Genomic DNA, 288,358 nt, shown 5'->3' with positions numbered 1-288,358 from the left:
TTCGCTTGTAGGAAGAACAACTTTCCCGTTTGTTGCAATGAGGTTTCGAAACAGGAACAGCAAACACTTCTGGCCGCTTTTTGTTGAGCTTTGGTTTAATTTTGTGCTAATTGATGTTATTTTGATTATTTTTCACAGGAAAGGTCACGATTTTTTAGCGATGTGTTCGGTGCGCGTGTTTTCGATCGTTGCTCTTAGGTTAATTGACAAGAAGGGAGATTGTATACAAAAGAAGTGGGTGAGATGATATCACAGGACTAATCAGATAACATGTTTGGAAAAGGTCATGATGTTGTTGCGACAATTTTCAAAGGTAATGTAAAAAAACAAAACTAATCAAAATCTATATTTTAGTAATTAAAGCTTTACAAAATAAAATCAAATTTGACTGTTTGGTTTGTTGTGTTTTAGACAGTCGTAAGGTCGTAAGCCAGTCGTAGCACAATGCTGTTTTACGAAGTTTTTTATGTGTGTATGTTTTTTTAATTGTTATATCAATGGTCGAAAAGACTGACCTAGTTAACCAAAAAGTTTTGAACCTGATTAATTGACGGGTTGCAAATACTTCTATGGGATTATTTCTGTTTTTTTTTTAAATAAAACAAGCTTTTAAATATTGTTTTCAATATCAAAAGCACATACCCGCCCTTTATTGAAGTTCGTGAAGCAACAACAATGATGTGCGCCCTTTGATTCTATTTCTTTCTATTTTTCTCCTCGCAACTCGGGACAGAATTGCATCAATAGTTCGCTAAATCGAAATCGGAAATGTGTCGGACTTTCTTACCAGGCACACGCCACATCATCCGGTAGCGCCGGAAGCTCATCGAACCGTGCCGCACGAATGCAATCACATAAATTTCTGTCCGATGATCCATCCCATCGTGGAGGGGAAAGAATGAAACTTCAATCAAACTGTAATGAATGATTGTCACGTGAATTTTAATCGTTCCCATTTCACAATTCCATTTCTTTGCTTGTCCGGTGGTGGCGGGACGGTAGCAGGGGCCGTGCTTTTTATTGTGTTGTTCATTGCTGTGAAGCCACGCGTCACAAATCCCGTCACGTACTGTGGCTGATCAATGAGCGGAAGTGGTTTCGGAAGGGCTAAGGGTTGGTTCGCTTTTTTTTTCTTTCCATTTGTGGCCCTTCACCCTGTCCATCCCGGTGTCTATGATATATTTACTCTCGCGCTTAGGCATGAGGACGATGTCAGAATTTTCAATTTTTGAATGGTCCTAACCGCCACCAATACGGCGATGCAGAAGACTGGGGAAAATAGAGCCATGGTACAGCCAGTCTGCTCCACACCAGCAGTTCGTGATCGCACTCGGTGGTGTATCCGGTTTCGAAGGACCAAATGATGGATGAATTGGACGGTGCGAGCGTGTCAGAATGATGCAAAACTATGTTTTTTTTTCGCCTCCCGGTATGGTAAAGCTTTCGAGGGCCGATTTTGATTTATGTCAATTACAGATTTAGTGCCCGTGTCCAGCATGGAAATCCGATGCGGGGATTGAGTGTATGGGTTTTGGTCGTGGTCGTTGTTGTTGTTGTTTAGATTTTGCATAATTCGTCAATGCCTAAAGGCTGTGTTTTTGTGAGCCTTTCATGACGCGTCCAGAGTTTATCCGGTCCGCTTTGTTCGTCGAGCTATTATTCTGCCACGCTGGTTGCATTGCATCGCATTGTGTTGTAGTGCATCAACAACAAAAGCAACGCACCGAGCAGTGGATTGAATTTTTAGCCATTGCAAAACAAAAAATAACCCCTGTAAACTGTTGAATAGGCAATCTTCCCTTAAGCTGACGGCTGAAATCCATTTTTCGGGAGCTTTTTTTGTTGCTGTGATTATTTCCGCAGCTACCATAGGATGCGGTTAGAGGAAAAAGAAAAAAAATGTCAAAACCAACTAGGACAGGACACAGGCTGGAACGCGAACGTCGGAACTCGCTGATTTAGCTTAAGGTGAAATGGAAGCTGACGTGGAATGGATCTATCTTTTTTTTGTTTTTGCTTCATCCCTTACTTGGTGTCCAGCGCATGTACGAAGCATATTATGAGGTTGTCTGCATGACAACGCGGTACAATTTGAGTCGAGCTTCTTCCACATGAGATGGCATGATTGGTAGCTTGGCTTGTTTTATTCCTCCACATACTAAAGCAGCTTAATTTGCTTTGGCTTGAATTTTTTCTCTCTTTCCCTCCTGAGTCTCATACCGGGTTCGTTCATCATTTTTCCTGTGTTGCTAAGCCTGTGTGTTTGTGTACACTGGAGGTTTACGGCTTCACCACCAAAAGGGTATGGAAAAAGTTGTACTTTACCGCAGTGTCGCGTAGAGCTGCAGCGAATCATAGACGCAGCCCCGTAGGCGATTGGCCAACCTCGTCATTCGCCATTCGTTTACCTCTTCTTACCGTCGCGATCAAAAATAAAATAAAAAAAACAGGGTGATCCCCTTTCCACAAACAAGTCCAATAGGCAATCATAAGGCAGTCACCTCAGTTGTGTTTTTGGAGGGTAGCTGAGCATGTATTCAAAGCAGATTCTTTCCGCTGTGTTCCGAAAGCCCACTGGGTGCTCTAAAATAACTGTACACATATATTGTATTATCGTTGCCTAGGCGCTTCGGTTCGAGCATTTCGGGGACCTTGGGAGTAAAATACTGGGGGTCATAGTTTTTTTTTCTCTCCTGCCTCTGGTTCTGATCCACCGTACACATCGTGTGACGCTTGCCTGAGGGACACATAAAGTGAGACACTGCGGTGCCACAAATTGCGCATTATGACAGGGGCAACCGCAAGCTGCGTCTCTCCGCTTACGCTCAAGTTTCGTTGATCCCAGGGCGCCCTTGCTACACCACAGGAATACAACGGCCGGAATCTCTTTGGCCTTTGCCGATCGGGCTGCAGGAGTTTGGTAATTTTTCACTCCCCAGTCCCTCGTTCCCCATGTTGCCACAGCATCAAGTTGGGCGACCACGAAAAAAGGCTTTTCCTGTACTTTTGCAAGCAACATGTTTAATTAAGCACCATGGGAGCAGTTTTGTGCCCTGAATGGAAGAAAAAAAAGGCACTTCTGGAACATATCACCAACGAGCATGTATTCATTCTCGCTGCTGTGCTGTGTATCACTGCGGATGCTTCGTGACTTTCAATCTGTTTGACGGTGGAGTATCGCCGCTACAGCCAACAGCTCGTATGCATGACACCGTACCGTTGCTGGTTGCCCAGGAGAATAATAATGCGCTGATGATGATGATGATGACTACGGTGGAATCCGATAGCCCGTCCATCGTACATGGTACGATTGGAATAAATATGCAACGATTCCGAATAACCGGTAATGCAAATAAACCATACCTTCCCAGAGATAGGAGGCTGTTTATCGATACGGTAGCTATGTTTACACAGAAGGCACATTCATTACCCTTACCCGTACGGATCGATATCGATCAGCGGGGTGGGCGAGAGACGGACTCGCAATGTGATTCGACGTATTTTGCTCATATTTGATTAAAAGGCAAAACATTTGCGCTAGGATTTCTTCTTTGCACGCGATTTTGCATTTAATTTGTACATTTTTGTGAGCCGCTGTGTAAGTGGCCCGCTTGTACGGTACAGCCGGGGGAGCGAGGAGAGCGTACACGAGGCAGAGAGTTCGTTCCTTTCATCTGTGGCGATGAATGCCATTCGGCTCCAGTTGCATCGCTCCCGTACGGCATGCATGAGAGTCTTGATAAAATGTGAATTGCGTGGTAATTAGCAACGTGGTACCGTGGCTGCTTGCAACGTCTCGTCCGGCCGGCAGAAAGCGGGCCAAGCCACTGGAAAGGCTATGATTATTTTTCTCCGTCTCACGTTCATTTCCATCCACAGTTGTCGGTGCAATAGTGTGGCCATGGGCAAATATGAAATTGTTGAAATTGTATTTTGCAACATTTAATATTTATATTTATCAATAATGCGTGCAATTCATACATAATCATAAAGTAAGGCATGATTAATACCAGAGGAGCGATGTCATGCAACTGATTATGAACGTTTTACTTTTTCCAGGAATGAGCTAAATGGGACCATTGTTATGTGTTCAAACTCCTGAATATGATCATAAAATGGCCAACAACTTCGCCAACAACAACTGAATGCATACCATTTTTATCAATACATACCATAACAAGCATTTTATCAATTTTCCTAGACCTCAATATTACAACAAGCACTGTGCGCAATCCCAGCACTGTCCTCACTTTCATTCTCGGTGAAAGGGGATACACACACTTCGCCTTGGAGCGAATGTAACTCGAACATATTCACACAGAGGTGCTTAATCACAGGTCCAGGCACTGGCTGGCTGCCTGATTTTCGTTCGTCCTCATCGCACAAGCTCAACTCCAGGCTTGTAATTATGCTACCTTTTGTTGCAGCAACCCGTCGGCGGTGGAGTAGGTGCTGCGCCCGGTGACAACCGGGATGCCCTCATGTTCACCCGTGCCCGCACCACTGTTGAACGTTGGCTGACCTTTCTTAATCAAAATCATCGTTTTGGTTTTCACCTCTTAACGCTCGCTTTTCACTCAATCTTTAATAATGTGTTTCGTGTCGAGTGATGGTGCTGGAGGGGATGTGGTGTAGAAGGTGGGGAGTTTAATTTGCATTCGGACACGAGGTTTTCCTCCTTCCTCTCAGTACTGATCACAGCACTTGATCCTGCCATACCATTGGCCCATTGACAGACCCGTAATCAAGGTGTGTGAGCTATTTCCATTCTGGAAACACTCACCTTGAGCTGCACCGAATAGAATTTTCGTTTACTGGGCAGACTGTACGATTGCTAGCCCGTTCTTAACTGGTCGAAAAGTGAAGTAAATTCAAATGAAAAGCTCTTAAAAAATATTGTGTAGATTACTTCATTTTTCGTAAGCACCTATGGTTGAGCAGAACAACGGACAGCTGAGGACCGTCGAGTTTGGTTGATTTATGAAGCACGATAAGGACAAGAGTGACTTGTTTCTTTTGCATGAAGGATGGCAGCCCACTACGGGAAGGCGGGCAAGCATCAGGACCTTCTTTCAACCAGCAGGCTGCTTCGAAGTCAACCTCCGCAATCATAATAATTAAGCGAGCCACACTTTCTTACATCGCGCTGAGTTGCATTTCTTCAGCACCCAAACAGAACCTTCTACAAAGGCCCACACAAGAACACCTTCTTCGACTTTTGCTTCAATTTTGCCCACCCGGTTTTTGTGCTCAACGTTGACGTGCCGTTTGGCGACAAGAATTCGTAGCGTCTGATTTAGAGTCTCGCACACCGAAAGAAACGCTTTATCATCGGTCAATCTAATGGATTCGTGTACGACAACAAATGATGATTGCTTTTTAATAGTCGTTCATTAAACGGACGGGAATAGTAATGAAAGGCGCAGCCGGGTCGAAGCGTTGCTGCACGGGTTGGCTGGCGTCATCGTCTTCCGGGGGGCATCGTCCTTGACTGCTTGCATCGTACTCTCTCTCTCTCTCTCTCTCTCTCTCTGTCTCTCTCTCTCTCTGTCTCTCTCTCTCTGTCTCTCTCTCTCTCTCTTTCTCAAACATATAGTCCCACATCCCATCGGTGTCTTACCATCGGGTGCGGCAAAAACCCCCATCGCTTGAAAGGATATTCATTAGCGATCGTGGAACGTGCCGCACAACGCAGCGAACTGGACGGGGAAATTTGTCTTTGCCGTGTGACGTGCCGTGGTGGGTCTAGAGGGCTGACAGTGTACGTGGTAGGTGGATCGAAAATTATGCGATCCTATCGCGTCGCGTTCAATTATTGGTTCGTAAAAACGGAGGTCCCGTCGGAGCACCGGCAAGAAAAATCTAATTTTACTTCGTAATCTCTTAATGTGTTTTCCATGTTCGGTCGCGAAGCGCGAACAAACATGCACCCATACACCAGAAACAGCACTTTGATGCAAGTAGCGTGCTCCGGCACAAACTACATGCACATGGGATAGGGATGCGTGAACAATCTTTATGCTCCAGCCGGTGCAAAGATAGCAGCACAGCAGAATGACATCAGGCTTCCGGATGCACTCGTGGCCCTGCACTCATTTCGGCTGCCATTCCGGGCGTAATATTTACTCCAGGCGTCTTGTCACCGGCAGACGCCAACTTCAAACTCACGCTTGTAATGGAGCAGTGCGGAACGGAACCTAGCACACATGGCGCCGACAGTGCGCCGGTATTAGCGAGTGCTACTTAATAAAGTTAGCGCTTCTTGGCTATAATTAAATATCGCGCACAAGGAGGTGGAACTACTCGGGTGGAAAATTTGCAGCTGAACTGTAAGCGTGAAATGAAAGTTTCCCTCACGAAAGTTTTTGTCTGCACGGTTTCGTGATGTGGTGGTGAAATCTCGCCGAAGAAGGACGTGATTTCTATACACATGCGTTGGAAATATAGGTCTATAAACTTTAAGATTACAAAAAGGAATATTTTTATCAAAAAGATTAAGTTTATACGGATACAAATGGATATTATAACAACAATAACTACCATTTGTTTGTTAAGATGCGATTGAATCGCGTTTCGCATTGTGGGAGACGGTGCATCTGGCAAATAAAATGGTTTATGTTTAGTTTAGATTATAATAAAATAATAATTATAATAATAATAATAATAATAATAATAATAATAATAATAATAATAATAATAATAATAATAATAATAATAATAATAATAATAATAATAATAATAATAATAATAATAATAATAATAATAATAATAATAATAAACATAAAATAATAATAATAATAATAATAATAATAATAATAATAATAATAATAATAATAATAATAATAATAATAATAATAATAATAATAATAATAATAATAATAATAATAATAAATAATGATGATAATCCTTTGCAAGATAAGATCATTTGTTATCATCTAGAAATTACGACGAATAGTATGAAGTTCATAAAATCCTTCAAAATAAATCCTTCAATACGATTGTCTGGGTAGTACCTAGAGTTTATCACTTATTATTACATTCACAGAAATGATCCTGCACCACACACAAAATCCTTGTTGTACCAACCTGTTGTTACTTACAAACTCCCTGCAACGACAACTCTTCCCACTTACACAGAAACTATTGCGGCGGGTTATAGCAATCGCTGGCATTAGTGGCTTTTGTTTTTATTTTGTGATAGCCTTGTTACATTATTAAACCACCTTACGGTATGCATTTAGCCACTTTCCCAGTTGCACCCTTGCCTGCGGACCTCCCGAGAGAGAAGGAGAAAGAGTCTAAGGAGTGAAAATAGAACATGCTGGTTGTACAATTCGCAGAAGTAATAACACGGCAATTTCATTTTCCAAGAACGAAATACTATCCACCGACGTGCCGCTGGTACTCCACACCAGACCGGGTAACGGACCAGTTCCTACGCTATATGGTGGAGTTCATGAGTATGTGTGTGTATTTTTTTCACCGTACTCGCTATTTTGTACTTGCTTCGATAACGAGTCAAAGTCGTATTCTTTCCGAACGATGCAACAAGACGTTAGCAAAACTGGTTCGGCGCATCGGACGATTGCGGAACGTGTGTATGTCTAGACAATCAGGTGCCAGGCAAAATATGGGACAGAGCACAGAGCGATTGTGGCGTTTGCACCTTGATTACAATGTTATAAAAGTGTGGTTAGCAGCGCCTGGTAGTTGAGTCTGAAAGAGTAGGAGAGAAGGTCGTAAGGTAATAGAAAGAACACATGCTACATAGACACGATAAATTTACATATGGAATGGTAAGAGACTGTTTTAGTGCTCCAGCAAGCGTGAGAATAGCAGTAATTCTTTTGGCTGTAAAACAACGTAACATAGTCCTGTTTTTTACGCTAAAGTAGAACAAATTTCAGTTAGCTTATCAGAAACTGAGGCCGTTGAAAATTTTTCATGCTATTCAATACCTACAACAGCAAGCTTCTGCTTGACTTAAATACCAATGAAGCAACTCCACTGTATACAATAAACCTTTTAACCATACTTTGAAATAGAAATAGAAACGAAAGCATTCACAAAAGCCGCAAAAGCAGCAAAAAATCCATCATTACACTACTCAGCTGTCCGGGACATATCATTCTGTATGAAATGAACATTAGCTGATACATTAGTGCTATTATGTAGCATTCGTCAGATATGTCTTATACGCCTCAAACCATTCCTGCACACTTTTCTAGATCAATCTTAAAAAGTGTTTCCTAGTGCAGATGGCGAGAACAATGCTTTTAAAACGGAAGCAGACGTACCTTTCATCTCACTGATCGAGACTACAAGCTGTCCCTAAGTGTACTACATGTTAGAAGCACCAAATGGAATGCCACAAGAATACAGGATGTAGCAAAGACACTTTGAAAATTGACTCTTTTCTGTCGTCCTCGAATCGGATGTATTGCTCGTAGGAACAGTTCCTTTTAAAAAAAGCTTCGTATGATTGCTTCTCTACTTTATTGGTTTCCGGTCGTTACTGAGGTTGTGGTAAGCAGGGAGTACATAGGTTTTCTATAACACTAATATTTACAGGAAAGCAGAGCCCAAATAGTCAATCGGTGTAAGCAAACCTTAAATCCTTGCAATTGTGCTTCTTAAACAACTTGAATTAATTTAGAATAAGCAGAGATAGTACTTCACTAAACGTGATTAGCTTCTTTGGAGCTGTCCGGCACGTACGCTCACATGTCACTATTAATCTTGTAGCAATATACAGCTTTACACAAATGGCCATAAGGTCGCCATTCCAAGTCCATCAATTCGATGATGGATTGAACTGTCCCTCTCGCACTGTTTCCCACTCCTTTGCCTTTGCTCGCTTCATCTTTTGCCCGTTCCCTTTCTCCCACAAACAGCATTCTCGAGTGCTCATTTCTTATCATCTTAAGAGGATTCCATTAAGATCTTGCTGTCCATAGTCACTCACGGAGTAGTGCGCTACCCACTACAGACGGCCGGGTCGAAGCTGTTAGCAACGCCGAAGCCAAATCGTTCGTTAGCTCGTACGTTGTACAAATAACTTCAAATCAATCTATAATGGCCTGTGCATTGACCATTATCCTCATCATCATCGTTGTCGCCGAGGCCAGTCATGTGTTTCCGGTCAGCAGACAGGATGCTTCTGACAAGATGACACGTACTTGCATCCGCTGTGTTGCCGCTTTGCTCTCGGAGTATCCTTCACTCGTTTGTTCGCAGCTCGTCCGTTCGTTTTCTTTCGTTTTGTTGTTAAAATAGGACACAGTAGTTTTTTTTCAATCTCCCTTTTTATCAAAAAGGTAAGTAAAATGGATGGAAGGGAGGCGAACAGTAAAGGACCTTCCTTTACTGATTGCTTTCGTCTATTTCCGGACCGTACATTGTGGTCTTTGTGCCGTTAGGAAGCGTGTTTCTTCTGGTTGGGTTCGGTGACTGCCTGGTGGAACGGATCCAACTACTGGCGTGTATCGATGTGTTAAACACGTGACAATAGTTCTCGGGTGGAACTTTTTTTCCTTCTTCTTCTCCACTTCTCGCCCATCCCATCCGTTTCCAACTGCCAAGCGAGGGAAGGTGTAAGGCAACGGAAACAGGGCAACTAACTTTTCCAGCCTCCCGACAGTGCCTGCTGTGGAGCAGCGGGACAGGAGCCCGCTGCAAGATTGAATTACACCGTCCACGATCGGTGGATTTTTATCAAAATTGAAATTTTATTATTTTGCTTTCCCTAACCGCAACCTCGATCCGCCAGACCCACCGGGTGCCCGTTGACTTTTGCCTCGCCTTTTGCTTCACAGCGCCTCCGGGGTGACCAAACCGGAACCAACCTTAAGCTCGTTCGGGTGTTGTTATTGTTTGGTTCGGTATTGGCACCGTGATTTATTGCGACATATTGTGAAATATTAAATTTCTTCCACCATGATTGAGATGCGGTGGAAAACGGTGCAATGGAAGGGGGAAAACTTTTTTTTTCTCTCGCCGTCGCAAAAAGTGATTCACTCGACTGGCTGTGTCGTTGCGCTAGCTGCCATCTCGGGGTGGTGGAAGGAGCGTTTGGAGCTTGGCTGGGGCACCGCAAGACATTGGATGCAATTGGATAGCAGTCAGGCAGAAAATAGGGAATCGTTTAAATCACGATGATAAAGTGGATCGGGCAGAGCGCTGCAGGTTCGGCGAATGGGAACAGATTTCAATTAAATGGTTGATACAAAGCACCAGTATCGGATGGTGTTCAGTTTCGATTGGGTGTTTTTGTGACAAAAGGTAATAAAATGTACGAATAAAATTGCATAAAAATGCTTGTCTATGGACAAAAAAATATATAAAAAACAAAGTTCAAAATAATACTGAATTTTAATAACTGTAGGACCATTTAACCTTTTTTAAATTAAATTTTTTATGCGATTTTTTTGAATTTATTTCAGATGAAGACTATTTAATAATATTTTACCATACAGTTTATGCAATTAATTAACTTGAATGTATTTAGAACATTTTAAAGTAGCTTTTCTGTTAAATGTATTATTTTGTTTCTTATTCAATAAAATGCTTCAAAGGCTGATATTAGTTTTTAATTTTATCTCTACGAAATAGTATTTAATACGTTATTAGGCCCTAATTGATCTATTGAAGCACTCACATCATAGACAAATTGCTATTTGGAGTAAAGAACTGGCTTCAAAGCAGCTATTTGACCAAAGCAAAGGAAAGGTTAACCAAAGCTCTTGTACATAAACTACACATTATTAATTCCATATTTTGTACTGAAAAGCAAAATCTCAATCTTCTTCCGAGCATGGCTAACGGCATTAATGTGACGCAACATTTGCTCCTTCATCGTGGGTAAGCAGGCCAACGGTTACGCTCACAGTTGATTGAACTCAATCAAAACATAAGCGACAATATAGTGCTTGCACAGTGAAAGCAAACGGTGCAACATTTACCCTTTTATTATATCTCTCTCCCACCCGAAAAGGTCAACCCATCCCACCCGCTCGACGTGGTTTCAGGGGGTATGATGGTGGATTTTATCACACCGCAACACAGCATCACCTCCGAAATGGCAATTGCTGTAACAGAAAAGTGCTTCTGAGAACAGAAAAGGGCAAGACAAAAAGAAAAAAAAAACTAAAACACACACTCACGCGTGAGAAAAGAAAAGGCAAAGAAATAACCATCTCAATATTGCAAACCATCACCGAGAATGGTTCTGCTTTGCCGTGTGCTTAAAACAGCACACACAAACGCCGCCCCGGCAAAGGGCAGGTTCGAGCATATGGCTTTACGATAATACACGCACCGAGCACCACCGAGCTGTTCGCCTGTGTGGTGGTTTTATTTCATCGCAAAGGGTCAAACGACCGAAAAAGCCACAATATACCACCACCACCAGCACACCAGTACGCCGAATCAAATATTTATTTTTATCGTGTACATAAACATTTGCCTCCATTTCGGGGTTTTTTTCCCTCTCGTTGTTTTTCCGGCTGCCATGCCGGTACAAATGGTGAAATAGATACGGTTGAATGTTTATTTAATTTTTATCACCAGCAGAAAGAAATTCTACAGCAAAAAGGCAAAAATAGGGTACCTATTTCGAGCCTGAACGAAGAAACTGCAGTGCAAACGCTACAAGATAGCGAGCGGTCTGATGCAATGCTAGAGCAGCGAGCCATCGTGGATGGGAAAAACGATTTGGCAACAAAGTGGTTCGGAAGCGGTTTGGGGCAGCGTGATGCAGCCGAAAAGTGATTGTGAGGTGTTAACGCGCTCGGTGGGCAGCAAACGCTATTCCCTGCCTTGGGATAGCAGCCGAAGCATCAGCAGCTTAAGTACCATCAAAAAGGGGTTTGGAGCGTTTTCCCGAATGCTCGTACCGCGCAGGACATTAAAATCTTTTCCCTATCGCGTTCGGTACAGGCGTGTAGAAAATTAACAAACTATCTCTTTTTGGGAGGCGATTGTTTGCACCAATAACCTATTTAAAGAATAGCAAAAATTGGGAAAGAATGTAAAAAAGGCAGGCATGGCATCTTTGTGCTGCACTCCCGCTGCTTGTTGACTTTTTTTTTCTCTCTCTCGTTAATGTTTACAACCGTTAAACAAAAGTACAACAGTAAAGTCGTGCAACCAGCAACACTGCTGACCATGATGAGCTTGTGCCATTGGGCTGTGTGCCTTGGGGGCTTGTTCGAAGAAGTGTTTTTTATGCTTTTTTTACTTATTTTCCCTTCAACGTTTAGCGTCAGATCTTCTTCCAGTTGCTGGTGCGCTGGAAAAAAGCGCACTTCGCCGGAATAGCCTTAAGACCTCGCCTCCAACTGCCAGCAAAGTCAAGCGTGATGAAATCTTTCCGTAATGCTCATAAAAGAGCGCGGACCAAGGCCTGAAAGTTACTTTGTGAAAGTAATCCGTGGCCCGCCCGTGGTGAACTTTCCACGCGCTGCCATGCCATTCCATGGCAAGCGAAGGATGAAATCAATTTTTTGCCTATTGGCGTTGAAAATTTTCTCAATTTATTCCATCGAACTCACGGGAGCCGTTGGGCAGAGTGTGCCAATAAGGAAGTTTTTATTTGTGCTTAAGTGAAAGTCGCGCTTGATCACTAAAGTTGACCGGCGGGAGATGTTTGAACAAGTGATGGGAGAGTGTACGGAATCGGTGGAATGTTTGAGGCGAGTCAATGGTAACAAAGATGACGAAGGATAGGACGAAAGATTGAAAAGTATTCGCACGCCTAGTCAGATGTTTCTGTTTTTTCTCTATCTCTCTCATTCGTTTGGTGTAATATTGAGCTGGGCCGGGCCGATTGAAATGTACTGGTATGGAAGCGAAATGAAGTGGTTTGATTACTTGCTCATCCTTGATGGTCTTTTGAATGTGTTAAATTAAATTAAGTTTCTCAATTTTCAATGTGCCTAGTTCGTTCGTAGAAAAATGTTTAATAAGTAGGAGCAGAGATATTCAACAAGGAACACGGTTTTTGTCAGGGGTTGGCAAATATAACCGAATAAATCAATATATTATATAATATTAACAATATATTATTTTCAAAATGTCATAGTTCTTCGTATGAAATCTCTTAGAAACCATTTTAATTTTAATAATAACTAATAACTTATTTCTCTTCATATTGGAGCAAACAAGCGTAACCGGCAAATAGATTGCCCTCCCCTGTGTCTCCCACTCACATAAGCAACGTGTTTGATTTAATGCTTTAAACCGTTCAATGAGGCACAACCTTTGGAGAATGCGATCCTCTTCGAAGAATCTTAACCAGCCAGCACCAGGTCGCATAAATAGGGCTTAACGATGTGCATCGATGTCTTGCCGTGCGGCACAAATAAAGCATCGCCAAACTATCGCACCAGTCGCATGTCTGGCTGGCGTAAGATAAGAAGGGGTTTGCAGCCCAACCCCGAACGATGGTAGCTCTCCCCGCACAACAGACAAATAGACCATTACTCATACTATTATGGCAATTTTTCTTGTTTCTTCCCGTTTGGTTTTAATGATTCCGGCGATCCGATCCGGCAGCAAATCGATGGCACGAGACGCAAGCTTGGACGACCGCAACCGAACAGTGCGTGTAAAAAAGGGTCAATAATTTTATTTTTATTTGGCTGGCTGACTGGTTGCCGGTCGATGGCGGGGATGGGAAGGGCGAGAAGTTGGATAATACATTTTTATCGGTTTTTAATGGGTAATTTACGGGGCTCGATTTATGACCACCGATGATCAGGCGAATGATGCGAAATGATGAAGGGAGATGCAATGGTGTCGGTGTGATAAACGGTTTGCTTAAGGTGCCGAGGGCAACATGGGAACGGAATTAGGTTCTTTTGCTGTTGGTAAAAGGACTTTCTTTTTTATAAGAGTAGGAAACATACTTCTTCTTCCACCGCATATGAAGCTTTTGGACAGAATTTCAAGTGAGCAAACACATGTAAGTTCAAATGTGACAGATAGCTATCAAACTGCTTCATCCTTGCAATTTTCCTTTCCCAGGTTGAAAACACATCAAATGGCCTCGCTGAACCCAAGCAATTGAAATCAATACCCTTTCCCTCGCTCTATCAGTTTCGATTTCCTACCTTTCACCTACCGACAGCCGGTGATCGTACGACAGTGACGGTCGTGCAATCGAAGAAGCAAGAGATGATTGATTTTCAATAAAGCACTCGTCGAAGCACTTTACGTCATGGCGGTGCATTTTCTGCAAATGTGAAATATGATTTTTCTATCCCACCGTTCCCGTCACTGCCGCTCGGTCCTGAGGTGCCTAGCGAGGTGGCAGAGCCGTGGCAGGCGGACACATCATCGCGGGATCGCAGCACGATGAGTGTGCATTCTTCCACGTCCAACTTGGAGCACATTTCAATAACAGTCAGAACATAGAATGGCAGGCTGAGCACGATGATGATGATGGTGGTGGTGATACCCGCGATCATAAAACAGTGCCACACAGTGCATGTCACCGCATGGGACGCAGGGCAAGGGGGTGAAGAAAAAAAAGGGCAACGACGATAGTGTCATCAGTCGTTGATGCCTGATGGTGACATTCGAGAGAGTTCCGATGTCATGTCAGCCGTGCTGTGTGTTTGATGCCTTCCGACATGACCCCGCCCGGTGGCAAAAGATTTATGCCCGGTAGGGTGGGGCAGCATGCGGGAAGTACAACCGGAAGTACACACTTTTAAAACGAGTACAAGTGCTGCACTCGAAAGGCAGTTCGGCGTTCTTGAGGTGGATGATGTCCCTATTTTAGCAGGCGCACTATCTTTGCGATTCAAATAGAAAAAAAAGAAAGAACAAAGTACATGACCATTTGTTTCACGGTGCAGTGTGTGTGTGTGTGTGTGTGTGTGTGTGTGTGTGTGTGTGTGTGTGTGTGTGTGTGTGTGTGTGTGTGTGTGTGTGTGTGTGTGTGTGTGTGTGTGTGTGTGTGTGTGTGTGTGTGTGTGTGTGTGTAGATTGAAATTGCAGCCTTGTGTTTGAGTTGTCTCTCCCCTCATCTCGATAGGGAAAGCTTTTTTTTTTTTCGTTGAGTTGCTTAACAATAAAGTAGCTTTTTTCGTCGAAAAAATAAATTGTCAATCTGTTCACTGGAACACATTTCACTTCCTGGGATAATTCTGCCTCCATAGAAGAGAATGGGACTTTGCGGTGTGCTAGAAACAGAAGGAGGAAAACTTCGTTTGGTCGCAGTGAAAAGAAACTGTTAGCATGGGATGGATTGAGAAAGTTTTTCAGAAATTGTGTATAGAAGCTAGCAATTTGCTAAGTCTTTCATCGGTGAAATACAACTCACCACAAGTATTTTGAGTAGAGACAACTTTACCACAACATATTTCACTATTTATCGCTCCCACTTATATGTTTTTGCCCTGCCTCGGTTTAAACGAAAATAAACAAGATCCACAAAACCGAATTGGCGGTTATTAGATAAAATTGTCTTAAATCACTTTTTTTAATACAATTTTCTATGATAAGTGCGCATAGTTTTGATACTAACCAATCATAATTAACTCAGACCGACAACATTGATTTGTTCTGAGTAGAAACATTTTTTTGAAACTAAGAACACATAAGACGCTTCCACTTTTGCATGGCTTAAGATAACTCAAATCGTGTTCACAAATATCACAAAACCATCACAAGGTCTAATGGAAAATAAGAACGATCAAGTGAATTTTATTCCAAATATCGTATTATCCTAGATAACTTTGCTCCTGGATAAGGAATATTTGCTATCTTTAGACTTATTTTAGTAAGAATTTAACAAAACTTTGTTCCGCTTGCACGATGTCAACAACGCGACGGATGACAATCGATATCTCGATCATTTTTAGGTAAATTGCATTGTTAAAGTACTTTTGACACCATTTTGCCGAAATTGAATGAAAAAGTACAATCAACGGAGGATTCTATTCGCAAAGCTCACTATCGGCAATTTCCAATGTTTTATTGAGAGTTCAGCAAGAGCCTGTTATGCTCTGGATTGTTATAAATGAATTTAGAACAAATTTCATCAATGTGCCAACAATCAAAACGATTCAGTCAAAGCTACCTTGTGGAATGTATGTTTTGTATTCATAGGCTATTTGAGTTGCAGCATTCGGCAGAAAACAATTTCACAATTTTTAAAAGATTAAAACAGTTTTAAGCTGATAAGTGCTACAAGTGCTATAAGTCTGAAAAGTTTATCGCTGCAAAAACGCTGCAAAAACGATGACCCGCATTCTTCCTCCATCCCATTAAGCCTCTTTCCACACCAAACCGAAATAGAAAGAGAAAAACTCAAAACCACAAGCAAACAGTTTACCAGTTGTTATTTATTTCCCAGCTCATCGATTCAACTCATCGCGCCCTCGCGTTGGCACTGATGTCGATCGTGATCAAGATCGCCCCACCGTTTTGCTGTGTGAAGCAACAAAGTGCTAAAAGCTTCCCCCTGTTCGCCCCATCTGCTATCGCAATCGAAAGTGGGAAACACCTCCCCGTGTTTGGCCGATGGATTGCATAAACCATTCGCTCTTTCGAGCGCCCCCGCGTACGACCGAGCTGGCCAGTTGGTCACCCAGAAAACTACACAGCACACCGACCAAACCGAACTGAATAGGTTGGATCCAATTGTCCAACCACCTCCACCGCCTGCTCCTCCAACCCTTCCCCATTGGAAAGGAAATGAAGGCGAATGAAAATTAATTGAAAATGAAAACAACTTCACGCTCGAGGCAACAGGATATCGTGCTGTGTGCGGTTTTCTCTCCACGGACAACGGTCGCGGGCAAAGTATGGTCGTAGCCATGCTGCCCCATAGGAATTGTTGGTTGCCTTTCTGGAAACACACAAACACATGCACACACACACACACCCATACACACAGACATGCCTCCTGTCGACACAAACGCTTGTGATAGCGTTTACGAAGGGGTTCATTTTAACGATGGATGGAATATTCAAGGAACCGGAAGAAGCTCAACCTTCTCCATCCACACACATATACACCCACCGCGACCCAGTACACGGTGAACTTCCACATCCGTGCAGTCATGTATCTAATTTCAATTTGAACTTCTGGTGTTTACGGTTTTATTGCCCGGTGATTAGATAAGATAAAAAGCGCGAAACCCTCCATCGCTTGCAGCGGTTACCGTCGATGCTTCGTAACGCTGGCGTCAACGACTCATCGCTCCACTGGTCGATGCACGAACACGATGCCAGCGTAAGGTGCTGAAGCGTCTCGGCTGAACACAAACCACTTCGTTGCGAGTTAATGGTAATGATTGTGAAGCATGAAGCCGACGGTGAAGCACCATTTCACAACAGGGCAGCAAGCGAACGTGTGTTCAGGTGTTTTTTTGTTTTTAATTCCTTCTTGTTTTTACTATTTTTTCCTCTCTCACTATTGAGATACCATTGATGCCGAGAGGGACGTGCTCGAGCGGGATATTTGTTTGTTTGAGTGTGCGGTAATATTAAATTTACTGCCAGCGTGGAACATAAAATTGTTAATTATAAACCTTAATTAGATTTCACCACGAAGCCAACCGGAGCAGGTCTTTGGTGATATGGCGTGGGTTGAAAGGAGTGGGGAGAAGCAAAGGCAAACGCCGCTAGGGAATAGTGACTTCATTTTAAACAGTGATTTTCTTGCTCTTTCCCTTCCCAGAGCATGCCCTTTGGGAGGTACACGGAAATGAGGAGCCCAACTCTTCGGGAAACACTGTTGCTCCCAACCCTGGACTGGGCTTTGCTGGTCAGTTTACCTGAAAGCATTGCTGAAGAGCTTCGCTAACAAAAGTGTTCCCTTAAACCTTTCCCGGTTTTTCGGTGGTCACTGAATGAGATCCTATGGGAACACGGATCTTACTCTCGATGTACGGCCCGCGTGCTCTCTGATCGTGCTCGAAGGACTAACGTTCGAGTGCCAGTAATTGAAACTGAATAATTAACCACGAAATTATTGCTTTCGGTCGGGCTTTGCTTCGGCCGCTCGATATTGCTGTAGCTTTCTCAGTGCCTCCCGCTTTGGACGTTCCTCGTTCCTCATCAACATTATCCGCTTGGGGGCAGGGATTGTGTGTAGCCACACGGCAGCGACCGTAGGGAAGGGTGAAGAACGAAAACCAACCAAAGAATGGCAGTCGTTTCGGGGTGCTCGAGTATGAATAAAAGAAACACACGCTCGTTTGCGTTACTTCTCAAAGGCTGCACCACTACCCCTAATGGCTCCATAATGCGAAATCCCCAAAATAGCGCCAAGATATCGCTCGCCCGTCCGCTTCCCATGCCCCTTCTTTTGCCTGGAGGATATTGATGAATAAGTGATAAACCGGAAACGATACAAAAATGAGAATCGGCATGGATGGGTACAGCGGGAATGAGCGCAGAGGGTGAACCAATTTTCATCACCACACAGCGGTACATCATGAAAGGGAGGGGCGAAAGCGTACCGAGGCTAATCAGCGTTAGCGCAGCGTTGGTGGTTTTGGAATTTGCAATCGAAAACATAACGCAGCGTGGTTGTGGTTGACTGACTGACCCCGTTGTCGGGGTGTTGTCGGGGGGCAAAAAACGATGCTGAATAAAACAACAACAACAAGATCCAAAAAACATCTACCCTGCCCCACCGGCTGGGTGGTGTGTAGTGTATGGTCTGCCAAGCGGAAACTGACGATTGGGCCGTTGGGCGTCTCGCGTGCACGCTGGTACCGCAAAATGGCGCTACCTCCCCAATGGTTTTTGTGTGCGGTTTGCTGAAATAATCATAATTGACGAATTAGCCGTTGATTGCATCCTAATTTCGTGGTGGCAACATTAATCAAATATTAACGTTTCATAAATCAAACTAAACGAGCGCAAAACTATTGAAACTATTTGGCGCACTTTGCTGTTACTGGAGTCGAGGGGAAGAATGGAGCCGTAGAAGGGTGGTCGATAGTTGTGGTGTGTGGATTTGAATGTTGCTGATGCTGGCTAATCAACAGTGGTCCCAGAAAGAGATGGGTGTAGTCAGGAGCATGCAGGCACGTAATGATTTGCAACAGCAGGAAGAACAAATAACGGATGCGGAAAACGTGCTGATCGTTGACTTTACGAATGATGACACCGTTTGCGCTGTTTACTGCAGTGCGCGTTAACTTGATTTAGTGATACGCTTTGTTTGTTGTATTGTGTTCGATTATTTTTAATATTATGACGACAAGATTTTATACTTTTGAACTTTTCTTTGTTACTCGTGTTGGCAATGAGAAGAAAGCAAACAATTGGCCCTTTACTCTTGTAAGACCGTGGGTTGAAATTTTAGCCTGTCAGCTGATGTGCATTTTATAGCAGTTTTCGAGCAGCTATCAACATGGCTAGAATATACAGTTAGGCTTATCCAAAGGTGTAGGAATTAAGAAGGTTGATTTTTATTACTTCTGGGTGACATTGTGGGAGATATCTGTCAACCCTGCAAACAAATTTCCAAAGTGTATGTAGACTAGGTGGTCTTGTAGCCAGTATTTGATATCCAAATTTGAACGTCATTATTTGACAGGTCAAGTGAAAACATTTGCTCAAACAGGTGCTACTATGAAAAATGATCCGTTTCTATGGGAATTAATTTCACCCGTTCTGTCACATGGAGCTTTTTTTATTCAGAAATAAGTTGTCTTCACATGGCATAAGACTACCTGGTCTACATATAATTTGATTCTAGATTCCTCCACCAGATCTCTTTAATGCACCTTGGGATGAATGAAAAGCACGACATTTTTGTTTGGACATTTTTTCGAGCAGTTACTCGAATTTAATTATAGCTTTGAGCGTAAAATAATCAAGACTGAAAATCGTAGGATAGTGTTGTGGGTGGTTTTGTATGGAGTGTTGACAATGATTTAAGCCACTAATTGTCAAACTCCTCATAAAATAGCTGGCTAGTATCGTGAAAGGCCCCAATTCCAGAATAATCAACTGTAATAGTCTTACAAATGACTAAATGATTAAATCATGTTTATTAAATCATACAAAGATATGCTATCAATCATGAGCATCAAATCAATCATCAGACACAACCGTAATGCGCTTCGTTACTGATCTTTAAAAGTAATTCTTTGTTTCTAGTAGGGATGTAAGTTTCTAGCTATATTTTATTTAAGAAATCTATATATTATAAACAAATTTATAACATTACCTAGAATTTTACAAAAAGGTGCCAAAAGGACAGATTATGTACGATAAATCAACCATATAATCATACCATCGTAATTCTGTTACTAACAAATCTTCTCCAAACTCTCATATTGCTGCCCTAAGCAGCACTCAAGCCAATTACCAACCTGATCAAGTATCTGAGCAATATTTAATTATGTTTTTCTCCACTAAGCAACGCAACCCGGACGAACATTCTCGGCTGTAATTAACGAGGTCGCCCCGACGTACGACAAACCGGCAGCATTGTCGCGCTGCAAAATTGAAGCAAAAATCCGTTACGGAGCAATTAAGAAGTGCAACCCGTCTCGGGAAAGTCCTCCCTTTGAAACATGGGTAGCGCATTGCCACTTTTCCGATGGGAAATTCCCTTACAAGAAAAGCTGATCAGGGCTGTAGCTAAATGAGCACCAATCAGGCTGTCGCACCCGAACCCGGTGGCCGGTTTTAAGGGATGTGTGCGGGGGGCAAAATGCGATGAGCAAAATACAAATTGATTGGTTTGCGTCGGTGTACGTTGCTGCCGCTGCTCACTACTTGCTGCTGCATGAAGCTTGGTGCAATGTAATTAAGATCGTTATTTCTTAGATTAATTGGATGAATTTCCCGTGCGCTCGTAAGCAATTTCTATTGCACGACCATCGCACGGCAGCGCAAAAAAGGGAAGCTGTACGTGACTCCCGCGCGCCCCGTGATTGGTCCGTGAGCTTGTGTGCAAGAAAAAGGCGCAATTTAAGGACGACAACGACGACCCCATATTCTGCAGCCCGCATGCGAGTTGGCTAAGGCTGGGTCATAACTCACGAACCTGCGCTTCATGTTTGCGGCACATAAGCGGCACCCCCGATTCCGTGAGATGGTGGAATCTCACCTTATCCCACCTGGTTGGGAGGGGGTTCAGTGATTGCAGGACACTGTGGGCCTGCTGCGGCAATGACTTCGTTCTTGCCAATGCTTGTAGAAAGCACAGGGAAGCAATAGGAACGGCGTTGCTGCTGGTGGTGCCACATAAAACACACGGTCACCACCGCTGAAAGAAAGTCGGTTGACCGGGATGGGAGCAAAAAAGCACCACCTTCATCCCCCAAAGGACAACCTGCGCCTAGTGCTGTTGTGCGCTGTGCAGGCAACTTAATTTACGACTTACGAGTTTTATTTGTTTTCCTCACCTTACCCGGTGCGGTGGTTCGTGTGGGAAGCGACTTGTTCCGGTGTTTTTCTCGGCTGGGGTTTTCGTCCCATGGAATGCGTTTTATATCGCGCGGCTGCACCATGTTTGCTAGAAACCGCGCAATAACCCTGATACATCACCCGCCTTCCCTGTACGTGTGTGTGTGTGTGTGTGTGTGTGTGTGGGTTGTATTTCTTAAGGACACGGTGTTTTCTCCAAGAAAGTGTCACCTTGCACCGGTGCACCCAAGCAGTCGCCCGGTAGAAAGAAAGCGAAAAAGTGAAGCCAACGATGTGAGTTGATGGGAAGCGCGGGGAAGGACAAGCTCTCAGTTCTCAGGGAAAAGTTTTTCCCCGTACGATACCGTAAGCAGAGCAAAATGAAGTTTACTCCTTATCGCACCGGAAGAGGGCGGGGGGAGGTAAGAAAGCGCAGGCAGACGGAAGAACTTTCCCTCCCCACTCGATGTGTTCGTCCTACCGTCCCGGTTCGGTGTCACGGTGAGGTGAAAACTCCCGTAAGCTATATTGTTTACCACCCTGCATTGTGCCGCAGACGATGCAGGGCCGCCGAGACTGTTGCACATGAAGCGGAAAGTCGAAACTTAATTATCGCTTGTCACACGTGTGTTCACCGTCAACATGAGCCAAATGATGGTAGGATGTGGTTGCGCCTTCAACCTAGATGCACACACATACACATAGACACGTACATCGCACGCTCTCCTTGCGGTGGCAAAACAGCCGAGAAAGTTAGACACCGGGCGCCTCCACCAGGAAATCCATGGCGGTGGGTCTCACGCGAACACAGTCTCTTACGTGCTAAATTTATTTTTGCAAAATTGAACTGCAAGATAAATGACGCTAGAATGGTGGAGGAAAAGACATACACATGCACACTCACGGCAATGCTCGCTTGTGCGGTACACCGCTAGCGAGATGCGGTACATGTGTATCTGTGGTTTTGTGCGGAAGGAAAGTGTTTTCCTTTTCAATAACAACAACTACAACAGCAGCAGCAGCAACGCTGACTTGTGAAAGGAAAAACACGGCGGGGGTTTGCGTTTCGTTCGGGTATCGATAATTGTTGTTTGCTTGCCGTGGTTTTTTGGGGACAAGCTCATGTGTGTGTATGTGTTTTTCGGGCACGACATGATAACAACGATACGTGCTTAATGATTGTTAGATTGCTGTTTTGAGCTTGTTTATGAGAAAAGTTGGGCCTTACATTCACCCTTTTCCGATTTGCCTGTCGTTTCGTTCAAAACGGTAATGAGAAAAAGGAACCTTTCTCGGTCCGAAGGGTATTTATGGTGGGGCGACTGGCTGATCAAGCGGAATTTAGAGGAAAAATTCGTTTGCACTATGAGAAACTCCCACAATAATTTGTTTTTAAACACATCGATGAAGGGAACAGATTGATGTAGGCTGATTGGGCCATTTTTGTAACTTTTAACGTAGATAATTTGTGTGTGTTGGTAACAGTAATATTTTTAATCTAAATTTTATTACGTGAGAAATATAGACGTTGCTAAAATGGCTTGAAAATTCAAATTAAAGTTTGTTATTTATTTACGGAATAAAATATACAAGTTATTTGAAGCAGCTTCACATAATTTTAAATATTCTCTTCAATTCCATTATCAAATTATCAAAATAAATTAAAATAAAGTTAACAAAGCATATTTCAACCTTTTGCTAGTTTTACTCAATAATCTAATAAGAAACACATAATAAAATTAAGAATGTAAGACATGTGAAATCGACATCGACATGTTTACTATTCCATTCCACCCAAACTGACACAACTTGTCGAACCGTACGCATATTCCCGTACAGCGACCGCTTCACTGCACCAAACCATCAACAAAACGCTAATCTGATTAAACTTTGCAATCCGATTTGTTTTCACAATTCCATCCCACGAATCCCGACGCCAATTTGTAGCGTTATCGCGATGACCGACGCGACCGACTTCCAGCTTCAGGAAGCAAGTGCAATTTTATAAAACATTTCCATCCCATGGATAGAATGTACGAACGAAATTTGGGCTTTTCGTTTTATTTACAGTTTACCCCACGGTTTGGAGTGTGGAAATGCATTTCGAAACGCATTCGCTCACACACACACACACACACACACACACACACACACACACACACACACACACACACACACACACACACACACGCCATGCCAGTGTAAAGTCACCCGTCCCGGTTGGTAAGTCGGAAAGTAATCAAATTTGTGCATTTAACTGATTATCAAACTGCCCAGCAATAAATTCAAATTTCCAATTCCACGCTCTGTGCGAGAAGCGAGCCCACACGGGACAGGAAGCGTAAAACGTTTGCCAGAATGTGTGATTGGTTCACTGGAAGGAAGGATGCTCGCTCTGAAAATCGGTTCGAATTGTTTGCATTTTGTTGTGCGTCAACAAAGCAAACCCAATAAGCGAACCCCGGGGCACCGATGAATGGCACTGTTTGCGCAAATGGATCCCCACTGCTTGGTTTGGGGCGCGTGAGCTAGCTCCGATTGGCAGAAGGCTTTTAGTGTAATTTTTGCTAGCTTTTTGCTGTGTAGGGTGGAGAGAAAGAGAGCAGCAAAAAAAGACATTTCTACCAATGAAGCTGATGATGCCGATTGGGGGAGGAAACAGCCCCTTTCTGAGCGGGAACCATGCACAAACAACGATCCGAATATGATATATGGTTGCAATCGCTTTAGGACTACGGGCCACGAGCCTCCAATGGTTGCCCTCTAATGAAGCCCAGTTTGTACTTGCAGTGTGCCAGATGAGGAAACGGAATTGATCCTTGTCGCTGTGGCCCATTGTAGGCCCAGATGGTCTCGGAGGACCATTTTTCGGCACTGAAGAGGCAAGACGATGGGTGAGAGATTAATGTTTGGTACAAAATAAATGTTGCATTTGTCCTGTCGTGCTGTTTTATTCCGTTCCGTTCGTAAGCGAAATTTGTCAAAGGGATAGAGAGGGCTTTGGGAAGGGTAGGAGTGACCTGAGGCATCAACGGATTAAACTACGTTTAACCAAACAGCAACAGGGAACGGAACACAGGCGAATTCCGTTTGCTTTCACATTTCATTTGAAGGCAATTTTTCTTTTCCACTCCCGGGCAGTGGCGTTCTCATCGATTGTGGCGCCAAAAATGACCAATCCCACTGTGGGATTGGGAGGCACGATGGCACGTTTCTTGTTTCGTTTCTTCGCAAAAGCGAACAAATGAGCAAATAATAGCCAAAAATAGCACTAAAAATGAGACACGATTTTCGAGCATGATTAAGCCTGGCCAAGCGTGGCTGGAATCAAACGGACAAAACGCGCGCACACAAACACACAAACACACAAACACACACACAGTCACCACCAGCGCGCAGACACGAAAAATGTGCGCCACACAATCCAAGCCGGGACACTGCAGCGGACCATAGTTTCTAGATTTAATTATAGATAAATGAAATATATTTGTCGATTGTTGGCATCCAGACGGGCACGGTCACCGCATGCGTTTTGTTCGGAATGAGGTTAAACTGGTGGGGAGAGCGAGGGCGATGGTTGATTCTATGTTGGATTATGTTGCAGGCTTTCTGCAGCCTGCCCTCTTCTCGCTCGCCCGCTCACCAAACGGTCTTGCTCAACGGTTCGCGTTCGAGTTGACAGTCGCAATGGGGAGCAAATTGTTTTTATCGATATCCAGGCGCTTATCGCGCTTCGGGAGTTTTGTGTTGAATGGTTTGTGTTGTTTATGCTGCTGTTGTTGACTGTTTTTTTTATTTGTAACAATTTTTCTTCCCCGTTCACAGCGATGTTTGCTTTTCGGTCGTGTGCGTTTTTAACGGGATGTGTGTGTTTGTGTGTGTGGCCAGTCCTTCCTGATCGCTATCCTGCTTTCACCGTTGTGCAATAGTGCCCTCGGGAAATTCGTTTTTTTTTGCTGATTGCTCTGTTATCCATTGTGTGTCTGGGACACGTGTGTGTGTGTGTGTGTGTGTGTGTGTGTGTGTATGGGAGGAGCGGGGAGAGCAGAATGAAAAATGAAGATTTCACCATTGATATCGCTACCAACACAAAATCGAAATGTAACGAAATTGGACTGTTTTATCCAACTGTCACAAGAACAAATCAAATATTTTTAAAAATAAAATGTTTCCACCACTTACAGCGCCGTTGCAGCACTGCAGCCCCGTGTTGAAGCTTTCTGTTCTCCCCCCAGAAACGACTTAACTAAATTGTCATCTGATGACAGATAGTGCAGCAATTCCATGTTAACAGTTTGGCCGCGGGACGGGACTAAGGGACGGTAACAAAAAAGTCACTTTTGGTTCTCATTTATTTGCATACTTGCGATGGCAGCGTGACGGTGCCGATGGTGTGTGTGTGTGTGTGTGTGTGTATGTGTGTGTGTTTGTGGAAATAGTTCCCGGGGATGGGTCTGTGTGTTCGCTTTGTGCTCGAAATAGAGTTTGAAGAACGACGTAAATTTATCTACGGTTTACCTTGCAATCGATCTCGGTTAGTGTTTGTGATGGTATTTTTTTTATCGATCAGCATATTCAATGATTAGTTTTGATGTTGCAATTCATCGCTGTATGTAGCTGCTCGATTTTCAATCAAACTTTTTGATTTGTTGAATGTGGAATAATGTGTGTTTTATTATTTTTCTAAGCAAACAAATTCAGAAAATAAGTCTGTATTTTGTAGTATTTGATAAGCAAACGACTACGTACCGATTGAACTCGTTTGATCAAAAATTTGAAGCTCACATGATATACGAAAAATCCATTATTTTGTGAAATGTGTCAACATTTTTCCAAAATGCTTAGAATTTCATAACGAAACTCATATTTCTATTAACGTTTTATACCGTAGTGCCATTATAGGTACACAAAACAGACATGTTTCTAGAGTGGTTATAGTTATAAAATCAATAAAAACAGGTCATTTTAGATTTTTTTGATGATATTTTGAACATGTCGTACTGTGTTCACTTAAAAAAAGCAACAGAAATAAAAAATCATTAGGTAATCTACCAAAAAAGTAATTTACAAGTAGGTAATTTACCAAATAAAAAGAGCAAACATTTTCTTTTTTGGCTGAATGCAAAATTGTTTTTAAATCATCCAAACATTTCCGGGCGTGGGATGACGACAGGTATTATGCAGTGGTTTAGTCAATAGTTTCATCATTCAAAGTTATACATTTTTTACGATCGATTTATGCAAGAAATCAATATTATGGCCGTAATCCTTGCTATTCATACGGCTGCTCTAAATTTCCCAAATCTAAATCTAGCTCTAAATCACAAACTAAATTTAAATGAGATTGTACATTGTTTTGGAGGTATCTATGTTTACCACTACTATAGGAACACAATACGACGACTATAGGAACCATACCACCATTATAGGTACAATGAAGCAGTCACAAAAACATGTTTTTTTTCTTAAATTTGATGTGTTTCATGGTAAAAATGGTTGTGCTTGCAAAGATAAAACATATTCCAATTGCTATGTGTTAAAATATTAAGAAATTGTCCTTCCTGACACTTTAAATCCATTGAAACACATTTGTACCTCTAAAAATTTCACCACTATTGGTACATTTACGCTATACGTTATCAATTTGATGAGCTTTACCATCTAGACATCCACCAAACTGGTTTATTCAGTAACAGATCCTGTTCCTTTAAAGCTGGACTGAAAATATTACCAGAGCAAGGATTCTTAATCCAGATAATTAGTCCTATTAAGTCTAGGAAGCCTTTATCAGCTACCATACCGACCAACCTGCCCGTCATGTCCAAGAAGAATTTAAAAAAGTATAAAAAACGTTTATTTTAAACCTATAATAATAAAGCCGAATTATAAATGATAACTTATCAGATTCATGGTAACTATGGTTTGGTAACACACATCGCATCTTTGAAGACAGTATAGTCTAAAAAATCTTATTCGACTTTAACAAAATGGGTTTGAGTGAAGATTCGAATGTTATTGCAACTGTCTCGTAAGTTTTAATCGACACAACAAAATCCTTTTCCTCAAGAAAATAGCTTGTTTGGTGAAGTAATATTCCCGCACTAGAAATGCCACAATCGACCCTCAAACCCCTCTCTTCGTTAGAGGCAAACAGTTGCGAGGGATGATCTGCATCCAACTTTAATAAAACACTATTCAGACACATCGATGCTTCTCTTTCTGGGCCACAGTTAAATAGCCTTATTGTTCATCAAATCTCAGCCTTGCACAGGTTGAAGATTGATCTTGTCCTACACCTCCTTCCCACCCATCTCCAACACACGTTAGGTGCGTCATTTTGTGAAATCTGAAGCCATTAGCAGCTGGCCAGCCGACCGGCCGGAACTCAATATACGAACAGGCGTTCATTGCCCTCCGCTTTGCCTCATCCTGTTCTGCCCGGTTCTGTTCTTTGATCCTTTGTTCCTGCAATGCGCTTAGGGCAAAGTTTTCCAACCCACTACCTCGTTGGCCATGGGCCCTGCTTTGCTTCTGCCGCTGTTATCCTTCTGCATCGCTAACCAAACCCCCTTTTTGTAGCCCCGAAGGCAGTTAGTTTCCGCCGGTGCATCAGGCTTTGCAGCAACCCTTTTAACCGATTGCAATAACCTTCTCCCATACCCGGGTTGGTCGGTTTTGAAGCGGAAAATGAGCCACGGGAAGTGAGAGGGAAACAATCACAGGAGTTTAATTAAAATTGCTTCTCTTTGACACTGTACGCACGCATGCAGCTGCATGTGTGTGGGTGTGAGAGTGTTAGCAAGAGAGTGAGAGAGAGCCTCATGCGTGTAGAAGGTGCGTGTAGTGCCCTGGTCAGCGAGATGACGGCCAGGACTCAAAAGTTCAGGTCAATTAGTGTCCGTACTTGGGTGGAGGTTCCGGCCCGGAGTCACATTTCCCTCGCTCCAGGTAAGACCTTAGATCCGGCTCATCTTGGAGCGTAGCGAAAAGATACTTTTTCATGCACATTCAACATTGGCGCTAGACAGACGAATGGGGTTGGGACAAGAACATTCGTACGTACGGTTAGTCTCCACTCGACAACCGGCTCGAACGACGTACGATTTACGCCGCACAGATGAAGCAAGTGCTAATTTAAATTTGATTGAAGAGTGATGGCAATCATATTTCAAGCACAATTAGAATCCATATTATCTGTGCTGTGGCACCGTCCGGGATCACGCACTCATCGTCGCTGGACGGACGGTTACTGACACATTCTGGTGCACGAGTAATTATTAGAGATCGTCGCATCAGACGCACCTCCGGTGTGTCGATGATAGATGAGCTACGAATTGCTGCGAAAGAAGTCGACGCAAATTTGCTAACGAAGAGTGAGATGTCTCCCATGATGGCTGTGCAAGGCTGAGTGTTTATTGGAAACACATGTAGATGGACCGTAAAATGCTGAGCCTGCTTTTTAGCGCTTGAAAAAGGTTATTTTATTTGCATGTCATCTCAAAACTAGAATTATGCTTCCTGACAAAGCGCATTGAAGCATGCGCTCTCCCGTGCACAGCTTAACAGGATTAATTTCCCTTCCATCCGCTATAAAACCACAGAATTTAATCAACTAGAAATGCGTTTCCCATGACGCATTACATGGCAAATCTTGCATCGCCATGCATGCGTCATCTAAGCGTCAGCCAGCTAGCCAACCATAATCTCATTACAACCCAGTCGCAATCGGTAACAGATGACAGATTGATTTTTAATCTAATGACAATGCGGTTGTTGGGAAGGCACATGCGGCAAGGTCGCATTTCTTTCCACAAAAGGCAAAACGCACCACAGATCAGCAAGGGAAATGTGGTGCTGGAAAAGCTTTTATTCTTCCACACACGGCACACTGGTATTAAGGAGCGTTGATCGATAAAGGGTCAGACGATGGTAGATGGGGTTGCTAGGGAAAGGGTGTGGGGAAACAAACATGATTACGTTTGTCGCTAGACGTACAAATGTGCAGTTGTGGTACCATTCCGGAAGAGGGCATTGAAAGAAGGAAAGTATCGTGTGCAGCAGTGCAGTGAACGCTTGTACAGCCAACGCGTAGCTCACGTTCACGTGTTCTTTCTCTCAACCTTGATGGAAAATGGTAAAGCTTCCAAGAAGGTACCGGCAAGGGTGTTTTGTGTTGTGGAAATAAAATCAACATTGGGCCAAACCAAACACACTACAACACAACACAATATCCACATGCCCTCTGTCGACAAATCCATACTTCTAGGGGGAGGGCTGCGGGATTCAAAACGCTGCCGCTGAGAAGATGTTTCCTCTTATCGCTTGAAACTACGGAGAATTGCATTGCCTTTACCTTTTCATGCACGTGTACGTGTGTGTTTGAGTGTGTACGTCTCTGTAGATCCATACACAGCCTCCGCTTCTTTGCTTTGCCAAGAGGTTGGTAATCTTTCCATCGGTACTACACTATTTGAATAGAAAACCGCACATACACACACACAGGCAATGCAAACCCCATCTAGCCAAGGGAAATGGGAACACGAAAAGAAATCCTTTTGCAAAATGGATTTCATGCTCAATTTCTTGGTCCTTTCTTTGGCGCCGTCCATCGCGGTCTTGTACCACCGGTCGGGAGGAACGCCCTTTTGCGGGAAGAGCTGGGAACTTTTCTTATCTTGATGCAGGTTAAGGTTCATGTAGGGCAGAGTGAGTGTATGTGTGTGTGTGTGTGTGTGTGCAAGGAGCTAGAAGATGAGAAAACTATTTGCGTTCGAGTGTTTTTGCCTCCTTTTTTGTTAGTCAATTTTATTTCCAGAGAGTTTTACCATGCATGTGACGTGAAACAGGTGTAATTTAGTAAAACAAAAGCACCGTGCAAGCGTGCAGCAGTGAGGAAACAAATACGATTTTTATCAAGATGTACGAGAAGTGCAAGACAGAACAGATTCTGTGGTTTTTGCTACTTTCTTCGAAAAAAAAAAAATAGAGGCAGCTTCTCGGATAAAACAGAAACAGAGATGCAATCCAATATGCAAAAGCATCCTCCAACAAAACCACCACAAAACCACCTTCAGAGGAGGCTTTTCTGTAGTAAAAATAAGCCATTTCAATGGAACCATGGGGCAGAGTCATCGGTGGGTTTTCGGATTGGATTTGCAGAGAATGGGAATAAAGGTTTCTGCAGCTGCCGATACAACATTGCTTTTGCATTGCATTGTTTGCTTTTTCTTTGGAGTCTTCCTCCTGGGGCTTTGTTCCGCTAAAGGCCGTACGTTCGCTATGAGAATGCAATTTTGCGAGTTTAGGTCAACGTTTGGTGTCGTTGGGAAAACGAATTGAAGATGAAGATTGCCCACAAGTGTGTATAAATTTTCTTTCCAAATATTTCCCTCAGGAAATTTCTCGTTTATCGTAAAACGGGATGAAAATTTGAAATAAAACAACACATACACACAATGCTTGGCTCACTGTGGCGGTCGAATCGCACAAACCTGCATCAGATGGTTCTCCATTTCCCCGTATAAACACAAATTCGATTTAATAGATTTTCGACTGTCGGCCCTGTGGTTTGGCCCTTTCTGTCCCGCCCTGTTCTGTAGGTCCTGTAGTGGTGATCTTGTCCCAAGATAAATAAGTGTGTCTCAGAAGACAATCGATTCGTTTCGGTCTCTGGCCTCGTAAAGCAAACGTTCGCACACATCGTCAGAAGGTCAGAATATGCCCGTTCTGATAGTATCAAATGCCACAAAAAAATACAGTAAGCATGTGCAAAACCCCCCATTTGGTTTGGTAGAGAATTGAAAAATAAATAGATGCATAAGAAGCTGGGGCTGGGACAACGGTTCAAGGTTTTCGTGGCTTCCGGTAGCCGGTGTCCTATCCCATCTCACTATCAACCATACAAAGCAGCGTGTGAACGTGTGTTTGCCGATGAGGACTTTATTGGACGAAATGTATTCCTCCTGCAACCCTGGCCACGCCGGTTTGCGGTTCTCAAGGGGCAATATATTCATGGTAAAATAAACATAACTTTACCATTTCGATCGAATCATCGGGATGCTTTGTCGTATCTTTTCGGCAACATTCACGGCACAATGGAAACGGGGACAAACATTTGTCTAACGCCAGGGCGTTTTTTTTTCGCCTCCTCGGCGGATTGAGACTGCTTTCACTGGGTGGTAGTGACTGTAAAATGATCGGAATATTTCACCGCGCATGAATGGGTCACCCGTGCAGCGGTGTTACGTCTATAAATCGCTCACAGTTCACGTAATGTGTTCGTTTTAGCTAAAATATGGCAGTTTCTTTCTCAGTACTTCCACCTCCCAGAAGACGGAACGCTGTTCGATAAAGGATATTTATGGATGTGTTCAGTTTATTCAGAGAAGTTCGATATCACGTGGGATTCATTTTATCTTTTGAAAGAAATTGAAATAGAGTGAGATGTTGTTGAGTGAGCAAATCATGTAGAAATTCAAGCCATTTTCAACAGCTTTATACTTGAGGCTAATTTCTGTTGGAAAGCGAAACTAACGGAGCTTACAAAGTAACAAAATTAATACAAAGATGATTAGATACTAGCTGGTTCTACCCAAACTGCCCTCAAAATTTTATGTCTAAGATTCATTTGTTATTGTAAAAAAAAAACAAAAAAAAACGTAAATTCTTTTGTTTGCATTTTTTAATCATTGGATAGTTGTTCTCTTTTGACTACATTGAATGAATTTGCTTCCTAGTGATTTTTAAGGTATTTTGGCTGGTAGATGATGCAGTACAATAGTCCTTTTTTGTTTTATAGTTTATAGTATATGTTTTATATATTCCTGTTGAGAGAAGAATTCTTGTTTTACAGGCAATTTCTCGTCAATTTCCATTAAAACATTCAAATATTTCTATGCGAGTATGCGATGCAAAATAATATATGCGAGTAATTGGAGCATGAGCGTGCAAAAGGCCTAGTATTGGAAAATCATCAAGCAACATAGAACATAATTCGTTATTATATTTTATTTTATTATTCTGCTGGGTTACTGTCTCGATTATAAATTAATTATAATTCGTTGCAATGTAAACATAATTCCTTTGTTCAATTCTACAATCTTGATTTTTACACATCATCAGAAACAACTATTCTTACGTACAGTCTTTGAGTTTTCGATATACACGATTAAATCTCTAGTGGATTTAGAAAGCGAAATTTGAAATTCAATTCGATTAGAATTTTGTGAAAGTGTTAAACTAACAGCAGATAAAACGTCATTGAATAAAATAAAACAACCTAAAACAACCATTTAAAACATCCATTTGCAAACACCTTCTCAAACACGCATGTGTCAAAAGCAATATTTTCTGTGCGTTTGTGCACTTCACCACTTCACCGTTTTCCATTAAAATAATCACCATCGAACAATGCTCTGCATGCTGCAGCAAAGCCGGCAAACACGGTCCTACCGCCGGTTGGGACCGATCCATTACGAATCGGTCGAGCTTAACGGCTTAAAGGAGAGGAAAGATAAACACCACCATTGCTAATCCTGCTGACCCGCTACTGTTGCTCCTTCGACCAGAGCCCGAGCAGCAGGAGCAGCAGCCGTGAGCGAGGCTGCGATCACGGTGCCGGATCTTTGCGAGTGTCGATAGCCAAGAAACTTCATTCCATTCCATTTGTTTATTGAGCAATCATAGAGCTAACCAGCTTGAGGCACCCCGGTCCCGGTCCCATTATAGAGCCTGTGAAAATGGTCAGCTGGTCTGGCCATGAATGAGCTGGTTTGGCGGAAAGCTTTAGCCCAAAGTGGTTGGATGGCCCGACCCGGGCATTCGGTACGCACGATACGATACCTTCCGATGCACAAGTTGGGAGATGGATTTATGGCGTGGCGAATGGTAACGGTTTTTGCGCCAAAGGATTTATGGTTTTATCGGGGTGACACAAAAAGGGGGAGGGAACAGGGACTGGGAACTATCCACTGTGACCAGTGTGTGTGTTTTTCTTTCGGTATGCTTTCACACCTCTCGGCACAAGTGTGGTTAGCAGGTTCGCTTTTTTTCGGTGATGGATTTACGATTTAATGCCGTTTCGGTGCGATAACCGGTTCGATTTGCCTACAGCAGAGTGACAGAAGCGTGTGTGGATGTGTGTCTTTTTCTGTGAAACGTGCAATATAGCAACTGCAATTGTTTTTTCCCCCTTATCTCGTTTTGCACATGGATTAGATACGGTTGCACGATTGAAGAATTATGGTGCTTTGTTTTGTGTGCCGAAACGCCCAAACACACATTCACTGTCCTTGGTCCTGGATGTCATCAAAGCCGAAGTGACAAGATCGATGGACACTGGTCACATAAATATGGTTTAGAAACGACCGTAAAAGGGGTCATTTATGACATTTATCTAGAAAGAATTTGAATATTCATGAAATTCTAGTTGGATCACTAGCCCGAGAAAGAAATGAAGAGGACTTCACGAATGCCGTACCGCAAGTTTATCTTTCACCAATAACACACATGAACACGCACACATCGTATGCTTCTCACATGTCTGATTTGGTCGATAAGAATGCAGAAAAGCGCCTGCTGTGCCGCATAATGAGAGGGAGAAAGCTAGTCGCCATGGTGGCGTCGTGGAAATAGCAACGGAAAAAAAACAGTAAACGACGAACCCTCCAACGACTAGCGGAAGCATCTTTGGCGCCGCATCCAAAACGCAGTTTGACCTCTTGGAAATAATTCTTTTTTTTTCTGCGCCGAGGAACCGCCCACTTTGGCAGCGGGCCACGAGAATTAGGCTGTTGTGGCCCATTGGCCACAAAAGGCCGTTCTCGCCATTGTAATCCACGCAGCAGCAGCAGCTTTTGGCACTGGAGAACGGCGGTCTGATGAGGGCTGGGAAGGAATGGGGACGGTTTCCGCTGCGGTAGTTCCGTTCTGGGCCCATCCCTTGTATGTGTGCGCGCGTGTGTTTGTGTGGATGCTGTGGTTAACCGCGTGCGCGATGTTGCGCATCGCATCGTTTCCCGATTCCTTTGAGTGCAATTGCGAGTGGTTCCTGCTGGCACATGAAACATTTCACCGGCAGTTTGTCGTCGCGGACGAGCACGAGGATGGGCGAGGTGAAAACTTTCTCCTACCTCGTACGTTCACACCCAGCAGTTATCAAAGAGATAACAGAGAGGCGAGCGGGTAGGAGGAGTACCAAAAGAAACTGCACCATTGGCCGGGTTTGCGAAACGGGGTGCGCCGAGGCCGTAGATTACAGGGCCGTGGCTCGATAAATAATAGAGCCAGCCAGTCGGTAGGACATATTTTATTGTCTTTTGAGCAATTTTTGAGGTTAGCCCTCTTGAGAGTTTCGCAACACTTCACACGGGTAAACCATTGTTCCGTACGGTGTATGAGGTTTCGGTGGCGTGTGCATGTACAGTGCGGTACAGATAAGTGGCCAACGGTAATGGAATGCGAAAATATTAGTCTCGATTGTTTTGTTTTTGAGTTGTTGTGTTGTTTGGGAAGTTTTTTAAGAAAATAATTGTCTTATAATGAGTTCAATTTCTAGAATATTATTATATCATTACATGCACATTATTTCAACTTTAGTTTTAGTTTTAAGATCAACAAGCAATAATTACCGTGGCCGCAGTGAATTGCGATGCAAATCTTGTTTTTGTTGTGTATTTTTTTAAATGAACTGTTACATCTTAATTAGGCCATACGGCCCGTTGAAGATTAAATAAATAATAATAATTACAATTGCTTTGTGTAAATAAAAGTCAAAAGAACAAACGGCTATACAAACAAACGGCAACGCAAGAATAATAAAGGCAGATATTTATGGTACCATCTTGCTGGTGCTAAAATTATTGTACACTGCCATAAGATTGAGAATAGATGTATTCCCATTTCGACGATATCCTGAACAGAGTTATGAGTTAAAACCAGCAAAGAATTCAGCAGAAAATTGCTACAATAGAAAATTGTTCTTGATTAAATCTTCATTTGCGATGCGTAAGAATCGCTAAACCCTTTGCTACAGACAATCTTTCGCACTCAACTGTTGCTAATCACTCTATCAGAAGTCTGCTTCCTTTCCGTCACGGGTGAAGGCCTACACACAACCACGTTACTGAAGGCTACGAAAACATTTGACCTAACGCTAGGCCGATAGATCTAGTGGTGGTGCTGCTGCTGCTGCGAAGAAACCGTAGTTCCTGCTGCTGCAACAATTCATTCCGATGCAACCCACAACTCCATTGCATCTGGGCAAATACAAACGACGACGGTTTGCGGTCAGCGCGCCGGTTCGGTGGTTTTGCAAATCCAGTTGAAAGTTTCTTCTTAATGTGTGCGGTTTTGGCGAGCAGCAAGATGGGATCGCACAGCACACGGCCCTGGCGTAAGGTAGATTGTGGTGCTTGGATTTCCAGGATTACCCCGCTATGTATTTCCATTGCCCTTTTCCTTTGCTTTGTGAAGAAGCAGGCAAAAGTCAGGGATTTAGGGTTTTGCCTCTCTGTTGCCTCATGCTATGGTTGATGGCCACGAGGTATGGGGAGCTTTGCGAGGTACGCGGTTTGCGAATGATAGAAGACGCTTGAGAGGTCGTAGAAGATGTTAGGGCAAAAGTTTCCCTCACGGGCTGCAGCCGAGCTTACGTTGGCGTGCGAGCATCCAGTGGAAGGTTGAGCAATTTAATTTGAATCTTTTGGATTACACAAACCAATAAACGAAGCTACGGGTTGATGCTGCTGCTGCTGCTGGTGGTGGTGGTGACCGACTTCTTCTTGAGCTTGTCCAGCGGTGCCAGAAGTTCGTTACTCCATCCCATTCGGTTGATCCTTTCGCACCAGGCCGGCTCAACACTTCCAGCGTCCCAGCGCCGCACGGACGTTGGAACCGGTTCCAAGAAGGGAAACAAGTTGCTGCTGCGGTTTCAGCATTATTACGGTTTTCGATTCAAATCAACCTTTTGCCACCACCCGTACCGTGCCGTCCGGCAGCGCGGTAGGGCTTCGTTTGCGGTTTACTTTGTGCTACCATCCCAGCATTTGGCTGGACAAATTTTCCTCTCGCTGGCAGCAAATTACATCACAAATAAGACCCACCCGGGAGTATGTGAAGGTGAGGTTTTTCCTTACAATCCAATCCGCCCGTCCGTCGTATGTGTGGCTGTTTCGTCGGTTGGGACTGTAAGCAATCAGGGGCAAATAAATATCATTGTTATTTATGCTTTTTAATCAACATACACATGGCCGGCCGTCGTCGCCCAAATCCAAACACAAATGCAGAAGTTAGTCGCCGCTGGTTGAATGTCGACGATGAAAGGAGTTGGTGGTGGTGGTGGTGAATAAGTTGCTGTAATTGGTTGGAAAAGCATGGTTTCGAATGTGGGTCACACGATGTGGATGAAGCAGACAAATTGGTTTTATCGACATGCAATTTGGGCGAGGTGGAGCAAATGCTGCAGACAAGGGGGCGTTGGAAGGAAACTGTCGAACAACAATTCGGTACGGTGGAGGTTTTCCTTTCTTTCCCAAGAATGTGATTGTGGAAGGGAAGGGCTTTGTGATGAAAGGAAACAATTCGTTGAGATACGCAAATAAGCAATCTACAGTTGGAGGCATTATAATAGAAGCAGGTAAGGAAAGTCCTTAAAGTAATGTTATCAACTTAGAAAACAAAGAAATGAATTTCTTAGATAGGACCATCAATTCATTTTTTATAATTTTTTTTTGTAACGTATTCGCCGTTCGAATCGATGAAGGCTTCGTCGACTTGTTTGTTCTTATTCCAGCGTGCTTGATAGTTGGTCGAAACAACTGGCGGAAGATGGGTAAATAAATTAAATGATAAAAGTATTGGTAGACTTATTTTGAGTATTTTTGCTAATGATGACAGTGATTACAATCAATGTAATGGTTGAAACTGCGTTTTTCCGACAGCTTGAACTGTCGGTAGACAATAACTCGAAACTGCCTATTTGTTCGACATATTTGATTATAATTTAAGCTTCACCAACTCGAAACGGCTTACTTGTCAAATAATAGTAAAATGAACAAAATGGACGGTCTTGTCAATTTTCTTGAATTACGAACGCATTGTGACAGTATATCAGGTTCATTACTAGATAAACACGATATGGAATTTTTCTCATGCATCTCTACGTACTGAAAAATCTTAAATTGACTCAAAAATACGAACAGAGATAGCGAAAATGTACAGTTGAAATATTTGTTACTATTATTAATGAGAACCGTGCTGTAAAACACTTATATGCATATCTCACAAAGCGAAAGGTTATGCACGTCTCTAATAAATACATTTCCTTTATTATCAAAATATGCATTCCAATAAAAAAGCCATATACGCAAATAGACTGACAATCAATAATCGACCGATTGTGTTAGGTAAGCTTGCAGTGTAGTAAATATAATAATCTAAATTTTCCTCTACCGGTTGAAGCTATCTCAAATCACAGCTTAAGATCGTTTTATTCCGATTGGAACATACTTTTATGCCAACCACCATTGCCCTTATTTCACAAAAACAAACAAACCCATAACCTAACAACAAACACAACTATTTTACCAAACTGTCCAGCGAAATGATCTGCTCGATCGCTTCTAGGAATCGTTTGCTAGTTTTGATAGCCAACGTATGTATGCTGCCACTTGCGATGCTCGGTACGATTATCACGTACTATTTCGGGGCGATACATTTTTATTGATTTTGTTCGTCAAACTAATCAAAGTCGGCGGGACATCGCAAAAAGAAAGCTCACCCCCTTGCAGCGTGCTGTGCATACGACAGCAATAGGAGGAACCCTTTTTTGCTTTTAGGGGGGGAGGGTGAAGGCGCTGATGAGGCGGCACAGTGCTCGTCTGTATCATTTCTATTCCTTTGGGTAATTTTCCGAACCCAGCACAATGGAAACGGATGTCGCACGGGTTTGGACTTTCCGTTCCGTTTGGGGCAACCTTGTCGACAACCTTTTTTTATTCCTCCCGGTCCGAGCCGTGGAGAGATGAAGCGATGAAATCATCCGCTCGGCGCCATACAACCGAACCGATGGTAAATGATATGGTACCAAACCCTTTCCAGGCGTCTGTCGATGGTTGGGTGAGGTTTTGCAAGCGGCAAACGCTCCCACATTTTAGTCTCCCGCCCAGAGAAAAAAAGTTCATTACATTTTATTGCTTCTTATATCGAACTTTGTCTTTGGCGATGGTTGTCTTTACGATTGCCAAACTGGTCCAAAATGGCCAAGAACAATGAGCTGCTTTCGGGGCCAGTCAGTCTTTCCATCTAGAGCCGTTGTAATCGAGAGCTGGTGCGCGATGAATGTTAAATAAAGCAGAAAGATGTCCTTTTTCTGTGGATGAGTTTATGTGTGTGTGTGTGTGTGTGTGTGTGTGTGTGTGTTCTTTTGCAGAAGCCTCAGCGATGGTTTCAATAAGGATCCCTATCCTTTGGTCCAGTTGGTGTTTCGGTGATCCGTTGCGAGAGCTGATGATTTGGCTCGATTTACATTTAAATTAGTTTCTCCCTCCAAGAGCCATGGAGAAGATCTTTTGGTTTATTTGTAATATAAAATCGGGCGAATTGGGCACAAAAAGAAAAAAGCCACTTGGAGTCCAAGGACATTACACGAGCCTTGTGAAGTGCTGTAATGAAATTGTCATCGCTGGAGGGTACTGAGAGCAGTTAGGGAGGAAATTGTTTAACACTGAAAGGACCTTCGCTTTGAGTTGCTTCAAATGCCAATTCATCTATCACTACAAAACCGCATGTGAAATGCAACCCATCGATGTGCACCAACGGTAATGGTATGGTAGAAAATGGTTGCCCGTAATGATTGCCTGCTTGAATGCCATTCCCGGTTTTATTGTTTTCATCCATTCCCCCCATGTTGAAGAAAAGGGCATTTGATTACGAATATTCATTTTTCGCCCTCGGTTGTACATGCAAACTGAAAATAGAAGGCTACCAAAGACCTAATGCTACGCAACCATTGTGCCACGTTGGAGTGCAATCGTCAAACACACTTGCGCTGCACTGCTGGCAATTAGTCGAAGAAAATGGAAAATAAACCATAATTAATGAGCTCTGGCAAAGGCGTCGCTGCAATGCGGGGTGCAATCGTATGCTGCTGCTGATGATGATGATGATGATGGCAATGTGTGGAAATGGAGCTTTTGATTGGATTTCCATTCCAAAGGCCAAGACCTGGACCAATTTGAAACCACACGGTGCACCCGAGACCAATCTCATGGGCCGTTGAAATGTGCTGCTCAAGCAACAAATTCGACAAGCGCAAGAAATCGGAACGGAATAATTGGTGTTCTTGTGCTAGCCGGGGAAGGCTCTATCCGATCGAAACAATACAACATCCGCCGGAGGTCTTGCGTGGGGCAGTTTCGAAGGGGGAAGCGAAAAAGTGCTGACATCGATTGAACGATGAGGTGGAACATTGTTTTGGTGTATTTTTCTTCGCCGCTTAACAATTGTTTGGATTCGCGAGAAGAGACGCAGTCGATTGCTTTGGGCTGACTTTGCATTCCACTGAAATGGATCTTGATCTATTGTTCGGAGGAAACACAAAAACCCATGCGAACAGAGTCAGACATCTTGAACGGAGGGAAAGTTATTTGATTGTTAATTGGCATAGCGATCTTGCTGGAGGGTGTTGTTTCCTCTTGGTAGGGCATTTTATCTGATCAAAGCTTTCCTTCTGTTTGCCGAAACCTTTTATTTATTTGGCTCTGACATAATGTTAAATTAACTTTCCAATAGATGATTTCATTACATTAAGTGGCAGTCCTGAGGCATTGTTCAATGGAATAAGTAAGAGAGCTTTTTCATTTGTGTTGGTTTAAATATTTTTGGGGTTTTTGGTAGATTTTTCTGCCAATTTTTTCTGCCATTTCAACATAATGACCTTTGCTGCCACCAATTTCAATACTTGTCGATAAAATTAATAATTGCAAGAGTTTTTTAAAACAAATATGCAAATAGAAATAAAATTCGTCCCGAAGCTTTAAAAATAAGAATAATAGTAGATAAAATGACCAATTTAATATTTCAGATAATTTGTATAAAGTTATTTTATTTAAATATACAAAATCATATAGAAAATTGTATAGCACAATTTATTAAACATTTTATTTTGGAAAAAACGTCAAGAATTATGACCCAAGTATTGCAGGGTCGAACACAACATTCTGTTTTTCCTTACTTATTCAAATCCACTCTTCAAAAGCATCGTTGCGTCTGCCATAAAATTATGCAGATACAATAAGCGTCCTTTGATAGTGGGCCTCAATGGTAATGTAATAAATCCTTGCATTTTATTACACTTCTTCCCATTCCATCGACAATTCGTTCGTGTGGAGCAGGAAATTTGTTGCATCAAATAAAAAAAAATCCCCACTGCTCACAGTGATAACAATTTTTCTGTTCACTTTGGTTTGGTAGCAAGAAGATGATAAAAAAGCTAACAGAGAATCAAACGAAACGACAACACAGAAAACCGACTCGCCAAGAACGAGCGTGAGAAAGTGCGGCAGAAAGAATGAGAGCAACAGTGGTGTGAGTGGTAACCGTCCTTTTTCCTTCAGCGCAGGGAAAAAGAACACTCACTGCAGCATCCCTCATCGCGGGGTGGAACGTTTCTTTCGTTGGAGCTCAGTGCCTCGGTGCCAACAAGTAGCAGCTCCCTGGATCTCGCACGTTAAGAGAGCGATAGATTGCTTGCTCATCTCAGCAACCGACGGTACGGTTTTCGAGCAAGAGAGAGCGAGATAGTAGTATTAAAAAAAACCACAGACTGTGGCGACTTTTCGCACCAGAACAGGAAAAACAGCATACCGCATCCGACCGGAGGAACGAGCGAGAAGATGGTTCTTCCACTTCGGGGTTTTCCCAAAAAACCCGAGGTATATTTTAAGCAGGGATGAACATCTTCCCAACCCCGTTGTGGAGGATATTTTCTAGGGGTTTGATTCTTGGCTAACTTGGTACGCGGCAAACGGGGCAAACATTATGCACGCCTGCCGCTGTTTTGCCACTTTCCAAAGACTCTCTGTTAGCAAAAGAGAATCTTCATTGCAAATTTGTGTTCTTTTCACTTCCAAAGGAAAACACATGAACCCACAACCACAGGGGACAGGGTTTGGGTTTGTTGATTATTTTCTCTGTGTTGGTCCGGCCCTTTTGCTTGCTCGAGAACGGCTCGACACAAAATCATCAATTATCTTAATCGCTTCCAACAAAAGCAAACACACTCAGACGCAATTGTTCCGCTTAGCATGCAGCACCATTCAAGAGATCAAGCAAGTGTAACGTGCTTGAAATTATTTCCACTCCACACCCAGTTTCGCCAACGGCAGCAGTCGTGCTTGATACGAACACACCCCACAGCCATTCGGAATGTTGATACGAAGCAAGCAAAAGAACGAAACAAGACAGTGGTTGATGAATGCCGTTCATCCCTTTAATTTTGGGACCAAGGCGTTTGAAGCATTGGCGTAATCAAGTATGCACTCGAGTCAATGTGATGGAAAACACCCCGAAGGGCCTGCTTGTAGGAGAGGTGGTAGACCGTGTGCGTCATGGTGGCAGATTGGAGAGGAGCGGAAGTAATTGCTGTGATCAACAGGGTGCACCATAATGAAGAGGTAAGTTAGATAGGGAAAGCAGTGGAATTAAGAGACCATTTTGTACTGGAATGGCGCTGGTGGTTGTGGTTTAATATTTAATTGAGCTGCATGGAATGTGAACGAAATTTCAGGACAATAAGAGAATGAACAAAAGATAATGTATTTAAGTATGTACATCGAACTGTTGCTTCGGATTGAAAGTAGTCCGATCTCGTGCTGCAACCGACCAACTTACCAACATGTCTTTTTTTTTTATTCAAGCCCTGTATGGATCGATTAGGTGGCAGCATTGTCTATCCTGTTTACGAGTACACCAACAAGTCACAGAAAGCTCAGCTTATTAGTGGCTTAAGCAGGCATAGAATGACGATGGATGTTACGCCAAAAAGAAGAACTAGGACTATTGGATTATCGATTAAACTTTTTTTACAAATTTGATCAACTATTATGGCCATATAACGGAAGCAAAATAAATTATTATATTTTGTAATGCTCTCCTAGTCCAAAAGGTTAAATAAGACTTTTTGCAAGGATGTCAACTAACGAATACATTTCTACTTTGTATTTATTTTAAAATTCATTGAAATGAATTTTTTCTGCAGAAGAAAAAGAAGAAAAAGAAATAATAGCAGTAAAGTCTGGCCATTCTATCACAACAGCATGTGCGAAATTGCTTAGCAAAAACTTATTTCGTAGATTTATTAGTTTACAAAGTTGACTGAAACATTTGTTAACAATTTTAAACGTTTTGTTTGTTTTTTCCACAAACAAACATCGCTCTCTTTAATGCATTAAGACATATGATTGACTGAAATATGTTTGTCAAACAGTCAAACTGTCAAGCTGTGGAAAATACTCACGAAAAAGGTCGTGTCTCTTAAATGAAATAGCAGATTAAAAATTGATATAATATGGTTCTAGTTCTTAATAAGTCGATCAAAATGATGAATATGCGAACGCTTTAAATAAAACGAGCATCTTAAAAAACGATTATGGTTAAAATAAAATTGAATTTTAGACATTTGAAGTATGCAGTAAAACAGTTATATTTAGTAATGATATCATATCGTACTGGTAATAATTGAATCATTTAAAAATGGATGTTAGATAATGGAATATAAAGCATGACAAGGGAACAACATGATAATCTCAGATTATATATTGTATAAAATTACGTAGATAGATTTAATAGTATATTCTATACAAAAAAGCGGCAAAAATAATGTCAGAGAAAAAGGTTCTACTTATCCAAAATGATACCAGTCAATCACAATTTACAGCAGCTACTACAGCAGGTACTACTAGACACGGCTTTCGACAACCGAATTGTAAGGAATCGAGATCGAAAATAGCTCTCTAGCTCATGTCATCTTGACAGTTTCCTGTAAAAGTCACACTCACGCTCGTTGCGGAACACATAACCGCATGTTGAACCACTTGCCTTTTCCTGAGCCCCCAAAACAGTGGCGTAGCGTTTGGAGATGCTAAAAATAATGCCTCCCATTTCCAGCATTGATTCGATTCCATCCAACGTCGGTCAGTGTTTGATCCTATCAGACTTTTTCCCGACACAGGAGCGCTTTTCGTCTTCATCCCTTCGTTTAACACTCTCCTGCGCGGTGGTGTTCCCATCAGCAACTTTGCTTCCATCCACTTCACGATTCAAAACCGATTTTCTCATTCGCTTGAACCGGGAGAAGACGACAGGATGGGATGTTTTGAGCAGGTTTTTTACCCTCCTTTCGATGACGCTGGAAAGCAAATCATTCAAATCGGATCAACACTTTTCGGTGCGCGTGTGTGCATCACAAGAGCGCACACGGTGTGCGGGTCTCTGTGGCGGGATGTATGTCACTGGCTATGATTGTCCGGCTGCATTCGAGGACAGACGACAATGATGATGGCGAGTTTTGTGAGTCAGAAGATAGAGTTGGCCATTCATTCAGTAGTCGCCTGCATTCCTTCGATCTGCAAGTCCGCTAAGTTCGATGCCCTACCGGCTGCATGGAGTTCGGGTGGAGTAGAACCGAGATAAAACACGATGCGCACAGGACAGGACGCTTTCGACGGTAGTGAGGCGTGCGAAGGGGAAATCATTTCCCCAAAACAACCGAACAACGACCACGGTGCATCGAACCCGTGTCACAGTTGATTCGTTTTCCATTAGGGCCCCCAAAGCAACTGATCCTTTACCGGGGTTGAGTCAGAAGAAGCGGCCGGTACTCCGCTGCGCTCCTATTGCACGGACCTATTTTGTCCGACCGTCCGTCGAGAGCACTTTCGACGTTCGTTATTCAATCCATCCGCTTCGCAAATGCAACCGGACTGGTTTTCGGGCCCGGTTGAAACGTGACTTTACAGAACTACAATCAATCCCGCACCCGGCGCTGGGATTGTGTGATAGGGAGCAACCGAAATGCAGAGTAAAACGACTCCCGGCGGACGATTCGTGAGCAGGAAAAACGGAGCAGCAAATGAAAAACCAGGCCCCGGGACTCGGGCTGCAAGTCTGTTTATTGGGACAATTTCCTTCCATGCCCTTCTGGCTCGCCAGCTTGTTGGTCACGGTCGGAGAACAATGCCCTGGTTGGTTTGCGTCGTGAGGAATATTGATATCTCTCTGGGGGGGTACGGGTCTCGAACTCAACCTACCAATGAATACTGAGGACACGGGGGACGTTAGGTCCGAAACAGATTAATTCCCGACGAGCACCGGCTCGGGACGTGCGGATTGTGGATTGAGCTCGCACATTAGGAATCATTGGTATGAATATTTCAATCGGTTTCGTGTGCGGCAGTGGGCGAGGACGCACCCGGTTTATGATACACACGCACACCGGTGCTGCCAAAAGGGCGAGTTAAGGATAATCATTTATGAATGCAGCGGTGTCACTGCCGGTGGCCGTGGACTTTGGGGAGCAGCAGCAGCAGCATAGGGCAAATCATAATTCAAACGATCCCCAAGTGGGACCCCAAACCGGGAGCTGTTGGACAGCGCCGGCATGCTGGGCCCACAAATGATTGATGAAAGTGTCATGCGAGATGATAAGCGCAGGGCGGGATCGGTCGGGTTAGCGCGCTAGCAAAGTCTGCTGGGATGGAAGGCAATTTCATGCACAGGTAGATGATGTGCGGTTAGAGCCTAGTGGGTCCCAGTGGAGCGCACAGCGAGATTGTGGTCGTAATATTGCATGAACCGGTTGGAATTAACCCGGTGAGTGTAGCGAATTATTTCATTGCTGTAAATGAATTTGTGGGGAAAGGTATGCAAATGATCAATTGTCACGGTGTACTAGAAGTAAAATGCGTTATCAAATCTAGCTGATTCAACTAACATTGTACGTACATCTGTTTGTGTTATTAGCTTATTTATTGTGTTTTTAATGCTATGTTAAATTACATTTTCCGGTGCTAATGAGGGTGAAAGATATAGGAAAGGTTCTGAGTAGCTCAGTGGAAATATTCAGATGTTTTAGTGGAAGTGAAGGTGTACCTTGTGTTTTAAAAATGACTTGAAGTTATCGTACTAGCGAAAATAAATGATTGAGTTTTGAAAGGCTATGGATGTTTACTTTTGCCCTGGGCTCCAATCACATTGTCGTGTATGTATGTGTATATTTGGGTACAGCAATTATCTGCAGTACGTGAGTCCTCTAAATTTGACAGCTCCATGTGTTTTTTGCAAATATTTCAATTATTTGAAATATTTCATGCTCTTTTTGAATTTCCTTAATGTTCTTAAAACATTTTGCATTAAATGTGTGCAAAAGTTACCTGTTTTACAGCAAAAAACTTTAATGCAAAATTTTGTGGCGATATTTTTCAACCCTTGAACCAGTAGTGTAAAATATTTTTCCAAAGGAATCCGCTATACGCGAAAACTCGAGGTATGCTATTGTGCTCGGTACAATAGCGTACATCGGATAATTACTGTATATGTTTTATCTCTATTCAATAATGGGATTTAAAAAGATGTATGAACGCTGTTAAAGACCTTATGACAAGGTTTATTAGCTGGTTATGTTAACAATTTTTTGAGTAGCTATTTCCCTAGTATTATTGTGTTTATCTCATGGTAGATTCTTATATCTGTATCAATCCACGATTATCAAACACATTCAACGATATTTGTGAAACTATAATCTTCTACCAAAAAATAATCATGAGGCAAATGTATTTCACATATAATGACCTGTATTTCGTTTTAATTGAAATCCTTGCAAATCTCTGTTTTCAATACATATTTTGAAAACGGTTTTGGAAATATAAATTAACTAAGTGAATAACAGAAAAAAATTAATAAACTGAGACTTTCGATTGTAGCTTTCTCAAGGAGACAAATCTATTTATTGAAGTTGATTTCACCACCACATTAACAGTGAATAATGTACAACTATAAAATGTATCACAACTGATATCAGCAGAGAAAACTTTGATTTGATTTGATTAGTATAGCAACCCACCAAAATTCAAACATAATCCTTTTGAGGTTGCAAATATCTTATATAAACAAAGGGCTTAAACAGCCAACAGTATAAACGGTTCTGCCAAAAACCACCAAATACTTCACCGCACCATTTCATTCCAAGAATAACGTTGACCTTTCAGTTTCCCTAAATCATTTGCAGTCAATTTTCCAACCCTCATGTTAAACAGGAATTTAGTTTCAGCTTGTTTATAAGCTCGTCACGATTACATGCCCCTCTCGAGAGGGATCAACAAGATGTCCAATTTCGTGCAAATGCACTATTTACCAATACTTTCGATCGATCTTGAACCATCCTCTTAAGCTCATTCACTGCAAGCATGCTCAGCTTTATCTTTGATCTATTATTCCATCGCCTTTGTATCGTATTTCTCCCCTCTAATTCTACCCACAAACGCACACCCCTTCGCTCGTTGATGAAAAACACCATATGCGATGCATCGATAATCCTGCGACTTTCGATTATTTATTCTACCCACAGATGGTAAAAACGTAAAATCAATAAACTGCTCGACCACCACCACCATCGTTCGCAAGTGCTGCCTCCAGTGATTGACCGCCGTCCACTTCATTACGTTACCCAACCCGGCAATCGATCTGCGCCAGCCCGTAGCCCGATATCCGGAACCGTACCCAACAGATTGTCCCTAATTTTTCGTGCAACCCCTACACACCGGCGTTTGTCTTGTGTTTGCATCCGTTCTCGGTTTAATTTTCTCCCATTTCCGGAGGTTTTCGTTCGGCGTGTGCTGTCCCTTTTGTGCAGATAGCGCCCCAAAAAGAGATATTTGCAGCCGAGATATTTTGCTTTGTTCTTCCAATTCCCTGCGAGGGAGTTGGTGGTAAGTTATTCACCCTCTTGCCGGTGTTCTTTCCTTTCCGTTTTGCTGTTCTTGCGGTCCGTGCCGGGACTCGTTCCCTACGGAGTGAGTTCCCTTCGCCGGATGCAGTGCGTCACCGTGCGTTGCGCCTGGCTTCTTTATCCTGCTTCTTCCGTTGATAGGACTTTAATCAAATATAGACGGCAGCGGCCGGATCGCTTCCGCGCCACTGCCTGGTAACGGCTGCAAATGAAAGGGGGAACAATCCCCGATGCCTCACGGTCACGCCACAGTCCCGGGAGACTCTGACAGGTTGTGATTTGTTTGAATTTGATATTCTGCTCTTCGCTTCCCCTGCTCGTTTTTTTTTTGTTGCATACGGCTTCGTCAGGGCATGTCCGGAAAGATAACATTTTGCGTAATGTGAGCACGCGACAATTTCCCCCGAGAAAATGACTCCCATTGCGGTGTTCGTGCATGGGAGGGTGTGTGTCATTTTTAGAATGCCTAGGGGTTGATGGATGCAAAGAAAAGGTTGGTTTATTTCTATCTCATTTGTTCGCTTTGTTTTTGCCTTACAACAGTGCTCTGCTGCTAACCATGGCGTACACCTTTACGTCAATGACTTTGGTAATTGGAAACTTCAATTGTTACGTCTGCTAAAAATGATGACAGAGATACTTTTTTTGAAGATTCCCTAAAGCGAGAATAATTATGCATCCTCTGGGAACACGAGAAGAAAATGGAGGTTTGCCACGGTCGATAATTTGGGCGCGAAATATTGGCGTGATGAGTTTCGGGAGTTACACTACCCGAGACGATGGAGAGAGAAAATACACCTCACCAGCCCAACAAAATGGAATAATAATTGACATTAAAATAAGGCTGCCGAATAAAATTACATAAAAAATAACAAAACCAGCTCAGGCCTCAAATTGAAACTGACAGGCTGTCATTAAATTACGTTAACAAAATACAAATTTGGGTTCGCATTTTCCAAATGGGCTCGGGTCGGAATTCCACGGACACACTTCCCCGAAAACTGTCAGATCGTTGGTAAAAAACCACGACGATAGTAAACCGACCACGGCCAGCCAAAATACGCAACGCGAAACCACACACCGTTGTCGTCTGTCAAATGTTGTGCTACGTGCACCGAAGAAGTGGTGGATTTTTTCGGCGGTTTTTCGATGCTTTCAAAATAAATAAAACAAATGGAAAAGCAAGATACGGTGCAGGCAAAACAGAAACCGGGGCCATCTGTTGTTACCGTGCGGGTGCGTTTTCTTCGCTCCTAATGTTTGTGCAGCATAAATTATTCATCACTAATGGAGCGAAATAGCGGTGGAGAAATAAAAACAACAGAGTGTGCGAGTCCGGCATCCTTTTTTTCGGGTGGGTTGTCGTCCGGAGTGAGATCGTTGCGTAGGCAAGCAGAAGAAGCCCGTGTCATCACAAGACGGGCACAAGGGCGGTAAAGAGCGGTAATCGTAAAGCAACATAAAATGTTTAGCGGAACTCCCGGTGCTTGTTTCGTTGGCTCTTTGCCGGTGAGAAAGAGGGAAAAGCACAAGGAAGAAGCAATGGCGGAGAAAACAACACACAACTCGCTCTGCAGTGCAAAGCCGCAGGATCATAACAGGCGCAAGCAATGGTTATGATCGCGTATTTCTTCGGCCGGATAACGCCAGATCGTTTCCGCCAGTCATCGAGACGCCTGCAGGCGTTGGTGTAATGCGTTTTTATGATTGTTCGAATGGAGGTGGACTGGGTGTTGGGTTGATGATGCGGAGGAGTGAGTTTTTAGTGCGACATGTTGCCGGTTTGATGGTGCGAAGTAATGGTGCATTACGCATGGCGCACCAGCACGCGGGAAGCCATTAAAATCAGTTAGCTGAAACGAGACGGCGGTCGTTGTGCTGAGTGAAAATTAAAAACTGACACCTAAACCATGTCGAACAATGGCAAAAGGAAGGTTTTCATGTTTTATTGAACAAGCTTTACAAGGCACGTTTTACTTGCATGTGTTGTGTGAGTAGGAAATAAAAGGTATCATTATTTTTTTAATTCTTGTACGACGAGATACATGAACAGAGTGAAGGCTCAAGTTTGGTATAATTTTATCCTTTTGTATTCCAAACAGGTCTGATACAAATCTTGCGAAATTCACTAAACTGTTTTTCTCATTTGATCAACAAAAATGGACTTAATCGAGAGAAATCTTGCATCTTGTACACAACTTCAACCTTTTGTTCCAATTTTTGAGCTCTTACTCATTAAATTTCACAAATCAACGTGTGTTCGAGCAGCTACGCGAATCGTGCAGATTTGAACTGCGGATCGGATCACATCCGCGCCCGTTGATGTACACATCTCTATCGATGTTAAATTAATAAATAGAGGGCGAAAAGGCTTTTTCTCTCTCTTCATCACCAGCAATTTCTTACAACGGCTTCGGTAATTATTAGCAGCAAAAACCAAAGAAAGAAAAGGAAACTTTATCCGAAAACTATTCGCGACGAAACAACGTGTTTGTGAAAACGCTTTCATCTTTAACAATTTCCAAACATTCTTGGAAATGAAGCAATCTTTCTTTCGTGATTCAAACTGCTTGAAACGTGTCCCTTATTTTCTCTGCAAGCTACACCCCCAGCTGTCCTCCATCGCGCATCGAGCGGGCAACAATTAATCAAAAATCTTATATTTTATGCAACGACACGAAGCGCTTGCATTTATAGTTCAAAGTAACCGTTTCCGTTTCGCCTCCCGCCTCACCCGGTAGAACGATAATCACAGTTTTGATAAAGTTCAAAAGAAAACTATCCTTCGCTGGCGAGTCCGCCCAGGTCCGGTTGCAACTTTGAAATAGTCAGTTAGTTTTTTTGTTCGCTCTTCATCAAAATACTCATTGAATATTCATTGCTGGACTGACTGGAGCGGCACTGGTTCCAGTCGTCCTACGTTTGCACGAATCTGCCGCTAAGCAGTTTAATATTTGCTTGACTCTTCTCGCCACCGGAAATCATAATTCTCAATTACGGCTTCAGAAGTTCAAGCCGTTCGGGTTTGATCCTCCTTTTGCAGCAACCCCACCCCGGACGAGCAAGCGAACGGTGTGCATGGTGTCGGAATTCGTCCGTCAACTGAAGCAAAAGTAAAATACACCAGCAACAGCAACAACAGCAACAACAACAGCCCTGCAACGTTGAGAAAACGGACAAGGGTTGCACAAAGACACGGGAGCCTTCTTTTGAAGTTTTCTGAAATGATCTATTAAGCGCTGAATTATTCATGGATAAAATCACTCAACTTATTTAAATTTGACTCAATTAAAAATGGCTCCCGGTTCCGGGAACGTGCTGGAAGTTACGTTTGGCATGAAGGCATTGTGCGCTTCGCTCCTTCGCCGCTCATCAGAGCGACAGTTTGGACGGAATCTTTACCCGATCGGGAAAAGAATCGCCCAGCGAAACCCTTTCCTTTTATTGAAATGAATTCCGTTGAAATAAAATATCTTTTCTATACTGAGCAAATAGTTCTAGACCGTTAAGTATTTCGCAAGAACAGTCTTGGAAAACGTCCTTCAAAACATCCTTCTCCAAGAAGCAAACCCGGCGTCGTCATCTTATGTTGCCGTTATAATAAATATTCTACAAATGGGAAAAAGAACCCCGGTCTAATTGCATCATTTCTGCCTCTTCGCTTACAGCATAAATTATGCGAATACCGGCGCAAGACATGCTGTAGGTGACAGTGGGTAAAACGGCAGGCAAAAGCAGCCGAGAGCTCATCATAATTTCCCCGACCACAAGGGTGGGCTAAACACAATATACTCCCTTAAGGGGAGAGGATGGTGCTTTCCGTAAATGGCTTAATTTGATTCTCATTTCCACAGCCTCACAAACACACACACTCACACTGTTATGTACGCATCATAATCATTCCCGCGAGAGGGGGATTGCTCGTAATCGAATTAATGCGCCTAGCTGGTTGTCACCGCAGCGACAAACAACGACGATGGCAATGCGCTGGAACTTCATCTTGAACTTGTAACCTCATCCCAAACCGACCGGGAAGCGTGTCTCCATTTCCTAAACGACGTTAAAAACGATGGTTTTCAGCATTCAAATACATACACACACATACAGAGAGAGGGCTAATTTGATTCCTGCTCAAGATGTTTGCAGATGAGTTTGGATCGTTTACAAATGACTTTCAGTCGCAACATTGTCACAAGGCAGTTTGAACCCTTTCTCGTTTTGTGTGCTTTTCTTTTCGAGAAAACGAATGAAAAAAGAAGGAAATCATATCGATTTTCATAATCTAAAATTGAAACGGACGCATTTTGGGTATGCAAATCAGCTTCAGGTCTCAGCTTCTGTCCGCATACGGCATACATTTCTTATGCTCGTTTGATCCACGTTTGACTGCACGCCGTTCCCTGCACCGTACAAAGGGGTTATCTCATTTCCATGTTGGCCTTTTTGGCAAGTGAAGCCACACCGAAGAAGACCAGCCGCTTCTGTTTCCATTATTCAGCAAACCAACTTGAGTTTTGTTGTCACGGAAAACATGGGACGTGCCTTTCGTTTTTTTTTTACTCATTTATTTTCTGCAGTCACTCGTCTCGCTGCCACTACTTTGGTCCCATTTATATTCGTTCGTTATCGACGTGTCGTTTATTTTCCACGCCAAATGGAAAGTGCGTGTGTGTGTGTGAGTGTCTGTGCGCGCGCTGGCGATTTTCGTTGCCCCAGTGGCACGGGGCGAGTTTTGTGGCCATACCCAATGCTCTGGCTGCATTTGCCTCCGACGATATTGGCCAGTCAATATTCACTATAAATTATGACAATTTTATTACGTCCATTATGAATTATTGGCTGCGCTTTGTTCTTGGGTCTTTTTTTTTGTTGTTTTGTGTGTTTCGTTGTTGCTGCAGTATACTTCTGTTCTTTGAAAAGGTTACTCTGAGTGGTTAAAAATGAACATGGCTAGTATGAGATGGGAGGCAAAAAACATGGAACAAGAGTAAGGACAAACTATCATTCAGAGGAGCAGAAAGTGCCAGGAGAGCAGCTGTGCAGATAAATATCGATGACACAATGGCTGTGCGTATGAACATTGTTCATATTTGCGGTGGAGATTAAAAGAACAATGGTTGGAAAGCGTGCCATGAAAAAGCTTCTGATGTCACAGAAACGTGTCAACGAAGGGATGTTGTATCTGGTACATACGATATAAACTCCTTTTTCCATTTTGCATATCGATCTCCTTTCTATGTTGCCTTTATTGTGACAGTGTATTTGAAAACTCTAATTAATCAATGGATTTCATCTTGCTATTGGTATGCATTTTATATGTTATTTTTGTATATAGGGTAAATGTACCATTATTGGGCAGGTTAGTGCAGTAGTTTTACAAAAACTGCTCGTACACTTACAATTTTAATTATTTTTCATGAAAGTGTCATTAGTTTGAACGATAAACTATCATATTATGTTGTGCTATTTTTTATTTGCCGATCTAAATGTATTTTTTAGAAATATTCGTGAAAATTCAAACACTGTTTTTGTTCCCATTTTTGGCAGTTTGGTCCTATGTTCGGCAGGCTGTGCTCCTATTTTCGGCAACGCCAATACTGGTCGGTAAATGTTGTAATCAATGCCAATAGGTATACAACAATGTTTTAAACAGTTTTACACTCTCACTTTCCTAAGATTGGTGTTGCAAAGTACTTAAATTATTGTTGCACATTTTGAGCATTTTGCTGGCCATTTTTACAGTCATTTTGATTTGATTTACAAACAAAGTAGGCATTGGAGAGAAATGAGACAGTCGGACGGCTATAGAGTACTGCCTCACAAATTATTATTTTCCTCTCAATGTATTGGATTATTTACAGTGAAATTGGTGAAATTTGATACAAGAAATGTGGTTGTATGTGTCGACATACGCATTGTAGTGTTGTGATCCAGTTATAAATGAATATTCATCAAACTCAAATGTGCGTTATTGTTTCAAGTTTTGACAGGAGCCCACAGCATTAATCTGTCAAAAATCAACATTCACTGTGTACCTATTTTCAGCAGTATTTAAAGTGAATAATTACTAGTTTTTCGTGATTTTAAAATTTCAAGCGGACTAGAATAACAGCTGCAGCCATAGAATCTTTTATAAAAACCACACTTTCATCGTTTTAGTGCTCTGGTTCTCTTAATGATGAAACCTGCCGAACTATTGGCTGACAGCAAATTTGCCGAAACTTGTTTAACTCGGCACATTTTGTTTGAAAAATATGCAAATAATTGATTTGCAACTTCGTATATGACCACATCTATATTTAAAAATTATATGTTGAGACAATCTTTAACGCGGTTTTGCGTAATTACACGTTTTTAGTTACCCTGCCGAAAACAGGTACACTACCGACACATTTACATATACATTTCCCATCAGGTTTTCCAAAATAGACTATTCAGACGGAGTTTAATCAATTCCAGTTGCGAATTTATTTTGATCAAGCTTTGATTTGAACAGTTGTGATTGAAGTCCAACACGAAAAACTATAGTCAAAATAGTCTATTTAGATGAATTATGGTTCATTATGGTTTTCTATGTGTTCAAAATCCATGTCTGATTGATCAATACGGGTATTAAACCCAAGAAGAGCACGCTGCTATGTCGTGAGACTTGACGACTGTACCACGGCGATCAGCGTTTAAAATCCGTTTGCAATGCCATCGTATGATCTGACAAACTCCTGAGAAACAAACGTTTCTTAAAGGACACTCGAATGAGACATCATGAACGTGTTGGCATCTTTAGCAGATGAGTAAAGCATGTTGTTACGTGATTTTTACGTAGTTGTTGTACTAGTAGTAGTCTGTTATATTATTATTCTGCAACACCAAGTTATTTAAAGTTTTTTTTTATTTCTACTATACTCTCAACGTATCCAAATAAACCCCAAGCTCAAGTAATATTATCAAAGCGACAAAAATCTCTAATCCAGCGGCTCCATTGCCGCAGGGAACCATTTTAATCGCTTACTTTCAATATGCTTACAGGCTTTGCTGCATTTTTTTTACATCAAACCACCACCACACCACAAGGCACCAAAAATAAGCTTAAATGAGCTTACCTTTCCCGGTGCGGATGGAACCACTAAGTCCTTCGTTGCGCAATGACCGGAAAAAGAATAATCCAAAGTCCGCTTTAGTTGGCCGTTTTCTCACCACCGTGCCACCACCACCGTAATTCAGTGCAAGAATCTTTGGCATCTGTCGGACAGCCATTGTGTCCGAGTGCAGGACGTCCGGCAACGTCCGGTTTCATCGGCAGTATCATGGCGGACCGCGCCACATTATGACGATACGGTGGTACGGTACACTCATTAAAACTTTTACAACACCGCCTTCATCGTGCTCGAGACTCTCCCTGAATTGCTGGTGGTGGCAACTATTTAGGAGTTGGTGGAGGGAAAAAGTTTCGCGTCCATTTTTTTGTTGCTCCAACCCAAATCTCTCAATGAGACAAACATTTTCGGCGGATGCTAAAAACAGCACTGACCACGGACTCAAGGACACTGGCAGGCAACAGCAACCGTGCACTCAACAATGATGCACCCACACACATACATTATTACATGGACACAACCAAAAAAACCGGCCGCATGTTCTTGCTTGTTTTGACCCTTGCCGGCCACTCGGAGCGGACAATGCTCTTAGCGCGGTGCCCATTAGCATGATTCCGGGGTTTCCTGTGTCCCCGCGCTGTGTAAACAGTGGCTGCCGTTAACACTCACCAGTACCTGTTCGTCGCCGCGCTGGCAATGTCCTCGCCGGCACTGGAGGACAAAGTCACTTCGTTAACTACACCCCTTTTCCTTTCTGCAGACCCAGCGCTGCGGGACGTTTTTAAATGGATTGAGTTTGAGTCCCATTTCCGGCAGTTCCGCTATGGGCGGATGGACCCTCTCCCGGGCAAGGAATGCGGTACCGATGTCCATTCTCCACGCCCGGTTGGATCTTGTTTTTAACTTCCATCCTCCGCTCGCACCGTTAAGGATCTACCCGATGCTTCAACGGGTGATCCAGTGCCAGTGTGCCTACGCCTTTTTTTATTCTCATTCTCTCTCGTTTTTTCTGTCTACCCGCTTCTCATGCGCTTTATGACAATGGCCTTTATTCTTCATTTGCATATTAATACAATTTTCATGTCACCAACATAAAAAGCTCTCGAACGCACGTACACACGAACGCGACGACGACCATGACCAACCGGTGTGTAGGAGCAGCAACAGCAGCAGCAGCAGCATTGTAAGAGAAACGAGGCAGCTGGAGTATTCATAAATTTTTAAATAAAACATGTTTTGCTCCCCCGTGGGAAGTGCTGTCGTGGAAGGTGAGGTGGGCCGGTGTGTTCGAAGGTCTCGGTGCACGGTGCCGTTTGGGAGGGAAAAATTATGAACTTACCCAACGCGCACTGTCGAGTCAATCTTTCGTGCGAAAACCACGGCAAACGCGGTGGCGTGGAGGTAATGGTGACTATCACTCATAAGCCTTTCGGATACTACGGTGTGGTATTTGTTGCGTATTTGCTTTCGTTTTGCATGCGTTGAGAGCAAATTATTTGGTTGACTGGTAAGTTTTGACGCTTTTTCCGTAAATTGTTGGTGTAAACCTAATTTTTTGTAGGAATGATTTATAATGATGCAAGGTCCTTGACTCCGTTGACTCACTTATCTCCATGAAAAGGCTTCTGAAAGTCACTCAGGAAATAAAAATACATTTTAACTAATCGGTGGCTGGGTTAATTGACAATTATGGAAGATGAATTACTTGTTGGCCGGTATTGTGTTGAATCCATGATCGGGATAGGTTCATGACCCGTTCCATGCATGAATAGATATATGTCCAGTATTTGGACCACAATAAAAAGAGGATCAGTTTCAGCAGTGATTTGTCCTGCTGAGCTGTTCTAGGTTCGGTGCGAGTTCTGTATTAGTTCCAGGACTATTACTGGTGCGGTATTAGTCCCAGGGACGATATGGATTTTGGACCGGTTTCTGCAACGGTATGGGATTTGGACCAATTCCTCGATGGGTATGGAATCAGCATTGGTCCCAGGGACGATATTGCTACAAATTTAAGTTAACGGTCGTTATGGGCTAAGGATCAGAACCTGTACCGGTATTGGTTCGGGATTAGCTTCAAGTAAGACATGCGTTCAGCATTACTGCCACGATCAGTATGGGTTGAACACCAGTTCCAGAACCAATGAAAGTAGATTATATGATCCGGGACTTGCATGCATTTTGGAACACTTTAAGGTCAATTAAGGGCTTGGGGATTCATTCCAGAACTGAAATAGGTCTGACCAAGGATATGCAATAATTTATTTCTTCTCAACTCGACATCCTCGAAACAAGTATTTTTAACACACGCAAACTTTCTTACACACCCAATATTTCATACCACGCAAAGTAAAGGCGAAAGCAGGCAAAGTACGGCCCGAGCTATCATCCTATTCATTGTATGATCTTTTGAGAAATCTTTCGTGATTTTTTAATCCACAGTCTACCTTACATAACGTGTAATGCTTTGGGAGGCGAAGCATTATTCTACTGTCATTGTTAACTGCGGTTTCGTGTTAGCTGTTCCTCATCGTGACCATTTGTTCGTGGAAAAGTCAGCAGTCCATTTAACCTTCCACTGAAATACCACTTTCCATTCAAAAGCACACACATATACAAATGTATTCTAATTGAAAGGATTTAAATGACAGGAATAGCTTTCAGGGGAAAAAAGTTAGTTTATGTCCCGTCAATTCTACAGATTTGCTTTAGAGCTTCATGGAAAAAGTAATTCAATTAAATGTTTTCTCTGAATTCTTTCAATTTAATTATTGCACGTAAAAGTTTGATTGAAAATGTTTGCACAATTTTCAGAATAACATAAAACAATAGTTCGTGTTTCATTAAATATGCAAATAATTTCACGCAAACCATAACACTACGCGGAAGTGACGATAATTTATCATTAAAAGTAAAAAAAAACTGTCCAGCAAAAATAAAATCCAAACCACCACCCAGTAGCTGCAGATGATAATTATCGTCACAAATTTACATCTACAAGATTCTTCGTCCTTTTCGCCTGCTCGCTTTCTACACGACCCACCGGGCGCTCCGCGGGTACGCCACGGGACACACGTTCGGGAGATATGTTTTCGTTAATTTTACCGCTATCTTAAACCATTTAGGGATGCTGGGGCCAGTACGAAAGCACCGCAAGCGGCAAAGGTACCGGGCGTAGAATACCGCTGCAAAAAAAAACTCGCATAAATTATACAGCTAGCGCGAAAGGACAACTAAACACACTCATCTAGAAGGAAGAAAAGCGAATGAAAAACAACAAAAAAACCAACACAACTAATACTGCTAGCGAAAGCGTCTATCCTTCCCAGCGCTAAGAAATAGGGCAGAGAATGGGCTAATTATACGGACATGCTGTGCGCCGGACCGTGGCGGACGGGTGCGTTAGGCATAAATTACACTTTTCTCGAGTACCACGCGGTGGGGGTGTGCTGCCAGGATCTTTTTTGTTTCTGTATGTGTCTGTTTTCGTTTTTTTTTACTATTATTTGCTGCATCTTCCGGGCAACCTGATGTCACGGTCCAATTGTGGGAGACGCGACATCTTTCCTCCTCCCGGGGTGTGCTTGATAATGGGGTTTTCCTCACCATGCCAAATGATGGGTGCGGGAAGGCGTTAAAAACAAAACTCCCTGCGACAAGAGAACGTAGCAGTGGCAAACGGAAGAAAGAAAGTAGAAATCCCCTTTTGCCGTGCGTGCGGAATGGGAAAGGAAGTCCGACGAAGCCTAGAAAGTAGGCAAAATAGGAAAAAAGGAAAGATTTCTCCCTCCTTTTCGCCCCGCGTTTCCGGTAGGCACGCACACGCGTTCTGCGTAGTGTCAGGTCGGAAAAAGGACAAGACGGCCATATTTACCACGTCATTCCACGCCCGGGGGAGGGAAAGCGGTCGCCTGTTTGCGTGAAGGAAACCGGAAGGAACCCTTCAGAGCGGAAAACGCTCCGGGTGGGAGATGACATTTTTCATTCCCCAACCCCTTTGGCATACCAGCGCTTGCACCGTTTGCTGCCGACCTGCTGAATGATGTCATTTCTCACCGCAGAGAGCTCGCGGAACGCCGTCCCACAGTGCGGCAGGGGTGTTGTAAGCGCGGCAGTGTGGTATGTTGCACTCAACCTGCCCGAGCCCGAAACCCGTGGCTGGCTCCACAGGGTGGCAAGCGGCCGGAACGGAAGAACCGGTGCCGTCGAGGGGGGGAGGGGGTTTCTTCACCGTTTCCGTTGTCATCGGCGCCTTCGTAGCAGGGGCGACCGGTACGATATCGTCGCCACGGCTCATTTGTTCTAATTACTTATGCACCCAGAAGGTTGTTTAATTAAACGACTAAATTATTTATCGCCCACGGAACCGATTCCCCGGGACACGGGTACTTTGGGAAATGTTTACCACCACCACCACCACCACTATCACTCACACACACACTGGTTCACACACACCTTCCATTTAGTACCTTTCCTCGGGTGACATAAGATTTTTGCCGCCGCAGCAATTCATCGAGTTTGTTTTGCTTTTCCAAAAGCAAATAAACAGTTGTAGCTCTTTAAATTAAGGGGGCGCAACAGTATAAGGATGGTGAAGTAGGGCGTAGGGTGGGATGCAAATTGAGTTTCCCGCTCCAAGGATCCGTCCAGGGCTGATGATGATGACGCGGCAAGCAAACAAAATGCCACCGTAAACAAACACATTTAGTCGAGGAGGTCCCAGTGGCGAACGGTGGATGGTTGAACAAAAACTGTTTGTGAATCGTGCGCAAAATCAACGTTGCGTTGAACACTGTTGCTTGATTTATGATTGCGACCGTGTACAGATTGTCCTGAGGACGGGGCTATCAATACCATGAGCCAATGAGTAGGTGTGTAAATCATGCTTCATTACCCTTTTTAGACTGTGACCACTGATGTAAAGCTCGTTGCTGTAGTAGTTATAATGTGATGTGAATTATTTAACTACAGAAGTACCCAAAAGACACATTTTTATACTAAAGCTACATTCTTCAGTTCCGATGCTTTGCTCGGACAAATGTTACATTAATATTAATCTGCTCTTTGCCCGAATCGAATTGCTCGCTGCAGACACCAGAGGAAGCCAAAAGTCAAACGAATTATTAATCTCGGAAAGGAAAACGAACGACCGGTCCGTCGTAAGGGGGCCCAGCAGGAAAGAACTCCACGATCATCTCCAGTAAACCACGAACAACTTCATCATCTCCGTTGTCGCACAGCACCAGCAGACAGGTCTCGTTGACATAATGCGGTTTCTACGGGTACCGCTTGCTACCCGGAACGGTAGGTTGCCTGTGGCTTATCAATTAACTATTCATCGAGTGTACGCACGGAGCACGCCGTAACGATTTGGCCCTTCATGATCTCCACCAAATCGGACCGGGGCACTGGAACTAGTGGTGAAACTCTCGCCCCCAAGGAATAGGAGCAGGTGTTTCGAAAGCGGGAAAGAGGGGTTTGGATCTCGTCTCATCTTTATCGCATCAGGATCTTGCAGCCACGCTAGCCACGCCATCATCACTCTCACAGATAATCTACGCCAGACGTTTGCAGTGGAAAGAAAATGGTTGAAATATTTATAACGATAGCAAGTGTTAATTAAACAACTTTGGAAGGAGTACACCAAAAGCTGCTGTTAAATTGCGAAAGCCGAAAGCAGCCCGAAGATCAAGGGAAGCACGAGTGTTTCCATATTAATTTGTTTTGGCTTAATCTGCCGTCCCTGTGCCGAAGAAGCAGCAGCAGCAACTAACCATCGCCTAGCTCGTTGTTGAGACACTGCGTTGGGTTATTTTGCGTCGAGCTAACCCTTTTCTAACCTGCTTCTTTCCCCCACGCAAGCCATCCCAATTTTCCGCTGGATTACAAAGTTTCGCCGGGAGTGCTCCACACGGGTCGCATGCGCTCGGCTAGGATGGTTGTTGGATGGGCTTAAAAAAGTCCGTACCCAAGTGCCAAGGTTCGGTAGCCGGAAGCTCGCTCGTAAGCTCGCTCGTACGCCGGCAGGATGTGAGATGTTATACATTTTAATGGTGCATCACTTCCCTTAGCGTGTCTTGCATGTCCTCAATCATCTTGCGTGGCTGGATGCTGCACTTGCACCCATCAAGGAAGGCTCTTCTGCCAAGCGTCCCAAGCGAACGAGCGGTGTGCAAGGGCTTTGAATCGTTAACGAGGCGCTTGTGGAACGATGAACAACACACACACACATACAAACGCATGTACAAAAGCACACATAGACGATGGAAAAGGGAGCAAGCAGGCTCATCGACACTACCAGCACCGCCCGGTTGGCCCGGAGAGAAACCGTAGGACCCGTTCGCCGAAAAACCGATTCCCGGGCACAGGGAAAGTTTTGCGTGTTTCGTTTAAGTTTGTGTCAAAGATACTTCCGGCTGGGTTGATCTGGTGTGTAAAACTAGTTAAAATTTCATAAATCTTCAAAAAGATTGTGGTAATGAGTTTTGAAACCGATGCCGAACGTGTAAAATTGTTGCTTGCTTTATGGCTCGCAGGGAGGAAATCAAGGTAGGTGACCTCAAAGCACTTAAATATTCACCAACCGACCATCCGAACCCCAGCCACATGGGTAGTGTGTGTGTGTGTTTTGTGGGAAAGTTATACTGAAGCGGAACAACTAGTTAGCCGATTGTTCATGCGAAACATTTGCGGCAAAGGTCGGGATGGGGCCAACTGCTGTGGGCCCGATGTGAGAAGGTGTGTTGAGTGAAGGGTCTAGCCAGGTCCCTGGCACCGAGCTGTAACATGATTTGGCAATAAAGCAGCACGGTTTGTGGCTTCAATGCTGCATGTAACGATGGTAAATGTATTATTTTTCCTTTTGATCGAAAGATCTCAACCAAGAGCTACGCAAAGTTAGCCATTTTCCTCTCACACGAATTGATTGACAGTGGAAAGACAAGCTCCAAATGTTTGTTAAGCAGGGCATCGACAGGCAGGAAACGTTCAAAATTAAGCATTCTATGTTTATCTCTTCTACATATCTGCAAACGCAGAAATAAAATACGCAAAAATGGAGGACTTTCAGACATGATTAATATATTTTTTATGTAAAAAATTCATTAACAAAACAATTAAAAAGAGTTTGAATATAATGATAAAAAAAGATAATCTGCAGATTTGAAGAAAATTTGAATAAAAAAACAGGTTGTAATGTGTATTGGACAGGACAAACGTTGATTAACACTGCGATCATGTTTTCAGGTTTTTGTTCCAGTGTTCTTATTCCTATTTTGCGGCTTTATTATTTCTCCCTGAACATAAAAATCATAAAGAGTTGTCTGCCCTATTTTTATAATATTCTAACAAGAACAACGGTTCCTACGGGCAGCATACATCCTTTCCCATTATCCATAAGGAGTGTTATACAGCAGGCATAACGCGAGATTCTATAACCCATTTTCCTGTTAATTATCCAGCGCCGCTAAAAAGGGCTCGCGTTACAAACGGTAAGCACACCTGTACGCCCCCGGCTCTAATTTGCCCGTACATGTGTAATAAAAATGCACACCCGTACTGAAATTATGATCGTGTAACATACACACAAAAAAAATCCTAAGCCATATATTCTGTGGATCAGAACCCGCTAACACTGCCAAAAGGAATGTTCACTACTGATGCGGCGGTAAGCAAACACCAACCATGGAAAGAGACAGAGAGAGAGAGAGAGAGAGAGAGAGAGAGAGAGAGAGAGAGAGGGAGAGAGGCAGAGACTGAAAAGACTTTCGCAAACGCGCAGGAATGTATGTACATAATAAAAATAATGAATGTCGGAAGAAAAACACACCGACCAGATCCGAACACGATCCCATGCAGGTGGGCAAGAGAATGATAGCAGGAGAGAGTACGTTACTGGGGGTTAAAAAAATCAAAATTTTAATTTGCTACGGGTTTGAAATTACACACCCTCGGATCTCTACCACGAGAATAAAGCCTTTCGATTCTAGGTTGTTACCCCTGCTTTCCCGGGCGGGAAAGGGCTGAAAGTGGGTAAAAGGGTAAGGTATTCCATTCCTTCATTTGCTGCCTCCCATTTCAACCCAAAGCGGTGCCGAAAACGCAGTGCTAATGATGCCAGTGAAAATGAGCTCCGTTTGTAGTATTTTGCTGACCCAACACACTGTCGGGTGTGCAGGTAGTCGCCGTTTTTCCTCACTCACTCAAACATATACTCACACACACTCGCGCAGAACAGAAATGGATCATGTAACCCGTTAATCTTGCCCCGACTCGTAGTGATACGGTTGAAGCGATGCTGGCATTTGTATTATTTCACTCCATTCTGGTTTTATAACACATTTAACGAGGAAAAATATTTTTTAAATCCATTAAAGTCAACATCAAGAAACGTAAACCAAACCCCTACCGTAGACGGGTAAAATAATCGAACGTTATATTATTTAAAAAAAATACACCGGAAAACACTGCTTCAATGCACTACCGAATATTCCCGTAAACGAAAAAGGCACGGTAAGTTTTCGCGCATTGCTCACTCCACCGTTTTACCATTTCTTTTGCCGAAACGCCTCGTATGAAATCTCATTTCCTGTTTGGCCACCGTCCACTTTATCCCGTTCAGCAAGCAATGGTTTTGTGAGTTATACATACATACATTTTTTTTTTGGTGCGAGGCAGCATGCACTTTTCAACCATTTGAATCTCGCAAGGTGCAGCAACCGGCCGCTCGACCGACGTGCATCGAAATTTCATGCTGAATTTATAAAGCAATTAAATGGAATGTGTGGTGATTAAAGGAATCGCTCTTTCATCAGCCAGCTGGTTGTTCTTGCCTTCCTTTCAAATGCAAGCGGGGAGTTTCTTCACTCAAACTATCGAGCAAGTGCTGCTGCTGCTGCTGCTGTTCGTTGTGTTCATTTTTCTTCTTGCAAACCCTTTTCCCTTTTTTTTTTTGCTTAATTCCTTTTCCACCGCTAATGCTGAGCCGCAGCTCGCTGATGTCGACGAACTACGACGGTAAACGGATTTGAGAGTAGTGTGTTTTTTTCCTTCTTTCTTTTTGTACTCCCACCATGCCTTTTTCGCGTCACACTGCACTCGAGTTTTATTCGTGCACTCCTGGTTGGTTGGCAGGGGTGGAGAAGTCGTTTTAATTAAATTAAACCGATGGGCAAACGATAGGTGCAATTTCAGGCCTTGTTAGCTGTCTAGCAGCGCTTGGCAGCGAAGCATGGAAGTGGGTGTGAAATTTACAAAACGTTTCGCAATGCTGCCTGGTGAAACGATTGTTTCTGCCTGGTTGGGGGAATTACAATTTTACAAATGTTCTATACATTGCAATTTGCAAACAACATGCAAAACATGGTATTGTTTACAGTAGATGTTTATGATTGAAAAATATCTGTCTGTTTGGTTGATCAATCATTTTATTCAATTGAATTCAATGGATTCAATCTTGTGGAAAGTGTTGCCGATATAGAAATGTGTTTTAAAACCGATCTTAAAGTCTACACAGGAGCTTAAATTCAAGTAATTTAATAACTCTTTGAAACATGCTGAATATTATTGGACAAGTATTAGTAAGTTTATTTAACAAAATTGGGTATATGACTTCTAATCAAACGTTTATTTAAAATACATTTGATTTGTGCCTTAGTTGTTTCACATGTTAAAAACAATCAATGTGGATTTTAAATAATTCAATATCAAACAAAGCCGAACGTTTGAAAGATTCCGTTAATACAATTTGATTCAAATGCTCCACTTGTCGACGAACGGAATGGGGAGCCGAATCCATGCCAGCATCCTCGAAGCATCCTCTAGCGGGAAACGATCGTACTAACGCCAGCAACACGAGCCACCACAATTTCTCAGTTAATTTTCTCTTCGCCCCCAAAACGGCACCCATACAAAGCCGGTGCCGGTCGGGTGTGGTGTGATGGAGCAACTCGTGGAAAATCTTGTCACCAGCGTGAGAACAATCTCCCACCTTCGGTCTCAACGGGAGCAACACACCACCAATGGCACCCTTTCTGGCTGTATGGTTAGTTTTGTTCGTTGGATTGTGGCTAGAGGAGATAGCTGAATGAGAGGAACTGCTCCGAATTGTAACCGTACAAGAGCGATGTTTCGATGTTGTCGAATGAAATTTTGTGGCTTTACTATTAAAGCCGCACGAGATGCAATGAGAGTGTGTCTCGTTCGAAAGGACAATAAGAGAGCGAGTAAACGAGAGAGAGAGAGCAGGCTACAGGGAAGCCAGCGGGAGAGAACGGTGATTCGGGATGACAAAACAATGACCATGATAAGAGGTCTGTTGCAATAATCAACATTTGCCTCCTCCACACTCTGCAGCTCTGCAGTCACCCACCCCACTCCCACTGCAGCAGCGTGAGAAACCCGACAGAAATTCACCACACGGTACGATATCCACCACCGAGAGAGCAAAATACACCGTTCAAACTGAGAGAATGTAGTTCGGCCGCGGGGTGAAAGCGACCAGCATGAAAATCCGTCCAAGGAAAACCGCTTCGTTCGCGTTGGTTCGCGTTCACGTGTCACACACAAAATAGACGCGCCTGCGCCCCGAAAAACTCGTGAGTGGTTTTTCGAACTTCGAAACGTCACTCACTCTCGCGCCCTTCTCTCGTTCGCTCTTTCGATTCGATTGTTTCGCGATTCTTTCACATTCCCAATAACATCAACCCAGTCTCAGCTGGCATTACTGAATGGGGGTATTAGGGTGAAAATCCGCGTCGACACACGGTCGTGAGAACGAGAGCGTGCAGGAAAATGAGCACCCACCACGTCCGTGAGTGCTGCCACTCGCGGCTCCGTTGTTGAAGGTAGCATTTAAAGCAAACGTTCGGCCGCCCGTTCGGATTTAGTTTCGACCGAATCCTTACGCCGAAAGGAGGAGGGTTTTTATATGCGCGTCGCGCGTTAAAAAATAGTGCGTAGGGCTGTTTTCCAACCAGCCAAAAAGGAAACCAAAGCTGCTTCCTATTTATCCTGCTTCCGTGTATTCCGAAAAAAAAACAGAGAAACTGTGAAGGTGCGTTATTTGAGGGAACAAAATGTTTGTCACGCGTGTGTTTCCAACTCACGGGTCGTGTTTGGAGGTGTAATGAAAGAAACTGGACGAGCGATGCATAAACATTCCAATGGTCTTTGTTTATGCTGAAACGACCACTTCCGCACAGTCAATGTGCGTCATCGTACTAAAAAAGGTGAAAATTTAACCATTAGCCATGGTGACACGGGAACGAAAGCGTGCGCTTAGGGAGTTTACATTAAAGTCAGTGAAAGATGGAAACGAACGGTCGGTTTGCTTTTGCTTGCATCTGGTTGAGCAAATCGTGTGTTCCGTGCACTTCGATTTCGATGAAATACACGATCCATTTGCAATGCACTTTATCCACCCATTTCCCTGTTAGAGTCCATCCTGTCCATCATGTTGCCAGCGAACCGTCCCTCACCCAAACCGGAAGGAAGTTGCATATCGAATAGCAAAAGAAAAGGAAGAAAAAAAACACTTTACCACGGCCAAACACCGACCTCGCAGCAGCTGTTGTGAAAACACATTTTCTTCGCATTTTCTTGCAAATTTCCGCTCTCTCCAATCGCGAACCCCGAACCATTAAACTTTCTTGCCACGCTCCGCTCCAGTCAGCTGTGTGGCAGCTGTGTGAGGCGAAAGTGGAGGGAAATTCCCTTATGATACTTCTACGCTCCCTTCAAACGAGTGCAAGGGAAGGAACAAAAAGCAAAAAAAGAAAGGGAGAGCGTACCAAGTTGTCGCAAACTGCCTACGGAAAAAAGGCGTGCTGGTCACATGGCTTCAAAAGAGGGCCACACAAAAAAAAAATCCCCCCAAAGACCGTCACCAAAGAGCGCCACCAAAAAGGAAGCGCGTACTTTGCGCGAGCACAAGCACTATATTGGCTAAGAAGCAACATGCGAAATGAATCCTGCCCACTTTTCGTCCCCCCGCTCCGCCACACCGCGAGTGGCACGGGGCAGCGGCTGCGAAGGAAAGCGGGAAGGAGCGAACATCTTGCTTTTCCATTAAAGTGATTGCAGTTTTTCCGGAATGGATGGTCCGTACTGCGGCACCATCAGGATGGTGGTGTAAGTTCGTGCCCACACCATTCTACGACCTGCCGACCGCCCGTCCATTCCAGGCCCTAGCAAGGGCGAGGGCGAGATGACACTTTTCCAACACCCGCACCGCCCCCACAACCCCTCACTCTTAGTTACTTCCACCGATTTATTTTCTTGAAATTGTAAGATTTATGTGCTGCTTCAACAATTTTGCCCCAGCACGGCGGCGTTCTGTCATGCCCAGGCTCTCCCTCCGCCCTCCTTCGTTCCCCCCGGGGAGGGAGTTTCCGGGGCCCCCGAAATTATCGGTGCCCCGATGTGAACCATTGGAGGGTCGGGGGAGGAAGTGAGAAGTCAGCGGAGATGGGAAACGCTCTAGGCAGCTGTTTTATCGAAATTGAAAATTAATTAATTTCCCAAGTTGCATCGTTACTCTGGGGCCGGCTTGTCGGTGGCGGGTCGGTCGGTGTTGAGCGCCTTGGCCGGGTTGGGCGCACGATTTGAAAGCGTTGGGCAAGGTTAGGGAGAGCATGACCCAATCTGAACCGAGCACATACAGCACACAGCACCGTACGGGCGGGTATTCGCCGGCATGTTGGGCGAATTGCTTAAGAAATGCGATGGGGAAAGAATATTCTTCCGCTCTTTATTTCCTTTCCTGGCTAAGTAATGGAATGGATGTTTTAAGTTCGTTTGGTGTGTCCTTTTGAAGAAGCAAACCGGGGAAAGCCTGGCAGCTCGAATTGCACAAATTCGTATCCGTTTTTTTGCTATAGTCCTGTGACACACCAAAGCAAAACGAGCGAAGGTTTCGCAAGCGATTCTTTCATTTCCTCTTTTTAAATTCCTACTCACCCTCAAGGTCTTTGGCGGACCCGGTCCAAGCACGGTGTAAGAGAACGTCGATAGAAATCGTTTTAAGGTTCCTCCTTGTTCTATACAAGCAGTGAGAGCTACAAGAAAAAAAACGCTATAAAGAGTAATAGGAGCAGTGTTTAATTGGCGCTGAAACGATTGGTTTCAGCTGATCCACGTCTTGAGAAGATTTCATCCCAACTTGTTTCGCTCTGCTCGCTAATAACACACACGCTTTTGCCGCATGTTCTGTATCGTAACATTTACTTCAAACGACCACGCTGTAGTGCCCTCTCCTACCCTGGTGCTGCCCCTTTACGTTGTTTCCCTTTAGAAAGAAGGCATTCCTTTGCAGCGAGCGCACGTTCTCGTACAGGGAATCTCGTTCCTTAAGGGCTCTTGTTTCACGAAATGAACGTGTTTGTGTGTGTGTGTGTGTGTGTGTGTGTGTGTGTGTGTGTGTGTAGATCGCAGTGTTGCTGGTGCAAAGTGAAGGCTTGCGAAAGTGGATAAATGTCTGCAAACAGTGCACCCCCGAAGAAGGGTATCTCCGTGAATTTGTGAATGCGTGTGTGTGCGCTAAGAGAGAGAGAGAGAGAGAGAGAGAGAGAGAGAGAGAGAAAACCAGAGCGCAGAGGAAAGTGTTGTGCAAAGTGTTGTTTATCAGCCGGGATGAAATGAACGTTTTTGCGTTCCAGTGCCGGTATACATTTTCCTCCTAATTGGTTATGCTCGTCCGCCCGTTCGTCCGTCGTTGGCTGCGGAAAACTACCGCAGCGGTGGTGGAGTAGTGTGGATGAAATGCTTTCCAGTGAAGTCTGTAGTGAAGCAGCATCTTGAAGACGATGGGAAGAACCTCTTATAAACTGGCTGGATTTGTTTATAATGTTTTGCTTGCGTTTGCTGCCACACCTTCCCCTTCCTATGCAATAGTCAGATTGAATTAAATTCTGTGATGAGATGAGATGAGTTGCTGGCAGTGAATTTATAATGCAAACTAATGTGCGCGGACACTGATGAATTATGAAGTTTTATGAAGAGCTAAGAGCTGGTTAATAATGGATGGCTTTTAGCATCGCTGCACTCGTGCGCTCTTTGATGTGAAAACCAAGCATAAAAAATAGCTTTAAATCGATGTTTTGTTGTACAGATCCAGCAGATATTGCTTGATTTTCTTGAAAAAACAAAATAGCAACAAACTTTTCACATTTAAAAAAACTACCCCCATGCATTGCTTTAAACGATAACGAGCAAACCCGCCAGAAAGTATAACAAGATATCACTTTAAAACTTGCCCCAATCCCGCCCATCGCAACAGGATCGGTTAGAATAAAAACAAACTTGAAACTGCTTCGCACACAGGCCTACGCCACGCCACGCCGGTCTTTGTTTCGCAATAAAGCAGCCATACCCCTGCCGAAAGGTGTGCATCACCACGACATCCTGCCAAAGTTGTTGCAGAAACCAGGTTGCTTTGAACAAAAGTTTCACTCCCACACACACACACACACACACACACACACACACACACACGCACGCACACGCAAACTCACAAATGGAAACACATGCCAACACCGGCATCACAAAAGCGGCACCACATTTTATATTGGTTTCGAGCAAATAATGGCAAAGGCTCGGGGTTTTTTGTGTGGGCTGTTGTTGCTTCACCAGCCCCTCCCACAGGCGACGGTGGCGCTGTTCGTCGAAACGAAAGCTCGCCGGAAACAAAGGGACACCCCGAAAACCCGCACGAGCAAATAATATGGAAATGGGCTGTGGATGGGTAAGATGTATCCATGTGCTTGTTCTTCTCCTCATTGTCATCGTCGTCGTTGGCGTCGTTTCTCTTACCCGCATAAACCGGAATCGGTGTTTATATGTGTGTTTTATGGTTTGTTTCGGAAGGGCGACAGAAAAAAATATAACGCTTCCCAAGACAGACACTCCGGCCCCTGTGCGCCGTCTTGCTTGCGATCTGCCAATTTGAGTAAGTTGCTGCTTCTCCTGCCGTGCCGTGCCGCTCCTCGTTCAGCAAAAGGCAAATCAGTTGCAATTTTCAAACTTTCCCAATTGAGAGATAAATTTATAAGGCACCACACAAACACACAAAAACGCAAAAGCCCAAAGCACATAAAACGTAAACTTTTTCGCCTACTTTATTCTATTTCACTTTTTGGGCGCTGCTTTTCGAAACGACGAACTGAAATGGCAGTTGAATTGCTGTTGTTTTTTGCGTTTTTCTTTCTCCCTTTGATTGGTGTGCGTGTGACTGGTTTTAGGAAAATTGTTGCAAACGAAAAACAATGGCAATTTGAGAAGCAGCGGCTCAGAAAGGCGCACACGCGCCCAAGTGCTGGTGATTGGATGGAGGAAAATTATGCCGCACTGTGCAACACTGTGTGCCTCAGCGACAAGCACTACTGCTTTTGTGCCGAATGTGCAGAGATTTTCGCGGTTTGATGAGCTGTCTCGGTTTTCTTTGCGCGCGTCTGTTTGTGCCTCATTTTCCGTACACTTTTGCCTGCGAGTGCGTGATGATTTTTGCTTGCAAATCTTTTCCATCGCCAGTGAAATTTGCCGGAGATTGCGCCCGTGTAGTGCCTTTTGCTGACATGAATTTTGTGCGGAAAACACTCTATCTCGGGAAGAGAGATTTTTTTGTTGTTCGCTTACTTATTGGGCTATTTGAATCTTGAAATCATGTCTTCCTTCACGTTTATTCCACGAGCACGAGCATACTCACAAAAAATCACTCCACGGTGAAAGATGGCGACAGAGAAGCGAAAGCCGCATTTTCTCTGCATCGAGGCACACGGCGGCAAGTTCGCCCGGCTGCCTTGTTTTAGTGCGCACCAAGGATTTAAGGCCGTGAATGATACCTATTTCTTTGCGCGTATTATGCGTCGGGTAGGCACAAGACGTTGTCTTCGCACGCTGTATTACTATTTACACTGAGCTTAGAGCAAGCTGAGGGTAAGTTAAAGGCAACGTGCGCGTTTGGGGGCTCTAACTAGACTTTCGCCTCTGAACAGCAGTGCTTGTGTGTGTGTGTAGGTTTAGTGTTGGAATCGCACGAAGGATGCTAAGATTTTATGACGATATAAATTTCCCCCAAATCGGCCCAGTCTAGCGTTTCTGTGCATTTCTCTATGGTGGTGCTGTACATCGTACGAAATTGGTTGGATTAGCTTCGCGACAGTGTCCCATTAGGGGACATCCTGGTTTTGATTTCGTTCGCTACCGTTTCGATGTGATGTGAGGCCCCTGATGTGGTTGGTTTTGTTGAGGAGACTGTCTCAAGGTCTATCTTTGGAAGGTTCCAGCCAGCAGTGCAAGTACAAAAACCGTTCTCTGTTAGCTCGATTAGGATATTTTTTATTTAAAGTATGTTTCAAAAATGCTTTTGGAAGTTGCGTTAAATGATAAACAAATTGTTACGAAAATTATTACGAACAGTGTCATAAATTGATCCCTTTTTTCTCTTACGAAGAGAGCTTTTACCACAAAACCTTACACCAATCTAATTTACTCATAAATCGCATCATTTTCTCAAGATAATCCCAAATTATTCTATAAAAGAAAGACACAACACCGTTGCAAATATTCACATTTTCTCTAAATTGCTTCATCAACCTTCACGCTTCAGTGCGGAATATTGATAAACTCGAGCAAACCGACAGCCCACGACAGACACAAAACTATCGGCACACTATACATTCGTGCTCCCTTGCCCAAATCGAGCTCGAGCCCAACAGTTGGTGTACGATTGAGCGAATCCAATCTATTTGGAAGCATCCGGTTTTGACACAAAAGCACAGCAAAAATAATAGGAAAGGAAAAACACAACCTTCACCAAATAAAACTGATGGTGGATTGTCCTTCCCAGCTGCTGGAGTTTGCTCACCCAGAGGAAAGGACTATCGTCTTTGGTGAAAAAAGAAATTTGCTACACTCCTACCCATTCTCCTGCTGCTGGAAGTCATCCACATCCGAGACGATCGCTTTTCTTTTCGGGGAAAAATACACACACACACACTCACATACTCATAAACATGGAACAGACGGAAACGGAAAAGCGCAATATCCTTCATTTATTGTGCTACACTTCTCTCTCGCTTGCAACTTTTGTTTTAGATATGCTTTTTTCCTTCTTTCCCTGCTTTGTTGGTGTCATTCTGTTGTGTTCTGCACAGTGTTCCTCTTGCACAAAACCCCGCTCCAGATGAGGGGCAAACCTCATTGAAGATGGACACGTTTCACACATTTGACGTGAAGCACGTGGCATAGCCATTCTGGTGCGCTGCAAAATGGCAGTCGAAAAGTTTTTCCGCTTGCCCGTGTTTTGCCTGCCTGTTTCCATGTCATGCCTAGGAAGGTTTGTTCACGCTACCTTAGCAGTGGGTGCAAAACTGGCGGCGAGCTACAAATGACCATAAGGGACACACAACGGAGCAGCGGAAAAAAGTAGCAAATCACACAGAGCCTTTTGAGGAGAATGTTAGAAAAGAAAGATGAAAATAACAATACAGCTGGCGTGCTTGGTGCTATTTCTGGTCCAGCGCGACGATCTTTGTCTCGTGGGATGTTTGAGAGGAAGAATTTGTCCCTCCAACGGGTCTCGCATTACGTGATATTATATCGTTTTCGCTACAAGCAGCAACAACAGTTGCCGCGTCGAGGATGCGTTGCCTTTGTGTTCTATTTTTAGTACTTCAATTTCAATCTTCTCTAACCAGCATTTTTCTCTTATTCTTCCCTTTCCAGATCACATCCACTAGTGAGCTTTTAGTCTCGGCTGTTCTTTCATGCACCTTCAAACGCAACGCATTCGTTGAAAAGTCTCATCAAAGACTTTTCCAACGCTCGAACGCCGTCCGGAGGAAAAAAAGGAAGGCCAAGGGACACCAAACAAAGCTTTAAAGATCACTCCGGAAGAAAGTGGGAAGACACAAACAAACAGACAAAAAAAAACATAAACCTCAACCCGGAGCAGGAAAAAGTTCCCGCATTCCAAGAAAACTATACTGAACTTAAGCTCCACAGTTCACTGTTTCCAGATCCCGGAAGGCCGGCAGAAAGGGTCGTCGTCAATCGTCGGGTGGTTTAGCAAAGAAAAACAGCAATCTGCGAAGCGAAATCCACACCAGAGACTGTGTTTTTTTGTGGTTGTTGTTGTTGTTGTTGTTGCTGCGTAGAGTTTCTTCGGAGATTCCACCATTGCGTTATTTGTTCGCCAAAAGAAGTCACTTCTTCTTTGACGGCGTTCCGGTCCGTTTGGGGTATCGAACAGTTCCGAAGTTCGTTAAGGGGGAAAAAAACCAGTCTCGCTTTGCGTGCCGAAGAAGGAAACACACAAAACCCATTTCAATGATCTGACTTCCCAAGAAGTGGCAAATGCGCGAAACGTTCGACCTGTTTTTGGTGGCATCATCTTCGGAGGATGCATGAAAAAGGGGAGAAAAAGAAGGCCACAGCAAGGAAGATCTAGAAATGCTTAGTTCCGAGTGTCAGAATTTTGGAGAAACAAAAAAAAAAAACCCCGACGGGACGGAACTCGACACCCCCGACAAGGGCAGCAGTTTAGTTTAGTCGCGAGGGCAACTAATCCACCAGCTTTGTCTCCAGCTGTGGGGTAAGAGACAGAAAAGGCAACACAAGACTAACACCAACTTTATTGTGCTGCTGCGGTGGTTTCGCGGTTTTGCCGCGAAGGAGCAGAAGCGGCAGGACTGGCCCGCACCCAGCACGCACATAGTGTAATGCGCTCTTGGAAAATACTTCACCAGCGGGAAGCCAAAAACTTAAGTCTGGTGGAGACATGCCGGTGAGAGAGAAGTCCCGGTGGCGTGTACGTACGCCACCTGCCAGAGACGTTCCCCCCGTAGTGAGCTGGAGGAATAAAACTGACAACTCAGACCAGCACAGGTTGCGCGTAAAGGTTGAGCTGAGCGGATCTTTCCCAGACGTGCGGTTGCCTGAGCCACTCCAAGTCAGCTTCCGACGAACGACGACCGACGAAAGCCAAGCTACCAAGTTGAATTTACATAAATAGTTCTAGTTGCGTGTTTCGGCCAGGTAGCGTTTGCTTCCGCTGTGCCGTTTTCGAAAATGAATAATTTTATGAAAAAAGAGGTTAAAGACGAAACATTTTCCGGTGGCGAAAGTTTTCGATTTAGTGATTGTGTACAGCTGCTAAGTTTTGGTCTCCCAAAGTATGGAAACGGATTTTTCGAGCGCAGTGGACAGTGACAGATGTGCAAGATTGAGCGGCACTCTTTTACGGCAAAACGCGCAAGTGTTTTCACATTTCAAAACGAAAAGAAAAAGGAACTAGAAAGAACAATTCTTTACTCACAGCGGTTCGCTAAAGAAAGTGAGCAAGGCCACGAATGAAATTGAATGAAACCAACTTCTTGCCTTATCCAGTTTGTTGCTGTTTGCGGCTCTACACCAAACTGCATAAAATATGGCATTTTTATTCTACCTTTTCCCTTTTTTCTCCCATCTTCTTCAATTTGATTAGGTTGATTCGTGGAAGTTAAAGAAATTGTGAAGCAAGCAAGAAAAAAAGCGCAGCAAACGAGTCGTGTTCGAATAATCCGGCTGCCCGAGCGCCCACACACATACACGCCCGCGGTGCGAAAAGTGCTACTTTAGTGTGAAAATAAAGAATACGAATCAAGTCAAAGTGTGGAATAAATACGCCCAGCTTCAAGAAAGGAAAAGAAAGTTACAAAAGCGCCCACACAACCAAAAAAAGTTAAAAGAAAGTCAAAAGTCAAGTGGAGTTGTTAAAAGTTAAAATATATTCTTGCTGCTTGCTGCTGCGCGAATTCTGCGAAGTAACCAAGGGTGCGTGGAGCGTACCGGTTCGTAGGCCAGTGTTATCTGTTCGAGTACGAGAGTGTGTGTGTGGGTGCGTTCGTGTGTGTGCGAGAGAGAAAGTGTATGCCTGTGTCAGTGTGTACGCGGCCATAAGCGGCCATGTGAACCGACCGTGAACCGTAATATGATTTTTCCAGCAACCGTCAACCAGATCGGCGCAACGGCAAGTTTAGCAACGGTTTAGCGGGAACGATGGTACAGCGCAACAAGTCAAGGTAGGTTACACTGGCAATGGTATGTGAAAACATTGCCCACAAATCGAAACTTTTTGGCCAACCTTAGGGGGGGGGGGGGAGTGTGTAGCATGGAAACATGGGCCACAGCAGCTCGTGAAATCAATTTTCTACGCACATTTCATACCATTTCATGTGCATTCGGGTACGCCTGAGCTGCTGCTGCCCTCAATTGAGGGTTGGAAATAATTTGCTAATGCTACCACAGCACGGGGACGGGGGAGTTTTGGAACGGAAATGGAAAGGGAAAAATGTAACTACATGAAAGCGCATTTGGGAAATGGACAGCTTGTACCGAACCGAACAACAATCTGGCCAGCGTTGTAATGCGCCATCTTAAATGTCTCCCCTAGGGTTCAATAATTTACAACACAAATTGCAGCGTGTCAGTGCACAAGTCGAGTTGTAATGCCATGAAATCGATTGTGAACAATACGCTCGCTCAAACAGTCATCAAGTCACTTCATTCAAGTTCATTATCAGCGAACGTTGTGTATGTGTGATCTCACGCATGCTCATCGATTTCAATTATAATTGCATTATTACACCGCAAGTGCATCGCAATCGGCGGTTGAGCTGTGTTTAAGTATTGATGGCATTATAAGAAGATCGCTTTAAAGCAAATTAGCTTTTGCAGTTCATGGGTTGGAAGTGGAATGTTTAGCAACTAGTTGAAACTATTGAATACGCAGTTGGTATATTTCAATGAACTTCTGATACTTATTGCAGAATAATTGAAATATTTTGAAACTGTAACTAAAAATTGAAAAAAAAAAATCATAAAATGTTTCTATGTTGCTTTTAGGACCAAATTTATTATGGCCCAAAATAAGTAGAGACATTCATTTTCACAAGCCAAATCATGGAGCAAATCAGTTTAATTGATATTTAGACGCCAAGCAGTTGGAAGTTATCAAACAGTAGAATAATAGAAATAAGAGCAGATTTATAACAATTCCTTATAAATAATTTTGACCTCGCATTAGTGAGAGAATGTGATGTAGAAGGAACAGTGAACCTCCATTAAATCTCATCCAAACTAAGCTTGCTCTAATCCTCTCCCTTCATAATTGCTAAACTGCTGTCCATTGGCTTCCGTGCATTGCCTTACCTGGTCCGTTGCGGATAATGACCTTACCTTACCCCTTTTACCCGTGGTGCTGGGTTTCGCTTTTATTAAAAAGCATTAGCGTTAATCTTTAATTAAAACTTTTGTCTACACTTTTCTACCGGCAAGCAAACGCTCCTCTATCCTTCTTTATCGTGCAAGTTGGCACCTTGTTCTCGTTGCAATCTTTACCTGCAGCCCTAGTTGCGGCTTGTTCGGGTAAAACATGGAGCGAAGAAAAAGCTCCATCTCCTTTGCTGCCGGTGTAGTTAGACAGGCAAAGCCGAGCTTATTCAAAGGTACGAGTTTACCAGTGCACCGGCTTGTGGCTCGGATCGATGCCGTGAAATAATTATAAAACTAATTTCCTTCCCGTCGTCTACCAAACCCCGGCATGGAGCTTTCTTTCTCGAGCCAATATGTACGGTGGTGGAGATACGTTTTGGAAATTTCCCGAGTTTCGATACTGCCTTAAAAGGGAGAGTATAAGCGACCTTTCTTTTACCTTTCCGCGCTCATCCAAACTGCATCGAGCTTTGGTAAAAGACAAGCGTTTACCCGTAACTAAAAGATGCAATGAACTCAGCTGTGGTATAATTTCCGCAACCAAGGCTGCTGCTGAACAAACGAAGAAAGGAGTTTGGGTTTCTCCTGCATATTTATACTCGGTCAGGGCCAGTCGGCTCCAACGGCAGAGAGTTTAGAAGTTCCCCGCAGAGCGCCTAACACAACACCGGAGCAGCGTGGAATTGCCAGTGTTGACCAAAATGTTGGCAAAAGAGCGAGAGACGCTGATAATTTATATTCATAGGCAAGCATTAAAACACCATTAAGATAATAAATTACATTTGATTAAATCTGCATAACGCTGGCATGTAAAAATTGTTGTAAAACTTACGGTCACCGGAGTGGTCGGACACACCCGGTAGAATGCAAGGAGAGAGTAGCACGAAGCGCGGTAAGTGTGTTTGTCAGTCTGGGATGGAATTATGTTCCTTTTTTTTATAAATGAATTAAAGCAAGGATTGCTAGTGAATGAACAAGTAAACGAAAGGCATCATAGGCACTGGTTTAGAGGTTTTAGTATGCTTTGACCCGTTCTGTACCCATTAAACTGCTGGCCGTTGTTAACGTAGCCTCTGCTGGGAAGCTTTCGCAGCTCGTTCATCCTTTGCTTCCTCTTCCCCTTTTCTTTCGGGTTTGTTGTAGAAGAACCCCAGCACAGGGGTGAAAGTGATTATGAGCAGCACGTAAAACCCATCCGACGACGCTTCCACTAACCGGACATGGGTCCGAGCGAGAAGCGAGGCAAAATTATTAAAATAGTAAAGACGACGATGATGATGATGGAGATGGTACACGTTCGCACGACGATGGTCCTGGTAGCGTACAAGGCTTCCTTACCGCCGGAGATCCATTAGCTACCGAACAATGAAGAAACCTAACGGGAGCAGCAGCATCATGAGCAACATCGTCATGCCGTGCCATCGCTAAACTCCGTGGTATGAGTATGAGCAGTGGTGTTCCACAGCCTCCGAAAAGGCTCATCTCGTCGTAAAAACGTATCTCACTAGCCACGTAAGTGATGATGATGAAACGGTGCTCCCTGTCGTACGAGGTACGGAATTTTAAAGCCAAAAACCCCGGGAAATCCCTCAACGGGGCAGCGGAGGCTTTGGAATTGAGTGTGTGTGTGTATGGGCGTGCCCTTTGGGGAGCTCTCGTCAATGTCATTGCCTTTTCCTGTGCGAACGTTGCTGTGCTGTGATGCAAAGGTTGACGACAATGAAAAACTATGCTTATATGCATCCAGCGTCAGGAAAGCGCTTTTCCCCGTCTACCAGCGTGGCACACCAAACTCGTTATGTAGCTAGCAAAAGGTTACTGGTTGGATGGTAGTTGATTGTCCGAGTTTTGTGTAGCGCCTTTTTTTTTCATCTGTTTTGCTGCTTAAACGTAAGGCTGCTGCAAGGGTTGAAGGATGGAGTGATTTACAGCGAGCGAAATTAATTAAAGCTTGGGTGAAAATTTTATTAAAGTGGCTCGCATTAACTGCTTTGAATGAAATTAACATGCCACTGGACAGGGAATGGGTGAGAAAAGTGGTGTTGAAATAAGGATGTATAAGGTTAGCAAACACCTGTACCGCTGGTCATTACGTGACGGTTGCAACGAGCCATTGATCTCGAGGCACGTGAAGGTACAAAGTGCCTTTCAAAGGGGGTAGTCCGTAATGAATTTTGACATTGCGTTTAATGATGGCTAATTAGCCGACCAGGAGGTTTCAAACAACAAAAACTATCTTTTTTAATACTAACACCGGGGAGAGATGTTTTTTAAGCTGTTGGTAAATGATAATTTGAGGTTCTAAATATAGCAAAAATTTAATATGTTCACTCTCCGTTATCATCATTTGCTTTATTTCAAACATACCAATGTACGCATTCCAACCTAAAATTACAACATAAAACTGGAACCACACAAGCATGCATACAATTTTGTCCCCCTCACCCCCCCCCCCACCCCCTCTACATCCGGTGAAAATCACACACTATCCCACGTCGAAGTCCCACTGGAAAACGAATCCAATTCACCGTTTTGCTAGTAAAAACTAGAAGTTAAATGGTCATTATTTCCACCGGCAGTTTTGCGGTTGACAACGTGACCTCTAGCCCTTGGAACGTACTCCAGGGTGAAGCGAAACCACTCTCCACCGGCCTACTCCAGCACACGCGAAATACACCGCCCGTAGGCATTCGATTTTCGACCATAAAAACAGGACTGCTGCTGTCTGCGCTGCTCGATAGCGGAAATAACTAAAAAACCACCGTGCGATTGTACGCTCGCTGGGGGTGTATGCTGCAGGAAATTTGAGGTTATTTTATGCCACCGAAAGCAACCCGTACGCGACCGTCAAAGCCCCATCCCGGTCGGTTCCGAGTGCGGCGAGACACACCATTCTAAAGCGCTACCCCCATCGCACGGTGGCTACGCATTGGAGCTTAGGCCTTGCAATCGCGGAGGTTGTACCAATTGCAGATGCATTTGAATGGATTTTTGGGCCAGAAGTTTGTTAGTAGATAGACACACACGCACACACACGTGCATGCGTGGGAGTACCTGGGAAACATTCTATCACCCAAAACCAATTGGAATGGAAACTCACCAAATAGCATATGGTCGCGTGTTTTCGGTTTAGACCGGAGCGGTTGCAATTGATGCCGACCCCGTTGGGAAGGTTGGGCTCGATAATGAATGTTTTAATTTTCACCGAATAATGGTGCTGGTGGAATTTCATTTACAAGGTAAGGGATTTCGGGCTGCAGCAGTTTGCAGAAGTTTGAGGAATTGATTATTTCATTTCAAATGTGCTTGAGTTAGAGAAATTTAGTATTAATATAAAAAGTTTAAGTTTCAGGTTGATTCTGAATAGTTTCAGGCTTTAAAAAGACGTAAGATTGAATGGAAAAAATACTCATAATATATTGCCATGAATGTCATTCTGTACTGAGTCATTTAGAAACACAATCGATTGCTGCTTGTTCTTTCACGTTGAAATCAAATATCAGGTCCTTAGCGATTGCCTCCTTTTGAGTAACATTTATGATCTTTGTTGTTTGTTGCCTTTGGACGTTTTCAGAACGTTGTAGTTAAAGCAAAAGTCATCGTAAAGACATCAAAATTTTATTTACACATGACAAAATAAATCTTGCATCCCTCCAAATTGTACCAAAAGATTATAGAAAACACAATTTCCCAGACAATAGGAGAAAATCTCACAAAAAACAGCTCCAGCCATTCGATATTTTTAAACTGCTTTTTTCGGAGAGTTCAAACATGTTTGGCCAAGATATGATTTGCAAGAATTCGTTCAAATTACATACTCCAAGAAAAAAAATGGAAACGATCAAAGTACTTGCCCATATGGCAAGTATGGACAAAAGTCACTTTAATCGTTCCATTTCGCAACAAAATTCAACCAATACACGTGTTTGCAGAACCGGTATAATGCTCTTAAAACAACAGCAAGCCAACTGGGAGCAACGAGCAAAACCGATCTGCCACGGAAGCGATAGCACGTAAACATTCCATCCTGGAAAGACTGGGCCCGCCTTCCAGTCTTAAATAAGACACTAAAAACAACAGACAAACCAAGTGCCAAGCCTTCCTACCATGCCAACGTGTGGTTTCACAACAACGCCTCGGCAAGAAGCAAGCTGCCACAAAAGATGTCACATAAAAATCATTCCTTGGCATTGATGGCAATGCCAACGATGCCCGGGGAGAGGGGCAAACAATGGGCAGGAGAGCGAGACAAGGCCCCGTGAAAACTTCTTCCTTCAAAAAACCGGCTGCGCCTTTCAATTGCGCCGGGGTCAAAAGAATTCGATGGCCCGAGAAAGAGACACAGCGACAGCCACACCGAGCTGAATGCCAAAGTCGGCCCAGATGGGAGCAAAACTTTATCCCCACCCCACACGCCACTGCTGTTCGTCTTCCTTTGCTTTGGGTGAGAGGGGGAAGAAAAAAAAAGATGACAATCAAACATTTGCATATGTTGCGGATCAGCAGTCGAATTGCTACTGACCGGGCGCAAAGTGGCCTCGCGGCCATGGGAAGAGAAGGATGGTGGCAGTAGATGGAAGAGGAGAAAGTCACACACTCACCTACACATGCAAGGAGTCTTTTTGTCGACAATGGCACGCGAGTCGGCCATTTTGAAGCCACCGACGTCGCCGCCGGGTCATATTGAACCGGCATGCGGGCACTCGATTTTCTCTCCTTTAGTCCTCCCATTCCCCATTGCCTCCTGCCTAAAGAGCTTTTGAGCTGACCGAACCGAGCGGCGGGTAGGACCAAACTTTCAAAACCCTCCGTCAATTCCCTCACACGCTTTTCCTCGGTCAGGGCAGTAGCAACCGGGTGGAAAATCTGGTCCATCTTCTTCCTGCCGGTAAAGTTCGGTCCGGTCGAGAGCTACTCGATTTCAGTCGGACCGGAGTTCCCGGTGCAGCCTGCTGCTACCGAATGCAAAGTTCTGCTCCGTGACATCCTGCAGATGCTGCCCTGGTTTGGTGTGCGGGTGTGCAGAATGCTTTTTGCCTACCATTCTCGTTCGGTGTAGAAGCAATGCCAGTGCACGAACGAAGCCAGGCTTCAACTAGCACAACAACACACACACAGACACACACACCCGAGAAGGAAATGAGAAAGTTGCGGAAAGTTTTCCGTTTTATTTATTTTCCAATGTTGATCTGACTGCTTGCACATCCTTCTGCGCCGTTTTCTTAATGTGCAGGCGGGCAAACCCCGAAATACCGCCCCAGCAAGCCTGCAACGAAGCGGGAAATGGTTGGTCCCGGCCATTGCACTAGTGACGCACGCGGTGTGTACACACGCACACCATGGGGAAGAAAACTGTCTTGCTCGAAAATTTCATTATCTGAATCGGCCCGAAGCAGTGTTTGTGCGGTTGCATCTTTAGCAGCGTCCCTGGCAAGACGACCGAGCACACCGAGATGGGGAGCGGCAAGACATTCCTAGCGATACTCGAGCACTCGAGTGCAAACGGTCACCACTTTTGCCACTTTCGCCCCCCCCAACACGCAACCCACGTCTCTTCCGGGAGGTTTAAAAAGCCCACCGTACCGAAGCCATCTTAATTTTAATGAGCATTTGGTTCAAGTTTCGAGCGGCCATTAATGCAACCCGGCCATGCCTTGGATGCGGGAAGAATGTGCTCGGGCCGCCGAGAAAAAGCGGCACCATGAGCTCGTTTCGGCAGAGGGAGGATAGGAAAATTGTGAAAAATAACGGCCTGACAGAAGCGTGGCAAACGCGGCGAAAGAAAACCCAGAACGACACAAAACCGACCGAAAGCAATTCAGGAGCAAATGGGAGTGAAAATTAAAGTTCGCCTCGCTTCAGCTGTCCTCTTCTATGAGGGTGTGTGGGGGTGATTTTTTCCGAGCAGAAGAGTGCTACCGCCTCCACCACTTTGATTAAAGTTGGTGAAAAAGTTTAAATTGTTTCCATTATTTGTCAGAATGCGCGGTCAACCCAACGCTTGGGACGCCGGAACGCTCCGGAACCCTTTTCTGTCCGGCTGGCTTGATGTGGGATTTCCTAGCAGTCGTTTCACAACAACGGCTACACAACGTACCTAAATGATCTGGAAGATTTGTATAGAAAATGGTTAGGCAAGGCAAGAAAAAAAAAACACACACACTACAGTAGAAACCTGCTTCAATGAAACACAATTTAAACCGCATGTATGAACCGGCATTCGGTGGTGTCAGTCAATAAACGAAACGGGTTTCTTTTGATTAAGCTTTGAAAATTGGATTTTCCATTACACTTGCGCAGTTACTTTGCCTGTAGTAAGCGTGTGAATATTTAAATTGCTGGATGTGAATCCAGTGCCAAAATGTTCTTGGAAAACATTTCAGTTCAAACAGCAAAAGGGTCTTTTTCTGTGTTGCTCCAGTTTAAATTACAATAAAGTAAATTGTATTCGCGAAATCGAAACAATATGATGGTGATGTGCGAAATTGTATTGTAATGTATCAATTGACCATGTACAAGCTGTAACTTTTAGTGAATTTTGTGTTGCAAAATGCTTATCTTCATGGTATGCATTTCCGATCATTCAATTAATTCAACCATTTTACAATAAAATGCACAACGATGACCGAAATAAATCATGTTGGTTTGCATTGTGCGTCGCGGAAACCCAAATTGATAGGAAAATTAAGCATAAATTATGCAGTTCTCCTTTATAAACCTTTGATTAAAAAAATGATATGTCCTACTTGTCAGCTTTACTTTGCAATTCAAAGAATCAAACCCACAGACAGCATTAATCTCCCGGAAGAATGTAAAATCCAGCTGGGGATCGCAATGCCTGTCACGCTTCTGTCACGAGCCATTGTGAGTGTGGGAAATGTCTTATCAAATCTCGACTGCTGCAAATGCAGCTCTAAAATTCTTCCCCAAAAGGATAGCATTTGTACCCTCCAAAAGCGACCTCAACTGCACCACCATCTGGCGCCTTGCGCAGCAGCCCAGCCGTCGCCACATACGCCTCCACACTGTCCCGCTTCGGCATCAGCTTTTAAGGTTTATTAAATCCCGCTCTGCTTAGAAAACGCATACCTTCTGGGACCGAGACGGAAGCGAAAGAGGTGATAGGTGCACCATATTCGCGGAACACCGGCGGAATGGCACACGGTAGATGAAGTCGTTGAAAATCACCCCTCAACACCGTACTGCCAAGTGTAGAGCGCCACCCGGCCGCTTCCGAACGGTGGCTTGAATTTGAATTTTTGATTATAATTTGTACGTAGAAATGTTTAATTTTGGCATAAATCACGTTACCGCTAACTTTGACTTCGACTTTTGCCACGGGCCACGGGCAAAAAGGGGGACATTCCTCCATCGCTTGTCTGTCCTGTCACACTGCCGGGCGGCCGCCCCGCCGGGTACTAAAACGCACAATTTGCAATCTTGCGCACACGTACCGGCCTGGCTTGGGGAGGGGCTGGTATAAACGCGGCCACACGTACACTCCGAGCGGGATGCATTTCGGTGCATGAGCGAAAAGCGAAAAAGGACTCGGGCAGTAGTAGAGGTGCGCAACTCAGGTGAGATGACACAGGTGCAATGGAAAGGCAGGCCCAATATCTAGCGCTACCACACGGCCGTAGCCTAATGTGTGTGGGTATGTGTCTGTGTGTGTGTGTGTAATTTCCATGCACGACCCGGGTGCACACAAAAAGCTCGCATTTCGATGATGGCGCTTGCCGGTTGCGAATGCTTTCGGGAAAAGTCAAAATTCGAAAGGATTTTCCTGACGGCAGTAAGGGATTTTTTGTGTGTGTGGCGTGTTCCCATGTCTCTGTCCCGTAAGTCCCCTCCTCCCAAGCTTCATTCATCTATTGTTTGACGCGCGCGTTTGCTGAAATGAAACGCTCACTCTCTCTCTCTCCCCCTCGGTCCCTGTGAGTGTGTGCGAGCAAAAGATGAAATCGTACGTCAAGGCTCATGAATATGTTGCAAACCTTCGAGCCTCTTCCCCCGTCCGGGAGTCCGGGCACCATGGTACCATGTTTGAAGGTGTGAATTTTCATCATGGCAACTCCAACTACTAAGGTACACACACATACACGTTTCCCCACCCAACCGCACTGGGATTATGCAATTTTTATCCCAATTTTAAAGCTTTCACCAGCAAGCTTCAATGTGCAAGCGCTCTCCGATTGGGACGTTACCGGGGAATACAAAAAAAAACCCGCACACATACTCACGCAGAGCGAACTCATGAGCCCTGTCGACAGGGGCTCTACGTTCGCCGAATTCTCGCTGCACGCTGATGAAAGGCAAATACCTCCCGGTTAAATCGAGGCCAGTTATTGGCCCACTGTACATGAGGAGAAGGGATTGGAAGGTTTGGCGAACGGCTAGAGCAGATGTGCATATTTTATGCACGCCAATCTAAAGTTTCCGCTAACGCTGGTACAGATTCGGCGGAGTTAATTGTACTCGTGCAGAGGATAGTGATAGGATATTACAATTTGTACGCTACCTCTAGCTTGGTGGAAAAGCGTTACCAGTTAGCAGACAACTGATTCATTCTATGGTGCTGAATCGCATGATGTTTTCCTCCACGACCTGTTCTTCCGCTGTTTAATGTTTTATGCAAACAAACTTTAACTTCTAGTCCTTTTTCAAATGTTTGGTATTAAAACTGAAGAGAAAATAAAATAAATAGGAAGTTCACATTCAAGGTACGCTGAAATCGTTCTGCTTTACTCACTCCGCATTCCATCTCGCGGTGTGCGATGCCTTTCACGCATCCTCTCGAGAAGTGACGTAAATTGGTCCTTCGAGCCGGATTAAATTGAACCGGTTTTTTGTTCCTTGCGCGTATGTGCCATTCGAAGCTCTTCAGCTGCCGCTCGTGTGATTGGAAATGCGAGGATGAATGGGTATTTTTTTAATCTGTTCCTCTTCCTTCCGATATTCCTGCTCCACCTATACCCCTGTGTGTTTCAAAGGGCTACACAAATGCACACATAAAGACGCCATCAATTTATTCAGATTTAATGACCAAAGCCCGGGACAGTATTGAGAATTATCGGTTTTTACTGTTTTGTGCCCTACCCCGGGTGCGGTGCTACAGAGTAAGCGACGACGATGTATGTATGCTCTCCTGCTAGCTATAACGATTCACTCTTCCACTTCCTGCCTTTCGCGAGCAACCACCTTTCATCCCGAGCTTGGATTTGGAGCATTTCGCGTTCCGAGCGCTGGCAGGCTCGGCAGAGCCGTGGGCAGCAAAATTGTGCATAAATTGAATTTTGATACGAATTTAATTACGATAATCTGTGCTAGTGGGCTGGAAGAAGTAGTGCGAGTCCACACACACACATACACAGGGAAAGAGTTGGGCAGGAAAGCAAATAGAAAAATAAAACCTATCGACAGTCGGTTATTCGACGTTAACTCATCCCCCCTTGCTTTGCTGCTCCGGAGAGAGGCATTTTTCAATCGGCTCAATAGGGCTTGCGACGGGGTATTGGTGCCACCAAGCCCGCTCACTGATCGATATCGAATTCGGACGCTATTTCGCTTTGGTCCGGTACCGGCCGGGTGAATGAATGGTTTGTGCCGCCACCAGCATACATTCATAGCTTGATCGGCGGGAGGGCGGCTAGGATGAACATTGTGAAAGGTCAGCCCGGTACCAAATCCTGATGGGTTCGTATTCTGTGTGTTCGTCTGTTTGTATGTGTTTGTATGTGTGCGTGACCTGTTGCGAAATAATTCGGATACTTTCGAGAGCCTTTTCGATCGGGCACTTTTCCTCCCGCACGCATCTACACGCATTTGCGGGCAGATGGGACCGCGGCAGGGATATAATCTAAAATCGATATTTGCATTCAATGGTACACAGGCAATGGGAAACGCTTTTAGCATCGCAACTAGCTGAAGCATAGTGGAGCAATGGGGCATGGGTAGAAAAGAAAAGCAAAACATCATTTTGAAGGGAAATCCGGAGCCGCTATGGGAGAGGATTAGCTTAGATGCATTTACGCCGCGGTTGGCTATCGGGTTGGAACTAACACGTAAAACCCCGTAATCGAAACTGATCTTCCCTTTCTCTCTCTTTCTCATTGCAGCATGGATTACGTTAGTTTGGGCTGTTGCACGTTGGCCTTCGTACTGTACATTAACACACTGAGTGCGGGATTTGTCTACGATGACAGGTAAGTAACGTTTGTGACAAGTATGCTACGTATGCGAACGTAGTGGGTGACATCGACATTCATCGTCCTGAGTCGGTTGCGTTAAACGATGGCTGATCAATTTCGGGATAAATGTTAACACACACACACACGTACACACATATTCACAAACACGCACATTCCTTGGCTGTGGGGAATGGAATAAATTGCTTCTGCTATTTCCGACAACTCGACTCAAATATTTTAGGAACCGACATTCATTACGAAGCACTGCGTCTTTCACTAATATCAAAGAGTTGCTTTGATTTTACCGAGCGATACCCTTACCCTTCCTGTCCAGTGCAAGTCCTCAAGCAGTAAAATTGTCAGCAAATTTCCCCCACCAAAGCCCTACCAAATGCTTCTCCGTTGCCACTCTCATCAAAGCGACAGTGGACGACATTTTCATTAGTATAATCCACAATCTACTCGGCACACCAATCATGGTATGAAAAATAGATAGCTTTCGAAAGGCGTATTGACAGGCCAGGCCGGGCCGAGGCTCTCCTGGGGGAGCTTATCGGGCCCGGCACAGCAACCGGTGATAGATTGAATTTTAATTCGTCTAGTTAATTTCACTCCATCACTTCTATTTGCACTGCGAGCGTGCGAGGTTGCTGACGGTGAGAGGCTGTGAGACTCTCGGAGGGAAGGGTGGCACGGAATGGTCGAGGGCTATTGATTTGGCTCACCCGTCGGGAGTTGGAGAGTGAAAATAAGCCTAATTTTGTGACTGATAAGGAATGGTTGGGTAAAGACCGGCAAACCGGTCTAATAACTCCGGCATCTGCTAGATTAATGAACGAGCATAGACAATTTATCATCAACGGGGTGAGTAGTTGATGTGCTAAAACAATCTTTTTTGACACGAAAGCAAAATCAAAAGCTGAGCACTGGCATTTGAAAGAAAAGCAAAGCGTTCAGCTGCAGATGCGTTCATTCCCTTTAAGCTCGGAAATGGAATTCTTCTCAAAATGGTCCCGACCACACACACACATACAAACCACCATTTCGAATGGAAGAACACGCTGCTCTCGAGCGGTTTGGCGGCTAGACCCCTCGAGCAGCGTGTCTGTAAGTAGATAAGTACATTAAGAAGATTTATATTCAAATAAACCATGTTCACTCACACGCTCTCGTACACACACCGACACACCCATAGACACAATAGATTATTCAGTGTATTATCACACAAACACGCACCCCGATGGAAAACCCCATCTCACATCCCACACACGCACACACACACCCATACAGTAAAGAGCACACCGAACCTTTGGAAAAGCGAGGCAGGAAAAGCGGGCCCATGCCCATGAAAACAAGCAACCCGACAGTACGGACATTCCGGTCGGGTCGTCTGTTACATGGTTGGGCTTGAAAATGGTTATTATTTCATCGCTTCTGGATTATTTCTTGCGGTCTATCGTGTGTCTGTATGTGTGTGTGTCAGTGAGGTTGAGGGTTGCCTTTTTTCTCGCCACACGAGGTGGCTTGAGCTATCTTCCTCTTGTGCTGTCTCGTGTGTCTGAATTCAATTTATCTTGCGGTGGGACCCCAGAGAAAAGGTAACGACGCACTGGGTTAACCTTTACCTCACTACGCCAACACTTAACCCGGTGTGTATGTGTGTGTGTGTGTGTGTGCCGGCAGACACAGACACACGATCGTGTCTCATCGATTTCCGGTTGGTTTCGGGGTTTTCAAGAAGGACGAGGAGCGTGACTCTCTACCCCCAGCTGAAGGTTATAAACCCCCCCAACGAAAAGTCAAAACAATCGTCTTATCCCAAGCAACACAAGCTGACAGCCAAGTGTTGCTTGCGTGTTTGGGGGCAGGTTTCACTTACGCTTTCCATGTCGCAGCGTAGCCATCGGGGGTAAATTTCTTGTTTCCGGCTTGGTTGGTGAAATAAAAGTGACGAAAGGTGTGGAAAATGTTTGCCACACTCGCTAACGTTCGCTCGCTCGCTAACAACTTCCGGCTACGATTTGTTCCATTTCGAGACGCATTTTGTACACATACACAACTCCCTTCTTTACACATACCGACACACGTACGTTTGCCTTCTGGTGAGAGTGTGTTGAGTTACGGTTATTGTTTTGTTTTAAATCATTCCACCGGAACGAGACTTTTCCTTACGTCTCGCGACGCGACGCGAGCAGCACGCGCACGTCCATGTTTCCAAAGGAGCGTTTGTGTTTCCGGAACCAAACCAACACATCCGGGAAGACAGGTTCGTGGTAGGTTCGTTGGTACGGTGCATTAACACACGGGACAAATCGATGTTCCGAGCTCGGGAACAGCTTTACAGCCCGAGGCCACTCGAGGTGGCTCAAGCTGGAAGATTTTGGACATTGCTATGGCTTTGGTATTGAGCATGTGAATTTGTAATTGTTGTGTTGTGGATATGTTTGTGTTGAAGCAAATGGACAGGAGCGTAAGACCCAGCAGAACAGCGCTCGGACAGGTTCGACCCCCAGGGGAGTAATTATGTACACGCAATCTTTCGTCACTTTCACACCGTGGGTCGTATCACATCACAGGTATGGTGTAGGTGCGCAAGTTATGAAGGTTTTATACCTACTGAACGACGCACAAACACAGCCACTACATTAAAGATACTTTGGAGTTCGATTTTGATACGCGAAAATTGAAGCTTCTCTTGAAAACACTTTTCATCTTGCAAGCTTTCATAGATCAATTCACCTTCAGCTAACCTTATCGAGTCATATCTTGTGCTCAATAACTGTCCAATAATGCAGGCACACGCATACTTGAAACTGCATCACACACACACACTCGACACGATACCGTGTAATGGACACCATCGCTTGGCATCTCCCGTTTACAAAGGCGCACTGGCATTGTACACTGCCATTGTCAGTGGAGTGTGTGGAGCGCTTTTGCTGCAGAGGACATTACCGCAGAGGCTATCCGAGATAAGGGCAGTACAGCACAACCATCCTCACCTGCAATGCAGGGTTTTTTGTTTCTCGTCTCTGTATACGCGTGTATACGCTCATACGTGATCCTTTTGGACAAAATGGGAAGGAATTCTCATTTACGTCCGTACCGATAAGTGGACAACTTTTTCCCAGCTCCGAGCTCGCTCGCACACCGTTAGAAAAATGCCAACGGAAGGCGGCAGTGGGCCGACGCCCGTGTAACGGGAGTTGTTTTCGACGGCTAATTAATGATGCCAGTGAACCATATGAAACCATCCCAGCAGGAGCGCTCCGGCAACCGATGGCGATGGCGATGGTGATGATGATGATGAGAAGCGTTGGAATGTGTTTCGGGTAAGGTTGGGCAGAAGGATTGGGAGTGTAACACCGCAACCGACATTCGATACATGATACGCATATAATGGAAGCACGGGCGTGCAGAAGGGGAGAGCAACCCGGCAGGCGAGCAACATCTGATTAATCGTTATGGGCCAGCCATTTCATCGGAGCGCTTGCAATGTGATAGCAGAGAGAAGAGTTTGATATTGCTAGACTCGGTTTTTTTGATGCTTTGTGAAGGGTTCGAGTTTTGGGTAGTTGAAATTGTTACGGGTTATGAGCTGGTTGAGCAAATTTTCAATCGCCGCTGCTGCTGAGCTCATTATGAATGTGAGCAACAAAGTGATGATGGCTTTTGTTTCAAAAAGGGAATTTGTTTAAACGAGAGGTGAAGGTAATTAATACCAACAAGTTTTTGAAAGACACGCTGCACAACATATTGGGGCATTAATTTTTGTTTGACAATTCTATGATGTTATAAAATAAGTAAAGGCAAATTGAAATATTTATTTTTTGAAACGCATTGTTCTTTTTTTCTATTTTACAGCTACTGAAAAATAAGTAACACATAACACTACCCAAGGAACATTTTAAATATTATCATAATTTTAACGATGTTGCTATGGCTATTCCATTAAGTCTTCTATTTTCATTTGAATGCCTAAAATGACCTACTAAGACTATAATAAAAAACACTCAAGACTAAAAGGGCTCATCTACAGCACTCTGTCAAGACTACTAATTAAACCCATTTTTAGACCTTTTAGATTACTTACTTACCTATCCGGCACTACAACCGCTTTGCGGTCTTGGCCTGCCTCAGGAGTGTCCGAAACCGCTCACGGTCTCGCGCCTTCGTCTGCCAGTCCGTTATCCCGGCCTTAATGGTGGACGCCTCCACGCCATCTTGCCACCTCAATTTGGGCCTACCACGCCTCCTCTGTCCTTGTGGACGGCCTAAAAAGACTTTACGGGCTGGGTCGTCCGTTTCCATGCGTATAACATGGCCAGCCCACCGGAGCCTGGCGAGCTTTATACGCTGTACGACAGTGAGGTCGCCGTACATCTCGTATAGCTCGTCATTATAGCGGCTCCTCCATTGTCCTTCCACACATACGGGGCCAAGTATCCTTCTGAGCATCTTCCTCTCGAACGCGGCTAAGAGGGTTTCGTCAGATTTGGACAGTGTCCATGTCTCAGAGGCGTATGTGAGTACTGGTACTATATAGGTACTATATAGTCCCAGCTTCGTCCGTCGCGACAGGTTCTTTGAGGTAAACTGCTTTTTCAGGCTGTAGAATGACCGGTTGGCAGCCAGCATCCTTGCGCGCAACTCAGCTTCCATGCTGTTGTCGTTGCTGACCTTTGACCCAAGATAGGTGAATTGTGGGACGACTTCAAAAGTGCGTTCACCTATCTGTACGTCACGCCTACGTCACGTCGTAGACCTTTTAGATATGAGGCGCAATAAACTATCAAAATTACAGCGTATAGCTATGGGTATGTTCTTGAGACGGCAATGAAGCATTAAATATGAAGTCATAATAATGGTTGAGAATTATTTGTGAATTATTATGCTGTCTTCATATTTTTTTCTGATGAAATCGCTCACGTATGAGCATCAATCCCTGCCAAAAAAATCACTGTTGAAATACATTACAATAATTAGAAAAAATCAAAGTTTCTCAATAATAAGCATCTATTTATTTGAATAATATAGTATTTTAAAGATACAGATTTGTTTTCAACGCCCCCAAATTGCACCAGAAGTAGTGTCATAATAAACGTGACATGAAAAGCGTTTTGAAAATTGCTATTTTTTTAACTGACTCATATTGAACACAAAAATCAACAATCATATCAATAAAAATGGATTCCATCGGCTCAAGATCAGAAGAACTTTCCTGAACACAAATTTGGTTGATTTGTAGTGCAATATGTGTGACTAAGATCGTTTTAAACAGCACATAGCTTTAGAAAGTGCTTGTGCAGACTAACAAGTGTTAAGACTCTCCACGTACAAGAAGTGTCAGAGATACGCGGAACCTGGTATACGCATAATTACATAACCGCAATTTTCACTATTTTATCCCGTGCAGAAATTATTACAATTCTACAGATATCTAATGATCTTTGCAGGGAATAAAACCACCAACTGGAAACTAAAGGAAATGAAAATTCAATATATTATGGCCGAAAACTGAAAAAATTCAACTTACGCAGAAGTTAGAAAGACTCGCCTTATCCACGTTTTGCGTTAGTAGCATATTTCCGGTACAACCTGTTTAATCTGTTCCAAGCTCCCTTTATTCAAGACTTAATAAACATTTAATAAGATTAATTGATGTTGATGCCTTAACATCAACTTAATGTCTCAAGTAACAAGTCTTAAAACGTGCTTAAGAATACATTTACAGATTGATTAAAGCCAGCCATCAAAACTCCAATTATAGTTTTAACAGACACTCTTATATGCGTGTTCAGAACGTTTTAAAAGCTTAACAACTTTAAAGATTGTTAAGCATCTTCAAAAGACACGTTAAATGTCAACATGTTCATGTTAAAACTAAGTGGCTTATTACACTCATAATAAATAATGCTTTAAGAAATGTTTAAGTGTAAAAGACATGAGAATTGTTTCTTGGATAACGTAAAGCTCATTTGCGTGACAGTTTACTGCTTCATTCCATCACCAAAAAATGATGCATATCAGACGCTTTCCGCAGTCTCGTTTCATCGCCCAAGGCAATAAACTAAACTGGTCGGTCCAAATTCCGCTCGTACCATGTCACATTTCGTTACCGTACAATGGGAACGGTACCGAAATACACCTGTTGGCACGATAACGACCTCGTGCATTTTGACAGGCGAATGTTTACAAAACATCAAGCTGTATAGGATAGCTCGAATAGTTAGAACTAAAAACACCAGATGGCGGCACCTGTTAGATAAGGACAAAAAGATATTCCCAAATACGAGACAAATATATGATCAAATGAAGAACCAATTCGGGAGCAGGTCAAATAGGGTCAAGTAGCACAGCTGATCGACGAACAGGGCGCCATCGCGAAACGCAGTTAGTAGCAAAATATAAAGCAGAAAGAACAGACTAATTTTTAAACTGTGCAATAAATCCTACAAAAGCCAGTTCTAAGAAAGTCTACCCAGCTACTCATTTACTGTTACACGCGTAACAACATTTAAAAATTAGTGCGAAACTTTCTATCCAGAGTTATTTTCCTTAAAAAGTGTTCGCGATGACCAAGCGCGGGTTTGATTGTGGTGGCTGCGAGCGGCATAACACCGTGGACAATATGATGCTTTGCGAGAAGTGCAAAAAGTGGTATCACTACGGGTGTGTCGGCGTCACTATGATGGCAAAATATTGGTGCAATTTGTGTGTGATGAAGGTGGCAAAGTGCGAAGCTCAGGAGATGATGGGTCATCTACAGTCCTCTAAGGAAGCCATCGCGAAGACGGGGATGCCTGCTGAAAGCTGCGAAGGCGATAGAAGAGCCAAAAGGGCAGCATATAGCGAGGGCGAAGCCTCGGCGAATAAGCTGTCTGCAGAGGAAAAAGCACCCACAACATTCCATGCTGCAAGAAGGCCTCCTACCACAAATGCATCGATACCAGCGTTACGTAAAAGGTCCAAACAAGCGGCACTGGAAAAGCTAATAGAAGTTCAAAAGCTAGAACGAGAAATAGTCATGAAGGAGTTCGAGATCAAAATGGCTAACCTCAAGTTTGAATATGAAAAGATTCGGCTACAACTCGAGGACAAAAGAAGATCAAAGCGATCTGTTGTGAATAAAACCTCGAATACAAAACATAGTGAACACGATCAGAAGCATCAGCGTAGCGAAACAACAAGTGCTGTTCGAGTTAGTGAATCCGCGTACATCGAGAAGGTACTTGCAAATCCTACGGCAGTGGCAGTCGAGGGTGCAGCAATTGGCATCAAAAACTCTGTGATAACGCGGCGATCCTCCGAACCGCATCACGATCCGCACGTCAACATACACTCGCGACCGGAAAAATGCGTGAGTGATAAAGAGTGTCAAATGCAGAACAAAAGAGAACATACAGTAGTTTGTAAAACATTACGACACATTAATTTGCAAAAACAGCTGCAAATTGTGACAAAAAAGGTTTCATGCGAGCCTTGTTTGAATGCACACGATTCCAAGTCATGCTTGTTGAGATCCCGTTGCGTTGTCACAAATAGCGAAGAGCAGCACAAAATGCTCCTTTATGAACCAGTCCAAATTAAAGGGGAGGAATTTCTAACATACAACTATGCGTCGAGAAAATCGAGAACACCGTTCCGCATAGTGTCTGCCACAACAGCATATGGACAAAAGAACACACCAGCTAACATCGAAGAAAGCTTAGCGACAGTATTGGTGCTACTAACACTTACACAAAGCGCCGGTGCAATAGTCCTGCCGGAATCATCGGGAATGAGGTGCACGGCCGGTGTAAAAAGAGAAGTATCCAGCATCAGGCAGATAAATTTGGTGATATCGCGGAGAGGCGGCAGCAGACAAAACGAGTTTGTTCACACTCGTTACAAAAAACAGCTAAGTTTGCTACTTCACGAACAATATTTCACCAAATTAATCCATAACTTTGCTCACTTTCAGGGACTGTCGATTCTACCGTTCCTGAAAGGGGAGTCAAGGTTAACGATCGGTACACAACAAACCGATCCGATGAGCAACTACGGCGACCCTACGGCGGAGAGAAGTCGATTAAGATCGGCGTTCTACGGGTTCGGCAGCTTTCGGCTTTCTACGATCGGGACCCATCTCCGTTGGAGACGAACGCAGAACATTGTCATGAGGGCACACATACGTGCTAAAGTGCGTCTGAAAAACGAAATGTGCAGATTAGGGTTTGATATACACATACACTCACCGATGCCAAAATAAGTGAGGTTATGTTTACACCTTCCGTGATGCTACTTAGGCTAGGTGCTACACATTTACGCGCAGGCAAAATTCATTTTAGCATCTCACAAGCAAGTAGCAGAGAGTACGAACTTAAAAACATAGATCAGCTGAGGTTGAGCGATGAGTTGATTGCAGCGAAGCGCAGGGATAACTGCGACAAAGTCCTTTGCAAAGCACATCAGGCGAGTCCAGAGATAGCCGGCAATCCCTTTCCATTCTGGCATGATATGAAGGTACTCAGCGAAATATGAACACTGTTCAGCTATATAAAGCCACACTGAAAGTCTGCTATAAGTTTATCGTGCAGAACTTAAGTAAATCCTGCTCTAGTAAGGATTTACGGGGTGGGGTGTTGGCACGATAACGACCTCGTGCATTTTGACAGGCGAATGTTTACAAAACATCAAGCTGTATAGGATAGCTCGAATAGTTAGAACTAAAAACACCAGATGGCGGCACCTGTTAGATAAGGACAAAAAGATATTCCCAAATACGAGACAAATATATGATCAAATGAAGAACCAATTCGGGAGCAGGTCAAATAGGGTCAAGTAGCACAGCTGATCGACGAACAGGGCGCCATCGCGAAACGCAGTTAGTAGCAAAATATAAAGCAGAAAGAACAGACTAATTTTTAAACTGTGCAATAAATCCTACAAAAGCCAGTTCTAAGAAAGTCTACCCAGCTACTCATTTACTGTTACACGCGTAACAACAACACCTGTCAAGCTATTTTGATCAAAATACCGTACAGCGAACAAATTCCACCAGCGACCAGGCGGCTCCATTGTCGGGCGCGGACCACGCCAACCGAATTCCTAATCGACCTACCGAAAGGCGCGACGTTTGCTGAACATTTAGTACATTCCAGCGCTGATCACAATCCGCCCTTTCCGCCCTTGTCAAACGAACCGCTTTTGTGCAGTATTCACGTATCGCTTCAACAAGGTATGGTTTAGAACGGGAAAACATAAAGCAATGTCCCCTATAACCGCACACACACACACACACACGGGCCTGTGTGGACGGCAGGGAACCTCGTCTGCTCTGTCTGCGCTTTCCACATTGATAAACTATTCAATTGAACATGGAAGAAATGTATCAGCGAGCACAAATCACACAAACCCCGTCGAAGGGTCAGAAGGATTTCAGACGAAAGGGGTGGAAGAGAAACGGTCAATTGAATCAAAGCTGGCATGAATGAGGAGGGGAGGCGGCCTCCAACGACTCAACAGTGGGTAAAAAAGGGTTCTAGCCCCTTGCTTCCCGTCCCTGCTGTCTGTCACCGGTGTGCTATACGATCGCTTATCGGGTGCGTGTTTTTTTGGTTTGCTCCATCCTTTGTGTCGGACCCAACGGACGATGAACATGACAAGTCGCGTACACAAATGCCCTCTCGTTGTCGACGATAGTGTACGACCTGGTGGAAATAAAGCTAAAACGAGCAGGAAACTACAATTGAGTGGTGAATGGCTGCGGATGGTTTGCTGTGGCTGAAGCGGACAGGCACCGAACCAGCAAACATGATTCGGATAATGATGATAAAACATTTCAGCATGCGATGCATGATTTGTGGAGAGTGGAAGAAAAAAAAAGAATGAAGCAAAGACAGAAAAAGCCGCCCCCCCCCCCCCCCCCCCCAGTCTAAATGGTCCGAACGGGTCGAATCTGACTGCCGGGTATCGGGAATCGGCAATAACGGGCCACTCATAAATCATCTACCATGCTCGATTATTAAGCAACTGACGATAAACACATTTACCTGTGATTGACGGTGAACTCGCACAGTGGAGGTTCACAAACAGACCGCGGCAAACCGGTGGTAGCACAAGTGGAACTGCTCACGCTCTTCCACCACCAAAATGTGAGCCCCGAAGGGTTCTGTACCACCGTCAATCCCCGGACAGCACCGAAGAAGGAAATAAGAAAGTAAATGGGTTCGATTGGAAATGGTTGTTTTCGGGGCAAAACGGGAAATAATACATAATGGGAAAACAATTTGTCGAGTAAATATTGTATGCCAGCTGAGGTTTATCCTTCGCTCTTTTTCTTCTTCCTTCCATGCTCCGATCCACCCGCCTGGTGTGCGGTTAGAGCGCTTATCAACTTTGTACGAATGAGGGAGGGCAAAGGGTTTTGAGCAGTGATTTATTTTCGTGTATGATAATTTAATCATGTTGCTGTCATGTCGACCCCGTTACCATAGTCTAATGATAGGGGGTTGTTTGCGTGATGCGTGGGGCGTGTGTGTGTGTTTTTTTTTTGTCGTTCACCAATGTGAAGTGTTTTAAAACGCTTCGAAACGAAAACAGTGATTAACTTCTTGCTGGCAGCTACATATGAAGAGGATGAGGTCTCGAGGAACTTGTTTACTACTACGAGGTGATAATTAAACATCAGCTGACAGATTTGGGAAAAAATATGAAGAGATTTTTACCAATCGAAGGAATTGAACTCAATTTAAAAATATACCAAAGATGTAAGTTGTAACGTTTATTTAGCCTGTCATTATATAAAAAAAAATACCATAAACTAATCATTATCTTATGCATATTTTTATAGATTAATGGCTGTTATTTAGAAAATACTAAGCTTCTATTTATGACACACTACACATGGGAAATCCACATCTTAAAGCTAAAATTATCTTGTTTTTTACACAACAACCATTGTCGGTCAAGGCCTGCCTGTACCACTAGCAGGCCTGGCACAGTGACTTATTGATTACCTATAGTAGGATAGTCCGTCCTACGTATGTGGCCACGATCCTTTCGGTAGCTTGAACCCATGACGGGCATGTTGTCCAATACTAATACTAATACTAAACACTGTTCAACTTTCTTCAGAAATGTTGACCGTTTCAAAAAAATAATAATATTAAAATTGTTCTAAAATTAATTATCGGATGATTTTAACGAATGAAAACGATTGCAGTAACGCTATAGGACAAATGTATTATATTTAATTTTAACTTAAGTATGATATCAAACCATTTATGAATATCCGATCAACGTTTGGTTTTGTTAATAATTACTATTTATGTTCAGCTATATGTGGGTTATTATAAAAAAAAATTGATTCTAAAAGAATAGAACAAAGCTGTCTCACGCTTACTAAAAAAAGAACAGTTTATTTGAAATGTTTCAACATCCTTTTTGGTAGCTACAACATTAAACCAATTTTATAATACAAAATTAAAGGACAATCCAGTGCCTGCTCCATTACAGCGCTTAATTTTCCCCAAAATAAGCCCAAGAGTAATGGCATTATGATCAAATTTTACTCCAATTTCAAACGCTCCCAAAAACCGAAACGTGTTGCTCTTCTTCTTGGGCGATGATATTCACTTTCTCGCATCAATTGTCTGAGCGGACCGAAAAAAGGTACTACTCATTGCTGCACCATCGCTTGCCACACGAGAGCTGAAACCCGAAACGCTTCCTCCTTGTGTTACTTCCTTCCGTCCCTGGTGTCTTGATTACACATTATCCCGCGGTTCACTTCCTGCTCCACCAGCAGTCGGTATGCGCGCGGTATCGATTTTTGCTACGCCGCGTTCCTTTGCCAGACACAGCCCCCCGGGCCATCTTACTGCGCTGTGCAAATCCTTTCTTGTTCACCGCAGAGCAAACACATTCGCGCACACGTTCAACCGCAGCGAAACAACCCGTATTCGGTAGAATTTCGGGGAAAAGATTTTGTTCCATTCCCTACTCCCAGAGCGCGCAAGAAAATGGCAAAACGTCTGGCTCCACCATCGGCCCCCGTTAGATTACCTTCCGCCAACCGGGAAAGCGAAGCGAATCCAACTGACTTCCCGTTGCCGCCGCTCTGCGCGCATTTCTCTGCCCGTATTATTTTCCTATAAAAGCAATCTAATGACAATGATTGATGAAAATTATGATCTAATGCTACCGGCAATGGCTTACCGGCGCGGTACCGACGGACGGAAAGCACCAACACCTGGGGGAAAAGCAATGGCGAGGTTTCAGGAAAGCTTCCGAAACCGAATGAAATATGTTTTGTGGTATTTTTGGTGTGGTATTTCCATGGTTTTCTCGTTTCCTTCCCGACTCGTTGCGTCGGTGGAATCGCTTGGAACTCGGGTGGGGGACCGCTTGCCACACAGCAGCAACCGAAACTGCTTGTCCAAATTAATAACGAACCCGATACGGAAACCGGAGTATCTCGATATCAACGGGCGATTTATTTCCCCCCGAAGATCGTTGCGCCGGGGAAAACAACGACACGCGTGCTAGCGGTAAAACGGGAGGCCGGGGTGGGCGTATCGCTGACGTGCCTTTCGTTGCCATATTTTGGCAATTTTACCGCCCTCCTCGCAACACACTGCTCAGCGCGCACCATTTGTGTGAAGATATCCAGTTGTAACGACTGCCAGCGATCGTATCGTCTCTTTGTGCGATACACAACCTCCATCGGATAGCCAAGCCAGGGAGGGCGGGCCTGGTAGGTCATTTGTCAGGAAACGGTCGTCTCCGGTCGGTCCAAAAATCGGTCGCATTCTTGACGCGTCGGGAACGGCAACAAGCGTACCCGCACAACAAAGGAATCGAACGATAGTGCCAGCAATGGAAAGTGATCGTAAAAGTGATTTTATTGACCGATACGCCGAGCTGGCTATTAATTCCCGTTTGCCAAACCGGCCAATCCGGCCCGGGGCCTGTGGAGAGGGGCAGCCAAACCCGCTTGAGATAAGTTTTCCGCGCCCGCTCACATTGGCGCGAGGGCTTTTGGGAACGGAAATAGCCTGCACAGCGCACCGGTGGTGGGAGAACCTCAACTCTCTGTGCTGAGACCCTCCGATAACCCACTTACTCTCACACCCGTTTTCGTGACCTCTCTGGTGGCACATTTTGTCGAAGGACTTTCAGCGCTCATCAAACGTTCAACAGGAGTGCTCCGCTTGTTTTTTCTTGCCGCTTCGTTGCGTGCTTTGTTTCGCCTTCGAGTCGAGTAGCAACAGTTGCTATTTCCGGATGCCGGCGTCAGCCAAGTTGACGACCTGCCGACCAGCCGGCCGATGACGGGTTGCGTGCGGTTGCGTTATGGAACGCGTCGTTGGAATTGGAATTTCCATTTTCAGAACTAACGTGGGCCGGAATGGAATGGAGTTAAAACGCACCCAGTTTGATTGATGATGATAATGTGTACGAAACTGGTGGATGAAACAAAGTCATCGATAGCTGACACTGCAAGTTTTGATAAGCAAATTCTATATCAACTTCTGTCAATGCTTCAGGTCTTATTACTTTTAATCAAGAAATTAGCCTCTCTAATGCATGTTGGTAATTATTTCAATGTTCTAGGGGTGTTATACTTCAAGATCTGAACATATTTGACCTATTTTATACATCTTTTAATCTACAACTTGAGACATCATTTCAAATTGCTTTGGTATCGTAAACGTATTTGCATTCCCATTAACATGATAAGATTATTTCAGTTTTGTGAATTCCTCTTTTATTGATTTAAAAAGAACTTTCACCAGCAACAAAATGATGTTCAACAATTTGGCAATGCTGTTTTACCAAAGATTACTGACAGTAAAAAAAGCTTTTATAAAACAGCAATCGCTCAAAAAGCGCTTTCCACTCGCTGCCAATTGTTTTCTCTTTCTGGGTAATACCCAAATAAAATCAAGTGAAACTCGACTTCAACACCAATAAATTAAACCTAATCACGGGGTATATCTGCAAGCTATCGCAAACTTTCTTAAAGAATTTACCAGCCCCAGCCAAAATACCCCCAGTGGATGATAAGCTGCTTCGCTGGAGCTTAAATATTGATCTAAAAATTTAATCCTAATTATGCCATTTTGCAGAAACTCTTCATCCGCTTCACCACCAGATGATTCCAAGGGCATCACGTGGCGCTTTAATCCGCTTGCCGAATTTATTCGCTTCCAAGAAACCCCACTCACTTCCCACAGCCAGAGCTGCAGGGCAAGATCATTATTCGAAGAAAATATTTACCTCACGGCAGCAGCCGCAGCAGCAGCAGCCACAGCTACAGCCATTTTGAAAAGCGTTCACACCGGCTAACAAATTCGTCTGATCTCTTTGTCGTCTGCCACCTACACGGAAAAGCCGGCATTAGACTATTTTTACGACGCGGCGGTGTAGAACGGTGTTTGAGGCTGTGTAGATATACGCACCGTAATGTAGTGCCCATTAGCAGCTGCGTGCGTCGCAACGCAGGGCCACAGTTCAGGGGCCGTTTTTTTGTGCTGCTACTTTCACTCACTTTTGCGTTGGCCCACGGACATATATTGAAGCGATTGAAGCGGACCAAACCCGGGGTAAAATTACAACTCCCCGCCGGAGTTGCGCCACTTATCTTAATCGATTTAATGTGGTCAATTTATTTGGTGCCGGTTGCTCCATCCCGCCCCAGTTGGTTGGCTCGCTGCTCGCTACTCATTTGTCCGAATGGCGCCTCGGCCGGCAATTGGCAAAGCAGGCGAGCTAAGGAGCGTTAATTCCTGTGTAATCTTGTCGAGATTAAGCACAAACACTTAATGCCGATAGGAACGGTCCGCTCTGTGTTGCTTCGTTTTGTTTGTTGTTGGTTTCAGGACCACGATTTACACTTAAGCGTGGTGGTTTGGGAACCCCACTCTGCGCACTGCAAGGGTGCTGCGCCCAGTTTTGGGGAGCCGATTCGTTTCGTTTCATTTCACGTTTCCACTCGAATTCCGATACCGCGAGGTGGTAAGCCTCGGCCCCGTTTGTTCGGGTGGTTGTGGTTGTCATCCACGGGGAAGGGAGTATTTCCTTTCGGCAAGACAAATATTTGTTCACAAACCGCTAATCAAAACGAACACCACCAAAACGCGCCGTGTTTGTCGTGGAAGGAGGTAGCAAAAATCCGCGCAAAAACAAGTGGCAAGCGGGGACGGGAATGAAAGAATCAAACGTTACCGGGTACGGAACGGGTACGGCGAGGTTTTGGAAATTTGCCATCGTTTGGGAGAGTACAAGAGAGACAGAAAACGGGCAAGGAGAAAGGAAACACGTGAAGGAAATTTAATCCTAATTAAATCAAATCGATGAAAATGATCTGCAGAAAACAAAAGAAGCGAAACGGATCGTAAACAGATTGTGAAGTATGTTGCGAGGCTTCCTCCCTGCTTTGATTTTAGCGAGGAAAAGCATTTCGTTTTTTTATTATTTCTCTTTCATTCTCGCTTCCACCACTTCATACAAGATATAGCGCGCCCACTCTTAATACAGTTTGTGATTGGTTTTTGTTCTTTTTTTTCAAATGTTGTTTGCCTTTTATGTTTCTTTTTGCTTTTGCTGTAATAACTGAACGAGCGTTTCGAGTGACGGCCAAATGGAGTGCGTCTTGAGTTGTTGTTTTTTTATTCTTTTTTTTCTCCAATATTTTGGTTTCAATTTTGGCATCAAAGGAAATTCGATTTGGATAATTCAATCTCCTGCCCACTGTTTGGCTGAAGGGAGCTTTGTTTTTGATAATCTCTTTTGTTCCATTTTAATTTGTTACTCTCTGGTAGATAATGGCTAAACAATGCTTATGCCATCTCTTTGATGAAGTGTTGTTTCAATGATTCAATTAGATTTTTTGGAACTTGAAGCAACATTACATTAGGCTATCGTGAGCCGGGTCTTTAGCTTGCCCTTGAGTTGCGCATTATTTACAGCATTGATAAGCAATAAGCAATGGTCCATTGGCTTTCTGTGTGAGTGTGGTGTGTGCGCTGCCTTTTCATGCGAAGCTGCCGCTCCCAAAGAATGGAACCAATTTGAGCCGAATCCCTGCACAGTGCGTTTAATCGAGCGGACTAATCTACCGAACGATAAACCCATCATCAAATCAACATGACAAAGAGCAATTTTGATGTCATTCCGATGTCTGCTTGGGTGTGTGTGCGTTCCGGTCAGCGATGCGAATGTGGCCTCGTCAATGGCGCTGTCTTATCCGCACGCGTCATCTCGCGTGGCACCCTACGGCATGGCAATCTTCGACCATGGATAACGGTCAAAACGAGGCCCGCGAGAAGTCGATTCCAGCTGGAGCTGAAAGGACAACAAAACCGCCATAACGCAACTCATCCACTGCTGGAACGGATCTTTTTGATTTTTGGGATCATGCCGCTACCATGCCAACACGAAGCGTAGCTCACGTTTCCTGTTTAGCGCCATGTCACGTTACTGTTTTCATACACAATCAAAACGACCACACACACAAAAACCCACGACGAAACCGACCTTCCTGGTAGCGTGTAAATGAGTGTTGATACGAAGGGCTGTGGTACTTTTCTCTGACCACCAACTACTTCCATTCTCCACCACCAACCGGGGGAAAACAAAACCTCCAAAGTGCAGCACAATAACACGAACAACACCGACTGCCTGTTTGTGATGGAGGGAAAGTGATAGCAATCAGCGAACGAAAAAGGTGAACAAAACCACCAGCGAACGACTCAGAAGGACTACCACTTGTGTGTGTGTGGTCTTTTTTTTGTGTCTTTTCCTTTCGCTTTCCAGCCAAGTCAAGCGTAACCTTCCTCTTTTGGCGCTGTCTTGCGTCCAGCCGGAAAAAAACCGCAAACGCCAACACCACAGCCACTAGCGCGGCACTGTGCAGCATTGCGTGTCGCTTCACCATGCTCTTCCCTACCATACCATACTCCCCGCTCGCTGTCAACAGTTTTTGGCGCGAAAGCCGAAGACCATCGTGACGAAGCCATTTTGCCTTTTATGCTGGGTTTTAGGAATTGTTAAACGAGCGGGAAAAAATTGCCCCACTGAAATGAAAAGGCAACAACGGGAGGGGGAAAGCAGCACAGAAAGAAAACAAAGCACGGTGGGCAAAACAAAGGTTGATTGTGGTGTGAAACTGGGTGGGAAATGGGGGGAGGAAAATTTTCTCATAACTTCCGGTTGGGTTTTGATGCGTTCTGGTCCTGGGTTGGTTCTTGGGAAGCGGCGTCATCGTGATGTCTTTGATCGACAGGAGCTGAAGGATCGATTTAGAGATTGTTCAAAAGAATGATGCGAAAAATGTGTACGCATTTTTACTCGTATTATCTCAAATTAATGTTTACAGTAACATGAAATACAAAACATAGTGAAGATATGTCTTTAAAAGTTGTTTTTAACTGATTTACTGCGTTATTTGTGCTGTAACACATTGTAACTCATTTTGGTCCTTCGAACGCGATCTACGTGAGTAATGAGTATTTTTCTCAAATGCTCCCATTCACCAGTCTCATCTCATCACCTGGTGCTTCTGCGAGTACCGTCTTATGACAGCAGCATTTGCATATTTCCATCGTAAGTCATGTCGTCAGCTGATTACAATCGCAGAACTCCCCCGTCCACTTAAAACCATTCTATTCACACAGCAACAAAAGAAAAAAAACCTGAATACTTGTTTAATAAATCATCCGATGACAGTTAGCAGCCGGCAAAATGAAGAAAGCTTTCCATTGTAACGCGCTGCACAATTGAAACGTAATCAACGGACTTTACTTCATATTTTAATGAAACTTTGTAACGGATTGGTGAGGGCGAAAGAATCAATATCAAGCAGGCAAGAAATTCACCCCTGTTCGCAATACACTCTTTCCCTACCGATCTGACAAAGAATCAAACGCAAATTAATCAAAAGGATCACTGACAAAAGCGAGCACACGCAAAAAAAAAAATCACTGTAAAAAGAGTGCTCAGCAGTGAAGAAAAACATAATGAAGAAAAGGCAAAATCTCGCCCGCATTTAATTTCGAACCAATATCAGTCACACCGAACTCTGTGTGTGTGTGTGTGTGTGTGTGTGTGTCTGTGCTTGTGCAGGGCCCACACCATAAATTGTCATCGGTTTCCATCCATCGGGATAGCGGCTCGCTAATGAAAATGAGTTTTCACTTTTCCATAGCTCCCCCACTCCCCACTGGTGGTGTTTCTTTCACAGTTTTATCACCATCCGCACATAAGCCGCCCGTGTCCTGGAGCGGCATGGCAACACCCATTCACCCATTGTTTCCGAAATAGGACGATGGGTTCGATCGTGCTTTTTCCTGTTTTTTTTTTGTCTCCTTTTCTGCCATATCATGACAAGCTGCACTCACAAAAAGGTCAGCTGGAAGCACGTTTTTCAGTTGCGTTTCCTTTTTGCGCCTCATTTTATGGAGAGTAGCTGTGTGTAACAGTTGCGCATTGACAAAGATACAGGAGCAAGGGGGGAAAAGGCCGGCAAGGAACGCCATTGACATTCACCGGGAGCTGGCGTGGCTTTTCGCGTGTCCGTTGGGGCGCATAAAGCGTTGCAATGTTCCACCGGGCTACAAAGGTGCCAGCCGAATTTATTGGCAAGGAACGACGGCACGACGGGCAAAAGGGCATAAAATCATTAAGGCACCATAACTCCTTTGTCAATGAGATGGCCAGCAGCAAAAAATACAGAAGAACCGACGGTGAGCTGTAAAGAAAGGCCGTGAGCCGTGAACGTTTCCCCCTCTCCGGTCGACCGTCGGATAGTAAACGTCAGCGATGGCGTAAAGAAACGGTGCAAAGTTTGAGTTGAGTCGTTCTGGAAACTTTACTCGCTAACGAGTGGCCAAAGAGGAGGCGGGAGTTTTTTTTTACCGGTGGCTGTGGTTTTTTTCCCCTTCTGTTTAGCGTTTTTCTTCTCATTTGTTTTACTTTAATTTGCAGAAGCTCGTTTTTACGCAGCTTGTTGCTTGAGGTAGTTGCCGTTGTGCACAAAGCATGGTCGAATGACAGCTAGTGGTTTGCTCTTAACATTTTTTTATGTTCACAACATCTTCCCTTATGATTGAACATGTCACAGACACTTCATTAGTGTTGTTATCATGTCAGGTTTCAGCACATATTGTTTTTATCAAATGACCTTCCATGTCAGAACCAAATAGAACATAAACACGGTTTCGTACCACCTCCCTTCTGCCGTTTGATTATGATTGTTTCATGTACCAAAAATTACAAACTCGTGTCGCCCACATGTTCGCATCATTGTTCACTGATGGTGGAAAAGCAAAATTGAACAAGGACTCCCCATTTTTACCATGTACCTTGTCTCCTGATCAGCTCACATTATAGGGCAAGCTCTAAATAATACAAAATAAACAGCAAAAAATAAACACCACCACACACTCTTGTGTTACACCTGTGCGTGTCTAATACAGGAACGAGTCTCGAAGGACCTTTTTGCGAGAGCGCTCCAGCTGCGAGTGCCGCGTCGACGCGCAGTTAATGGCGTTGGCAATTTCGGTTGAAATAACAGAATTTAATTATTTTCTTTTTGTCTCTGCCTTGGCACAACCCAGCACGAGCCCCCCTCCCTGGCCTTCCTTTTTACACGCAGCATGGATCCTTTGCGTAGTGTTTTCAATTTAAATTTGAACCTTCGATATCGATCGTACCGTGTGCGCCCGAGCCGAAGCGATGTGGCTCTGTCTCGGTGGCGGCTGGTTTGTGCCATTACCAGTGCCAAAGCCTACCCGGCTGCCCTCCCAGCAGACTAACGAATTGTTTTGCATTCCTCCGGTATCGTCGCTTTGCCGCAAAACTATTTACCTCCGCCTCCACGGAAGTGTGCAGGAATTTGTGTTTCCCGGGGCTTGTTGTCGCTGGTTGGTTATGACACCTCGGGAAAATTCGGCCCCTTTTCTGGCACGAGGTAGGGTTGGAGGGAGTGTAGGGTGAAAGGTTGGCCAAAATACACCCAAAAACCCCAAATTCGGCAGGCGTCAATGATGATCCCCCCCTCCTCCATTCCTTCGCCGCCAGCTTACACAAACACCACCAAGTGCCGGGAAGGAAAATCAGATAATTTCCTAGAAGTAATCACCCCAAAACACTCCACGGGAAAGAAAGGGAGTGGAACACTCGTGCAAAAACAACGGTCTGGGCATTGAGTTCGGTCGATTCTGGCGGAGGTACATAACCTCATTTCTTGTGGCGGCAACCCGTTCCGAACACGCTGCCGAACACCAAGAACAGCTCCTCAAACAAACAAATTCCCTCCAACAGCTACCGGGAAAGGGCATATGGCTTTCCTGAAAGTACCAGAGAGGGATGAAGAGGGGGAAGTGGTACATGCCGTGTGGATGAGAAGATTCGACCCGGGAAGAGCGAATGCCGAAGCTGAAGGTGTAGCGACGGTGCACACAGACACCGACCGACAGGCAATCTTCCAAAAACACGTTCCTTTCAGTGAGCCTTCGCTGTACAAGCGGGTACTACGGCAGCTTGCTTACGTTCCTGCTGTGTGCAGTGTTGCTGCTCGCTGTGCTTCGCTATTTCCCGCGGCACCCGGCATCGTGCAGTGTAAGCCGAAAATGCTTCATAAAGTTGAGAGATAACAATCATTTGATTATGATTACGTTTCATGTCCCGCAGCAACGGCGCGAGCAGGGCACCGAGTTTCGTTGCATTTCGAAATAAAAGGGGTCACCCTGTGCCGCACCAAGCGAGGAAGCGTCGTTCACCTTCACCGGTATGACGATGCACTCTTTGATAAGACCGTTTCCCCCAACGGTCCAGGGCGCAACGGCAAACCGGGGTTGAACATAATGCCGTTTGTGGTGAGGGTGCGAAACCAACGAAAAACGATCCTTGTCTTTCTTCGTTTGTGCAGGAAGCAGGAAAAGAGGGGACAAGAAGGATGTTTGGCAGTGTGGAAACATTTTCGCTTCGTAAACACCGCCCGGCTCAGGTTACGATTATTGCCGATGCAAGCGAAACCACTGTCGCACGCGTTTTGCTTTCTTGCCCTTTTTCCTGCTGGGTTATGTTTTGTTGGTTCTTTCCCGCTTCCCTGGGTCCCTGGGCTCACCTTCAAGCATCCGCTTTTGACCAAACTTTTGCCTTATTTTTCCCGGTCCCTTTTCCTGCCAAAAACCGTGGCCGAGCGATTGTTGTCCTTTGGAATGGTTTGAAAAATATCGATACCCGCAAGAAAGCCGCACGATGGTGCACCTTCTTCCTACGGCTTTCCTTTCCTCTCTCTCTCTTTCTCTCTCTCTCTCTCTCTCTCTCTCTCTTTCTCTCTCTCTCTCTTTCTTTCTTTCTGTCTCCCCATCGGTGGCATTTGCGGGTGCGACATAGTTTTCTTTCCCCTCGGCTCTTTCACCCTTGGTTGGTGGTGCAAACCCTTTTTTCTTGTCGCTTCTTTTCGCTATGCCCAGCGTCTTTTGCTCACGGTGTGAAAATGGAAAGCCAAATTCAAAGGTTTTGTAATCAATACCGCGCCCACCTCTCCGCGGTGGAGGCTTTGGGGTTTTTCTGGTTTTGCAAACAGCAAACACCATCATTTGTTTGCCAGGTGGTCTGTGGCGCCCGTGTGTTTGATCAACACACAATGAGTGGGGGCAGGGCGGCAGGAAATGAGCTCATCTTTCATGTCGTGGAAATAACTACCACCCCAGGTCGTCGTGGGCGGGTGGTGGCAGTGTGGTTTTGAAGGTGATGTGTAATGGGAGCTGTTTTTTTGTGTGTGTAAACAGCGGGTTTATCGAAAGGTATATAGAGTTAGTAAGCGATCGTTAAATGTGAACGGAAAATGGCAATGAATGAAAATGACAATGCTTGGTATAGTAAGAAATCAGTGTATCATGCATTGATTTAAATGATTTTATATTGCAAACTAATAATAGTAATCAGAGATTGTATACCAAGAGTTTACGTGAGCGCTCGCTAAAATATGACACTAAGGATTCAATCTTAAAAAAAAATTAGTCAAAGTATATTTTTGAAATTTTTCAACCCAAATCATCTAATGTATCCATCGAATTTCACTTCAAATAATCATTTCGGTACTTTATAAAAGGACCAATTCAGTGACCCATGTGTTAGAGAAAAAAAGTGTCCACAATTGCTGATTTTCTTTTCTGATCAGTGCCAGACAACTCGTTCAACATGATTAAAGACAAAAAAGATATTGACATTACCTGACTCAAACGAAGACAATTTTTTTGTTTTCAAACAGCATTACGTCAGATTATAGCTACGCAAAACGTTGTGTGTTACGATTTTATTATTAATTAAGTATGTTTAAACTAATTGAATTGCATATAAAATCGTGGTAGAAACTAAATACTCAAAAAATAAGACAAAACTAGATCAAATTTGCGCTGCCATCCAAGATATTATCAAAAACACTAAAGAACAATAATACACCCTAAGTAGACCTATTTCTTCAATTTTATTTTATTTATTTCGATTTCTCCATTACAATTTCTTTTGGAAAATAAATTCATTTCATATCAATTTTAGAGCAATGTATTGAGTTTACGAAACAATGTTTGAACGAAATTAGAGCAATCGATTACAAGCTTGTATCAATCCAAATTCGTTTCCTTTCGTGTAGAGTTTTTTTTACACTTTTCCGTTGGACTGAGATATTTGAGACAATAGTCGAGTATACTTACAAGCTTGAAATCTTTTGATTTATGATTGGAAGAATTAAAAACGATGTAAAAAACAATCGAACCTTCTTGGGAAACCTTATCTTTAGCGCACTTAATAATTCTAACTATTTATAAAAGTCGTTCAACACTATAGCACACAATAGCTTCTCATAGAAAAAGAACGAACAATGTTTAATAATGATATCTTCTCTCTGTCTCTCCCTCTCTTCACAGGTAAGACGCATCGCTATGATAGCTAAGTGAGTACATCATGTCACCAATGTCGAACCGGTTACCTCCCAGGCACTATGATGAAAGTGTAAATACATTAAGCAACAAAAAAAAGAATATTTCAAATCGATACATAATTTTCCCGGATTATCCTTAAGCTCATACCGGCCAGAGTATTGTTGGCGCACGACGACAGGGTAAAAATAGATAAAATGAAAAACAAAAAACAAGGAGAGAGAGAGAAATGGAACAAAACAGACACAAAAAATGCACACAGATAGTGCAGAATAATCCGGTCACCTGTTTATTGCTAACGCGAAGGATTATTTCAGTCCTTTTCGTGAGGCTTGGGGTTTGGGGTCCACAATTTGCTATAAAACGCGAAGGAAGCGAAGCGATATTTTCAAAACGCAGCAAAAAAAACCTATTCGAGGCTAGCCATTCGAGGTCACCTTCCCGAGCACAATCGGCACACGGGATAAATCGACCCACAAAGCAGACAACGAACGCCCGGCAAGCGCCGATGTGCGTGTGTACCAAGCAAAAAAAAACGCCAATGATCATTTTTATGACATCGAGCGGTAATGGCATCGCGAAAAATCACGCCAGTCGTAATTTGCTGGACCGGCCGGGCTCCAGAAACGGGTGGGGCGAAGCGGGTGAAAATAAAATAAAAGCGTGTCTCCATTCCTTGTTCGTCAAAGTGGCGGTTGTGGTGGCACGGGTACACTTGCTGCGTTTTTTTGTTGTTGTGAGTTGTTGTGTTGCTTCGCGCTCTCACGACCACCACAACGGTGACAATTCGATTTCCGGCCCAGAAAGAGAGGGAGAGAGACAAACAACGGCTCGACCCCCGACGTTTTGTGACCGCGTGTCGTACATGGTGGAATGAATATCGGCCACCGGGAGCAAACGGGCGGGCGGACGGGCGGCCGACATTCACATGCATATATGAATAGTCGGTGCGTCACCAGCCGGGCGCGCTTATCATTATTATGCCAACGTGCATTCGCGTAGATTGACAGCTTAAATAAACGATCCACGTACGATGGTCGCCCTTCCACCGGGACGGCTGCTGCCGAGTTCGATGCCGCCGTTCGATGGCTGTATTTTGTGTGTGTGCGCCTGTTTGGGTATGGCTTGAATTTATGCTGCGAGCTGGTATGCTGGCACCGTGTGTCTCCGCATGTATGCGCACCGATATATAGAGGTTGATGGGCGTAAAAATGACAAAAACTGTCACAATCTCGCATCGCGACGCTCGTGCGGCGATGCGACACGATGCGACACGGACGCGAACCCTCGCAAAACTTTTTCCAAGGGATGAAGATGAGCAAACCCAAAATGTGCCAGGGTGTGTGTGTGTGGCTGTGTGATATTGCGTGTTGTTTTTATGGCCATTTTCCCGACCGTTTTGTGGCCCGTGGGCTCATTCCGATTGAGTGAGCATGGCCGGGCGGAGGCACAGTGTGTTAGTAGGCAGAGAGTGATAAAAATTTCGGCCTGAGCTATCCTGAGCCAGCGGAAGGAGCGGAAAAGATATCATCCCTTCCCTTTTCACTCTCTCGCTCACTCGGTCGCTTTTGCGCTGGCAGTGAAAATCTATGCGCATTCGTTTCGACACACGGCCACACGGAAAGTGGCGCTTTTTGGTGACACGGATGCAACCTTCACGTTCACTGCGCCATACCTCTGTCACTCAAACGCACCGGGACGCGTCAGTCATTTGAAGCCGGGGATTCGGCTGAGCGAACGGCTGCACTGTGCCTGGGAAATCGAACAGGAGACGACAGCGGTACCGATCATTGCCGCCGGGTGCTCGAGATGCATAAAATTTCAATCACTTTTTTGTAAAATGCTTTTTGTTAGAGAACATTCAGGAACACTGACGGGGAAGGAGGAATGATGAAGAACGTTGAAAAGTGCGGGATGGGGGTGACATTTTTGTACGTAATCAAAGCGTTCGTTATCGTGATATTGAATTATTTTATGACCGCTTGCAGCACACCGTCCTGAACCGTGGCAATCGATGAGGAGGAAGCGTAGATAAATTCATTTGATGTGGCTGTTGAAACGCCAGATAAAAATGGTGCATGAAGCTTACACGATAAGGCATTAAAGATTAGATGGGCATGCTGCGCTTAGCGTTGTTAAAATTAGGGTCCTTCCGTTGATGTTAGAGCTCAATCAAATAGCATCTCCTTGCATATTTAAGGATCTTTATCTGTTTTCAAAAATGACGGCAAATAAATTCATTTATGACTTTTGCGTAACAGTTTTACATCAGATAGAATAACACGCAATTGTAATCTCCATAAAATGTGAGCTCAAGTACGGAGTTGGCTTAATTCTATCTATTGCGTTTGTGGTGCATTAAAACTGGGATTCATTTACTCATATCTTATACAACTTTCAGTTTAATAGACAGGTTTTCATTGATTAATAACATTGATGTCGCTTGCCGAGCTTTCCTGTAATAATCCTTTACTAAGCCACACGAAGCTAAGTGCCATATTATTTTGAAAATTTTTTCTCTGGAAATGCCTTAATAAGAAAGAATGTAATGCAATTTTCAGAAAATGCAATGAAACAGTAATCTAGTTATTGAAGCATATCAAGGTAAAGATAATTAACTGAAACTACTTCATACTTTGAAGAACCAAACACCAAGAACTACACAGTCAAGGTATTTAAGAAAACATAATTAATTCAGAACAAAACTCCGCTCCTGACAAGATGACAAATGATTACCATGTTTATTATTTCACATCATTTGACTTTGATTAGGTATTAGAAAATACCTAGAATTTAAGATAACTTTTTGGAGCATTCAAGCTTACCACCACTAAAGTATAGCAAAAGGGAATTAAATTAAAAAAAGTGCAACAAAATGTCATGATAAGTGGTCGATGTGGTGACAATATGGTTATCCGTATGAAACTAAATAAAACATGGATTTGAGAAGTATTTTAGAGTTGATTGTATCTAAGTTTATCTAAGAAAATCGATTATAACTATCAAAAGGATTCTCTATCGATTACATAAGAAAGCGAGCTAATGTACAGGTTGTGATAAAAAGACTGGCGTTTTAAAATATTATATTCAACCACTAAAATAGAATTGTTTAAGATGCATTATAACATAATTTGTTCTCGTTGTACGTTCAAAGGCACTAAAATGACCTTTATTCCAATGACAGCCTACAAAATACATCAGCAGATAACTGTCTTCTTTGCCAGCCGAAAATGTCACTCGACCAAAAGGTGACTGACTACAATTATCCTACACCACTATCATTATCATCACCGCCATCACCGTGTTCCCACTATCCTTAGTGGACGGACGGCTGTTTGCACTGCGATCACAATTAGCTACCCGGAGCGCTTGTACAACATTAAGAGCAATGTTTTCTCTTCTCCCCCGCCAGCCCCACGCGTGACGTTTGGTTTCGTTCATTAGGCCAAACATTTTTCCCTCCTTTTTTTTGCCCTACACCTCCCTGGAGCCACAGCAAAAGCTACTAAAGGCTAGTTCATTACCAAACGATTAGCCGTGAATAGGAAAGCGACATTTAACTCCCGGCAACGCACGCACAGGTAGCAGTGGGGAAGGTGGGAGGGGCCAAATGGAACGAAATGAAATAAAATGAAATACAACACCATAAGCTGATTGTTATGGGTGGCCACCGCCACCATCGCCATCAGTACCGACGCCCCGAGGTCCTGTCATTGTCGTCGTTCGGGGCAATAAAGCATTTTTGTAATTAACCGGTACGGATGGGTGTGGATGGGCCGCCAAACCAGACTGCCGCAGGGAAAGGAGAAGGGGCGTCCCGGAGTGACAGCGTCCCAACGGGATATTCGAGACCGCGTGTAGGCTGTTAGAATGATGAGCTTCGTGCCGGGCGATGGGGATAGTTTCTGATAAGGTAAATATTTGCCAACCACCTGAGCTAGGCGCACACAGCGTCTCGAGCGGCTACATCGGTCACATCCGTGCGCTGGTGCAAAAGGATGCCCTGGGTAGGTGTCGCACACACCGTCGCAGGAAGGGAATGAATAATTTCTTCATTAGTTAATGCTCTCCGTGTCTGGCTGTCTGATCGCGGACGGGGAACTCCCTCGAGGAGCGGGAAACTCGTACTCGGCAAACACTTGCCAAATGGACGGACAGGTTTAGCTGCCTGGCTAGTAGAGAGCAGTGCCCTTTTCCGTTGAAAATAAACGATTGGCATTCCTTCCCGGGCCCGTGTCCAGCTGACATTTGGTGTTCTATTTTGGCAAGGGAATAGCAGTTTTTTTTGTCTTCTGTGCTCTGCTTTTCTCCTATCATTTTTTTGTTTCGGCGAAAACAGAAAGACACGCCATGGCTTCGCAGCGCAGAATTTTGTTGGACAGGTGGCATCAGCAGCACGGTACTCTCTCCTTCCCGGGGGAGTCGTTATTGTGATTGTAATGTAAAATTATTATTCATTACTTTTGGTCACGAACCGGACGCTTTGGATTCGATTTGAAGGGAGGTTTGTATCGTGGCGTGCCCTTCGTGGCTCCATTTTTACGACGCCCAAAACAAAAACCATCCGAGCAACAAAGAAAATTAGGCAAAAACATTTCCTCAAATGCTTAATTAGTACTAACACTTTTCGAGAGGTCACGAAGCGTGTAGTAAAGTATAAACGTTATTTGATTACAGAACGGCTGAGGAAGCACATTGAACCACTGGGCATCGAGCTATGTACATGCGGGTACAGTTTACGAGGTGTAAACAGTGTTTGCAATTCTGAAGACTTCCTTTGTGATGACATAAGCGCACGATAAAAACAACTCCGCCATCTCCCTACGTAACGATACATTATTCAACGCACCGGGACCGGATACTTTGAGCTGCTGTTTTCTTTTTTTTTCGTTTTCTCCAGGCTGGTGACATAATCAGCTCAGTCTGTTTCGATTCCATCGCTCGTCCATCGGCATGTGAGGCCACGTATTGGAAGCTCCTAAAACATAGCGCGCACACAAGCCGAGAATGTGTCCACCCGATCGATGGTTGATGACTTCTGGCTCGTTAATCTGACAGTGGATTACATTTCGGGGACGTTGATTTCCCACGAGACTTTGCTTTTGGAATGCAGCAGCTAAAATCGTCATGCTCCAGGCGCATACTCCAACCGTACTAACCGGTGACCGACCCATTGAACATGGTTCTGTTGTTTTGCACACGACGTGCCCAGGGGGAGAAACATTGTCCAGTCAACTGTACTGTTCTGATACTTTTTAGTGCTTATTTTAAGCAAACATCGCGGCCGCCCAAGTTTAGCGTGATGTGAGTGAAACAAACCATGAAATTGTTCCCGCGCGAGTTACAGTTGACTAAACTGTAGCATATGTGTGTGTGTATTTGTGTATAGCGCCGGGTGTTGTCGAGCTGTACGCGAGCTAGAACTAGAAACAGTCGTAAAACATTGAACGACAGTCACCTCTCATGGTAGATCGTTATCGCAACTGCACGATCGGACATTTTTACAGCACAAAAGGTGCTTCATGTAATGGCTCTTTGCTGTGCTGTACAAAAACGTAGTCCGATGAAGGCAAGGCGATAGTAACAGGGGGATATTCACATAACATTTGGAATGAGGAGCATTTCATGTAACACGGCTATGGTTATGAACAAGTTTAGTAATAAAGAATAATACTCCAGTAATTTAAATATATTTTAAGGCTAAAATATGTAAACAAAATTATTGGTGAAGAGACTCTATCATCTAAGTACTAAATTATTAATAATTTATAATGATTCTTTCATAAGTCAAAAGTATGCCGATTGTGTGAAAAACATTGTTTTTAATGTCAATATTATTTGAACCATTTGATTGAGGGTTAGGGACAAATGTGATTGAAGTGAGTTAAAAAAAGACAATTTTCAATATCCATTAATTACTATAATTTAGTGTGGACCCATTTTCCTCCATTACAGCTACAGCCAATTAGATAAATAGTATCAAATCCCCGCTTCCCCTCAACCCATGCACAGCACAATGCAACAAAGTTAACACCCCTGCAGCATCGTCCATCAAAACATTTCAACCCTCTTCCTCGTCCCCGCGCTAATAATCAAACCACAATTTTCACATTTTTCGAAAAACACGTCTCCACCATTAAAACAAATTAAATATTTTGTTGCGTGCCCGTGGAAAAAGTCACCACCACCGCGCACCCTCTTGCGTACAACGCACGCTAAACCCGTTACACGAAGCGCGCGCGCGCGCTCTATAATTGATTGATAATATCGCGCGATTTGCGTGTTTAATTAATAACGACGGGCCGGGGCAGCGGTGGGAGCGTGTTGGACATCCCCCCCCCCCCCCCCCCCGTTCCAATGTAGTCACGTATTCCAGCCCTCACTTTTTAATATGATGTTTTATTTCGCTTTGTTTCGGGTTTTTCCTACTGCTGCTGCTGTTGTCCCACTGTACCACAGTTCGCCCGGGTGGACGATTCAATTAAAAGGAAACTAAATGGAATTTTATGATCACTAATTTCAGCCCCGGCCTCGGTTCGTTCGATCGTTCTGGAGGGAATGGGGGAGCAAAACACGGTTTCAAACAGGGAAGCGAGTGTGAGTGAAGCGACATCACATTTGTATAATTCCATCAAACGTAATGGACCTGGAGTAAAGCCTAGAGAGAGCCTGGGATTCCTGGGAGGCAATTACACCTTCCGGGAGCTCGGGGGCAACTGAATTGCACGGAACTCACTTTTATGTATGTTCCTTTCCTCCTATAAGAACTGGGCCGCATGAAAGGGAAAAGGCGTTTAGCGTTAGAAATGAGTCAAAGTAATTTGATTAAATTTATGTCCGGCCATGTTTTTGCCCGATTGTGGTGGCGGCGGTGCTCTCGCGGGAGATTGGAAATGCTGCTGAAAAACTCACAACCCTTGACAGTGGACGAACAGGGTTGACAAATAAACATTTGTGCACGTGGGGCCCGGTAACACTTTTTTTAAACACTTACATTGAGCCCGAGTTCTATCCTTGCTTGAAGTGATAATTAAAACTGCACAAAGAGGTTTCCATAAAATCGAAAGGATTTCTTGCACACACAACAAAAAAACCCATTACTCCATACTTCTTCCTATTTTACGATGGCTTAGGTGTTATAGTGTTGGTAGTAAATTTTACACTCAGCTCTATCGAAACAAACTTTATGCACGCAATGAGACAGAAAAAAGAGGAAAAATCCCATTGCTGCGAAATGCAATGAAAAGAAACGGAAAAGAAGCCGGCTTACGATTAAAGTTTCGCAACCCATTCCAGTAAGCACCTCAGCACTAAACCAGCGCTTCTGAGAAAACAAGAAGCTGCAAAATTAACGTAAATGTATTCCGACGGATTTAATCCACTCTTGCGCTTTTCTGTGCTTTTTGCCGGAAGTGGGCGGAAACGGGGTTTGCGTAAGCTTTAAGAGCCACTTAAAGCAAGAGCAAGCGTATGGAATGGAAATAATCGAAATCGCTAAACTTTTGCCTCAATCCAATCGGGTGCTGCTGTTCGCCATGAATATTTTACCGCCCATCTCGCTTGCTCACACACCTGGTCGGGTTGGCAGGGTTGCTTCAACTTCTTATTTGCATCCTTTACCAATGAGCTGGTTGTAAGAAACCTGTCGATTACAGATGCAACCCCACAACATTGCGCATCAATTTAAATATATTAAATGTGGCGTGTGATGCGCCTCCGTACGGTTACGTGGCGAAGCTTTTAAACAAGTGGTGGTGACCTAATTTTTCTCTACCTATGTCTGGCCAACCAAAAACCTTCACACCCGTTCTCCCGTAATGGGCACAGTTTTAATCCTTTACTGGGACGCTACTGCTGCAACCGGAACGCTTCCCAGCTGATGAGTCCGGTAAGCGGATATTCAAATTTGCGGCAACTTTTTCGCTCGCTTTTAATGGATGAATTGAAATTTGTTGTTTGTTAATCCGAAAGCGGGTAGCAGCTTGGTAAGAGAATTGCCAGGGTTTTGTGTGTTGAAAACTAGCAAAGTGAACGTTGAAAAGTATACATATTCGTTGTTTGTTTTGTTTGTTTTCTAGAGTGGATTTTGAATTTTATCACAACAAATTATTACTGCAGTTTTTCAATACCGAGCTCCTGGATGAATGCCTTCACTACGTTGAAGGTATGGAACTATAAATTCCTAATTTATAAATTAACCGTTTTACGACACACGTGTGATAAATCTACTCTTCACCATTGTGTTCATTCAACACACCTCATTTTCCATACACAAAGCATCCCCCATTTGTTATTGATTGTTGGAGATGAACAAAAAATCAATCAATCAATATTTAGATAAGCGAAAAATGGTACAAACGCATCACAATACCTTCACGCACCCCGCGAGCGGTAACTAAAACATGACAACAATATGTTTGAGCTTTGACTATTGCACCTGTCCCCTGTGTGGCCCACTTTTCCTCTACCCCTATCAAGTTATTCAATAATATCTAAGCCCAACCCCATCCATCCTCGCTGCATAATCCATTAACCCCAGCACGGCCTCACGCGTGCATGATGGAGTGATTAATCTCTGCCGCTCGCTGCGCTAGTTTCGTTTGAATATTCGACCACAAAAGGACACCACAAAAAGGTACATCGACATCATCATCATCATCATCATCATCGCGTGTCCGGTTCGCAGGAAGGATAAGTGAATGAATGGAAAACATTAAAACATAAATATTGCCCACTATGGTTTTCTTCCCGCGCCCCTTACATCGCTTGCACAGCGGAACATCAACAGGACGTTACCAAAATATCAATATCTCCCAGCCTATTGAACGAGAATTCGTTTTGGTCGCTCGAGTTGGTTCAGAGCGGCATACAATTTGTCTGCCCGCAGATGATGGACATTATTGACACCTGATATGTTTGTTATGTTCAACTGCTAGCACCGTCCTCGGGGCTTGTTTTTCTTGTTTTCCACAATCCACGGTCCGATATCCATGCCAGAGCGCGTATCGGTCAATGTTTGTACATTTGTGTCCGGCGCACGGCATGACACGGGAAACCACTTTGAAACTCAAGTGGCAGGTCAGGCTGAGAACTGTAAAACAGAGCTTGAGCGTGGTTTGACCCGCGGCACACTGAATTAAACAATGGCTCTAAAATAACAACCAGCGCGCGGGACGACCGACACGGATGACCTCATTTTGGGACGTAAAAGTGTGATGGCGTTTGCAAAACGCACAGAGTATCATCGAGTAAGGTCATCGTGTTGGATCAACAAAACCCAAACCCACTCACTGCACAGCTGCTTGCACAAAAAAGCGCACAATATGCTCACCAACACCGTTGCACCAGCTGCATCCGTTGCGATGAATTCATGCGGCAGAGACAGCCACCACACCTTCCCACGAAAGCCTCCCGGAGGGTTAATGATGGTGATGGTGCCATTGATACATGCGTAACTACCCCACGCAACCATGGGAACGTTGCTTGGCAGCTCAATTTTTCATTTGGAAATTAATTACAAAATCAATACTTTTATCATTAATCAAAATGGTTTGCCGTTGCCGTACCATTGGGTTGGTGCGCAAAATGGATATTTACAACGAAAAAGATAAATAACAATAATAATAATACTGTCCCCATGCGCAAGTCGGCCAAGGGGACGTGCAGCATGTGCTTGTAGTTGTCACTTTGTCAGCGAAGGATTGTAATCGATGTGAGTGCTTCACTTTCCCCCCGAGGGGCTGGAATACACGTGCGATTGCAGATGGTATAAATCATCGAATGGAAAATAACGATCGATCAAGCAAGCCGGAAAAACCACTGCCACCACCAACCACCCCTGATCGAATGGTACATTGCCCCACCCAAAACCGAAAGCGTCCTAGGACAGGGAAAATTGCCATATTTCCATCAACCACGCCAGTTGTACATCGTTCGGGAGGTCGTTTTTTTCTTTCTACAGTACAAAACGCGCGTTGTTAAATTTTATTTGACTCATTGAGCAATGTTTGGTAGCTTGCGCAGTACGAAGTAAACACCATGAATGGTCAACAGCAACCACAATGTGATATGTGCAGTGTGTGAGTGTGGCATAATTGAGAGCAGTTCAATGTTAAAGCTTAATGATAATATTAATTTTTCTATAAGTGATTCTACCACCAACCTCACACCTGAGCAGAATCGAACGAATGATGTTGTTTGCATTTGCACCGCAGTTGTGACGCTTTCCACGAACGATTCGTTGTTTGAGCTGGAAGGGTTATGTTGGAAATCTATGTTCATTTGAAGATGTAAACGTGTTTTTATCAGTTCACTTTATTTATTGCTAAATGTTTCTCGAAAGCTTGAAAAACGATTTGAACATGAAATTTGTGGGAATTGACGCTTTACAATTTTAAAGTGTTAAAATAGAATGGAATTATTTTTTTATTATTTTGCTTACAGTACATTTTATTTAACCGTAGCCGCTGTATTTAATTTTAAAATATTCATTTTGACTCCTTTTCGTACAAGCAAATAGCCAAGCGACGCTTCTTTTCGCTTTTACGCCACGAATAAGGTACATCACTTACTGCAAAACCCTTTTCATCCGAACTTCATTAGATTCATTTAAGCTTCTTTGTGTTTATTTATGCGTCACGGCGTGGTTGCTCGTTTTTGGCTCGCTTTGCTTCGTCGGCAAGAAGATTCGCAGCAGAAAACCTGCCTTTACGCTAATGGTATCCTTCGCTCGCCTGCCTTCCCCAGTTTGGCATCCAATAACGTTCACGCTTCTGTTCTTTACATTATGCAAAATCTTCACCTCAACGGTTTAGCGTCCTACTCGCTTGCCACATCCCGCTGCGGAACCGTTTCCCTCGGCTCGTGCCACCCATCACAGTGTGTGTGTATGTGTGTTTGAATAGAAGCTGCCTTTTTTTCGCGTTAACATAATGCTCGGTACGGGTGTACGGTGCCGTTTGCTTCCATTCTATTAGCGGCAACGACCATAGAATGGATGTAGTTGCTGCTGCTACTGCTGCTGTTGTACTATATAGCGGAGATCACCACACACAAAAAAACTCCCCCGTACCCCCGAATGCAGTAATGAAAGCGAAAGAGAATCCTTTCACACCGGCACCGGGCAAACCATGCACGATCGCGCGAGTTGCGCAAAAAAAAAGAACTCACAGACGCGCGAAATTGGAGAAGCTTGAATGGAGTGGTGGAATAAACAAAAAAAAAAACCGCTTGGAAGTATTGAATGCCGAGCAAGCTCGAGTCTCTTGCCCAGGATCGGTCAGCGCGTCACCGCATCGGAACGTGCAGCGTGGTTGCTTGTTGCTGTGCAGCTGCGTGCTGGCTCTGGGCGTGGATTAAATAACAGTAGAATAATAATTTATTACGTGCTAAAATTTTCTAAACCATACCAACCATCCTTTTGCTCGCAACGACGAATCCGATGACGGATCCATGGAAGCCGCTGGATCTCCCAGGGGAGCTGGTTTCTGATTATTTAGCTCACTCGCTAGAGACTAACCCGACATCCCATGTTTTTTGCCGTCCGTAATGGTCGTCTCGCTTCACGGCGATGCATCTTTGTGTGCATGAGCTTGAAGGGCTTTTTCTGTAGATGGATGCTGTGTGCCAACGGGTGATGCTGCTTCACCCGGGGCTCCTCTAGCGCTGTGACAGCCGGTGATTGTAAGTCGAAGATGGACGCCTGAAAGCGAGTGCGATGACGATTTGTTCGAACGCTATTCCATCCGTAATCCTCTTCCAATACCCCGCATATACCGTGTGCCACAAGCACGAACTGTCACAACTTGTCACCGAGAGCTTTCGGGATGCTTGACTTGGTGGCAACGGTGGATGTGGTTTCGCACACGAGGCACGAGCGCTGGTGGTGCCGACCATTGGGCGGGGAACAGCTGACAACAGTGCGACAAACCATGCCGTGTGGCACTGGAGCTCGATGATGCTATCGCTTCTTGTTGCCTGGGTGATGATAACCTCTCGGGGCCATGGCGGGAAAGGGAAGAGTTGAGTGATATTAAATTCTTGACAGCTTTCTAGGAAATGGTACACTTTTTGCTCACTATCATTATCGTTATAGTTAGTCTGCTTGTTGCCATCAACAAACAGTGGACCGCTGGACGTTTTGATGAAGTTAAAGAAAAAAAGGAATAATCGTGCAATGAATGGGAAAGCTATTGATTTAGACGTCATTTGTGTTGTTTAATTGCTGGAAAATTTCTTCGGACAACTATAACAAGCTAATTCCATTGCTATGAAAGGCCTTGGTGACAAGTTTAATGCCTTTCTAATGATTCGAACTCCTCAAAATTATCTTTGATAAAAATCATTTCATTTTCATTTCATTTTTTATGACTTTCCACCATCACCAATCTCATCAACTGTTGAATATATTCGCAAAGTTCATTCACAACCTGCAAGTCCTTGGAAATCGGCTTTGGCTTCACTTTTACGACCATTTTGCCGACTTCTGATATGACATTTTTGTCACATGTCTCGAACAGTTGACATGAATGGCAATATTGGATACTGTTCCGAGAAGTCTGGCTGTGAGGTTCATATCATATTTTGTAGGGTATAAGATTGCATCAAAAAGAAGCAACATTGTAGGACAGGCATGCTACATCAATTCCATTTTCCTAGAATCTTAGTGGGAGAAATGAGAAATAATATTGAAGCAACTATTCCTAATCCATTGCTACTTCTTTCTGGAAAAAGGTTATCCAAGGCATTTATTTTCAAAAAGCATTGGTAGATCACAGTATTTAAAAGAAAAACAAAACTATTCTCTCACATTTTTTGGCCCCTTTTCCCGGATTTCCCGGACCTCATTACTATTTCTTGTGGAGGTATTGTTGATAAAAATAAAAATATGTTCATAGAATGTCAAATGTTTTCATAACTTGGACCTTATAAGAAAATGTAGTGTGAGTTCCCATGAGTTAATAATAATCCTCAAATCATTCAAACCTCATAGGACATGGCAAAGTAGAAACAAAGTCAATAGGATCCACACATAAGATCCTCCCCTAGCACACATGTGTCCTGTTCTATGGCGTAACTGACACAACCGCACATAATAATAGTAATCACACTGATGGGCAAGAAATGTGAAACATCCCGAACACAGACCAAAAACAGACAAAAAATGCAGCACCCCATGCCCATGAAATGAAATTGACCAACAACAGACCACATAGACAAGAGGGCCCGCTGTACAAACTGGACCGGACCAGACTGCGCGGATACGTGGCACTGCGGTTGAAAGCTCGACGGTATCTCCCCGCACGCTGACACGTCCAGATAGCATTTCACGCCGTCCCATTAAGCAGCAGCGCATTTTTGCCTAATGTTTGTAACACGACACGGGTTCGCCGCCACATTGCAAAAGTAAAACACTCACCGTCTTCCCGATGGCCGGAAGCGGGCCGGAATCTGCTAAACAGCGCACACATAACGGTGTTTCCAAGGGAGGTTATTTCGTTGTTTGTGCTGAACTGGCAACCAACCTAATAGCAGCAGCAGTGTAGAAACACACACACAAAAAACTCCGTAACGATGACCGGGCGACAACAGAGTGTAACACAACCATCAGAAATAATCTCATTACGCTCATCAATTTTCGCCCACAAATTTGGCTTCTCTGTTGCTTGGCAGTTAGACGAGACCGCACTCGATCCACCATCACGAACGAGCCGAGTTCAGTGGTGAGGCAACCGTGTTGATGTTTCAATTGAAATGAAGCGAAAATTTTCTACAATTTACCAACCGAGAGATGCCGTTTTGTTGTGCCCTCCTCTGTGCTTTTTGCCCAAGAGCGCAAATTTTTGCCCGGCAACGGGCAATGATGCGTAGATTGGTGCTTCTCGGGGAACCCGGGAGCCACGCCAACATTACCGAAATCATCATCTTCATTATCATCTTTACTCATCAACGCTAGCGAATAGAGGGAATACAAAAAAAAAACAAGCACAGGACGCAATAGACAAACGCACAGCCTCATTCCGTTCATGCTGTCGCAATGGTGGACCGATCCGAAAGCGAACAAGGTCGAAGGCGAAATTGACGCTTAATATAGCGTACATCGGCTGTGAGCTGGGTTGTGATGGGAGACCGTTTCGGGATGAGGCGGTTTTTATACTCAAAAGAGAGGTGAACGAGCACGTTCCTACCTTCCTCCTGCTCGACCGTGAGTCGTCACCAATAGTATCCTCCATAATGAACCACACAAAAACAGCTAGCCCCTACAACAACACGGTCGCTTGTGCTCGCACCAGCTTCGGCCAACTCGTCATAGGTTTGCATCATTATGGGCGTTGCAGGAGGCACCGCAACTGGACGCCGTGTGGTACGCCACCATCCATTTTCAGAAAGCTGATGAAAATTGCCTCCATTTTATGGATTCTTCTCCCGCTGTGAAAGTGGCTAACACTACGAGATGGGGCCCACTCGTTGTTAATTTTGTGTTGTTCTTTTACGTAAAAACAACGAAAAAACAACCCTCCATTTGATAGCGCCTTATTACACGACCATCCCCTACTATACGGGTTACGGGTGTAAGTGGGTACGGGGTTTTGATGGTAAATTTTTCGGTTAAGATGTTTCATCAAGCAGTTGCTCCTAATTATTTAGCACGAGTTATGCCATGGCAATAAAACTGCCCCGAATGGGTGTTATCTTGTGGCTCCTTTTCACCATTTGCTGTTAAGCCGTCCACTTTTTTGCTCCCCCGAACATTCTTTAGATCGTATCCGAGACGATAAAGAAAGCCCTCGGACGCTGCACTATAAACGTGGATTAACGCAAAGCGCCTTCACTCTTCCTTCTGTTTTGTTGCGTGTGTGTGTGTGTGTGTGTGTGTGTGTGTGTGTGTGTGTGTGTGTGTGTGTGTGTGTGTGTGTGTGTGTGTGTGTGTGTGTGTGTGTGTGTGTGTGTGTGTGTGTGTGTGTGTGTGTGTGTGTGTGTGTGTGTGTGTGTGTGTGTGTGTGTGTGTGTGTGTGTGTGTGTGTGTGTGTGTGTGTGTGTGTGTGTGTGTGTGTGTGTGTGTGTGTGTGTGTGTGGTGTGTGTGTGTGTGTGTGTGTGTGTGTGTGGTGTGTGTGTGGTGTGTGTGTGTGTGTGTGTGTGTGTGTGTGTGTGTGTGTGTGTGTGTGTGTGTGTGTGTGTGTGTGTGTGTGTGTGTGTGTGTGTGTGTGTGTGTGTGTGTGTGTGTGTGTGTGTGTGTGTGTGTGTGTGTGTGTGTGTGTGTGTGTGTGGTGTGTGTGTGTGTGTGTGTGTGTGTGTGTGTGTGTGTGTGTGTGTGTGTGTGTGTGTGTGTGTGTGTGTGTGTGTGTGTGTGTGTGTGTGTGTGTGTGTGTGTGTGTGTGTGTGTGTAAGTCCTTGTGGCCGCTGAGCTGGCCGTAAATTGACCCTGTCCGAGCCATCACCAAAGGAATCGTGTTTCATCTCATCCCAGGTCATTAAACCTTACGACGTCTTGACCAGCACGCGCTGCGCGTACGATAAGATTGGTACGGGAAGGGATACGGGTGCAAATTGGACACAATTTTGGAACCGATTTACACCCCAACCTTTCCACTCCCACCCAACCGAAAGCAGACACCGTGGGCAGGGCTAAAAGGAAAGGATTTTCGTAGTGGAATTAGTTGAGATTAGAGGTGGTGGTGGTGGTCTTCTACCCGCTTTCTTGATGAGTAAAATTTATGAACCACGGGAAAAGCCGCCATTTAAGGCAGTGTATGAAATGTGTGCAGTCTGACATGTTTCCCCCCTTTCTTTTTTTACGGGGCACACACAGCTAAGCCGCATGGGAAGCCATTTCGCTGCCATAATTGACGGACGACAACGGCTCAGGATGGATTGCTGCTGCTGCTGCTGCTGCTGCTGCTAGCTGATGCTCATGTTTTTCCGTTCCTCAACACAAATCCTGTTACAAGGCTTCCGGCCTGACGCAACCGGAGACGCAACCGGTACGGGTGCCGGTGTCGAAAAGGGCAAGAAAACCAGAACACTCGATACTCCATCGACGCCATATAATACCGATAGCGGTGGACGACGGTGGTTGGACGTGGTTAAGAAATCGTAAAAAAGGATTTATCGTCCAAGTCGGATGGTGCGACTGCGACAGCGAGCGGTGGCTAATTATTGACAAATGGCGTAAAATATAACAAATTCCTACTCGGGCAACACACACTAAGCTGGTGGAGATGGAGAACTAATGGGAAAAATGTTTTACGATCAGAAGGTTCTGCGAGGCTGTGTGGCTATGAGGACTTTCTTTAATGAGGATCACCTTTTTTTGCGTCGTTTTATTACGACAACAAATTGGGGTTTATGTTGCCCTGGGATTTGGATCGTGGATGAACGTCTATCAGGTGGAGCGAAATCAAGCAAACGAAGAACTCGTAAAGCGAAATTAAACCCTAAGAAATGATATCTAATGTGAAGGACCTAGATTACAGTGTGAAACAAATAATAAACGGTAAGATTTGGTAAGGCAGGTAGACTAAATGAGAAATATAACGATATATGAAGCGACATAATGCATTTGTCATGGACCATGACCCTTTTTTCCCCCAAGCTACTTCTAATTTAAACTCAATTTTGCGAATGATGCATTGCATTGCTGTTACTAAAATGTACATCAGAATGAGGATTCAGTGTGAAGAAAAATTACAGCACTGTCGGATATTGAGAAAGGGTCATGCCAGAATGGAAGACAAAAACAAGTACCCTTTGCTCGAGTCATTCGTTTTCGATCGCTGACTGGTGGAAAATAACACAAACGAAGCAAAACAAAACCCCCCCCGGAGACTCCTTCCGGAGAAAGCTCAACAGATGATTTGTTTCATTCGCGTTAGCATCATGCAAGCAGTTCAGTGAAAAGGCAAACCCTCTCCTGAATGAGCTCGGCTCTTGCCAAGGCTACATTTGCAATCCGAAACCATTCGAGCCAACCAGTCAGCTAGCGAGCCGTTTCGAGAGCATCTTGTTATCTTGTTGTTGTTTGTCTGGTTTCTGGTTCTTTTCATAGAGAAAGACAGAAGAAAAAACAACTCCCAACTTGCTGGCCGAATGAAAGCAACGTGGTCATTCGATTCAAACAGCAACGAGCTGGGAACAAAAACATCTTGCCATTTCTTGGCAAAACCAAAACAACAAAAAGCGAAGAAAATACAGCGTATAGTATGTGCAGCGGGCCAGTGTGGTCACAGGGTAAACAGTGTTGCTAAGAGTTGGAGCCATGTGCCGCTGCAGGTATTCTATTTTTTTAGCGTTCCTTGCCGATCGCCAACCAGAACACTTTTCTTTGAATTCAACTCCTGTGGGTGGCTTTCAATCTTCAACGAGCTTGACTATCTGTTTATACGTGATGCTCTGCCCACTAAATAACAAGCAACCGGCGAATCGAAAGCAAGAGCAAAATCCACAACCCTCTTTTTGTTTGGATGGATTCGACCTGTATGTTGTTCCGTGCTTGGCCGCTTCACTTTAGGCGATTGCAGTCAGGAAAATGGCAAACAGCGCTTTACACCGAGCTATCGGCAGCGAGAAGCTGAGTTCGGTGTTTTGTTGTTGTTTCCTTGCATTTCGCATCAATTTGCTCTTTATCAGGTGTACCAGTGCCAGTGTAGAATTGCGCTGAAATTCTAACGAACCACGAACCAGGCGGGCTTTTTGCAGTGTTTAGTAGAATTGGATTCCTCAATTTTGTAGAAAAGGCTGCACAAAGTGGAAAACGTTAACGATTTCTTTGGAAAAAAAACGCGACGTAGAAGATTGAAACGTATTGTAATCGCATTTGGAAACGTTCGGAAACAAAGAAGCGTTTTCTATTTGAGCAAACGGAATGTCATAATAACATCTCCTTTTTGTGATCTAACGTTCAATGTATTCAAAGTATGAAGCCTAAATTCTACAAACTAAACATTTAACGACCTTTATTGTTTTCTTGTTCTTTGTTACAGGTAACTAAAATGAAGTCTTGGAAAAACTCAAGCTGATAAAAGGTATTTCAATGGCTCATCGACAGGCTCCCCAAGAAGTTGCAAGACATTTTAACCATCTTGCCGGTCTGTCATACACTCCAACAAAGTAAAGCAACATATTTAAGCAGTTGAGCTAAACCGTCAACGATAACAAAAAAACGCGACGGTCTACGTGACCCTTTAAGCGGTTCAACCAACTATGTTGCTGCGCACGTTTCAGTGTTAATCCTTTGACATTCGACCATTACGTACATTAGGCTTAGTGAAAATAAAACCCCTTAGTGGAAATGCAAGAAAAAAAAACCCTACTTTCACAAACACACACACACACATACGATTGTCTGGGCTTACAACTTTTCCCGCTTGACTTTCGTCTAAAAAAACTAAACGTCGGCTTGACAAAATGTTGCATTTCAAACAACTTGGCATTTTGTGCGGACGTAAGCTTTTTTCCTGTGTCTCATTTTACACTGCTGAAGCTACGTAAAGAGGTAGGGGAAGCCATACGCTATATAAGGATCATATACGCTCACAAAAACAGAGGCGACCCAAAAAGCGAGGCCGTCCGTGGGACAATGCCTTGAAAACCAAATCGGCCAGTAAATGGGTGTACATGAGAAGCAACAATTTGATATTCGTCGTCCATACCCAATCCTCCACCAGGGTTCAACCCCTTTGTGAAGCAACTTTGTGCCAGTTGGTTGCTTTACCGGGAGTTGGTTCCGCAAACAAGCCCCAGCGCACACCAGTCAAGCGCCTGTGAACATGCTCGAGAGTTCTCCCTGACGTCGTGTACTGCCGTGTACTGGGCACGACGCCTGGTGTCTCATCGGAATTCCGGACATTGTCACTAATATCCTGGCACATACCGTATACCGAGCAAACCCAAGCACACACACACACACACACACATACAGAGCAAACGTCACCACGCTCTCAGCCCTCGGTCGGCATTCTAAAATCGTACAATGTTTGAAGAGCAACCGGTACCTGATTTTCAACAGTGTATCCTTTCGTCCTGAACCATTTTTTGTGCCTCCATGAGGTGCCTTCCCAACCACACACCCACTCGTGAGCGAGCACACGGGCGCAAAATTCTTACCGGAAGAGCGAGAAAAAACTGCTGAAAAACTGTGGGTAGATGAAGTAAGAGGAAATACAAAGCATACACCACGTATGCTTTGTACCTTAACATAAACCATCGCACTGCTCGGAGTTCCAAGCACACACACACACACCGAGCAGAACCATTCACCCCGCAGCTGCCAACCCCGTTGAGCAAACAGAACCAAACACAACAAGTCATTCGAAACGGATGAGCGAACAAAAAAAGAAAAATCCAACGCTATCTCCCCTCCTCTAACCAAAGTACGGCTTCCGTTTACGCCGCTTGGTCCATTCGAAAGCTTCACCGATGTGCGTGGACCAGTGTCTGTGTGAGGTTTTTGTTTTAACGCCCACTGCCATCACTCCGTTGCCACCAAAACGGCAAGCATCTTTTTATCAACCCATTGCCGGCAAGCCGTATGTGGCTCGCTCGGTAACTTCGTAATATTTTTATTCAAAACACACCACCACACACTGTTTGTGCACACACACACACACACAATATGCATACCATTTTCTCCTAGTTTTTGTGCCTTATACCGTGCCGTCGCTCCGGAAGTTACCAGCCTGACTGGTCCGTTTTTCCAACCCGTTTACATTCGGGTTTGAAGAGATACTGCGAGCGTGAAGGTTTTCGATGAGGAAGAAAAACGGGCTGTGTAAAGGGTTAACATTTTTGCCACTTCATCGAATCTGGTTTCCTTGGCTGTTGTTTGTTATGTTTCCTGCTGAGTGGATGCTGCTGTTCTGTTGCATATGCAATGGACGCAAGCAAAATACAAAAAAAAAAAAACAAGCCAACACAACTCCACTCGGGGGAGTGCCGTTGAAGTTGTTGTGAAATTGAATGCGAAATTCATCCAAAATTTGATCGAGTTTAATAAAAAATCATGCAACCATGATGCCGAGGGGAAGACTTTGGCACAATCAATGAATCATGCACATGTCATTCGAAGGAAACTAACAATTATCTAGGTGGTAGAGGGTGCATTAACTTCAAGGAATGGTTCATAACAATTCCCTGCGTAAAATGTATTTTATATTTCTTGTCTAAAGTTGAGATTCTTTTCACAATTTCCCCTTTGCTCAAAATCCAATAAAAATAGAACAACCTTTCAGAAATCCTATCTTTACACTCGCTCACCACACAGACACAATGAACAGTGCGGTTTATATCGTGCTGAAGTGAACGCGAAGCAGTGCAAACCACATGAACTTTCCCTTGGTATATTAAAGTTTTTTTTTTATAATGTTCACTGTTATACCTTTTTTCAACACAATCGCATGCATTTATACTCTTTGCATCATCACAAAGCTGAAGGGCTCGTAATTTTACGAGTGAAACAAATATGCAACCATGCACTAGAAAGTCAACATGCAACACACACAAAAAATATATGCAAGCAACACTCGTTGCCCGTGGCTAGCCAAGCTTCACTACTCGCGATTCACAGCCGACACATAAATGAGAAGTGAAAGGTTAGCGGTGTGGTCGCTGTATTCCTATGCTTTACAATCGTAGCACGAAACCAGAGCGATTTACTTTTTTTTTGCAATTCCACACACGACGACCAGTTAGTATCTGCTAGTAGAAAGGGAACGACAAGAATAATAAAAATTAATTAAAAATGTTTTTATAACGAGCAAGTTCCTAATCACACGGTATGAATCTTGCGGTTGCAGTTGAGAGACTGACGAGAGTGTCCGAGAACTGAAGGTGCAAATGATGCCACCAAGGATGTGTGTCCCATATGCTGTCTCCTATTCGTAGCAAAATCACTGAAGTTCATTGTATCACTGGTTTTGTGATGATGTTGTATCTGAGGATGGTTAATCCTGACATATGAGAATTTATTGATTGTTACCACAACGTCCCCTATTAAAAGAAACTATAGCTAAAGCGTTAAATGAATTCAATTAATGAGAATGAAATAAAATTCACAAACATTCCGCACCGACCCGAAGCACCGGCTTTGACATCCGTACTAACCATCATTTTATTTCCGATTCCTTCACACTACTTCCAGCTCGATCAGTTGTGTCAGTGGGCCATCTGGTCGAGAAACGTCGGGAATCGGGGACCGAGTCTGTTATTCTTCAGAATTTTAATGGTGTCGACTCGTTCCACCGCTGGCAATGTGTTTCCTCCGGTAGCAAGGAACGCGGAAATTAATTTGCGAATAATTAGAAATTCAATTACTTTGCCCGAGTAAGAGCGGACACAAATCGTGGGGGCCCGACTGCCGTAAAAAGTTCTCCATTCGACGGAAAAAGTGGTGTGCAATCGAGCACAAAAAACACGTGATCGGAAATCGGGATCGAAGCGGAAAGATGGACTTGATTTGTTCCCTATTTTCCTCTTTCCGCATTGGATGGATGCTTTTAATTTTTCTGTCACCAATTTGGTGGAGTGGTCCTCCTCATTTCAAGGGACGGCATTTACACACAGTGGTAGGGCGAGTTTCGTGATTGCGTCGTAAATTTATCCTCTGTGAAGGGAATGCTTATTGATTTGATTTGATTAGAAGTGGATAAAGAAGATAAACACAACATAAACAACATACAAACATACAGATGCAAATAAAAGTTGTGTTAAAAGACTAGTTATATGCATATGCAAATAACACAAGTGTATACATATTTTCACTTTCATCACGATTACAGCAACAATTGACTGTCATATTGAATCCTGTCTCCTACATCTAATCCTAACTAACCGAATCCTACACTAACTACACTAAAATTCCTATCGAGTCCTCACCATGCTAGACATTGAGTCTTGGTATCGTCTTTCTTGTATCCTCTCCATCTTTGGACGAAAACTATTCATCTCCATTAGGCAAGTCTTAAAACAGCAAAAAGCTTAAATTTGATGTTGTAATTCTTGCTGATTTCTGGCTGAAACATGATGCTACAATACATACTACTTTGCAACCACAACTACCTTTCGCTGCACAAGATATGAGCCGTCCTCTCGTTTTAATTCCTTCCATACATCTTACCGGTAAGATTAGATGCATTTGGTTTTGGCATCGTAGCCAAGAGCATGCTTTTCCTTCCTCAGTTATCTTCCTTTCTACTGTATCCTTACATCAATCTTTAGTGCAGTGACGATACGCTGCATCTTAAGTCCAGTTGCAAGACGGCTTTATCTCACCTAACGCTTTAGCTTCAACAGAGATTATGGAAAGAACTTTGAAGATATGTATGTGTGTGTTACTCACTTGCAATAGCTATATAAAGCTTCCCAATGTGTAACCACAACTCACAGCTTAGGGTGCAACAACTTGGCTCGGGTTCTTGCCCGACGTCTTCCGGAAGGGTTTCTGAAATGATAATGGTCTGAGTTTCAGCAGGAAAAAGGAATGGTTTGCATCCGTGCAAGATATCGTCATCATCATCATCATCATCATCATTGCAAACCCTAAAGCTTCTAAAGAACTCGTTAGTCAGTTGCTGGCACCGAGCTCGATGCAGGAACCGACCAGTTTTCTCAGCCGTAAAGCACACGTACAGGTGTAAAAACTAACCACACAAAACAGTACGAAGCGCCGGCGCAGGAAGCAACAGGAAGCTCACTGCTATAAAGCATCACCAATGAATGGTTACCCAGACTCCATCACAATGTCCCGCACGGGCTTGAGACGGGTTGTCTCTAGGGAGACGGAAGGGAGACAGATTTATGAGCATCATTATCAAGCGACAGCTTCAACTCTGGTTCATCTATACCGTACATCAAACCGGTGCGCGCAGTAGCTCCATTCCCAAGGCTCCATTACCTCATTTTGGTCAATAAACCGTCCATCTTACGCGTCCGAGACGAACCCTTCCATCTTTCGAGCAGTGCCCAAGACTGTTCCTGGGTTTCGTGGGCCGCCCACCCCCCTTTGGACGTTTGCTTGTTCCATAAATCTTGTTTGCTTTCCTCTTTAGCCTAGCGTCTCATTTTCACTGCATTTGACAGCCGCCTTTTCTTCTCGTTGCGAGGGAACAACCAAGACGGGCAACAAATGGGAACGGGGACGTCTTTTTTGCCATCCAACCGTCCCTTTCATTTCTTTCCCGTAACGACAACAGCGTCCAGATTTCTAGGATAGGGCTATTAGCTTCATGAAATGGACCGTCGGCCCAACCAACACCACCTCACGCGCCCGAAAGCCATCGCCGGGGGATTGGTTTTTGCTTTTTGCTGCTCCCCGCTCAGCCTGTACACCCAATGGCTTACTTTTTGGTCCGGCCAGCATTAGACGGCAAAAATGACCATCCCTGGAAGGAGGGCGAAGGACGGGCAAAGCATTTAACTAAGGAGTGGCCGAGGAGGGGAAGAAAGCAAACCTTAAACGTCGAAACAGACTACACCGTAATGCATCATTGACAGTTTCGAGTGGAATCTAATCACGGCCAGCAACGTTTTAGATTACGCCACTAAGTGGTGAAGTGGACTCGTGCAGGACCGCTGACGGTTCGCTATTTCATGCCCACACTTTGCACAACAATGGCCAAATGGGGCGCTCGATTTACAGACATTGCCTGGGCAGCGCAAACAATACACAAAGCATATGGTTCAAGTTTAATGGCTAAGTGTATACTGTGTACTTAAGGTTTCGGAGATGCTTGAAATTCGACCAGAGCATCATCCTCTTCAGCGATCGTTCCAGTTTGGATTTGAAAAATCTTAAACTAATGTTAAATTTCGTAGCTCTTCAACCAGTACTCTTCAAATATGTGGCTTTAAGGCTTCAAATTCTTCCCAACCATACCAAGTCCAGCAGCAACAGTTTAAAGTCCGAACCGGCAACCATCTGCCCGAAAGTATTATCACATTCGCCTCCCACCAAAAGCATCTGCCCGGTTCTCCACGCGGCAATACGGTGCTAATTTTCCATCCATTTGGGAACCATTTCCTTTTTGTACTCCCCAACCACGGGAAACCCGTCAGCCCGAGCGTCCGGTTTCGGTATCCTCCGGTGCATCCGGATCTGCTTGTCTCCTGCCCAGATTGTTTGCCCAGTAACTGACAAACAAAAGAAGAAGAAGAAAAAACAGCTCCAAAAGCGAAAACCTGCCGAAATCCTTCAAATAATCCCCTACAGCCTCTGCCCAGAGAAAACAAAGCTGGAAAACGACAAACATTTGCCCCGTTTGGTCCGTGTTCGACATCCGTTGTGCTGTTCGTTGTTGCTTCAGTGTTTGTCAATTTAAAGGTGAATTTCACCGCCACCCGACCTTCCCGACACGTCTGCGACACCGGAAATGGGGGGGAAGGTTACAAAAATACATCCCATGCGCGTGCTTTCGAAGCATACCAGACGGGCGCACCGACGATGGCAATGGACCACCGAATCTAAGGGTTTCTACTCAAAGGATTTTTGTTTTGTCGCCCTGTTTCGTTTTATTTCCTGTACCCAACACCGACGATATCCTGAATCAGTGGGAAAAGGTTAAAAACAGAACCATGTGGGTGTATAAAAAAATGTAAAACCAAATAAAACCCAGTTTTGCTCTTGTGCAAGCTCTTCAAGAACGGATTGCATTCGGTGCTCGAATCCGCTGCCAAAAACAAATAAAAAAAAGGTAATCTCCTTCGAGTGTACTTCCCTTCCCAAAGCTCAAGGACCGACCATGTGATTGTGTTTATTTATTTGCAATCTTGAATGCCATCATATATCTTGCGAGCTGAAGCTGCTCTTCTGTTGGGTATCGTAGCTTCACCACCGTACGTACCGTCTGGTACCAGGCTGGCTTTGTACAAAGTCTTTTGCAATTGTGCTGCAAACTTTTTGCATAAGGTCAGCGCACCGCAATACGCGAGCTGGTTTGCAGTGATGCAGCACTCACAGGCACCCTCATTTCTCATCCGGCGTTTGGAGCACCGTTTGGGGGGGAAGGAACAATGTTTCTTTGTTTCATGTCTATTGAATTTTTAGTTTTCCTTCTGACTACCCCGAAGTAGACGAACGACCGGCGCCGAAGACCGGGCAAGATTTATGTTGATAATGTAATGGCACCGTGCACTTGTAGCGGCGAGTCGAGACGACCCCGACAACATCAAACACTTGTGCAGCTACCGATGCGGTACCAACAAGCAACAGAAAGCGGGAGGTAATTCAATGTTCTTCCGTACAAACAACAGCCCCATTCTTGTTCCATTCTCTTCATTCCGGCACACTGGAGGCCCACACTGACTGGCGTGGATGAAAGGGATTTGCTGTCGGGTTTGGTGGCCGCAACCTCAACCCCGGACTATAGTTGGTCAGCGGCAGCTAGCCAAGCGCGACTTCACTTCGCGCTTTGAAATGGTGGTGCAGTCCCGGTGTGCGGTTTTCACTGACGACGTCCAAATCAGGATGATCCCGCATCCCGGTCAGAACTGTCCGTCGCTGTACAGGCGTGGTGCAGCAGGTTGAATGGCGAGATTGAAAACCGCAAGTACGGACGCCCTGTCACTACCGTATCATCAGCATCATCCCAAGCCAGTCTTGGAAACTAATTAGCGATGGGTTGGTCTCACACCGAACGGAATGAACTCGCGCGTGCATGGTTTTGTGTGCGTTAAGCCTATCTTTCCATCTTGCCGTCGGCAAACAACGGCACACGGAAAACCGATTGTATGCGTGTGCATTAACAACAATAGGGCGCGGGAGGATTTAGGCTTTCCGGGATGTGGAACCGCTCCAAGAAAATCCACAACCAAACCTTCAACCGTCGCCAAACTGTGCCTCCGATGGTATCACGTCATGACGCACAGCATCAACCGCCGGTTGATGGGAGAAATTCCGTAAGGGCACCGGAAAGCTTCCTAAATCGCGACGTCGTCATGCTTGGTTCCATGAACCGAGAGGCCGATATGAGGGTGGTGTAGCTTAGCCCGCACGGCAATGGCGTTGAGAGTAAACATATCTTTCGGGGCGGCGAAGGCGGCACTGTTTGATAGAACCCGACCACCAGTAAAGGATCTCCATCCGTCTGACCAGCAGAATGTGTGCAGCCCGCACAATTGCTCGACTTTCTCCATTTCGTACGCACATATTCAAAAAAAATCTGGAGTATGGGTGCTTTAGCTTACAGTGTGGGGATAGGTAAGCTATTTCAATCACGCATTCCTGGGACAGGAATTTTGACTGAGCGGAACCCTCGCCCGGAGGAAACGCTTTTCCCGAAACAATGTCCCACGGGCTCCGAAAACGGAAGCTTGAATGTCATTTTGAGCTACATTTTTGGGGACCAACATTCCGTTTTACGATGCGTAACTTCGCGCAAAAGCGGATGATGGTGGCCTATTATCATCCTACAATGTTGCAACGAAACGGAGTGGAAACTGCTTTTTTGTTGTAGTCGTCGCTTGTCTCAGTTTTCTTCCTATAAAGCGAAGCAATAAAATCTTTATCACATCACAACGCAACGAGTGTTATTGGAACCGTGTTCCGGTTTTGTGAGGCACTGTACAGCCCCTCCGGAAGCCCCTGGTTTCCGTCACATACACTGTTAAAAGCAGAACGACGCCAGACAGCGATGTAAGGATGCAACTCGGGAAGCTCATGAAATGCACAAAATAATAACTCGCCCATTTTGCATCACAGCAACGGTCGGAAAGTAATATGCCAGTTGCACTAGTGACGCACGACACGCACACAACAGGCAGAGCTGTAGCGCTGTTGGCGTACCATTATTATTGCCCTGGCCCTGGCTAGTAGGCGTCAGTGTACGGTGGAGCTGTTGGATAAAATATGTTTATCAACTTCCAGGGCTCTCCCAAAGGGTGCAGCGAAGGCCGGAGATCACGGTGCCAGCGGTGATGAATTGATCGTGTGCAGTGCAGCGCGTGTGTGTGTGTGCGGGGTGCGGTTTTGGAAGCCGAGCTCTGGAGTACGGTTGAAGTACATCGTAATGCGAAAGTTGATGGCATTGTGGTTTATCGCTCGCAGCAACAGCAGCAACAGCAGCAGCAAGATGGTTTGGTGGTTGGTGAATTGCATATCCTTTTGCTTTTGCCGAAGGGGAAGGAACAATATAGGAGCATACGTGGGCTGGAAAGCCTCCATTTGGAGGGGGCAGGGTGCAATGAAACGGAAGCGAACGTTAATAGTCTGCATGATCGATTAGTTTTAGCATACCACTGACAGTGGTACGAAGAAAGGATCGGTTCGGCTGGGGAGGGGTTCGGGTTGCAGCATAATGTCTCAACTTTCACTCACCAGCACCGCTAAACAGGCCGTGGTGCGTATATTGCGCACCGATAACGTCGATTTCATCGCGTCATGAATATTTCGCGACAAGCTGCCGCTGCTGCTGCTGCTGCGTTGAAGAATGGTTGTCCACGTGTTGAGAATTTGGGTCATCGTTGCAGCGGCGGGATGAACTGCAAAGTGGGATGAACGAGGTGATTGGCGTTCGGATAAGTGGCTTCGTTGTCAGCGATATTAACTAACGGCGAGTGCAACAATGCGACCGCATACGCACTACGATACGCACTACCAGTGATGCGGGAGTGATTGCGCTAGTGCATGCTAGTGGGTGGGAAAGAAATTAATAATGAACAGAACATTGAGCGTACGGAAGCAGTTATAAACATGCATCTTATCGTGCAGAAGAATGGAGCAACTAAAAATGCTACTCACTAGTCGGTAGTCGGCAAACATTTGCCGTCCACCATCGCTCGTTCTACAGTGGGTACAAAGTTTGCTATCTGTCTCTAAAATTTGCTATCTCTCTGTGTGTGTATGTGTGTATGTATAGACATTGTGGTATAATCTACAAACGAAGCATAATCAGAAGGATTCCCGCTTTCCCAATCCTAATCTCTCTCTCCACTAGGAGAATGGTTAAAAGTGTTCAAGCGTATTTATCCAAAGCACGTCCTCCTGCCCAGTTATACTCTACTCGCATTGCCTCTACTCCATTCCACCCAAATACACACGCAAACACACTCAGCAGTCGGAAGTGGATTTAAGCTTCTAATGAGAAAATAATTGTATCAAATATGCGCATGGATTATACTTTATGGTTTTAATTTATAAATGTTGTCGTTTCGCCGTACCAGACGCGCATACGCGCGTTTCCGTGCGACCACCGTCGAGCGCCTTGGCTGGCGTCTTCCTAGTCGCTCGGAGCTTGCGAGTTGGCAATAAAGTGGAGAGCCTCACTGCTAGAAACCATCGGCTCGGGCGGTGGGCGGACATTAATATGCATGAGCGCAAAAGCCGCTTCCTTCAGGGCAGTTCCTGTCCTTCTCACTCCTTTGTGGCAAGTGTTTCTTCTCTTCCGCGAACGGTTCTCTGTATCGAACGAACGGCGCGTGAATGTGAATAATGCAATTGCAGCGCCGTCGTCGTCGTCGTCGTCGTCTGGCGCGTCGTCTTCTGCTAATTCGATTCCGTCATTAGTGCACTATTAGTTAGTATCTAGCCTGCGTGTGTAAGTGTATGTGTGTGGATGTATTTGTGTACAATAACGCCCGGAGCAGCGGCATCGCGCACCTACCTTTACTCCCAACCCACTGACGTGTTTCTTCTTCACTTCTCTTCTCCTTTTTTGTTGCAGACGAGCGATCCTTGGCAATCCGGACGTGCTCGGTACGGGCAGCTGGTCGCAGATGCTGCACAACGACTTCTGGGGCACACCGCTCGTGGACTCGGGCTCGCACGGCTCCTACCGGCCGCTGTGCGTCGCCAGCTTCAAGCTCAACTACCTGCTGGACGGGTTCAAACCGTTCGGCTACCACCTGGTCAACGTGCTGCTGCACTCGCTCGCAACCGGGCTGGTGGTGAAGCTGGCCCGCCACCTCCTGCCGGCCGGCCGGTCGGGCGTGGCCATCGCCGGGCTGCTGTTTGCGGCCCACCCGATCCACACCGAGGCGGTGGCGGGCGTCGTCGGGCGGGCCGACCTGACCGGCTGCATCTTCTACCTGCTCGCCCTGCTCGCCTACATCCGGCACGTCCGGTGGCGGCAGTGGGGCGACCGGCGGCAGTGGCTGGCGCTGGCCGCCACCGTCCTGCTCGCGGCCGCTGCCCTCCTCTGCAAGGAAACGGCCGTGACAGCTTTAGTGGTTTGCGCGATTTATGACATCATAAAGGGATACGCCGGATCCAGAGATAAGGTACGGTTCTGCCCACACTTTCCCACTTCCTGCTTTTCAGCTCGCGACCCTCCTCTCCTCTGCCTGCATGCTGGGGCTGAATGCGCACTGTCCCGGGAATATACATTTAATTTTAAATATGCTTTATTTATACCCCGGGCCGCGCAGCCCGGTTCACTGTGCCACCGTCCAGCTTCCACTAGAATGCCACCAAGGCCTATAAAATAACGACTCATACCGTACCGGTGGGCTAAGGACCGGGGCAAAGGAGCAAGGGACTCCCTGCTTCCACTCAGCGAGCACGAGTGGCATTTGCAATCTGCACCGAGAAGAGCAGCAGCAGCACCATCAAGCCCGCTGCATCCCAGTGTCGGTTCGGTGGATTGTTTTCCACTGTGTTGTCGTTACTTCCACCGGTTACCAGGCGTTAGCTGACAATGGAATGTCGGCTCCGAGGGTTTGTCGGGCACTGTTTCTGCCGCTTTCCACTCCCCGTGGCTGGCGTGTGTTTATGACATTTTTGCAGTGAAAAGAGAAAAATAGCACAGCATAGTAAAAATAACTGGCCAAGCTGTATTGAAAGCTGTGGGAATGCGCAAAAAAATGAGATGAGCATTGTTGGAGAATGCTTGCAAGCTTTTTATTTCACTGTGGCACGCCCTCGAACACAAACACTCACCGGCACATGGTTAGGACAAAGAGAGACGGTGTGATATCTAGAAACTACATAAAGCGCAAGCATTCAGTCCACCATTTCCCTATCTTCAATGTATTTAACGGACGCTTTGGCAGCGGCTTACACATGTACATAACATCTCAGACAGCTCGTCTAACCCCTGGGTGTTGAATAAATAATCGATGTAGAATAAGCAATGTCCCCCTCCTTCAGTGTACCCCACCCAATGCATCTCCCTCAGCAGTTGGTGCGCAGTGTGCAGTACTGCGTATCGGCACAGTACAGCAGATCGGCCGGGCAAGCCATCTTAAGCTTGATGAACTTGTTCGGGCTCTTCCGGTGGCAGACGTAGTAGTTGCTCTTGTCCATCGGGTCCGGCATACGACCCTCCAGCCGGCAGCGTGGTACCTTGCGCGCCGGCTGCTTTGCCGTGGACGCTTTCTTTTTAACGGCCGTCTCCTTTCGCAGCTGCCCCTTCGAGGGCGCCGCCGGACCACGGTGGTCAGCCAACGAGGGCAGAAAATTAACTTTCTCCCCGGAAGATGACGACGGTGACGATGCACCATTCCGACGGCGCAACCTGTTCGCCTCGAGCCGTATCATTTCCACGTACTTCTGTGCCTTCCGCAGCTCGTGTTTGATCTGGTCGACCTGCTGCCGGCTGCCGGCCGCCGACACCGGCTTGTGCGTACGCAGCAGTGGCCGGTGCAGGGCCGGCGGTGCCATCGCCTTCTGGCACGGTTTGTACGAGCTTAAATCACACATGCGAGAGTTCTTGTTAAATGCCGTCAACGGTGGACAGGTGTACGATTGGAACGCACCGTTGTGCGGGTTGCAGATGTAATAGCGGAAGCAGTCGGTATTGTTCGGCTGCCGGCTGCCGACCATGCACAGCACGACCGAGATACGCTTATCGTTCGGGTTGGCATCGACCAGCGGCAGCATGCTGTCCTTGTACTGCTCGTAATCGAACGTCGCGTCGCCGAGCGTGAACAGCTTGCGCTTGTACGTCGTATCGGCACCGGTCGGGCGGTCGCCATCTTCCTGCGAGCTGTCATCCTGCTCCCCGTCCGTCCGCCGGCTGACGGGAAGAGGGAGATCCTTTTCCAAATCATCGTTTCCGTCAGCTTCAATCGATTCAATTGACTCGGGTGTCTTGAGCCGATCGTACCCGTCATCGACGCTATCATCATAATCGCTAACTGGTGAATTGATGCGCTGGAACGATGGCCTTAAATGGTGCAGGTATGACAGCGGTTCACTGTACCAAGAAGGAGGAATCCTTAAGGAGGGTCGGGAATTGGTGGAATAATATGAGCCCGCGGGAAAGTCATTTATCAGCATCGATGATTGCTGGGGCGTTGGATTAAGGTACGAGTTGTAGGTGGGAGATGGATAGCTTGCCCGCACCGGCTGGTAAGCATCCTTTGGCACGAAACTATTCCCGTAGGCATCGTAAAGTACTTGCTGCGGTGGGAAGCTGTGAAACATTTGTGGCTCATTAGTGTCGTTTGTTCTTAAGGCATTGTGTGGCATTGCACCATGATCCCAATTAGATGAACTCAACCCGAGCGTGGTTGGATTATAGTTCGACGGAAAGCTGCCTTTAAGCGGTTGCTCTGTAGTTGTTGGCGCTTGCGGCACATTCGGTACAGGAACGGGGTTAACCGAGATCGGTATCAGTATCGGCTTCACGATTGGTTCTTTTGCTTGTGGTGCTGCTACTGGAGCAACTGGGGCTTGCTTTTGATTCGCAATCGCTTTTTGCGAGATGTCCAGAATGCTCTTGATGATCTCCTGCATTCCCGGGGACAAATTTAGTTTCGATAAAGTGTCATCTTGTTGGGGGTCTTTCGTTCTAATAAGCTCTTGCACTGGAAAAGCCGGTTGGTTTGAAAAGTAGAGCTCGTTGCTTGGAATTCGCGCCATTTCGTTGAGCTGCTTTTGCTGGCTCACTATCTGCTTCAGTTGGTCCAGATAGTTCTGCTCATTCATCTTCGGTGGGGACGGTTTGGTATTAAGCTTTAGCGCGTTCTGCGTGTCGTAGTACGCTAGAAATGAATCGAGCTCTAATGCGTTTAGGCTTCCAGATGTTCTCTCTGTTGATGTTGTTACACGACCTGGAGCTTTAGTGCTGGCAGTGGTGGTTGTGATGAGTGGAGTGATCGTTTGAATTTCATCACGTTCTCCACTTCCATCGCCGCTTGATTCAAGATCATTCTGATCCATCTGGAATGATCCATTCGATTTGGTGCGATCTTCTTTGGATGTTCTGGATGTCTGAGTTTCCTCCGATTGTTCCTCACTGCCAGAGTTGGCAGAGTTTGACGCTAGTCTAGGGACGTTAAGATTATCTATTCCGTACACATTCTCATCACTGTGATTTCGTTCACTCTCCGCCGATAGATCACACTCCCAATCGTTATCTGTGAAGGGGAAATAAAATGCAAAACCAAGTAAGCATAACGTTGACGACCACTTTCATTCGAGAAGCTCTAGGGAGGCGCACACATTCACTAGTGCTCGCATTGGCTGCTTCGAGCTCATTCATGTTTAACGTCTCATTAGCACGAAACCATTCAACGCGCTATCACGTCGTGTGACCTGCATTGGACTACGCGCAGAGAGCTGCCAAGTTTCACTTATCGCACATTTAGAACTAGATCAGTCGATAGGTGCACAACTGATCGACGGCTGATTTAAGACTTGGCCTAGTTTCGTGTGCAAGCAACAGTACTCACCCGGTACGACACAGGTGCCAAGCTTGTGCAGATAGACGAGACCCTTCTGGCACTGGGTCGCTACCCATACGTGCGCATCCTTTGACAGCACGGTGCAGCGATAGTACTGATCGCACCGTGTCATATGTGGACGGGTTGCTTTCGGGCATCCTTCCTCCTGGACGGTAAACTGTTGCGCTTCAGCTAGCAATGCATGGAGTACAAGCACTAGCACATAAAAGGTGTGCAATTGAGCCATTATTGCACCACTAATCATACCCAACAACCAATCTTTTGCAAAGATAGATGGATCGATTACTGTTCAAACACTTTTGGGTTCGTTGGTGGCGTATTTCACTTCCTTTTACCACACGATCATTCTCTTTAATTTATCCGCAAAAAAAAAAAATCCTTTCTCTTGTGGTCTTTTGTGACCTTACTTGACGCGTTCTGCGGTCGCACTGATATTGATCACCGCCGGAACAGTCGCAATGACTTCTGCGCGTATTCCCTCGCACGCTGGTGCCAAGTGAAGAAAGCAATTATACGCCCGATCGAGTGTGCGAGACAAACAAACGATACGATTGGCGTGCCAGCAAAAGACACCGGTGAGAACGGCATCGAACTGCGACCAAAGACACGAGTCACCGGGAGGTTGAGAATTGTTGAGCCATCTTGTTTGCCTATCACATTATCGTATCTTCGAACGGTGTGTGCGTATGTGTGAGCGGGTGTGTGTGGAGGCAACATTTCGTCTTGGCGGCTTTCACGTCAGTCACACTTTCACTGTTTTGCCGTTGTCTAGACCATTTATCGTGACCTGCTATGCACTTTCCAAGATGTAGGCCGACCGTAAACGTCTTCTTTAGCGACTGTTCGAAGAGCGTTGGATAGTTAGAGCGTGTACAAAACCTACGCAGCAAGAAGCAAAAATGGCATCGCAAAAACTCAGCAAAGCGAATGAAAACAATAACGGGAAGAGGGATAACGACACACCAATGCTCGCCAGAAGAATGCACCATAAGCACAGCAGTATCCTCCGCCTGGTGCCCATAAATCTTTGCCCTGCAGTTCCGCGCAGTTTGTGTGTGTGTGTTGTACCAGCAGCACAACAATAAGCGATGCAGCTTCAGCTCAGAAAGAGCAAAATCCACTCGCGAAACATTGTCCATTCCATTGCATTCCATTCTACAACAACAAAATACAGATAAAATGTCACCATGCAAAAACACCGCATACCACAGACTCTCGCACACGCCACAACACGGACTGAGGCTGCAGGCAAATGGTGCAGCATGCATTCAAAAGACAGCACCGACGGTGCACAAAAGCACAAATGTGGCAAGGTGGCTTCGGTGGTATCTTTCCCATTTGCACCCGATTGGCAGCATGAAGTGGCCGCACACAGACAACCGGCGTTCGACGGATGCTGGCAGGTACAGTCTACTCTACAATCCCAATGGTTGCCATACATAACGGACAGGGGAAGAATTCTGAAAGAAAAATTGTACCACACAAGCTTTTATCAATGGAAAATAATGTTGAAAAAACCCTTCATTTTCATAGTTGCTGTTGTTGTTGTTTCTTCCCTGTGAAACGTGAATCAAAAGCACATCTCATTACACGTGGATAACATTATTTGCAGCATCCTGCTGCTTTGCAGCAAAACACCTCACGCAGGAGGAAGTACATAAATCACGTATTGAAGGTTCCTCAACAGCCTGGAGCAACCCCTCCCCCAGGACGGGGCAAACAGCCGTCCATTGCCACTCCCCAAGCCGAGCACGGCGAGCCGTTAATCAAAATCATTCAAAAGTAGTAACTCTATATTCTTCTCAAACAAACAAACACCGCCACCCTCGCAGGCGCAACCCTCGAACCTCGATGGCACGCGGGTAAAAAAGGTAATGCAACAGGATATATAAACGTGAGTTTCTCCGACCCCTCTCACACACTGTGCACTCCTAAAGTCGGTGGTTTGCCGGATTTTTTTTTACCACGCCGTTTCGTTTCGTTCGTCCCTGTCCTGCCTGTCTGTGTACGTGCGGATGTTATATTTGCTCATCCGCTCGGAATGGAGCGGATACGGAATGAAGATGATAGCGACAGCTGAATGAAACTATTCAAAACCTTTTGGAGCCATTTTCAGGACACTGGCACGAACAAAATGGAGGAGAAAAGGAAAAAGACGGCACAACCACTACTGCTGCTGCTGCTGCTGCTGCTGCGGGAATAGCCAGATAGCGAACTCCAATCACCGGATGGAATGGTAGGAATGAAGTTGGAAGTACGAAAAAAATACACACACACAAAAAACAGGCACCACGAGCACTCGAGCACCGGGCGGTGGAGAGCATACAGAGAAGAAAGGACACGAAGAGCACATTCCGGAGGAATAATCAACGGCACCATTGATCAAGTGCGCTGCAACCGATGCTTTTGTGTTTGTGTCCAGAATCTAGAAGCTGAAAGCTGGCGAAGGACCACGTCGGGAGGAGGTGGCGCGGGTTGATCCGGATAGTGCCTGATGCCAACCGAGAAGCAGCCCAATGATGCCGCACGCTCTCTCACTCTGGTTCACTGTGTGTCTGAGGCTGATGGCAAGCAATGTACTACCAACAGCACGAACTCACCGTGTATAAACTGAACAGCGCCAAAGGTGAGATGTCGAAATCGATCGCAGGAAACGAAGGAGGTCCAAAGGGAAAGGAACACATACACATACACACACACACACACACACACACAAACACACACCGGAACCGGGCATACTTTACAATCATCTTTCTCGGTGAACAACCGTGAATTTAACTCCATTCAAATATTTGCTTTCACTTCGCTTTCCCAGGTTCGGTTCGAGTGCTGCATTTTTTTTTGTTCCCTCGCCTTTTTTTTTTATTTGTTTTATTTTTTCGGAAGTGACTAAGACTCGTCCGGTAGTTTGAACCTGAGCTAGTCTACAGTTTGGTTGATGTTTTTCTTTCGAATGCTCGTGTGTGTGTGTGTTGTGTTCTCTTTGTGTTTTCCATGCCAATCGGAGTCGTGTGTTTGGTTCGGTATGCAATTTAAACGTGCGTTTTTTCTTCTTCTTCTCCTATCGGCATTTCTTCCATTCACTTCCACCGGATGCAGATTGGCACCCGGTGGGAATTGTGATAAATTTGGAGCGTCGTGTGCTCGTGTAAGGACGCGTTGGTCTTTTTTTGCCACGCCAGAAGGTAGTATATGACGCACCTTACCCCGGGGGGTACACGCCTTCTCACAATAACTTCCGACCGTGTGCAACGAAGTCGAGCGACAGCCTGCACCGATCGGAATTCCTTTCTGTCTGGTGTGTTGTCGTGCTGCTGCTGCTGCTGCTACTGCTGTTACTGGTGCAGCTGAAAAGAAGCTATTCTCGGCAGACGGGGTTCGCTTGCCGTTACGGAGACGTGAGCTTGCTTGCATACATACTACTACAAACACACACCAGCACACGCACGGAATTGAATGTTCCTGGTAAACAGATTTATTTCCATCCGTTTCGGATCAATCGGTCCGTCGGTCGGTCGTTGCGAACCATTTGACGATCACGGGTTTCGCACGAGGCAGTGCATTCCATTGTGTGTTCCCGTTTGACCGGCCGGCCGGCTGTGTCTTGAAATGAAGCGATTTATGGTGGACTAGATGATGCCGGCACTATTGACTGGATTTGGCTTACACGGATCGGATCGTGTCCCTTCTGCGAGGTGTCCTGGATTGAGTGGGATTTTGAGGACGGAACATAATGGACGGATTTGTACAGCTTTGTCAGTGGAAAGACTCATTTGGGTGTTTTTCTTTAGGAGTTCGGGCGAGCTTAAACGTTGCTTTTAATTACGCTTTCAACTTAAAGTTTTGCAGAATTTAAAATCATTAATGCAACCTAAAGTGCAACAACGGTCCTGGTTGGTTCGTTGCATAGAGTTTCCCACTTTCCGTCGTGTTTGATGTCCTGTGCTGTTCACGAACTTCTCGCACGAAGCTACAATTTAAAATGCACACCATGCAAATCTCGCGCAGTGCGTCCCTTTCTCTCCACACCCCATCTTGCAGGCTTGTGTCAATGTGTCAATTCCATTGCCCTGCTACCCGAATCCAATCAAGAATCTGGCAAACATGGAACGTGCATTTACAAGCGGAACGCAAATAGACTAGTGACAACTTTTCGATTCCCAGTCTGTGCTCTCTGGGACCCGGAGGACACAGCTTTTCTTCAGGGAACGATGCACATACCAAAGCTGGGGACTCACCAGTGCTGGAGGCATCTAATATCCTGAGCTCATTTCCAACTACAGCCATCGAACCGGGCGTGAGTTCGGGCGTATTGAATGCGACATTTGACAAGAGATGATGTTGTGTCTGTGTGTTTTTTAAAGTGACTTTTCGCTCTCCTTTTCCATTTTGTAAGATGTGAAAGCAGTTTTGGGCAAAGCACCGTTGATGGTGCCTGCGAAGGTTGAAACACGCGATTGCATACTTAATGTGGTTCAACGTTCAAAGCAAGCAAAGAGAACGCGAGAAAGACGGTGCACGAGTACGTCAATTTAAGTTCACCCATTTGGAGCTCATGAATTCCACTTTACCGGGATTTCATCGTTGATTATGGGAAAAGTTGGTCCACCTGTTTGGCGTTTTTGTGTTGCCCGCACCAGATGAAGGGTGAAAAACATCTCCCTATTATCAACACTCCTCGCCAGAGCCTCGCCATACCGGGACACCAGTTGCGTTGCACTGCACCAATCGATTTGTGGCCCTTCAGCGGAGCAACTATTTTATGTTGGGTACGGGGCGAAATTAATATTCCAAGCGCCACGCTCTGCAAACGCAACACGCTTCCTCCTACTACAACCCTGGAGAGCTGGAGAGATGCCCATTCCAAGGATGCCTGGCTTTCGAACGCCACAGCCACAGTCTCCACCCTGCTGTTGTTGGGCGCTTGATTGGGTGCACAGCAACAGGGAACGAGCACAACACCTGCGCGCTTCTCCGTTCACCGTAATCGACACGATTGTCGAAGACGATGATCACAATAATAGCGATGATGAAGGTGCTGCTGCCCATCGTTAGCCCGTCGCTGGCTGGTAGGGTGAAACTTTTTCCACCATCACAGGTTTATGCGGGCTGCAAAGGGGGAACACTTTCATCCTCTCGCCAGCCTCGAGTGGATCCTCTCGAGCTAGGGCTTTCCGTTTTATCCAGCGCGAAAGCTCTTAGCGTTCTTTTCTTGGGGTTTTTTGTGTGTTATGTGTGGCGCGAATGTACCGCCACAGTACACCCACCATAAGGGCCGTTTCTTTCCCCATTCAACATTATCTGCGCGCCGGCTATAGTATCTCCGCTCCGTGTTGGCCGGAGAAACCGTTGACTAATGACTACCAGCTGGACTTAATACTTTCCCCCAGGCGTGGAGCGAGCGACAAGACGGGCAAAGCGGACTAAAAGGAATAAAATCGATCGCATAAGCACTCGAACGCTTGGGAAGGGAGTGTTGGATGGGTTTGAAGAGTGATGATGGAGAGCTTGCTTGCTTGGTTGAGATGATAACAAAGTCTTTCGAGATTGGAGTGGCATGTTAAGCATGTACGTACAAACAGAGCATGATGCGAAGAGTTGTTTACCGCTTTTCACCTTCATTTACGAATCTTTTCTGTCTAGGAAAAGCGAATGTGTATATTATTAGTTTCCGGAGACAAAAGATAAAAAAACTCCAGGCGTGTGAAATCTCAAATGCAAATTGTGTAGCGAAAATAATAATTTAGATTTGAAGCACAAAACCGCCCAAAAGTATGCAATTTGCACAGCAAGCAGTAATTTTTAACGTCTAAACAGCAAGTAAAATAAATCTTTTTTCACCGTTTAAAGTAATCTGTAAGTGTCATCTTCAACAAAAGAACGATGAAAATCGTATACAGTAAATCCGACGCTAAACTTTCCCGATCAGCCAGATTAACGCATAAAGTGCTTTGACTCCCTGCTCTTACCAATATGTGATTGCTGAAATGCCAAAGCTCGTTCGTCGAACGTGCCATTTATATTTTGCTCCAAAATCTTTCAATAAAAAGAAATCAGTGTAAACCCCCACACAGTCCATTCCGCAACCCCGTTAATGCGTAATCTTTTTACACCGGATAAACGGTTTAAATGCCTGCTACGCGTCTACCTTCGCACGCCGTCGGTTCGGTTTGTGGTTCGAATTTTGTGTGAACCCTTTTTGGCTGCAGCCCTGCGGGGGGCTGCAGAGTTTGGCAGACCAAACCTCCCACATTGACGAAAAAGGCCTGGTGCCAAAAGTAGCCAAAAGCAGGAAACCGTACATTTTATCATTTTTTGGAAGCGCTGTCAGAAGTGCTGATGCCGGCTGGTGCAACCTGTCTCCGCCCCCACCTGCGGCTGCGGATCGGATGAATCGCAAAAGGTTCAAACTTTCGGGGCTTTCTTCACGGTGTGTGCCGGCGCTACGGAGAATGAACGGAAACCTCAAACTGTCAAACAATTTCACCAAAACAAGGTTTCCCTTAGAGGCGAGCTATTTGTAGACAGTGTGAAAGGTCTCTCGGTGGGTTGGTGTATGCGGGTATGGTGTGCTGTGAAGATAGATTTTCTGTGGAACGCGTAGCGTAGGATGTTGTGGAATCCGGAACGTTACAGGATCTACAGCACGGGTCTCGGTACGGCTGTAGCAGCAATCAAGGAGCTATTTTTACCCAAACGGCTTCAACTTATTCCTTTGAAAACGCTTTCCACGAAACGGAAAGCTCGCAAATATGGGGGCTGGAGTCGTTTCGAGAGCAAATGCTGCGTTCGGAATCCTCCAAGCCAGCAGATATATGGTGCATTCTAGTCATTTTGTGTGCTTCAAACAGTGGCGTTTCGAAATGTGTTGATTTCAATCGCTTCGTAATCAATAACAGGTAACAGCAACTTCCTGATTTTGTTTATCTACTAAGCTCTTTAGTTCAGTTGAAAAACATAACAAACTCAGTTAAATTTCTAATTGTATTCTTCAAACAACCCATCTTGAACACTGCTTACCACCAAACGCTTATAGATGATTGTTAGACGATCCTTGATTATAAAGATTCTATTCTTGTACACTTCAAAACCTCTATAACTCCACCCATAACCGATCTGTTCACTTGAGCTCGTCTCTTCTCCGAACCTGGCTACATTTATATGAGCGGAAAAATGCTTCAACCACAAAAGCAACACCCTCATCGCGTTACACCTCTGCTCGCCACTAGTGAAATCAATTCAATCCACAGCAGAAATAATCTTCCTGAATCAACCATTTCGATCGGCGATTAGTGGCAGTGGTGAGCACAAGGGATGAGCCTCAGAGGGCTCAGAGGCAATTGAAAAAGGGACCAGAGAAACGAACCTACGAATGCGCCGGGACGGAATGTTGAAAGGGCGTTTGATCGAAATCAACCGCAAAGCCGCACTGCTTTCCGAAGAAATTCACTTCCCCCCCGGGTTTGCTCTCGTTAGCGATCGATGCTACACCATCGTCATCGCTCAGTGGCCGTTGTTTTTTTCCACCTACTGTACGGTACGGTTGCGGTCGACTTTACCATTTACTTTCATTCGTTCTATCTCGCCGCACTGCATTCGAATAAAAAAGGCGAAGCGGGCATCGGAACCGGAAGCTAGGAAATGCGAAATTTCCCAAGCAAAGGCCATGTGATGCCGATGCCATTCCCAGACGTTTAGAATGAGTTTGCCGGCGTGTAGGAGATGGATGAAAAATGGTTACAAATGGAAATGCTGTTTGCACAATCATCTCCGTCAACATCATCATCATCATCATCATCAACAGCATCAGCGCTATCGGTGATCTGACGATCTTTGTTGTTGGCGCTTTTTGATTGAGCTCTTTCAGCCGCTCAGTAGATGGTGCTAATCATGATAATAGCTTAAACGGCATGGTACACAATTGCATTTTCCGGTTTGCATAATAGATGATGCATTGAGTGAGGAACTAAACGGTTAACGACCGATAAATAGGGACGCAGGACTTGGAACAAGCATGGTTTGACGCTTGTTACAGAACTAATAATACAACTTTAAGGTATAATTTTCCAGCCAAGTAAAAATAATCCCTTAATTAGAGAAGTTTTTTTCCCCTTTCATTAATACTACACTTCTGTATAAACTGCATGTGAAATTGAAATAGTTTCATTGCAGCCTCTGCTGCTTCTCCGTCAACGGCTCAATTTCGTTCCAAGTAATTGTTCGCCTCAACGTTTCCCTTCTGTCCTTTTGCTGCATCAACAACTCCTGAGCCACCGAACGAATGAGTCCTCCCGGCCCGTTAGTTCACAATCACAGGCCCTGGTGCCGATAGCCTTCAGCGCTCAAAGCGCTAGGCCCGAGCCCAGAATTCAATTTGCCGGCTGAAGGATAAACTTTTAGCTACTGATAAAGGCGGATAGTTTACAAGTTTTACAATTATTTTTTAACCATCCCATGCTCCGACGGTCGAAGCTTATTCAGCCATCCAGGAGCACACTGAGTGAGTGAGTGAGTGAGTGAGTGCTTTCCCACTATCGAACACGAAACTTTTCCTCTACAATAAAGCTACCGCTCGACTAATCAGCCATCTCGAGACAGGAAGGCAGCTCCGTCGCCAACCAATGCCGTTGAGCCTTTACAACTAATTGGCAATTTGATGCAGACCGATGGGAAACCGAAATGAATTGAAACTTCATCCCAATGAGGGTGGAACGACGGGCAACGATGGTCGGTTGACTGTGTGCCCTAAACCATCAATCGATCGGTAGAGATACTGTTTCTCAGTCCCTATTCTTGTTCGTTTCGGTGAATGGAACTGTGACACTATTCACCGAGTGATACAAAATGCAAACAAAAAACGTTGCAAAAGCAGCTACAGATCAGATCTCCGTTTCTGGGTCGAAAGAGTTTCGCCACCTTTGTTTAACGAGGCTGCTTTTGGCGAAAAGGTTCCCAGATTTTACAGGCTAGATAGCGTACAGATGGATTTTGGCAGCCTTGTGAACCATTTAGTTGATCAACTTTAAACAATGCGAACAACAGAAACTAGGGATCTTGTATGTTGATTGATTTTTATCTAAGTTACACATAAAACGCTTATACGATTTGACTAAACATCTAACGTACTCAAACTTCAAACAACCAGTTTTCCAATAACCATTCTATTCGCTTCATTTCATTCTCTTCAACTGGCGGAGCGTGTAGCTGTAAACAATTCCAATAAAACAAAACCCTGCCCTCGAGGAAACTCTGCATTCTCTGCTCTCTGCCACGGGCAATGAGAGCAGAGTATAACAATCCAAATGCAAAACAAGATCCCGGGACTTTAGCACACAAACTGTAAGCTAGCCTTGTCGCCCGGCATTGCCGACAGTGTACTTCTACTGGAATGATCCCAAGCTCAAACTTCATGCTCGGCAAGCATCTTTAAATGATTGCGGGGCAGCAAAACAACGGCATCACAAACAAGAAATGGAAACCGAACCGTTCTGAAGATTGCTCGGGAAGAAAATAAGCGTAAATACTGCTTCACTCCATCTCGAAACTCGAAATTGTGAAGCCTTTCTCCCACCGCCCTTCCGCACACCGAGAAAACCGAGATAGTTAGGCAACTTTTCTCATCTCATCAACGCTGATTCGAGCGTGGGGCGGATTCGTTTGCCGAGTGCCGGGGAGAAGGTTTGCAGAAAGTTAGAATAGAATAGTTATTATTTAGTTTTTATTGTTCCATTCTCAACAGTGGCACGCGTGGGTAGCCGGAACCTGGCAGGGGAAGAACTCGTGGTGGGATTCGATTTCATTTTCGATCGAATCGGGTTGCCCGTGGCAGGGGGATAACACAATGGGATGAAATCAAATTATTCAAAGATTGTCTGTCTTGCTGCTCCAGAAAACGGATCAACAGCTCCTGGCCCGTTGGGCGTCATTGGAGTAGAGCGGAATTTCAGTGTGTCTAGATACCTTACACAACGTCAAAACTTCCCAGTCGTTCGAAGATGGATGTAAAGGTTCCGACTTAATGAATCCAGGCAAGCAGAGGGAAAGCGACGCTGCGAAAGAAGAAGTTTGGAATTTTACAGTTTCGGTAAAATTGGTCCGAGAAGAACTTTTGTTCGATCGGGAATAATTGGTGAAATGGTTCTGGGCGGGTACGATCTTTGGCGAAACTTTTATTCAGAATCTTTTGTGCGTTTAACATGAGCTTCCTTTGTTTTTTTGTTTTTTGTTGTTGTTGTTGTTGTCCGGTATCATGATAACCAAAGATCCCCGGGACTGAGTTTCCCCCCGAAGCCACCGAACCTTAGCCAAGAGCTTTTGAGTGGTTTCTTGGGTGAAACTATTCTAAAATTCTACCCGTACTCCTTGCTCCACGGCTGCTGGACACAAACTTCCAGCAGTTGAGCAAATAAATTAGCCACCATAAACTATCGCCGTCCATCTAGCCAAGTTTGCCACCCAACTTTTTACACAAACTCCCGTTTTCCAAGAAGAACAAGGGAAGGGGGGCGTAGCACTAATAATGGGATGCGTTCAACTTTTGATGCGCTGCTTGGAACAGAAAGAATTTTGCTCATCTTCTTGTGTTGCTTGCGAAATTGGTTACTGCAAAACACGCGAGATTGGATCGTCGTGGGTGAGATGGCAAATTAAAAGCTCTCCCTTCCCTCTCCCACTATTGGAAGAACGTCAATTTGGACCCATCAAAACGATCGAAGTTGAAAATGCTGTTTTTGATGCTTTTGATTGGGTATTTGGTGCCAGAAATTTTACCGAAAAAAAGCTTTCTAAGAAATGTTCAGACACGAGGTCAAAAAGTTCAGCCATAAAGCTACGCTAACTCCAACCTGCCAGACACATGCATTCATCATTCGTTCTCTGGTTGTTCCGATGTGTTGTGTGAGTGCGTGTGTGTGTGTGTGTGTGTGTCTGTGGAGCTTTCTTGAAGAAATACTGCCCACTCTTCACTTCGCTATGCCGAATCAAGTCGTCATAAATTCAACTCACGTCCCAACAGGCACCTGTTCGGTGACAATATTTGAACCGTAACCTTTCCATTTTTCTTGAGCTCTGGTTCGCTCACTCCATCAAACAGTCCTTTCCCATCATATTCCATTAGCGTGATCGCCATTCCTGTCGACTGCATCGAGTGGCGTCGCCGTCGGAAATCGAAAAGCACCGAATGCGAAGAATTCTAGCCACCGCTCCACCATCAATCGATTACCTGTTTCGCTCCTTTCCTCGACATGGCAGCTAGCTGCCAGAGGGCAAACACAGCGAAAGCGAAGATGGGGCTCGATGGTTCTCAAGATGGCACTAAGAAAACTGCTACTGCTGCTGCTGCTGCTGGCCACTTTGACACTCCAATCGAGTTGGGGGTTGTGAGCGGAGATGATGGAGAAATATGTCGCAAATAAAAATCTACTTGAGCACAAACATTGACTCCGTAATAGAATAATCCAAACGGTGCCGTCCACACGGAGATGCTGCGCGGCCATCGCGCACGTCTACCTTGCGACGAGGGCACATTATTGGCTGTATAAATGCGTTGCCAGACTGCTGCTCCGCTTCACCTCCAGCTGTCGGGTAGCATCTCCATCATCCTTCGGCACGAGGATGAAGAATCTTTTTATTCCTCCATTATGAACCCATCAAAAGTCAATGATCCTCGGCGACGTTTGTCGTCGTCGTCGCCGGCATCGTGTCTCTGTTCGGTTGCCAGCAACTAATTCTTTTGCTCCTCCAACACTTGCTCGCTCGCTCGCTACACCCAAGATGAGCATCCAATATACATGCCAAAGTTGCCACGTGGCTGTGGTCGGATGATTTATTTACGCTTTAATTAAGGCTGCATAAATAATACACGATAGAGTGGGTTCTGTTGTCGATTTCTTTCTCTCCCCTCCGGTGCTACTTAGTTTGCCGCAACCGAGCTTTTGTAATATGTATGCGCGGTCACGGAAAGCTTAATTAGAGCGGGCTCTTGCGCTTCTCGGCGAGTGTCGGCTGTGTGGCCCTAGCTCATCTCAAGCCAATCTCAGAAAAGGGCAAAGTTGAGAAAGGTACAGCTCTCCCAGTTCCATTACAGTTTCCCGCCGGTTGAATTCCCGTGCATTCTTGCAAGATGTGACCGGGTGCTGCTTTCCAGACGCCAGCGTGTTTATTGTTTCGCTTACAAAGTTGATCCAAAATTGCACCATTCAGTTTATTTGCTCAAATGAAAACCGTTCCTCCATCTTCCGGACACACTAATCCAATGTTCTCTATCTTCTCCACATCTCCACAGCACCGGGCCCGGAGTCTCGGCATCATTGCGCTGTCGCTCGCCTTCATCGTCCACTGCCGGCTAACGCTGCCCCGGCCGGCAACGCTCTTCTCCACCGCCGACAATCCGACAGCCCGTAGCGGTTCGCTGTGGACGCGCTTTCTCACCTTCACCTACCTGCCGGTGGTCAACTTCAAGCTGCTGCTGCTACCGGACGTGCTCAGCTTCGACTGGGGCATGGATGCGATACCGCGCCTCGGTACCGTGTGCGACCGTAAGGTGGCACTGGCTGCCTTGTTCTATCTGGCGCTCGGGTGGGCATTGTGGTCCAGCTGCCGGGCGCTCGTCAACCGGCAGCAGACGCCCGCACGTCCATCGGGATCGAAGATAACCCCCAACGCCAGCAGCTTCAACCGCAAGCTTGCGAACAAACTGAACCTGGCCCGGTTGCGTGCCGGTCAGGAAGGTTCCAGTGTGCCCTCCCTGCCCGCGGTGCAGCTAGACGACCGGGAGAATAGTGATGGTGGTGGTGGCTGTGCACTCTGCAAGCAGGATGCCGGGCTGCATCACACAAGCTCCTGTCGGACGCTGCACAACAACAACGGCCTGTCGTCCATCATGTGCGGGTGTGGCTACGCGCCGGAATACAAATATTTATCACTGGCCGCGCCCTCCCAGCTGGCCAGCTACTTCTGCCGGACGGCCGGCTCTAGCAGCAGCAGCAGCATTAAAGGCACTGTGCGCACCACCACCAACAACAACGACAGTGTCAGCATCAACTACAACCAGAGCTTCCAGGGCCCGGTGGTCGGCAAGAAGTTCGCCTGCCACTGGCCGCTCGGGACGGTCAGTGACGGGGCGACGTCCCTGGCGTCCAAGGAGAAGCCGTTCCCGTTCACCACACTGCTTACGGCACCGGCGGACATGTGTTCTCCCTCCCTGTCCTCGTCCTCCTATACCTCATCTTCCTCGTCGTCATCGTCCTCCTCCTCCACCAGCTCGTCCTGTGCGTCCTCAGTGCGCGGTGACAGTGCGGACGGGTCGACGGACGAGCCGTGCCTGCCGGATGAGGGCAGCTCGCTGCACAACTCGCCCGCCGCCGCACTGCTCATGTCCGTGGCGCTGCTCGCGCTGCCCTTCCTGCCCGCCAGCAATCTGCTCTTCTACGTGGGCTTTGTCGTCGCCGAGCGAATCCTGTACCTGCCCAGCGTTGGCTACTGTCTGCTGGTTGGGCTCGGCGCTGGAGCTCTGATTGATGGTGGCAGCGGCGGCGGTGGCCGTTCGTCCCCAGCTTCCTCGGTCAGCGGGAAACTTTCTAGCTACGGTCGTGGTGGTCGGCGAAACGGGCCGCCAGCCCGTTGGCTCGGTACGTTCATGCGCAAGTGTTTGAGTGTCCTGGTGCCTCCCGGTGACCGCTCCGTCGGGGGTGCAGTGTGTAGTGATGGTGCTGCGGTGCGTGATGATGCTAGCGGCAGCATCCACCGTACGGCCAGTGATAATGGTAGCGGTGTTAGTGGCCGTTACGGCAAGTTCCAACGCACCAACGGAATGGTTGCGCCCAGTGTCAGTGTGCAAGCTGTTAGTGGTGGTGGTGGTGGTAGCGTTTCAGGCAAAGCTTCCCGGCCGGCCACAGCCAGTAGGGGTGGCCGTGCGGGCCGGAGCACGAAACCGTTCGGCCCGCGGCGCCGACAGCTCGTGCTCGTGTGCGTCGGAGTGCTGCTGATCGCGTACAGCGCCAAAACGGTGCGCCGCAATCGGGACTGGGCGGACGAGGAAAGCCTGTTCCGGAGCGCTGTCGCGGTCAATCCCCCGAAAGGTAGGTAGAAAAGGCCCCTAAAAACCGCCATTTGGTAAACCCTTTGTTTTTTTAAACTTCAAGGTTCTTTTTGCGGAAATTTCCGACCGTTTGCGTTCAAGTGTCACACATAAAGACGAACGCGCGGCACGATAAAAGATAAATTTTAACGTTTTTCTTCCTCTGTTTTTGTTGTTGCCCTTCCAACATTCTCGAAACACAGGCCAGGAGGCGTTTGCTTCCATCGTGAAGTGTCCTGTCTCCGCTTATGTGCGCTTTAAGCAGTGCCGCTCGCGCCCATTGACATAAGCATTTTATGAGAGTTTAAAGTGATTCAAGCGTGTACACCGAGCGTATTTATGGTGCCCGCGGAAGCGGGAGTAGTCTGCTGGGTGGGTTTAAAAAATTTACAATCTTTCAACGGCAGCCCCGGGTTGGGAAGATGGCGAGCTTTGGTGTACGTCGCTGGCCATCATGGTTTTTTTTCTTTTTTTTTTTTGTTAGCGTACTGCGACAAAGAAAAAGGCTCGATTAAATGGCGGGTGTGTGTTTAAAAAGCCGAGAAAGAGCGAGAGGGAACTAAAAGAAGCTCCATTAAACAGTGAAGGCTGGACGGGTAGGAAGAGCAATGTTATATGGCACAGATAACATTATGTGATGTTCAAAAAAGGGGGAGCAGAGAAAAAAAAAACAAGTCACCCCAGCCCGACGACAAACGATCATTTGCGCGGAGATAAATAAGCCTAAGCACACCCGGGCCCACGCGGCGCAAATACACACAAGCGCACCAGAGGCGCGCTGGCATAATGGGATGTAAACTTTAGTGGAATTTGTGACCCTCCGTCCCTGCACCTACAGCCCCACCCCCCTCCTCCGCTCGCTTTGGGCAAACATAGGGCCTGTGCGATTACGCGGATGGGATCTAAATTCAATATCCACCGTTTGTCCATTCGTCGCAACGCGGTGGGATGGGAAAATTAAATTGAATTGTCTCAGACCATGTGACAGCTGGAACATATCGGTCGTTGGAAAGAGCGTAAAAGAAATAGTGAGGCAGGAACACTGCTTTTAAAGGGAAACATTTTAAGGGTCAAATTAAATTGTGCTAGCGTCAAAAATACAAACAAGTACACGGCAAGCGATGTGCACAAAAGGGGCGAATTGTGTTTCTGCTTCAATAAATGTTAACCAAACCGTCAACCGATTGTGATGCGACCGAAAGCACACAAACACACACACTCACGGAAGCCTTCCATTTCAATCAGAGTGGGCGATTTATTCTTCGGCTTTTCTGACAAAAAGCTTCTGCGCCATTTGCGTGCTTCTAACACGCACGGGAATCGTCGTTCTGTGAATCACACCAATGTGTTACCAACGTCCCACACACACACACCAGCAGCTTGCTCTGTTAGCGAAAATGATTTCGCTGGTGTACGAAATCTGCCTCCAAACAAAGCTCCTGGCAGCAAAAAGATGCACAAAGCCGCAGAAATCATTCGCTCGGAAGGCATGGGAATCATTCCCTGCTGCCCTCTCCCGTTTCCGTCTCGAGTGCAGTAAGCTTCCTGGGGAAGGAGCTTGGTGCTATTTTTCGCCCGGCCGAGCTTACCGAAAGAACGCTCAAGTGTCTTTGCAAGGTGAGGTGAAAATTGATTGACTTTTTGGCGACGAGGAAAGGGAAGATGGAGAGAAGTATTTGAGTAAAGCAAAGCGTCGGTAGTGGCTTAACCGGGTAATGGGCCGGCATAAATCAGGATGGTTAGCGATGGGCCACATCAGCATCAGTCGGTGGTGGTGTTGGTGTGAAAGAAAAATGAAGCCGCTTTCGTGGTTTCATGGGCACATTTTTTACGGAGTTTGCAGGCGTTTTGAAAGAGTGCAGACGTATGTAGTAGATTGGTGTGTTCGAGAGGGTGTGGTTAAGAGATTGGAAAGTCTAAGACAAGGTCTTTTTTTGGATTTATATATTTATAGTTTAAATATTATTCACTTTTAGGTACTCTTTTAATTATTTTTTGACAATTGAAGCCTTTGTTGCTTAACATTGCTTCAACGTTATCAAATTTTGAGAATGTTTTCCCTTGTAATCGGAATTTCTCTAAAACATTTGACGTAATTTCCAGTGAGAAATCGGTAGAATAGAAATATAAACTTAACACATGTACAAACATCGATGTCAAAGAGCAAAAACCTTGAGGTATGTGGTACAAATGGGGTGCTTTTATTTAAAAATCCGTTGAAATTTTGACAGAATTTGGATTATTTCCTAGGCTACTGCTTGGATAGTTATCAATAAAATTAAAGAATTATTTCGAAGAACAATTCTTTAAAAAAAGCCAAATTAAATTCTACACTTCTCGCTCTGTCCAGTTCCGTTTTGTTAATGTAATTTAAATTAACTTCCCACCCACCATCACCACCATCACAGTTAATCAGTGAAAAACACATAATCTACAGGAGCCACCAGTAGCCAACAGTGTGACGCCCGGCAAACGAGGTGCCCGGTTATTGTGGTGGTGCATACTTTATGAACTAATAAATCTGAATCCGGCATCCTAATTGATTAATCACACTCCCAAGCTAGCCAGCAAGCCCGGTGGAAAGCTCGGGAAAAAAGGGATAATCAGCATGAAAACGAAAACGGTCGTTACACATTACTGCTGTCCATTGCCGGACCATTTGCGTGAGTGTAACAAGTAGCGATTTGGGCAATGCGGCAGTGAGAAGGAAGAACGAATGGTATCAAAACACACCAAAAGGGCAAAAAATATGATAAATTACCAACTGACCACCAACAGACTGGTATTTATGGGCAGAGTGTGTGCGTGTGTGTGATTGTATTTTTTCCCCCGTCGCTCCATTGCCGGGAAAACTGATAAATGACAGCTCGAAGTTTAATGTTTTTCGCTTTTTTTCGCTGCTGGCTGTTCGCTGTTTACAGTTTGCCCGAGGAATGACATCGGAATGATTCCCAGCTTTGCGCCCGGTCAACCAAAGCCAGTGAATGGATGGTTGAAGCGCTCTCTGCGCTGTCTCGGCGCTTACAAGTGCTTGGATTATAGTGTGTACATGATTTGTCATTTTAGTGACCAGCGATCTTGAGCAGCAGCGCCCCAGCGCGTCGTTCCTTCGGGCTGGCACGCCTAGGCTACGCTTAATGTTGGCACCATTATGCTGGCCGGTGTCAAATACATGAGACCACACAAAACACTTCGACACGCGGCTATAAAACGGCGCTGGTCAGGTCGGGGTGTCGTTTGGCGTGACGTGGCAATCGCTTGGAACACGAACGGGCACTGTTAAGCTGATGCCTGTGGCGCGAGGATTAACGATTTCGGAATCCGATGAGGAGGAAAAAAAGTCAGTGACAAGACAAGGTCATCTTTTACACTCACTTCATGGGCTCGTCAAGAGGATAATATTATCCATGAGTCACGTGGGTAATAATTGTTAGCGGAGGTTGTAACGCAAGCTTTGAATTAGAAGCTTGTACAGCCTTCATCGCCAGCGTCCTATTGGGATGTCAAAGCGACTGTTTTGTAGAAGAAAACCTCGTTTAGTAAGTCGTCGTATATTCAATTTCAAAATTTGGGTTTAATATCCTTTATTCTATTTACTAGTAATATCAATTATTGAAGCGATTTTTCAATTAAGTTTCTGACGTCCAATATCGAAAATACTCACTACCAGCCACCCTGTGAAGCATCCTGATTAAACTCTCCAGTTCTCTTTGTACTGATGCCAATCCTGGAACCTGGCAACGATGTGACGGCAAACCATTTTTCCGTGTCGTTTGTCAACCAGCCGTAGCCGTACCAGCGGCGTTGTTCAGCTGGTGGGCTGTGATGAAGAGAAAACAAACGCATCGAAGATCGGTTCCAGATCGAAATCGTGCAGAGAAGAAGCAACTCAACTCCGGTAAGCTGGAAAACAACCGCAGCCACCGCAGCAAACCTGCAGTGCAACTACTCCACACTGCTCACAGTGCTTCAATCATTATTATTTCACAATCGTGCACCATCGCGCTGTGATTTAATGCACTGCACATCCGACTCCAGGTTCCGGTGTCGCAGTACGCGAACCGATCGATCACTCTTGGGCTCGCTCGGTCGCTCGAAAAAGGTGACAGCCTCTGTGCGTCCTGTGTGCTTGACCTCATGGATGCCAGACATCAGACACGGCGTCAATATGCTTGACCACCAGATGAGTTCGTTTCGTGCTAGTGCCTAGCCGGTGTGCAGATCTCGCTCTCCAGTACAATCCCTCCCAAAGCCCTCCCCCCCCCCCCCCTCAAAAAACCCTCCCAGTGAAGATTACTTCGGCCGTTACTTTTGAAGCGCCAGCTGATGGACTTTCTGACGTCCTTTCTGATACGCTCCCCATGATTGGATGAGTTTCATGTCGTTAGCTACGGGTTAGCTTCACTGCGGTATGAGACAATCCGTCCCAACTCTCGCACAAACACACACGCACACAACCATATGCTTGAAAACCACTCAAACCAATCCAGCAGCTGAAGCAACAGACGGAACCTTTCCATGCCCGTGCCTGCGGGAGAGAGAAAATCAATTAACAGCAAGGGCGCAAATGCACCCCACCTCGGGTAGATCTGTCACCCGCGTCACCCAAAAGCCAAGGGACATTCGTGGTTCACGGGCGACCAGCCGGGTCACGACCGTCAACATCGTCATCGTTGTCAACGGTGTCCGGGGGAGTGAGTGTGTGTGATTTCTACGCACACAGGGCAGGCAACAAAAAGGGTACCGCCAGCCCTGGCAGAAAATGCAATGTCCTGAGGCTCTGCGCAGCGCCAGCAACGTCATGGTTGGTTCGGTGGCGTTTGGAACACACACACACACACACTGGCACAGAATACTAGCTCGAGCTGAGCTGATGTATTTGACAGTTTATGTCTTCGTCAGCGAGCGCCTGTCAGACAGGGCCCGACAAGGATGGTGTACGCCATCTGCTCGGGCTATGGCCACCATCACCGAGGGTAACGGTTAATGATGGCTCATACGAGCAATGGGAAGATCTCTCCAGTTGAAGGGCTTACTGGGGCTCACATTTATGACTACAGATTGATATGGCGGCACGGTGAAAAACTCCTCGCAGTCGAGCAAGACAAGCAAAAATACGTATAGGTCTGAGACTAACTCCATACTCATAACTCACCATCGACTTACAAAATACAATTTAAAGAGAGCAAATTCTTTAAAACCCGGAAAGATCTTCATCATTCTGCTGGCACTGACGTCAATGGGTACAACAAGCCACGATTACCTTAATCCTACAGGTAAGAATCGCTCTTCCAGGGGAAGAGAAGCTCTGAAGCACCTAATATCAACCAATCTTTATCCCGAGAGCACTACTTGGTGACGCATTGCTTGCCATACTTCACCGGAACAGCTCTATGAAGCCACTCGAGTCGGCAGTGAATTTGATTTTTTTATCAACTCCACTCGTTCACACACACCATATCACTGTGAGGTTATTTATTATATCTTTTACTAGATTTTATTTCCCAACTTCTAGTTTGGAGCTACGCTGCTCACCTATATACTGGAATGTACCCAGCCCTCATACACTCTGGTGTTGAACAAAGTCACTGAAGTATATTTTTGTAGGTCAAATGGATGCAGGAAGAAAAAAGAAAAAGAAACACGCTTCACTACCGAGAACTCCGAGGCGTCACTTTGCTGCCATTTGGTTTCTCACGGCACTTGTTGTCCTGCGACCTCGACAGCAAGCAGAGTGTATGTGTGTGTGTGTCTTCGTACCGAGTTTGCAATCATATTTTTCCAGTCAATGTACTTTCAATATTATAATCCACTCGAAGCTCGAAAATGTGATGATGCTACAACGACCGGGGGTTGAAATTCAATTCGATGTCACAGAGTGCGATTGCGTGAGCAATGTCTCAAGTGCCCGTTATGGGTTCGTAATGCTTTTCAGAACTTTCCCTGCTAGCGGGAAGCAATAAGCAACGGCAGCAACGGCTGCGAGTGGAGTTTCCGGAGAGAGGGAGAGAGAGAGAGAGAGTGTGCAGTAGGATTAAATCCTACGAGCGAATCATTCGACGCTTGCCTTCGCTTGTGGTCCTGGGTGTTGGTGCTTGCAAGCGAGAAATCCTGCAGGATGCATCTTCAATGGGGATGGAAAATGTTGCATTTTCTGCAATTCCCACGCGGCTGCTGGCCTTCTACCGGAGGTCCTGATCCATTGCTGGTCTCGGTGACATGTAACTTCCGTGTCAAGCACCTGTCAAGTGAATGTGCACAGTGATTGCTCGGTGGAATAGCTTTTTTTATAGATGGAATATGGAGGGGTAGTGCTAAAGCTTACTTCTGTGGAATGAAGCTAGAAAGCACCGTTGTGTATGTAAGATTTAAAGTCTCAAGATTGGAAAAACTTTCAAAGGGTGCTTGAGAAGTATTTATAAATCAGAAAAAGAGGTAAAAACACAGCAAGAAATGAACTCCTTTCCTCAAGCCAACTTAAAGCACGTGTTTTCGACAAACTCCGATCAATGACCTACCTCTAGCCGATTCCGATTTCACCCGGAACTCCGGACAAACTAAACGAAAAACTGCGGGAACAACACACTCCCCAGAGGGCACGATTGGTCTTGACTTTCTTGCCGCCTTCCGCCCATTTGTGCAATCGATTCTGCCCCCGTTCGAAACCTCCATTTGCGTCACGTCCTCACCGGGCAGAGTAATTTCCCATTAAAGCACCAACAAAATAAAACGAAAACAGAGCGACGCTGCTTCCTGCACCATCCACTGTTACCGCCTCCCAGGCAGGAGGAAGAGAGAGAAAAAACCCGTCCATGTGTAACTAACGGCGAACTGCCGCAGTGCCGTCGCATAGCCCCAATGGTTCTATGGCTCCGAGGCACCACCCTGCCAGAACCCATCGATGCGACAACGATCGAACGGTCGTACCCGCCACCTTCCATGCCGAAGGGCTGAACTTTTGCGCTGAGTTGCACTTTGGCCCGGCAAAAAGGGACGGATGATGGCGGGTTTTTTTCCCGGTGTGTGTGTGTGTGTGTGTGTGTGTGGATCGTTTCCTTCTAACCGGCACCTCAAACCGCCCGGATGTCGTCCCGGTGAAGGTTGTGTGCGGTAGTTTCCATGGTTTTGATCGTGGTAGAACCACACTTGGACACAAACACGCACATACACACACACATGGTACACCTCTTACGTAATTGTGGTTTTGGCACGGCCTTGGTCAGACGCCTTTTTATTAGTTTATCGATGGTGCGATGAGCTCATTTGAATTTTATCGAAATCGTTTTGGCTGGTTGTGGTTATTATGGGATGTGAGTGTGTGCGTGTGTTTGTATGTATGTTTTATCTTTATCTTTTTTTAGCCCAGGACGCAATCAAAACGCCACACCATAGAAGACGTGTGTAGCTGTGCTGAGAAATAACAGAAATTCAGGGAATTATGCTTAGCGTACCGGAGCGTACCGGGAAATTGAAATAGCATTCGAATGCGGGAGGTATGGAAACCGAAAATTCCCCCCCTCAGGCAAGGTATGAATTGGCGTGGAAAACAAGTTGCAGAGGGAAAGTTTTGGGCCGTACGATTAGTGGCCGAAGAAGCGCGCCGGAACTGGGTTCGTTTACGGGAACTAGAATCGGTAGAAGTTAGTTTTCGTGAGGGATTATCAGTGTAAGTGGACAGATTATCATTCTATTAGTGGGGTTAGGTGCTAGTGTCTGTGGCAGTGGTGCTTATTATGATAAAAGTGTTGGAGTGTAGTTTGTACGGGTGTTGTCCACCTGTACCTCTTACCTGTAGGACACCAAAAACATGGATGAGTGAAGGTAAATTCTTCTTCAGAAGTTACCATTGTGCTTTTTAAGGCTCTGAGGGGGTAATGGAAGGATAGAACAATGTTTGACTGTGTACTTTGAATGCATATCAATGTTTTATTATTACAATATTTTGAGCACAATATCAATTTGAAAGGCAACTCAAAGTATAACAACGAGTTATCTCTTTTCAGTGAAAAATTCACCAGTACAAGGATTAGTGCAACTCTTGCCAAATCCTGCGAGCCATTATCAAAATCCGCCAGATTACAGCAGAATTCAATTAAGCATCATAAATTCGCAACGATTACACTACAGGTTGATTTCCGTGCACCAAACGCTTGCCCTCTAATCGAGCTGCAAACAAGCTTACTGCCGAGCTGGACCAACCGGTCACTGGTGAAAGGGCGTGAAAAATACATATGTTATCCCGGCTCGTGGAATTCATAATCTCACACTAATGATCCTAATCCGTAAAGGTACTGGCAGCTGCAGGAATTCTGGTGAATCCGCACCGAGGCGCGCCGAACCGTTCTCGCGGGCGTATATCATGTAACCTATTAACCAGGCCCGTGCGATAGTAATAGACACCATCACAAAGACCGTGGTAATGGCAGCTCAGGCTAGATAGACCATACCAGACACAGGCTCACACGTACATCCCCACCCCTTCCCCGCTTCCGTAGCGTTTCCATGCCATTAGAACGTAATCACCTACTTTTCTCCAGCATAATCCTTCGCACATTCTGTGTACGTGCACGGCATCAATGTGCGATCGATTATTAATACACACAGATTCAACCCTGACCGTTGAATGTGTTCGATCGATCCAGACCCCTTCTGTTAGGTGGGGGTTTTGGAAACGAGCCCAAACCACTCATTAGTGGCTGGGAGAGCAAATTGATTAAAGGTACAAATTATCTAAATCAAAACCATTTACCACGTGCTCGCGCAGAGAGCTGCAATGGGTATGGTGTGAAGTGGAGCCGTTCCGATCCGGGCACATAATCTAGTCAGGAACGTGTCTCGACATGGTTTATCGGTTTGTAGAGTTGAATTGGAAGGAGCAAAAAACACACATAAAAACAACTCGATCTTTGCTGCTCGAAAAGCACACCAGCTTAATCGACTCGTTTATTAGCTCTGTAACGGTGCGCTTTCCACAAAGCTGGCCGGACTTTCCTACTCGGCAAACGAACTAGCTTGCCCATAAAAAATGGGCAGAAATCACATCTTTCCTTTCCTTTGGTGTCTCAGTATCTACCAATTTGTGCCCAGGATGATAGGAAGAAAGTTCTTCCTCACACACTCGCACATATAAAACGGCTAAACCCTTTTGAAGGTAGTGCCAGGATTTAGTACCATAGGTCTCATCTCCGTAGCATATAAGCACGCATTCATGGTACTATCTATCTACACTCTCCTTCCTGGTGAAACGAGGACACGAGGATCTAGCTTTTTTATATTTTTTGCTCCCTCAACCTGGACGGAAATTGTGAAGTCGCTTTACCAAACCAAAATCCTTCCGGTGCAGCTACTGGTCTCTGCAGCCACCACTACTAGCTACTACTAACTTCTGCTGCTTGATATTGCATGGAAAAAAGCATCATCATAACGGTTGGCTGTGCCGTTTTTTCCTCGTCTCTGTGTATGGGTGTGTGCCGTGCACCAAAACTGAAACCGAACCGGTACCGGCCTGCGACACGCGGCACTCCGGAAATGAAGATATTTATCCATCCCGTCTGCCAGAATTGCTTTTTTTGCTGAGGTGGGGAGGGTTTTGGGTAGGATGTATCCGTCTTTTTTTTCTTGTTTGATGGTATTTTTTATTAACTTCTCTTTCCTATCCTGTGTATTATTGGGTTTGGTTGGGTTGCATTTGTGTGTATGTGTTTGCTGGGTTTGAAGAGGATGTAGCATTTAGGCACCTTATGGTGCCTGAGAACTCCAAAAGCGATAGTGGATGAGTGTTTTTGTCATCTTATTTTTTATTTTTTGTTGTATAAAAGTGCAAACGTTCAACTGAAATACTAAAATGCTGAAACAAGTTGGCAAAAGACCGCATTGAATTGAAAAATAACAAATCAAAGCAGCAAACCTTTAATCCGTTTTACCCTGCAATAAGCGAATAATACCATTACCTCATCAAATATCGTGCGCAACACCGGGAAACCGATTTCCCAAATTGTACCACGAAGGCAAACGTAGTGCACCCTGTATAACAACAGTGCACAGCACACCAGCACAGACACACAAACGGCAGCCTTTATTACGGCCGGTATAGGAAACTAGGGGCGGAAAACATTTTCGCTCCAATTTTCGACTGTTCCAATTGCCCACAAATTTTACCATCCCTCCTTTACCCTTTATTCCCTTTAACTCTTTCTTCCGCGTTTGTAACACAGGTGTAACAGTATGAGAATGTACCTTTCCCCATCCTGCCCCCACCTGGTTACGTTAGTTAGTGGGATAACGGAGCTCGGTTCGCATGCAGCCGGCGGTTTCATTCAGTTGAACGTTTCCGTTCTACTTGCGCTCATGCTCGCTGTTCCCCCCCCCCCATAAGCGTGGTTCACCTTGGGAACGAGGCGAGGTGTGAAAATAATGTCTGATCAAAGTTGGTTTCATTTCCCCCCTGGGGGCAGGTGTGGAAGCGTATAAAGGTTTCCCCGATTAAGCCGTGCCGTGGAAAGAAACGGATCCTGTCGTGCGAGCAAGAGAGAATGGGAGGTAATGTGAAGGTAATCAGAAAACGGAAAATCTCTTTCCATCCATTTTTTTGTGTGTGCTCCACCCTGTAATAGTACTGACCGCATCCAACCACTTTTGCTCGATTGGGCCCAAGGCAAAGAGAGAACGAAGAGGAAAGAGTTTGCAGGTTTTTCGTTCGGGCCGCACTTGGAAGGTTATATTCTACCTCGAGCGATGGTAAAAGTTGTTCCATCGGCCTTTTTCGCCCATCGACACTGGTTCGGGCCCTGGTAAACATATCACAGAATTTATATCGTTCGTTTTTTTTTTTGCCTCTTCTCCCTACTACTACTACTCCTCTCGCTCGGGTTGGTTGGCTGTGGTGTATTTGAGTGTAATTTTTCATCGATGTGGTTTGCACCGCAATTCTCCGGATGCGCCTCGATATCTTGCTATACCTCGGCTGACCGTTCACTTTTGAGGTTGGGGAAAAAACTAGGGCAGACATGGAATCGGGTGTGAAACCCCAACATCATTGACATTCTCGGAAGGATGGTACGGTTATGAGTAATAGCGTTTGGTTGTGTGTCGTCTTGTTTGATGTGTCATTTTTCAAGCAAAAACGTGCATCAAAATTGTGAAGAGTTCCAAGTAGGTATCGTTTTGAGGTATTAATATGATGAACAAGGAAAACTCGATTAACATTTAATTTTTGATAAAAACGAACATACCTTGGAGTTTGTACTGGTCATGATGATTTGTACGATCTATATCATCCACACAAGAACGAGTTGCTACATTCATATCTGGTTTCCATAAAAAAAAGGTTTCCTTTTGCTAGTCAACATCTAAAAGCACATATGATACAGGTCTTTCAATGGATCCTGTGGTCGAGAATGCTACTCCAATACCATTCGCTACACGACACCCTACTTCACACTCACCGCCAGTTACAGTTTCGTAGAATTCATACACTCTTTTTTGTGTGAGAAAATAGTTATTTCATCACTTTATAGGGACGACGTTTTCCCTTTTTTTTCTCTTCGTCATTGGCGAAACTTCCATTCTCACACTAGCCGGTATTCTGTGTCATCGCAGCTAGATGGGCAAACTTTTCCCTCACTGTCCATTCCCGGGGGCGCTCAATGTCCCGCTTTTGCCGATGCCGTGACCAACGCTCTTTAAAAACTCTTCCAAAATTCTAGTTTCACTATCACGGGGACGAGCCAGCGTGTGGGGAGCGGTGAAAATTATCTCATTCGCTTTGGGGTTGAAAAACGCTTCATTTTTTCCCACCGTATCCCCCTTTTCTGTATGGCATTTTGTTTCGATGTTCGGGGAAGGGTTATAAGCGAACCACTCGGAAACGTTGGTTAGCTGTCAATGGCGTTGTTCGGACAACGAGCGTACAAAGAGATCGGGGGGAAACACTCAATAGGCAAAAAGTTAGGAAAGATGAAAATCGACTCCCAGGGCCGGATCGGTGTGTATTATCAATGATGTAGTGAGTTTTTCCACCGAAACTGGCCGTAAAAACCACTGACCCGTTTGGTTCAGGCTCTCCCTTTTTCTCCTTGACACCCCTTCAAAAGCAAGCTTTTTACCGAAAGTATTCCATCGGTGTGCAGTTGGAAAACAGAGAGCAATACACCGGAATAGACAAAGAAAGATGAAATGGAAAGCGGAAAACAGTGGACACAAAACGGAGCGAGAAAGAGAGAAAGTTGGAAAAGAACCGCAGTCGAAAAAAAATACAACCTCTTGATCACACCGACGACACGATAGAAGCCGAGACGAGCAATTTCTAGCCCCGTACTGCCGGTAGAAGGTAGTTAATAATTTATGGTTATAAACTTGTCGGAATTATTATGAGCGAATGTCGTGGAATGATTTATGAGGGTAGTTATCGGGGAAGCCGTGTTTTCGTACTTCGTCTCTTCCGGTTCATTCCTGCTTTTTTCCTGTTTTCTTCTTCCCACCACTACACTGTTTGGTGGTGTCTGTGTCCATTCGAGTACGTTTCGAATGCCCAACCCTGTTTGGCTGGGTAGTCTGTTTTTACGGCTCTGGTGTGTGTGTGGGAAGGTGAGAGATTGAGTTTGGCTTCACTTATTGAAGGGAAGACGGGGAGAAAACGATTTGCTATCTTCTCCTATTGGTAAGCTTTTTGATAATTTCCTACAGTTCTTTTAAAACGAAAATAGCGCTGGCCTGAGCGTGTGAGACGATAGTGGTTAAACTTTTATGGAGCTAATTTGGGGGCTATATTCGTTTTTTTTCTTTGCTCCCCAGCTTTCTACGTTCTAACCTGTTCAATCGATGTTGAGTTTGGAGATTTCCTGGAACGAAGAGAACATTGCACCGCAATGGAGTAAACTTTTCTCGTTTCCTACATTCTAATGGGAAAGATTACGCTCTGATAGAAAGGGAATAATTGATGCTTAAGGGAGGATTATGCAGCTCATAAGAAGGTGATGATGATCGTACTAACACACTCTTCAACATACTCAGATATCCAAAAACTTTAAAACATAAAGTTGAGGTACTGCAGGTCCTTTTCAGATGGTTTGAAAATAGTTTTGACATGTTTTCGATTAATCATGAAACACCTGTTTGAATAGTAATACTTGAAACTTTTCACATTATTTATCAAATTGGAACATGATTACCAGAAATCAAGTTTTGGTGCAATACTATTCTTCAATTTTCTTCTTTTCTTCAATCTTCTATTCTTCAAGATCCAAAGTGTCCTTTATTCAACTACCCAATAAAAATACGCGAATTTAATCTCTTGAACTAAATATTCAACATAAACTCACGTTCACCACTTGCTGCAAACATCGGCCGTAAAATTTACTTACGAAATTATTCAATTTCTACGATACAAATCTTCGGCGACAGCAGCTGCACTGACAACCGGCTGCCGTCAGCTAAACCACTCGGCCGGTACCGGTGCGCTACCAACAACAACGAGCCTCATTAGCATTGATAAAATTTCCCAAACCCGTCAGCTTGGTGAATGTCTACCGCTACCAACTTCCGCTCTGGTGTCCCTTCCACACCATCAAACTCCTTCGGGGACGAAATTATCGTTAAATTGAGCGAAAATTCGTCCCCAAATGCTGCAAGGTAGGCTGGAGCGCTGAATGGAAGGAAGAAATCAAAATTCCGCACCGGGTAATGCTTCTTTTCCCCCTCTATCGAACCATCATTTTACTTCGGTAAATACCGGGGCGATGGAAAAGAGGCCACAGCCCTGTGGGACAACAAGTCGTTCCGTTCCCACTGCTCCGCCGGAGGCTGGGAGCAGAAATTGAATCATCGGGAAATGCTAAATCGCAAAATTTTACGCCCGCTTCAGCTGCAAATTTCCGCCAAAAATGTCACCGAAGAAGCTTCGTGACGGTAAGCGGTCCACTTTTATCAAAATTCCTACCGAACGCTACGAGCACTTTCCCGGGAGTCGACCAATTAGAGTCGATAAATTTTGATTAAAGTCAATTTCACCAATAATGGTACCGTCGGATGGTACCGCTGTTGGGCGATGTCGGATCGGTACCACGGAAAATGCCGATCATCAGCAAGTCTAATGAACTTGCTTTGAGAGTTTTCAATCAAGCAATCAGCGGGATCGAACCGACTGAAACTGGTAGGACAAGACGCTAGTCACCCGGACGTCCAACAGATGGGCTTCCAGCTCCAAGAAACGCGCAATGGTGACAGAGAGAGAGAGGAAAAAAATTGATTCGATATTAAAAATAATGTACATACAAGATTATCTGATCCACGAATTCTTGGACCTGGACTGACTCGGCACACGATGTAACCGGTGGTGACGGTTTCTTGTTAGTGCCAAAAATGTTTTCTTACAGCAGCTGCTCGGATGTGAACGGAATTCGTAATGATTGGACAAATTTCACATTCATTTTGAAATAAAAAGAAACGTCTAAGAAACGACCGCACAATCTTCTGCGACTTGTTGGAGCTTTTTACATTGCTAGGAAATTACATGCTTCACATTCAGTCTGTGACAGCAGTGAAAGGAAAACATATTGATGGATTCCATGTTGGAAAACGCTTCGTGTAGCTTCCCTGCGTGGGTGGGAAGAGCACAAAAAACGCTCCAAATTCAACGCTCGCTGTGAAGAGGAAATGTAAATGGACGATCCTGCCCATCCTCCCAAGTAAAGATCGTGCACTCGAACGTAACGCTTCCCATGTTTGTGCTTGGGTTCAGTTGATGTTGTTGTTTTCTCTGCATAATAAGCTTGAATTTGTAACGCGAAAGAGAAGGTTCGTTCAAAAAGTAATAGAAAAATGGTAGCCGCTGTTGCTGCTTGGCACGCATTTCATGTACCCATGATGGACGTGCTTGTGGCGCCCTCTAGACGAAGAAATTCCCGTATCGCAAAATGCAATTCCCCCATCCGTCCGCTCAAAGTGTGGTTATGTTTGCTAAGATTTCTCGGCTTTCACTCTCTACAGCGGGGTGCATAAATTTACGCAACCTCTCACCTACGACTGGCACACAAATGGGAAGGGCCCGGAGGAAGCGATCACCCTCGCCCTCCCCCGTGCAGTTCATAAATAAACCGCTCGCCCAATCACTGACCACGCATACATAACCGCGCCCGTCGATGGGTCGTCGAAGAACGCACCGCAAACATATTTTGCACCAAACGGAAGCTCAAAACTTCCCTTGAAGCGTGATGGAAAAGTGTGGGAAGCACTTTTCATTTTTCGCAGCACCAAAATTCGTGATTCGCATAAAATTTACTGTCGACAAGTTTTTGCCACGCCGGCGAACTCTGCGAACTTGCCTAGGCTTCGTGCGTTTTTCCTATCACGCAGTGGGGTCCCGGTTTTTTGGAGGGTGTCCCATCAACGAAGACGAAGTGCTTGCGAAATAATGTGCGCTGACCTATTTACGGACAATTAAGAATCAATTTGCGACGGAAATTACTGCCAAGCGATGGTGGAAGCTATCGGGAAGGATGGTGCGCTTTGCCCAAGACAAATGGAAATAAATTATGCTTCCGAATGCCGTCAAACGAATACTAAACCACCAGGGTGAGGTTGTTGGTACGTGCACGAATTTCGATACGGTTTTAGAATGAGCAAGGTATTTTGCCGAATTCTGTCGTGGAATATGAATTGTGGTGGCGTGATGGAAGACAATTTTCCCTGCCACGACGGTTTGCCTAAAAAACATAAAAACAAATCTTCCTTTTAAGTATTTGAAAATTTACCGAAAACACACAGTCGAAACGTTTCAACCCGTCAGTATTCGTTCCCCACTCCCCGACGTGTCACTATCGACATCGGCGTAATAAACTGTTACACCATTCGCTGTATTCAAATTAGCTTGAAGCTGTCATTTTCCATCGCAAACGTCATGTTTCTTGCGACACGATGGGGCGTTCGGGCAGTTCAGAACTTTCCGATCCGATCCTTCCACCATTTCTTTTCCATAGCGAACACCAGCGTTCCTTTCAATGTTCCTTGTCTGTAAGGCATACCTTAACCATCTTGTTTGAAAGACTTTCTAGTGGCAGTTGGATAACATCTACCACCCGATGTTCAAGTGGGTGACATGCCCCAACAAACAATGGAGCAAACGGTGGCAAAAAGCATAAGGGCCGATGCTTCTGATGGCAGAGCAGCAGGGTAGCAAGGTAGCAACCACAACCATCACTAGCACCAGCGCTCCGGTTCGATCGGTCGTCATTCGTTATCGTTATGCGCAATAGTGCCTTCTCCCGCCAGTCGCAGGTTAATATAAATTTAATTCAATTCCCCCGTAAACGTCATTATAGATTCAATTTCAAGCTTCAGCATGATGATAGTTTGCCGATGATAGGCGTTATGACCGTGGCGTCAGCGATAGTGTGTGTTTGTGAGAGAGTGAGTAACGGGGTAATGGAAAGCAATATCAAGATATCGATAGGCATTTAGATACATACTTTACGTTGCTCTCGCTTTGCCCTTTGCAGACGAGAGCGAGCAGCAGGTAATTTCCTTCTGTTGCTTTTACTGTCGAGTTTTTCAATCCCGTTCCAAAGTAAACCAAGTCTTGCGTTGCGCAGCAAAGCGAATTTTCGTCATGCGTATTATGTTGTGTTATTCATCCTGCCCTCGGGTATTCGTCGATTCGAGCTTGTTTTCTTTGTAAACCACTCGAGCAGCACCATAAAACGATACGCTAGTGCTAGAGTAGCGGGTAGAACCTGAAACGTTCAATTGTAGACGTTCAAACACACGACAAGCACCTTGAGAAAACTTGAAACCAACTGGCAGGTTTCCCTCGGCCGAGCCGGCAAAGCCTACGGGGCCTGGTCAATATTTATTTTCCAACTTTCCAGTTTGCGTTTGGTTTTTTTATTCTTCTACCGATTGCTTACGGCACACCACGGGCAGCGCTTCTAGATTGCCGAAAGTGAGGTTTTGATAAACTTTTCGCAAGATTCTGCTTCCATCTCTGCCCAATGAGCGTTCACTGGACTGGAAAAAGAGACACAATGCCGCAGTCGCTTTTGAATTGGGAGGGACAAAATGTGAACCCAACCCTCGCAATGCTGTCACCTCATCGCGCGGAGGCAAGCAAAGGTCCACTTTCTCGGTTTGGTTATGCTTGCCGGCAGTGTGCAGTAAGTGCGCGCCACCAACCATGGAAGCTTTTATTTTTACAGCATTGTTGATTTTTTGTGTTCCGCCCCAAATTGTTCGCTCTCCAACTGAAGAAATTAATTTCCAAGGCTCGGGTGCACATCTTGGCCGAGTATTTTGATATTTATTTTTGTCTCCTGCTCCTGCTGATGCGGTAGCTCACATCGTAGCCGTAGTGGACCTTTCCCCTTCCAACGCTTCGAGCTTCGTGGGGCGGTTGCTGTCGAGGTTTGCCGTTTTTCCGCATCGATGGCAATTTTGGGGTTTTTGTTTTCGCTCGGTTGTGCAAAACATCTCTGCTGCAGCTTGAAAAAAGCGACCTTTCCCTCGCAGCTACCCTCTCGTTGCACGCCGTCCACTTACTTCCACCAAATTAATGATCTGGTCCGGTAATGCGGTGAAAACTGTGTGCCCCAGGCAAAGCAGGAGCTGCTGGGCTGGCTGTAAGAAAGTTGGCAAGGTCAGTCCGTTTGCCAGTTCCAGGAGTGGCAGAAAAGAAACCACAGAAAGAAATTAAAACTCTCTCGAAAAGCCATTAGAAACACTGGCGCAACTTGCCGATAGTCGGGCCATCTCAACCACCAAACTTTCCACTTGCCAAAGCCACTTTAATATGCGCACGCTTGTTGCGAAAGATGAAGTCAAGTGTTAGTACACTTTTTGGGGGACATGTTTTCGTCTTTTGCGACAGTTAAAATGTGGGTGCAAAAATCGCGTACGATGTCAAACCATCAAACGTTCTTGATTTAAGGTGTGCAAAATAGCTTTACAGCGCTCTGGGATTAATGAAAAGTTCCAACAAGTTGTTGCTACGATAGATATGGAACACTCAAATGAGAAAATAATGCCTTATTTATTAAATTTAAATGATTAAAAGAGTTAATAAAAATTAAATTATGCATCAGCGCCCCTTTAACTTAGTGTAAGGCCCCATGTTAAAACTTTCTTTTTTCTTTTAACCATATATCGTACTGAAATCGTCTAGTTTATGCTCTCAACTCTGAAAGACTAAATAATTAATAACTTATTATACAACGGGTTTTCCCAAGCGACAAACACTCGCAAACAAACCAGCACAAACAAGCGGACCATTAATGGGGTTTAATTAACTTTCAAACGATTTCCACCCCTCAGTGCCGATCGAAAGAAAAGGCAATGTAGAAAATCACACTCTCAAACACTCCTCAGGTTAGAAAGCTCGATGAAGTCGTAGTAAATTTGTTGATTTAATGAAGTGCGCGCTGCTGCCACCGGGCACAAAAGCAAACGGTATCCCGGCCACAGTCCCCACAGCACTACTCTGCCCGAAGCGAACATTACCGAGGCAAAAAGGTTTACCTTTTTTCCCATTTCCATTTTCCCACGAGAATGCCCCGACAACGAGCGACAGAGTGCAGAGTGGGAGAGTGAGTTTGCTTTCGGATTTTCCGATGGGAAAAAGGGTTTTTAGTGAAAGTAAAGTTTTCCACATTATCAAATGCGAACTGAGTTGTTTGAGCGTGTGTGTGTGTGTTTGTGTGTGATTTTGTGTTGAAAAATCAGCAAAAACGAGCACCTACAATGTCGTTCACTCTCAGGAAGGTGTACCGCTGGAACAAATTTCACCCCCTACCCATTCACCCAAAGCAAGGTACCACGGAACAGAAAAGGAGTTTGTGCGAAAAAGGCTCGATTAATATTTCAACATTTGTTTCGTACGTTTTAATTGATTTTGATCGTATCGCACGATCGGGATCCGCTGCCACTCGACGAAGGGTGGTACTACCAACAACGAACCCTTATCAAAATCCAACTGCCTTCGGATTTGGGAAAGGTGTAGTAAGCCTTATTTATAGACCGCTCAAACGAGACAAAACCCACCCCAACCTAGCACACGAGTGAAACAGCCCCCGGGAGAAGTTCATCTCTTTTCAATCAGCATAAATTTTCGCGCCAATCTTGCCCCTCCCCGCAGCGCTGGAACCTTATGCAGCGGGGAACGATGTCCCACACCGAAATCAAGCAATCTTTAAACGAATCGTGGTGAAACGGGACCAAAAAAAATCCAAATCGAGGCTACAAAACGCCAAAGCTATGTAGGTACGCAATGGGTTTTCTTCGTGAGGAAGCAATTCCTTTCCATCACACGTTGAATTCTGATGACAGGTGCAGGTTGTGTGTGCCTCTTTTTTTTTTTTGGTTTCACTTCGATGGTTCTGTTTTAACAGCACCAGAGCAAAAGAAATTGCTTGTGGAGGCGCTTGCTTTTTTCCTGTATTTTGTGTGTGTGGGCACAGGGCAAAATTGCGCTCCGTCACTTTTCACCATTTCTTTCGTTAAATCGGTACCCTCATCGCAACACACGCCACGGTGGCGAAGGATGGGCGTTTTGCTTACAGGACGCGATTTTTCTTCATCGCGTGTATCTGCAATGGTGAGCGTTTTTTTTTAAATCGCGTCACAAGACAAGGCAAGGTGGACGAGATAAAAAGGGTGTGCGGATACGAGCCAACCAAATCACCATGTGTGTGTGTGTGCGTTTATTTACTGTGCAGCAGCAGCAGCAGCACCAGCAAGCTAGGAGGTAATTTATGGCATCGGTCGTGCTTCCTCACACGGCTAGCTGTTACACCACGGTGCGATGACGAGCTTATCCTGAATTTTGCTGACTCTAAAAATACCTACCCAACCGATCGAGCTTCACAGCTGGAGGGGCTGTAGCGAGGGAAAACAAGCAAAAGAAAAGGTTAATGCTAAATTCAACAGTACCTTGAACGCAGCTTCACCTTTCTCTGTCAAAGAGCTGCAAAAGTGGAGATTCCTTTCAGACGAGGCAGAGGCAAAAAATGTACTTTAGTTCACCGGATCTGTGTGTACTTTCTTGTGTGATTTTTTTGTTTTGTTTTATTAACACAGATTCTTACACATATGCACATCCAAGCTTTCCTCCAAAAGAGTAGAGCAGCACGGTGCGTGAATTAATTAAATCTTGCCCCTTCTGTGCCTTCAGCAGCTTCGTGCTAGCTTGTTTTGGTAATTTGGTTGGGGCGCTAACTTTTCTTCAACCAATATTTACCCGTCGAGCTGGGTCGAATTCAAGCTTTTATATGAGTAGCTTGGGCGCTTTACGAAAGGTGTGAATAGACGCTCACCGCAGTACCTAAAGCTGAAATATACTTGCTCTTCTCACATTCCACACACTTTTTCGTGCTAAAAATGCTAAATCTTTACATTGTTCAAAGCAATTTTCAGTGGCAATGTATGACCTTTTGTCGGAGTTGGAAAATTCACCGTCGAGCACAAGTTGTGCGTTATTTAACGCAAATAATTAGTAGACATGGAGAAAAAAGCATTCATGCTAAACGTTAAGATAAATTACTTTCAGAGAATGCACAGAAATAAACCCCAACTGCAAAATGCGTTCTAGGTGCGCTGGTGGAACGTCTTCCATTCTCAGCTTACAGTGAATCTGGTTACACACACCCCGGAGAACCTGATGAAAAATTGCATTACAGAAATGTGGATATTAGGTGCTTAATTCCATCCTTACATCGTTACCCCATCCCTCACGGAAGGATGTGCTCCCGTTTGCCTTCTCGGCAGACCATGTGCCAGAGAAATGTCTAATGGAACTAATTACTTGCTCATTCCGAAACGTTTCCCATTCCCTAAGATGGTGGTGAATACGGTGAAGCTAATGATGGGTGCAAGATAAAGACAAGAGGAGGGCCACAGTTGGAGATGGGTAAAGGAATGCATATTTTATGCAAGCTTTGGAGCTTTCTTCCACGCCATGTTGCGGTGGTTAAGCTGTGAATAGAACTGTTGAATCTGTGTCAAAAGGATTGGAATTTCCTATTACAATTAGCTGATAAATCTGACTGATTTTTTGTGCGCGAGTCATGCTCAAAGTGCTGTATGTTTTGAGTAGGTTCAATGAAAGAATATTGGTTTAATTTATTAACGTAAATTGTAACTACAACCTCCAAACAAGAAAAAATGTTAGCAATATATTTGGTTCGTTAATTCGATTCTTCATATTGTAATTAGAGCGAAATTTGAAAAGCAAGTTATTTTTCTTCCTGCACGCATTTTGATTTGCTCAGCAATTGTCTTTCAAGGAAGCGATCCCACCTTCCAGACGCTACATTACGCATAGATGGATATGAGAACACTTCAACCCTCATCACTGGCTGACATGTTGTTAACCTTTACCCAATTTCTAGTTTTGTCCGAAAAGTACAATACAAAGCAGGTTGTACCGTTTTCTTACGAAATCTTGTTCAGACCTTAAAAAGTCCTTGAACCGGTTGGGGTTAGACGCAGCAAATGGGATTGCGAGACAGCGCCGACAGCACACTGCCAATGGCATCAAGTGTACCGAAGGCCAAGGTTGCCCCACCGTTTAGAAGTTTGACAGACAGCCCAGTCGGGTGGGAACTTCGGTTCGCTTGATGAGGTGGAAAATTCAATTTTCACGACAAATAATAACCTTCTCTTTGCGGTTAACCCTCCTGCTTGTGTGCACATTGGTGATTTATCCGAAAACGAAGAAACGAGTGTCTGTGTCAACATTTGCGGAACAAGTTGTCGCAATATGGAACCGCTTTTGGAAACAGAGTGATATGACTGATGGGACTGAGTTTATGTTCTTAGAAATGATTTTCCTTCTTCGCCTAATGTCTCAAAATTACGAAGAAAAGATCGTAAAAGAGTCTTCAAACCTAACAAAATATTGACCTTTTTTGCTACCTCAACGAAATTCAAAAAGGTTTTCTCGGTTGATAACCAAAAAAACACACACCGCACCAGGTGATGGACAAAATGGGACAAAAAAGTAATTTTCCACCATCGCCATTACCTGAACGCTGGAAGTAATGGTAATTTCTGTTAATGTCACCGCCGAAAAGGGCATCCCTGGGCGGGTGTTCCATTTTTTTTGAGTGATAATTTCCCTAATTGCATTGTTATCAACACCATTCCCGGTACCTTCGTTATGCTGCACTTGCTTGCGCGTCCTTCGAGGCAGTAGAAGCGCGAGCAAATCACCATTCTAAAAAGTCCACCACGTAAATGGGTTTAAATTTTCGGTTCCTTTTGTGCAAGGACCTTTTTTGTGTTTATTACGTTTGAAAATGTAGTAATTCTGCCCCTTCTTTATACGACCTTCTGCGTCGTCGTTAATGAGTGAAGTTAGTTTTTGTTCTCGCACTGTGTACGGTATACTAATTCCGCTTTCTTTCTCTCTTTCTATCCGCTTTCACAGCTCTCGGAAATTTAGGAAGTGTCCTTAGTGCGCAGGGCCGCTATCAGGAAGCCAAGGAGGCCCTGAAAGCAGCACTCAACCATCGCCCCAACATGGCGGATGTACATTATAATCTGTAAGTATGCAACCGAAACAGATCAAAACCCATTTAAGTAAAAAAAGAAAATCGATAGGAGAAAATCATTTAACTGTTTTGCTTTCATGTGCAAATCTTTTTCGCGCAGAAAGCAAAACATTCACACCGAATGAAACCTAAACCTGACCGCATTTAACGCTGTGAATGGCAACACTTTTGCCTTATCTTGCAGTTCTGTCTGAAAGAAAAAAATGCTGAAACGTTTCATCTTGGCAATACATTTTCATTTAAATGTGCCATCAGGTTCACCACTTCAAATGAAGGAAAAAAAACCTTTTCTATGTTGTGTTTTGAATACTTTTCTATCAACAAAAAAAAACCTTGAGATCTCCCCTAGTATAGCTTTTCGCTTGGATATCTACCAAAGCTGGCGCAAAAACAGCACAAACCCCCGAGACATCCCGCCCCGCACAGCAAGCGTAATCTATCAATTGAAATGCTAAACTCAATAAGATAACCTCTCCATAATGTCACTTTATTTCCGTGCGTCCAAAAGCATTCCGTGGTATCGAAACCCGAAAGGAGCACTGGGTAAAATCATGACTAGCCTTCCATTCGGCCCCATTTGGTGGGAAGGCGGGAGGGCGGACAGACCGGAAACCCACAGCGCACAGGCCGGGCTTTTGCGCAAACCCCCGGACAGCAGGCAATATGGGGGCGTCACAGAGGAAGGCGATCAATATAAATAAAGAAAATCGAAAGGAAACGAATGCTATCTGACATTGGCCCCGACCTGTGACGGGCCGGCTGCTCTTCCGCATCCTTCGTCGCTAGTATCGCCGGTTGTCCAGGTTGTCATGTTTTGGTGGTTTGAGGTGGGGCGGAATCCATGCCACATCCTGCCGGTGTGAAGATAAAAGACCCGATCAATATTCCGTACGATCAACATCCTGGGGACCGAGTGACGCTGTCTAGAGCCTATAAATTTTCCTTTATTTATTAGTTTAGCATAGGAAGGAAGCATCCCATCTACTCCAGCACGGCCTTAGCTCAGAGAAGAAAAAACACACACACAGACACCCAGCAAAAACCCTGGGATCAGGAGAAGGATACACGCTTGAAGATTGCATCTACGAAACCTTTCGTATCCTACCCGTCCCTTTCTATATCTTGCCTCACACATTCAGTGTATGTGTATGTGTGTGTGTGTGTTGGTGTGTGTTTCACTGTGACTTGTGATTTGTGCAGAAGTTTTCGCTTGTTTATTAAGGCTTGAACCGAACCGAAGCGAACGTCTGAATCATTCAACCGTTTCCAATCGACAACTCTCGATTTTGCTACGAGAGTAGGAAGACGACCCGAAGAAGAAAAAAAAACTTCGGATGTATACCATCTCAAGCTTTGACTCAAAAGCAGTGGGATAGCAGGCAGTGAGCAAGATTCTTTGGAAAAGAAACACTTCTCCTATCGAACGATAATCTCAAACACTCGAACGAGACAGCCAGCGGAACACAGCAACCTGGAGCGAGGGACAGCAGAAAGGTTCAATTGATTGAAAATCCTACATCAAAGCCTTTCATAAGGTTCAGATTAGCGGCTAAAACTCATTCTATCCGTCTCCTTCGCCGGGTGGAATCCGCCGTCTCTAAAGCCGACTAAAACGAATCCATCCACAAGCAACCGCAAAACACTGACACAGCGACCAAACTAAGGGGTGGGCGTTTTCTTTCTCTCCACGGTGGAAAAACTGTGTGTTGGTGTGTTCGCTTCGACAGCTTCCCAAAGCAAAAACCAGTTGAACTTGAATTATTAAATCCCGACCCGCATCAAAGTGTGTGCGGGCACAACGGGAAGTTATTCTTTGTGCCCCGGTCTAATCCGTAATCTTTAAGTTCTGCTCCCCAATCGCCCTTTGAAGACAGTTTAGGGAGGCATAGAAAAGAAGCTTCCCAGTGGTAGTATATCTTTCCCCATTCGCCACGAAAGCAATGGCTGGGAGGGAAGCCACATTAACGTGTCGGCACCTTACGCCATAAGATGCCCGCGGGGCAAGAAGAAGAAAGAAACAAAAATGCTCACACATCTTCCCAGAACCGCTGTCACGTCGAGCAGGACAAAACGCGCGCTGACAGCTTTATCGTGTCCAACACGTACACGCCATTGCCATTGGGAATGCGGACCGGAGCGACGCATTAGATGGAAATGGAGCGGAAGGGATGCAAGAAACAATAGATAAATAACCGCAGCAAAAATATATATTTGTTTGCCCGAAAGGCACAAAAGATAAATAGGCCGTGTGACGTTCGCTGGAACCGTGCTGTGGAAGACGGCTGTCTTTCTTGGGCGGCACAGTCGTGGCACAGGTTCGGTCGGTGTTGGGATGCTTTATTCGTCTTAATAGAGTGTTTACTTGAGAGGGGAAAGGGAAGAAAGGGACTGCCGAAGAAAGCACTGATGGAGAAAACATTGACATTGAAGAAATGGGAAGTACGAAAGCCAAAATGTTGACATTCCGAAAGCCGATGGAATGACGCAAACAAATATGAAAGCATTGGAGTTGATTGTTTGAAGGCTGTGATTACATTCTGTGGGTTGTACTTCAATTCCGGCAAAGGACCTGAAGCTTAGCTACTGATATTTTCAGCAGCTTCTCTGTGGTTGGTTCTTTTATAATAAGTTTAATAACTAAACATGAGGAGTGTTCGACGCTCTAGGTGATTTTAAGACTATTTAGTCTTTAACTAAGATAGAATTGAAATCTAATGCACGGTGATCTATCGTGAATTTCTCACACATCTTAAACATACACCAAGTGGGAGATTACATTAAACGTCCCAAGATCCAAGAGCTTGAACCTGTAACGTTCGGTCCAAACCCTATTCAACTGGACAGCCGTGTTGGACTGGCTTAATTGATTTTCTTTCCACTTATCTTCCGGAGCACTTCTCGCCGGAGTCGTCCTTTCATTCCTGGTGCCCCGAAATAAAGCGAGCCAAATATAATAAGCAATCAAGTGGCAACCATGACAATGCGGCATCTCAAGCAGTACACATTTCACCCGTCATTGCCAGAGTACCGAGGGCCGAAGTGGCTTCGGAAGGATGTGCCTCGCTTTAACACGCTCTCTCCAACTCTTCATCCGTCCGAACGTTGGTCAATACGGGCGCAATTCTTCGTAAACCGGTCCAGCATTCGAGCTGGACAGTTTTGACAGAATGCCAACGGGATACTGACGTAGCTCGTACGGCTTGGAAACAGCACGCTGGACGAAGAGTCGAGAGCTGATGAAGAGTGTCACATAAATGTGTGGGTTAATTAACTGTGAATAGAGTTGGTAGGGTGGCTAAGACGAAAAAAAGAAGCTAAGTCGTACCTCGAGTCGGGCTTTTCCTCACAACATCCGTTTCCGTTGATCAATGGACGTTCAAGGAACTTGGAGTGATTAAATGTGTCACTGGAACATATCGCACACAATCAGCTTGATAGCGAAAAGGTGGAACCCTGCACATAAACCACATCCACGGTACCTGAGTTCGTCCGGCTGGGTGAAACGGAGAAACCATTTCAAAGATTAAAGTCTTCGCCAGCATTTCCGCACACAAGTTGTCATAAAGCGATAGACTGCTGCGGGTCCACGGTAGCGTGCATAATAATCCAAAGCGACTCGAAAAACCCGCTCGTTTCTAGTCGACTGCACGCCTAGCGTAAGCCAAAAGGCAAAAGACCTTTGGCAAACTACTTTGCGCTGTGCTGCAAACGTTGCAAAACTGTCGCAATGGGTTCGTTTTTCGTAACAGTCGTTTTCTGAATGCTTCTTTTGCATGTACTTTCTATATTGAAGTGCAAATCTTCTTGCAAAGGTAAAAGCAATGCTCGGTTTTGCTCCTTTCAGGAGCTTCGCTGTCGTCCGACGTAAGACGTAAATGTATGCACATTTTCGTTCCCTTTTCTACAGCTTCGTATCATTCGGAAGCTTTTGCACTTACTCCCTGTTACGCGGTAGAGTCCTGGCTGCTGCCGGAATGGATATAACTTACCCGTGTGAAAAAGGCAATGATGTTTACTTCCTTCGCGTGACAATGGTGCTCCAATGTACCGGCGGGACAAAGCAGTGAAGCAAAATGATGGGACGAGCAGCAGCAACAGCCAGCCAGCCAGCCAACCTCTGCTGATGTCTATTGTGTGCGCATCGTGTATCAACCGGTTGTGACGGCAAACGGTGCTCATTATGAGAATTATCTTTCCCACTGCATACGGCTGTACGGCCTAACAGCGGCGGCGCGGTGCTGATGCTGCTTCTGCAGTATGGGGGAAGCCAAAGGGTAGACTAATAATGAAAAGAGAAGTTCGCAGAAATGGAGGTAGAAAAAGGTCGCTGACAAATCTGTGAAAAATACAACAATAGAACGTACGTTCCGACCGTGGTGGCGAGGCGACAGGGACACGTGGCATCGAGGGCACTGTGAATCTTTTGTGCTAACAGCAGCAGGCGTGGAGATTCCGGGGCAGGCGATAATAAAACTTCGTCTGAGTGCTTTTTCTTCACTACGGTGATGCTCAAACATGACAAACATGTTCATGAACGTCAGAGCAGAGAATGGGATGCGTTGGTTGGTAGAGGTTTATTTTGCACTCAAAGAAGAGGAAAAAACCTGGGATTTTCTTTAGTATACGGCCTAACAAAGCTAAGTTTTAATGATTTAAGGGCTTAGAGCTTTTGATGTGAAAAGTGGTCTAGTGAACTATTTGCCTTTGCTTTTCTTTCCGGTTGCTAGCATCGAATAAATGTAAAAAAAGAGGTTTACAAATACGGAACAAATACTTCAACTGTAAAAAGTTTAAATTTCATAGTATTTCTAGCAATGGTTATATTGCGAAAGCAAAGCAAAGTACTCTGCTGAAAGAAAAAAAAACATATTTATTTCACTGCTTTTCTGTAACATAATCCCGGTTGCACAGGAAACAAACAACCAAACTGACTGGTGGCGCAGCAAGGGCTTTGAAAAGAATACACAAAAATAACAACCTCCCAAAAAGCTTATAAAAATAAAAATCCACTTCCCAACTGGCAAACCTGTACCGATGCGCGTCCAATGAGTGGCAGCAGAATAAATGAATGTAAAAAAAAAACACACACACTCACAAAACATACACATCCGAAAGGGAAAAGTGCAATTCCGGGTGCAGCTGAAACCCCGATGCAGCAAACGGCCTCGCCATGAAAAGCATTCGCTTTAGTGTGTTTCTGTGTTTTTCCCCTTTCCGTTCTTGTTGTTGTATGCTGTTTATTCAGCCATCGTCTCGTGGTTTGGCTCTTGCTGGCGCTTTGGTGCTTGCACACTGGCCGTTAACAACCACTGCACTGAAACACACACACACACACACAGACTCATCAACAGGCTTCCAAGCCGTATGCTGGAGTCGAAAAATACTTGCGGAAACGATTTCGCAAAATGAAAATTAAAAATTAATGCGAACAAATTAAATAAACACATTCTAAAACTATAAATTAATTTCCCCCGGTTGGCACGGTGTTCGGCGCTGGCGCTGGGAAGAATCGGCTGTGCTTATGGTATTTTTTTTTGTCGGCTGGGTTGTGAGCCTCTGTATCTTTGACGGTGGACGCGAGTGTGCCGTGCATGGGTTTTGTGGCCTGTTGTACGTTTTCGGTCCGCTCTTTTGCTACCGAGATGGCGCTCCAGTTTGGGTGGGGTGACTGTAGAATGGAATGGTGGTATAAGTTCACGGAATCCCTCCCATGTGTGTCCCGTATTTTTTTAACGTTTCATTTAAATGTTTGGTGTGAAATGTTTCAAGAATGTATATAAAAATCAATTGAAAATTAATCGTAGTCTTTGCTAATTTGTATGTTAATTGTAATTATTAATACTAATATCAAACCATATTAATTAAATAGTAAACAAACAAAAAACTTCGGAAAAAAAATTTCCGCTGCTTTACTTTTTGTTTCATAGTACAGTTTTTTTCATACTATGTAACTCACGCATACATAAAAACATACGATCATTTCCACACAGCCAAACAGGGATCCCAGGGATGGAGTGAAAAAAATGTGCCCTCAAATAAAACACCCCGGACACACGGACATGGCTGGCCCACTGTCCTAGTTTTGAGGATTATTTTTATTTGCTTTCTGTGGGTGTGGTGCGCGCTTCATAAAATATCTCATGCAGTGGTGGACATTTTCGGTACGGTGCCACGATATGTCTATGTGCGGTGAAACAAATGATACAAACGCACTCGACCGACAACCATATCCCACACTGAGCGAACATTCCGTGCAAAACGTAGCACCACAGCTACATACACACACACACATACAGCGAGTAGAGATTACACTGATAGTAATGGCACTTTTAAATGGGCTCAACGTGTGGGTGCAACATACTGTTTTCATGTTCCATCCCGGTGGTTGTTTTCATTTTTCACGGTCGGAAATGGTTGGTGTGGTTATTTGCCTTCCATCTCGCCCTACACGCTGGCAAGCTTTTGCACGTACACAGCGCCAAGTATTTCGTGAGCACGTGTGTTTCTTTAGAAATGTTGTGTTGCGTAAGAGAAAAAAAAATCCAACAGCTTCTTTTGCTGCTATTGCTATTGCTCCCAATGATAGCTCTTGTAGCTACAGCGATCGGTGGTGAAAACGTGCTCTTCCTTCGTTTATTCAAATTGCAACCGTCTGTTCGGTTCGCAAGAAGCCGGCATGTGCTCGAGCAATAGAGCCAAAGCGCCACGATGGGGCAATATTCGCCATGAAGTAACAAGGCGATTTTGGCTCGAAATCGACGTAACATTTCATATCTTCGAATCGAACACCTGCAGTACCACTGATCACTGATTTCGGTGTCTTACACCTCCACTAACGTCCATCATGCAAAAGTATCAACAGTTAATTGTGTTTGCACCGATTGCATCGTCTCCCGAAGGGGGTTGGACTGTTTGAAGCTTGCCGGAAAATTAACCCAGCAAACAAGACTTCCGGGCAGGGCGGTTGCTTACCTTTCAGACCATGGTCAATTGCGTTGCCGCAAACCCGCACCCACCACCAGTACGAACCCGTTGCGAAAAAGATGCTATCGTTCGTTCGGTCAAACTTTCATTACTACTCCCTTGCTGCTGCTCGCCCCGTGTGACGCTCGCCACACAATTGCACGTCATTTTATTTGGACAGGCAAATGAAGCCGAACGCACCGCAAAGGAAGCCCAGACGTTGGGGCGCTTCGTTCAATAAATTACATCCGACCACTAGGCCAAATGCAGTCTCGGAACCGAATGCTGCAGCAGCAGTTCGCTCAAGTTCATGCTGTAATCACACGTACGTACTAACCCCAGTATCGCCGGCACGGGATCCCAGCAAAACGTCTGTCCGGAAATTGCCAGGCTCGATCGATGAAACGGCTCGATCGATATTGTGTGCAGCACACATCAAGCAATCTGGAGCCATTGCAAGATTTGCAGCTTGTTTGTCTGACGGTATTAGTCGTGGTTATTCGGTTACTCTTAAAATCGTTTCGCCGAGCCGTGTGCCGTACAGCTTCAATTACGCTTCCGGCAAACTTTCTCCACCGGTTCCAAGTGTTGTTAGTGTTTCAGCGTACAAATGTGTGCTTCGAATGTGCTGGTTGGAGGGTATTTCGTAACCCGGGATATGCCTAGGCACCACCGTGCAAATTTGCATTCGCCTACGGTGATTCGGCGTATTATCGTAGACTGGTTTTGATCGGCCAACATCGAAGTACCGAGATTAAACGATTAATTTTTCCTGGAAATATATAGCGCACAGTTGGGCCGTTAGGAATAAGCAGTTTCGAGGGAATATTAGCAACACAGAATAATTGCTCTAGCATCGATACAATCTTTCCAGAAATAGATTAATACTGACAGCAAACGAAAAAGCGCAGAATGAGTGTGCTGGACATGAACTGGTGCATTAGAATATTTCATAGCATTGCACATGTAGCAAAAAGATCAACTAATTGAGCAAGAGAAGCTTGTTGATTCAGAGAGCTATTAGAAACTGAACTGTTGATCGAAAGTATGAAACGCTTCGTTTATTAACTATCATGCGAATTCTAACAAGTTAGTAATAACTAACTAAGCCATGCTATCCCTTGAGATCATAGCATAACGATGACATCATATCAACTAAAACACTTTTAAACTGTACAATTATCAAAGCAATAACTAGACAATCAAATGGAAAGAGAGGAAAAAAGGCAGATCACTACTGGAATAATCTAGCTATCAGCTAATAGCATTGACTTTTCACAGTTGCATCTCGCCCTTCCAACTGCATTAGATTATCCAGAATGCAATATTAAAAATGCTTCACAAATTTCACGAATGACGTTTGAGAAATGAACCTTACTTTTTGTTAGCTGTCTATCTGCGCAGTACGAAAGCTGACAAACCAAAATGTTTCCCAACTGTCAGGCCATTCAACGTAACACACGTGTCAAGCTGCTCGGAAGACTCTGCAAACAGCAACAGCTTCTCGGAATAGAGAGAGAGAGAGAGAGAGAGAGAGAGAAAGAGAGAGAGAGAGAGAGAGAGAGAGAGCGAGAAAAAGTGTCAGCATTTCAGCTTCCCGGTACTTGGTCCATTCATTTTCATTATTAAAACTCATTAAAGTTGCGTTGTTGCCTTCGCCATATAAAAAGAGAGTGAGAGAGAGAGGGAAGCTGCTTTTCCCATATCACTCAACAAGAAGAGAAGAAAAAAAAGCGTAAATGAAGAGGCATCAACCGCACACGTTTAATTCTCGATACACACCCACATACACACACACACACACACACACAGACTGCTGCCAAAGTCAGAATTGAGATCTCAAACGAATGAGACAGCTCGTGCGGAGTGGAGCCGGGAATAGGCAAACTGTCAGTGCCGGGTCGCTCGTGCCCTCGTCCCTCCTAGTTGGGGCTCGAGGCACGAGGAAAATAAAATCCCCACCAACAACGTGGCCGAACGGGCGCCAGAGGAGTCAGAGGAGAGCGTTGCTGCTTGGCTGCTATGAATATGTCCATCAAACGTCATTTGTTCGACTGGGCGGGTCGGGAGGGGCGTTTGGTCGTTGTTTTTCGGGTAGCGGTCGGTGCACCAATTTCCAGCAGCCGGGCTAATCGAGCTGGACTGACGAGAAAATGATAGCAGATTTATCCACAGCAACATCAGGCCACATGCCCTTTACCATTCCAAAGCCATACGGGACGGTCCGTAGGGTGGAAAAGTCAGAGTGGAAGCGAGGAGGGTGGCGCAGCATCCCTCTTTTAACCAGCGTGTTCAGCACACTGTTGCCAACGGTACGAAACACAGCCAGCTAGACGGTAAAACATCGTGACGGATTCGTTTCGTACTGAGTAAATATTCATGTGTGGCATAATAAATTACTCATCCTTCCCTCTCCCCTGTGTTGCTGTTCGCATGCCTACCTCACCCAAAAAACGGCTCTCCCATTTTGCCAGCCCTCCCTACCATCACCAACATAATGCCGGTAGATGGTAGCCGGGAAATGTGTCGTCATATTGGGCGGGGTGTCATGTGAGTTGGTTGGCTCATGTCGTGTCCCGTGTCGACCAAAGCACAAAATCTCAGCATTGATGCATCATTTCTCGTGTATGTGTGTGTGTATTTTTTTACTGTTGTATGTGTGGAGAAAACGATAAAATTATGAATTTATAAGAATGTTTCTGTGCTGCTTCCCACTTGGCCCGTGCTTTCCCCCTGTTGCAGCTCCACATATTTTTTTTTGGGATGTTCCGGCATTCCGTAACAGGGCCGGCCGAAATCTTTGGGCATGAAATTGAACAACCGTAAAAATACACCACCATCACCACCACCGTAACGTTCCGGCTGAGCGTGTGTTTAAAGGGACACGTTCTGCAACATGTATGGTAACATGCTAGTTTGACAGATAAATCTGCTTAGCTGGGAAATAAATCTGAATTTCGTGAGAAAATATCACTCCCAAATGGTTTCCAGTACGGGGCTGCCACAGATGGACGTCGAAAGCGAACGAACATTAGGATGTTTTGACTTTTGTTTTGCCTGCTCGCTTCACTGGCAGCAGTTGACCAGCGGGGGAGAGGGCTTTAAAGTTGTTAAAGTTGCGAGTGTCTGCCGGGAAGGAATAAATAAAGGAGGGTTTTTTGAAGCATTCAATAAAACAGTTTAAACTGTTACCTCGTGTGCTTGTTTTGAAACTCTTGATGTTGATGCACAAACTTTTACATCCTAATAAATGTATATCATCTTCTAAAGCACCAAAAATGTTTCAAAAATCTTAAGTCTTATTGCCTTACACCGTTAAAGGCTGGCGTTTAAGACAATGTTGGTTGTGATTGTTTTTGTATTTGGATGAAATTATTCTTAAGCATCTATTCAAAAAGCATTTTTGAATAAATCGAACTAACTAAAAGTTTCTTAACTTATTTTAATGTTTCAAAGCGTATTTCATCAAAAACTAGTCATATTAGAATCTCTTATTGATTTTCAGGAAAAATAACGCAAATTTTGCATGGTTCTTTTCTTCAAACAACTGTGACTAACCAAATTTGCTTACGATAATGAGCTTCTCTAGCAGATCTCTCTGTTTCTCTTTTAATTCGATCTCACAACCACTTTCCACTCTGTCTTTACCAAAACGGCATCCACTTACCCACTGTCGGACCACATCATCCTTCAAGTGCATCCCGGCACTCGGCACCGACAAGATGCCAGTGACAGTCGTTAGTAGTCGTTCGATCCGCCCCACGTTCGATGCGCCGCATTCGCGCACACATTCGCGAACGCGGGCTCTGTTTGATTAATAATGCATATTCATCGAATTTCAATCCCCCGAGTGTTTGCATGTGTGTGTGTGTGTGTGTGTGTGTGTGTGTGTGTGTGTGTGTGTGTGTGTGTATACGCGAATGTGTTAGATGATGGTGTCTGATGGCACCTGCCAACCGATGAGTGCCAATGGGCGTGAAAATGAACGATGTGCCCATCCGGGGATGGGCCCCGAACTCTCGACAACAGCACAACTGCCATCGCGATCCAGGGCATTCATTGACACCTTCTTGAGATCAAGCATTTAAGTCACACATGCAAATGACACGACAGCGAGCAACGCGTCAGTGTGTGTTGAGATTCTGGTGCTTGGGGCTGGAGTGGTAGCGCTACCCTTTATTTGGTACCACCAGGAACAGGAACTATTGATCGATGTGTGCCCGGGAGAACATAAAGGCACTCGTCGTGGGGCGGAACTTAAGCCATTCGATCGGAATTCGAACCACTTGCTGGTGAATGAGCACAGGGCAACGATGGATGGGCACTCACTCAGTGGCAGGTCGTATCCGCTCCGGGGGTGATACGTGTCGGATGGTACTTGGACACACGGGGAACGAGCGAGACGATGACAAAAAGCTGCTTTCGAGCTGAAGCGATTCAAATGGAGGGCACTTGAATGCAATAGGGGAAAAAATCATAGCATCCACGAGCCTGTATGCTTGGTGGGTTGTGTGTTTTGGTGTAATTTTGAAATTAATTATGCAAAGCTCTTCACGCTCCAAACAGAGCACTAAGCACTTCTCGCACGGAGATACTTCAGAATTATTGAGGTGTCTAAGGGCAAATATGCTTCGATGGAGGATTTTGCTGAAATAAGAGTTAAAGGGTTTATCACAGGAACGGGTGCAGTGATACAGTTTCGAGTGGATCACGCTGTTGCTGACGGTTATGACATGACCCAAACAATGTTTTTTTCATCTGACTGATTATGCATTGCGAAAATGGACGCTGAGCTTTTTTTAATATAAAGCGCGCTCTTGGCATTCAATCCCTTGCCATTCTAAGTAATATTTTCAAAAATTTAAATTACGTTATTACTTATGTATGAGTACATTTAACGTCTTAGCAACAGCTGATTTAAAGGAAAGTACTGTAAATATGTAGCAGTTTTTTATGCGTTATAAACTCTTCAAGCCTCTTCAAAGCAACCTATTGCACGTAATATACAATCAGCAAGTATTACTCTCGAAGCCAATTTTCCTTGCAAACCACTACTCACCACCTCTCGTTAGACGGCCGTTATCGGAGACCCCATCAAAGCGTTTGCCTGCACAAATGCTCCAGCACGACTAGGCAATGGGCGTGAGCATGTGTGTGTGGCTAGCCACTAAATTATCGCTAGACCGCTTACGCCCTCGGTGTGGAAATATTATCGCAGATTACATCTACTCCCACTCGACCACCCGAACCATCACGATCGGCCTCGATCTGGTGCGGTGCGATGGGCCAACAATACCCGCAAGCCGCATTCAGCACGCTTCGCCGCTTCGCGCAAACGCCTGCAGAAGTTACCAACAGGCATTATTGCTACAACTTCCTGCCAGTGGGCTGCAATGCTGCACATGCATGAGTGCATTTAAACTTTTAATTGCATCTATCTCACAATACACCCAACTGTCTGTGTGTGTGTGTGTGTATGTGTTCGAGAGCGATACTTTAAGCTTCTGCAGCGAAGTAAAGGAGTGCCTTTTAGTTCTGCTCTCCGGAAGTGTTTTGCATTGCTGCGTTTAAGGATGAGGTCATAAGAGTGTTGCGAGCGACAACAAAAAACACAAACAACGCGGAGAAAACAACACGAGCAAAACACGAATCAGCACTTGCGCTCCTCAACCTGTTAATTCTTATCGCACATTCCTGTGCCCGGAGGCCGTTCGGTTTGCAGTTTGCCCTGGTTTTTTTTGTTTCGCTGATGTTCACCTTTTTATTGTAGTTTTTTTCATTTTTTTTAAACCATAAGCAGTGGTGTAGCCGTGGAAACTAGAAACCCGCAGGGTAAAGTTATTTATATTTTTCAAACCCATTCCTACCACTGCCAACCCCCATTGCCTCTTGCATTCCCTCTATCGCTGAGCTTTGTGGTGTAGTCTTGATTAAAATAAACTTTTTTTTTTTTGCTCGCATTCTTTTGTATTCGCAATACTTCTGCTCGGGAAATGCATTGGCGAGTTCCATTGCAGCGGGCTTGGACGGGGAAAGGCCGCGTAGAATGTTTGCATCTGTGCATTTGTTTTGTTCTCGGTAGTTTTTTTTATCTCTCCTATTTTGTTTTGTTTTTGCTGATAACTTTTTCTTGCGCGTCTTGAATAACCTTCGAAGGTTGAGCGTTGTTTGATTCAGTTTTTCAAGGAATGGTAATAATCTTTTCGCTGGAAACGTTTTTCAAAACAAAACATTTACCAACTTTATTGGCATTATGTGGTGTGTATAGTTCCAATATTTCTTAAGAGATATCATTTTTCAATTGAAAAACATGAATGGAAAATGCCCTAAAACATGGAAATGCAATACAAAGCCACTTATTGAAAGGAGAATACCCTGTAAACTAGAACAAATCTTTTCACTTAAATTTTATCAAAAGAACGGTCCTACAGCCTATCTAAGCATTCTGCCCATTGCCAAACGATCGTCTGCAGTGAATGGATAAGACTAGGCTGCATCCTTCACGAGAAAGAACAAAAAAAAAACCTTCACCACTTCCATTCCATTACGGCACGGGCAAAACATTAACTATTCAACAGCTTCGTGGTTGAAAAATAGAACAGTTTACGAGAAAATTAGACGCTATCAACACGCTTACGTCTGCTGCATTTGCACGCTGGAGCTGTTGGACAGGCAAGCAACCCCGCACCGGCTGTAACTGGATCCGCAAGAACAATAAGAAAAAGTGAACGGTTAAACAAACGCAGCATCTCGCCGTTGCAAATGCCGGCACGGTAGCATTACACGACGGTTTCAGATTCTTGCTGCAGCTGAATCGCTCCGTGCGCGCAGAGACCGTCCGCTGCTTCTTACCTTTCCGTGTTCCGTTTGTTGTCTGCTAAAATCTGCGCCTGCGGACAAAAAGTCGAGATAATTCCCTCCCCAAAGGTGGTTTGATGCTCGTTGTCGTCGTTTTAGATGGTAATTCAAGCCGACACCCCGTGGTACCGGCGACAATGCCCAAACTAGTGCCGGCACTGTGGTGCTGGACGTTGCTTTCCGGGCAGCACTCAGACGCACCACAGAGGGGGATGAAATGGGGACAACAGAAACACACAGGCAGACGCACAAAGAACGCTGGCGAACAGACGCACTAGCAATGACATTCTCGAATTAGGGAATAAAATGTTTTAACAAATAGCTAATTTCCATTCCCGGCTCCCGCGGAGGGTTGAGCCCGTGGCACGCGCTTATTTTCGCGATAAAATTGAAAAAAGGAAGAGAAATCTTGGGCTTGTAGAAGACAAGTAACGCACAAAAACAGTACCACTTTTCCGTGTCTAAAGCGTAGCCGTGGTTTTTATCGGGCCTTTTTTGGCTCACGAAGGTGCGTGTGGAGTAAAACGCGCACAAGGGGGAATAATAAAATATGCTTATTTATGTTCCGTCTACAATTTAACTCAGTTTAACGGTGTTTAGGGGTAGGACGAAATTAAAGGGATGTTTTTCATGTTTACTAAACAAAACATTACACCGTACAAAAATTTAATCTAGACGATTAGATCAGTGAGAAGAAAGAATTTCAACATTATTTCGTAGCTTTCGAAACAAATACTCAGGATTTTGCTGACTTTAGGATTATTATTTTGGATGAAGTTTGATGTGACAAAAAAATTGGATTATTTCTTGATGCTTCCTAAGGCTCTAGAATTTGTATTAATTATGTTTCAATGTACGTTGCATCTATAAGTTTTCAAAAGATAAGTCCTACAAACTGTGCAGTAGATTACGCACCTCAATGTTTGTACTAAATTTAAAACTAATGAGTGTAAAATTATTCCAAGCTACTACATATTTTAACAATATTTCTCCTTTTTTAGCTGAATGTTTCTATGTTCAATCATCGATTTTCAGTGTACTCTTGCCATACAAAAGCCACTTCAAAACTAATTCTATTTCCCTTTTTTTCTCCCATTTTCCTTCACCCACAGAGGGATCTTGCTACAAAACCAGCAAGATTACAACGAGGCTGTGGAGAGCTTTCGAAAAGCGATACGCTTTCGACCATCGCTGGCACGTAAGTATTTCCCAGATAATATGTGTGCACATAATTTTCCCTCCCGTCACTTCACACCCCACGCTCGCATATAACCTTACGGATTCGGAGGCATTCCCAAGAGCCTCGAGTGATCTTCACCTTATCTTCCATCCAGAAGCACCGTAAAGGTGTGTGTGTGTGTGCTCTGATTTACTTTCCCTCGAAGTCTCCGAGTGTCGGGCCCAAACATTCAAGCTCTTACCTGGAGCAACGGGACAAAATATCGGCATGTTCCGTACACAGACACACACGCACGCAAACACACAAACGGTACTCGAGCGGAGAAGGGCAACCGGTTCGCACCGGCTGGAACCGTAGTCGCTGAGTCTCCCGCAGCGCGCCACCGAGCGAACGAGTAAAAGGGCGTATATTCTGACACTTGCGTCATCTGTCAGTTAGTGGAAGTCTTAAAGAATTCTGTCCTTTACCCTTATTTTATCCCCCTTGCTTCCTTCCTTGGACTCCCCATGGGCCGGGCTCTTGCTTCCGGCTTCATCCGGCGCAAAGATCCTTAAATCCTATTGGCATTCCATTCGTGGAGACGGGGCGGATGGACCATCCCGTGCACGCTGCCGTGACGCTGGCCGGCTTCGCTGAGTGGTTTCTTATTTTGGGGATGGTAGCGAAAATCCAATTTCGTCCAAACGCACACACACACACACCGACACGCTCCAAGAGAGAGATAGAGAGAGAGACAGAGAGGGGAAGGAAGGGTTTGTTGATAAGACTTCCTCAAACCTTTCGCTAGCGCCGACGTCGTTTAGTCGTCCTCCCGCCGGGTGAAAAAGCATGGAAGCAATCCATGGCACCATCTGCTGTGCTTGGGCGCTCCGTTTTATTTGCCTTCCTTTTTCCTCTTGATGCGTCTTGACTTCTCTCCTCCATACCGGCGTTGGCTCCATCATCATGGCACCGGAAGGAGCCAAAAACGAGAAAGCGCCAAAATCGGGCGTACACGTATGTGTGTGTGTGTGTGTGTGTGTGTGTGTGTGTGTGTGTGTGTGTGTGTGTGTGTGTGTGTGTGTGTGTGTGTGTGTGTGTGTGTGTGTGTGTGTGTGTGTGTGTGTGTGTGTGTGTGTGTGTGTGTGTGTGTGTGTGTGTGTGTGTGTGTGTGTGTGTGTGTGTGTGTGTGTGTGTGTGTGTGTGTGTGTGTGTGTGTGTGTGTGTGTGTGTGTGTGTGTGTGTGTGTGTGTGTGTGTGTGTGTGTGTGTGTGTGTGTGTGTGTGTGTGTGTGTGTGTGTGTGTGTGTGTGTGTGTGTGTGTGTGTGTGTGTGTGTGTGTGTGTGTAGAAACCGGTCGGTCGGAAAGTGTCTTCATTCGGTGCGCCCCGTCCGGGAGGAAAGCGGGTGAGCGAGCAACCCACGTCAATTAGTGTGACTTATAGGATAAGTGTGTGTGCCTTTCCGGGGGTCGAAACACATCTTCTTCCCCCCGGAGTGAGCACTCGGGTGGGTGGGGGTGGCAGGATCATTGGAACTTTCATAAAGTAAGGGAAATTTGTGACCTGTCCCGATTCCAGCTTGCTTTTTTTTCCTATCCTTCCTTTCTGCCCCGAAACACGGGAAGAATGGCGGCTGGGTCAACGATGAAAGTAAATGGAGATGTTGGTCAGTAAATCGATGCGTATCGGTGTCGGGGCCGCACAGTTGGGCGTGCGGGTAAAAGGGCTTCGATGATGAGGTACGAAAAGCACTCCCCAAACCGAGCAAGATGTGACACTAAGCCGACGTTTCGCCTTGTAAAAGCTCCAGCCGACGCGTGATGTAGCGAAAGGGACAGACAAAAAACGAAAGTAAACCCCATCGCAACCGGCAGCAGCTGGACTATACATTTTGTTCCCTTTTTCAAAAAGCGCACGTCGTTTGTACTATGTGTATGTGTGTGTATGTTGTCCTTAGGGGAAGATATTTTGATTCCGATGGGTGGCCGTCGATGTGAGCTAAAATCGATCGCAAAGCTAATGACGCTCCAAGGTGCGATGGAATAAAGCGAGGTGTCCGTCCGAACGTGTGCAATCTGTCTCCCGGTTGAAAATTTTCGGTTGTAACCCGTCCCTACCCAAACCGAGTGCGGTTCACTGATTGTGCCGCTGGCACTTTTCGTTCGAATGTCGTAACACTTGAGTGTTTTTTTTCTCTGCTACTCTAGGAAATAGTCCAGTAGCCTTGCAGCTTTTTTTGTGGCAGTACAAACATGCTTTACACTTGTCAAGCGGCACGTCAAAGTCCGCACACACATGTTTCACGTTTGCATGGGGGTTTCGCAAAACAACCTGTCGAACAATTCCATACCGAAACGAGGCAAAACACACGCACACAGACACACAGAGTCAACGGTGAACACATCTGGAAATGTGTACGTAGGAGTGAGGATTTTTTTTTCGACGTTCGCTATTCCCCCTTATTCGGGTGATGCAATGGCATAAGGGATGGAACATTAGTAACAAATGTTTCTACATACTCCCTGCACACGCTCTGCGTGTGTCCGTAGGGACTTCTGATGGGATTTCGATGTCGAACGAGTGAAGTGTTACGATTACTTACAGCGGCAGTGGCTCGAGGCACAGCAAAGGAACTTCGGGCGGTCGCTCGGTTGTCTCGTTGGTGTGGTACGGTCGCTCTGTTTACCAAGTCGGTGTACGCTGTATTGGGGTCATTTTTTTTTCTTAATAGCCCGAATGTACTGTACCCTACGATGAAGTATTTGTTGTGTTTCAGTGAAAATTGTTTCCTTCGGCGAAGCAAGTACTGTATTATTAAAGCTTGCTTTTGCTCCAGGACGGTTTTCTCAAAACACGTAAGTTTCTTGGGATATTTGCAATGCTCACATTTCATTTTCAATTGAGCAGAGCATTGTTTATAAAAATGGAAATTTTTTGCTGTTTAACTAGAACCTAGGATTTTTATGTATCTTCTCAACGGTTTTCAGTAGGTAATAAAGATTTATATTATTTAAGGCTTAAATGTAAGCAAGATTACATGATCAACAATTACACCTTTAAAAAGATTTTATTTTTTCATGGAACTTATCAAAAGTCATTCTTTTGAAAACAAATGATTATCTTCTTGTAAATCTTTAATCTTTTGTTACAGGAATGGTTTAACGAACCTGTGAACTATAAAAAAATCGTAAAGTTAGTTTTCATGGATAAAAGAAACAGGTTTGTAGGTTGTCTACAATACGATAATTCGTAAAAAAAATCCTTTGTGCTGAACCTTTACGTTTTATAAGAATAACACAAACTTAGGCTTCTCATAGTCGCTTACTGCTCTCAATCTTTACTATGATTGATTCTTTTAGATCTTTAAGATCTTTCAATCCATAGGTTAAGCTAACCGTATCGTAGCCAATTGCATGACCCAACCCAAACAACATTTTGAAACTCTACCTCTTTTTAACATGTTGTGCTGGCAATATTTATTTCTATTTAAACATGATACTGAGCATTAGGTTCTTAAATAGATAACTACTGTTAGTTAGGTTTGCACTTGTACTGGTTTTATCATTTGTTTTATCTAACTCTTATCAACATTAATTCAATCTTTACTAACGCTAATGATTGCTCATGTGATATTTTCAATCCATAACAAAAAAAAACGATAATTTTTTTTCCAAAGCATAGGATTTAGGTTACATCTTCGAAAATATAATGAATTTTATACTGTGTTAAAACAGTAAATTAATTTTCATCTTTAATTGCACATGTAGTGAATTTCTACATTTTCTACATTTCACTACGTTAAAATAATTGCAATGCCCTGGTACATTCACTTCGGTACCGCTCAGTACCCATCTTTCCTCTCTCAAATATTTAAACACTGCCGAAAACTATCACAAATCACCACCATTAACGCGTGCGCGCGCCCGTATTCATTTCCCGTGCGATTGGTTGGCGACAGGAAACAGAAAACCACCGACCATGTTTCCGGCACGGTTGTTGAATCTTCCATTCGCCCGGATGCTGGCGCATAAAATTGGCACACTCGCCGCCGGGTGATAATCAAACACACACACACACACACACACACACACACACACACACACACACACACACACACACACACACACACACACACACACAAATAACTCTCTTTCATAGTCACCAGAGCTGTTGCCAAAAAAGGAAGGGTTTTCGCTGTCGATTCAACACCTCGGCTCGGTGAGAAGATGATTGGCTTGCAATATGGTGCTTTCGGATGGAGGGGACGCAGGAGCTCATACCCTTGCGTCACGAGGCAGCGTCGGACGCTAGCACACATTCACACATGCATAATTAATTTAATTAGACCGAAAATTATTTCACCCGCAGCGTTGTTGCTCATCCGTGACGCGGGGTAAAGCGGGACGCAGTGATCCCGGGTGATCCGGATTTAGCTGACCGGAAATATCAGCTCTAGGCGTTCGCTCGATGATGGCTCATTTCATGCGAGCTGGAGTAATTTTTTTTTAGAATCAAAACTACTTGCGGGAAGGTGAACGTTATCTTAGTGCAGCATAAAATCCTCAGCCATAGCGAATGTTGAAAAGGTGCTGTGAGCTTTCATAATAAAACCATCGCTATCATAAGGTCAAAGTGAGTACCTAGCCCCCCCCCCCCCCCCCCCCCAAGCTGCACATCACAGGTGAAACCGTTCTGCCGTAAAAATACACTTTGCTGTTACAGTTTTGCATAAGCGGTTATAAGAGGGGAATGGCGGCAAAACCGAGCATTAGAACGATATAGCTCGAGCGAGGCGAGCGAAACAGGCATGGCTTGGAAGCGTTTGTTGAGGTTTTTCCTTTGACCATGATTACCCTACTTGTTTTAAGGATTTTTGCCCCAACCCCGCACAAGAGCACTCATGGCCGCTAGCGGGAATGCACACGGGCTCACACAAAACGGAGCCACGTGAGGGTGAGCTTGTTTTAATGAGCTTCTAGCCTCGGGATGGAAGCGTTCCTGCTGGTCTGCCCTAACCCGTCGACCCCACCCCACACGAACCGCACAGGTTTTCGTGGTTAGCTGGGGCTAAATGTTTGCATAATCTATTCCCAGCGTGCACGGGCGTGCAGCTCTGCCCAGGCAGCACAGGCAAACTATAGTGAACGCATGCACTTAAAAACAACACACTCAGACACACACACACACACGATACGAAAAAGGGGGGACACTTTCAACCCCATCGGCCAGCGATCGGATTGAATTTATCGCCCGCGGCAAGCAATCGGTAGACGCACATTAAAATCGTACCAATAAACGGTCCCCGGCATTGGCCACGATGGGGAGGATGGCGAGAGTGTTTGAGACTGGGAAATCCCATCGAACGCTGGACGGAACGTGCAAAAACATGCTTTTCAATTTTCCAACCCGATGGCTTTAATTATCCCGCACGATGGTAGCCGGTGGTCCACCACCACCGTCACCCGACCACGGTGCATATCGGTCCCTTTACGCCGTAATTTGCAAATTTTACCTTCCATTAATCACAATTTATTTTGCGCGCTTGCTCTGCAAGGGATGGAAAACTGCAAAGCGGGTGGTATCGTTAATTTTAAACACCCCGTTTGATTGGGACAACTTGGCCAGCGGGAAGAGGATAGGGACGGGAAGCGATCGGATAATCGAGGAGCTTGGGTCGAATCAATCTGGGACCGTGCGTAAGGTTGATCGGACCGATTAGAATTGAATTGTTTGGGCGTATGTGTAGGTATTTTTTATGAAGAAGTGTTTTTTGCAAACTATTTCAGGACAATTGTTCGCATTCAATACCTTCATTTTACAAATTTGAAATTTAATAACCTTTTTTTCAATTGTATTGTGAAATATTTTACAGGTTTTTTCAAATCACTTTCGAATGAGCTCATCATTGTTCACCACGTTCAAGACAGTGTTTCAACCGCTGTCAAATGGTGGATTTGCATAATTATACAATTTCCTTTCTTACACATGTTTTTCAACCCGTCTCAAGCTGGATTGAGTTTAGTAGTTCTTTGTGGTGCGTGGAAAATCATATGAGAAGGCCTGGAGTCATCAAACATAATCGTTAGTGTGAATTTGATTTTTAAAAATATGTTGTTTTTCCATGTTTGATACTTGAAGTTTTGCAATCGATACATATATTTTGCACCCATTTCAGTCATTTTTGCGTCAAAAATCGATGAAACAACCACTTTATTTTGAGATCCATCACAACCATTACCTCGATGACCAAAAAAAGCTTCCATCAGCCGCCGCCAGATGCGCTTGTGAAAATTTAAATTACACCAATGTCCCCATTCCTAAAGAATTGAAATAATTTGTTTTGATGCAAATGCACCATTTGGCAGCTGTTGCAAATCATGTTGCAGGTGGTGAATAATGATGTAAACACTCGAAAGTGAGTTGAAAAACCTCTGTAAATTAAAATCTCTTACATCTATTCGGTTGTTGCAATTGAAATATTCTGACAACATAAGATCGTGTGATAAAATATTGATTTACACAAAAATTACCGCTATTATTGTTATTGTTAACAGTGTTATTGTTTTTTTTTTCACAATTTAGTCCAAATATTGTACAATTTATCTTCAGGACACCGGTCTCTATCGTATCAACTTTATAAAATATTAAAAACTTCTGTTCCAGTTTGGCTTTCTGTTATAACTTATTCTTGGTAGAAACCATCGAACTCTGCCCCTAAAGTCTCAATGCAAATCATCATGTTTCCCAAAACTACTACAAATCACAGAAAAAGCCATTCCTTTGTATAGCCAACATGTTCGACTGCAGCATGCATATTCTATACATCCACGACAGCTTCAACCATCCAATGGAAGCGTCCTTCAATAGAGAATGTCTTTCTTTTCCACGCCAAGTGAAGATCTTGAAAGTACATGTCATCGTTATCCAACTCGTTGCGCTGCAGAGGCACCCTTTAGAATCTGAGGGGCTGAGCAAAAAATGCCCTGACCTCATTCGACAGATATAGTGCAGCAAATGATATTCCCCACTTGTATGTCGTTAGCAAGCGCTTAACCATTTCGAAAGTATACTCTCAAGGTAACGCACCTTAACACAGCACCAAACACTTATTCCCAGTTGAAAACGGACGATAGAAACGATGTGATTCCGTCCATCTGCCTCAATGAACTCAACATTTTCTACCTCTGTCCTGAAACGCACGCTCCCACGAGTAAAATTTGGTCACCGTTAGATGAAATGGGTTGACCAATTGAAATGTCTTTCTCCCAGCGGTGATGGATCCTCACCAGCTGGTAAGAAGGTTTGCCCCGGTTTCGGGCGAAAGAAGCAATGTGAAAGAAAGGTCGTCCCAAGAAAAGGACGCATTTTGTCGAAAACGCCAGGGCCAAAAATCGACCGCATAATAACAACAACAGCAACAACAGCAGCAGCAGAAACGAGAAAGCGAGGAGAGAAAATGTAAATCGAAGCTCCTTTCTTCAATTGGGACCGTCAGTCCTCACGTCAGTCCCGGTTTGGAATCGCTCCGGAGGAAAAAAAAGGTGTGCGTGAAATTGATGATTTCATTAATGTAAAACGGTTGACAGTTTGAGAGTGGTGCGAGTTCCGTGAGCGGATGGGATGGGGGCGAGAAAGCGGAAATTGAATTGAAATTATACCACCCGGTAAGATTCACTTCCGGGCAGTGGGAGAGAGCGTCAAGATATTTAGAAAAAGTGGTAAACTTTCTCCCAGCGCGCTGCGAGGAGAAGTTCAGTCCCGTTGGTGAAGGGAAGGCGCAGGATTACGCAAAGGGAGGGTTACTTTTGATCGTTTTTTCGTTCTTGTTTTGTGTGTGGTTGGTGAGCTTTCTTTTCCGTTTTCCATTCATTTCCATTTCGGCCATAGAATTGTGCAAAGTTGCCAAAGGGTTTTTGGGGAAACTTTGGGGACGACACAGTTGTAGGGAAAAAAGTGAAGCAAACCAGGGTTTCGTTTTTTGCTCTACCCTTTTCTGGGTTTGAAATGAGAAAGGCAACCCCAAAGTGATTAATCGTTTACGGAGTGGGAATTTGCTGGAAGTAAATTATGTAGCGAGCAGTGACTGATGTTTTGAGGTCTCGGTAGATTGAGCGAAGCAGCCTATTGACAGATGGCATTAGCAGCCTCTAGTCCTGTGCCGGTTGGCAATGGAGAGTTTACTTTAATTGAAGTATTAATTGTAGTAATTTTCGTGGAACACCCGTTTGAGCAGCTTAATATTTCATATCAAAAGCTCCACCTGCGACTACAGCACTGTACAGCTGTGTACATGTGGGATTTTCAAGATAGCTTGCACAACACTTATCAGCACATCGTCATACTGCTTACATCAATCCTTGCCCATCTGCTTACTTTCAATCCCACAAAAGTGACCCCTTCCCTACCAACCCAAAGTCCCAGTCGGTCGATAATTTATGCGAGCGAAGACAAACATCTTCCGTCGAGTTGGGGCGCGTGGACGCGCTAAACATATCAATCAAATCCGACAGATCCCGAACGCGCTTCCGGGGCATGGCGTGCAACCACTTTACCGCGCTACAGCATCATCCTTCATCTCAGCGGTCACGGTGCCCAATCCATCCATCTATTCCCATGTCCCCTGTTCCCTGTCCGCCAAAAACCAGCGGCCAACTTGCAGCGGCAATCAATTCAAATCCCGCCAAGTGATAATGTTTGCCCTCTGTCACCGGTTTACGATGGATGTCGGGCCGGTCCGTCCATCGCCAAAGCCAAATGAGCGCCCTAATCAAACAGTTTCCAGCAGGAGTGGTTGGCTCGGTTGGCATGGAGGGGATAAAATGTAAACGTGGCGGGTACACGCACACACGACGGACAGCACTTTGTTGATTCTCGGACGTTGGCACGCAACGCGGGCGCTGATTGCAATGGGTGGCGGTGGACGCTCTCTCCGGCAAACCACCAACGGTTCGTTCTATCGTACCTCACGCTCCACCGGAAAGGGAAGGGAAGCTCACGCCGAGAGGAAACGCCCTTGACGGATACGCGCCGGGTTATAAATTAGTTTATATTTTATTAAGGCCCACCTTTACACCACACCCACACGCGGCCCACTGTGTCGACCGTGTGTGTGTTTGCCGGCATGCTTTGGTTCCGATGCGCGCCTGAGTGGACATAAAATTCGTGCTGTGGTGACGGAAAAGGGGGGTGAGATAACGAAGGGAAGGGGGGTGTTTGTTTGTGCAGGCTGCCCGTTGCAGCACAGCAATCGGAGAGAGCATCGGAGAGTGCAAATTAGTTACCATTGCCATTCTAATGGCATACAATGGGATCACCAACGACCCACCACCGCCTACTGCTCCTCCCGTGTCCTTCCTAAGCGAAGGCAATAAAGACTAAAACTGGTTCTGATTTATTATCACGCACTCGTGCAAACCCGGCCGGCACTGCTGCTTTTGGCAATAATTGGATATAATTTGACAGCTTCAGCAAACGCTCCGGTGCCTGTGTGCACTGCGGTGGGCGATGGGACAGGAGAAAAGATTAAATCACCAGCACGACTACAAATTGCATACTTTTAGGTGTTTTAGGGAGAGCGAGATAGAGAGAGAGAGAGCGCTTGTTTACTTTAGCAATGCCGTGCAATGAGCCTGGCAGGAATTCTATTACACAGTCAAGCGTCAGGTTATTTAATTATTTATTTACGCCTGTATCTGTGTGCGAGCGAGAGTGCACACATTTTTGCACCGTTTTAGTTTTGCACCCAGTATGCGCACCACCACCATTTTACGACCGATTAATCGCGCAACAAAACGCGTGTGCTGGCGTTTGTTGTGACTGCTAAACAGCGCCTGATTGAAAGCGTAATTGATGGCATTTTAAACGATCGGGCTGACAAGGGGGTCGTCGTCCCTAGCCGTACAAGGTGTCACCTCAATGGATCGTATCCCGGATTCTTTCGTTGATCGCTGATACTCTTCCAAAACGACTCACGCGAGTCTTAAATCAAAGTCTATTAGCAGTTTAATTGAAACCAAGCTCAAACAACCACACCGATCCGGGTACGTCCTCCGTGCCGGGTACTGTGCGCGGTCAAACCCTACCACATAGGGCGGTCATCACCGTTCCAAGACATGTGTGTATGTGTGTTTGTCGAGCGAGGAAACTGAGTAAAATCAATTTCCATTACGGTACGGTGCGATTGAAGCAGCGCTTTGGCGGAAGCTGTCTATTCGCTCGGGAAGAAGCACACCGGTCCAAAGTCACGCCGAAAGGGCTGGCATGACAGCAGGCGTATGTAGCATTGCATCGCGAAGCATCAAACCGGGCACCAGGCACGCTGTTCGCTGTCTTGCGTGGGACCATGTGAGCTCCCTGTGTGTGTTTGCGGGTGTGCTCGCGCGTCCTGAAGCGATATATCCGTCCGTCCATTTCAGTTGCAACGTGCTAACGAGTGCTTTCACTGGGCGAGCGCACCGAAGTGCTTTTGTCGTTCCGGATTGAACGTGGCTTGACGCTTCCTGCCAGTTGGGTTGGGAAGTAGCAGAACAGGCACACAAAAAATAAGGGAAAATCACGCAATTGTCCCATTCTGCTCTCGATATCCTTAGCCTTTGCTCATCGGGGTTCGGCGTTCGGTAAGTGTTTTGCGTCCTGTTTGTTGTCGAAAAGAAAAGGTCACATAAGGGCAATAATATTGTTCACTCATAATTTATTCACTAGCACCACAATGGTATGCACTTTTACATTGAAGCGCCCCGTTTTTTCCCCGGAGGTTGTTGTTACGGAGCATAAGACAAATGGTTTACTCGAACCAAACACCAACCAATGCTCGGTAGCATGAAGAAAAAGGGAAACAACAGTTGGGCAAACTTTTTTACATGATAAGCTCCCATTAAGAGGATTCATCGACCTAGAGGACGCTCGTCCTACTGCATATGTGTGTGTGAGGATCGATTCATTGTTTCTTTCATTTTCCACCAACCCAACGTAACGCTTTCCGTTGTAAAGGGAAAAACTTGCTCCTGCCGAGCTGCGTTGTTTTCGGAAGCCCCCAAACTATGGCCGGAAAAGTTGAAAGCTGCTTAATTTACTGTAAGCGAGTGTGTGTGTGTGTGTGTAGTTGTAGTATGTGAGCATGAATTATTTTTCCCCTCCACTGTCGTTCATGTAAGAGAATGTACTAACTATTGTCCTCTTATGTGTATGTGTGTATGTGTGTAATTCTGCACAAAAGGGCTTACCACTATTCATCTAAAAGTGGGCTAAGTGGAAGGCACACTACTTCGTGTTGTTGTGTTGCAGCATAATGTACCCTACTCGTGCACAGATACAACTTTTTGAGAAGAACAGAGAGAGAGAGAGAGAGAGAGATAGAGAGAGAGAGAGAGAGAGAGAGAGAGAGAGAGAGAGAGAGGGGGGGGGTAAATTTTCCATCCAATACATTTTTCCCCCGCTTGTACTTTGTACAGAGGCAACAACTTTGACGTGTTTGCCCGAAAAATTTCCACCGGAAAATGCTGTTCATTTATGCTTAATTTTCCTCTCAGAATGTGTGTGTATTTCTGTATGTTGTACACTGTCTCCCCACGTGAAGCATCATCACCAGCGGCGTCGTTATGGTTTTTGTTTTTATGAAGCTAATTGTGCAATTTATTTTTTATCACACCCTCAGCACATGCTTCCGTGCTTGATTCCAACCGATTGAATTTGAACCGGACGTCTGGCTCCAAATTCGATGCGCCCTGGGAAATAAAAATTGCTTGCATCTTGCTGCCAGCGCTTACTCTCTCGACCTCCCGTCGGGGCGGGCAATGATTGGCAAGCAATAATTCCAATTTCAGCTGATCCACAAAATTTAATTTCTCCTTCGTTTCCTGCTGCTCTAGAATCTGTGGGAGTTGTTTGGGTGTATGTGTGTGTGTTTATGTGTGCATGCTTCCTGTACAAGAATTTTCCGCAAGTCAACAATCCGCCCGCCATATGTGATATGATTTTCGAACAATCTTCAAACGAAGGTGAAAGACAGCACTTCGTTCCAAGCTCACAAACAAAGAAAACACACATACAACCTCCACACACACACACACACACACACGAACATATTGCTTCCGAGAGGGTAAATGGATTTGCGGCAGAGAGGCAAGGCGCGGGAAAATATAAATGATTTTTCCGCACCATTACTTCCAATTTTGTGAAATAGATGATAATTCAACTTTGCTTTTCCGATGTTGCCTCGATGTGCCTCGGTGTGCCTCGGTGTTCGGTCCGCGCGCAAACGGTGGTCTTTCGGACACGGGGCACGTCCGGTTTTCTGACCCTTGCTTTGCTGGTGATCCTAAACAACGGGTGAGGGGGAGGGGGATGTTTTTCCCCTCTTTTTTCTGTAGTGATTCACTCGAAGTTTTCTCCCTGCAGTGTCACATCACGCTGCGAAAGAGCTACAGCACGAAGCAAAGCTCGAATGTGACAGGATCCGGCATTCGAATGTGAGCACCACCACCACCACCAGGCGAGGGCGGGTAGGCCCCTCGCTGAAGAGAAGAAAAAAAACGAGAGTCTGACGGAAAGACGACACGGTTTTTCCAGGGAGCCACCGCTGGGAATTTAATCATTCCGGTGCAGCGACTTCGCCCGTAAGGGCAGCCGGGCAGCCTAGCTGCCGGTCTTTAGCGGAGCACTGATGTGCTCTACGGCACGGGCTGAACTCTGCAGCCCTTTGCTCACTGCCCGGGCCGACACATTCAGACCAACAAAAGACAGCCTGGTGCATCGGCTGGACCGGGGAGTAGCACGTCGGAGTTGCATTGAATAAACGGCTAGTAAACGAGAGCTCGTACGTTCCATTTTCCCCTTTCTCGGTGGAGTTTTTAGTTTTTTTTTGTTTGCTTCTAAAAGTAGTCCAACAGGAGACAGGAGTCGACCCCGGGCTAGCGCGTGGATGGACTTTAATATTTATGATAGCACGACTGCTGATGTGTGTCTGCTGCCTTCACTGCAGCACCAGTGTTTGAATGATGGGCTGGGTGTGAGTGGGGTGTCTCGGGCTGCAGCTCTTTGACAGGACGTGCACACACGCGCGCGCGCACACACACACAGGAAGAAAGCAAATATGAACAAGTGATCAACGAGTAACATGGTTGGATGGGTGTTTCTTGCCTTCTTTTACTTCCCTTTTGCACCATTTCTCTCCTATGACAAAACTGATAACGATTGGCTGGAGAAAGCAAAAGGAAGAGGAAAAAAACGAGTCAAGCAACAGCCTCCACTAAAAAGTCATGGAGACGCCCGGTACTTTGTAAGAAAGCTGCGTCAATCCCCAGCACCGAAGCCATACATCTTCCCCCCCCCCACCCATTCTTCTAGCCTTGCTTGCTGCAACAGCAAACCAAAAAAGAATAGAAAGAAAAATAACGCTCACAAGACATCGTTAAGCAACTCCAGACTTCGGTTGTCGTCTCACGCGCCTTGACGCGCAGCCCACTTCCGGCCACACGACCCGCGTTTGGGACGTGATCAGATTTACTGATAAGCTTTGCGGACTCGCTGCGGATGTGGCTGTACAGGTGGCACACATACACACACACACACACACACACACACACACACACACACACACACACACACACACACACACACACACACACACACACACACACACACACACACACACACACACACACACACACACACACACACACACACACACACACACACACACACACACACACACACACACCACACACACACACACACACACACACACACACACACACACACACACACACACACACACACACACACACACACACACACACACACACACACACACACACACACACACACACACACACACACACACACACACACACACACACACACACACACACACACACACACACACACAAACTCGCACGCAGAACCTGAACAGCTGTGCTGAGGGAGTAGAATTTCTGCACAAGAACAGCTGTGCTGAGGGAGTAGAATTTCTGCACAAGTGAGTGAAGGAATTTGTTTGGCCAAGCGAGCTGAATTCTTCTACCCGGGTTTTCCCAGCCGGGGAAAAGAAATTGAAAGCGATGAACTTTGTCATCGTGTACCGATGGTGTGCGGCAGGGGGAAAACATAGTCGTAGTGAGCACACTCGCACACGTATAATGCTTGCGTGCAGCTTCAGTTTCAGTGCCACGGTCTTTAAGGTTAGCCATGCGATCTAACTGGCTCGTGTCGTGTGTGTATCGCAGGGCATTAGTTTTTCCCCCCCGTTCCAACGGCATGGTTCAACCTGAGACAGAGCCGGGATGCAATTGGCTGGAAAAGCGCCAGTAGAGAACGCGTATCAGTCTTTGGGCGACGGTACACCGTCCTGTAACTCGATTCCATTTTTGTGTTCATTTTGCACAGATCATTTAGCAATCATTGTGCGGATGGCTGACAGTGTAAGGGAAGCTCGGTGCTATCGGACGATGGTCGTTGGTGTGTGCTTCTTTTTCCCTCTTTCTCTCTCGGTTCGTTCTAGAGAAGGTTCAAATTCACTTGACTCACGATTCTTTATTTGTCCGGCTGCCGTTTGGAAAGGGCCACAAAATAGTACACAAATCATGATGCACGTAGTTTGTCAACTGCTTTTGTTCGTTTGGCGGCGCACAATGGACGCATGGAAGTGCTGAATGATCCACTAGCTTGCTTGTTTTTATTGAGCCATCTTCGCTCTGTTTGGTGAAGACTCGACGGAATCTAAAGACTTTTTTTGGGTACTGGAAGAGTTTTGAAAACAATCCGTTTGCGACACACCCAACTAATGATGAAAGCTTGAGTGGAATAAAAGAGGGCCTAGCATCTGTACATTCAATTTTATTTGCAACAATGGTTTGTTGAGCTTTTTAACCTTATAAGTAATAACTTTATTAGTTGCTTTATTGCATTAGTTTTAATGTAATGAAGTTGGAAAATGTGATAAATAATAAACTATAGTTGAAAATAGTAAATTTCGATAAAAATAATAAAAATACTGCTTGTGAGCTATTGTGTACAACTGCTAAGCTATTAGAGAGCTATTGCGAGCTAACAATTGCATGGACTAGGCAGAGCACTTCCTTTTTAATTTAAAAGTTTATAAATATTCAACTTTATTTTATCATTATACCGTAAAAAAAGCTTTGCCATAGGTCCGATAATAAGAATTTTTTTAAATAAAAATCAAGTAGTTCAGTTTTTACATAATTAACTTAAATCTAACTTTATCTTTTACACTAAATTTAGTATCTGCTTTAAACCTTGTTTATCTATATCCGGGTGGATTTCATTTTTAATTATTCCTACTTGGGTTGTTGTTTTTCATTTTAGCTTGATTAATTGTTTTCTCTTATACAATACATATTTAAAGTCTGGTTTTATCAATCTATCGAACGGCAATATTCTAATTTTGAGCTCTTGATCTATTTTATTCAACCGTTCCCAGTTCCTCTTTCTCTCTCGACATTCTTATAGTTTGTGTTTAATGTCTTTAACATAGCAACAATTTTCACAATTATCACTGTTTACTCAATTATATTTAAATTTTATCTCCTGAGTGTATACTCTTTCATTGGCCACCGGGTACATACAACTTTTTTGTTCCAAGTTAAGTCGTTTATCATTTATAGAGCCATACGTTATCCTATTTTATGTTAGGATATTTTTGCATTATATGTAGTGTGCTATCGGAACTGATTTGTGAATGGTGCTTGCTGTTGGTTTTTATATTATTGCAGTTGATAGAGAAGCCATTACTTAGGATTGAAAAAAAAGAATCAACCAAATCACACAACAAGCATTTTGTAGAAATATAGTTATGTAGGACATCAGCATGATATTATAAACAGTATTACACCCAAGTATTTGGCCTCCTGTCACCTCTGTAAATCTAATGACTCCCGTTGACGCCTTTAATTCAAATGCAGTTTTGTTCATTTTGCCAGGCTTTAGAGAAAATTCAACCAAAAGACGTATGACGGCTTAGAAACCGCCTGTGAAAAGCAATCACACAAAAACCTCCTCTCATGATACGGTGCACCGCACACTCGTAGCCCACACTGCCACCTCTAGCGCTACCGTTTACCGTTGATCAAAAACGTGCTCTAATATTCATAAGACACTTGACACTTTGTGTGCTCTTTTATCATGCAGCCCTATGTGTGTGTGTGTGTGTGTGTGTGTGGCTTGATTTCAACGATTTTACTTACTTTGCTCACCTCGTTTACGCTGTCAGTGCTTTTTTGCTGTCTATGTGAGTGTGTTTGTGCTCATTTGGTTGAGGAAAAAAAACGGTCGTAAAACTACTCCCACCGATGCTAACACGTGAGCATGCTTTTGACACTGTGTGCTTTTTCCTGCCCCAAACGGCAGCACATCATTTCCCTTCTGATTATCCACACCGTTTTCGCTGGTCTCCTTGTCGGCGTAGCCGTGTATCACGTTACCCACCATCACCGTAAGAAGCGTCACCAGCCTGCTCGTTTTCCTTCCATCTTTCTACCTATTCAGCCAAAAAACACCCCGTAAGATGAAAGGAAAATCTGCCTTGCCCGGCCACATTGCTCGTTTAATATTTCATAGTAATTATGATTACACCCACTAGCAACGCAGCTTCAGCCTTTCGCCTGGCCACAGGATGGTTGGGCAGGGTTGGTTTGCTAAAAACCGAGCAAGCAAGGCGGATGCAAACAACCGCGCTCGTGCACTGGTCGACCAGAAGGAGGCGAAAAGCAGGAGGCCTTTTTTCTCGTTCCACCGAACGACCGAATCATCATGCTTGCGCGTTATCTACCGGGAACATCCTTCTGCTTCCTTCACCCTAGCGCAAACCTAATGGATACGGGACATGACGGCTGTCGGTGGCCGGGATTCGAGAAATCCTTCAGCCCAGATCCCAACCACCGCAAGTGCAAGAGAGCGCCGAGCGGCTCTAGATTTCCCGCTTGCTGTGTCAATGAGGCTGAGTGCTCTGCACTGCACGGTGTGAAGCACGCGCTGCTCGTTTTTTTTTACGATTTCACTCGTCATAAAATCACGCTAAAAGGCACTGGCACTGGTGGATGGATGGATGGATGGCGAATGGTGCATCCTTCTTTATTTTTTACGGCTATACGTCAAACATCATCTACACTTTAGTGCGCGCACACACACACACACACACACGGCCAGAACAAGCAGCACCTGTGCAGGGACATTACCCAAATGCTGCATTAAACCAAAACCATCGTCAAAGATTTCCACCACCAACACCAGCAGCAGCAGCTAGTTGATAGTGTGTAGATAACGCACGCACACACACACACAATGCTTGGATGAAAATGAAACTGGATGAAAAGGCATCGAAATGGAGCAGTGATTCTTCCGCCTTCTCGCATCCTCCAGAGGGAGCGTTTTTCATTCATTGCGACAGCGGCATTGCACATTTTCCATGCCAGCGAGAGTGATGTCCAATTATGCTGCCGTATTTAAGAAATGAAGCACATGGTTGTTAAACAACAAGGAAATGTTGTTTTGTGCCCATTGGTAAGATGTGCTTGAGATAAATGAATCGTTTAGTGAGGAAAGTGTTGAGGACCGACTACGGATGTCGTTTGGCTCGATGACGACAGTTCGTATTCATTTCGTATTCATTGCGAATATTCCCACGCATAAGGAAAGCAAAATGCACAAATTCATGGACTTGCAAAGAGTACAATCGTGATGGGAAGGCAAATTTTTGGTCATAAATCCACTGTGCTCTCCCGTGTTTCATTCCTAATCACTAACATCTCAACTCATTTTGTCAACCCGAAATCCTTCCCCAGCGCAGCTTAACTTTACTAATCTGCATTTTTCCATTTCTTTTCACCTTCTTACAGTTGCCTATCTGAACCTTGGAACCTCGCTGATAGCGCTCGGCCGCTGCCAGGAAGCGGCCAGCGTCCTGCGGGAGGGCACCAAGCTGGACGGTGCCGGTTTGCGCGATCGGGCCGCCCACGAGAACGCCCGCATCAGCGCGCTGCTGCAGCTCGGCAATCTGTACGCCGATCAGGGAAAGCTGCAGCGCGCGCTGGCCATCTATCGGGAGGCGTTGCACACACTGCCGGAACGATATCCGCCACAGGTAAGCGGACACTACCTACCCTATTCCCATTTCCACAGCCCGTATCATTTACATTGAATTTTCGTGTCCTTGGACAAACTCGTGGTGTGATTTGAAAGTGGCACAGGAATCGCATTACTTACCGTTAGAGGCAAACGAGGGCAGCCAGCGCGGACCAACTTTATGGCTTCATAAAGTCACGTGCCAACCACCGTTATCATGTATCTTCATTCCCCGCTTCCCTTTCCACGCCGACCACACCGGACCGCAAGGGCTAAGCGGAAGTGTTGAAAAGCTTTTAATGATTTCCTTCCGTTCCTGGTTCCTCGTCGACTGCGGTGGTTGGGGAAGAGACACCATGGGCCATTTCTTCATTCATTCCCCCCCCCCGGCAGACTAGCTGCCAGGGCCCACTGCTCCGGAAACCGAACCAGCTCCAACTTCAAACCGTCCCGGATTCGAAAGCGCCCCCCGTTTATCAACCGGGTCTGCCACCAGCATGAGCAACCGGGCGCCACTCGGATGGAGCACCGTGCGCACGGGGAAAAATTATCACCGGAAATGGCAAATCCGGATATCAGAGATTTTTATAAACACTTTGCCGTTGCAGCCCCACGGTACCGTTCGCCGGTTCGCCGTGCGGAACAGTCTGCCCGCTCCTGCTGTGCCGGCCAGACTGACCAATCGGTACGTTCAGGGGTGGTTTTGGTTCGTTCGTTCGTGTGCCGGTGACGTTTCAATTTATAGTTATGGTTCCACAGCTGGCACCACACCTCCCTGTACCTGCCCTTGCTTTGCTGGGACGGAGAAAGCCACTGGGATTAAATACAAGCAAGGCGAGGCGTCGAAACGTGGTACCAAACCTACCTACGATGGCGCACGAACGGATGAACGTATTTCCGCTATTTCTTTGGGTGAATTTTTCCCCCTCCACCGCAGAAGGAGCGAACGTTTGGGTGAAGGGAGAAACGTGAGAGAGTTGGAAAAGTGTTTACACTTTCTTCCCCATTTTGCCCTTCCTTGCACACACACCCACCTTCAGCTTGGGGCGGGCTTTTCATCATCAACCGGGTTTGGGTCGGTTTTCTTTTTTATTCGTTACTGCTACACCTCGTTAACTCGTCGTTTGCTAAACCGGGGAGAGCACAAACACGGCACAGGGTTTCACCATCCATCTCATCCATCTCCCTGTCTATACCGGAGCGTTTGGGTTTGGGTTTTCCGGCTTTCGCCCGAAATGGATCGTACCGTTACGTTTCCTGTTTCGTGCTGTGTAAGTCACCGGGCGGTGTTTCCTCGGTTAGCCGGCGGGACGTGCTGGATCGCGCCTAGCAGTGCACCCTAGTGTACCTGCACATATTTTCAGCACACCCAGGTTGCTTGTACAAACATGCTCGCTAGCATGAGAGCTTGCCCAAAACTCCATTTTGTGAGGAGAGAGCGAGAGTTTCTCTTCTGCACCTGCAGACCTTGCGCATGATTGCAACGCCTCTAGAAAGTAAAAACAATCCCACCAACTTTGCTGCCGGAAAGAAAAAAAACTATTTGGAGCGAGAAAATAATACAAAAAAAAGAAAGACCAAACCCTCAATGTCCAACTATACTAAAGACCTTTCCCTTTCTTTGTGTATTTTGTTGCCAATCTGCCTGCCTGCATCTTGTTGCGAGAAAGCGAAAACCGAACCCCCGTTTCACATCCTTATTTTATTACCAACGGTTGTATAAATTGGAAATTTTATTAGTCTTATAACGCACACCAACCACCTCGCCCAACTCGAGCCAGTGCGGAAATACGTACCGGATGAGCTCGATGGACAGCGCAGCGGTGCTAGGCAATGTAGCAACAAGAAGTAGCCTACCAAATCGCTCACAATTCACGGTGATCCGCCTCGGTGCAGTTTAGTTTTATTAGATCGACAGTATTTTCTGACGTTTTACGAGCTGGCTTCGCTCGTTGGGTTTCTTTCGTCGTACGAGTAGATAGTGGGAGTAAGATGCAGCGGCAACGAACGGAACAAGAGTAAATAGTTTGGTCTGTGTAGTATATGTTTAGGAAAAAGCCATTGGCACATAATGTTTGATTTTTGGTAAAGCTGGGTAAGAGTAAATTATGGCAAGGTTTGAAGAACTGGATAACTGAAGGAGCCAGACACATGGCAAGCGAAATGTGAATTATATCGTATGCCACGTTGAGCTACCAAATGCAAGTTAAGGTTGGTTATTGTCTTGAAGAGAATAAAGTTTGTTTTCTTCAACGTTGCAAGCAAACACAAATTTAAGACAAACAGTAATAGAATATTAAAGAAAACCTGTGAGTTTTATCTATTATCCTTAAAGTACCTGGGTTTCTTGAGTCTATTGGATTTTATATTCAAAGTCCAAAATTTTATTCTGACTTGCTTCTTCCATTCAGCGTAACGTTGTGCGCGGAAAGGCCGGCATTTTCAATCCTTGCTACGGGAGGACGGTCCATTCTAGGCCTGAACCCATAACGGGCATGTTATTGAGTCGTTTGAGTTGACAACAGTATCGTGGGGCCGCCCCATGCTATTATCTGACTTGCTATTATCATTAGAATTATATAGTTTTTCTCAATTTTCATTCCAAAAAAACGTTTGAAGGTGATTTTTTAATCTATTAAAATAAATTGATACCAAGGGGCGATATGTTAGGGTCAAGAAATTTCAATGTGACCAACAAGAGCTAACTAATATGTTACTGAGAGTTACAACATTCAATATTCAACAGTTTGGCTTGTTGTCCCTTTAGAATACAATGGGATATTAACATAAATAATTTCTATCATTCAATCGAACTGCTTTGTAAGAAAAGAATCGTATGCAAAATTATTAAATATACCAACAGCGTCAAGTACACATTGTGCTATAAATGAGGTATAGTAGAATTTGTCAATCATTCTTTCAGTTGAAAAACGTGTAATGATTTTTTTGAGCTAAACAAATTTTAATAACGGCTTCAACAGAAACGGAACTTCAACCAATTCATACCAGAACGAATTAAGCTCAAAACAACTTCAAAACTTCTTCTCATTTCACTCCCTGCGGTATCTAATAAACTCGCCCATCCAACCGATGTGGTGAATCCACAGAGCCAACCTCCCATCTCTATACCGGAAACCGTTTTGGAAAATAAAGTCAACTGAATGAATTTAATCTTCATCGCGCCAATTTCGCCCTACAGGGGTGTTTTCCCCCGCTCGCACACCACTGCCACCTGCTCTGGGCTCGACTGAGTGGGAAAAAGTATTAAAATATTTACAAACCCGGTACCGATTTGTTTACGCAAATCCAACAAGTGAAAGTTTTCCATACTGTTTGCGCGAGTGTGTGCGTGTGAGCAATTGTGTCCCGACGCCAATGTGTCCTTCTTTCATTCCAACCCTTCTCGGAACATTCTCTCTCTCGCTCTCTCTCTCGCTCTCTCTCTCTCTCTCTCTCTCTCTCTCTCTCTCTCTCTCTCTCTCTCTCCCTTCAAACTTGTGTGTCGGTGCTGAAGGACGACTTTTCCGGTTACGCAAGCGGAACAAAATGCAAAATGTTTCCGGCCAACTTGATGCTTTTTTTCTCGCCCTAGCTCTTTCTCTCTCTCTCTCTCACACACACTTTCTAAACTTGGCTTTAACGGTTTCCCGGCCAACGCACGGCACCCTTTGCCTTGCGCTTCTTCCCATAGCCTGATGGTGCGCACGTGAGATATGAACATGTGTGTGTATAGACTGGGAGACAAAAAAAAAGGAACAAGACGCAACTTTTTGCCCAACTCTTCCACAGTGTATAGCCCCCTGTTTGCCTCGAAGGGTCCTGAAATGGGGTGTATGTGTGTATAGATGCAAAAAAGTTGTACACAATCTGTGACAACGAAGTTGCAAATGATTACACTTTGTGATAAACTGGGAAAAAGCTCCTGTTTCCTCCGTGCCTGCCCAAACGGGAGGAAAATATTTTCCCGCACGAAAAACTTCGCTCGGCAAACGGTTTTGCTTGTTATGCTGCTGGGTGAATTACACATGTGAAGTTTGAGCGGTAAAGCGGTACCGGCTGGTAGACAATTTTAGATTTGTTCGCTTCTTGTTCTTTTTTTTTGCTTTGGTTTTTACCACGTGGGCTGTTGATGAGCAAAATAGTGAAGGAAAAATGTTCAAAACACAAAGTGCTGTCACGTTGATAAGCTCTTTTTGTGTGTGTGTGTGTGTGTGTGTGTGTGTGTGTGTTTACTTTTTTTCAACGCTCCAAACAACTCACCCGCCTTCTCCAGTGTTGTGGCAATCCTCCCGTTGTTGTATCAGTGTGCCTGGCGGCAAGGGAAGCACTTTCATTAAAAGAATGTCCGCTTTCGGGTGCAGCGACGAGATCTTTGGAGACGTTCTTAATCATCCAACTTCATCTTGCTCGCCGACTTTCGAGCGGGCCGAGCGCAACTTCAAAGCAGCACATCGCTGCTAAACGCAGCTGCATCGTTGGAGAGAATAGTTCTGGCACGGGGACGTGGTTGGGTGATGTGCGGCCCTATCACAACCGCGGGGCAGGGTGTGTGATTTATGCAAACAAGTTTATTCTTAATTAGTTTCTGCAGATTGTGCACTTGCTCGCAGCAGCAAAAGTGCTGGCGTTGCATGGCCGATAGGAATACATGCATCATCTTTGGCTAGCGATAATTATATAAATTTTACTTTAAATTTAGTAGTTTCATTTTATTCATATTTTAATTAATTTTGTTATCATAAACGTCCATCCAAATATACATTCAATTCATAACAAAACCAATGAAATATAAAGAAAATTAACAATACTTCACTCAACGTGTAGCGTTTTCGATGCTTTGCTTAGATGCGCTTGTCTTTTGTGCAAGCTCACGCCCATTTCCTTCTGAGACCTACTGGATGAAGGATGAAAGGCTGCGAATAAAATGGTATACGAGGGGAAAGAGACACATTCACGTGATGCTTGTTGCTTCCAGTTTGTAAAAAAGAAACATTCCACGTGCCGGCACCGCGGGCTATTGCACTTGGAGTGGTCACAAACACGCTACAATGGTTTGTGCAAGGCGAGGACGTTGTTGTTATCGGAATTTTTTCAAACCAAATTATTCAGTGCAAATATTGCTCTCTACTTGCTTAGGATAACTAATAACACACGTTAATAAGACATACAAAATTGTATATTTTGCTATAAATGCATTAAAAACGCAATTATTTGTTATCTATTATTTATTGAAATTGAAAGTCTTCGTAAAATAACATTAAATCCACCTTTCAATGGATAGCTTTTACTCTATTAATTTTTCATTCAGGATTCGCCTTGTTTAATGTTAAACTCACACATATTGCTATCAACAAAATCGTTAATTTAACACATAATCGTTTACCGCATCATAAACCCCTTTTCACCTTCAATCACGCCTTATCATTTTATTTCCCCCGAACGGTCACCATCATCATCATCATCATCTGCCGGTGATAAGAATAACAGTCTAAACACGTTGCGGATGTTAATAGCTTATTGCTTCACCATTTCAGCGCACCATTTCGCTTCTCACATTCATTTTGCAATACTTTTTTTATGTCTTTGATACGGGTTTCCAAAAAAAAAAAAAAACACTCTCATCCTACAAGCTATCCAATATCAGCGCTCAGAGCGAAATGATTGCTCTAGCGTCCCGGCCATGGTTTAAATCTTTTGCACCAATTCAATTCACACCCCGTAATAAACGTTTATCTATTTGGCCATTCCCGTCCGAACACCCAGCTTCCCACCGTGCTGTGTCAGTGTTCCGTTCCGTTTGCTTACCTGCTACGAGAGCTTACGCGAGGTAATGGTCAACGTCTCATCGCCAAATGTCCTTTGGGAGGGGGTTTTGCCACAGAAACCTGCAGCCGAAGGACGCTCCGATAAAGATATGTTTATGGCAGGAAATTGACTCACCGGTTCGATTTTTTGCCCTCCTCGAAAGCCAGGCACAGGGCACAGGGGTTCACGGGGTAAGGTGAATTTGAAGTAATTTTCACTCCATGTGCACGAACCCGTATCGGTTCATCCCGGTAGAAGGTACGGAATTACCCTATTAAATTTTATACCATTTCAAATAAAATAAAATAATCAATTAAAGTTTTCTCACCCTGTGAGCAGGAGGGGGAGGGGGCGCCAGCGACATCAGCCCAGTTGGAAAATGAGCAAAGCAATAAAGTTTGGGTTTCCTGGCTTTCTGTTATTTTCACCAAAAGATGTGGAAAAGTTTCGCTTTGCAAAGTTTATGCTCGATCATTTTGGTAAGAAAGTGCATTAGCTGGCTTTAATGGCTGCCACTCAATGCACGAATGTGTTGGTAGCAAAAGCAGCAAAATTTAAATGGCTTTTTTACGTTCAACCCATTTTAAAAAGGAGTTTGAAAACATTTTGAAAGAAATTAAATTTAATGAATCTTTTTTTGCTCCGTTCTTGAATGCTCGAACGCTAGTCATCTTCCCCTTGCACTTCCGAATGCATTCCGTATGCAGTTCACGGAAAACAGATCTTAAACGAGCCGATGCAACTTTACAGCTTTTAAGCATAAATGGCATAAAAGAGAAAGTACAAATTTGCAGCCGATCATTTTAAAATTGTGCCGGTCGGGGGCACATCCGGTGGCACGAAAAAGATAACGGGGAAATGAAAAGGGGAAGTCCAGAAAATACCCCCAGTGTCGGAAATAATTGGATAATCATTTCTAATTAGAAGCCTCCCAGTACGGTAGGTACGCTTCTTAACTGTCAACTTATCTCATTTGCACACTGTCCGCTGCCATTGTGCCTGTCTCGCTCGCCATTGGTTTTTTTTTTTGTTGCTATTCGCACATCTTCCTACTTCCCCAAATGATAATGAGACAATGAGGTCTCTGACTTTCGTCGGCATCCGATGGGCCGATATAATAAAAAAAAATCTAATTTTTCCCCCAACAACTGGCGCACAACCAACCCATCCATACCTTCGCATGGCCAGCAATTTGGTTCACCCATTCGTTTTCGTTTCTAGGTCATCATCGGTCAATAGACCTGCGCCGAGCAAAACGAAGCAATTGTGCACTTTTACGATTATGGGTTAACATATTTTTCTGTCCCCATTTCCTCACCACTTCACCACTCAGCACTTTTGTTTCTTCTTTTTGCCGTTCTATATTACTGCTGCATCTGTTTTTTGTAGCTGTTCTGTCGACCGTCGGGTCAAAATTATTGCGCACATAAATGCGTTATTGTAGCACGGTTCAGCGGGTTTGTGTATCTAAATGTCCGGTACGTGTACGCCGTGTACGGACAAGCGAGACAAAATTGCTGCTCTGTTTGCTTGTGAGGTATGTCCGGTATGTCTCGATTGGGACAGGATGATATGATTTCGTCGAACGAATGCGCACCGGATTGGGTGGAATGCAGTGCAGGGCGATGGTTGGGATGGAATAAAATGGGTAATGTAATTTCGTTTCATGGTGTGCCATAACGAAAGCATTATTAACGCTTTATGAAGACTTTACTTTCAGCCAGTTCTAGCATTTCTATCGCAGTACCATTTGCTTGTTGTGTACATTTTATTAAACGCTATTTCATTTCGTCTGGTACTGTTATTAGCATTATTTCATGAAATATTCAGTCATTTTGCAACTCATTGGAAAGGAAATGCATGTTTTAATTACACTTGTTTAAAACTGCTAATACAAGCATTGAGTATAAAGGTTCTAAATTTGTAAGGTTCATCTGCTTCTTTCTATAGCGACTATAAGCATGTTACTATACATAGAATAAAAAAGCACATCTACGTTCGCAACAGTCTTCTAGCCTTATCAATTTTTAACTTCTTTCATGTCTCTTCATACATGGACTATAACGCTTAAATGAAAACATGCTGATACATTTAAAGATCTTCTTAGTAGTGCAGATGAACAGCCGCATCGATTACCAACATAAAATCCATCTACAGTGATGCAAAAAATCATTTCATCGTGTTGGACATGGTTTTAATTATATTGAATCTGAATTATATCAACAATGTATCATTAATTGATTCTGTAGTACAACGAATTACGGACACTTTAAAAAAAACATGCATGTAATATTTTCTAACGGACAGATTCGACTTCATATATCAAATTACGGACGTTTTAAATCCTATCCCTGGTAGCCATACACATTCGCTTATAATCTTCACATTCACATACACACTACACTGTTTTAATTGTGTACGTCATTAAAGGTCCAATCGTCCAATACAGAGTGTCGGTGTCCTCCTCGACCGACAGAATGACGGTCTTACTGACAACAGGGGGTTGAAAGTGAGCAGGTTGATGCGTTTAGATTAAATTGACAGAAGCCATTGGAAAATTTTGACAATTAAATTGAACCTTTCAGCCAGTCTGGTGGTGCAGTCGTCAACTCGTACGACTTAACAACATGCCCGTCATGGGTGCAAGCCTCGAATATACGGTGCCCCCATACGTAGGACTGACCTTCCTGCTATGGTAACAATAAGTCACTGAAAACCAAGCTCACTTAACTCAGTGGGTACAGGCAGGCCTTGAGCGGCAGCAGTTTTTGGGCCCCAAGAAGAAGAAAAATAAATTGAACATTGTTTATGTTTAGCGATGGACGTTACTGTGGAGTGAATGACAGTTTTGAGAGTATGTTCACTCATTTCCAATTACTAATTAGAGCAATAAGAATGATACACGACTGAAACAATCCAAGAACATGTATCATTCGTCGGGGGTTGGATGCTGTTTCTCTTGCACTCGTAGATGCATTGAACCGAAGTACTGCTGTGCGATTCGCTGATCTTACCCGTATGGCTGTCTAAGCATTGGGCACATCTATCTTCAAATATATCTGTTTTATTATTATCACTGGATGTTTCTTCTTGTTATTATCACTGTTTAAAAATAAATTTTCATGCCATCAATCACAATTTAACAATTAACGGCTGTCCGGGATTGAAGACAAAATAAAACAAAAACTTGCACTGTATTCTGGACAGTATTAAACACGTGCTTTATTGAATTTCGAAGTACAATGTGATAAAATGCTGTTGTTATCAGATTCATAATTACTTCTACGATGAATTTCTCAATGTACCTCAATGAACCTGAGCCATATTAATAAATCTATTAGATAACAATGGTGTCGGTTCTTAGAAAAACTGATAAGAATGTACTTGGCCGGTGATCTGACCGACAGAAAATATTTATTTACCGTGGGTTGATGCTCTTCTTGAGGTCAGACACATTTTAATTGATTGTGATACATCATGGAAAGTAGCTAAAATAAAAAAAAAGCACTATGGTCAAGTAATGGATATCCATAAATTAAATGAACATATCATGAGTTGCTGGAGTTTGAAGCTGCACGTTGAATTTGAATCAGAACGGTACCTCGAGATCAACAAAGAATTTTGATTTAAACGAATTATTTAAGGAAACAACCGTACAATGCCTACTTGACGTGTTATATTCTCATCCGTAACCTAAACTTCTCATCTCATTTGACTCATCTGAAAATACGTATTACAACCACGCTCTCACCTAACAATGTCCGCTCATTATCGCTCGCTTGTGCACTCCCGCAGGGTATCTACCATCGGCTCGGTGACATCTTCGCCCGCCTCAACCAGTGGAGCGAAGCGGAACGGTTTCAACGGGCAGCCCTCGAAGCCCAGCCGGATCACATTGCTGCCCACCTTTCCTACGGGACGATGCTGGCCCGTAACGTAAGTATCGTACGATTTTCAATCGCATCCCAATTTGCACATGACAATCCCGACACACACACACACACTCACAACTTTACTTTTCATCTCACCCCTCTCCGCACTACAGAGTAGCCGAACGTCCGAGGCGGAGCAGTGGTTCCGGAGGGCACTGCGGCTAGCACCGAACGATGCCAGCGTACACCATCATTACGGTAAGTAAGCGAGCGGTTCACAAGTGCAACCGGCAGCCATATTCCCCTCCCCAATGATAAGACATACAAATTGTACCCTGCATCGATAAGCACAGCGAGGTACCGACCAGCAAGCCAGCGCCGGAGTAAAAAGTAGTTATTGAAAAGCACAAGCATTGGCAAACGACAATCTGGTAGAAGATTCATTTTTTTTTTTTTTTGGTGTGTATACCCCAACGAAGCTTTGATCGTATCTTGACCCGCAAAACTAGAAACCATTACGAGACACGAGACATCTTGGCTCTGTTCTCCCACCTTGGTCTCTGAGGGCTACAGAGCGCTAGAAAGAGATGACAAAGATACCTTGCGAAGAGTTCCTTGAAACGGGTCCGTTGCCATGCACCTTGCCGTTCCCTTTTTCCCCCCTGCCCGAGATTCCCAAAGCGATGCACAAACGTCAACGCCATCATTAGTCACTGTCGAGAGAGTGAGAGAGCGAAACGGGGCGCTCGGTACGCTTTTCTTTATTGTTATGCAAACCCACCCTCTATCTTCTTCACCCCTGCACAACCTGCCAAACCCTGCTTCCAGCTGGGGAGGGGAGAAAAAGGAAAGCTTTGTTCACCCGACTGCAAAACTTCACTCGACTCGGCTGTTGTGAATGTGAGTTTGCATTCTTGTTATGTGTGCTTCCTTTCGCTGTCGCCCGCGTCATCCCTTTTCCACCAACGGTTGGGCGACTAACAATTCAAAAGAAAATCATAACAATCAACCACCCATCATATGTAACAAGCCGGTCGGAAGGATGCTGCTCTGCTGTCTTCTTTCACTGCCAGGCGCCAAGACGCTGCAGGCAAAGTCGTGCATAAGATGACGAGCAAATAAATTGAATAGATTGCGTTGCTCGCAAACCCCGTCTCGAGGATGCTGCAAACGGGATGGTCGGGACAGGGGGGGAAGGTCAGGTTGAAAGATTTGAATCAGAAATAAAATATCAAGTATCCAATTAAGGAGCCTGACGGATGCGACCAGATGTCAGTGCTATCTGGGTGAAAGCTATCATTATGATTTCGCTTGGAGGAAAGCTTGTGCAGTTGTGCTCCCTTGACTGTGGCTTATCTTTACTAAAAGGAAATCGTTTGCCAGATAGTTACGCACTTGGGGGGTTTCCTTCAGCTATATTTCAATGGTTTTTTAAGTTGTATACTCATTCATTACTTTCTTCTCATATTCCCACTATTCCTTTAGCTGAGTTTCTCTCCTCCCAGCGCCGGACGGAGGAAGCGTTCCAGTACCGGGTCAAAGCGGCTGAACTGGCCCCGGAAGACTACGCCCTGGTGATGGCGGCCGCATCAAGCCTACGGTTGCTGGACCGCAAGCTCGAAGCCGAACGATGGTACAGGCAGGTAAGCAGCCCACTCTGAACAGCCCCCGATCCGGCTCAATCCCGACGCAGCGCGCTGATTAATAATTACAATCATTGTTAACCGCTACTTCTTCCTCTTCTGCTTCTTTTCACGCCACTCTTGTTTTGGGAAGGCTGTGAAGCTACGACCGCAGGAGGCCCGAGCCCACACCAACCTGGGAGCAATTTTGCACCTGCTCGGGCGCACGCAGGAAGCGGCCAACAGCTACCGGGAAGCGCTGCGCCTGCAGCCGGACGATCTGACCACACTGTCGAACCTGGCCAAGCTCGGCGTGCCGGCCATCTCATGAAAGGCGAACCACCACCGCCGGGCGGGAAGTGTCCGGAAGCCCGGAAGTTGATTGCTGCCGCCCGGGACGGGACGGACCGGTACCGGGGGCGGTGCGTGTTGAAGCCAAGCACCGCGAAACGACCGGATGCACCGGGAAATATGCTCGCTGGGAATTGATCGGAAAAAAACGTTGTTGTACAGAACGAGAGGGAAAGACAGGACGTGTGTGTGTGTGCACACGGGTGCGTGTGTAGAGTAACAATAAAAAGAGAGGAATTTATGAAACCAGACAGGAAAGAGGACAAAAAGTATATAGCTAAAAATTGATTGTAAATAACAAACAAAAAGGGAAAACAAAACCATGAAACGGACTGGTGTGTTGAGAGTTTTTGGGGAAAGATTTGTTGCAAACGCAGGTGTACGCTACGTAGGGAAAACCAAAACATGCGTAGGTTAGTTAGAGAACAAAATCGATTGAATAGTTTGGTAAAGAACGGGTAAGCGTACTAGGAAAATGACAAGAGCATTAGATTCAATTGTGTTGGAACTTTGTTGAAAGTATATCTAAAAAAACAAAACCAAAACCAAACAAAGCCTAAAACTGAACGGAAAGGAAATGATTTTGTTAGTTGAGCGGAACATGCTGAGAAACCGAGAGTTTGACAACGATTTATTACTGTTTAGTTTCTCCACCAACGAAGGGATTTAGCGAAGTGATTTGCTATGAACGGCTGCTGCGGTTAGTGTTGCCCTTCAATTCCATCACACTTGGCTGGGGTCTCTGCAGCGCCCGCTTATCATACATATATTGTACATACAAAGTTTATAAACAAAACAAACAAACAGAAAGCATAGTGCTGTATATAATTGATAATCAGACAACAGGCGCAGAAAAACGAAACAGAATGTGGAACAGTTGTTGGCCGACCGACAATGTGCAAACAACGCGGACACTACGGATGCAACGCAAGGGATACAAATATTATCATAAAATCACACACTAGTAATAAAGGCAGCAACTTTCCACCTCCCTCAAACAAACCATTCCATCGAAAGCCACACTTGTTCAGAGCGGGAGAGAAGCAGAAGTGACGAGAGGGAGAGAACGATACAGTGTTGAGGAAATGCAATCCGAGTTGCATAAAGTGGAAATGGAACTGTAATTAAAGCTCGTTTTATTATTCGGCCCCCTTCACGCACTAAGTGCGGTTAACAATAGCAATTAATCGCCATTTTTCGTGCACTCTCTCTCTCTCCCCTTCATATTCTCTCCCTCTCATAGGTGTCAATCAGGCGTTATCGCTCGAACAAACATTGCCATTCTGTTGAAATTGTACAACCGAAATCACACTTCACCAGCACACGGCCGCAAACAAACGATAAAATCGTCTCATTATCATTACTGCGTTCAATCATCAGACAGTGAAAAGAATACTCATTACAATGCATTACATACCGAAACGAAACCAGTGAAAAAGAGACAGAGTATGTATGTGTGTGTGTGTGTGTGTGTGTGTGTGTGAAGAGAAGGGATGAGATGAAGCTTTTTGTTCTGTTTTTGCTGATAATGAAATCGAAATGCAAACAAACGAAACCGTGCTGGACGTACGCTCCCAAGCTCTTCATTGCATCGAATCGTTGTTAATAGGAAACACACATACCCGACGCAATACACACACACACACACACACCGAAAGTGATGAGAGTGCAATCAGTGTTGTTGCTATTGCGGAAACAATAAAATCCTCAAAAACAATAAACCAAGTGGCGCAAAGTAAAACTCGAATGCAAAAATAAACATACCCATCTTCTTCTCACTTCCGCACCAGACATCCGCACCAGACAACCTCCCCCAGAAGAGTATACAATATACATTGACTAAATGGGTTTACAAAACGGAACCTACAAAACATAGGTGCATACAGTGGCAACAGCAAAGAATAGGTTTAGTTGCAAGTTCCCCGGGGTAAACGAAAAAAAAGAAACACAAAACCAGACCAGAAATGGCAACCAGCTGTACAGTACGGGCACGTTCTGGAACTGCGGACATACATTTATGAATAAAATGCAAATTTATTAATGAAAATATATGTAGCTTTTGTCGCGTTTTGCTACGGTACCGTCAACGGGTAAGTAAAGGTTCGACCTCGACTCCGTTTTTCACACGTCTTTCATCAACGCCCCAAGATAACCTTTCTGATGGGGCGTTTTGATTTTCCAATGCTTTGGTAAAACTTTCCCGCTTAGCAAGTAGACACACTTGAACGCCCATTTGAACCCCCGAATCTCGCACAAGTGTTGGTGCGTAACGGTTGCGGAAGTACAAGCCACCTGGCGTCCCCACCAACGTTTAGCGTCACCAGGCGTCTCCACCAAAGCCAAACGCCACCAGGCGCCTCCATCCCAAACGGGTGCACACGTGTACGCTAATGACTCTTCCGAACTTACATCCACCCTGCTGTACGCAACGGTCCAATATAAAGTCTCCCTCCGCAGCGAAAAAGCGGCAACATCTGGGTACGTTCCTCAGCTGGGCAAATTAACTTACCAATCTCAGTGTTGCCGCTCGCAAACTCGATAGAATGGGGGCAAAACTGAATTATTCATACGTCATGAGGCTGCCACCTTTCTGCTGCTAATTATATTATCGAACCAAGGTGGGGAACCTTCCCTAAAGATTCGTTATTAAAGGCGCTTTTCGCTCAAACTCGCTCAACGCTTTGAATGTGCACCTTTGCCGCTTTCAGTAAGATTTAACTGCACAGCAGCTCGAAAGGGGCCCGTTCGTCATACCCGATCATAAACTGTCACTCTTAACGATGTTTCACAGCCCAGGGTTGCTTTCTCAAACCCTGCTCCATTGCAGCATCCTGTTTCCTATCGATACACACCATGAACCCACACTTTCCAATTAAGGTTTCACGGTGTACCCAGCTACAAAACCAATCACTTCAGCAGTAGCAGCAGCAGCAGCGGCAGAAACGCCGGGAGACTGTGGTGTTGGGACCGCACCATCGACCGTTGAGATTAGAATATTTTTCATGCCTTTATTGCCACCCGGGGAAATCATCCATCCAACCGAGGGCCGGAAGCATTCCTTCCGGCGCCAACATCCTCGGGACACCTCGCCGAAAAACTCACAAATGGTAGTAATCATCATAAACGCGACGGCAACCTTTTCGGATAATGGAATGGGTGCGAGAGACTGTGGGAAGAACTTACAGGGAGCCATGGCAAGAAGATCGAAAGGTCAATAAATTGCGTAGATATCGCCAAGGCACACATTTACGTGCGCAACAATCAAATTCGAGGCGAGGAATGAGAACAGTACAGTGGTTGATGAAGCAAAACACCTTCCGTATGATTTGATAATAGTGATATTATGTAAAATGTTGTGCAACGTGATTATTCCTATTCAAAATTGAATGTTTTGCTGCAAGAATTCTTTACAAATATAATTTTACGCTATGTCATTCATAAGCAATAAAGATGAAAATTAAACCAGCATATCTATTTTGTCAAGCAATTGCCATTGATCAAGGCTGCAATGGATTTGTTTATAAATGTGTACATCAAATAACTGATCTTTTAATCATACGAAGAGATATTCTACTAAAACATTATCCTAAGTGTTGTAAGCTTTTCCCACTATTCTGATAATCGTTTCGTTACATAGCTCAGACCATTGGATGTTTCTGTCTTTTTGCTAAGTGCAAAATGACTGCAAATATCACACAACTTCACATCCCTGTGTTTGTGTGCGATTCTGTAAAATAACTTTTCCGCTTCGTAGATATAAATTGTTTACTTCATTGCTTTACCCTGCACAGTCAAGCTTTCCATACCCAAGCGTGTCAATAATAATAACTCGATTCCGGAACAGTGGCGAAAACTATCCCACCAACCCAGCTCATCTCATTTCCGTTCCCTAGGCTTTGCGTTGTAATCCTGCGATGGCAATAAAATCATCATCCTATCATTCGGTTTTACGATCTATCCTTTTTTCCGCACTACATACAGAGTGGCGTTCACGTTCGGGGAGAAATAAAAACAGCTAGTGATAGAATAAATTTATTTTCTCTCTTGCTGTTACTTTTATTCTACCCGGAGCACAACTGTGCGGAGATTTCCTTAAATAGATTTAAAGCCGATTTAAGTATCTAAACAGCGCTGAATCGAATAACTCATAACTCACTTCAAGCTGACGCCAATACATCACTTTCACTGATTTTCCCATTTGCTTCGCCAAACGGCAAACCAGGTGCTGAAGAGCGATAAAGCTTTAAAGTTTGCACAAAGCACCGCACAAAATGCGTTCAATGTAAATAACAAAAAAGGTGACTAAATCATTACACGCTGGCCACACCATCCCCTTTATACACCAACACACACACACACACACACATCGAGAACAGAAGCGTGTAAAGCCACACCAACCGTTTGTCGACCGCAATAAATTTGTATTTGTTTCACTTGCCTCTGACAGGTGGAAATTATCGTCGGAAATAAATCGCGCGCCGCGGGTTCACCAGTTGCGGAATATGTTTGCGCAAGGTTTCCCCCGCTGATTTTACGCCCTCAGATTCTTCTTTCGCTGTTTGCTGTTATTTAAGCGTCATTTTGTGCTGCGATTGCGGAGGCTGGTTGATGGTTGGTGGTTTGTGGTGGTGAGGGGAAAAAATGTTACTGCACTTGAGGTTTATTTTTTCACGCTCTACATTTCACGCACTCATTTCACGCAAACAACAATTCCAGCTCCGACTGGTCTCTCGAGAATCATCTTGCGCCTCCCGCCTGTAGCAAGCTTCCCCCTTTGCGGCCGGTGTGGTGATGGAGAATAAATATAGGTTATAATTTATGGCCACTGCTGCAAACCAAAACATTTTCTCCCACAAACACACACACACACACACACACACACACACACACACACACACACACACACACACACACACACACACACACACACACACACACACACACACACACACACACAAGCGCTTTCACTCACTCAACATCCTTCGAGACTGTGTGCGCGATAAAACATTGAAGAAATTGCGGTCGTAATTGTTTGGTCTGGATCCATCGCACAGGTAGGCTGCTTCACTGCGTCCGTGTGATGTTGCAATGTTCACCTGGCCTCCGCCTTATTCAACCACACACACACACACACACACACTCTCAAAAGGCCAGGAAATAAGCTCAGTCAGCATGCGTTTGTGTGGGTTTAAAATTTATTTAAACTTCATAAATAATCGACCACAACCCAGACAAAAAACGAGCGACTGCTGATGACGACAACGACAACGCTATCCACAAACAGTGTTGGAGGTGTTCACCTCATACAAGGCACAGTCGGTGTTTGCACACCGGTACCGACTTTCCAAAAATACACCTTCACAGCACAGTAAACATTATGTAAAGGATTTATGAATTTTTCGCCGTGATGTTTGCCCCATGCTGCTTCCCGCGCTCGCGACAATCCCTGCATAACGGAGCGCTCCATTCTTCTTTCGGCCGCTTTTGTTTCATGCGAGAAAGCATGCTGCTGGAAAGCGCCTCCGCCCTATGCAATATAATTTCAAACTCGCGTGAAAGTTTCTATTTTTCTTTCGCCTCCCCTTCTGAGTTTTGCTCGCTCAATCGTGGGTGGGGTTTGGGAGGTCGTCAAGTTTTTGAAGCTTTGCTCAAGCGAAAGTACATTCTTGAAAATACAGCCTCATCTACCATCCTCCCTTCTTTTGGTGGGTGGAATGTTGGCAAGAAGTCAGCGGATGTACGCACCGGCCTGTGACCTTCGAGCAATTATACTGCGCAGAGGAATGTTGGCACAAGAATGACGATAAATACTTGCGCTTTGTTGCGGGCTTGGCAGTGGCCGGGGTAATCCGTACGCTTCATCTGATAGACACGGTTAAATGGAAGGGGCTCAGCGATGCTCATGTCGTCAGACATCGGACAACAGAGCCGCTTAGCCGGTAGCACTTAAGAAAGGTTTGGAACGTTCGTTCGGTGAAAGTAAATAAAAATGTGACATTGCTCAAACATTATCGGTTGGCTACTTTAATTTAGATTAATTATTTTATTCTTTTCTGAAATGTTACGATTAAATCACATAATTCCAACGCAATGTCATAAAATATCTAGGGTAAGTGTACCAATTGTGGCTGTAGCAACAATTATGGCTGTAATCAACAATATTTTAAATCCAAAATAGTCAAAATAGGTGTACTGAAACTACCATTTTGCTTCGCAGTTCCTCCAGTGATAGAAAACAGATATATGAAACTATCAAGTTAACTTATTAAATGATTTTCAAACAATTATTTTTTTGCTGTAAATTGATTATTACTAGATTACTTCTTCTTCTTCTTTGACACAACAACCGTTGTCGGTCAAGGCCTGCCAGTACCCACAAGTGAAGTGAGCTTGGCTACGTATGGGGACACGTTCTATTCGGGACTTAAACCCATGTCAGGCATGTTGTTACGTCGTACGAGTTGACGACTGTACCACCAGACCGGCCTCACTAAATAATACACCAACCAACCGGCCAACACAAAATAATGTTTGGTGTTAATATCCACGAGTTTTTGGTTTAAAGCCACAATTGGTAGAAATATGACAAATTGCTAGGAACACTATAGTCGCAACTGATACCTTAAGATGCAATTTCTAATGGAAGTTTACTACGATTTTTTTACTACGTATTGTAGAAAATATGTAGTATTCCATAATGTTTCTGTCTTCAAGAAAAGGTGCAGACTTTTAACATCTAACCCAATTATTATTTTTACAGGAGTAAAACCGGTAAACTTACCCCAAATAACATGAGAAGTATTCGATAAAAGAGTACCTATAATCCTTAAAAATAGTGGTTAAAATTAAGCACATTAATTGCTGTCTGAAAGCAATTTTTTTATTCAGAAAGCACGGCTTCGGCCGTATTGCTTATCTGAAACTTTACTAGCTATTAATATTGACACCAATTATGACTTTGCCATTCAAAATTACGCTTACAAAAATTATGCCCTTCGGCCAGCCTAAAGATTGAAATATGAAAACAAATCTGCATGTATACCTGCATGCAAATCGAATTATTTTAAAATTCATCCAGACAAACTTTTGTTTATTTCATTTTCTTTCATTTTTATAGCAGGTAAACTAAAGCTTCAGTATATTCTGAAAATTCCTAGAAACACAAAGGATTTTGTCTTAATTTCTTGGAATGTTATCTTGCATGCAGACCTGCACCACCCATTCCAGCAATTTCGAGCCCTTTGTAAACGAACCTTAGACCCAACACGATCTTACAGTGAAATGAAAATTAATTTCCTAAACTAAGCACACTTTTCCACCAAACGCCAAACGCCACCAAACTCAAACTCTGCCAACCCTTACCGAAAAGAAAATCCTCCACCAATCTCTTCCTTCACAGTGAAGAAATTTATTGACAATATTTTTCATAATCCTCAGCACTGGCGTACGCGAGCTTAAGCTGCTCAGCCGGAAGGAGTTTGTGTACACGTGGTCACACTCCTCCCCTAAACCGACACCCCAAAACCCGGCACCACCGAACAGCGCTGGATTGTGACAACGGATCAAGAAGGAAATCTCCCGCAGAATCGCACACGGGGCTGTAAATTGCGGTCAGGACATTAATCGTCATGAGTCGTCGTACCAAACGCGGAGAAAACAATCCCGCCCCATGCACCTTCGCCTTCCTTCACCGCGACCAAAGAAAGGTAAAAGCTGTGTACAACAACAACACACGAAGCAAAAACGAAATAAACAAAACCCCTTCAACCCGGCAACACGCTTCACCGTCGACGCGCAAAAGTTAACGCAAAACCCCGCAAAACGCTACCACGGGACGTGAGCGCGCCCGGGGGGTTCATAATGCCACCGGATGTGGTAAATGTCTTTTCATTTTACCGTGGTTGGCTCGGCTTTTATTAAAAAACATAACCTGGGTAAGATTTTACTGCGAACTACTGAGCCAAAGGAGGAAATGGGAAAAGGGTACGATGTAAAACCGCATCCATATCGATGCCTGAGATGCCTTTCTTGACCATCTGGCGAACAAGGGAACGGTTAAAGTGGATTATAGTGAGTTGAAAGATATGGCACGGCCAAGATCGGCTACCTGGTACAGGGTGCAGGTACGGCTATGAAGCCGTAAACATTACCAGCTAACGGTTTTCAATATATTTTAATTTAAAATTGCACCAACGTGTGCGGAAAGAAGCGCATTACGAGCGGGACAAAGCAGATGGGATGGAAAGCAGGGACATCGATACGGGACCGATTTGTTATACGAGTTTAATACAGCGGAAGCATAAAAATGCCATGGCTTAGGCAACAGGTGAGCCGAGCTTTGTAAGAAATGGTATTTTCTCCACTCAATAACTTAAGCCTTGCATAATGGCCATTTACATTGAATCCTTTATTGCTAGAACTTTAATTGTACAGCAAACAGCAAATGCTCATATTTAAATTTAATGTAAAACTCTCTGCGCTTGTTAAAAGTAGATGCTTGGAATTTTTTCACTCCAATTTCCATTGGACTCATCTTTTACTTGTGCTCAGATGAAAAGCATTACATTTTCTTGGTTTTCGCCGCAAAAAACAGCAAGGATTTTGCACAAACAGCATCGTCAACGGGAAATTCATCACTTAATGGATGGTAAAGCTCTGCAAAGCGTGCTCACAAACACACTTGCTTGCACACAAACGCACACACCGCTTGTGGAACATTTTCCGAATTAATCTTCAAAACAGCGACAACCTCCCGCCAAGCCGGTACGGCCGGTGCGTCACAATGCATCACAGCCCCGACCGTTGCGAGAGGGCAACGTTCTTCGCGGCTGGTAAACAAGCCAGTTTTGCGCCTCTTTGCGGACGCGGTGTTCTTCTACAGGCACCAAGACAACAAGGCGGGAAGCAACGTAAAGCTGTTTAGTTGTCAAGAAGGGGGGGGGGGGGCTTTCGCAAAACAACGTGCTGAACAATATTTTTCACTTCCACGCTGGAACGCTGCAGCGTTGTTGTGAAAGGTAAAGTGTAGGAAAGTGCCGGACCGGCAGCAAGTACGGGTGGATGAAACATAAATCGGTGGCAAATGAAATTTACTTCCCTTTTTCCTTCGCTACCCTTACACATTTCCCACCCACCCATTGAATGGCTCTGGAGAATAGATGCTAGAACCATCACGGTTGGTCTTACTTTTAGTGCTGTATCATTGGATACCTTACGGGGAGCGAAAATGGAAGGCTACTTGCCCGGCGTTGCTCAGTGCGCTCCATTTTCCAATCTGTGCGCTGTGCTTGTTTGCAGTATTTAAGCATTTACAATGAGCTGCTGCTCCTGGAAAGAGGTTGGAAAGAATGATATTTTTCGACGTACAGTGTGGGGAATGTATTTAAGTGTGCGGTTATGCTACTAGAAAAGGGCCACGTCAATTAAAGATTCGGTTTTTTTACAATCGGTATTATCCGTAATAGTCCGTTTCAAAATTCAATAAGTAACTTTGCACGGCAAAATTATTTGACGGCGAATTTTTCAGCTTTCAACGTCAAAAAAATAGTTCGCGAACGTTTTTCCGTTTCCTTTCCACGATTATTATGTGGATTCAAACAAATAGTGATTTTAAGAAAGGATACACATTTCAGGGTTTCCCACAATTTATTCGTTGGTTCTCACAGTTTTTTAACCCCGAAAATAAGTTTAAATACCAAAACACACAGTTTTCTTCGCATATGTCAAAAAATTACAAGCAAAGATTCATGAATGAATGACAAGACAAGAAAGAATGACAAAATTTTCTTAAGTTCACTACTGACATAAGACAAAACGTTGGCTTTTAACTCATTCTTATACTCCTCACTGTACCGTTTGCGTTTACATTGAAGCGCAGTGCAAGTCGAACGAGCTCGAATCCTCTTCGATACCCCTTCCAGCTCCCCAATGCAATGGCTCGTAAAATGGCTCGCTAATAAATTGAAAACTTAAGTAATATTATTATTCAACTGTCACAACAAACTACCTCCGCTCGGTCTGATTTGTCTGCCAAACACGGTCTTACTAAACCTTTCGTCTGGTCATCGTTAACTAAACCCCTGCGATTGAAAGTTAAACACCCGTTACCCCGATCATTTCCCCCTACCCAATCAGCACACCTAATGGGAAAGCCATGTTTTCTTCCCTTGGGGGATTTTCTGCTACAAGCTCATGTTGATATTAAGTCATGGAAAGGTCTTTTAGGAGGAAAAAATAGCAACATCAACTCTAAACCACCAGCAATCGTTGGTAGTGTGCTTAATGGTGCTGATTCATTTTGTACTTCAATCATAAGTGGAGAAAAGAACCAAAGTTAAAAGAATGCTGAAATCGTACTCCTTTGTCCGTTTATGATGAAGCGCTATTTGGTGCTAAGCTACAGCTCGATTGGAAAAAGAAACAATTTACAGCACAAAAAAATCAATTACAGAACAATAAAATCTCCACACAAAGCTCCGAAGCACACCGGATGAAAGTGAGGTGTATCGAACGAATATTTCCCCGCCATCATTTCGATTGCCTGACTTGCCAAATCAAACCTGAAAAGCAGCAGCAGCAAAATAGCAGAAAAAGGAAGAGATCAGTGCGACCAGCTTCCTGTCATGCCGCACGTCGTTCATCTTCTCATTGGCAGCTATTTCCGGTAGCGAAGGAACGGGCAGAAGCCACATCCACACCGTACGTCTCTTGTTTGCCTTGATTTCACTCCACAACAGCAGCAGACGTTCGTTCGTTGCCTTCGTGAGTCAATATTTTCATTCCAGCGGTGTCGTACGGCTGCAAACACACTGGATGGTGAAAGGAGAAAAACAACAGTGCACAAATGCTTTGAAATGAAATCAATGGATGAGTAATTTAATTTGTGCAAAATAACCAGATGTATTATTTTCACCGAGTATACTGTAAAAAATTTTTTTTCAATCAAATGCAATGAAATTGTTAACAGTTACTCATAGCTCATCGAACATTATTTTCTACTTTAATTCTACAAAACAAATTCCACTGTTAAATGCAAACAGTGCAAGCACTGCTCTACTCCTACCAGTCAAGAAGCTAAACCCCTTCACCTCCCCCAAAGCATGACTCCGGAAATTATTCGAACTGAATGAGCAAAGAGGGAAAAGCCCCGATCCCATCTACCACCAACCGGCGAAGACGTGCAGAGTGGCAAAAAGAAAAACATTTTTCGACAGCAATTAGAGAAATCTCTTCAATTCAAGCACACCTTCGCCGGGTGGCGGCGGTAAACAGTGGCGAAACGGGGTGCAAAAAAAAAAGAAAGAAACGAATCTGCTGCACCATTGCCCGGGTTCCGTCTGCTCGATTAGATGCTACCGGCACTGGTTGAGGGTGGGATGGAAAGCGTACGTGAGCAGAAAAACTGAACACACTCACGTGGTTCGTTCTCTTGTGCGAGTTGCACTTCCTCAGTTGCGCACCAGAGGGAGAATGTGATTACCGCCCGGTACGGTACGTGTGCAACGTGTGCACACGGATGGCACACAGCCAGCCAGCCAACCATGGGCACGAGCGGCGAAGTGCTGTTTATACAGCATGTGCGACTCGAAGGAAACTGACAGCAGCAGTCTGTCGAAATTAAGAACTAATCAGAGACCAAACCACCACGTTCGCTTGCTTTCTTTTGCGCGCCGGCAGCCACTTGGCGTTCGATTCGCTTTCGGCAAATTCTCAAGACGATTATTCTCCAGCAAAACGGGAAAAGCGCGCTCGGAGAGGAAGCAGCTGGACGATCGACAAGCGACCGTCCACAATCGGAACTGGTTTGGAAATTGCTGCCAGCGAAAAGAACTTATTGCGAAGGGATTGATTTACGACCCAGTGCAGAAAGAGGGGGTTTCTCCCAGTGCAGAGTGAGGAAGTATAATTTGTTGTTCAATGGTGTTGTTTGTGTGAGTGTTTCGTTTTTTTTTTTTTTGCTTATGCTTTACGAGTTGATGTTTGAGCTTAATTCTTTTTGCAAACTTTTGCCCCACCGCTGGCCCCGATGGAAGTTGTCGATGCTGCTTCAATCCTATTTGAGAGGGGGCCCCTAATGAGAACTCAATTGCAATTGTGCTGATGTTCGCTTTCGTTGATGGTGCTGCATGTTTTTAGCCTCTGGAGGAAGGCACAATGTGCGCACATAAAAAAGGCACAGTTGGAATAGTTGGAATGTTTGATTTCACGAGTTTTTAGCGGTTTAAATTACTTGGAGTAGATGAACACGTGGAAAGAATGAGAGAGGGAGTAGAGGTTGCAAACAGTAATGCAGCTGTCGGCGCTAATTGTACTGCTCAAGTGCAAGCGAATCCAATGCCGTGCTTCACGATGTGACTATGTTTGAACGTGTGAGGAAGTCAATTTTAAGACTAATGAAGGTGTTCAATGGAATTTAATTTTATACAAATTGAATGAATAAGTCAATTTATCCAAAAAAAAGTTGTCCTTACCTATTACTAGTGGTGGACCCATGTTCGGAACCAATTCCGGAGCCGATTCTGATGCCGGAATTGATTCCAATTCCGGAATCGATTCAGGAGATGACTCTAGAGCTTATTTTGAAGTCGGCTTCAGAATCGATTCCGGCATCTGAATTAGTTTCGGAATCAGAATCGGCTCCCGAATCGAAATCGATCTTGGAATTGCAATTTGCTCCGGTCACGGAATCAGGATTGAATTCAGAAATAAACTATGCTTCGGAACGAGAATCAGTTCTTGAATTGAAATACGAAGTTTGAAAAGCGAAATCAGTCCAGGACTCTCCATGAGAATGGCTCGTTTTAATATAAATTATGATTCTTTGCGGCTATGAATACGTAGCAGCTAGTGATGGTCGGGTCGAACCGAACCTACCGAGTCGGAGGCATCCGTAAGCGATCCGGAGTCGTTCGGGTCGAACCGAAAGGTACAAGAAGATTCAGTAGGTGCAATGATACCGGTTGGTGCAGCGAGCTCGAGTCGGGTCGGATCAATACAGGTTAAATACTTGACCTAAACTCGCTGTACCAACGGGTTGGAGTCGCATCTACTCATCATTCGGGTCGATTCGATCTCGTTACACCTGCAGATCGGAATCAATTCCGGTTAGCTCGCACCCGACTCCGGGTCAGGCCGTCAAATGAATCGTATGACCTAGTAGCATCATTAGACTCAAACGCCTATTCTTATGGATGTGTCCAAACCGATTCCGTTTCAAAGCCGATTCTGGTTTCGAAGCCAATTTCGATTCCGGCGCCGATTTCGATTCCGGAACCGATTCCGAAGCCAATTCCGGAGCCAATGCTGGAGCCAATTCCGGAGTCAATTCCAATTCCAGAGCCGATTCCAATACCGAAAGCCGAGTAATTAATTCCGAAAACTGATTTCGGACCTACTATCCGGAATAGATTTCAGAAAACAGCGAAACTAGTCAGAAACGATTGTGAAGAATTTTTTTTCATCACTACCCATTGCTACTCTATTGAAACAAATATCCTTGCTTGTCATTGTCTTTCCTGCAACCAGTTCACCTACACCCGGCGTGTCGCCTTTATCCAGTTCATCGTAAATAACGATCCAACAAGTGTTTGCTTGTGAGTCAGCTATCAGCAAGCGAACGTGTGAACTTTACTGCACCACGACTTGACCTCCAGTTGCGAATCGTGTTGACCAGTTGACCATCATCAGCCTTTCCCCATGGCAGACGGCGTAACGCGAAGGCGCCAGGAAACAGGACTCGCGCGTGTTTATGTCGCGCCCAAGATCAAGAAGTACACGTGTTCGTTTACCTTTACTGCCATCTAAGCGAACGTTCCGTAAGATTATAGCTCACGCACGCACCTTTTGGCCATGGTGCCTGTCCCCTGGCGATAAGAACGGAATAACACTCCCCCACATCTATCCCTTTCCGAGGGCGTCCGTTCTTCGCCCACTCCCATGCTGTTCAGCGAGTATGGGTATGGTAAAGGATGTCCCTAACAATTGCTTTGCGTGATCAAACTAATTTCTTGGATGTGGGAAAAACTTTTCCCCACCACACGCACACACACAAGTTAAGGAAAGTAGCCTACAACCACAGGGTTATATATTCCACGCGGGGTAATGACGCCTGACAAAGCTCGTCAGTCGAGTTGACGGCTGACGGGATAGCGGCCTAAGCCCTTTCCCCTTCTCCCGCACATGATCCGAACACACACTGTTGGCTGATTTATGGTACGCGTCATGGTCCCTGTTGCCCTTGATGAGCAAAAATATTTCCCCCCTACCCCGTTGCCCGTTACACCCCACCAAACCAAACACGGGCGGCACCTCGAATCAAACCCACGCTCAAGGTGAAACGCTTCCGTTTGCCATTTTTACCGGGCGCTGCTTTGAGAGCCGTTGCGTCGGAAAAGACGGCGGCCCCGGAAGGTTACGCTTACGGTGACTTTGCAATTAGCGATTTAATATTTATTGTGTTTACATTACTGTGCGGAAAATGTGATTAATGTAGGGATGAGCTAACGAAGCTCCCGCTTGGCGCGCGATCATTAGGGAGGTTAAAAGCATGGGGTGAACACCAACAACGCCCCGGCTTTAATCTTGGTCTGCGTCTAAGGCACGGGGATGGGCACGCACCGTATGAAAGCTAAATTTCGATGAAATTAGCTTTATTGGGGAATTCAATAATGCGCAACAACGCGAACAGGGCAGGCCACAGGGCCACACGTTTGGAACGGGGGGATTTGGCCATGTGTGTGTGCGTGTGTGTGTTTGGTGGATTTGGAGGAAGATTAGTTCCTTTGACACGCCACGGCACCCCGACATCGACAAACGGGGCGTCAAAACTTGTTCCCCCGGCCGACCGTGAAGGTGTGTTTCCGCAGCCGCAAGCGTGCCTTTACGCCGTGGACTTACTCGTTTATTATGCAAATTAGGTGTGGCATTTCGAGCCATACACACATACACTGGGAGAGGCGAGGCTGCCTCGGCGCCCGGAAAGCGTCTGCCTAATTAGAAGGCAGAAACAATATGCCAAATTCCCGCGCGGTGTCAGGTCGTTGGGAGTGTTCTGGGTAAACAGCAGCATGCCACGTGCGCTTATTCTCGCGCCTTCGTTTAGTTTAGCTTACAAGCGGTACATTTGATGAAAGATTAAAGGAAATGTCTTTTCGTGGTATGCAATATTGCTTTCCTTTCTACAAGCAAGAGCGTCAGGTACAAGTGATAGATTTTTTTCTTTTAAAATGATCTATAGTGCGTTAATTTTCTTTTTTTTAAGAAAATAAAACGTTTCAAAGAATCAGTTTAGGTGATAATTTGCTAGAACTACAACTTAAAATGTATTTCTTTACACGTATAAGCCAGCCACAAACCATCCAGTTTCCTTTTCGAAAATCAAACCTTCAATTTTGGCAGAGAAAAGCTCAAATATACATCACATGCCGTTTTAAGATACGAAACCGAGCCAAACTGTAAAAAAAACTATTATTTTGTTGTTTAAAATTTGTAGCTGTTTCTAAACACTTAAGTTTGAAGCATCTACTTAAACTATGAGCTCTAATGCAAGATGCAACAGCTGAAGAAACACCAAGAGGTGTATCATTTCCACTAAAAAATACATGCATAGCTCACGAGATACAAATAAGAATAACAAGCCTTTTTAAGGCCATCTCATCACTCGGATAGCAATAGCCCACATAGCAATCAAAATGAAAGATATCATGTACTTACAACCTCATAGTAACATTATTTAATGATGTACTTTTTCAAATAAACGTCCAATCAATTTCAACATGACTGACTTTATTATTGGAATTTTATTTAAATCCTTTTTACCAATGATAAAAGGCACAACCTAAATCTAATTTTAATAATTGCACATTTGCACTCAGATAAGGAAATAGCAAATGGCCACAAGTATGGTTTATTCATGAACAAATCTTTCCCATTACGCTCAAGAATTAATTTCAAAGCCAATAAATTCCCGCTCGCAAAAGCAAAATGTTTTGCGGCACCCGAATCTTCATAACGCATCGCCTCTTGCCCGGCAACTGTTCGAACGCAAACAAGCATTATCGTTACACGTACGTACCATTTGTAACGTCAATAAAGATAATGGTCATGGGGAGGACGTGTGAAAACTGAAATTTCAAACACACAACCCCATCTCCCATAATCCCAACCCCTGTATCGATATAAAAATGGCAAAAATATAATGTACCAGCTTGGAGGGAGCGCCTGAGTACGTTCCTACCTGTGCGCCAGGTAATGGACATATAAAAGCCTCCCCCTCTTCGGAAAAAGGCAATGGGCATTGAGCTAAAGCCGGTGCCGGATTTGTGACCTTTCTTTCTCACGCTGAAAGCACCGTCCAAGCTCACCAAGCCAGGATTCTTTTGCACAAACCTGGGCCCCCGGCCGGCCGGCAAACGCAAGAAAGAAACAGTAATCTGCTTGCAAATCCAGGCATAGATGGATCTTTAAGCTTTCAACAAACGGCAACGGCGGCAAGAAGGCAGCAGTGACATCCGTCCAAGGCCTCTCGGTGGAGTGGCGTACCAGCAAAGGAAACTAACAATATCTATGATAATTTCAGATCCGGTATTTGGATTTGTGCTTCTGCTACATACAACCAACCAGGGCGGGGAGGAGTGGAGCAGAATATATGTGATTGTGAGAGAGTAATGCCTTTCAGCCAGCAAGGGAACAGAATCAACCTTCCTCAAGCTTGCTCCCATCCCGGCCGGGCCGATTTACATGCCATTGTTTTGCCCCAATCCCTGGAGCTGCAAGACATTTTTGTTTTGCTTTGTGCATGTGTGTGTGTGTATGTTTTGAGGTTTTAAATTCCGTTTGTTGTTGGCGCATTTACGATCGGCCGCTCTGGCCTGCGCTATGCTACGGTCACTGTCTGTATGCAGGTTGCAGGAGCAACATTCTTAAAATACTCCCAGTAATTCCCCGGAGGGAGAGATGACAACTTCCAACCATGATGCTTCCTGGAAAAACGTCCCTGGTCAACCTGGGCCCACGGCAAACGGAATGGGATAAAAAGGCTTCCTTGCTGGCTTCTGCTGTCACACATCACCTACACCAAACCCTCCCGGAAGGACACGTGCAAACGTCACAGAGCGTACGTGTTCCAATTGTATTCGGGTAGGGGAGAGAAAAAAAAGCTCCTCGGAGGCTCATGTATGTTGTGTGTGTGTGTGTGTGTGCGCTGTCAAGGGTCGAGTGTGCTTCTCGAGACTGGGAACATCTTCAGACTTTGTCTGTTGTCTTGTTCTCGGGACGAGGGTAGAGGAACTCTGCACACAATCTGGATCTTAATGCGGCTGCAACGGAACGGCGGAGGCGGGGAAGGTTTTGGCAATGTATGTATATTTGATGCTGGCAGACATTAAATTTACATGTTTGCCGTCGTCACAAAAAACGGAGGGGGGAAAGATTGGCAAAGGGGATTGACTTCTGAAGATGATGCTGCTCCTCCGTTGCACTTTCCCTACACGACGACAGGACCTCCGAAATCTAACCCCGGCATTCGTCGTCGTTCGCTTGCTTTCTTCTCACGTACCGGCGTGCACCCTTGTGCGGACAATTTTTCCCCGAACGCTTAGCCCCGGTACCGGTGTGGCTGGATTTATTAGAAGACGGAACAATTTATGGATATTGAAGGATAAATCAATTTCGGACAAATTTTCATCAGCAGTTGTCCCTACTTTCAGACCTTTCTTTTTGTTGTTGTTGTTGGATGTATGTGCGGAATGGGAAGCTTGCTCCCCTAAGAGCATTCGGCATTCGACACACGTTTTACCCACGCAGTGTCCACGCATATAGGGCGAGCCAGAAAACTTCTTCATTTTGGGTATTGTTTCTTCGTTCGGATCCAGTTCTGTAATTTCCGTTCTGATAAGACCACACAGAACATCATAAATGAAGAGAAAGAAAGAGAGAGAAAGAAAGAGAGAGAGAGAGAGAGAGAGAGAGAGCGAGAGCGGGCCACGGCGCATACGGCACGCACGTTGCTGAAAGGTTCCGATCGTCAACTTGGTCACGTACAACCGTTACATCGTTTCCGGTTGGCTGTGGTGGCTGGTTGTGCTGACCGGTTGATTCATTGGCTCAATGCTCACGCAGCGCACCAGCAATCATCATCTTTATCAACATCAGCTTCGATTGTGGCCTGGTGATCGTGTGGGAGCTTTCCTTTTTTATCATACTATACCCGGGCCCGGGCTTGCAGCTGCAGACTTCAATTTGTGTGCAATCATTCTTGATTTGCCTTTCGCTACGCTATTGTGGCTAGTGGGAGTGGGCGACTGCGTGACGGATATTGTAGCATATCTGCTATACAGAACTTATTATAATACACACTATCAGCTATAGACACATTGTAACACACTCCGTAAAGTCAAATCACATTATTGCAACACAGTCATTATATTGCATCAGCAAATCAATCCACTCCATAGCAACATACCTAGACCATACCGTTCATAGAAAAAACCATTGAGACACATTTTATCGAAAACAACCGAATCGCGCAGCATAAGCAATTCAAGCGTTACTGCAGCAAAGCAGACGCATAGCAACTTATTGCTAAAAGCGCAGTGTAGGCAAAGAGCAACGAACGCACTCGTTCTTTGGCTAGAACAGTTGAAACTTTCCAGAACCTTTGTAAAAACACTAAAAGTGCAGCATAGGCACAAATTGATAGACACCTCACTTCCGATACAATGTATAAATTGCACCTCATATCAATAACCTTTAATTAGGACAAAAACACATTCCAAAACCAAATGTACGAAACTTATTGAGTATAAATAAAACCAATTCCGACCGTGGCAAGGCAGATTCGTTCGGACTGCCAAGATAGGACGTTACACTTCCTAATACTTCGCCTTCCAACTTATTTCAAGAGTTTAGTTATGTCCCCCTACCCAAGGTAAGGCTTCTAAACTCCAACGTTTCCAGTAAGGGAAACCTCCTAAAGGTTTCTATGATCGCCTGGACGATCAAGTGCTGAAAAGTCCGTTCGATCGATGTATTATTCCACCTCGGCTCATGTCAGTAAAAACTGACCTACCGCGACGCTGTTCGATGTACAGTATGTACCGTACAGGCCACTATCACATTACATGGCGACCGTGACCATAATCTGCAATCGACGGGCAGAAGTTAAAGTAAAAACAAGAAAAATGTGATACGTATAACGGTAACGTAAAGCGCAAGTTAACTCGCCGAAAGTCATATGAGCAGTGTCGCGTATACGCATGAACAAAAGTGTGAAATGTGCATTTTTTTACGGAAATTTAATCAGTGAAGATAGCACAAGTGACCTACATGTAAACAATAACGGTGTATGAACTGCCAGAAACAAGTGCAGTACAGAAAGAAAAATAAAAACATTTAGTGCAGTGTAGTGCAAAATGAATTGATGTACAAACATTCCCCGTACACACTGTTGTGAGAACATATCCCAATGTGTAAAAACAAATGAACTGCCATGCGATAGATTTACCAATAAAGCACATATTTATAAAATGGGTAACGACGCATCAAACCCCAAAGCTAATGTTAATGGTGATAATGATCTTGCCATTATTCAAACACAAAATGTTCACTCAGAGCAACATGAAACCCATGAGTTAAAACTGAACATTGTGCTGATACTTCTTGCTATCATACTCATGCAAAAAGTAATTAAAACCGTTTTCAAAATATTGAAAACTCTAGCAAAACGTGATGCAATCAATAACATGCAACTTCCTATATAATATAACTCATTTTGGTAATCTATACGATTCGTGGAGCAAGTGATATGGAATAATAAAAAGCAGTGCAAAACAAGTTTTGGCCAGCGAGATTGAAAGGAACAGCCGTTCCCAACGTGGAAGACGAAAAGACGAGACGAGCTCACTGCCCAATATGGATTGGCAGACACGAATGGACAAAGGGTCCCAATCCCGACAAGACATCGAACGACGACTGATGACATCATAGAAATTCATATCAAACACCAAGCACGGATTAAAACACCAAGCACCGGTAACGAGCGTAGCATCATCATGAGCAGCAACAACAAAAATACATGCTATGTATTTAAAAAAAAGGTACCGTAAATTTAAAATTTTACTGATGAGACTGCATAAACGTGCAAAAATAGCAACAAAAAAAACAGGTCAGGAATTTACTTTAATTATCTATAGACTATAACAATACTAACAATAACGAAACTGAATGATGCAAAAACTATTAGAAAATATATTTAAAAAATCAGATATAATTTATGATCAGGCGAAACAGCTGAACAACTACAGGCTCTGTGCATTAACAACATTAAGGGCAAATACTTAGGAAATTTACGACATTATCAGAGAACCAATTTGAAATGGCTCAAATTATGGAATTGATTAAAATCACCACTTCTCTCATATCAAAATATGACGGTAATGAGAAAGATTTGAAAGAGGTGGTGTCAAATTTAAACGTACTAAAGAAAATAGTAAATCCAGAAAATAAAGAAACAATAATAGAACTGGTATTAGGACGTCTTACAGGAAAAGCGCGAAGTGTCGTAGGGAAAACCCCAACCTCAATTGAAGAAATAGTTAGCAAATTACAAAACAGGTGCAGCATAAAGGTAACACCAGAGATCATAGTATTGAAAATGGATAGTACTAAACAGACGGGAACCATAGAAGATTTTGGAAGCGTTATTGAAAAACTAACCCAACAACTAGAAGAAGCATACATTGCAGAAGAGATAGCACCAGAAGTAGCCAGAAAAAAAGCAACTAAATCAGGAATCAGTGCATTGAGTTATGGACTCAAAGATTTTGAGACCAAAATTATAATGAGATCAAGTAAATTCGAAACCTTGCATGAAGCAATAGAGCGAGCAGTAGAGTTGGAGCTAGAAGACAGAATGAAAAAGGGAAAGAATGATCATATAAAGATCCTATATTCAAACGCTACCAGGAACAATAGAGGGTATGGAAACAACTACCAGGGAAGTAACAATTTCAACGAATTCCCAAATAATAACAGATTTCATACACAAAACCCACCCAGGTTCCCACCCGTTAAATATGGACAGAACAACAATAGAAGCAACAATAGGCATTTTCAACATAAAGATACCCTAATTAATTATCAAATTTACCCAAATTTTAATCAATCAATAACAACTCAAACGCCATCCGACAACTACAGTTATAGAAATAATAACAATTACAGTTTCTATAAACGCCACTCTCAGTTAAACAATTGTAGCAGTAACAATCAAGTTAACCAAGGATATAATAATCGCGAATACAACTATAACAACAGTAGTCAAAACAATTCCAAAAAAATCAAATGCTTTTATATAAAAACAGAACAAACCAATCATACACAGTTGAATAATAATATTAAACAACATAAAAGTCGTACTTACAATCTAAAATACGAAAACTATATAAATACGAATCAAATGAACGATCAAACTCATAAAGATTATAAAAATATTAAAAGCAAAACGAACTATAGTAACAGAAAATTTGAAGATAAATTAAAAAGAAGAAATGCATTAAATAATGAAACAATTAATGGTATGATAGGGTCAAGAGACTCTGAAAGAATATTTAAGGAGAATAATTACTTAACAAAAGAATGTGAAAATGATACTAACCATGATTATAAACATGAAAACAAACAACATATGCAAATGATTACAACAAGTAATGACAACGAGAAAAATATTGTTCAAGAACAAGTAACAGATAGTTTATCACTGCTAGATAAAACGGAAATAAATAATGAGATTCCTTGTAACGAAAATCATGCAACCGAGCTAAAACATATTATGAGAAGAAAACGTAGCATCAAATCAAAGAAGAAGTATATAAAAGAACTAAACAATGAATTATATTGCCAGGATAAAACGGCTAGAAAAATGAATTATTCCACATTATGTGATGTAAATGTGAAAGAACCAAGAAGAACTATTGCTTACCAAAAATATCTAAAAGAGCTCCTGGTAAAATTTCATAATGTTATCTACAGGCTAAAAGTAATAACATCTATAAAAGCAGAAAACTCTATAAACGAGCTAAAAAAACTATTTATAGAAAAATCAAAATATTTCATAAGAAAATTAAATATTCTCAATCCATTACCTCTAGATATTAGATCTATTTACATAAAATATTACCCACCTTAAGAAATAAGAAATGATTTTATAAGTAAATCAAAAAAAATATATAGCAACAACTCAGTTTAATTAAATGAAAAAGAATAACTTCAAACAATTTCATTATTTTCGTTATTCTCCTAAAGGGAGGAGGTGTAGCATATCTGCTATACAGAACTTATTATAATACACACTATCAGCTATAGACACATTGTAACACACTCCGTAAAGTCAAATCACATTATTGCAACACAGTCATTATATTGCATCAGCAAATCAATCCACTCCATAGCAACATACCTAGACCATACCGTTCATAGAAAAAACCATTGAGACACATTTTATCGAAAACAACCGAATCGCGCAGCATAAGCAATTCAAGCGTTACTGCAGCAAAGCAGACGCATAGCAACTTATTGCTAAAAGCGCAGTGTAGGCAAAGAGCAACGAACGCACTCGTTCTTTGGCTAGAACAGTTGAAACTTTCCAGAACCTTTGTAAAAACACTAAAAGTGCAGCATAGGCACAAATTGATAGACACCTCACTTCCGATACAATGTATAAATTGCACCTCATATCAATAACCTTTAATTAGGACAAAAACACATTCCAAAACCAAATGTACGAAACTTATTGAGTATAAATAAAACCAATTCCGACCGTGGCAAGGCAGATTCGTTCGGACTGCCAAGATAGGACGTTACACTTCCTAATACTTCGCCTTCCAACTTATTTCAAGAGTTTAGTTATGTCCCCCTACCCAAGGTAAGGCTTCTAAACTCCAACGTTTCCAGTAAGGGAAACCTCCTAAAGGTTTCTATGATCGCCTGGACGATCAAGTGCTGAAAAGTCCGTTCGATCGATGTATTATTCCACCTCGGCTCATGTCAGTAAAAACTGACCTACCGCGACGCTGTTCGATGTACAGTATGTACCGTACAGGCCACTATCACATTACAATATGTTGACGGATGGGATTGAGCATTGGAAGCCTAACTTGTTTAGGCTTTGTTCTGTCAATGGACTATCGCTCCATTCGTGTAAAAGATGTTAAGTATGTTAGCAAAGCGGAGAAACAACCACATTTTCTTGATTGAACCCTGATTGAACCCCGGCCAGGAGAAATAAAGTCGATTGGTCCATGTAGTGTGCAATGATAATAACCAATCTAGTTAAATTTCTAGCTACGAACGTTTTTGTTCAAGTGTAAACATCAAATGAATATCAAAAAACAATCCTATATTAAAAAAAAAAATACATTATCGTGTAATTTTAGAAGACATACGTAGTGTTATGTATTGAAAAACATTAAATAGGAGAATGGTTAACGCCATCAACCAAACCCATACTTCTTTATCAAACGTTTAATGTTTTATCGAAATAAGAGATAATGACAAATTTTCTTAAGAATATCATAATAGACTGGACAAAATGCTTACAATATTGAATGTTATCCAAAAGATGATGAAAAAATCAACAATTTCACATCGAAGTCGATTGATTAGCATATATTTATGATGCTTTAACTAAAAATAATCATTCGTTAATCATCTATTCTTAGAGTCGGTGCTTATCTGCGGCCTAGAAAAGCGAAAGTTTTCAAACTATGATCATGTTCTCACTGTCGTGGCTACGCTTCCGTGGGGTGCTGGGTTAAGTGTTTTATTAGTAATATGCATTTAAATATAGTTTCTTCAGCACAATGTATATCATAATATCATCATAATATCAGGATGAACAGTTCATTATGCTTGAAATTTGCACACAGGTAGTTTTTTATCCATAAGATCAATTTCGAAGCACAACACCATTTCCTGAAACAAAGGTGTACCATTATTGCGTTTCTCATTTTCATCCCGGCTTCCAATGCAACACAAGCGCCGATTATACCGAACATTTCCGCTAACCAGGTACACCAATCCCAGCTCCAAACGCCGTAAGCTGTCAGCACCTTGAGCGTATGTGATAAATAATTACACACGGCTTCCCACGGCCGCCCTCTGCCCACTGAAGCAACAATGGGTTGCTTGCATCGAGCAGCAAACATTCGTGCAACGCAAAATGCAATCCCTGCACCGGTTCCGACTCGTCTACGCTCGATTTGCACATTAATCCAAGGCTTCTCGCAACAACAAAACCTACCTCGTTATTGTTGCTCTTACCTTCGTTGCAGTCGTATATCTTTTGCCGTGTCCCGGAAATGACAAAAGGTTTGGCTTTCACTTTCCCCAGTGCCCCGTGCCGTTCTCTCTCAACCTTAATTTTGCAACAAACTGTCTCCGCCCCAATCCTCCCAAAACTGGTCGATACGATAAGGCGTTAGAATCGAACTAATTTGCAAAGCGCTTGCAACTACGTCGTGGGCTCTTATATTTCAGCAACTCGTTCAGCTTCCGGTGCTGTGCTGAGTGCTGGCGTTATATCTCACTGGTTGTGTAACCCGGCCTGACTTCCTCCTGGTGCACGCTTTTGGAAAGCACAATGGTAAGGCCTATTGCAGGCGAAAGCGTATGTGCTGCTGCTGCATCGATGAGCTATTCAAAATGCAGCGCCTCATACATTTTGCAAAACCATTTCAAAACATCAACCATCCGGACCGGCACAACCCCTCAACCCTACTGTACTTTTCACTTTTCCTCCGCCTAGTTAATGACCTGTGGCTGGTGGTGGTCCATTTTGCAAATATTGCAATCGAACATCCATTATGCTCTGGCGCTGCTGCTGCTGCTTCCCTATTCCCCCTTTCATTGACACCAGTTCCGGTATCAAATTGCGCCACACCATCAACTCCACCCCCTGATGCATCCTTTCCCTGTCGCATTAACCCATTTCTAAACAATTCCACTCGACCTCGGCACACACACCATTGACTGTCTAATGATTGATAACCTTATGTTTTCGGGCAAAGCGCATACGGGCCCCACCCAGGCGCCCCTTAAAAACCACCGTTTGCCTTCCGTTTATCTAACTACCTGAACGGTTCAAATATCAACAGTGCGTACAAGTGCGTGACCAGTGACGACTGGCTGGCTGCCCTCTTCCAGCCCCGCTTGCTGTATCGGCTGCCCCACTGCCAAGCAGGATTCAAGTACGTGGTATTGCATTTTCGTGACAATAACCTGATCCACCGTGTACCGTGATTCCGCCTTTTTGGCCGCGTTCACACCCGCTTCCATCGTACGAAACACGCCGATAGTTGGGAATAGGATAGGAGGTATTTGCAACACAAAACGTGGCCAGAATTGTTAAGCTGGCTGGCAGACGCGAGTGTGAAAATTGGTAGTGCGGCCGTGCAATAAATCCGCCGAAATGAAAACGATCCGCGCGCGGCCCATAAATTGTGAATGAGTGGACTGAATGATAAATTTTCGCCATTCTCAAAATAACCGAGCGATCGCTTTTGATGGGTTAGTCTGTAGGACAGTGTTCGCGTGTTCTACATTCTCTGCCACGGGGAATTGGGTGCCATATTGGCTGCCTATGAAAATAGTTTTCCATCCCGCGGTAAGCGCTCTGCTCGTCAAACGTTTGGAAAATAACGTTACATAGCTCTGCAGCTATGTTGTTTGACGATTGTTGCATTCCAGGCTGCTTCTCATTTTAGTAAAATGTCATAGCTGAAGCTTTCTATATCATATTTCTGTGATATGGAATTCATTTGAGTCAAATTTCGCTCAAATCGCTGAAATAAATATCATAGTGCCGTAGCTTTATCGAAGCATTTTGTTCCAATGAATCGTTAAACGGATTTTGAGATTACAATACATCTCGTTAGAAATACACGTATACCTTGCCGGAAAGATATGGCCCATGTATGTTTTCATCATGTTGCAAAACAATCTTAAATCCTCCTCAAAAGCTCTCTAACCCAGTGTCTGACCAAAGTTTAAATTCATAACAATGGCCTTTTTCTATCAACATGCGAAAAAAATACAGATCTGCCCCTTGTAAATCGACACAAAGCTAACAAAAAGTACATCCTAGAATGTTTTTCTTGCCACAAACATACGCACAAAATTTATCCCAAAAAACACACTTCACACTAACACAAGCACAAACTTACCTTCTGTGAACCGTTTGGTAGAGAGCTTTCTTGAAGCTTAAACCTCGAAGCTTCCCGGCGGCAACAGGCCTACTCGATGAAGGGAAATATTTTTACAAGCCGGTGATGATGCTCAGGGTTGAAACCAATATCCGGCCTTTCCAGCTCACAACTCAGCCTTATCTCACATCCGTTCAGGGGGAAATTAAAAAACAATATTTTTCGTCACTTTACTTTACGTGCCGAGGAGCTGGTGGATCGAGGGTTTGGTTGTACCCACGTTCAAGAAAAGGTGCGTTTGTTTGGATTACGAAAATACATTCGTGCTACATTCTTTCCCAGAAGAGTAAGCCTGTTGATGCTATCAGGTTGATGTTATGGTTGTATGTTTGCTTTGTTATGACTGTATTTTCAAAAAGGAGATCAAAATTGTTAAATAACACTTTTTATTCTTCATGTAGAGCACCAACCACCGAAAGTCTCTTCAAACACATGTTCGTGAGTATTAGCAGCGTTGTTCATGCCCTCCCTCAAAAGCATCGTCCTTACTGAAACGGACCAAACCGAGCAGAAAGTTGAAGCTGTCCGAATTTCATACTCATGGTAAGTAATACTTCCACCCTCAAAAACCCGTAATGTTTTGAAAGCAGCATTATTAAATGTAGCATAAACAACGCATTGTATTCCCCCAAACAGTCAAAACACTATGTAACCGCAAACCCCTTGGTTTTCGCTGATTCTTTTACTGCTGCCACCGGTCAGATCGCTGCTCAAAAACAGACGAACGGCTCCCCGTAAAACCCGACTGTCCAGATCAGCATCCATCCACATCGTACCGACTAACGGCAGCGGCACTGTGTACCATTCTATCGGATGCACCACACAACCCGTCAACGTGTCATACACCACGATGAAACATTTCACTCATGTTGGCGTGAAAATGGGTCGGCAAGATGGCATCAAGTTTTTCGGACAACGAGACAGCGCAACGGTTCGTTTGCATACGGACCGCTTTCGGACGTGGCCGAACCGCAACAGGCAGGTAGGGGAGGGTAACACTGGTAGCCCGGTTCCTGTTGATGAGCAGCATCGCGTCATTACCCGAAATGGTAGTCAAAAATACGTCCAAAACGAAACGGGTTTTAGCTGGAATGCTAGAAACGTGCGGTGCGTATTTGGAAAGAGCTTTGTACGATTACCGACAACTGATACCGGCAACTTGCTAGAATGGAATTGTTTTGCAGTTTTTACATGTTACAGTAAACTGACATTTTCTTCGCTAACTGAGCGTTATGAAACTGTAGTGTGATTATTTGATTTGATTAATTCGAATAATAAATTGTTCCTGTAACAATTGCTTTGTATTGAAATATCTCGTTAAATTTAAAACACATTTTATTTCATCAAAATTTGTCTAGAAACATGGAGTCGAGCTGATATATTTTAATCCTAAATTTACCTATGGATCTACCAGTTTGAACAAATCCAAAACGAAATAAAATATTTTCCACACCAACTTTGAACAGGTAAAGTTATGTAAAGGTCGTCACATACTGACATTGTTAAATTCAACAAGAATAATCTTTATGTTTTATATCCTTCATATTGATTCAACTTTAGAGAGGCAAGTGTTCAGGATAAAGAAATTTTATTCAAAACTTCAAAGAATTGATGTATACTTACAAGTTGTCTTCATTGTAAGTAAGTTTTTTTCCAATAGTAAACAATAGCACATAGCAACAATAATAGATACAATATTCTACATTTTGCTAACACTCCGAAATGTATTGAGTTCCTATTCCATTCATCCATATTCTTCGTGCATTGTCGCACGACAACCACCTTGTCGAATTCAGCTGATTGTTGAGCTGTCCCTTTTGTCGATTGTTTTCCCATCCAAACATGGTCGCAACCACTTGTTAAAGGAAAACTTGCCATCCCGTCCGTCGTCAAGCGTCTCGCATTAATCCGTTACTTTATATGTACATATAAATTACCACCCAGCACACCGGTGAGTACGGAGAGCTTGACGAAATTAGAATTCAAAGTCATTTGTAGCCTGAGTACGTCCCGTGCCCGTGGCAGGGCTACACTGCATCCGGATGGAATGCATCCGAATGACATTCGTCGTCGACACAGCGCACGGCATGCAGAGTGATTGTTATTATGCGAAACAAACCTCAAAACTGAAATCGGTTTCGGAGGTTTGGTCCTGGACACTGAAGTTGAAACCGTACGACAACAACAGCCAGTACAATCGGCAGCATCTGGTAGCACTAGGAAGACAGCAGCATCGACAGCAGCCAGCCAGGTTTTCTCCGCTTCTCCGTTCCACACACCGGACTGTACAGAGACAGTACCATGCGGCTTGACCATTGCCGGGTACCGGTACATTAACGGTCTGATGGTTTGTGGTAACGTGTTGAATCCATTTGCCCCCATCCGTCCACAAGGACAGATTCGAGCAACTCGAAAAACTGTTGCCAATTTCGGTTGATTATTCTCGTCTGCCAAAAAAGACAAACACACACACACAGTCACACATACATCAAGCCGGGCCACACGGTTGGCACATTAGAGGCAACGGCTAACACTTTCCACAAAATTCGACTCCAACCGAAGCACAGCAGCAACTGGTGGTGACCACCGATCCGTCCGTGATGGAGCTAGAAACGGCAACCGTGGCTACACCTTTTTTCCTCTCTACTTACTTGCTTTTACTTGTGCCGTGCCGTGCGTTTGAGAGTGAACATTTGGGTAGCGAAAATTAATGCATTTCACCACCAGTTTCAGTGTGTATTGAGCTGATCTTTGAAGCTATTGTGCTGTTTCGGTGGCATTTTTGGCACAGCCACCGCAGAACGCAAAATGTGGTTCATTTTCAAGCTGGAAAAAGCCAGAACTTGATTCGCATGGAGCCAGAGCTGCGGGGACTGCGGTTGAGCAAACAAGCAGCCAGTCGGCCAGCTAGAAATTAACGTTTGAGGTTTCCTCAGGCGTAATGTGGCGGTAAATTGAAACGCAAAAGGATGACGCTGCTTAGATTCGTGCTTAGTTTGTCCTCGCGGGCTCATTTCCAAATTGCAAACCAAGTGCACCATTTTCGGTCAATCTTTTTTGCATTCCAAACGTTTTTGTCTGAGTCCGTTCCATTGCATTGCAAAATGCAGGAGCTTTTCTGCTGCGTCCTTAAAGCCTTTAAGTCACCGTGAGCTCATATCGCTAAGATATCTTAAGTACACTTAGCACTTTTAGGAAAACATTAATTTTTATTTGCTATTTGCCGTTTTATGACCTTCCAGTCAGCAGCACTGTTACGGACGTATCAACAGCGAATGCTAGGGGAACCTTGACATATTCAGCTACTTCACTGTTCCGACTGATTCTTTAACTCCTGAAGGTTGACAATAAACAGATGCATGCAAAGTGCACTGTTCCCGTTTTAGCAAACCGTAACCAACGAAGCTTAAAACGGTTAAACTGCATTAAGTCATTCTACGGAAAAGAAATCCTTGCCAACGAAGGTTCCCTCAGCTTGTGCAAAGATACTGCAATCCGTATGCGCCAAGTATCGAACGATGTCGTCGTGATTTTTTACGACCACAAACCAGATCACCCCAACAGTGAGCAACCCCGTCCGGTGTGGAATCTTTATAGCTCCGTTCCTTAAGCTCTCGCTTTAACTAGCGTCCCCCAGTGGGTATGTGTGTGTGTGTGTGTGTGTGTGTCTGTGTGCGTGTTTGGATCAATCCTTGCCGAAAACCATTGCCACACAAAGCTTTATGACAGGCCATCAGGCTCCCCAATGGCTTGCACAACTGAGTGAAGGAAAGTCGGCAAGCATCACTCAATAGAAATGCGAAGACTCTTCGCTCGGGAGCGGGTTTGCTACGCCTTTGGACGTGAAATTCTTCGTTGAAACATTAAGCCCTTGGGCGGGATTTTAATTTCTCTCATTACTCAAACACTCCCAAAGCAAAACTCGCTCCGTCCCTCACTCCCTCGCTTCCCCAAAAACACCCATCAACGAAATTTAATGAAATCTCGTTTCACGCCCTTCGGCGAAGGCGAACATTATGGATAATTTATGCAATCATTGTAGACCGAATCCCCTAAACCGCTCCCCGCTTTGGCATTCCTGAAGCGAACGGGAAGAGGGTTTGGGAACGATTCCCAAAAATCGTTTCTTTCCATTGGATAGGGTTCTTCTGGGCCTGACACGGGCGCTATCCGAAAGCGGAGCGGAGCATTCACAAAGAATGTTTCTCTGGAGAGTGAGAAAAAGAACAGCTCATAACGCGTATCGTTCCTTTCTTGCCTATGGCTCATACATTAGCCAACTCCTTCGTCATTCGAGGCATTCACCAAAGCACCAAGGCGCTTCTCTCTCCACCCAGGCATGCTACAAAACCTTCAGTTGAATTATTCATTGCAATTAAATGCTCGTTGAATCTTTACTCATTTAGCTTGACGCTTTTTACAGGCGTGTGTCAGCGTCATCTCTAACCCGCTCGCATTACCATTCGCTGTTTGGCACAGTTGAAGCCTACTAACACATCAACTTGGTCAATGTTATTCGGAAAGGCTACTAACTATAAAATCCTAATTCATCCCTGTGCTCTAATTTTCATTCAAAACAATCCTTCATTTGTTAAGGCTTATTCGTAAACCGAATGATTCTTTAGGCAAGTTTTTAATAAATTGAACGATTTCTTTCAACTTTCAATCATTGCTTTGGGGAAAATTAAAGAACCAATGAGAAACAACGCACAATTATTCTGCCGAGCATTAACAACACATTGCAAGTTCCCACACCGCTATTCAAAGACATTGAGTTGTTGATAATGAGCTAAGTGAACCTCACAACAACTGAAGGCAAATTTACCAACAAGCCTATGATTATTGAAGTACCCTTGAGCTGCACAGGCCGGAAAAATGGCACTATATCGCCGTAAACGTTGCAAAGATACTGCAATGTTGTCATCATTTGTTGTAATGATTTATTTATTGAACCTACAACTCGCAATATCCCTCAATGGAACCAGCTGGTTCCTTTCCCTTGAAAATGTGCTCTTCACTTGAAGGCGCTTCAGACGACAGGCTTATCATTGGTCAAAATTTGGCCAACATAAACCTGCCTGGTTTGTTGAATAACTATTATTATGAAATTGAATCGTGTTGGCTGTATCGTTCCCGCATTCTTCTTATATATAACCGATTCACTAGTCCAGCTGCAGCAAACAAGTCCATAGTCAACTCGACGATAGTGCAACACAGCATGAAGCTATTCCAGATTGACGATCCCCGTGAGGTCGTCCCGATCGGTTGCCGACTACTGAAGCTGTTCGGTCTGGGACGTGACGAAAAGCTGAAGCTTCTCTACTGGGTCCAGTGTGTCTTTTATCTGATGTTTAGCATTATATCACGCCTCTTGGTACCGATCAACGATACGAAAATGTTGCTTAGGCTGGGCTCCGAGTTCGCCTTTGTCTCGTACCAATACTCCCAGATTTTGGGCCTGTATTTTCGACGTCGCTATCTGTATCGGCTGGTGGATTTGCTTCAAACCTGTATAAACAAAGAGTACTCGGAATCGATCGATCAATTTGTGATCAAATCGAATGCCAAAATCCACAAACTGTCCATAACCTGCTGCAAATACTTTACCATTGCGTACGTTCTGTACTGTACAATGCCACTGATAGCATCGTCCGCTGTGTACGTACGCAACCAGCGCAACAGGACGGCAGAACCGGAAGAGTTTATCATTTCCAGCGAGATAAAGTGTGTGTGAGGTTTAACATTATAGAATCAACTGTTCATAGAAATTTCCGTTTTTCTCTTTTCAAGCCTCTTCAACCTAAACATTCGCTTCAATCTGCTACACTTTTCGTTTTATACGATCGTTATCTCTCTGTTATCGTTAACATCCGCTCTTTCACTGTGCATCAAGGACATAATGGATGTGGCCGCCATCAAAACCACTTGCTTACTGTTTCAAACGACGGCCATGCAGATTCGCGAACTAAAAGATCACATCTCGCAGGCACAGCTAACCGCCGTCATCAAGTCGCATCGGGACACCTTGTTGTGCGCGCAATATCTGCAGGAAGCTCTCAATCTATCGCTTCTGTTTCAGCTCACGTTTTGCAGCTTGATATGGTGTCTGATGATGTTCTACATTTTGTTGATGGTACGTGCAGGATCGTGTTTGAGTAATGATTTGGCTAAAACATCATTGATTTCTTTTCAGGGGTTTGACTCAAGAATTTTGAACGTTCTCATACTACTGCTCATAGTGACGGTAGAGACCTACACGTACTGTACACTCGGAACGCAGCTGACAGATAAGGTAAGAAATACACAACCGGATGGGGGCAAAGCTAACGTCATATTTTTGCTTCAACTCAAGGGTGAAGAGGTCCTGATGGCGCTCCAGCAGCTCGCTTGGTACGATCAGTCGATTCCGATTCAAAAGCAGCTTCTCTTCATGATTCGACGCTCGCAGAAACCGATCATCCTAAGCGCTGGCAAGATTTTCTACGCCAGTGTGCTGCAGTTCAGTGAGATGGTGCAAAAGTCTTACTCGTTTTATTTGGTACTGAAAAATGTGTTTTAAACTCAGGGTCAAACATCAACAATATACTCCAACATGCTTGTTTTAAACAACCCGAATTTAAGAGCGATGGCTCATACATTAGCCTACTCCTTCGTCATTTGAGGCATTCACCAAAGAACCGAGGATCTACTCTCTCCACCCAGGCAGGCTACAAAACCTTCGGTTGAATTATTCATTGCAATTAAATGCTCGTTGAACCTTTACTCGTTTGGTAAATGACACTTTTGATAGTCGTGAGCCAGCGTCATCTCTAACCCGCTCGCATTACCATTCGCTGTTTGGCACAGTTGAAGCCTACTGACACATCAACTTCGACAATGTTATTCGGAAAGACTACTAACAATAAAAGCCTAATTCATCTATGTGCTCTAATTTTCATTCAAAACAATCCTTCATTTGTTAAGGCTTATTAATGTAAGGAATAATTCTTTATGCAAGATTTTAATAAACCGAACGATTTAATACTACTTTTAATCATTGCTTTGGGGTAAAAATAAAGAACCAATGAGAAAAAATGCACAATTATTCTGCCGAGCATTAACAACACATTGCAAGTTCCCACACCGCTATTCAAAGATAATGAGCTAAGTGAACCTCACAACAACTGAAGGCAAATTTACCAACAAGCCTATTATTATTGAAGTACCCTTGAACTGTTCATGCCAAACAAACGGCACTATATCGCCGTAAGCCCGATCAGTTACAGCAAATTCAAAGATACTGCAATGTTGTCATCATTTGTTGTAATGATTTATTTATTGAACCTACAACCCGCACTATCCCTCAGTGGAACCAGCTGGTTCCTTTCCCTTGAAAAATGTGGTCTACATTTGAAGCCGCTTCAAACGACAGGCTCAGCATTGGTCAATATTTGGCCAACATAAACCTGCCTGGTTTGTTGAATAACTATCATTATGAAATTGGATCGTGTTGGCTGTATCGTTCCCGCATTCTTCTTATATATAACCGATTCACTAGTCCAGCTGCAGCAAACAAGTCCATAGTCAACTCGACGATAGTGCAACACAGCATGAAGCTATTCCAGATTGACGATCCCCGCGAGGTCGTCCCGATCGGTTGCCGGCTACTGAAGCTGTTCGGTCTGGGACGTGACGAAAAGCTGAAGCTTCTCTACTGGGTCCAGTGTGTGTTTTATCTCGTGTTTAGTATTATACCACGCGTCTTGGTACAGATAGACGATACGATAATGTTGCTTCGGTTGGGCTCCGAGCTCGCCTTTGTTTCCTACCTTTACTCCCAGATTTTGGGCCTGTATTTTCGACGCCGCTATCTGTATCGGCTGGTGGATTTGCTTCAAACCTGCATAAACAAACAGTATTCGGAATCGATCGATCAATTTGTGATCAAATCGAATGCCAAAATCCACAAACTGTCCATAACTTGCTGCAAATACTTTTGCTTGGCGTACGTTCTGTACTGTGCAATGCCACCGATAGCATCGACCGCTGTGTACGTACGCAACCAGCGCAACAAAACAGCAGAACCGGAAGAGTTTATCATTTCCAGCGAGATGAAGTGCGTGTGAGGTTTCAATTTATATTTCCAACAGTCTATTTAAGTCCTTTTTTCTCTTTTCAAGCCTCTACTACCTGAACATTCGCTTCAATCTGCTACACTTTTCGTTTTATACGATCGTTATCTGTCTGCTAACAATCACATCCGCCGGTTCACTGTGCATCAAAGATATAATGGATGTGGCCGTCATCAAAACCACTTGCTTACTATTTCAAACGACGACCATGCAGATTCGCGAACTAAAAGATCACATCTCGCAGGCACAGCTAACCACCGTCATCAAGTCACATCGGGACACCTTGTTGTGCGCGCAATATCTGCAGGAAGCTCTCAATCTATCGCTTCTGTTTCAGCTCACGTTTTGCAGCTTGATATGGTGTCTGATGATGTTCTACATTTTGTTGATGGTACGTGCAGGATCGTGTTTGAGTAATGATTTGGCTAAAACATCATTGATTTCTTTTCAGGGGTTTGACTCAAGAATTTTGAACGTTCTCATACTACTGCTCATAGTGACGGTAGAGACCTACACGTACTGTACACTCGGAACGCAGCTGACAGATAAGGTAAGAAACACACAGCCAGATGGGCACAAAGCTAACGTCATCTTTTTGCTTCAACTCAAGGGTGAAGAGGTCCTGATGGCGCTCCAGCAGCTTGCTTGGTACGATCAGTCGATTCCGATTCAAAAGCAGCTTCTCTTCATGATTCGACGCTCGCAGAAACCGATCATCCTAAGCGCTGGCAAGATTTTCTACGCCAGTGTGCTGCAGTTCAGTGAGATGGTGCAAAAGTCTTACTCGTTTTATTTGGTGCTGAAAAATGTGTTTTAAACTCGGGGCCAAACATCAACAATACACTGCAAGATCCGAATAGAAACACCATCTTAGGAAGATCTTGAACGATGAATAGTAAGAACCGCTTGTTCCACACAAATCACATAATGAAGTTTTCTTTACGCAAGTTTGCGCTGGAACTTGTGTTCTGTGGTCAGTGGGCGAGGAGGAGCAATCCACTTGAAACTTTCTTTCGACACACTTTGCAACCTTGTTGTGGTTAAGCCTATACTAGTTTAGGATCCCACTTGCTGTTCATCCGAAACCGACACACGCCTTTCAACGTTAATGAAAAGAGGTTTTGACTGGAATGCCCTAACAATCCAAAGATATGAACCACTTTGGCTTGCTTGTGTAGTTTTATGATGCAGTGTACGCTTCGGAATTGCGAAAAGAATGATTAGTAGAAATTAGATTTTGCTTCATGTCAAGCATATTCTGTTTAATTTAATTCTATCACACACCACCAATACCACTTCCTTTTGTTCGTAAATATCCCGCCCGACCCAAGGCGATGTCCTTGGAATCATTTATACGATTTCCGCAAACCATGATCTTGGGTAAACATAAAAACGAAAAACAATCAACTGGAGCCATTATATTTCCCGCTCATAAATTCTCTCTCCCGCTCTGTACCTCTGTAGCAGCACATCCGAAGGTTTATGCGTTATTACTTTGTCACCGAGTAGATTCCCCGAGCTCCAGGACCCCTCTTCACACTCCCACGTGCGGTACACTGTCGGCCCTGTGTGGTTTGTACAGCAAACGATGCTACATTATACTGTTTCCGCTATCCAAACCTTCCCCGTGCTTGTGCTGCAGCATTCTAGTTTGATGTTCTCCGGTTTCTGTTTTTTCTTTGTTTTATTGTTTCAAATCATTCCCCACGGGGTGTAAAGTTGGGCCGGCGGAGGACGACAAACGAGAAAATTGGGACAGTATTTATTAGCGAATAAACGAACAATGCGATTTTTCTCCTTTTTGCCTTCAAACGAATGCGTGCAAACACACATACACATGCACACTCAATTCAATTTCCCTGCGTTACCATGTTCTCGCCAAGTTTTGGATGAAATTTGAAGTGAACGCTAGCGGGAGAGGTTTGGGGGATACGAAATTTAACGATCCGTAAAAATTCATTCCCTTTTTTCGGGCACGATGCAAATTAGGTTGCCGGGGCAATTCGCGATATTTCCCCGCTAGCAAAGAAGCATCCGAAAGGGCAAGTGAGGCTTTTCCATGGAGGATGTGCTTGTGTGTGTGTGTGTGGTACAAAATAGGCCACTCGTGTCGAACTTAATGATACAAAAAAAAATGTCATAAAATTCACTTGCAATTGATCGCTGAGGTGGAACAAACAGTAAATCAGTTTTTTACTGTTTTGTTGTTCTTGGCTATGTTTTTAGATCGTAAAGAAATTCCAATATTCGGCAGTTATTTCCCTTATAAACCAAAGAAAAATTAATTGTTGAAAGCTGAAGTTCGAATAGAGAGTAAACAGTACGTTATACTCACTGAAATATCTTTAACTTTATGTTTTATCTTTAAGGTATATGTTGTCCCAATTCTGAGAGTAATTAAAAACAGTGACACTAATATTCAAGACAATTAAAGTGATCTGCCATTTGCAAACATTCCCTTTAAGCAAACTCAGATCCACTCCAAATTCATCGCCATTCATCAACAACCCTCAGCCAACAGATCATTACAATCCGAAATTTCTCTGCAGCTGGCAATGAATAATTGACATTATAAATATCTCTTCCCTTGCACGCGCGCTCACCATCAAATCAGAACGCCATGAATGATGGCCAAGTCGGCGAGTCAACCGATGGCGACAAGCGACACAAACCATCCGCAATCCATTCGAGTCGCTTCGCTTGCCTGGCCCATTCCCGGCGCGAAAGTTTTTGATTTATGCATTGATGAAATATTCCCTTTGAAGCGTGCCCGTGCAGGAATTACTTTGACGCGCGCCTAATCGGTCCGGATGCGGATGCTTGAGCTTTATTGATTTTGAGCCGCCACCGCCGCCATGCTCGCGATTTGTAACGATGCGTGAATGGAATGTTTGCTTTTCGCTTCCCCAAAAATCCATCCTACCACCACCATCGGCGCTTCTTCTCCCTCCATTAGTCGGGGCAATGAAATGCGGCATAAATTAAATACAGCTCAAATAATTTGCCCATCCTTTCACACACTCACCAAGTGCGGGGGGAAGGGTGAATTGCTTTCCAAAGCACTTCATTCGCTAGCGCCCGCATTGATTGATGTCGGGCACGGGCTGCGTGCTCTTGAAAGATTCGAAGAATTCCTAGCCGAAGTTCGTGATAACCCTATCATAAGTAAAGCGTCCCCAAATTGGAAGTTAACAGATGATTAGTTTCCTTTGCCCGAACAGCACTTGACTGTACGGCTTCGTTTCTGCTCCACATCGTGGCGCCCAAAAGCAGTCGTCAATTGTCAGCCCGGCAAGCATATTACATATTCCGTGCACGCAGGCAACCCAAACCGTAGGTGACCGAAATACTAAATCGAATCCATACCATACATCGATCAAAACCCTTCTCTAATTGTGTCCACTACTTCTTGACTTTGACATCGATCGCACTCATGAAGCGCCCGGTGAGAACAAAATGAGACCAAAGCTAGGGGATCCCTTTTGCTATTCGGAAGGACGAGAGCCATAGAAGCGAAGAAGGCGAAGGTGTGGTGCTGTCCTGCTATTCCGTTTCGCGTGCTCCTCCTAAATGACACAGTGCGGTGTTTGTCCACCAGCTCTTGGATCGCATGAAAATACGAGCCCTTAGAATCCAACCCATTAGCAGTGGAACGTGCGCAGGATGGAATACGAAAACGCTGTCCCAGTGGTCGTTGTTCCGAGCGGCAAGCCAAACAAACGATGGGCGTTTTTCGGGTGAAACATTTGCGGAAAAGATTCCTCATCAAGTCGAACGATTCGCTCTCTTGGAAGGAGCGAAATGAATAGCTGCTCGTGCAGTAGGACATGTCTTTCCCCGAACCTTCACTATTGACGATCCATCAGGGACAGCGTAACAGATATGTGTGTGTGTGTGTGTGTGTGTGTGTTCTCCGATCGATCGCGTATCAAAGTCCGAACGAAATGGAATAAGCTATCACGTCTGCCCGTAGAATATAGCACACTCGAAATACAAGCCTCCCCGAGGAACTGGCAGCTTCTGTCGGCTGCAAAGGAAATCATTTTCACAGATCCTTCATCTACCATAATCATCAATTGTATAGGGATTTTTCGGGGCGGTGTGGATGAGAAAGCGCATGCTTTCCTCCTCACCTTCAGCCCACCGTACCGTTCGCGTCATCCGTCATGCCGCGCCGCGTCATCGGTCTCCGTCAAAGTGCTGATAAATTGGTGGAAAATATTACAAATTAGGCTACCATTCCATCATCGTTCACACCCGTCACACCCTGCCACTTTGGTGCCACGTCTTTTTCCCTTTTTCTATCGTTCATTTTTCCACCTTCTACCGAATGAATGCTCCATTTTTAGCACCTATTCTTATCGTAGACAATCTGGGTTCGCTTCCATCAAACGCGAACAAAACAGAAACGTGAGCAAATTTCTCAAACGTTGGCATCTTATCGTACTTCGAAAAGCGGCTAACGAAAGTCTGATAGGAAATCTAGCATGAGGAAGGGCTATCATGCCAGTGCGCTTCCCGTCAACCGAACACCCCGAACAAAACGGTTTCCTTCCGAATGCTTTTCTCCCGTTCTTGGGATCGGTACGCATTAGTGGTTGACCAACGGCTACCCTGGGGGAAAGCGTTTCAAAAAATGGGAAAGGCTCAATTTTCGTAAAACTCGTTCTTAATTGGAAATTCCTAGAGAATAAAACCCATTCAGCTTCGGGGAAAATGTTTATCCCACAATGATAAGGGTATTTGAGTGACGGATTTGAATAATTCGCCAAAATAACCCGCACACGTTGAACATTCTCAATAAAAAGAATATTGCACTATGTATAGGATTTTAGGCGAAGATACGAATGAGAGTTGAAGAGCAACTTGATTATTATCTAAAGAAAGAGACAACGAATGTAATTGCTCAAAAACAAACGCCTCACTCTCATAGGTAAATATTTAACCAAAGCGTCCCAAAACGCAAGCAAGCGCTAAATCTTCCTTCATCCATCCACTAATTGCTCGTTTATCATCATTCATATCGCTCATCCATCTCAGCCCACCTGAGTGCCTATCAGACGTTCACAGCTGCTTAAGCAATCTCCTACCCGTCAGGCTCATTCACCAGCAGCTAACGCAAGCTGGCGGTGAAAAACATGCAACATTTGAAATCACATAAACCACCTGCCCTGGGGTTTCGCCCGCTGCCAGCCGAACCGCTTCCAACACCGCATGATGCACATTAAAATCATCCCACCTACCCGTTTCTCTTGCCTTTGGTTGAAATCACACTCGAGAAAACATTATGTTGCTGGTGTTGTTGCTCTTGCTGCTGCTGCTTCCGCTGCCGTTTGCCTTCGTTTCAGTTCAATGTCGTTTGCTTTGTGAAAATTCACCGTCGACTTTAGGTGTGGCGCTTGAGGGAAGTAGTTTTCACCTTAAACATCGCGGCACTGGGAGCTATATTGGAGGTATAAAGGGTTCTTTTCATTTTTTTTGCTGCAGTTTGAATCGTCAAAACCCGTCACCGCTCGTTTCCGTCAGTCGATGAAGTGATACACCTCTCTGTGTGTGCGGCGAAGCTAGACAGCGTTGCTGAAAAGCCACTCAAACCGCGCCCGGAAAGGATTGTGTGCCATTTATCATGCGTTTAATATTTTTATAGCATTTTTACGACACATTAACTCAACAATCGCAAGTATAAATGTCTTTCGGCAATAATTTTCTCGCACCACTTCCGGCTGTGCTTGCGTAGTTTGGAGATGGTGGCACGATTCACCATTCTGTGCTACCAGCTGCTCGTTGGGTAGCCGTCCTTTCCGGTTGGTAGCGGTCCAAATCGTAGCTAGAGCAGAGAAAGGAGAAAGGAAACTCTTACCCACCCTATTATGGTGCCATGTAGCCATGGTGCTATTGGATTCGTGGTACGGCTTTAAGCTGCGTTCCGAGCAGTGGCAGTGGCAGATCTTACCTTACCGCTTTAATGATATATGAGGCGCTAGATGGTTTATGATGTAAGACACTTTCGCTCCCTTGACGATGCAACTTCACTCGGCGTTGCTGCTTGCGTGCTGTAGAAGCGAAAGCTATGACTTTCTCGTGAATTGATTTCCGGTGAAAAGGTGCTCATGTTGCCTACAGTTGGGCTGAATTAGTTCGTTGAAAGTGAAACAAAATTGCGCTTTTCCTAAGGTGCTTTAAGATGGAATCCGTATGCGTTGGATTTGTATAACTCGTGGTAAACGGAATAGATCAAACGTAAATAATATGACTTTCAATTGAAATAATGCTGATTGATTTTACGCACAGCTATGTTAAGCTATGATACTAAACATTTGTTGCGAATTGTTCATGGGTCTGCTCATCCTAGATTAGCAGAGCCTAGATTCATTTCAAACGCTGATAGAACACTTTCAATCATAGACCAAACGAAAACGAACCAATGAAGTAAAACAGTGAGTAACTCAGTGCTAGCGAGCGCAACAATGACTACTAAAGCACTTCACATCGCAAACGCAAACCATTGTAAGAAAGTTTTCGCTACGCACATCACGCTCCATAGGATACCGTGTAAGTACAGTCGTTGGGATGGGGAAAGTAAATACGCAACGTGTCACACCGTATGCACAACGAAAATGGTGCTCGTCTCTTAGGCTGTCTATGTTTTCCAATTTCAGCCCACCTCGGAAAGCGCCTCGGTAGCGTGCTTCGCGAAAAACGTCTCCGATTTCCTTCATCCCTTGCGCTTTCTTCCATTATTCCCTTCCCAGCTGGGTGTATATGTCCCCTGAGGGAACATAAATTCACCCGCTACCCGCTACTCCAGGGAACGTCATCTCGCGGGAAAATCCTTGCGTCGAAAGTAAAAAGCAAAAAAAAACACACGCATTACACATAGTTCATCACCGAGCACACAATAAAACGGAAGTAAATCTCACATCTAACATTCCCCCGTGCCAACTTTCAGCCTTCCAGGTCTATCCGCTCTTCTTCTATCGTGTGGGCCCAGCACCTTTTTTGCTTTACAAGCAAAAAAAAATATAAAGCAGTACCTTCCATCATCGTCATCTTCGAGGTGGAAAGGAAAGGGACCTTAACAGCCAGGCAGGCATCCACCATGGCCAGACCGTTGGTGCCCATGTACCGGAAAAGTAACCGAAAGCGGTGGAACCGAACTTCCGGAACAAACTTTTTAATGGAAAACACATACACACGCTCTGTTTCCTCTGGCCCCCCGAGGTGGTGCTGATGGTGGTGCTGGTGGTGGTAGGCTCCATTACAGAGTAGGAAGTAAATACACTTCTCCGAGCCTAAACGGTGCAAAAACGGGAACGTGTGCGTTTGGATGAATGTGAGATGAATATTTTTTCAGAACGTGAGTACGTAGCACAATCTTCTTTGAGTTAAATAACGCTTAATACTCTTTGTATGTTTAACATAGTCGTACAATTGTACAAGTATAAAGTTTCAGCAGTCTGTTTTATTTCAATTCGAGTGTCTTCAGTGTTTAAGATATTGTTTTAAAAAACATGAATAAAAAATCTTTATTATTTAAGGAAAAATACAATTTTTTCTCATTGATTCGCGTAGCTGTTGAGATAAAAGCAAAATGTTGTAATTCGTTTGTTATAACACTAGGATTAATTTAAAAATTGGACTATACTCAAACCAAAGTTTATTTGGTCTTCACCTCGGCTTAGTTTAGACAGGAGCTGAGTTCTGACTGGACTTGAGTTATGCACAAAACCACAAATCAGTCATATAATAAACTAGTCTTTTGAAAAAGGTCTTAAGATGTTCAAGTAGTCAGTAGGGAATAATATGATTAAAAACAAATCGATCATTTCAAACAGTTATCCAACAGTAATATTTTCACCAAACACGCTAGCAATGCGGCCTGTCGGTTCATCCTCAATAAAAGATAAACAAAATCTCGCTCCTGCGGCTCCGCCACAGCTTAAGCACCCATTAATTAACCATCACATTTGCGCACATGAGGCCGCTCTTTGCGTACGGTAATTAATGTACAAACAAAACACAGATCATTGCACGTATTATTAACGCAAACGGGTCAAAGAACGGGTAGCAGTCGTTGCCTTCTCGTTGCGGAAAGGATAATGCTCGCTTCATTCCGGCAAATTACATCGCGCGGTTGTGGGAAACAATTTTTTCCTCAGAGCATCCTCATCCACCTTCCTCCAAGCCCAGCTCATTTGCAAGACATTCATCTCTAATCTTGTACATGGAATAAATCTGTTTATATCTCCTCAAAACCAAACCGTATTTAACGCTCATAAACGCCACAACCACATTTGCTTCTTTGCTCTCTCACCCATTCCATCCTAACCGGAGAGCTTCGGCCATAATCATGCAGAAAAGCATTAAAGAATTTAAATAAATTACATTTATGAACTTTCGCAGCCACATTTATTTCGTCCGTTTGCGAAACGCAATTTACGGGAAAACTGAACGAATTTTCTCCTTTCGTTCTATCCCATTTTTTTCTAGTGCCAGAGATACATATTCACCGCAAAAGGGTTCCCCTTGCTCTTGACAGCTCCATCCATCCATCCACCGGAGCAGGTCTCTGAATCGCGCATTTGTTCCAGTGGGCTTATCTCAACTCCCTTTCGCTGAAATTTCCACGCCCAAAAGTGGCAAGATTCATTCGGCCCTGATAACGTATGCCTTTATCAAACGAGAACGCAATATAATGCAGAAGCGAAAGCGAAGAGTAAAAACCACCTCAATCTCAACTGTGCGGTACGGTAACAATTTCCACCTTTTCGACGGTGGTTGAAAAGAGAATCCACACACACACACACACACGCATCTTCGTGCCAAAACCGACTTACCACCAACTGGGTTGAGATTAGCATTCTTTATCCTCACTTTGCAATGGAAAACCTCTTTCTCCACCGAGTGCGTGTACGTGCGACGTGTCTTCCTTGGGCACCTCACCCATCCATTTCCGTTCAACCGTCTGTGCCGTGCCGTCGTTTTTTGACATATGTTTCCCGTCTCAACGGCCGTGTGGGAAACTTTCCGAGCTGTCATGCCGCGGCTAGGGACGGGCTTCCAAGCATCCCAATCTACAGCGTTGTTTTTCGGGCGAACGCGGTCTCATGGGAAAAATGCGCACAATTTTACCCGATTTTCTGCCGACTGCTTCATCCTTTCCGTCACACTGGGCGTCAGCGCTAGGAGTCACATACAAATGCCACCCCCTTTTTTGTCTCAACCTCTCGGCACGATGTCAGTGACGCACGAAAGTAAAAGTTCGCTTTCCGTTAGCACACACAACCTTTACGCAAGCAAGGAGTTGGAGCTAAGTAGAGCTACAGTTTGTTCTATTTACGTGTCGTAGTACCATGTGTCCGACGACCTTGTAAGAGGTCAAATCATAAGGTAATAAGACCATTAATGCTACAATTTTCTAGCTCGCTCGTCGAACATCATATCAAGCAAACCCCATTGTGGTCTCCCCATCAAGAAAGATAAGCGAACCCACAAAGACAATCTTCCAGTAGCAACGCTTCACATTTCACACATCATTAGCCATTGCCGTTCCAATGGATGGGAAATGAGGAAAGAAAAATAAGTTCTCCCAACCAGGAGACCACAGAGAACCGGGTTACGATTGAACTTTTTCCCGCCGCCACGTTATTCACCCGATGGCTTGAATCAGATGAGGACAAGCTGGAATTTCAATGATGTGTACGCGACAGATGTCAGCCTCGCATGATAATCAATTCAATGCTGTGGAGCGAAAAGGGGATTTTCTCTCGCACAAAGATGTTCGCTAGTTGACGAGCGAGTGGTTGATTTAAATTCAAAATACAAGATGTACCAGAACTTATCTTTTAGCTTAATGTTGTCTCTTGCTAGTTGGCTTTCTTTCGTTGATCTAAAAAATAAAATGAATTTTTCTAGTGGCACATGTGCTTTCTCGGAATAAAATTAGGCCATTGCCACCACTTCCCAGCATGTGTTTTCATCTCCATAATAAGATATTCACTGGGCGAACAAAATAATACATCCCAGGCTAGAAGAAAACGTAATACATCATCCTTTTGCGCAGCGACTGCGGATTGCGGCTGATGTTAAATTCATACACAAAAGGTGTGCGAAATTACTTCCGAGCGTGAGGCAACAGGACAACCGGCGCCCACCGAAGTTAGAACTCAAACAGGTACATTTTTTTGCGTTACACCTGTTCGGCAAACGGTGCAGCTCCATTCAATATTCATCATCGCATCTTCGCTGTACCCGGGGGCCACTTCACGTCATGATAGAGTGTGCAAACCGCACGGGTTGAAAGTTATTTGGCAGCGGCGTGATTTATTACACCCTCCTACATATTGATGACCCTTCGGGCGTGTTGAGTGTGTGCATGTGTATTGGTGGCATATGGCATTGTTTTGAGGCAGGCTGGAGAGGAGATTGTTGAGAGGATGCCTTAAAATGCAGTGCAACGATTGTGCGTGCTCAGGTCTGTCTTTGATTTCGAAATAAGGAGTAAAATTCAATCATTATTAGAAGAAAAAAATGTAAAATCGGGAATTTATTTGAGTCATAACACTACACCGACTCTGCACCTTTATCTTAGTTTTTTCTTATATCCTAATAGATATCAACATTAGGAATAATATGAAATATGTTTGACGTTTATAATCACAATCTCCCTCAACATTGATAACTTCATCAACTCACTAAGAACAAAAATAGGACCTAACATTGTAGGAATAAGATAATTTCGAGGAAAATCAACCATCAAACTTAAAACAGAATACATCGTCTAACATTTTCACTGAATGAAAAAAGCACAATGATGTATTAAAGTTTCTTTACTGTGACACGCCTGCTGGATGACAACAACAGATAGCAACATGATAAAACTTCAAATTGATACATCCAACATAAACAACGCGTGAAAAATACACACTCCACACAATATCCTAGCATCTCGCTCATCTCGAACAGGAATCCCTCCCAGTATCTGCCGCCCATTGTCGCACACCGGTGTATCATTTTTCTTCCTTCTGCCACTGTGCTTTTATTCATTTTTAATGCACCATACTCACGGAACTCATTTGTCAAACGTCATCATCGACAACAAGGCCCAAAAGCCATCCCGCTATCCGGAGGTACCGGTGGGTTTTGCGCCAGCCAGAAGTGAGCGTCATCCTTCGTTCGTACGCCTGGATCGGTCAAAGGTTATCTTATTAGGACGAAACAACAACAAGCTTGTCTACGCACCACCAACCTACCCACCATACCACACCAGGGCGCTACGTTCAGTCCAATTCCGGCAATGATAAACGACCGATATCCTACAGGTGAATGGTGCAGAATTTGTCATGCTCGTAATATCGGTCCATCGGTGACGGTTCTTAGCACTGGTCCGCTGGGAGTACGCCTCTCCCGATCCCGATGGCACCGCTTGGTCAAAACCTAGCCCCGTGTCATCTAATGGTTTATTATGTCCCATCAAACATGATCCGGATGAGGCATTTTTCGTCGCACTGCTACTAACCCTACGCAGCTCGGGGATACCGGGGGAGTGCCTTTAGAGGAGACTTGTTTGGAATGTATAATTTTTCGGTTGTTTCGGCCGTGCCAGTCGTTTCGCGGATGGCACACGGGACGAGATGAATGATAATGTTTTTTTTGTCTCTCCTTCCTGTCTCCCCTTAGCCGAACCCTCCCAGGGCTTCGAAAATTCAAGCGGCTTCCCAAAACGACCATAGAATATGAACACATTTTAATGATGTCACGGTGATCAAAATGTATCGAGGGAAGCGGTCCCTCATTGCTCGGGATCATTATAATGGAACGGAATAGAAGTCAGACACGGCCCGGGGAGCTAGGAAGAACATGATTCCTGCCGGGCAGATGACAGTCCCAACAGAAAGATTATTAATGTTCAATAATCAATTTTTGGGCCCTTCGATTGTCATGCTTTCGTTTCGTCATTTCGAATTCATAGCGAATGTAGGATGGAGTTTATTATTTCATTTCATCATTTGCTTGGTTTATTTTCGTAATTGAATATTCATTCCGTTGCTTGATGGTTTGATTCTGAGTAGAATGATTTATTTTGAACGATCTTAAATATTGAATCTCCCAAGCAACAAATGAGTATTGTTTATTATTTTAAAATTGATAATGTTTATTTGATTGATTTGTTTCTTTTCTACTAAAGTTTTATCAACATTCTACATCCACTTCAAAATCATTGAAACTGATAATGCTCAGTACCCTAACCTCAACTTGCCAAAATAAAACCCTACCCTTCTGGAGGTCTTTCAAAGGTCATGCACCCAGCGAGCAAAAGTAACACGCTCGCTTGGATTATTATAATTGACTAGCTACAAACATACACTTGTATCCCTTGTTGCCTGGCGCCTTTCACCCAAAGTAATCCCATCTTGTTTGCATGTGCCACCGTGTTTCGCGTCTCCTTAACATACTCGCCGCTCCCCTCCTTTGCCTTCTCCTTCCCACTGCCAATCCAATCGGAAAGCCTATTCGACATTGGACCATGAAACACAATCCCGCTGCTACTGCTGCTTCCGAGTCGGCGGACAACGCGGGGCAGGTTTCGGTGTCACCGTGCCTGCCGTGTTGTACCGGGAAGTGCCTCGCCGGTCACGAAACTGGCACGGGGGATGCCTTTCGGCAAAACACGCTTGGCACCCCTTTCGCACCGGTTTTGGGCGAGGCTCGAGGAAAAGCCAATTATGCCCAACAAGCCCGGGCGCGACTTGTCGGGTTAGATTTATGTACATTTTCGGTGTTGCGCTTTCGCATAAATTCGTCGGACGAGATGTCACGCGCTTGCTGCCGGGGAGGTTCTGGTGGTGGTGGTAGTCGTGAAGGTGGATGTGTGGAGTGGAAATTTATTTCCGGATAATGATATCCCGCTGTATCAAATGATATGTGTCAATTTACAGCGATGCCGAGACGGAAAAACCTCTAGACAGTGGGTCCTCTCTTTACTCAGAGCCAAAGTTCGTGTTGTGCTCGTTGACACCGGATTTCAAGGGCGGAAGGGTGTAAGGGTTAATGCTCTGCTTCATTCCAATTTTGGGGCTCGCGCTGTATTATCTAACTTGTGCTCGGGCAATTTGACTCTGAAATCAAGTGTACCCCGAGCTTAATGACATTTTGAATTGGTGAATTTTAAGCAAGGTTTGGGTTTTTATTTTATTTCGTAAATTTAATAACATAAAATAACACAAATTCCAAAAATGTCACAACCATATCTACAACTCAAATTTTATATAACTTGATCGTTAACTGCTATTATCTGCACTGATATTTTCCTTATCTTAAATTTTAAATGCAATAAAGTGCTTTTGAGGACAAAAGCAGAGGCGTTTGCTCGGATGTTGTGCAAAGCAGCTGACCTTTTTTCATTATTTGTAATAAAACGTCATAAAACAATAAAAGTTCGAAATTGGCGAAGGCGGTATTGGACAGGTTCAACGAAGTGTAATATGTAAAGTGAGAAATTGCGTTTTGCTTTTGTTTCGGTAAAATTTTCTGACTCACTTCAACAAAACACTGAAAACACACAGTTGAAACTTTTACCACAAGGCGACCTTTCTTGACATATCGCTGTGTTTCGCAGTGGTAGTGTGTTTGTAACAGTTGTTTTGAACAAAAAACGCAAAAAAATACATCAACATTGCCTCACACACAACACACAGTTCAACGCACAATGCGAAAACATGACTATAGAACAACATTTTCTTTGTCTGCTACTTACTTAGAATAAAAAGTATATTTTAGATAATTGCTTTTGGAAACTCTCTACCGGTTCGGACACATTTGACACACACGCATAATAAACTCTATTTAACGAACATTTGTTGGCCAAAATTAAAATGTCCACTGGTGTTGATAATTAAAACCACTTGTCGTTCGTGTCAGCTACGGAAAACGGTGGATGCGATTAAACATCTTTCAGGCTTGGTATTTCCCACGACCAGTCATATTTCAGCACCGTTACCACAAAATGATGCCTTTTGTTTCATGCTCATCCTCTTCGGACGCACTTTTCGCTGAACAATAAAATCCAATCAGCCACCTACGCAGGTCGCACGAAACTTTGCATCCCGTCGCTCACCTTTTTTTATGGAACGAGCGCAAACTGGTAAGTTTTTGTGAAGTTTCCACTTTGTACCCCACCCAGTGATTCCCGGTTAGCAAAAGTGTCGCACGGGATTGCGAGCCAAAGCCATAACAAAAATCAATATCGAATTTATGAAGTGTACCGAAATTGCTATCGCCATTAAGTATTTCCTCCCCCTGGTGCGATGGACCAGCCCGCTGCCACCCTTGGCCGCCAATCAGTGCAAGTTGATGACAGTTTTTGTCAGTCGCCAGCAAGCGTCGACGACCGCGCAAAAGAAAACGCAACCGAAACTTTACGCATTACCGTCCTGGGGGATATGCCTGTTTTGGCAGAAAAAAAAATCATACTCGTCCCAAGGGTGATTGTGTTTTGGTTTGTCCTTTAGTTCTTGTTTCATGCATACACTTTTTCTTCACAGTTTCCTTTCGCGTGCTTTTGGGATGGTTGCTTCGTATATGCTAAACGGCATCGGCAAGGGATCGTGTGCGGCAACGCATAAGTCAAACACAAGCAGGCTGACAACCTCATTTCATGGGTCCAATACAGTGGACAAATTAAAAAAGCAATTTCGATCGCAATAAACAGTGGAGCGAAATAATGAAGCAGTTTTTTTTCTCACTGTTTTTTAGCTGATGTCACTAAGCCGCTGTTTGGCTATTAGTTTTGCGGACGACCCTTGTTTGGGCAAAGATATTTGACCCATCCCAATTGAGAAGGTTACCAATTGAGACAGAATAATGTAAACAGAAATTCCAACAAGCTGTTTTAAAATTGAATCCAACTCCACTAATGGAAATTGGTATTGTATTATAAATGGTGGCGTTCCTGACATTAGATATTTGAGAATTGTTTCTTTTTTATGGTACTTTTGGTTTGAGCGTGATGGGTCCAATAAGGAAAAATATATCTGAATAAATAATAAAAAAATACAGTTTATGAACAACGACAAATGTTATTGCTGATTATTAAATAACATGATTCTACTAACAATTTTTGGACAGTTTAATCCAACTTCTCTATAGATATAAGGATTTTTTATGAAAGTAACTCTTTTTTTCCTTGAGTGCGATTTTTTAAGTATAATCAGCAAAGGTAAATTATTTTCTCACAAACTTCTGTTTATTTCACGTAAACCACTGCATATTACAGGCAACCATACTATGTTCAGCTCATATCTCGATGCACCGTACCGGTAAACCATACCAATTTCACCATTCCCGTGAAATGAACATGATCATTCTCGTCGTATCATTTGGTGCATTTTTCAGTCGCTTTATCGACAGGTCATTTGCTCGTTTACGACTCCATGCATGGAACTGTCCCATTACGATAATGCAAACCAAAAAAACAAGACCATTACGAAGCAAGAGAATGTGAAAAAACGTCCCAAACAACACTTCGCACAGTCCCATTCGGTAAGCCATTTATGGTGCAGAAATATTGAAAATTAAAAAAGGCTCCCTCCCCAGGACGCCACCACCGGGCACTTTATTGTTTAAAAAAATCGCTCAAAAGTAGTACTACCCATAAGTACTCACACATACATATCGCCCTGGGTAATCGAATTGGCTGTGCACGTTGCTCACAACATTAAAGCGCGATTCCAGTCCGAAAAACATATTTCCCCTTCGATACCCGATACGTTCATAAGCTTGCAGCTGTTGGGTGAGAGTGTCACTCCATTCCGTACATTGGAATTCGTGTAAAGCAACATGACTCCGGTGACTCCCGCACGGCCAGTGATGGTGCAAACGTTGAGTGCAGCAAAAAGTATCCATCCGGGGTCCAAAATTTCCATATCATCAGCAGCGGCAGTAGCAACAGAAGGTACCACAACGAGATGACACGGGGTCATACCTAGCACGGAGAGTCTACCGACAATGATGTCCCGCAGGATTCAATTGCTTCACCATTCCACCTCAATGATGCTCTTCACCGTTTTTCGCTCCCTTTTGTGCTCTCCACAGCGTACCTTATGCCATGTTAATGATCCGTGCGCACTTACTACGGTCTAATGGATGGTAAAAATATGTCACAACGAAATATCTTCCCTTCTTACCCAGTCCCTCCTTCCTTTACGCACTGGCGGGGGTTGATTTTGTTTCCGTTGTGCGTATTTCCAGTGAAAATGAAATAATAAAAAACGCCGTTGCTGTACCATCACCAAGCCACACAGCCACCACCGTAGGGTGCTGGAAGCTGTGGTGTTGGAAACAAGCGCACCACCAACGCACCAGACAAAGTTGCTCTATTTATCGGAACAGGTGTAGGAATTAATTTTCGCACCGCACCCGAACGGTAGCCGGAATGACCTCCCTAGCGATGGGATGGAGAGAAATGGAAAAGTTTCGCTTTAAATTTCTTCGACCGTAGATAGGCCGCGGCTTCGTTTAAGGTACATCAGAAGGGAAAACGGCCCAAACGATTCGAATTTTCGGGGCCGAACTTTGTCTTCCCACTTTTTACACTGCCAAACCGTGATTTTGTTCTTCGTGATTAGAGCCGGAGTATTAATTTTGTGAAAGTTGCGCCAAAACGCTTCCGAAAAGTTCAGCTCGATTGATCTTCCCGGGTCAGATGGGATGGGCGTCCGTTATGATGGATACCGGTGCGCCGGATGATTCATGGCTGTGCTAAGGCAAAGTAATCTTCTCTCCCCCAGTTGCAAGCTACGGTACCGTTGCCCGTTCGCACTACGCCCATCACCGTGTACTTAGTTATCAATTCAAATTGCTAACAAATAGCTTCACTAATCGAACGTCAGGCAGGAAACTCGAGCCGGTCGAGACAGCGTCGAACGCATCATAAATCATCGCTTACACGATCGGTTGCGTGGAATATGCTTTTCGGCAAAGGACGGCGGCCAGCTTACCGGGCGTACGGTACGTATTCATCCCAACTATCCTGGGCAAGTGCCCGACGCACGGCTCCAACAGGTACCAACCCGCCTTCGATATGCCTTCAGTCAATATAATAAAACATTCTATTGAATCGCCGGGTTGGCACAGCAAACCCCGGGGGTTGTGAACGGTTGTGCGGTATTGTTTACTTTCAGCGTGGTATGAACGAGACGGGTGGAAATAAGTGAGCTCTTTGCTTTACCACACCTGCCAATGCTTACCCGGGACAGCACTCTGCGAATTGCTTTGGTGGATAAACTCCATTATCGCCGACGCTGGTCGAAGCAAAACCCTTTACCCAGCGTCCCGCGTCCCGGCCACTGCTTTCAAAGCTTTTGCCGCTATCCCGCCCCGTTTGTCAAGTGCATGGCAATGTCAAGGCAGCCCCAGTATTAAGTGCAAATTTTCTTATCACTTAAGCAATTTTCCACATCAACTCTTCGCCCGACCGTCTTGCAGCGACGGCCGGATTGACTTTCGCCGAGCCGGGCAACGTTGTTTCCAGTTTATCGTGTTGGTGGCGGTGGTGATGGTGGTGGTAAAGGAGGGTGCTTACCTCCCCGTTTTGGTATCGATTTATTCCCAACTTCCAGATTCAACCGGTTGGAATAATCCGGTCGCCTTCGGTCGAGGAACTCCCATACGAGCTGCGTAAATAATAAACACAAGCACACAAGCATCGATGCTAACCTTTGCGAATGGATGTCCCTGTTCCTGGGTGTTGGGCTACACACGTTTGCCCTTTGGGAGACGACACATACGCATACGGGGAAGGGTGTTCCAAGGCTACACGTCTTCCTTCATCAAGTAGCGCAAGGAAGACGGTACTGTAATAAATGTCAAATTTCAAAATACATGTCATTCAATGAAGAGATTTAAAGATCTTTTTCATTATCTTTAAGTTCATTTAAAATGATGTATAGCAAACATGATAAACATTTAAGTTCCTAATTTGAGTGTTAGGATTACTTATGAAACACTTTTAAATAGATTTGTATAAATATGTACTTTGTTTAACATTATCCATGTAGGATTTTGTCCAAAAAAACGATAACATGGTAATTTCTACTTGATTTTTTAGCTCTGTGAGTAATATAAACTTGTTGCTGCTGTTATGGTCAATGTGCGTCCTTCAATTTCCATCCCCAAAAACGATAATAATTTTTTTTTTTGCTTCGATGGTTCTCTATCATTCGCATTTTGGTCAACATCCATTAAATATCGTAAAGAAGTTTATCATTGCCAGTGTCGCTGGGTATAGCCGTAGCCCGACACTCAAGCCTTTTTCCTGACCAACAAAGCTCATCATTTAACACTCCCTCTCCCTAAACGAGCCAATAAGAAGTAGAAGGTGTAACAGGAAATGATGGTAATATAAGGCGCCCGCGTCGCACCAAACCAGAGCGGGTGGAAAGTTTTTGTGGCCCCGCCAGGAAGTAGAAAGCGCCTGGTAAAGCAACAAATTTCATAACTTTTCTCATAACTCATCCTGACGAAAGATGGCGTCTGCTGGTGACTGCTTTGTAATCACATAACATTACTGGAATGGTACTACGGTTTTGCGGGCGGAGAAGGGTGTGGAGAAGAAAGGCAAAAGCATCAGAAAACGTACCCCGCACAAGAAGAAACAGTTTGCGTGAACGGGCATTAGGGCTGCGCTGAATGGTGGAATGCGCCGTTTTGCTGCTTTGGTCCATTCATTCATTTTGCTTTGTTTGAGATTGATGATACGCAGTGAAAGGGAAACCCGCGTTTGTTCGTGAGAGGGCTGGCTGAAGAAGTCAGAGAGAGAGATCCATGCCCGCTTAGTTGCAAGTAGTGATAATAAACAGATTCTCTTTGGTGAGGTAATTAAACCTGATGGAAGCTAGTGTGCAGAATGGTTGAGGGTCCATTTCATCAGTTGAGAATCAAGTAACAGATACATCAAATGCAGCGTGTAGATATCTTTTGAACAAAGCGTCCTCTTAACGCTTTGATGGTCATAGTATTCGTTTTTAAGAGCTCGCTGCAACGGAGAAAACCAATCGCTAAAAATGAATAAAAAGGAAATAGTATATTACTTATGGAATGCTTATCCCTCCGTTGTCAAATACCAAAACTGCAAACGAAAGTATTTGATTTGCAACCGCAGTGGGACACTCATTGAAGGAGATTTTAATTCATCCGATATTCACAATTCAGCTTACAATCAATTTCAATTTGTTCTTTAATCTGGAATCTGTAATTCTTGTAATTATTTAGTTGTCTTTTTACACTAAGCTGCATGTTATGTCTAAGTTATTTTTATAACAACTGTATATTCATCTTGACCCACAACGTCAACATTTAATTAAACGCTTCCTTATTTAACTGTGAAAAGAAAATAAGCTTACAGGAAGCATTACAATGTCGAAAAGCAGCAACACAACAGCTAAAGCTTCTTGCTTCAAACACAATCCAAAAATGGTAACGCTTTCATAAGCAGCAAATTTGCAAAGTCTTTCCAACGATTCACTACCATTCCACGATCCCCGTAATCATTCCCTTCACCCGTCTCATTTCCCCCAAAAACAAGTATTAAAGTATCTCCCTGGAAACACAACGGAAACAAAACGGCACAGAAGGTAAGCTCTGCCGGGAGCGGAATCCGTACACAACACTATCCCAAGGCAGTGAGGTAAGTGCCACGGTGAGCGTATACCGTTTACAAGAGTTTCCACTTTTCCCAAACACACACACGCACACCGGGAGCATGCTGTAAAGTTTCACTTTCCATTGCATCCAGAGGCGAGTGCCGATGGAAATGTGTTCACGCCGATTTTCCCCCCAACCTCCCGTGTGCTGGTCTTGTTTAGCTCACGTTCTAAGCAACAACCGCTCGCCCAGCTTGCCGAAATGTGTTGCGCAAAAATAGTCACCCCCAAAACTACGCCCTTACATCATTCGCTCATCAAGAATTGGTTGCGCGGCTGAACTGAAGCTTAACATTTCGAGCTTCATTACTCACGCTCGTATTAATTCATTCGGAACCCTTCCGTAGCTGGCCGGGGATAGAACATGATCATCACCACCAAGCTCCTGGGGCCATGCTCTCTCTCCCTCACTCTCTCGTGTGCTTTGCTGTGGCTGAGCCCAACTTGGGATGAACAACTTGCCGGAACAAATAGAACATGGTAATCTATAATTTTAACATCCAGACAGCTCTCCCAAAATCCAGCAAACCTTCGGAGCGCAAAAACATGCTGTGCGTCGGTATGCGTCAGATAGAAGCTGATCATCATCCATCAGGCAGGGCCGGGCGACGTCCTAACTTTTGCAAACGCGCCGTACAGACTCCTTCTACTCCCTCGCTCCCGGAAGCGGAGTTTCGATGCGGAGGCGCACGCGTTGGGGTACGGTGGTCGAGAAGCGCTGGGTGGCGGAACAATTAACGAAAACAATTTTGTGCAAACCGGTTGTCGTTAGTAAGCATTTGACTACAGGCACCTCACACCCAACGGCATCAGGGTACAAGGGAGGGCGAAGACGTGTGGCTCGTGCTGGAACAGGGAACACCGAATTATTCCCTAATCGCTCAAAGTACGCTAATCGGGCTAGAAAAGTTTTAATGGAAAAAGTGCTTTGCGTTTTTGCTGCCACTGCCGTGGGGGAAACGAAACTTAAGGACGAACGGGTTGAGGTGGAGGTTTTTGTTGTTGTGTTTTTTTTTCCTTCGTCTACTGTGAACAACCCACGGACCCAAGTTTTTCAGTAGGTAATTAAACGATTTAATAACGATAACTTGACGGTAGTACAATTTTCAGTCCGGCGGAGAGTCTTGCAAGACGCTTACTGCCTATCCAACATTGACGAAACGACCACCAACAAGATGTAAAGTTTCGAGATCATTTATCCACTGTCCCCTTGTCGCAGTATTGCCGCTTCTTATAGATTCTTCGCTGGGTTCAAAATGCTTCAAACCAACTACAATTAATTTGTCTCCCCGTTCAGGAGGTGACTCAGCACCATAACCGTCAAGCAACTCTCTTAACAGTTCTTCTTAACATGTTCTTAACCCCAACAAGATGAGCATAATAAGTGCTGAGAAAGCTTAAAGAACCATTAACAGCAACAATTTGTATGAAAATTATGCTTCTTGGATTATGTGATGTTCTAGAAGGTGTCAACAAACTTACAAATCCAACAAATGAGTTCAGTTCCCTTGAATAATATGCCATGATGTAACCAGTGCTTATGCAGTCTAGAAAGCATTTTTGAAGTTTATTTCTTATAAATTAATTATGCAACTCAAAGCAATATCTAAATATTAGTTTTATGTGTGTAGAATTAAAGATTTTAGTAGAGTCAGAATACAATACACTACAGAATTCAAACTAGACAATTTCTGTAAGCCAGTGTGATATTTAAGGACGTTTAAGTAAACAACTATTTAAATTAAATATTTTTATAATATTGTTTATCTTAAATATTGATATAAATTTACATTACTAGTAGAAATAAGTATTTCCATACGAAAGACGAATAAGAAATGCTGGAGAGAAATTATAAACGATTAATTAATATTTTAGCGTTATGAACATATTTTCCTCGTCACTATTAGCTTTCTAAAGCTCGCTGTAATCTACAAAACCTCTGCGTTATCTTTATTTTAATCGAAAATACAAAACTGATCCGACAAGAAATCACCAAAATCGTTGTAAAACAATTACATCTTCACTCACCCCGTATCATAACCATATATCTCTTTGATTTCTTCATTTTTTACAACCATAACCTTTCTTTTTACAACCATTCCTTACAGCACTCCTCTCCACTCCCTTTCCAACCACCTCTGACCAACATTAATAAAAATATTGTAATCTGCATCGGAATTGTGTTTATCTCGTATCCAGCACTACCAACGCCAGTTTAAAAATGATTCCCCAAGCGCCGCACGTCCGTACACCGCATCGAAACCGATTTCACTTCTCAGGCCGGTCCACAAAGGGGCAATAAAAGTGACAATTTTTACCAAAGTCATCCTACTTTATGCGCGGGACCAGGGACTGTGTCCGCCAAAACCGGGCCAATGGTTTCGATCGATTTAATTTCCTCCCACCGTTTGTTATTGCACCGGGCCTACCATCCACTTGGCGGGCCGATGGGCGAGCTAAGGATCCGAGCTTGCGGCCGTTGGAACGAGAAACGAGTTTGATTACTTTACCCTCGTCAGCCCGAACGGAATAATACACTATCCCGGAAGGGCTGAATTTCACAGCTTCAAAGTGGTGTATATACAAACACTCACACACCAATCTTCCCACCGCTTTTCCATTACAGCTAGGGACATCCTTCCCCCGGCGCAACCTTTCAGTTCCGCATGAATTGAACACTAAATAAACCGGGAGCGAGGATGGTGGCTTTGGGTTCGATTAAAATCGGTGACGAGATTGTTTGGGCTTTCGGTACCGTTCGGATCCCGAGGTTTGCTTCTTTGGCACCGGGTAGGCACCGAATATCGACATCATCTTGGTACTAAATAAGTTTAGCCTCTTTATCGGCGTGCCAGTAGTGGGTCCCACGGTCCCTGCAGCTCCATCCAGTGAGTGGAGTGAAGTTTCCAAGTGCTATCCATTTTAAAATGGGATAACATTTTATGGCAACATCCGGTGACACTAGCTTTTAGTGGAACGGCATCGATCGAGCCACGGTTTAAGGGGCCGACCGATTCTAACGGCCAGCCAAAGGCAAGAGAGAAAATGGGGTTGAAAATAAATTGAATCACGCGACGCCATTAAATGTGGCCGTTTGGCTCCGGGCGGGGTTATTACTTAATTGTAGATCCTGGTCAAACGGCCTCCGTAAACGCCCGCTGCAGTGTGTTGAAAGTTTAACCATTTTATTGCAAGTTTGTTCGAGATTTTGCTGATTAATGGTGTTTTTTAAGCACACATTTTACACCCAACAGGCTACATCGCAACGCATCAAACATCGATTAAAGCGATTTGATCTGTTAAGAGAAAGAGGTGTTTGCTGAGTCGTAAACTTTATTTCCATTCTAAACATTATACAAAGAAATTGCTGACAAAAGGACGCTTAACCTACTCATACCCCGTAAACCGAAGCTGGTTATGGTTAACTACCCTGACGCCTCACAGCTTGAGCTTGGTTTTTTTTACAACCTTAACCAGTTATTTATCATTGTCAGCTGTCTTTTGTCTGGGGTGTAAAAAAGAAGATGCTTTCCAAACATTTGGTCCCGATTTGTGACCGATCTGGTCCGAGCACCGAGGAATGAAATAGACATGGTTCGTAAGAAAGCAACTTTGGCTACTAAACATTTCCATCAACGGCTCGTATTCCAGAACTCATCCCTGTTTTTGTCTTTATTTTTTATCTTGATAACACACACACACATAGTAGATCTTCATTTCAACGACAGCTCTTTGAGAAAACAGCACCGTGAGCTAGATGGAAACGAAAGCAAACCACATCACACGGCGTAAAACTCTCCTTCAAAACGGGTCAAGAGCTCCTGACGCTACAGGAGTCAACTGTGGGAGCGATGACTTTCGAACATAAAGATGTCCTCGGGCAGATTATGCTAGCTGCCACCAGCTGGCAGTGGACATGGGATTGTCAAAAATGAAAAAAAAACGGAACAAAGCATAATGTTTTTTTTTTCGTTTTAGTACAGACCTTTCCTTTCTTTACCTCAAATAATCTTTCAAAAGTTTTTCAAAAACTGACCACTTTTATCACTTTCTCATTCTCGGTTCAAAAACGCCATCAAAGTTGTAACGAAGAAAAACACTCCAAATAATACACACCCTCTCGGTGCCATCACACACAGCAGCAGAGAGGATATCATTCAAAGGAAAGGTTGAAAGAAACCATACAAACATAAGGTCCAGCAGCGGGAGCACACTCAAACTCACAGTCCCTTAAAAGTGTCCTTTTGGTCACTGGGGAACAAATCGTTAGTCCAGTGTTTTATTCGGACGTTGCTCTTTTTTTCCTCTCTACCGGTGAGCAAAACAAACGAACGAACTCATCACCACTCGACCACGCCAGGATAAAAGTTTGATTTATTTCCTACGATAAGCTCAGACCATCATGGTGCAGGTGGTGGAACGGGACGAGTACTGAAAGCTTTTCGTCGCAAGATTTCTCACTTTATGTGGTAAGAAAGTTGAATCCTTAGAAGTGCAATAAAACAAATGCAAAGGAATTATAAAAATTTCTTCCTACAGCACGATCTTCAAACAATCACCATTAGCGCCATCTTTCCATCTTGTGTGCACTCCGAGTGGGAAATTTCCCGTCGTGAACAGTACTTTGCGAGGTTCATTTCAGCATGCAAGGATTTGTTTTTAAACTTTTATCTTCATAAAGGAGAATTCAAAGCCAAAAATACAAATCAAGCATCAATTGTAAGCCAACGAAAAGATTTAAAAACAGATAAGCAACACCCAACTTGTTGACCCACCCTGACGAACGGCACGTTCACGAGAAGCTTTTTAGTCCACACACGCCAGTGCCGTTGGTTGCTTTGTTTTAAAATTTATACTGTCGTCCATTTTTTATGCCAAATCCCGTGTGTGGGAAAAGTGGGAAAATCAACCCACTAGTACAAGAGAAAGAGAAAGACACACAATACGAGCGAATGTTCTGCAAAGTCATTGCTGATGTCATTTGCGTTTGCATTCGTTTGTGTTGCGTTCACTTTGTTGACTTACATTGTTAGCAGAAGAGCGTGTTGCGCCGGGCTGCTTAGAAAAGCGTGTGATCCATTTGGGAGCGTCTTTCCTTCCTCCTCGATCGCTTTGCGCTCTCTGTCTGTTTGCGCCCCAAATTTATATGCCCGGGTGTCGGAGGTCTGCTGTCTGTGTTTGATTTGATCATTATATTTACATTCAAGAAGCGCCCATAAAAATGATTTTCCCATTCTTTTCCATTTTTTTTCCAAACCCTCCCCGACACGATAAGATATCCAATAACGGAGACTGCACCACCGAAACGGGAGGATCGAAGGGAAAGTGGGAAAAAAACGAAAGAATAAACTTACACCAAACAACCGTCCAACGACTGTTGCGTTTTTGTCCCCCACCCCATCCCAGCCAGTGACATCAAAGTTCACTGCTCAGTATACTGTTACGCCACGGTCCCAATAACGCGATCGGTGTGCCCAGCGGCAGGAGGAATACCAGCTCAGAAGTCTTTGCATAACGTCAACAACTCGTCTCTCCGGTACGGTTTTTTTTCACTTTTGCTTGTGCGCCTTTTGTTCAACTTGGTCGATACGATTGTTTTCTTAATTCGATTTTATGATCGTTATCAACTTACAAATTCACTCCATCCGTCTTCGGACTGTCGGCGGCCAAAGTGCCAGCGCTAACAAAGTTAGGATAGGACAGAATAGGATTGTTTTGTTGGTCCAGCTCGTCGAACGTTGCTTCAGGTTGGAATGGAAAACGGGTTTTAATCAGCATGCAACGTGATACAACGTGAAATGTAAATACAAAACCAGTGAGTCAGTTTGTAATTTTTCTCAGCATCTCAGAGGGTGTGAGACATTGTTGATATAGATATATAGTACCAATTGAAAAGACGTACTTGAAAGCTTTTTTTTAACTATTTATGATGGAGTGAAAGAATTCCACACAGCTCGCAAGCACAGCTTATTAATTCATAAAACACGATACAAATCACGAAACATCAATGTATGAAACATTGAAAAGCTCCAAAAGTTTTCGTCGAAACGACTTTTTTCCTCCAGTACTCATTTTGTACATCATTAGTGCTGTCTACCGTAAGCTTAATACCTTTCTCAATCATGGCTTCCTGCCTATTGGCCGGATTGCAACGCAAACGACATGTCACTAACGATACAAAGTCTGCGTAAGCTTTCTTTCCGTGAAATTACAAGTAATCCACGTGACGTACAGCGCACATTTGCGACTGCTAAAAGTTACCGAAATCCCTTCCATATTTGTCCCAAAATTCTTACCGGCAACATTCTGATCCCAGCACGGTGCGGGAACAACCAGAGGGGACTGAGGGACCCAGGCAATGTAGTCACGGCGGGGGACGGGAAAATGGCAAACTTTTCTTCGTTTGCTACTTCAAAAAAGCTTGACAGTTGTTATGCAAAAGCAAACGAGGATGATCCTTCAAAGCAAACCGCCAAGTGCTTCCTGCTGCTTCCACGCTCCACACCGTCAGCCGGCGGGATGCAATCCGCTTCCCCAGGGTTTCTATTTCTGCGAAGCTCGAAATTGGCAAAATGTTTAACATTTTCTTAAAATTTAATTTGGATATGACAAAACCCGAAACTCGGCTTCTTGCTTTTGTGTCCGCTCCTTGACACAGCCTACAAGTGGATACTCGTACTACGGGCTTCAAACTACAAACTCCCCTTCCCTTCCCCCTGTCAAACCAATTCTACAGAAAGAGAGAGAGTGGGGGGGGGAATGCTCTACGATAGATCATCCCACAGCCCAGCCGGCACAAGTTGCTGAGAGGTTTTTCATTTGCTTCGCCTTCTCGGTTAACACACTTTCCCGTTCCCAAAACGCTACAAAAGATCTTCCGAACCTGCCGAAAACAAGAGGACAAGAATTCTTTCGCAAACCGTACCCGGGCGGTGGAGATGGCTGTAGCGTGCCGGGATGAAACAAAAACATTCACCGCCGGGGTTTCGTGTCCATACGCACGTCCACTGCCTCCCGTGTTGTCCCCGCCGAGCGGGGTCCATGAAGGCATACACATACACGCGCACACAGCCACTTTGGAATGTTTTTATTGTTAAGGTTCAAGTGTAATTTAAAACATATCCTCCCCTCATTCCTCGCAGACCTTTTTTGTTTTTTTTTTGCTTGCTTCTATTCCAATTTTTGCTTGCCTTTTCTCGCTTCAATGGTCATTCCCGGAAGAAACACGAAACCATTTTGGCGAAGGATCTTGTTGGGGTGCTTTACCCCAAGAGGTGTAAAGCAGAGAAAAGAAAGGTAAAAAAATATCAACATTTCATTTATTTTGATTATTAAGTGACATTTCATCTAATTATTTCTTTTGCAACTAGTTGTTGTACTTGTTTACCTTCTCAAACTGTTTTTTATTTTTCGTGTTTTACCGCATTTTTATCTTTTTGTTTCTACCTCTGCAAATGTTGTGATTTTTCGTTCTCATGTAATTTTCACTAATTAATTAGTTAATATACGCTGTAATGGTGAATACATAGTCTGAACCAAAGAATAATATTTAATATTTAATGATTTTTATATTTTTTAACAAGAGCTAAAGATTCAAAACGTTCAACACCGAGGGCGGTCCTTTCGGTACAGTCTTCAACTCGTACGACGTAACAACATGACATGTAACATGTCGTGGGTTCTAGTCTAGAATGAATCATCCCCCGTAGCAAGGACTGACAATCCGGTTGGGTGGTATTAAATGAAGTCTCGAAAGTCTTATAGGCCGGCATGACCGCGTTGGACGTTAAGCCAAATAGAAGAATATTAAACACTTTCATTTCCCGATATGCCGTACGATCAATGTTTGGTTAGTAAACGATTCATTCGTATTGGTCTCATGGTACAGTCGTCAACACGTACGACTTTAAAACATGCCCGACATGGGTTCAAGCCCCAACTAGACCGTGCCGCCTTACGTAGGACTGACTATCCTGCTATGGGGGGGTAATCCAAAAGTCACTGAACGCCACAAGTGGTACAGGTGTAGGCCTTGACCGATAACGGTCGATGAGCCAAAAGAAGAAGAAGAAGAAACGATTCATTCAATGTTTTCAAATGCACCAGATCATGCTTTTATAAAGTTATCAACGTCTTCAATCATTTAGGCCACACAGTTTTACCTCAAATTTATTTTTATAATTCTAGGATAGTAGATTAATTCTAAGATAGTATGTCTTACCAATAAGTTAAAAGTCCAAATAATCTAAACGTTGCATCCGGTACATTTGCCAGTCTTTCTTTTAATTTTTACGACCAAGTCGTACTACCTGAAAAGATTATTCTTTGTTTTCTTTGTATTTTCTTAATTTCTGTTATTATTTTAACATCCCTTTTTCTTGTTATTGTATTGGTACCTATATAGCTAGAGGACTTGAGAGGACTTCAGTGACTTATTAATAACCCATAGCAGGATAGTCAGTCCTACGTATGGGGACACGGTCTATTTGGAACTTGAACCCTTGACGAGCATGCTGTTAAGTCGTGTGAGTTAATGACCACGTGCCACGTTGGGCAGTATCAATAATAAAATTGCCAAAATGCCAGTGAAAAAAAACTGTTTTACATGGGATTTTTCCTTGTTTTTTTACATGAAATTAAAAATACACGATTTAATAAACCCCTGCGGAGGACAGCGATATTTTTTTTTTAATCTTTATAACAAATACGTATCGCAACATGCTTTTAAGATATATGTTTAAATTTTTATTTTAAAAATTGGATGCTACTTTCAATTTACGATTGAACACCAATCCATAGACTGCGAACTCAAACCATAGACTTGACCATAGGCTAAACGAACAGTGATATAAATCCAAATCTAAATGTCCAGTTATGAAAAAAACTCAGTTTTTGAGCTAGAAACCATTAGAGAACCCACTCGGGGGAAAGTAACTTTCTCACTCGTTCGTAAATCACACAGCACAATCCATCTCCCTTCTGCCTGTCGGTCGTCGGTCGGTTTTTGACAGCGAGCTCACAGGAATTGTTTTCCAAAGACCAACCAACGCACTAAGCCACTGCCCCTTAACCCCTGCCCAGCACAACAGAGCCACCTCCGTACGGTATGGCTCGACGCAGTTAATTTATCGTGTTTGTTTGACTTTGTTTTGCAAAATTTCATTTCCATTGCCCACCCGCTTGTTATTCATCCTTCGTCACACAAACTTTCACTCTCGCAGCCGGTGATGTGAGAACGTGCTCCATCACGCCGTACTCCAGCCAGCAGCCAAGCCGAGGCCTGTCAAACAAAAAGTGGCAAAACAACGAACTTTCAGCAGACAGCAACGGGGCGCTAGCTGGAAAGGCCACGATGGAGTGAAAATAGCTGATAAACTGAAGGAAAAGTTTTGATAGGTTTTATCTTTTGCCATGAATGGATGAATGGATGAGGATGGTGCGTCCAGGCCGAAACCGAAAACCAAACGATTGTACGATTTCAAGGAAAGTTTGGGATCAGGGCTCTATTTTATCAGCCCTTCCTGTGGGGGGCATCACAACCACATTTCGCCGAATCAACCGTGCAGCACGTTCGAGTTCGGTGCCTCCGCTGAAAATTACTGATTAATTCGAGTGAATCCTTTTAGCATTGTGCTTTTCCTTTTTGTCCCAGCTGCCCCAAATACAAATTTTCACAAGAAGAAATCAATCACCACGAACCATCTATTCTCTATCGGGAAGCCGCAACGGTCTTTGCGATCAGATCATTTCAATTTTCAACATCCATTCCATCAGCCCGGAGATGTCTATTCAATTCACAAACAACCCCAAAACGAACCGACACTAAAGACGGGAGCGGGAAAATTGCTTTCGTTAAAATAATATACTTCACGATCACTTCAAAGGCGATCATTAGCTATTGTTCGGCAGCGAGGATGCGAATTACCGACAACAATGCTTCACTGCCACTAGCCGGAACGGTGGTACGGTTCGGGAGTAGTAAAAGAAGCACACAATTCAAACGATCAAATAGAAGAAGCAAACACAGTAGCAGCTAACCGCGGAAGACTCCGTTTTAAAATTAGCGAGCTATTTTGCCGTTTCCTCCACCAGCTACTGTGCTGCTCAATTTTAATCCTTTATTTCAGCAATATAAATGCAAATTACAGCGCCCGAGGCTGGCAGCAAGTTCGCTTCACTACCTTGGCGCGCTACGCGACAAGGAGTAAAATTACGTGCGTCCCACCTATTCCTCCAATGGACAGCAACAATGAGCGCAAAACGTAACCTAACGAACAGGAACAGGCGCCTGTCTTCGTTCGTCAGTGTTATTCCTGCGCGTCGTGAAAGATCCCTCACGCCCAGGGTCTACGCCAGTGCCTTTCGTCAGAAGGAAACCAAAATGGCTTCAATCGACAACTGCCGGCACGACGACAGCGACAGCGCTGACGTTGACGAGGATAATCGTGGTTCGGCACTATGCATACAATTAGATGCTTATGCAGCGAGCGAACGAGAGAAGAATTGACAAAGCATCCGACGTAGAAAACGGCAACATCGCCATCAAGGTAAGGTTGATGGTGCGTCCAAGGCAACGGGACATAGATCGTATTTTGATGAAGATGTTGCATACATTTACCTTCCGCTTAAGCATGACGTACGGGCGAAGGAGCTGGGCTCGGCCCTAACCCCGGAAACGAACGGTTCGACGGTGCTAAACAACACAATCATCTTTTGCACCCCCGTTCGTCCCTCTCAATCTCTCTCCCTCTCTCTACACGCCATGCAAATGCAGCTCATACTCGGTAGGACGGGGGTTTGCCTTTCTCTCATCCCTCCAGGAAAGATGAGGCCAAACCTTGTGTCTCATCGCATCGGTCCCTTCAGCCAAGAGGCGTGATGTTTTTCCTACCAGAATGGGATGATGCCGGCTCACGGTGCGGTCTTTAACACCCCTGGGGTGGCCCACAGTCCAGGGCTACCTTCAGTGCAGCAATAGGACAACGGGAAGCGTAATTTAGTTTCCCGGTCGACATTACCAAACACTGCCACCGTGTGTGAGTGTATGTGTGTAAGTGAAACACGATCGCTGGAGATGGGTAAGGATGCGATGAGAAGATTAGCTTTAGCGCAGACTTTGTTCATAGCCACGCACAAACAGTCTGGCATACCGAGACAAAGCAAGAGATGCATATTTACAGTGCCTCTTTGTTCTTCGGTGTGTGTGTGTGTGTGTGTGTGTGTGTGTGTGTGTGAGTGTGTGTGAGCTGTAACTAAACACAGCACAGCTTTCGGCATCCGGAATCGAAATGCAAACGAACTACTTCATCCGGCCAAGGGGGAGTTAAGGCAATTTGGCACCGTGATGTGACTTTGTGTTTCAATGGACAGCAGGTGGCGGTTGCAAGCGCCCGAAAGGATGCACTGCTGCACCGAAATCTTGATAATATGCTGTACGTTCAGCTGCACGCGAACCAGGTCAACATGATGGATGGATGAGAGGAGCGTAGCACAAACCCCTCTGTTTG

General features: G+C 44.4%; 4 protein-coding genes across 6 annotated transcripts; 3 read left to right on the top strand and 1 right to left on the bottom strand.

Annotated features, from left to right (window-relative positions):
* The first annotated feature begins 65,380 nt into the window (after window positions 1-65,380).
* On the top strand, window positions 65,381-224,517 carry LOC121595992 (protein O-mannosyl-transferase TMTC2). 3 transcript variants are annotated; one of them, XM_041920521.1, is made up of 13 exons: window positions 65,381-65,536; window positions 72,205-72,217; window positions 73,964-74,540; window positions 85,848-85,934; window positions 137,501-138,056; window positions 153,748-155,542; window positions 177,953-178,067; window positions 193,010-193,095; window positions 210,910-211,154; window positions 220,736-220,876; window positions 220,986-221,070; window positions 222,298-222,455; window positions 222,589-224,517. In XM_041920521.1, exons 3-13 carry the CDS (start codon window positions 74,518-74,520, stop codon window positions 222,763-222,765), a joined length of 3,468 nt encoding a protein of 1,155 aa, XP_041776455.1. In that variant the 5' UTR covers window positions 65,381-65,536; window positions 72,205-72,217; window positions 73,964-74,517; the 3' UTR covers window positions 222,766-224,517. The 3 variants fall into 3 exon arrangements, with proteins under 3 accessions (XP_041776455.1, XP_041776454.1, XP_041776456.1); XM_041920522.1 differs by lacking the exon at window positions 65,381-65,536 and adding an exon at window positions 65,573-65,711; XM_041920520.1 differs by lacking the exon at window positions 72,205-72,217.
* LOC121595994 lies at window positions 138,569-141,710 on the bottom strand. The gene is made up of 2 exons (XM_041920523.1): window positions 141,453-141,710; window positions 138,569-141,137 (listed from the first exon to the last, which is right to left on the bottom strand). Exons 1-2 carry the CDS (start codon window positions 141,706-141,708, stop codon window positions 138,949-138,951), a joined length of 2,445 nt encoding a protein of 814 aa, XP_041776457.1. The 5' UTR covers window positions 141,709-141,710; the 3' UTR covers window positions 138,569-138,948.
* A 29,741-nt stretch (window positions 224,518-254,258) lies between the features above and the next one.
* Window positions 254,259-255,599, top strand: LOC121595587. The gene is made up of 3 exons (XM_041919657.1): window positions 254,259-254,764; window positions 254,831-255,173; window positions 255,234-255,599. The coding sequence occupies exons 1-3, from the start codon at window positions 254,259-254,261 to the stop codon at window positions 255,597-255,599; spliced, it is 1,215 nt and encodes a 404-aa protein (XP_041775591.1).
* A 1,030-nt stretch (window positions 255,600-256,629) lies between these two features.
* On the top strand, window positions 256,630-257,968 carry LOC121595586. Its single transcript, XM_041919656.1, has 4 exons — window positions 256,630-257,135; window positions 257,200-257,535; window positions 257,566-257,701; window positions 257,762-257,968. The coding sequence occupies exons 1-4, from the start codon at window positions 256,630-256,632 to the stop codon at window positions 257,966-257,968; spliced, it is 1,185 nt and encodes a 394-aa protein (XP_041775590.1).
* Window positions 257,969-288,358: the final 30,390 nt, after the last annotated feature.

Source organism: Anopheles merus, chromosome 3R, assembly GCF_017562075.2.
Source record: "Anopheles merus strain MAF chromosome 3R, AmerM5.1, whole genome shotgun sequence".
In the NCBI taxonomy this organism is placed as follows: domain Eukaryota; kingdom Metazoa; phylum Arthropoda; class Insecta; order Diptera; family Culicidae; genus Anopheles; species Anopheles merus.
Note: the sequence above shows the minus strand (reverse complement) of the source record. Positions and strands in the feature narration are given on the sequence as shown.

Coding starts and splice junctions, on each gene's coding strand:
- LOC121595992 (XM_041920520.1), top strand. CDS start 74,518: ATGGTACAGCGCAACAAGTCAAG. Junction 155,543..177,952: donor CGCGGTCAATCCCCCGAAAG/GTAGGTAGAAAA, acceptor CCGCTTTCACAG/CTCTCGGAAATTTAGGAAGT. Junction 221,071..222,297: donor CAGCGTACACCATCATTACG/GTAAGTAAGCGA, acceptor CTATTCCTTTAG/CTGAGTTTCTCTCCTCCCAG.
- LOC121595994 (XM_041920523.1), bottom strand. CDS start 141,708: ATGATTAGTGGTGCAATAATGGCTCAATTGCACACCTTTTATGTGCTA. Junction 141,138..141,452: donor TGGCACCTGTGTCGTACCGG/GTGAGTACTGTT, acceptor TCCCCTTCACAG/ATAACGATTGGGAGTGTGAT.
- LOC121595587 (XM_041919657.1), top strand. CDS start 254,259: ATGAAGCTATTCCAGATTGACGATCCCCGTGAGGTCGTCCCGATCGGT. Junction 254,765..254,830: donor ATCATTTCCAGCGAGATAAA/GTGTGTGTGAGG, acceptor TCTCTTTTCAAG/CCTCTTCAACCTAAACATTC. Junction 255,174..255,233: donor TGTTCTACATTTTGTTGATG/GTACGTGCAGGA, acceptor ATTTCTTTTCAG/GGGTTTGACTCAAGAATTTT.
- LOC121595586 (XM_041919656.1), top strand. CDS start 256,630: ATGAAGCTATTCCAGATTGACGATCCCCGCGAGGTCGTCCCGATCGGT. Junction 257,136..257,199: donor ATCATTTCCAGCGAGATGAA/GTGCGTGTGAGG, acceptor TCTCTTTTCAAG/CCTCTACTACCTGAACATTC. Junction 257,536..257,565: donor CTGATGATGTTCTACATTTT/GTTGATGGTACG, acceptor ATCGTGTTTGAG/TAATGATTTGGCTAAAACAT.